Genomic DNA, 279,538 nt, shown 5'->3' on the forward strand with positions numbered 1-279,538 from the left:
ATTATTGTAGTAATGTCACTGGTACTCTCCAAAAGTGTCAAAAATGTCAGTTAGGGGTCCGATCTGTCCTCCAAAATGTCGCAGTCTGGAAAAAAATCGCAGATCGCCGCCATTACTAGTAAAAAATAAAAAACAATAAAAATGACATAAATCTTTCCCGTAGTTAGTAAACGTAATAACTTTTGCACAAACCAATCAAAATCCGTTTATTGCGATTTTTTTTTACCAAAAATATGTAGCAGAAAACAAATTGGCATAAAATGTTAAAAGATTGTGATTTTAAATTTTTTTTTTCGGGAATGTTATATAGCAGAATGTGAAAAATATTGTTTTTTTTTTTTCAAAATTGTTGCTGTTTTTGGGTTTATAGCGCAAAAATTAAAAATCGCACAGGTGATCAATTATCAACAAAAGAAAGCTCTATTTGTGGGAAAAAAGGACGTCAATTTTATTTGGGTACAGCGTCGCAAATCGTCCGTTAAATAACGCAGTGCCGAATCTCAAAATAGGGAAGGGGGTCAGATCTTCCGGTCTTAAAGTGGTTAATGTGATTGAAATAGAAAATCAAGCAAGTAAAGCAAAACCCTGCTTCTCATGGGAAAAGAAGAAAAGGCTGCGCAGAGCTGGGAACTCCTTTGAGATTCTATCACCACGGCCTTTACCTTTATCAGAAGTTGATCGGTGATGCACATGACTGTTACCTACCCGAAACTGAAACACCTGCAAGTTTATTCTTTACTTACATTAACATCTTTCACATGCAAATAATTTTAATGCAGTGATTAGCATTGACATCTAGGCCAAATTTAGCACTAATTTGCATTCATTGTAAAGAATCCACCCAATGTGTTACTCCTAAACAAAATGTTTTCTATGAAAGCAATAAATCCTAATAAAGATTCGAGAAAACATACACCCTATAATAAACACCCACACCAATAATTACCTTTCTATTTCCTTTTGCTACCTGTTTTAAATTGAAAAAGTAGTCATAAAACAAACAGATGGATGTGATTAATGTACGTATATCTAAAAAATAAACATTAGGAACGATTACCTATCACTTCCAAGAGACAATATAGTTCGGCTGGCCGTATACTGGTATATTTTCATATAAACATTTCTGCATAAAATGCCATTTGAAATCACCTTTTGTGCTTTTTGGCAATCAATTTTACAATGCATGGGATTTCCTAAATTAAAATTGAAAACCACATCCACTATTAAAAATGTATTTTTAATTTTTTAGACAAAATTTCCATCCTGTTCTTTCGAATTTTTTTGTCACTGCGGTCCAAAACAAACGTCGACTTGAGCCCACCAGTGTTTAAATTATTATTTTTTTTTTTTAAATGTTCCAAAAACATTTAGAAGCGCTCAAACAATATGAAAATACCAACGAAAATGGCCGTGCTCCAACAGATATAATGATGCTTCTTTATTAAACCAATGGACAGTCAATACAGGATACAAAAAGGTAGACACGTTTCACATGTAAAGTTGTGCTTGTTCACCACCGCCTACTATATCTGTTGGAGTGCAGCCATTTTCGTTGGTATTTTCAGGTTTGGCGGTGGTGAGCCGAGGTGAGCACCCACAGTTATTTGGAGCCTTCCAAGTCGGCATGAGCGGTGTGTGCACCTGTTGCCTAAACAATATGACAAGGACCACACTGCGTGTCTTCCTGTAGGGTGAACTAAAGTCCTATCCAGACAAAATCTAAATTCGATCAGTCTTGAGGTTGGAGGCTTGTTGTGTGAAACTGCAAAAACCAGACAAGAAACCCCTGCTGCTGGACTGGCTCTTTGGCCCCTCTGTGGCCAGGAGTGAATATTTGGGACTGACTTTTGCTAAAAGAGAATCCAGTAGCATGCTTGAAATATTTGTAGAGCTCCACATGTATCCACTGAAACAATTTACTGATATCATTTGAGATCCCATGAGGAGAAGTGGATATTAATTAGTGATATAGCATTTATCGATCGAAGTGTCAGCTTTTTTGATTCCATATTGAGGAGGAGGGTTAATATAGAGCGATTCCAATTAAGAGATCTGGCTAGTGCACATTTCACTGGGGAGTGGATACACGATGTGTGGTGACGGAACATCATATCATCTGTACGAGAAATATAAAGACTAATCGAAACTATTCAGTCGCAAGGAATGAATGAGGACACGAGGCCATACAATGCGTTTAGAGGAGAAGCGTTTTAACCTCAGGCTGCACAGGGGGTTCTTTACAATAAGGGCTACAAGACTGTGGAACTCTCTGCCACAAATGGTGATAACTGCGGGGAGTATGGCTACTTTTAAAAGACTATTAGACGTACATCTCAAGGATCAAAACATTCAGGGGTATGAGAAATGATTACATCCAAACACACCGACACAGGTTGAACTGGATGGACTATTGTCTTTATTCAACCTCGACTACTATGTAACTATGAATTTAGATTTTGTCAGGATAGGACTTTTTTTAGTTCACCCTATAGGAAGACACATGGTGTCATCCTTGTCATATTGTTTGAGTGCTGCTACATGTTTTTCGTATTATATTGTATGATGTTAAACATTCCTGATTTATAACCAACTTTATGTAGCAGCAGCTAGAGGTTGATTTACAATCATTTTCCTCTGCTACATGAGCGCTTGGGTATTTGGGCATTTGGTTTATCTCTTTAGTATATGCTTTTAGTGTATGTGCCAATTTACAACCTGTACAGAGTAGAGAGTCATCCATCCATTTGTTGGCAGCTTAAAGCCATATTACACCTCTTGTGTACGGAGTTCTGACCCTCTGGTAAGTTGGTTCATGTGGTGGTGGTGGCCAAGAGCACTGAAAATAGTGAAGGTGGTGAAATGATTAACCACTTGCTGACCGCTGCACAACTATTTACGTCGGCGCTCAGCCCCTCACAGGTAGAGTGACGTAGATCTACGTCCCTAGCCTGTGAGGGTCTAGGGAGCGTGCATGCGCCGCCGGAGGCTTGCTCCCGCACCCGCGTGGTCACGGAACCCCCGCGCGTGTGAACGGCGGACCCGATGTCCGAAGGTCACTCGGCGATCGTCAATGCAGCGGGAGAAAGGCAGGCAGCTGATCTAAACAAGCCGCCTGTCATTCTCCCCTGTGTAGAAACAGTGGTCATACGGTTCTACTATGTAGGACCATTGAAAAAACAAATTTAAACCCGCGCTGCACAATAGTGATAAATTATGGTGATAAACTGTGAAAGTGTGCAGCTGCTGCAAACACTAAGAAAAATCTTAGAATAAATGAATAAAACAAATTTATGCAGCGCTAGCAATGAATTAGTGAAGATATAAAATTATGATAGAACCAATCTATATCATACAAGAAATCATAATATAATGTATCAATCACACTAAGTGCATAAAATAACTGCAATGATTATAAAGTGCATAATAAACTAAAAAATTAAATATAGATTTCAAGTGAGAAGATTAAAGTGCATATATAAATAATTTGGTGAAAAAAAGTCCTTATTGATGATCCAATAGGTGCCAAAGTGCCAAGTGAATAAAGGTGCTTATAAGGTGAAGGTGCCCTCTTGGTTCCCCACTCACCGGATTGCGATTGTAAAAAAGCCCTTGGTATTATTGCACATTTGCCCAGGATCTGATGTGGGGTTCCTCCGATGTGACCTCCAAATTGAAATCGTCTCCGATATCACCTTATTTGATAGATGGGAGAGGGAAATGTCTAGAGATTTTTCCTCAGAGCAGAGACAACAGATGGTTTTTAAATCTTCGATATGTACAATGAATGCTGGTGCAACAGGAAACACTGCAAAGGTGTTTTGGCCTGTTTCTGTCCACCTTTGCAGTGTTTCCTGTTGCACCAGCATTCATTGTACATATCGAAGATTTAAAAACCATCTGTTGTCTCTGCTCTGAGGAAAAATCTCTAGACATTTCCCTCTCCCATCTATCAAATAAGGTGATATCGGAGACGATTTCAATTTGGAGGTCACATCGGAGGAACCCCACATCAGATCCTGGGCAAATGTGCAATAATACCAAGGGCTTTTTTACAATCGCAATCCGGTGAGTGGGGAACCAAGAGGGCACCTTCACCTTATAAGCACCTTTATTCACTTGGCACTTTGGCACCTATTGGATCATCAATAAGGACTTTTTTTCACCAAATTATTTATATATGCACTTTAATCTTCTCACTTGAAATCTATATTTAATTTTTTAGTTTATTATGCACTTTATAATCATTGCAGTTATTTTATGCACTTAGTGTGATTGATACATTATATTATGATTTCTTGTATGATATAGATTGGTTCTATCATAATTTTATAATTTTATATCTTCACTAATTCATTGCTAGCGCTGCATAAATTTGTTTTATTCATGTAGGACCATTGATCACTGTTCCTACACCTCAAGCCACAGCCAATCACAGTTAGAATCACGCCCCTAGGGATACACATAACCCCTCCCTCTCAAAAAAAAGTTAAACCCTTCACTGCCAGTGTAATTTTACAGTAACAGTGCATATGTATAGCACTGATTACTGTAGAAATGTCACTGGTAACCCCAAAAGTGTAAAAAATGTCAGTCAAGGGTCCGATCTGTCCTCCCCAATGTCGCAGTCCCGCAAAAAAAATCGCAGATTGCCGCCATTACGCGTTAAAAAAAAAAACAACAAAAATGACAAAAATCTTTCCCTTTGTTAGTAAACGCAATAACTTTTGTGCAAACCAATCAAAATACGCTTTTTGGGATTTTTTTTTTTACCAAACATATGGTAAAAAAAAAAATTGGCCCAAAATGTTAAAAAATTTAGATTTTTACTTTTTTTTTGTTTATAGCGCAAAAAGTAAAAATTGCACAGGTGATCAAATACCAGCAAAAGAAAGCTCTGTTTGTGGGAAAAAAAGGACGTCAAATTAGTTCAGGTACAGCGTCGCACGACCGTGCAATTGTCCGTTAAAGTCACGCAGTGCCGAATCGCAAAATAGGCCCTGGTCAGGAAGGGGGTAAAATCTTCCGGAGCTTAAGTGGTTAAACTTCACAGTGGACTTTTTCTTTTGAGACTTATTTTGGTCTTTTTTCGCAATTGTAATAGTGTTTGTCCAGCTTACGTTTTGAAAATCTCTTTAAAGTAAAGCCCCGTACACACGATCAGATTATCGAACGATCTGTCGTCCGTTTTTTGTGGCATGCTAGTCTGATGTGGAAAGTGAAGAAGTTATTTTCATACGACTTTTCCCGTACGACAGAATTCTACTTCAGAAGTGCTGTCATGTGTTGGATTGCTTTGTATGTGTTCTTTCGTCTCTGAGCATGCCTAGTCTTGCTCTTAAGATTTTTTTCCGTCAAAATCTGTACTAATGAGACGAAAATCGGACGTGTGTTGACGGAGGACAAAAATTTTATAGCCTGCACATCAGGATTTTGTCATCCGAAAAGTCAGAGTCGGCTGTCGAAAGCACCATACTAACAATCCGAAAATCGGCAGATCGGTCGTCGGACGAAATTTCCCTTCCAAATTTCTTATCGTGTGTACGGGGCTTAAGGGAATTTGCTTGCTCCAGTTAAATAAGTATCCCTATTGGAGGATTTCCCCTTTTATTCCAGCGGTGCTGGTGACAACTGTAAAATGTTGCATTTCCTATCACTCTAAAGAGGGTGACATCAGGCGTTCAGGAGTTCTAATCTTTCCATATGCTATCAAACACTTTTAGGGTCTATTCACACCTTACAAAAGTGTAAACCATTTTATTTATATATATATATATTTTTAGATGTTTTCCAATCATTTTTGCATATTCATTAAAGAGGAACTGCAGTCTGCTCACATAATTTGTAATAAAAACATCTTTTCTATTCTGAAGCTTCCCTCCAACCACTTTGCATATTATGTTATATATACCGTGATCCTGTACTTGCCAAATATGCTGCAGAAATCTCCCTCCACTAAAGCCTCCTACACATGCAACGATTGTTGGCCGACCGATTGGCCGTCTTTTGTCCAGTGTTGTTGTGTTGGTTGAAATGTGCTCTAGACTTGCACTGGACTTTTGTTGGCCAACAAAAACCAACTTCAGAAGTGATGTCTTGTGATGGTTTACTTTCTGTGTGTTTTTTCTTCTCTGAGCATGCCCAGTCTTGCTCATCAGATTTTTGTCTGCCGAAATCTGTACTGACTGATGAAAAATCGGCCGTTGTGGTGACGGCCAACAAAAATTTTATAGCATGCACACCAGATTTTATTAGGTTGAAAAGTCGCAGTCGGTTGTCGGAAGCATCATACTAACAAGCCGACAATCGGCCGATCGGACGTTGGCCGAAAATTCACGGCCAACAATCGTTGCGTGTGTACAAGGCTTAAGTCTGGCTGCAACCATTTTAACTGTTGGCAGCTGAAGCTGCTGACTTTTCACTTTCCAGATTTACAAAAACACACAGAGGCACACAGGCACACACACACACACACATATATATATATATATATATATATATATATATATACACATATAGACACTGCTCAAAAAAATTACAGGAACACCTTGAAAACACATCAGATCTCAATGGGGTAAAATATCATGCTGGATATCTATACTGATATGGACTGGGTAGTAGGAACGAAAGGATGCCCCATCGTTTGATGGAAATGAAAATTATCAACCTACAGAAGGCTGAATTCAAAGACACAACTAAAAATCAAAGTGGAAAAAATGATGCAGCAGGCTAGTTGATTTTGCTGAAATTTCATCTTTTTTAAATGCTTTTTACTAGTTTTGCATTTGGCTAGGGTCAGTTTCACTACTGGTAGCATGAGGTGATATATATGGACCCTATAGAGGTTGCACAGGCAGTCCAACTGCTCCAGGATGGCACATCAAAATGTGCCATTGCCAAAAAAGTTTGCTGTGTCTCCCAGCACAGTCTCAAGAGCATGGAGGAGATTCCAGTAGACAGGCAGTTACTTTAGAAGCCTAACTGGAGGAAGACAGAGATCCATGTTCCTGCTTACAGAATGGCGGTCTGCCTTGTTTACATAGGCAGACCGCCATTCTGCGTCTCTGAACGATTGGTGGGTTCCGGTAGACATCATGTCTGTGGGACCCGCTGATTGGCTCTCCCAGCACAGTCTCAAGAGCATGGAGGAGATTCCAGGAGACAAGCAGTTACTTTAGAAGCCTAACTGGAGGAAGACAGAGATCCATGTTCCTGCTTACAGAATGGTGGTCTGCCTTGTTTACATTACCACCATTCTGCCTCTCTGAACAATCGGTGGGTTCCGGTAGACATCATGTCTGTGGGACCCGCTGATTGGCTCCCGCTGTGTCCAATCAAAGCGGGTTGCCAGTGGCGAGTGCGCATACCCCAGAGCACGAGCCGGCGTACAGGCACATTGGTTTATGCAGGAGGGCCACCTTGCCACAGTATATCTGCGTGGGGTGGTCCTCAAGTGGTTAAAATAAAAGTGGGTGCACTGAAGAACTGTGTAAGGGCCCCAAAATTTCTGATAGCTGCCCTGTTTGTGAACTAACCCATGAAATGGAAATGGAATTTTTGTTTTACGGGGGAATAAAACAACACTTGGTGCAGTGGTTACAGGCCGTATAAGTGTAGCTTGACTGGAAGAGGGAAACATGCCCCTATTGTTATAGGTCCTGGGAAGGTGTCAAAGATGATTGAATTCCAAGGGCAAGAATATGTGAGTCCTCCTAATAGAAGATGTGAGAATTAGGTCATATGTGTGTGGGCAGGGCCACTCACCCTGCATGTGAAGGTCCCTTCCGCATGAGCGCACCAATCAATATCCAGGACCAGGCGGGGACCACGTTCATGTGAGAATCAAACATTATGACGGTTCCTCGACTCAAAGATGAGCCATACACTGTGTGCAGCAGGAAATGTACCAAGTCCTTCTGTAAACCGTTGTCCCATGTTACTACACACACTTCCCTTGCTGTATATTGTATTTAGGATGGACACCGCTGAGTCTGTTCCCTCTCCACCAGTCCAGTGTACCTCTGTCACCTCACTCCCAGTGACAGAATCGGGTCCCAGCGTGCACATAGAGTGGACCTCATGCATTCACCTAACTGACTCTTCATTCTCCCGGTCCATGCAGCCAAGCTGTGGGTCTCTGTAACACAGGCTCAGTCCTGATGCGTTCGGGGAATGAAGCCAGTTCACTGCCAGTTCATGACCAGCTGCAATGTACTTTGCACTAGTTACCCAGAGCACCTGCATTTCTCCTTCTTGTCTTTGACGAGTAGTCCTCTAGTATTGGCTTCGCTTTATACCCCATATGTGGTTCACTGACCGTATTCAGTTGTTGCAACTTTACTTGAACATTTGCGAGAAAGTCCAATAAGTACAATTTCAGTGCAACATGTCCCTCTCTAACTGAAATAAGTGGCCCAGGTTTACTTTAACCAGGTGGTAGGCCATAAGTGGCATCTTCCAAGGTTTGGCAGTTCTCTGGATAGTTGGTGCCTTCTGACGGGCTGCTGAGCGTAGCAGTCCCCCTTAATGTTCCATAGCTGTTACTGCATCTCTGAGACTGGGCTGACTCCAGAATCTGGCCTTTTCCCTATATTTATATCACAGGGTGGATAGGCAGAGTCCAAAAAGTCTGGGAACCAGCCCACTACCTTTCTAACATATTGTAGGCAACCTGCCTACATGTGCAGGAGGGATAAATTTAGTTTCAGGTGCCAAAAGTCAACCCTGGAAGCTTCTGGTGTTAGAGATTTGAAGCTCTGTATGATATTTTCCCCTTCATTTGGCTCATTAGGCTTGTCCTGGAATGTCTTCCTTTGCCAACCAGATCTTACACCCTAAAAGTGGAAGCATATACATGGTCTATGTTGGACCTACCTTTCAATACATAGTTAGTGAGTGAGGTTCAAAAAAAGACATCAGTCCATCCAGTTCAACCTATGATGTGTGTGTGTGTTTGCTGTTAACCATACATTGTATACCCCTGTATGTTGTGGTCTTTAAGGTGCCCATCTAATAGTTTTTTGAAACTATCGATGCTCCTTGCTGATACGACGGTTTGCGGAAGAGGATTCCACATCCTTACTGTTCTTACAGTGAAGAACCCACTGCGTATTTTAAGGTTAAACCTCCTTTCCTCTAGTTTTAGTGAGTGGCCACGTGTCTTATTGTATTTCCTTTCTCTGAATAGGTTTTTCCATATGCTAAGGTTGCCAGTACAGTATTTGTAAATTGATATCATATCCCCCCGCAAACGTCTCTTCTCCAGAGAGAATAAGATACCTAAAACAAGCAAGAGAAATATATAGAGCCGTCGCATCAAAAGTTGTCTAAATGCTGCAGGTCACATTTATTTAACCCCAAGAAGCACAAAGCAACAAGAACGCTTCACATTTAGAGTATGCAGACCGAAATGGCAACCAATTGATACACATATCTACGCCCTGGGTAGGGCCAGATTACAATGATGAAGCAACTACTCAATATTAATATTTTGATTAGTATATAATTATTGATCACAGTATTGTTTATTCTCCACTGTGTGAATTCAGTTTACGTAGCAGAGTGACTAAATAGGAAGATAAACACATTCTTAAAGCATTGGACACACCTGCTATTTCACAGACTAAAGGTTTCTTAACTTTAAATGCACTATTGGTTGAGTTATACTTACTTTTTAATCCATCCACCCACTTACCCTGCTAGCTCTATCCCCAATCCAGCAAAATCTTGGCCTAAAGTCCTTACTGATGCCATACGCCCACTTGTTGAAAACATGTTCTGCTGGCCCTATGCATCTGTACATTCCAACAACTGGAGAGCTTGTTCACCACTACTATATGGAGTGTGAACTGTCGATGGGATTGCATAGAGATTGTAGCATGCATGGAGAATATTCTGGGAATGTGTGTTGGAAGTGAAGATTGGGTGGGTGGCCTTTGAAGTGCAGAAAAGAAGATGTCCATGAATGGGTACCCATACAGTTAAAACAGAACTGTACTCACCTCCCATCCAGAGCTGCGATGTCTGAAAGCTTCCTCGCTGGTGCTGATATCTTTGCCCAGTCTTCTTCTAGGTTGTTGATCCTTGACCATCCTTTATGGCTGTGCCTGAATGACACAACTGCATTAAAAGTAGACTCATTCCTCCAATAGTCCTGGATCCCAAGTTAAGCAATATTTTAGGGTCTTGCAAACTTGTCCTGCTGCTGGGTGTTGGAGTGCCAGTTTCAACACCCAGCAGCAGATCTATGCCAACTCTTTGCTGACTGCCAAGACAAGGTGAGGGTGGAGATGAAGGGGTTGCAGCAGCTGCAGGAGAGATGCGAGGGCCACGTGAAAAATGGCTTGGAGGGCCGGATTTGGCTCCCGAGCCTTGTTTTTGACACGTGCTCTAGAAGAACACATTGAAATAGAGGACCCTTGGCTCCAAACACCCCAACACTGACAAAGGGCTACACTGACTGATTGGCCTTTAGGACCTTCTACATGGCTGCATACTCCTTACCATCTCTATCTATACATTCCCCCCTCCTCTCATTCCATTTTCTTTTTCTTGTTTTTAGTTTGCTTCCTTTTACAGCCCTTTAATAGTGATTAAATGCATGGATCTCTACTCTTTGCATGCTGAAGAGTATGCAAGCCCCTGTTTGTCCTATTTTTATATATACAGTTTACTGGGACAAGTTACCTGTGGAGTCCACTTCTCATATCTAATGGTCTATGTCTGGACATACCACATTGATTGAGAACACACTCCCCTCTTCTGACTCCTCTGGGGGCTTTTGATTGGTCTGCCATGAGAATTATCCCTCACTGGATGACCCAATTGTCCTATTTTTGGCTTTTCTGTATTTCCTTTTGTGTATGTTTTGTTATTGTAATAGTCAATAAATAATTCTATCAATAAAAAAAAATTATAATGATTACACTATGAAGGTATTATTGTTATACCATTAGGAGGCCAAAAACAGAAAATAGCTGGAAGAGATCAGAAGCACTGGGATGCAAAAAAAAGGTGAAAATGTTTTTATAATTGTTTTTTTTTTTATATATACAGTGTATAGAGAGAGAGAGAAAGGGAGAGAGTTTTCGCAAACTAAACATCATTCAGTAAGATCTAAATTAATTTATGGAGAACATAACAGGAGAAACAGGAACACCCGCAAGTGAGTGAGAATAACTATAAGGTATGCTTTTAGTTTGAATCTCAGGTGTATGTTGCCACCATCCCATGAATTATACAAAAAAGTGTGAGAACATCTCCTCTGAGTTTAGGATTTTAGGGGCAATAAAAAAACATAATTGTATAAAAATGTATAATTATTATTCATAGAAAAAGACTACAAACAAAACAAGGACCTCAATAGTGTCTACATTACATAGAATTAGAGAAAGATAACATTACAATCATAAATAAAAAGTACAGTTGTAAATCACCCGTTGGGGCTAAGATCACCCTGGGATAACTGCAGGTTAATAGGACAAGGAGGGTCCTCACGAAGAGGAAATGTCCAACGTGTTTCAAACACTTTAGAAAACTTTTAGTTATGTTCTTCTTCAGGGTCCAAATCCCCACTTCTGTAATACAGTAGGCAATGGATAATTCATGCTTCAAAATTCATACATAATTTGGTAAAGCAAACAAACTATAACTATATAACTATTTAACTATAAGGTATGCAGCACAGAGTCACAATCTCTGGTAGATTTAACTGCGGAAGTGCTCAACATATGCAAATAGTTGATAGCTCACTAGCCACATGCCTACCATGGGCAATTCTTTAAAGTGATATTAAACCTTATTAAAGCATTTATTATATTGAAGCTTACCAATTATATTAGCACAATCTAGTTCCCATCTCTCATCTTCCCAAGACCAGACTCCCTTTCTCTTGCGCCCTTTGGAACGCCCGCTCTGTCTGTAATAAACTCACCTCTCTCCATGACCTTTTCATCGCTAACTCATTTAATCTACTCGCCATCACCGAAACCTGGCTTCACAAATCCGACACTGCGCCTTCTGCTGCCCTATCCTAAGGTGGTCTTCTATGCACTCACTCCCCTAGACCCAATGGACGCAAGGAAGGGGGTGTCGGGATCCTTCTAGCCCCACATAGCACCTTTCAGGTACTTCACCCACCTCCCTCTCTGTCACTCTCCTCATTTGAGGTACACTGCATTCGTCTTTTCTCCCCTGTTTCTCTAAGGATAGCTGTGATCTACCGCCCCCCCTGGACCAGTATCGACCTTTCTTGATGACTTCTCTGCCTGGCTACCCTACTTTCTCTCTTCCGAAATCCCCACAAATAATTCTTGGCAACTTCAACATCCCTATTAATACTAACACTCCTGCCACTTCCAAACTTCTCAGTCTAACCTCCTCCTTTGACCTGAAGCAATGGATACATGCTTCTACTCACTCTGAAGGCAATATCCTTGACCTTGTTTTCTCCCACCTATGCACTCCGCACAACCTTTCAAACAATCCTTTCCCTCTCTCTGATCACTACCTTATTAGTCTCACTCTCTCCCTCTCCTCCACCTCCTCTCCCTCCAGCTACCTTACAGTTACCCGCAGAAACCTACGCCATCTCAACCCTTCTCTTCTCTACTCTGTTACTGACCACCTCGATGACAAAATTGCACTCCTGTCCTGCCCCAACCTAGCCACTTCTGTCTACAACGCTTCACTCTTAGCCTCCCTGGACACACTGGCCCCCCTCACCACACACCGAATCAGGCCCCGACCCCTTCAACCTTGGCAAACAGATAACACTAGAAGTCTGAAAAAGCATAGCCGTGCTCTTGAGCGCCTATGGCGTAAGACTAGGTCGCAGAAGGATTTTAACTGATATAAATCTGCCCTCCAAAAATACAATTCCTGTCTCCACACTGCCAAACAGACCTATTTTATCACTCTCATTAACAGCCTGTCATCACGCCCCCGACAACTCTTTGCTACCTTTAATTCTCTACTCCTTCCTCCACTACCCCCTCCCATCGACTCACTCACTGCCCAGGAGATTGCCTACCACTTCAAACAGAAGATTGATACAATTCGTAAGGAGATCATTGCTGTTCAGATACCTTCCATGCCTTATGCTTCATGCCCACAGGTGCGATCATTACTTCCCTCATTCAACCCCGCCACTATAGATGAGGTTGCTAAACTACTTGCTAACGTCCACTTAACGACCTGCCCTCTGGATCCTGTTTCTTTCGCAAATGCTACGGTCACCTTCTGGCCCTATTCTACGCTCTCTAACCCACATCTTCAATCTCTCCCTCTCTTCTGGCATCTTCCCCAACTCTCTAAAACATGCACTAGTCAGCCCCATACTTAAAAAGCCCTCACTGGACCCAACCGATCTGAACAACCTACGCCCTATTTTCTTGCTCCCCTTTTCATGGATTTCAGCCTCAACACTCCACTGAAACTGCTCTCCTAAAACTGACAACGATCTACTAATGGCCAAAACCAATGGACACTATTCTGTACTCCTACTTCTGGACCTTGCTGCTGCCTTTGATACGGTTGACCATCCCCTCCTCCTCAAAAAACTCCATGCCTTTGGTCTCCGTGACTGTACTCTTCACTGGTTATCTTCCTACTTATCCAACCGCACCTTTAGCGTTATGTACAATTCTACTTCCTCCTCTCCTCTTCCCTTCTCTGTTGGGGTCCCCCAAGGCTCTGTTCTTGGACCCCTTCTATTTTCAATCTACACCTCCTCTCGGGGGTCAGTTGATAGCCTCCCACGGCTTCCAATACCATCTCTACGCTGACGATACCCAAATCTATCTATCCACCTCTCTGCTCTCTCCCTCAGTCTCCTCACGTATCACTAATTTACTATCAGATATATCGGTCTGGATGTCTCACCACTTCCTCAAACTCAATCCATATTTAGTGCTCTAGAAGAACACATTAAAATAGAGGACCCTTGGCTCCAAACACCCCAACACTGACAAAGGGCTACACTGACTGATTGGCCTTTAGGACTTTCTGCATGGCTGCATACTCCTTACCCTCTCTATACATTCCCCCCTTCTGTCATTCATCTTTCTTTTCTTGTCTTTAGTTTGCTTGCTTTTACAGCACTTTAATTCTAGTGATTAAATGTATGGATCTCTACTCTTTTCATGTTGAAGAGTATGTTAAACCATATCGCAAAAGGAAAATAACTGTTTGCTGTAACTGCTTATAAAGTCCCCTCTCCCCTGTGCTCCTTCACCCAGAGTGGGAGCACTCTAATACAGTAGGTGTAATGTGTACTGGTCAGGTCACTAGGAGTAAACAGAGGTCAAAAAGCCTAAAAAAATAAAACACATACAACCACCACATCTAATGATTCATAAGCTGCATTTTTGGTTGGTTTTGGGCTTAATGTCTCTTTAATTGTTTACACACATGATAATCAGTATTTTGTTCTGAAAATTTCTGCAAATTCCCCAAAACTATGCAGTTTCTGAAAACAGAGACCCCCTGGGGAATAAAATAGTGGTGGTTGCAATTTTTTATGTCCCATGATATTTACACAGGTTTTTTTTTCTATTTACACAGTTTTTTAATCACACTCATATTTTCAGGAACAGACATACTAAAATACATTTTAATGCAAACAAACACAATATATTTCCATTTTTTCGGTAAATAGAAAAGATTGGGTTGTTTTGAGTAAATAAAATACCCAACATGTCAAGTTTTAAAATCGCAAAATTCTATGTTACCCAAAATTCTCATACAGTGCATTCAGGAAAGTATTCACAGCGCTTCACTTTTTCAACATGTTGTTATGTTACAGCCTTATTCCAAAATGGATTAAACTCATTATTTTCCCATACCCTATAATGACAGTGTGAAAAAAGTTGGTTTGAAATTTTGTAACTTATTAAAAATAAAATGCAAAGCCTTTGCCATGACACTGAAAATTGAACTCAGGCGCATCCTGTTTCCACTAATCATCCTTGAGATGTTTCTAGAACTCGATTGGAGCCCACCTGTGGTAAATTCAGTTAATTGCACATGATTTGGAAAGTCACACACCTGTCTATATAAGGTCCCACAGTTGACTGTGCATGTCAGAACACAAGCCAAACCATGCAGTCCAAGGAATTGTTTGTAGACCTTCAAACAGGATTGTATTGAGGCACAGAACTGAGGAAGGGTTCAAAAACCTCCCTGCAGCATTAAAGGTCCTAATGAACACAGTGGTCCCCATCTTCTGTAAATAGAAGAAGTTTGGAACCACTAGGACTCTTCCTAGAGCGGGATGTCCAGCAAAACTGAGCTATTGGGGGAGAAGGGCCTTAGTCAGGGAGGTGACCAAGACCCAGATGGTCACTCTTACAGAGCTCCAGCATTTCTCTGTGGAGAGAGTAGAACAACCTATCTCTGCACCACTCCACCATGTATGGTTGAGTGGCCAGACAGAAGCCACTCCTCAATAAAAGGCACATGACAGCCTGTCTGGAGTTTGTCAAAAGGTACCTGAAGGACTCTCAGACCATGAGAAACAAAATTCTCTGGTCTGATGAAACAAAGATTTAACCTCTTTGGTCTGAATGGCATGCATGTCTGGAGAAAACCAGGCACCGGCTCATCACCTGGCCAATACCATCCCTGCAGTGAAGCATGGTGGTGGCAGCTGTGCTGTAAGGGATGTATTTCAGCAGCTGGAACTGGGAGACTAGTCAGGATTGAGGGAAAGATGAATGCAGCAATGTACAGAGATATCCTTGATGAAAACCTGCTCCAGAGAGTTCTGGACCTCAGACTGAGGCAAAGGTTCATCTGCCAACAGGACAACGACCCTAAGCACACAGCCAAGATAATAAAGGAGTGGCTATGGGACAACTCTGTGATTGTCCTTGAGTGGCCCAGCCAGAGCCCAGACTTGAACCGGATTGAACCTCTCTGGAGGGATCTGAAAATGGCTGTGCACCGACTGTCCCCATCCAACCTGATGGAGCTTGAGAGGTCCTGCAAAGAAGAATGAGAGAAGCTGCCCAAAAATAAGTTTACCAAGCTTGTAACATCATACTCAATAAGACTTGAGACTGTAATTGGTGCAAAAGATGCTTCAACAAAGTATTGAGCAAAGGCTGCGAATACTTATGTACATGTAATTTTTTTTCCTTCTTTATTTTTAATAAATTTGCAAAGATTTCAAACAAACTTCTTTCACGTTGTTTTTATGGAGTATTGTTTGTAGATTTTGAAAGAAAAGAATGAATTTAATTCATTTTGGAGAAAGGCTGTAACATAACAAAATGTGGAAAAAGTGAAGCGCTGTGAATACTTTCCGGATGCACTGTAGGTAACATTTTAAATGCTTTTATATGTTATCAGTTTGGAGTAACCTGTGAAATACAGCCCTAGAATTATTGCACTCACTTGAACGTTTGTGATGATACTGCATATGTTTGCATACACATGTATTTAGTCTAAATTTACCCTACTCTGCATTTTTTATATAAGGTGTGTATAGGGGTGACAGAAGGGCTTTTCAGTTTTTTTTTATTTTTTTATTTACAGTATAATTTTATTTATTTATTTTTATTGTTATCACAAGGGGACGGCTAACAAGCACCCTATATGATAGCATGGCCAGGTGTCAGGTTAAGGTGTCAGATTCTCTTTATGGAGACATTAGGGGCCTATCAAACCCCCGATCCCTACCCTCAAATACAACAATTCAAACACAGATTGCATTTGTATAGCTGCATACTACACTTTGAGAGTCTCGAAAAAGTGATTACTTTTATCGGAAAACCCTTCATCAGCTCCTAAAACTGTACCTGATGTAGCCATGCTGGAATTACTGTGTCATAGTACTGAGTTGCGGTTTAGGTCATGTTTGGCTGCTCCTTTAAGAACTTTGAAAGGAAGATCGGTTTCTCCCATGGAGTGTCGAACTGGATTATGGGGAGGTAGTTTGAAAGAAGGTAGAAACCATGCATTGAGGGATTGACTGGACCACACTCCCAGGGAGCTTTAAGGGATCCACGGCAGATCATGGGAGGAGAGATAAATTGGGGGCAGAGTCAGATGCTCGCTCTCTTGCTTCAGGGAACTCGTGGAGTGCTGGTTTGCAGAGCAGAGCTGTGGAGACAGACTGATCAGGAGAGAGGACTGAGAGCGGGGCCTAGAGTGCGGAGGGCACATCCTGACTGAGGAGGACAGAGAGAGTCACGGAGAGGTGACCGATCCAGTGTGGAGAAGGAAGAGACAGTGAGCGGCGCTGAGAGAGTGGCCTAATACAGTGCTGAGATCCTTGCCTGTGACGCAGTACCAGAAGGAGCGGTCTTGAGGACAAGAGGACAAGAGGGTCACTGCTAGACACTGACGCTGCAGTAAAGTGCCTCGTGATCTTTAGGAAACTGCAAGTATAAATATAGCTGTACACAGTATATATCCGCCATTAGTATTCTGATAACACCTACCCCTTTGTGGATTACAAACATCACTTAAATAAGTGATTAAGAGCTCCAACTTCCGGCAAAGAAACGCAAGGCCTTGCTAGTGTAGAGACTACATTTGTTAATCCTAAAGGGGGCCCCCGTTCTAGCGTGTTTATGTCAGTTATCTAGACTGATTCTATTAATTAAAGAGGAAGTAGCAGTTTATAGCTGAGGATATTCAGTCTAAGTTGTTTTGTAGTGGATACCATAATATTACATTGCAGTCACTTTCATTTATTATAAATACATATATGTGAACATACAGTGGGTACGGAAAGTATTCAGACCCCCTTAAATTTTTCACTCTTTGTTATATTGCAGCCATTTGCTAAAATCATTTAAGTTCATTCTTCTTCCTCATGAATGTACACATAGCACCCCATACTGACAGAAAAACACAGAATTGTTGACATTGTTGCAGATTTATTAAAAAAGAAAAACTGAAATATCACATGGTCCTAAGTATTCAGACCCTTTGCTCAGTATTTAGTAGAAGCCCCCTTTTGATCTAATACAGCCAGGAGTCTTTTTGGGAAAGATGCAACAAGTCTTTCACACCTGGATTTGGGGATCCTCTGCCATTCCTCCTTGCAGATCCTCTCCATTTCTGTCAGGTTGAATGGTAAACGTTGGTGGACAGACATTTTTAGGTCTCTCCAGAGATGCTCAATTGGGTTTAAGTTAGGGCTCTGGCTGGGCCATTCAAGAACAGTCACGGAGTTGTTGTGAAGCCACTCCTTCGTTATTTTAGCTGTGTGCTTAGGGTCATTGTCTTGTTGGAAGGTAAACCTTTGGCCCAGTCTGAGGTCCAGAGCACTCTGGAGAAGGTTTTTGTCCAGGATATCCCTGTACTTGGCCGCATTCATCTTTCCCTCGATTGCAACCGTCGTCCTGTGCCTGCAGCTGAAAAACACCCCCACAGCATGATGCTGCCACCACCATGCTTCACTGTTGGGACTGCACTGGACAGGTGATGAGCAGTGCCTGGTTTTCTCCACACATACCGCTTAGAATTAAGGCCAAAAAGTTCTATTTTGGTCTCATCAGACCAGAGAATCTTATTTCTCACCATCTTGGAGTCCTTCAGGTGTTTTTTAGCAAACTCCATGCAGGCTTTCATGTGTCTTACACTGAGGAGAGGCTTCCGTCGGGCCACTCTGCCATAAAGCCCTGACTGGTGGAGGGCTGCAGTGATGGTTGACTTTCTACAACTTTCTCCCTTCTCCTGACTGCATCTCTGGAGCTCAGCCACAGTGATCTTTGGGTTCTTCTTTACCTCTCTCACCAAGGCTCTTCTCCCCCGATAGCTCAGTTTGGCCGGACGGCCAGCTTTAGGAAGGGTTCTGGTCATCCCAAACGTCTTCCATTTGAGGATTATGGAGGCCACTGTGCTCTTAGGAATCTTAAGTGCAGCAAAAATATTTTTGTAACCTTGGCCAGATCTGTGCCTTGCCACAATTCTGTCTCTGAGCTCTTCAGGCAGTTCCTTTGACCTCATGATTCTCATTTGCTCTGACATGCATTGTGATCTGGAAGGTCTTATATAGACAGGTGTGTGGCTTTCCTAATCAAGTCAAATCAGTATAATCAAACACAGCTGGACTCAAATGAAGGTGTAGAACCATCTCAAGGATGATCAGAAGAAATGGAAAGCACCTGAGTTAAATATATGAGTGTCACAGCAAAGGGTCTGAATACTTAGGACCATGTGATATTTCAGTTTTTCTTTTTTGATAAATCTGCAACAATGTCAACAATTCTGTGTTTTTCTGTCAGTATGGGGTGCTATGTGTACATTCATGAGGAAGAAGAATGAACTTAAATGATTTTAGCAAATGGCTGCAATATAACAAAGAGTGAAAAATTTAAGGGGGTCTGAATACTTTCCGTACCCACTGTATATTGCTAAATGTTTGATCTGAATTGGTGTTTATCCCTCGGGTCCCACATGTGATATTGGGATTTGAGAGATTAACGACCTGTTTCTTAATTACATATTTTGATGTGTTATTCTTGTACCTATTGCATTTGATCCATCAAGTAAACAGTTACACTGGTACTTAAGTGTCACGAGTATTAATACACAGAAAAATGACTGAACCTGTAGTGCCAAGCAGGTCGGAGTTTACTTATGGCACTTTTCCACTGCAAGTACCGGCTCGGCACTGCTTGGCCCAGTTCTGCTCAGTTTGCTTTTCCAATGCGTGGTACAAGTCAGCACCTTTCAGCACTGTATAGGCTCTACTCGGCTCGGTTTGCTTTTCCACTGTTGTAGTACTTAGTACTAAGTGGGTGGGATTACAACGATTCTCTGACCAATCAGTGGCTAGTAGTGACAAACAATCAATGCTGCATGCAAAGGATTGTGGGATATGGTATTGGTACGGCCTACTTGGAACCCCAACTGAGGTGGTACTGTTTAAGTGAGCCGCACCGATGTCGTACCATGTAGTGGAAAAGCTCCGCTGTACCAAACCGTACCGAACCGTTCTAACCCGTATCATGCGGTACCATGCAGTGGAAAAGCACCAAACCGAGCCAAACCGATCCATACCATGCAGTGGAAAAGCGCCTTTAGGGTCCAGGGAGTGCAGAGGAGGTCCTATTACCCAGCAGCCCCCAGGGGGGTCATGCTACACCTACAAAACTCTTCTACTACATGTGGCCACACCAGTTTTCCACCAGTGTCAGATACCCCAGAGCCACCCCATCCCCCCTTCCCAGGAGTTCACTATATGAAGTTTCAGTCTACTGATTGGATAGCGGTAGGTCTGACAAAGCATGAGACATGTCGGACCAATGCAGAAAGACCAATGCGCTGATTAATGTCAAATTACATTTTCAGTTTAAATCAGCTAAATACATTCCACAGCCGCAAGGCTTGCACAAAAAAATCTTGCAAAGGGATCACAACCTGATTAGAAAAGCCTTTCTCCTGCCAGCGTTCCAGCATGTTTTAGTGAAGGAGCTTACTCTATGTGTTGAAGCAGTGATCTCTCTGTAGAGGTCTGACATGTCCCAGTAGTAAATCCAGCCCACAGTAATGCTCTCTAATCAGCACTCATGCTGTTGAAAATTAAAAAATAAAAATCAATTATAAAATGTTGCACACCCTTTTGCTTTGATGTACAGGACTTTTGTATTTAGCTGATTTAAACTAACAAATCAAGTGGGCATAAATGTTTTCTAAAAGTATACTAATGGATACACACATACTGTATGACTGATTGGGTGCTTAGACATCATGCATCCCAAAAAATATTTTTCAGGTGTCCTATGCATCACATTATTTTTTTTAACCTTATAATTAGTACATATTAATATGCAAGTATGTGCATGTTGCCGAGTCTGATATGAATACATCTATCAATCAGAGCTCTGGTATTTAAATTGAGGACTTGTAACATGCCTGAAACATTCCGTAGTAAGGTATAAAGTCAGAGCTGGGATCACAATGATTTTAATTTTACCTCTTGCACCAAAGAGCATACTACAGGAGACTATTACAGTAAGTTTTTTTTTTTCCCTCACCAATTCCATGTTTTGTAGTGCTACAGAGATTTTAGCTTTATTGTAAGAAGTATGATTTTTTGAAGTATGATTGCATTCTAACTAGCAAATTTGATGCTACATGTAGGGGAGATGATCTAGGCACACAAGGTGGCCTCCTTTGGCCCTTCATCATTGATTTATAGCTGAAAGTGGTCCTTTCTTCTGCATATCTATTGGTAGTGGTGGGAGACCTGATCTCTGTGTGAAATGGCTTTGTTGGCTCATCACTTTTTTCACTCCAATTTTTTTATTTCATGTTCTCATATTCAAATATTTTATTACACAACAAAGGCCATCTTATGTATAGTAACATCTATCATAAGTAAAGAAGTCTCCACGCAGGGAGAAATATAGAAACTGTTAACAGTTTGGATCAAATCCTTAACCCACTGCAAGGGTCAATAATTGAGCAGAAAGGATCCAACAGATGTGGCAATTAGCAGCATTCTAAACATTTTAGATTGAGAAACACAGGAATACCAACGATTTGATGGTCCACCCCAGCTATAGCCCAGGGAATAGTAAATTGTCGGTAAAGAGTGCCGCAAAATTCAGGTAAGCAAAAAGACATTTGAGAGAAGGAGGGAAAAGAAGAGAGGGGGGAATGGGGTGGTTCCAAGATTTGAACCCAAGACCCAAACCCAAGAGTTTAATTAGGTAACAGGAGTGTGGAGTCAGCAAAAGCCTAGTACACACGCAACGATTATCGGCCGACTGATCGTCCGTCTTTTGTTGGTTGGAATGTGCCTAGACTGCACACGAATTTTCTCGCCCGACAAAATTCTACTTCAGAAGTGATGTCATGTGTTGGATGGCTTTCTTTGTGTTCTTTCTTCTCTGAGCATGCCCAGACTTGCTCATTAGATTTTTCCCTGTCTAAATCTGTACTGACTGCACGAAAATCGGCCGTGTTTTGACGGCGGACAAAAATTTTATAGCCTGCACACCAGGTTTTTTTCAGCCGAAAAGTCAGAGTCGGTTGTCGGAAGCATCATACTAACAAGCCGAAAATCGGCAGATCGGTCGTCGGACAAAAATTCCCTGCCGAATTTCGACGCGTGTGTACGAGGCTTCAGGCTCCAAAAGAGAGGTGTCAAAATCAGGAGGTAAAAATTTGTCAGCCCAGGTTTTCCAGATCTTAAGCGAAAGATCTGTCGTCCGTTTTTTGTGGCATGCTAGTCTGATGTGGAAAGTGAAGAGGTTTTTTTCATACAAATTTTCCTGTACGACAGAATTCTACTTCAGAAGTGATGTCATGTGTTGGATTGCTTTGTATGTGTTCTTTCTTCTCTGAGCATGCCTAGTCTTGCTCTTAAGATTTTTTTCCGTCGAAATCTGTACTAATGAGACGAAAATCGGACGTTGTATTAGGGACAACAAAAATTTTATAGCCTGCACACCAGGATTTTGTCAGCCGAAAAGTCGGAGTCGGCTGTCGAAAGCACCATACTAACAATCCGAAAATCGGCAGATCGGTCATCGGACCAAATTTCCCTTCAAATTTTCTTATCGTGTGTACGGGCCTTTAGTGTACCGTCTCATTGTTGCCTTATTCTTGCCGTGAATCTTTGCCTGGGTGACTCCGTTTTTCATGGTGACCATGCAAAGTGCTTTCTTATTTATTTTTTTTCAACATCTCTTTTATGTAATTAAAATCTTATTATGTAAGTACAATTATAATGTATTACATAGTTAGAATATGTAATAAGAATTAGAATACAATATAGTACTTTGGTTGAAATGAGGACATTGATGGTTAGCTGGACTTCAAATTCATTTACATTGAAGTCCTATACTAAAAATGTTAGCTAAAAATTAGTTTATATAGAAGTCCTATGCTAAAATAGTTAGATATTGTATTCTAATGTGTGTGTGTCATTTCTTTGAAATGTAAATGTTACAAAGCTCAGAATATTGTGCAGAGCATACTAGCAGTGTGTTTAACAGCTTTATTCAAAGAAAAACACAATTTGTTAGACTTAATAAAAGTTAAACTATGGCAATCATGCCACAACCAAGGATGATACCTCATAACCTTAGGCTCTTGGCATGGCGTTGGAAGTCTGGTGAAGAAGTATTTCTGTAATATGGACCCATCTGTATCCTTGTGCGGTGCCTGGACTAGTTACCCTTGGATTAAGCTTTGGCTACTTCCAGCTTCAACAGAAACACTTTTGTTGACTGTCCACTACCTCAATACCTTGGAACACTGAGAGAGGACATAGACAGATTCATTCTACAGACCACACTGTTTCTGACCAGATCATCAGCTGCAGGCCACAAGCTGAAGGTTCTGATTTTTGTGGGATTATTGGCAGTTGTTACAGGATTGCCAAGATACCAAATTGGCTGCGCTACCACATTATAATGGTGCACTCTGTTTTACGTTCCTTTATTTTAAGCAATAGCACTCCCCTCCCTTGCATGAGCAGCAACACATAGGAACATAAATAATTGAACATTTGTTATTTTTGGGCTACCTTCTTAGTTTTACACAAAAATGACTTTGTGAAAAATCTCATAATGTTTCATTAATTATAGATGATGTTTTGATTACAATATCTGTTAATCCTGTCTGCCAATATCCTTTTAGTGGTTTGCAGCTGATTTTGTTGAGTAGGCGGCACTATATTGATCTTTACCATAATCTCATGTAGCACCCTTCTAGATAGGTGCTAAGAAAAGGCATTGTTTTGCTCCATCTGCTTATCAGGGGAGCCTGATCAGTAGTTTTGTATTACATGTGTCCATGTGTGATTCACTTAGTCTGAGGGAGTGTCCCCACTGTATCCAATCGGGGAGCCTGTTGAACAGTGGAGGAAACCCAGTCAGTGACACACTATCCCAGTTGGAAGGCACAAGAATGGTGCATCCTGGGGTAGGCTACAGAAGCCAGGGGCACATGTGACAGAGCGTCTTTGGGCGGGAAGCCAGGTCCCAGGAGGAGGGTGATGTTGGTCTCTCCTCCTGTCAGCAAGGAAGGTGGTCACAGGCAGTTAGATACTGACAGTGGAGCTGAAGGCAGAGTGACCCAGGGAAAAACAGCATCCATGAGTACCGGGAAGTTTGCCAGGGGCCTGCCCAGGAAGGGGACCACTCCAGTGGAGAGTCAGTGGACAGGGGCTACCACACACTGCAAGTAGAGAAAGAGGGTGCAAAGGTAGGACCCTGAAGGTTCAACACAATAGGACCACATTTACTATCTTCGCTGCTGTATTAAGGTGAAGCAGAGGCCTTGCCACATTCTACTGTTAATGTCCTCAACATTTGTGCATAGTTCAAGTTTGAGTATCCCACTCATCCCTTCTCCCATCCAAGTTCAAGTAAAATAGAAAAACCAAATCCCCTGGACTGTTTACTGACTGAGCCAAGGACTTAAAGTGCTAAGAATTTACAAGTTGTTGCTAAGGGTAACCCAGGGGAATCTGTTCTCAGCAGCTCCCAAGGGGCACTGTGCTACACTCATTTTAGGACTTAGACGGATGTCACCTTTTCCTGATACAGCATTTTAGTTCTGGTTGGGTATTGGTGGACTGTGGCACATGCTGTCTTTTTTTTTTAACTCTTTTGGCAACTATACAGTATTGGTAAAATTTCCCTGCAGTGGTTTGTGTGTACCCCCTCCCATGAGGCCAAAAAAATGCCCAACTCTTGAAACTAAGCTCAATCAGATGTACATTTTATGAAAGACACTCCCTTTTATGAGTTGGTTTATATCACACACCTTTGGCAAGTGTACATGTACTACCAGTAACCATTTAATTGTGTATACACATTCTTTTCTAAACAACCCAATTAGTATTATAACAATAGAAATACGTACTGATGACAAATTTGATTTTAATTATTGTAATTTTGTTCTATTTGTAACTAAAGTGTGGGAAATCTAGATTATTTGTGAGTTTTTTTTATTGCTGTCTGTGTCTCTATGGTATCAGGACAATATCCCCCCGGACAATATCCCCCGGGCAATATCCCCCCGGAAAACATCCCCCTGGACATAATCCCCCCCCAGGACAACATCCCCCCGAATAATATCCCCCTGGGACAACATCCCCCGGGCAATATCCCCCTGGACAATATCCCCCCGGAAAACATCCCCCTGGATATAGGATTAGGGTTAGAGGGTTAGGGTTAGAGGGGGGATATTGTCTAGGGGGATATTGTCCAGGGAGGATATAGTCCGGGGGGATGTTGTCCAGGGGGGATTTGTCCGGGGGGATGTTGTCCGGGGGATATTGTCCGGGCGGATATTGTCCGGGGGGATATTGTCCGGGGGATATTGTCCGGGGGATATTGTCCGGGGGGATATTGTCCGGGGGGGATATTGTCCTAGAATCGTCTCTATTGTGAAGATTTTCATTTACTTCTTGTCCTGAATACACTCGAGGAAGTGAGGGGACATCACACCTCTCACAGCTGTCACAAAAACATCTGTTTCCATTAGGTGTTTTGTCTTCTAGTCTAGTTCCATGAAACTAAACATTGTTAGGGTTCCCTTCACTTTCAGTCCTAGTTACAGCAACCACCAGAACAGAGATTCTAACCCTTTCCGTCATTCCACTAATGGATAAAGAAGCTTTGCCTTAAAATCCACTTTAATATTTCCTAAAACTCACAAACTGTTATGACAAACTTACTATAAGAAGGACTTTTTTTGGAATATATTCTGTTCTGAATTGCAAGGACTCTTGCAGAGTAACACCAACATTTTGACTTTACAAATACCAAAACACATAGGCAGAACTGTCCCAATTCAACCCACCACTGAGACCTCCACACAACAGCTTCCTCCAACGTCCATAAACAGAAGAGTCTCCGAAGAATTTCTAGAGCAGAGTTTCTAAATGTTTTTAACATGGAGGAACCCATATAAAAAAACTTTCTGGGCTTAGGGAATCAATACTAGTGATTTCTATATCTACGGCTTATGGTACATTAGTGTGATGGTCACTGTGGACAATGATTCTTATCTTTTTTGGTCATTGGGAAGAATCAGCCTTTACAGGTAACTAAAAAAGATCACTGGTGTCAAGGAATGATCAAGGAACGCCTGTCTTCTTTTCAGAAGGTGTTCTTCTTCAGAAAGACTGGTCTAGATACTGAGACTTTTATAAAGATGCACTGGGGTTGATTTACTAAAACTGAAGACTGCAAAACCTGGTGCATCTCTGCATAGAAACCAATCAGCTTCCAGTTTTTTGGTCAAAGCTTAATTGAAGAAGCTGAAGCTTGCAGCCAATTGCCTACCATGACCAGATTTTGCACTCTCCAACCCCAATGTATATAAATGTATAGTCTAAAAACTGTGGTTTGTACTTACTTTGTCTTCAATAAATGCTTATTTCCTTTTTTTAACACCTAGGAGAGCCACAGTTTGCGATAATGATGATGAACAGTATAAATTACCAATCCTCCATGGTGATAGTCCTGACAGGTAAGAAAACCATAATATAATATATAGAATAATTTAATTCCTTTTACTTCATAACACTCCAGAACCGCTGCAGATTAAAAAGATAAAGCTAAATTTGCCTTAAGACTAGAAAATTAAACGACGCATTATTATTTTTGTTAAGTTTTGTTATTTGTTTGAATCTTAGCAGGATAAACTGACGTGTTTGCACATTCTTTGTCCACACATATGTGTATATGTGTTTTTTAGATTTTGCACTATAAACAAAAAAAGAGCAACAATTTTGAAAAAAAAAAAAAAAAAAAACAATATTTTTTACTTTCTGCTATAAAACATTCCCAATAAATAATTTAAAAAATCTAATTTTTTCATAATTTTAGCCCAATTTGTATTCTGCTACATATTTTTGGTAAAAAAAAAATCCCAAAAAGCATCTATTAATCTATTAATTGGTTTGCGCAAAAGTTATCGCGTCTACAAACGAGGGGAAAGATTTATGTCATTTTTATTTATTTAATTTTTTTTACTAGTAATGGCGGCGATCAGCGATTTTTAGCGGGACTGCGACATTGCGGCGGACAGATCGGACCCCTAACTGACATTTTTATCACTTTTGGTGGGACCAGTGACATTAGTACTGTAATCAGTGCTAAAAATATGCACGGTTACTGTAATAATGACACTGGCAGGGAAGGGGTTAACACAGTGGGTGATCCATGGGTAAATGTGAGCCTAGGGGAGTGATTCTAACTGCAAGGGGGCGTGGCTTGTGAAATGACCATAGAGACATGTGATCCTATATAGAAGGTGCTCTGTGATCATTCCAGAGAGAAGAACGGTCAGCTGTGATTACAACAGCTAACTGTTCTTCTCTCTCAGCAGGGATCGATCGCGGGTGGCAGGCGCAGATCGGAGCCACCTGCCCCATGCATCCGAGTCCCCGCTGCCGAGTGGGGGGGCGGGAGCGCTCCGTCGGCGGCACGCGCTCGCCCCCTAGCTGCCGGCCCGCGACCGACGTAGCCCTACATCGGTTTGCGCAGGAGGGCAAACCTGCCGCAGTATATATGCGGTGGGCAGTCGGGAACCTGGATAAAAGTACAAAGTTCCAAAGTACAGCGCTAGAGCACTAAGTATAATATATAAACTATTCTAGATCAAGAACAATCAACAAAAGTCATTTTTGTGTAAAGCGAGAAGCCAGTGCATACATGAATGACAAAATCTATATGAATAAATAATAATAACTCTCATATCAAATATGAAAAAAATCAATATGTCAAAAAATGGTCCACCGAAAACTCAATGATGCTGTGTATATATCAAAAGGGGAATCGTTCATAAATAATTCAAAGATCACTTCTTGAAAATTACACCCAGTGAATCTTCAATCCAAAAGTGGATGTGTACATAGTTACATACTGTAGTTGGAAAGGTTAAATAAAGACACCAGTCTAAGTTTTGAAACTATCAATACTTCCCGTCTACACCCCCAATTGTGGAAGTGAGTTCCACATTCTTATTGCCTAACAGTGTATTCCACTGTTCTCCCTTCACCAAAGTTTAAAAAGCATTCACCAAGAACTTTTAGCAATCTTATTACAGATAGGCAAATACAGTATGGGCTTTATTTTAACCACTTACCGACCGCCCTACACAGATTTACTGCGGCAAGGTGGCTGGGCTGCGTGTAATCTCGTAGATCTATTTGAATACGTGCACGAGGTCTTTGCGGCGTGCACGCACCGCCTTAGCCTTGCTCTTGCTGTGATTAGACACGGCGGGAGCCGGACCGCGGGATGAGTGGGCTCGATCGCCACCGGCCTCCCGCGATCTTCACAGAAACTGACAGGAGAGCCGCCTGCCTATGTATTAACCCCTTCCCTGCCAGTGCCATTTATTATTTAGCACTGATCACTGTATTAATGTCACTGGTCCCCAAAAAGTGTAAAAAATGTCAGGTGTCCGATCTGTCCGCTGAAATGTCACAGTCCCACTATAAATTGCTCACCGCTGCCATTACTAATAAAAACGAGAAAAACAAATAAAAAGTCCAAAAATCTATCCCATAGTTTGTAAATGCTATAACTTTTACAGAAACCGATTAAAATACGCTTTATGGGCATTTTCTTTTACCAAAAATATGTAGCAGAATACAAATTGACCTCAACTGATAAAAAGTGTGATTTTTTTAAATTGGGAATGTTTTATAGCAGAAAGGACAAAATGGTAGAAAGGAGATAGCCCCTAAATGGGACTATAGCGGGCAACCACTCACATAAGTTAGAATTTCAAGTTGTATTGGTACAAATATAGAATAATAAAGAAAATCACATTAATATATACACATTAAAAAATGGCGACTGATTGTACAGAAAAAGGTTGCTCATATATTGCAGAGGAGGACCCTAATGGGCCACAAAGACCCAAAGCAGAAAGCAAACAATATTGTGTTTTTTTTCAAAATTGTTGCGCAAAATCTATTAACCTGCAGAGGTGATCAAATACCACCAGAAGAAAGCTCTAATAGTGGGAAAAAAAAAGTACATCAATTGTATTTGGGTACAGCATCGCACCATACCGCAATTGTTAGTTAAATTAACTCAGTGCTGAATTGCAAAAAAAGGCCTAGTCATTAAGGGGGTAAAACCTTCCAGAGCTGAAGTGGTTAAATACATGCATATGCCACCTCAAGGGCTTCAAAGGGAGTAATCCCTTATTCTCAGTTCCAAGATCCTAGGTTGGATGGATAGATGAGCACTCCAATAAAAGAGACCTCACATAGTGTACCCTAATTAAAGAAGGTTTAATAAAAAAAAAAATGTCTGCTCAAAAATAAAAAGGGATTGCATAAATGTAGCAAAGGAGGTGTGCAGCTTGTTAAATCCTAACCACAGACTGAGACACCCATTGGCACCCCAGTAGCTCAGCTTACTGCTGCTCACACAGCTCCAAATAACTCACAACTCAATTCTGCTCACAGCGCCAGGCTCTGCTCCCCGATGCGTTTCGTCACTAAGGACTTTGTCAAGGAAATCTAGCTTTGAATTATTGGGAGTTAGCAGTGAGCTGAGCAGGTGCACATACATTTCTAATGTCTATATATTGGATACAAGAATAGGGGAGGTATTTTGTAATTCTAACACACTTACTGTCTTGGTGTGACAACACTGCAGCCCCATAGCGTATGATGATAGGTCAGAATGACCACTGAGGACTGGTAAGGTACAATATACAGCATTTTGGTAGCAGCACTGATCTAGATGGGGACCCCACTCCTAAATGAAGCAATTTTCAGGTGATTCTCATTTTTTTTGGGGATATTTTGCTAGCATTTTTGAGCATCTTAGAAGCATATTACAAGGGTTTTCCATGTATATTCAAGCTTCAGGCATTTTTTTTTTTTTGCCAATAAAAAGCACTAGGGGAGGAAACAAGTTCTTACAGGTTCAAAAATGCCTGAAACACACCTGAAAAATTGTTCAAATGCTCAAATTGATTATTTTCAGGCATTGAGCTACAGGCATCTGAGTGCTCGAATTGGAACAGTCATCATTTAACCACCTTTGGACCGGAAGGATTTGCCCCATTCCTAACCAGGCCCTATTTTGCGATTTGGCACTGTGTTACTTTAACGGACAATTGCGCGGTCCTGCGACGCTGTACAAAAACAAAATTTATGTCATTTTTTTCCCATAAATAGAGCTTTCTTTTGGTGGTATTTGATCACCTGTGCGATTTTTATTTTTTGCGCTATAAACAAAAAAATAGCGACAATTTTGAAAAAAAAAAACAATATTTTTCACATTCTGCTATATAACATTCCCAAAAATTTTTTATTTTTTAAATCTAAATTTTTTAACATTTTAGGCCAATTTGTTTTCTGCTACGTATTTTTGGTAGAAAAAAATCACAATAAGCGTATTTTGATTGGCCTGCGCAAAAGTTATCGCGTTTACTAACTACGGCAAAGATTTATGTCATTTATTGTTTTTTTTTTTTTACTAGTAATGGCGGCGATCTGCGATTTTTTTTTTTGCGGGACTGCGACATTGCGGCGGACAGATCGGACCCCTAACTGACATTTTCGACACTTTTGGGGGGACCAGTGACATTACTTCAGTAATCAGTGCTAAAAATATGCACTGTTACTGTAATAATGCCCCTGGCAAGGAAGGGGTTAACCCTGTGGGTGATCAAGGAGTTAAATGTGAGCCTAGAGGAGTGATTCTAACTGTGGGGGGCGTGGCTTCTGAGATGACCATAGAGACCTGTGATCCTATATAGCTCTGTGATCATTCCAGAGAGAAGAACGGTCAGCTGTGTTTACAACAGCTGACCGTCATTCCCTCTCAGCGGGGAGCGATCGCGGGTGTCAGGCGGCAATCGGGCCTCCTGACACAAGCCTTGGCTTCCCCGCTGACAAAAGAGGGCGTCCCTTAGACTCCAGAGAGCGAGCGCGGTACATGTACGGCGATTTGACTGGGAGCGGCTGCCTGCCGCAGTACATCTGCGTAAAGTGGTTAATTACAGAGTTTTGGAAACTTAACATTTTGGAGCTTCAAGCTACAAAACACTTGGGTGTGAATGGAACCTTATATGAGGCATCTTTTTTTGAAATAGTGGATCTGCAATTTTCTGACCCTCTGAAACAGATCACACAGTGGACAGCTGCCATTTGCTTATTTTTAGTGATCGCTTACAGTATTTATTGATTAGAAAATGGTTCTATGGCTGCCACACCTACTTTTATTATAACCAAAATCTTTTTGTTCTTTGTTTCAGCTCTTGTTTGTCTTTGGATTACACCAACATTCAGCCAATCAATCGCAATCCAGCAGCAACCTAGACTGGTTAATGTGAGGCAAAGTCCATCAGTTAATTTAACAGTCACTGTAACGCCAGGAACCATTAATGATATCCAGTCATGTAATTGGTATAAAGGATTCAGTATAGTTGACAGTGCACTGATTGCTGTGTACACCCGTAGCGCAAATAAATCAACAACAGTAAGCGGTAAAGCCACTGTCAATGTGAATTGCACGTTACTTTTTGATCCACTGACTCAAAGTGATGTAGCCAATTATATCCTATTTGTACAATTTAATGATACCGCAAGAATAGCTAGCCATGTCATTAATGGTAAGTATCCAAATGATTTTATTTATTTTTTGCACAAATCAATTAATTCATGATCGTGTTCATTGATTATTATGGGACAGATACAGTATATAGCATGAAAGTGTCAGGCCTAATAAAGGTAGACTGCTTACTTTTTGATAAACAGGCATGTAGGGAATGTCACTTCGCACTTGGCCCCGGTTCACACTGGGACAACTTGTCAGGCGACTTAGCCGCCTGACAAGTCGCGCTCCATTCAGTGCAATGGAACCGGTCTAATCAACTCAAGTTGCTCCGACTTAGAAAAAGGTTCCTGCACTACTTTTGGGGGCGACTTGCATTGACTTCTATTAGAGAAATCGTTTGAAGCCACCCCGTGCAGCGTGACTTTAGTGAGGCTTGCAGAGTCAGGCGACTTTGAAGCCACCCCAGTGAGAACCCAGCCTTAACCGCTTGCCATACGCCGCAAGTAGATTTACTGCGGCGGTCAGCCCCTGCCAGGCAGAGTGACGTTAACGTCACTAGCCTGGGAGGGTCTGGGGAGCGAGCGCGCGTCCGCGGAGGCGCGCTCCCGCTCCCGCGCGGTCACGGACCCCCCCACGCGTGTGACTGGCGGACCCGATGTCCGCCGGTCACTCGGCGATCGTCGGGGGAGAGGGAGAAAGTCAGGCGGCTTGTGTAAACAAGCCACCTGTCATTCTCCTCGGTGTAAAGACACTGATCACACGGATCTACTATGTAGATCCGTTGATCAGTGTCCTTACAGCTCAAGCCACAGCCAATCACAGTAGAAAGCACGCCCCTAGGGACACACACAGCCCCTCCCTCCCAAATAAAGTTAACCCCTTCACTGCCAGTGTATTTTTACAGTAACAGTGCATATGTATAGCACTGATTACTGTAGAAATGTCACTGGTAACCCCAAAAGTGTCAAAAATGTCAGTCAAGGGTCCGATCTGTCCGCCGCAATGTCGCAGTACCACAAAAAAAACACAGATCGCCGCCATTACGCGTTAAAAAAAAAACAACAAAAATGACAAAAATCTTTCCCTTTGTTAGTAAACGCGATAACTTTTGCGCAAACCAATAAAAATACGCTTTTTGCAATTTTTTTTACCAAACATAGGTAGGATAAAACAAATTGGCCGAAAATGTTAAAAAATTTTGATTTTTACATTTTTTTTTTGGGGAATTTCATATAAAAAAATGTGAAAAATATTGCTATTTTTGCAAAATTTACGCTCTATTTTTGTTTATAGCGCAAAAAGTAAAAATCGCACAGGTGATCAAATACCACCAAAAGAAAGCTCTGTTTGTGGGAAAAAAAGGACGTCAAATTCGTTTAGGTACAGTGTCGCACGACCGCGCAATTGTCCGTTAAATTCACGCAGTGCCGAATCGCAAAATACCCCCTGGTCTTTTAGCAGGAAAATCCTCCGGGGCTTAAGTGGTTAAAGAGGATCTTCACCCTAGCAAAAAAAAAAAAAAATTAAAAGTCAGCAGCTACAAATCTTATATCTGCTGACTGTTAATAAAAGCACAATCACCTGTACAAGGGTCGAGCGCCATCTTCACCCAAGCTGATTATTCGTCAGTCGTCGGGTCCCTGGTTCCAGCACCTTTAGTGTGAGAAGACAGCTGTGACTCCTTGTGGCTTCACAGCCGGATTCCTGCTGCACATGCATGAGCCGCTCTGCACTTTTTGAATCACCCCACATTCTTCTGGGACCTGTGACGTGTCCCAGAAGATTGCGGGCAAGGAGGGGTTGGCAGAACTTTTGTTCAAATCGCTTAGGCTTCCCACTGCACATGTCTGAGCCACTCTGTGCTTTTTAGATGGTCCCGCAGCCTTGGAGATCGCAGCGGAAGTGGGAGCAGGTACCTATCAAAACTACCAGAGCACCTGTAAGTGAAGCTGGTGGTTCCGCTGGCTTACCATAGAGCTCTTTTGAGGACCAGAAGGTCCCAATAAGGTTAGGGCCCCTTCCACACTTGTGCGACCTAAAAGTCGTGCGTTTTTGACTGGACTTGAAGCAATGCCTGTGTAATCTTGAGGTCTATGGACCTTTAAAATGTATTAATGTCAGACCAAAGTAATGCAGGGACTATTTTGAAGTCGTTGCAGCTTGAAGTCGCACATATATGAACGGTACTCATTAGAAATCATGGAGTATGACTTGCAGTCCCAAGTCACAGGACAAGTTGCACAAGTGTGAATGAGGCCTTATGGTATAGGAGACTGGAAGCGACAAGCATTTTCGACACTTCTGGTTTATGTCGAAGGTAAACAGCGCCATTTTTAAAAATTTAAAGAATTTGATCACATCGATCTTTGTGTGATCAGATACTTTTAAGGACAGAGAAGAGATCTGGGGTCTAATAGACCCCAGCTCACTCCATAAAGGGTACCTGTCATTGCCTTTTGGTGTCACAAGTGATGTTTAAAACAAAATGAAAGAAATAGTATAAGAAAAAAAAAATTAAGTGCCCCATGCTTGTGCGCAAAGGTACGCATGGGTCTCGCACGCATACATAAATGCTGAATGCACCATACATGTGAGGTATTGCCATGTGAGCACTAATTCTAGTGTCAGACTTCCTGTGTAACTCTCCACTGGTAACCTGTAAAGGTTTTTTAATGCATTGTCTATGGAGATTCATTAAATAATGTACACTGAACAAAATTATAAACGCAACACTTATGTTTTTGCACCCATTTTTCATGAGCTGAACTCAAAGATCTAAGACTTTTTCTTTGTACACAAAAGGCCGATTTCACTCAAATATTCTTCACAAATCTGTGTTAGTGAGCACTTCTCCTTTGCTGAGATAATCCATCCACCTCACAGGTGTGGCATATCAAGATGCTGATTAGACAGCATGATTATTGCACAGGTGTGCCTTAGGCCGGCCATAATAAAGGCCACTCTAAAATGGGCAGTTTTACTGTATTAGGGGGGTCCGAAAACCAGTCAGTATCTGGTGTGGCCACCATTTGCCTCACACAGTGCCACACATCTCCTTCGCATAGAGTTGATCAGGTTGTTGATTGTGGCCTGTGGAATGTTGGTCCACTCCTCTTCAATGGCTGTGAGAAGTTGCTGGATATTGGCAGGACCTGGAACACGCTGTCATGTTGGGTATCTATTTTATTTGCATTAATCCATCTTTTTTTTCTTTTCTACCAAAAAATGAGTATTATATTCTGTTGGTGTGCCATTTTTAAAAAAAAATTGCGCTCAAAAACTACTGTGTAAATATTTTGTGGCATAAAAACTGCAAAACCCACCATTTTATTCTCTAGGGCCTCTGCTAGCAAAATATATAAAGTTTGGGGGTTTTAAGTCATTTTCTAGCAAAAAAAGCTGATTTGTACATGAAAACGAAAAATGTCAGAAAAGGCCAAGCCTTCAAGTAGTCAGATAAAGGAACCTAAAGGCCAGTTGCATAAAGACATAATATAAGGAGGACTTGGTGACAGAAAGATCCTGAGTAAAATGTTCCATAAAGACCTTGTGTAAACACGCATATGTGTATATACACATGGGAAATTCTTCTTCATCTCCATTGTTTCTATACTTAGCTGTGTGCATTGTTCTATAGACAACAATGCATCTATATCCAAATTAGTAAAAAAAAAACATGGCATTTTTTTACTCCCACGTGCAAAAGGCCTAATGCCTCGTACACACGCATCGATTATTGGCCGTGAATTTTCGGCCAACGTCCGATCGGCCGATTTTCGGCTTGTTAGTATGATGCTTTCGACAACCGACTCCGACTTTTCGGCTGAATAAAATCTGGTGTGCAGGCTATAAAATTTTTGTTGGCTGTCAACAGAACGGCCAATTTTTCCTCAGTCAGTACAGATTTCGGCAGAGAAAAATCTGATGAGCAAGACTGGGCATGCTCAGAGAAGAAAAAACACACGGAAAGTAAACCATCACATGACATCACTTCTGAAGTAGATTTTTGTTGGCCGAGAAAATTCGTGTTCAGTCTAGGCACATTCCAACCAACAAAACATAACTTGGACAAAAGACGGCCGATCGGTCGGCCGATAATCGTTGCGTGTGTACGAGGCATTTGTTGTATTGTATTTACATATTCTTAACAAGCAAAACAAAAGCTTAAAGAGTATGTAAACCCAACATTTCATATTCCTGCTATGTGCCCGTTGTACCATGTATGAAAAAGTATCCTGTTTGTATTGCTTCCTATATGTGTTCCTAACACTCCCTTTGCTTTCCTATTAAACACTGACCACACTAAGCATGGGAGCACAGCATGGTCAGTTCTCTAGCTTGTGCTAAGAACTGAGCCTGATCTCCTCTAAAGGCCCGTACACACGTACCGATCGTCGACCAAAAAGCTTCGGCCGACGACCGATCTGCCGATTGTAGGCTTGTTAGTATGATGCCTCCGACAGCCGACAGCGCACATTCGGCCGAAAAGAATCTGTCATGCAAGCATTAAAATTTTTGTATGCCGACACCAGAGTGGCCGATTGTTCGCCAGTCAGTACAGAATTCGGCCGACAGACCGCAGATTCGCAAGACTGGGCATGCTCAGAAAAGAAAAAACACAGGGAAAGTTAACCATTACATGACATCACTTCTGCAGTCGGCTGTAGTCGGCGGACAAAATTCTTGTGCTGTCTTTGCACTTTTCAACAGACACCGACAGCCTGGGGACAAAAGACGGCCGATCGTTCAGCCGACGATCGGTACGTGTGTACGGGGCTTAATAAACAGACTTGTCCTGGCACATCTCACCCTGCACAGCCATTCACTGGGAAGATCAGTGTGCTGCTGCTTCTCTTACCTGACTATGCAGCTGGGAACAGATGGAATGCAATCCTTTATAAAAAAAAAATTATACATAAAAAAGGTATTGCATCTCTAGATATACACAAATGTTTTGCCTTTTATTTCTATTTTAAACTGAATGGGTTGTTTTACATGGTGATGGTTTACCAGTCACTTTAAAGTAGATGTAAACCTCAGACATGAAATATGAACAAGGCACATCCTTCTATAGTGTGTACTTGTCTCAATTAGGAGCACTAAATGTAATTTCTGTCTGATGCTTCATTCCTCTGCTATGAGGAAGAAAGATTTGTAACACGATGTTCACTTTATAAAGAATGTAGAAAGTAAAACTTATGTAGGGAGATTTGTCATCACTGTGTATTATCTGTGGCTGAGTATTACCATGGAGGTTAACGGAAGCTCAGCATTCCTCAGCCAACTCCAGGTGGACAAATACATCCAATGGTTTTCAGCATCAAGAGAATCTGCAGCACAAAGTAAAGGAAGCACATGAACATCTCTATAGTGTAGCAAACTTTGTGCCTCCTTTAGGCCCCGTTCACACTGGGGCGATCCGACTTGGGGGGGGGGGCGACCTCCAAGGTCGCGGAGCGAGCAGCGCGCCGCGACCTCGGAGCGGCCGGCACGGACTTCATAACATTGAAGCCTATGCAGGTCGCTCCGGGTCGCCCCAAAGAAGCTCCGGACCCTTTTTCTAAGTCGGAGCGACTTGTGTCACTCCTATTAGAACGGGTCCGCAGCTTCCCTATGGAAGGCGACCTACGGCGACCTGTGAGGCGACCAGGTCGCCTCACAGGTCGCCTTAGTGTGAACGGGGACTCATTTTCTTGTTCAAATATTTTATTTAGAAATTAAGTGAAAAACATTGCACAGATTTTATACCATAAAACTGTTAAGAACAGTGTAGGAGCCAGGGCCGCTGATAGGGAGGGACCACCAGTCCTCCTGAAGGGGGCCCAGGCACACAGGGGGGCCCCAACAGCAGGGGGAATCGGTGTTGTCGGGCGGAGGGGCAGTTACAGAAGGAAGCCCTGTGCGGCTCTCTGCAGCAGCTGAAACTCAGTTTCTCCCCCTCCTGCCAGATTTTAGCTGCTGCAGGGAGAGGCACAGACACAGGCCATCATTTCTGTAATTGCTTCTCTGACACCGATCCCCCTCCCTGTTCTGCCTGCTTCTGATCCCCCCACCCCTCCTCGTGTGCCCCCCTTTCACTACCTCCCACCTCCCGCAGCACTGCAGGCTTCCCTGTCCTGTAAAAAAATTACAAATTGTAAAAAAAATATGAAATTAAATATTGTAATAAATAATTTTATAAAAATTGTAAAATAAATTAATTGTAAAAATAATTAACATTAAAAAAAATATATAGATTAAAAAAAAAAAATGTAAAACACAATTTAGAAAGGGCTAATTCACAAAGGTTCTCTGTTATGTTTGTGTCCGCTTTCCTTTTGGGGTGCCATTTAAGTGTGCCAAGCAAGTTTCCTGTGTTGAACAGCGATTTGGAACCATGGACAGAATTGTGGTGATTCTGCCCGCGATCCCAATTCTCAAGATGTGAACAGGGTCTAAGGGGATAAGATCATTTTTTAACACATTGATGCAAACCAACACATTTTAAATTACTATTTTCTGTATTTCTGCTGAATGCGTCCTTGTTAGGTCGTTTCACCCTCATTTCATTCTGCAGAGGCAGTTGTCAAAGGGATAGAATTAGGGATCGACCGATTATCGGCAATGCCGATATATCGGGGGCCGATATGCACTTTCCCCGATGTATCGGAATTGGCCCCTGAGGTTACTGATATCGCCGATATTTCGGGAAAGTGCTTATACCGGAGTGATACCCACAGCTAGAGGCATCACCCCAGTACTGGCGTCCATAGCCAACGGCCGGCTGTCTATAAAGGCAACAGATGTGGCTGAGAAGCCGCTCAGCTGTCATTACAAGAAGCGGGAGGGGACTCCACCCCCCCCTCCCGCCGCCTTCCACGGCTTGCCCAGGTCTCCCGTCCCACAGGGAGACTCGGAAAACCAGCCTGCGCGGCCTCTAAAGAGAAGACCCGATCAAAGCTGCATTCGGCTCTGATCGGGTCCCCATGTAAAAAACCCGTAAGTGATGTCATGACATCACTTCCGGGTACTCGGCGGCAAATTAAAAATACTTGGCATTTTGAATGCTTTTAAGTGCAGAGGAGGGGTTTGGGGTCTTTTAGACCCCCAGATCCCTCCACAACAGTACCTGTGAAAAATAAAAAAAATGTTTTTTTAAATGTCCGAAAATATTGGCCAATACCGATATCTGATGACCAAAATATCGGTATCGGCACTAAAAAAACAATATTGGTTGATCACTAGATAGAATGTTAGGGCACATCTAATGTTTTCAATGGGATAAGGAGGGCACCTTTTTAAGGTAGTATTTCCCCCTAATTTGGGGGGATACCCTCTTATTTCCTGCTGTGTCTCTGGAACGATGTTACATTTCCTTAGTGGGGACAAAGACAAAAATATACCTGTCAGGGGATCTAGCTTATCTCTACTCTATCCAAAAAACAAATACAAAATTATATGTAAAACAAAAGCTCCTTGATAAAACTCCAATTAAATGAGGTCGTTTCTAATTTTGTTTTTCAGGAGCTAAACGTTTTGAGATTTCATCCATTGTCCTCCTGGCTGCTGCAGGGTTGATATCATCATTCACACTTTTCTAAAAGGGAGCCACAAGAAAGAGGAGAGCAATAGAGGTGAGAAGAACAAGTGTACTGGTGGCTATACACACCATCTTTTACTCTTTTTAGTACTTTACTCTCTGTAGAACATAAGAACTAACTGTACTTCACTGGTTCCTTTTTTCTAGGAGATACTTTACAGATCTTTACAGATGTGTGTTAAGAAAACCAAATTAGGATCAGACAACATAATCTCAGGACAGATTGGCAGGCATGCTACCTCTCCTCTCTTCAGTATAAATGATTGGGTGTCTTTACAGCCTTGGATCAGTTAAACTCTTGATTCTCTGTCTTAATTCTTCAGCACGTGAAGTCTCCTGAAGGATAACTTTGCTTTCATTCTCAAAACTGGATTCCATCTCTAGTGTTCCATCAAGGAGAATCAGAAGAATTTTCTTCTCAGACGTTCAGTTGGGGAGCTTGAAGTATATTAATCAGATCAAATAATAAAAATGAATGATTATGTATTTATTATACCAAAATTAGTATTTCAGAATTTCAGAGATCAGGTTGGCTCACCCACCTGCTCTATTATGTACTCAGGTGTAGAGATCTTTCCATTAGACCTTCTGTCTCGACTTGTTATGAAGCATGCAAGGGCATAATGCTCTATTTTCCAGATTACACATAATATAGAATAAATAAATTGAAAAATCCAAATTAGAAGACCTTTGTATGCAACCTTTGTATAAGTATCCATGTGAAAGTTAGAGATAAGAGTTTATGGCATGGATAGGCTCCCACTGTGGTCATTCAGACATAGAGAAAATCACCAGGTGAATTAAGCCAATTATGCGAAACGTCTTTATGTGTTTTGTTTAGACTTTTATTGGCTTCGATAGAGAAAAAAGCTGAAAGCTTAGGGTACTTTAACCACTTTACCACCGGAGGATTTTGCTGTTTTACGCCTGGGCCACTTTTTGCGATTCGGCACTGTGCGAATTTAACTGACAATTGCGCGGCCATGCAATGCCGTACCCAAACAACATTTACATCCTTTTTTCCCACAAACAGAGCTTTCTTTTGGTGGTATTTGATCATCTCTGCAATTTTTATTTTTTTTCGATATTAATAAAAAAATGCGACAATTTTGAAAAAATAACAATATTTTTCTACTTTGACAGTTAAAACATATCCAATATATTCAATTTTTGTCATATATTTAGGCCAAAATGTATATAGCTACATGTCTTTGACAAAAAAATTCTCAATGAGCGTATTTTTAACAGCTTTAAGACCGGAAGATTTTACCCCATTCCTGACCAGGCCATATTTTGCGATTCGGCACTGCGTTACTTTAACGGACAATTGCGTGGTCGTGCGACGATGTACCCAAATTAAATTGACGTACTTTTTTCCCCACCAATAGAGCTTTCTTTTGGTGGTATTTGATCACCTGTGCGATTTTTACTTTTTGCGCTATAAACAAAAAAAGAGCCACAATTTAAAAAAAATAACAATATTTTTCACATTTTTTATATGAAATTCCCCCCCAAAAAATGTAAAAATCAAAATTTTTTAACATTTTAGGCCAATTTGTTTTCTGCTACATATGTTTGGTAAAAAAAAAAAATCGCAATAAGCGTATTTTGATTGGTTTGCGCAAAAGTTATCGCAGCTACTAACTACGGGAAATTTATATCATTTTTATTGTTTTTCTTTTTAACTAGTAATGGCGGCGATCTGGCGGTGATCTGCGATTTTCTTTGCGGTACTGCGACATTGCGGCGGACAGATCGGACCCTTCACTGACATTTTTGACACTTTTGGGGGTACCAGTGACATTACTACAGTAATCAGTGCTATAAATATGCACTGTTACTGTAAAAATGACACTGGCAGGGAAGGGGTTAACTTTTATTGGTGATCAAGGGGTTAATGTATGCCTGGTGCTTACTAACATGTTCCCCGATCAGGGAAGAGCGGCGGTGATAACCGCCGCTCCTCCCCTGGCCCGACTACCGCTGTGACTGAATACAGCGGGAGCGAGCCTCCGGTGGCGCGCGCGCGCCGCCGAGAGAGGGGAATGTCTGGTGACGTAGGTCTACGTCGCCAGACGATAACGAGCAACTGTGCCGCAGTAGTAGAACAGTGAGCAGTGTTAAAGTGGTTAAAAAAAGGTCAACAATATGTCATTCAAAAAAATCTATTCTTTTTATCAAAAAATGCCTTGTTACACGGCCTTTTGATATTAACCTCTTTACAACCGCCCGCCGCAGATGTACTGCGGCAGGCAGCCGCTCCTGTTCGAATCGCTGTAACTGTAAGGCGGTCGCGAGCAGGATGCTAGGGGGCGAGGGCTCGTCAGCGGGGAAGCCAATGCAGTGGGCAGGTGGCTCTGATTGCCGCCTGACACCCGCGATCGTTCCCCGCTGAGATAGAACAGTCAGCTGTTGTACACAGCTGATCGTTCTTCTCCCTGGAATGATCATAGAGCCCCTAAGATCCTTCTATATAGGATCACAGGTCTCTATGGTCATTCCACAAGCCACGCCCCCCCACAGTTAGAATCACTCCCCTAGGCTCACATTTAACACCTTGATCACCCACAATGTTAACCCCTTCCCTGCCAGTGTCATTATTACAGTAACAGTGCATATTTTTAGCACTGATTACTGTAGTAATGTCACTGGTCCTCCCAAAAGTGTCAAAAATGTCAGTCAGGGGTCTGATTTGTCGCCGCAATGTCACAGTCCCACAAAAAAAATTGCAGATCGCCGCCATTACTTAAAAATTAAAAATAAAAAGGACATAAATCTTTAGTTAGTAGATGCAATAACTTTTGCGCAAACCAATCAAAATGCACTTATTGCGATTTTTTTTTTTTTTTTTTTTGTCGACAGCACATGAGAGAATGTAGGTCCTCCTCTCACAGGAAACACACACCCACAACAGACTTTTAATTGGAGGCCTCCCCCCACTGTCCTCAGTTGTCAAAGAGTACCTCCGGCCTATCTGAAAAACATAAGCACAACAGCATAAACAATATCAGGGCAGGCATTTATTGCTGTCCTGAAAGACTACTAGAAAACAAATTACCGGTAAGCCTAACTTAAATTTTTTCAAAACGTCCATCAGGACAGCACAATTATAAAGGAGAACCTACCCCCTCAGGGTAGGAGCACAGCTTCCCGAACCTTTCTGCCAAAGACCTGCTCCCTAGCTGGTAATAAATCCAGTCTATAATAGTGTATAAAAGTGGACATGCTTTACTACGACGCCGTTTTAAAAATTTGTTCTGGGGTGGCCACTGGCCCTCTCTGCCCATGTGGTTGCTGCTAGAGGTCTTGTAGAATGAGCATGAATACTCAACGTCCGAAAGTAAATAAGTTGATTCAGTTGCCATTCTTAGCCGTTTGGCAATGGATCTTTTAGCGGCTTTTTGCCTTTTTTTGGTCCCAGCAAACAAAATGAAAATAGATTCAGGACGCCTAAACTCTTTAGTTAATTTTAAAGAAAGATTCTCCTCTTATCTAAAGAATTAAAATGTCTTTCCTTTTCCCCTGACGGGCTAGAACAAAACATTGGCAAAATATCTTCAGAACAGTGATACACTGACGCTACCTTTGGGAGAATGGCCAGGTTGGTTTTCAGCACAATCCTTTCTGAAAAGATCATTAGAAATGGCTCTCTGACTGACAACACATGCAGATCACTAATCTTGCGTGAGGAAGTGACAGCATTTAATAGAACTGTCTTCAACGTGACATACTTCAAAGTCCAAAGATTCAAAAGGAGACTTGGTTAGAGCTTGTAGGACTACTAAGAGATCCCATTGGGGAAAAGTTTTAACTATAACTGGTTTGGAACTGGATAACGCACTGAAAAAAATGGATTTGTAATACATACTTACCTGTAAAATCCATTTCTTGAAGTACATCATGGGACACAGAGCCATAAATCATACATATGGGTTATATATTCACCAACAGGTGAAGGACACTGGCAACTAATCAGAAAGGATGTCCCCCTATGTAACCCCTCCCACACAGGAAGTACCTCAATTTCGTAGCAAGCAATAAAGGCCCCATATAAGAGGGGAGGGACCTCTGTGTCAGTGATGATGTATGTATTAAAAATCTATTTTTCTTTTCGTACATCATGGGATACAGAGCCATAAATCATAACATATGGGATATTCCAAAGCAATGCATCTGAGGGTAGGGGGATAACAAAAATACTGACATCAGACCACAAAAAGGACTACACTGCTACCTGCAGAATACTGTGGCCAAATGGAGATTTCTCCTGGGTCCCAACATCCACTTGATAGAAACGAGTGAACGTATGCACCGACGACCAGGTCGCGGCCTTGCAAATCTGAGCCATAGAGGCTTGATGGTGAAGTGCCCAAGAGGCACCTACTACTCTGGTAGAATGTGCCTTTACAGGAAAAGATGGAACCTTTCCTTCTAAATCATATGCCTGGGTAATAACCTGGTGAATCCAATGAGAAATCGTAGACCTGGATGCTGCCAACCCTTTCCTGGGCCCTTCTGGCAGCACAAACAAGAGATCAGTCTTACAAATCTGAGCTGATCTTTCCAAGTAAAGCTTAAGTGCACGCATTACATCAAGAGAATGCAATACATTTTCCTTCTCTGAGTGAGGATCTAGAAAAAAGGAAGGCAGTATAATGTCCTGATTCAAATGAAAGGTGGACATCATTAGGCAAAAAAACCTGGATGTGGACGTAGAATCACCCTATCTTGATGAAAAATCAAGAATGGCTCTTTACAAGAAAAAGCTGCTAGTTCCGATACCCTCCTAGCCGAAATTAGCGCAATCAAAAAGACCAGTTTCCTGGTCAGAAGAACCATGGGAACCTGCCCCATGGGCTCAAAAGGCTGTTTTTGTAAAACTGCCAGCACCAAATTTAAATCCCAAGGACATAATGGGGGCTTCACAGGTGGAAGCAAATGTAACATTCCCCGGACGAAGGTCTGTACCAACGAATGGGAAGTGATCGGTTCTTGGAAGAAAACGGATAAGGCTGTAATCAGCCCCTTAATAGTGCTCAAGACTAATTTCATATCTACCCCTGCTTGAAGGAAAGCTAGAATTCTCCCGATGATATATATACGGGGATGCCATTTCCTGGCTTCACACCAGGTAATGTAGGATTTCCAGACCCTGTAATAAATGCTTCTAAAGACTGGTTTCCTAGCATTCATCAGGATATAAACTGCAGGGCCAGATACTCAAGATTAAGACTTCAATAGCCAAGCCATCAAATTTAGAGACTTTAAAGCAGGGTGGAATATCGGACCTTGAGAGAGTAGGTCTGGACGCAGTGGAAGGGCCCAAGGCCTTGTCACTGCTAGCCTTTGGTTCTGTGCATACCAAACCCTCTTTGGCCATGCCAGAGCTACGAGAATTACTAATTTTCTGATCAGCTGCACCGGAGGAAAGGCATAAATCAGGGAATACTCCTCCCAAGGAGTCACCAAAGCATCCACTCCGACTGCGAGTGGATCCCTTGTCCTGGACACAAATCTCTTCAACTTGTGGCTGAACCTGGATTCCAACAGATCTACGTCTGGGACCCCCCAGCGTAGTCAGATTGATTGAAAAGTCTCGGGATGTAAGGACCATTCCCCCGGAAACATCTGTTGACTGTTCAGAAAATCTGCCTGCCAGTTCTCTATTCCAGGAGTAAAAACTGCTGTCAGGCATGGCACAAACTTCTCTGCCCAGGACAGGATAACATCCCCCTTTTTCTGGGCTGACTGACATTTTGTGTCACCTTGATGGATGATATAAGCCACAGCAGTGGCATTGTCAGATTGCACCCTGACAGGGTGACCCCGAAGTCTAGGCGTCCAGTATTTAAAAGCCTGACTGACTGTTCAGATTTCCAGAATGTTGATGGGGAGACCTTTCTCCCAGAACCGCTCCCTTGCCGGAGAGACTGGCATCTGTGGTCACCACATTCCAGGTTACTGGAAGAAAGGATTTCCCTTTTCCAGATTTCTGGTTACCAATTACCAATTCAGACTCTGATGTACTCTTGGTACGAGAGACATGGACCAGTCCAGAGACTGAACCCTTCCCAGCCATGCAGACAGAATGTTGTTCTGCAAGGGTCTGGCATGGAATTGAGCAAAGGGAATTGCCTCGAATGCGGACACTTTTTTCCCAATAACTTCATGCAAAGACATACAGAAGGATATCTCCGCCTTACTATGGACCGAATCAGATCCTTCAGGTCTGTGACTTTTCTTGTTGGCAAGAATACCTTTGCCTGTACTGTGTCCACAAGGAAACCTAGATATTCCAGACGCTGGGCTGTAATGCTGACTTTTCCAAGGTCAGCATCCAACCCAGACATTCTAGGAACAGTACTGTCTGGTGGACATTTCGGCTTACAGACGAAGCCAATCGGTCTATAAGTAATAGATCGCTTAGATATCCTAATACAGATATCCCTCGGGACCTTAGAACAGCCAATCACTTTTAAACACTGGTGAAAAAACTGGGGTACTTCCTGTGTCAGTGGGGTTATATAGGGGGATATCCTTTCTGATTGGTTGTCAGTGTCTTTCACCTGTAGGTGACTATATAACCAATATGTTATGATTTATGGCTCTGTGTACCATAATGTATGAAAAGAAAACCCTGATTAAGGGTTTCCAAAACAATAAAGCATTCCAGAAAGACTCACTGACTCACAGTATATTTTATTTTATGTATTAGTGGTATATAGTGTGTATCCAGTATTTAACAGAGGGGAGCGCTTTACCATTTTTTTCACATCACACATTGAGTTTAAATAGGAGCACATTTGGGTATATAACAGCAGACCCCATAATTTGTATATAGGTTTATTGTGCATATAGTAGCTCAGGGGATTCGGCACTTTTAAGATCTTCTGAATGCCTTGAATTGGATAGGCACCAAGAGTTGTACCTTTTCCAAATTTTGCTGTATATAGCCCTCGTAACCTCTTCACGGCTTGACAGAAGAGTGTCTACTAAGCATTGGGAGAAACATTTTTCCTCCAGCAGTTGCCTTTCAGAAACCACACTATAAGGCGTAGATGTTCCATCTGTACATGACACCGTTGTCCTTGTAGCAGCAGGTCCTTCCTGAGTGGAAGCGCCAAATATGGTTTGACCGCTAAACAGAGGAGAGATGAAAACCATAGCTTTTTCGGCCAGAACGGAGCCACAAAGATGATCACTGTTCTCTCTGCTTGACCTGCAGAATTAGCTGGAAGGGGAGAAAGGCATAACCCAGCTGGAATTCCCATTTTTGAGTGAGAGCATTTACCTCTATTGCCCCGTCTTCATTTTTCAGGAAGAAAAAATGGCAGGTTTTGGCATTCTGCTGATTCGCAAACAGATCTGTTTGTGGCTGACTTCAATCCTGAACTAAGTTGCAAAGGACTTTTTGATTTAAGCACCATTTGCCCTCTCTCACTTGGTGTCTGCACAGGAAATCAGCTACCAGGTTCAATGAAACCTTGAGATTAGCTGCTGACAAGGATGCCAAATTGACTTCTGCCCAACTCAGAATTTCTTCCATTTACCCCTACAGAGTGGCAGATGTCAGTGGTGACATGTCATCTGTTATCCGTTCTGATCCTGTCCACGAAATCCAAACGTATGGTGGTACTATTTTCTATCTGTCTGGTGGATCAGATCAGATTTATTCCGATAAAAATGGACAGGCGGTCCATTGTCACCCGATTTACCCAAGGGGATAACGGGACTGGGTCCTTCTCCACTCTGCACAGTGAGCGGACACAGACCTGTCATCCACCTGCTCAGTGGGGATCAATGGACCGATCCCCCGCTAAGCAAGCAGAGTCCATCAGGCGGAGGTGCCCGTGTGAAATGGGCCTTATGCATTTAACATCAAATCTAGAGACAGCACTAGAATGACTTGAGTGGCCCATTTTTCTTGCTGATTACAACAGTGATAATCATCCTACAGATGAAGAGGGGTACACAAAGTTTCAGCAGGTTTGAAAGCCTGCCATCGTTACTTACCTTGATACTAATACTTAAAGCTGAACTATACTGTATCTGAGCACCACAAACCAAAAGTGCTATTTAACATTCAAAGCAAACTAATCCATCCATCCATGTCTCCACACTTTTTTTGCTGTGAAATCCCTCTGGCATTTCTGGCTGTGGCCATCTTGAGTAAGGACAGATGATTCATATAACATTTGCTTCCTGGAATCCATCTGCCTTTAGCTCAGACAGTAGGGTGTGGTTAGCTGGGAACCCCCCTCCTGAAGACTCCTTGGATATATTACATAATTTGCCTAAGCCAGAAAACGGGAAGTAACTAAAGAAATGTAAAAAAAAAAAACAGTTTAAAACAAGTAAATATGATATACACTATATTGTCAAAGTATTGGGACGCCTGCCTTTACACGCACATGTAATTTAATGGCATCCCAATCTTAGGTTCATTAATGAGTTGGCCCACCCTTTGCAGCTATAACAGCTTCAACTCTTCTGGGAAGGCTGTCCACAAGGTTTAGAAGTGTCTATGGGAATGTTTGACCATTCTTCCTGAAGCGCATTTGTGAGGTTAGGCACTGATGTTGAACGAGAAAGCCTGGCTCGCATTATCCGCTCTAATTCATCCCAATTAGAGCCTTAGGTGTTCTATCGGGTTAAGGCCAAGAAATTGTCTTGGTATGCTGACGCCTTAAGAGTTCCCTTCACTGGAACTAAGGGGCTAAGCCCAACCCCTGAAAAACACCCCCACACTATAATCCCCCCTCCACCGAATGATTTGGGCCAGTGCACAAAGCAAGGTCCTGGAGGAAAAGAAGGAGGGAAAGAAGAGAAAAAGTCAGAGTAGGAGGAAATCCAAAGCATCATCTTCCCACCTCTTCCCTCCCTATAGATCTGAGCGTCTGATTCCAGATTGTGCACCCCACTCTCCTTTCCACTCAGACACTCCCCGACCACTAGGAGCGTCTGCGTTCTGATTGTTCAAAGTGAAAACAGTGCCCAGGAAAGATCACAGCCAGACATTGTCAGTCCATTCTGGGTCCAACCTGGCCCCCTTGAATCACCTCATCACCCAAACTATGGGGAAGTGATTTACAAAAGGTGGCTGAACGAAAGTACCACGGGTGTCTTAAAGGGACAAGTGCCATAGTACCCTAGGTATTTACCTATTGGAGGTGGAGAGTGCTAGAGTATCATACCAGCCCGTTGAATATATTATTCAAAGGCCCACGTTTACTTTATATGAGGTGAGAGTGCTGTGAGCACGGGAGCAGTGCACAGAGGCGGATATCATCTGATTAGAAGAAGGTGGCTGACACATATCACGTTTTGGAGCATGGGCTATATTTCAGCTTGTTTATGATCGCACTGATGTCACTGTTAGTTTTTGCACTTCATACTGGACTTTTACGAGGAATTGATATTTGCACCAATCTTATTTACGCATTTACTGTCTTAAGATTATTGAGTTTTACTGCGTTTGTTTAGGCTGTGCAACCCCATATTTTAACAGATGTGTATTGCTTCTAAATAATTTAATGGCTGCATTAAGGCCCCGTTCACACTGGGGTGATCCGACTTCTCAGGGCGACCTCACAGGTCGCAGCGCGCTACTCGCACCGCGACCTCGGAGCGGCCGGCACAGACTTCATAACATTGAAGTCTAAGCAGGTCGCCCCAAAGAAGCTCCAGACCCTTTTTCTAAGTCGGAGCAACTTGTGTCGCTCCTATTAGAACGGGTCCACAGCTTCTCTATGCCAGGCGACCTATGGCGACCTGTCAGGCGACCAGGTCGCCTGACAGGTCGCCCCAGTGTGAACGGGGGCTAAATGTTTCTAGCTTTAAGTGGTTGTAACCCAAAAATAAATAAACAAATAAAATAAAATAAAAATATCCTGATCCTTTATAACAGGATACACAGCATAGTGGTTGTGCTGTGTCATTTGTCCCTTTTTATGTTCTAAAAAACCTGGTTGATCCTGCCTGTTCCTGTGCCCCCCTGTCTCTGCTGACCACGATAATTAAGTAATCATGGGTGCTGATCCCTGATTACTGGGCATGTAGGTTTTCTACTGCACCTTACTTACCTGTGCCACTCTGCATTAAGAAACAACTTCTGTGCCCCCCTAACACCCAAGCCCACCTCATGCCCTCCTGACACCCCAGTACCATTCTCTGCTGACCCCCCAGTACCATGCCCTCCTGACACCACAGTACAATACTCTCCTGACCCCCAGCCCCATGTACTTCTGACACCCCAGCCCTCCTGATCCCCCAGTACCATGCCCTCCAGCACCATGCTCTCCTTACCCCCCCCCCCCAATACCATACCCTCCTGTCCCCCTAGTGACATGCCCTCTTGGCCTCCCAGCTGTTCTGATCCCCCCTGCACTGTGCCTTCTTGATCTCTTATTACCATATCCTCCTGACCCCCCAGTACCGTCCCCTCCTGACTCCCCAGTATCGTGCCCTCCTGACTCCCCCCCCCCCCCTCCTGCACTGTTCCCTCCTGACCCCAGCCCTGTATATTAATGATCTCTATACGCAGTGGCGTCACTAGGGTTGGTGTCACCCGGTGCGGTAACTCATGGTGTCACCCCAACCCCTTTTAATAAATTTTTTTTTGCCACTGATGGCCACTCCAGACCTTTGCCGCTCGTCTCGTTTGCCTGCTCCCAGGACCCCAGCAATGTACAGTACACAGGAGGAGCCAAGCCGAGGAGGTGGGGTCAGGTAACACACCCACCATCTGTTCGTGACAAACACTGCTGGAGGAGGCTGCTGGTCTGAATAGATTATAACACACTGCAATTTCGGCGGCCGCGAGACACAGAGGCAGCGAGTGGTGGGGCCACAGACTGGCAGCTTCGGCTCCCGCCTCAGGTACACTGGTGTCACCAGTGTTGCCAACCTACCAGACTGAAATTCACTGACACGACACTCAAAATTTACTGGCACAGCCAAGTTTTTACTGGCATTTTCCAAAAGTTACAAAATGACAGGTTTATTGCAAATTTCAGTGCATAAGCTACAAACAAGTACAATATGCAATTAGCAATGTGGTTTAAGATAGACATTAAGGTAAAATAACATATTTCTTATGTTATTTTTGATATAGTAAGCCAGATTAGATTATAACCCATCAGATTTTGTCGCCTATGTCAAACTGGAGAGATTTCCCCTTAATTTCTGTTCCATAGCCATCACAGAAAGTGGGGGGAAATCCCTGGAAGCCACCAGGATCACCCAAATATTATGTCCCCAATTCTAAGGACCGCCTGTCTGTCTCCATCACTCCATCCTTCCATCACCTCCTGTCTCCATCATCTTCTGACGCCATCACCTCACCCCCTGTCTGCATCTCTCCATCACCCCCTGTCTGCATCTCTCCATCACCCCCTGTCTGCATCTCTCCATCACCCCCCTGTCTGCATCTCTCCATCACCCCCCTGTCTGCATCTCTCCATCACCCCCCTGTCTGCATCTCTCCATCACCCCCCTGTCTGCATCTCTCCATCACCCCCCTGTCTGCATCTCTCCATCACCCCCCTGTCTCCAACCCTCCATCACCCCCTGTCTCCAACCCTCCATCACCCCCTGTCTCCAACCCTCCATCACCCCCTGTCTCCAACCCTCCATCACCCCCTGTCTCCAACCCTCCATCACCCCCTGTCTCCATCCCTCCATCACCCCCTGTCTCCATCCCTCCATCACCCCCTGTCTGCATCTCTCCATCACCCCCTGTCTCCAACCCTCCATCACCCCCTGTCTCCAACCCTCCATCACCCCCTGTCTCCAACCCTCCATCACCCCCTGTCTCCATCACCTCCTGTCTCCATCACCCCCTGTCCATCCAACCTTCCCTCCCACCACTTCACCCTCCATTATTTTCATTTTTCCATAACTCCATTGTTTTATCTCTTGGTCCATCCGTCCCTTGCTTCATTTGTCTGCCCCTTGCTCCATCTCTCCATCATACTGTCCATCCAAAAATCCTTGTGCCCTATATATCCCTCCCCCTTTTCTACCCTCCATCACTTTTATCCTATTATTCTGTCTGTCTCTCACTGTCTTTCCATAACTCCATCCCTCCATCACCCCATCACCCCATCCCTATATCCTTTGCTCCATTGTTCCATTTCTCTGTGTCTCTTACCATCCCTCCATCCCTTCCTCTATCTGTCACCCAATCTATACCTCCATCCCTTACTCACTCCTCACTCTTTCCATCTCTCTGTCCATCTTCCTCCCCCATCACTCCACCACTCTGTCTCTGTCTTTCCATTTTACACTAATAAAAATGCTCCAGAGCACTTCCACTGCAAATGTGCTCTCTACTTACTCTGATAGGTATATGAATGGTAAGCACCTTAAGACCACCAAGCACAATAAATAAATAATGATCATACAGTATACAGTACATATACACTATGCAAATTTAATCTGAAAATCAGCCTGATCTGTCTGCTGCTGCCTCCCCTCTCCTGGCATGCTTGGATTTGTAGTGCCACAGACATGAGGTGGTAATGCAGGAGAGGAGTCTGTGCCTGAACTGGACTGATGAGCAGGTAAGGGATAGGGATCCTAGGGAGGTGTATTAGACACTGGGGTAGAATGTAGAAAATATCCACCCTTCAGAAGCAGAGTAGATCTCACACAAAAAAAAAAAAAAACACAGACAGCAGCCTGCTAGAGAGAGCCCATTCTCTCCCCCCTCCCTCCTCCTCCTCCCTCTAGACAACAAGCTACGGACATGACATGTTTATTGCCTAGTTTAGCTAGCAGCTTACCTTAGTGCTAGGCTAAACAAGTCCGTCCTCCCCTGCAGACTGCACTTCTCCCCCCTCCCGGCATCTCTTCCTGTTTAGATCAAATAAGGCGCGCTGGAGAAGGGGGAGGGTGCAAGAAGCATCAGAAGCACTCAGAAAGATCAGTGGAGACTCGTCAGGCAGGCTCCGGAACTGCAAGTGTCACAGACACAGGCTGAGACAGGCTGTTTTTTTTTACTGTCTGGCAGCCTTTTTACTTTACACTGGGTGTCACCCCCCCTCGATGGACACCCTGGTGCGGCCCGCCCCCCCCGCACCCGGCTCGTGACGCCTGTGTCTATACGCTGCCCTATATGCTACTGACCTCTATACACTGCCTTACATGCGACTGACCTCTGTAAGCTGCTCTACATCCTCCTGACCACTGTACATTACCCTACATACTACTTACACTGGCCAGAAATCAGGATAGCCAGGCCTGAAACTAGTCAAGAAAAGCAACCTGCAGTACCAGATGTTCTGGTTTCATGATGAATGCTGGTATCAGACTTAAGCCCCGTACACACGCACAAATTGTTGGCCGTAAATTGTCGCCCAACGTCCGATCTGCCGATTGTAGGCTTGTTAGTATGATGCTTCCGACAACCAACTGCGAATTTTCGGCCGAAAAAAATCTGGTGTGCATGCTATAAAATTTTTGTTGGCCAACAGAGAACGGCCGATTTTCCATCAGTCAGTACAGATTTTGGCAGACAAAAATCTGATGAGCAAGACTGGGCATGCTCAGAGAAGAAAAAACACACGGAAAGTAAACCTTAACCAGCACATGACATCACTTCTGAAGTTGGTTTTTGTTGGCCAACAAAAGTCCAGTGCAAGTCTAGAGCACATTCCAACCAACAAACAACACTGGACAAAAGACGGCCGATCAGTTGGCCAACAATCTGTGCGTGTGTACGAGGCTTTATGGGGGCTAACCAATTACTCCCCAGGCATGAAAAAAAAAAATGTGATTGAAAGTGAATGCTGAAATTCTCACTAAAGCTAATTTTTAAGGTAGGCTATATGTATATTTTTACAGTGACATTAGTTTTAGTAGATTTTTCTAGGTTTTCTTCATGCTGTCTTCATGCCGTCTTTACTTCTTTGGGGGCTTGCTATTTGATTTCTTTAATTTAAAAAAAAAAAAAACCCCTGGTGGTCTTTGATTTCTTCAATTTTGTCCAAGTAGATTTCCATCCCTCAAAGGTTGCCAACAACCTGATCTGTCCACTACATTCTACTTGACAAGCTAAAGCCTCGTACACGTTGAGAATATCGGAGTGGTCATTTTTTTTTTGCAGATTATCTATTGCATGATCACTTTGAATTTTTCATTTGATTTTCTGATTGTGTGTAGTATTTTCTGATTGTGTGTAATATTTTCTGATTGTGTGTAGTAGGCTTAAGGGTAATGATAACACTGACAGTCTCAGCACATCCGAAAGGAGAACGTGCACCAACAAGTTGCCTGGTAATACATTTGGGAGCTGCCCTTGTGTACATACTGATGGCGCATCTAGATCTAAGACAGATTCTAAAGCTTTGTAATAAGGTAATCATTTACAAATTTGCCTTACAAATGATCAAGAACATTTATATGTTTGCATTCCACTTCCATTACTCAGCCTTCCTGCTTGAGGCTGGGTTCAAATGCGGGAACCAGCGCGATTCCAGTGCAGGTTCCTGCATTGCATGTCTCTCTTATGCAGTTCACACTGCCCTATGCGAACTGCTGTTGATGTCAACACAAAGTAAACGACACCCCCAGATCAGATCGCAGTGCGAATTGCCAAATGGTGATGAAATAGGATCGCATGGGTGTAAACACCTATGCCATCCGATTGCAGTGCAGACCAAAAAAAGGTCCTACACCATTTTTGTCCGAATGCGATGCAAATTCAGCCTTACAGTTTGTATGGCTGAATTTGCATTGCACAGACATCGCATGTGATCTGCACAGCAATGCAGTGCTAATTAGATTTGATAAATAACATTGCAATAGTGTGAACCCAGCCTGACTGTAATCTCCAGTCAAACAGCTGAATAAACAAATTAAATACAAATATAGAAGCTGTTTCATCTACTAAAGGATTTGTATTTCTGTCCATCCCGTCCTGAGATTTACACAATTCTGTCACACAAGACAGCTCTGTCTAGCACCAGAAAGCTTTTTACTCCAGTTTCACTTAGGCCCCTTTCACACATAGGTCCATTTGTCCGTTTTTCATCCATCCGTTGACGGATGAAAAACGGACATCAATGCATCTCTAGGTAAAAATGGATGACAATGGATGATCATCTGTTAACATCCATTTTCATCCGCTTCCGTCAATGTCTGTTTTTTGGAACGGATGAATGCCCTATTTTTCATCCGTCAAAAAAAAACAGATCGGACAAAAAACGGATGTAAACGGACAAACAGTCCGTTTTTCATCCGTTTTTTTGCATTGGTAGTGGATGTAAAAAAAAAAAGATGAAAAATGGATAAAAAACGGATGAAAAATGGATGAGAAACGGATGGAAAACGGATGGAAAACTGATACATTTTGACGTGACTGAGCTGATGAACTGAACGGACCGTATGTGTGAAAGAGGCCTTTGGGTCCTTTCACACGGGCGGTCCCCGTATGTCCATTTTTCCTCCCATCCAATTGCGGATGAAAAACGGACATAATGCATGTCAATGGGATTGCGGATGTCAGGGGATGACATCCGCTGACATCCGATTTGTTTCTTTCCGATCAGTTCCGTTTTTTGGAACGGAAGAGAACCCTATTTTTCTTACTTTAAAAAAAACGAAACGGACGCAAAAACGGATGTCAGCGGTGTCATCCGCTGACATCCGCAATCCCATTGACATACATTATCTCCATTTATCATCCGCAAACGGATGGAATGATAAACGGACATACGGACCGGACACTCCAATGTGTCATCCGTGTCCGTAAAAAAAACAAAAAAAAAAAGTGCCTGAGCGGATTAAAAAACGGTCCGCCCCGTGGAAAAGGGCGCTTTCACATTCTGCAACCCCCTCCTTGTTAATGGATAGTGAAAAGAGAAGAAACACATTTATGAGCTCATCTCTCGGACATTCTCTCCTCCAATCAGTATGTTGCTTGCAGTGCAGTACAACTGATTGGATCCTTGTGCTGATTCTTCCTCTGTGAGCTCTGTTGTACAGACTGTACAGCAGATTACAAAAGGTTGATACCAAGTCAAATGTACGCACCTATATTGATTGCTTCAAAAAAAATACATTAAGGGCTCTAATTATAAAGTAATTGTTTGACAAATGTCATTTGAATTGAATTTCTAAATGTGATTATTCCTATGATTGTCAGCGCCATCTAATGGCCACAATCCCATATATACTGTATTTTGATCAAGGTATTTCAGAAATCAATACAACATTTTGGCCACTAGATGGCGCTGACAACCATGGAAATTAACTACTTCTGGACAGAGCCCATTTTTGACACATGTTTACAGGTTAAAGTCAGTATTTTTTGCTAGAAAATTACTTAGAACCCCGAAACATTGTATATATATTTTTAGCGAAGACTCTGGAGAATAAAATGGCGGTCATGCAATATTTTTTGTCACGCGGTATTTGCGCAGCGGTCTTTCGAACGCCATTTTATTTGGAAAAAAAAATTTCACTGCACTTAAAAAAAAAAAAAACAACAGTAAAGTTAGCCCATTTTGTTTGTATATTGCGAAAGATGATGTCACACTGAGTAAATAGATACCTAACATGTTACAGTTTAAAATTGCGCACACCCGCGGAATGACGACAAATAAAAATCTCCATAGGCGACACATTAAAAAAATGGTAACAGTTACCAGTTTAGAGTTACAGAGTAGCTCCTTTTTTTTAAATTATTGCTCTCGCTCTGGTGATCCCTCACATGTGTGGTTTGAACAGCGCTTTCATTTGCGGGCGCGACTTCTGTATACGTTTTCTTTCATGCGCTAGCTCACGGCGACGGGGGCGCATTAAAATTTTTTTTTTCCTATTTATTTTATTTCATTTTTTCATTTTATCACAGGTTTTAAAAAAAATAAATAAAAAATCTGATCACTTTTATTGCTGTCACAAGTAATGTAAACATCCCTTGTGACAGCAATAGGCAGTGACAGGTACTCTTTATGGAGGGATCAGGGGTCTAAAAGACCCCAAACCCCTCCACTGCACTTCAATGTATTCAAAATGCAGAAAACTGCATTTTTGAAGACTGTTACTTTTTTAAATTTGGCACCTTTACCAGCCGAGTAACCCGGCCGTGACGTCATGAACGCCACCTCCGGTTTACGTCATCGGAGACCCGATCAAATCGGAATCCGGCTTCTTTCGGGACTCTAACCAGCCAGCGGAGGTGCCGGCTGGTTGCTCAGATCTCCCGGTGGGACGGAAGACCTGGGCAGAGCCGTGGAAGGTGGCGGGAGGTGTCCCTCCCGCTCGCTGGGGTAACGACCAAGCGGCTCCCGAGCTGCATTGGCTGTTACCACCTGAAAGCTGACCTCCAGGCCTAAAAAATGGTAACGGGATGATGTCTCTAGCTGCAGGCATCATCCCTCTACAACCACTTCTTGCAGCCGAAGTAGGGCTACGTGATTTTGCAGGAAGTGGTTAATCTATTGCAGAAATTATAGGAAAAATTTGTGCGCAAACATGTGTAGAATTCATCCAACATATAGATCCCTTAAAATGGCCGTTCATTCCCCTAAAGTGACCTAACCTTCCTGCACTCACCCTCCTCCGTAGGGTCAAAATTAAGATTTATTCTTCTTATTTCCTTTTTTTTTTAAATTTATACTGAGAATAAGGTGATCAGGTTTTTAAAATTAAATCTGGGGACATATATATATATATATATATATATATATATATATATTTTTTTTTTTTTTTTTTACTAGTAATGGCAGCAATCAGCGACTTATAGATATATTGCAGTGGACAAATCGGACACTAGTTTTGGGAACCAGTGATGCTAATACAGTGATCAGTGGTAAAATATATGCACTGTCACTGTACTAATGACACTGGCTGGGAAGGGGTTAACAGAAGCAATCAAAGGGTTAAATGTGTGCCTAACAAGTGTTTTCTCACTGTGGGGGAGGTACTTTTACTAAAGGAAGGCATAGATCCCTGTCCGTGCTTTGCAGGAACACAGGATCAATGTCTTCCATACTGACAGAACGGCCATTCATGATGCCAGAGAGACAGGCACAGTGCAATGTAGTCCATTCACAGGAACCCCCAAAGCACATCTGTGTTGAAGCCTTGAAGGCACTGGCTGCCCCACGATGGGATCCGCTTCCCCTCTGGTCCTGCTGCTGTATGCTGTCAGCTGAGCTCAGCTGCCTCTCTCTGCCTGTCACTGCCACCGCCGCCTGCCTTACAGCCTCTCAAGTCTCACTCTCTGGGCCCCGGCTACTACTGGGTGGGGAGCGGAGGAAGATAACTCCACTGGAGAAGGCAAGGAGATAGGCAGGCATGTCCCTTAAAAAAAATAATTAGTTATAGTTACTAGTTACTTCTCGCAAAAAGTAACTGAGTTAGTAACATTAAGTAAGTTACATCATAAAAAAAGTAACTAATTACCAGGGAAAGAATCTATTGCATTACCCCTTCTTCTGAGGCAACACCATTTCATAACATCAGTTTTGATTTATCGTAAATACATTAAATTAAAATGGTTATGACTTACTGGTACTTAAAATTGGCTGGCTTGCTGGCACCCTGTGGTGGATGGCTGGCTGGCACCTTGTGGTGGATGGCTGGCTGGTGCAGGGCCTGTGGGTGGCTGGCTGGTACAGGGCCTGTGGCTGGCTGGCTGGCACCCTGTCTGTGGGTGGCTGGCTGTCTGGCACCATGTGGTGGGTGGCTGGCTGTCTAGCACCCTGTAGTTGGTGGGTGGCTGGTACAAGGGCTGTGGGTGGCTGGCTGGTACAGGGCCTGTGGCTGGCTGTCTGGCACCATGTGGTGGGTGGCTGGCTGTCTAGCACCCTGTAGTTGGTGGGTGGCTGGCACAAGGCCTGTGGGTGGCTGGCTGGCACCATGTGGTGGGTGGCTGGCTGTCTAGCACCCTGTGGTTGGCTGGCACAGGGGCTGTGGGTGGCTGGTTGGCTGGTACAGGGCCTGTGGGTGGCTGGCTGACTCGCTGGTACAGGGCCTGTGGATGTGGGTGGCTGGCACCAGGCTGCTGTGGGTGATTGTACGGCTGTGATACAACGTCACAAGACTAGTCCCAACTCCAGATGAGGCTGTCCAAGGCGAGGGAGGCAGCCTAAGAAGGCAGAATGATGTCACAAAAATATCAGCAATACCGGCCAGTTCCGGGCCGATACCGATATTTCGGGGAAAGTGCATATTGGCCACCGATATATCGGCCTTGCTGGTTATCGGGCTATCCCTACTTAAAATCCTCATCATGTTCATCCTCTGACATCATAAATTCAGCTACCGCTGGGTGTGATACAGTCAGAACTGTAGCTTTGGCTACCGTCCTTATAGAACGTCCCTGTTAATGGATGTGCCCTAATATGTACTGTAGCTTCTGCTACATACAGAACTTCTGTATTATTAATATTTTAGCCCGCTGGATGTGTATACAGTAAGCTTCGGCTACTTATAGAACATCCCTGTGCTGTAATACTCTATGTACTGCGCTGAGCCAATCATGGCAAGTGGTTTATTCTATTAATGCATACAAAGCCTGCTCAGATTGGCAAAGGTTGTAAAAGCCCGCCTCTCTGACTCAGCCAATCTGAGCAGGCTTTTTATGCATTAATAGAATACATCGCTTGCTGTGATTGGCTCAGCGCGGTACATATTACAGCACAGGGACGCGCCGCAGACCTTAGAGTAAGAGCAATAATTATAGACCAAGACCTCCTCTGTATCTCTAAACAGGTAACCTGTAAAAATTTTTAAAGCATCACCTATGGAGAATTTTAGGTACCGAAATAAGAAGCCATTCCACGAGTGTGCGCAATTTTAAAAGGTGACATGTTAGGTATCTATTTACTCGGCATAACATCATCTTTCACAATATACAGAAACATTGGGCTAACTTTAATGTTTTGTTTGTTTTTAAATTCATGAAAGTTCTTTTTTTTAAAAACGTGTTTAAAAAGTTGCTGCACAAATTCTATGCGACAAAAAAAGTTGCAACGAACACCATTTTATTCCCTGGGGTCTCTGCTAAATAAACATATATAATGTTTGGGGGTTCGGAGTAATTTTCTAGCAAAAGAATAGGCTTGGGCTGGAAGTGGTTAAGTTGCAGCACAGTTGTCTCCTTGTGCAGCTTCTTTCTCCCCTGGTCTGAGCTCTGCTCTACAGGGACTGAAAAAGACTGATACCAGGTCAAATTTAGATACTTACACTGTTTGCATTATTTTAAATGTAGCACTGCCCCCTAGGGAGCTGTTGAGAATTACACTTCTTGGGTTCCCCTGGGTTACCATTAGCAACTGGCAGCAGATACATGGCATTAAAAGTTCTTGGCTCAGACAATGAACAGTCCAGGGGATTTGGTTTTTTGTGTTTTATTAGGAACTTGGATGGGAAAAGGGATGGGTGGGATACTCCAACTTGAACTATGCACAATTCCTGAGGAGAACTGACTGTAGAATGTGGGAAGGCCGCTGCTTCACCTTGCCACTGAATTGAAGATAAAGAACATGTACCATCATTTAGGTTCCTCTTCAGGGTCTAACTTGGGACCCCCTTTCTCACTGACTGTGTATGCTGACCTCCTGTCCACTGCCACCCTACTGGAATGGTCCCCTTCCTGGGCAGACCGCGGGCAAGCTTCCCAGTACTCAAGGACACTATTTTTCCCTGGGTTGCTCTGCCTCCAACTCCCTTGTCAGCATCCACTGGACCTTCTGGCTCAGCACCACACTTCTGGTCCACAAGGCTGACCGCCTGTGACCACCTTCCTCAGCAGCAGGAGGAGAGACAGCCATCACCCTCCTCCTGGGACCTGGCTTCCCGCCCAAAGACACCGTGTCACATGTGCCCGTGGCTTTTATAACATATCCCAGGATGCACCACTGTTGTGCCTACCCACTGGGATAGTCATAAAAGCCTATGTGTCACTGGCTAGGTTTCCTCCACTGTCCAACAGGCTCCCCTATTGGATACAGTGGGGACACTCCCTCAGACCAAATGAATCACACATGGACACATGCAACAGGCCTAACCACTGAAAATAAAAAAGAGTGTACTCCGCGCTAAGGGAGTAAATGTGGAAAAAATTGATGATAGGCTACAGCCCCCCTTAAATATAACCGTAGTTATATACAAAAGGAGTTCAGGAGAAAAGAAGGGGTATGGCGCTGCCTTCATATCACACTGATTTAGTGGTCACCTAGGCAGCGCCATACCCCTTCTTTTCTCCTGAAGGCCTAACTACTGATCAGGCTCCCCTGTGAAGCAGGCAGAGCAAACTATACTTTTTCCTGATAAAGAAAAAAGGGAATGACCCCCTAAGAAGGGTGGGACTTTAAGGGTAACTAGTAAGGATCTCTTTGAAAAAGATAGGATTAATTAAAATACAATTTATTGAAACAAGTGTGATTGTGAAGGATCAATCAAACAATAATGATACATTCAAGATACAATACAATACAATTGCAGATGTATTGAATCCAACGCGTTTCGAAATTTGTATAGTACCAAAATCTTCCTCAGGGAATCTGCATGTCTTCCTGGAAAGCATAATCATATGCCACAGGTAAATCCAAGAGAACAAAGCAAAATACAAAAACATACATTTTGTGTGTCACATCAATCATATCAAAGTTTTTGCATATGCGACAACATATTATTTCATCTTGTGAGGTAATATCACTTATTCGGTTAGTTGTAAATATACCAGAATAACATTTCCAAAAAAAAAAAAAGGGGAAAGGGGTGCGGGAAAAAAGGGGAAGAAAAGGGGGGGGGGAAAATAATAAACGACAAAATATCACCTGGTAGGTGTTCACATACCGGCAGGTGTCCGGAGCCACTCATACTATCCAAGGAGGGATATATAGGGGTCCCGCAGGGTGGGAGCTAGAATCAGGTATTTGTATTATTTGTATGTCCTCTATTACCTGTAAATAACAGTGCAATGTCAAGAAGATTCGCTCCAAGGATAAATTTCCTTATATCTATGATTACGGATCACTTCACCTGTTGTGATGATCCAAGAGGGGGATGAGTGATATGTAGAAGTGAGGAGGAAAAGAAACCTCCAAGTGACGGAAAGGATTCCAGTCACCTTCCCAATGGTCAGGGCCAGATTAACGTAGGGGCTATTGGAGCTGCAGCTCCAGGCCCCTACCTTTATATAGGCCCCCGGGTTGGCCATATTCACTGTTACCGCTCTTCTGTCACTTGTAAACACAGAAGTCTGGCTTCTATGCTCGTTTCCCCAGGCAGCTCCCTCAGAACCTCCCCACACAGCACGAAGGCCGGACAAGGAGGGACAGTTGCCGATGCATGGATGTGTTTATGGGCTTCAGAGACAGCATCCCATGTGGAATTAGGCATGCATAGCTGCACCCTTCCTCCTCTGGGTGCATGCCAAGGCACGGCCCTTAAGGCCCTTCAAAATCCTCAGCACCAAGCCCATGATGCTCTTAATCCGGCCCTGCCAATGGTGGTCCTCAACTGAAGGTGCCTATTGGAGCTTAATTAATGGTGACCCCTGAAAGCAGATGAAAAAACACAGGAAGAGGAAGTACTGAAGAGCGGAAAGGCTCAGAACATAAATTATCCACAATGGGATGTATTGTAGTTATTATTGTTTGGGGTGTCTTACCTCCGTGTTGGAATGGGACATCCAAGATGCCTCAAATATCTTAGATAGATAGAAAATACGCTGGGATGTGGCCAGGGAAGTATATATATATATATATATATATATATATGTAGGAATATATATGGTATATTATATTCCAAGATTTTCAGATAGAGATCGTTTGCCTGAAATACATATATAAAAGAAACAGTGCTTTCAGAGGTGTGTTCAGGGGGTGGGGGCGTGTGCCCACTAAATAGTAAGTAATTTCTATTTAGTTGCCTTACCTCCGTATAAATATAAAATGACAGCCAAATCCGGTGCCACTTCAGCAGATGCAATATCCACTTGGGGATGCACTTTTGTCCCAGAGTGGTTCAATATTGATGTTGGTATTCTACTTTACCTAAAATATAGAAACTTTTGTATTGCATCTATCTGATTACCTATCCAGGATATTATATAAGCCAGGAATGTCCCCAATAAAACAAATATAAATATAAATACCGTTTGGTGAAAGAAAGCGGCAGACAATCAATGACATTATCTTCCAACAGGGACGGATAAAAACCCCCACGGCTGATAATGCAGCTGGTGGAGTTCGCCCATTGATCTGAAGGAGTAGATATATATATAAGGTAAGGTTCACCTTAGTTGAGGTGCAGAAAGCATTCTAGCGATCAAAGGTCCCTCAAAAGGGTACTTACTGAGCTATAAGGAGGGTTGGAGGAAGGACAATTCTGTCCTGTCACGGAGAGATCACTCACCGGACTGATTCTCGGCGTTCCCTTAAGTATCAAAGCGAGGCCCGTGATTTACCGATGAGTATCGCGAGGCCTTGAGTGATGTCGTCATTTCCGTCTGTTTAGTCTCGCGCAAAATGCCACGAGTTTTTGACAGTGACATCACATCCGGTTTGGGCGTATATTCCAGCACTTCACGGAACATGACCGCGGTGATGGAATTCCACCCTCACTTACAAAAGGGCGTGATTACAATATCCGCCCTTAATTCTAATAGTTCATGAATATTAATGCAATAGGAATATAAGGCATTTTAGAAAAACGTCAGTTCCAACTATATGTGTATCCGAGCAATGATAATTAGGATTGTATGAAAAAATTCCAAGGAGTATGCCAATTTCCTATTGTGAAGGAAGATACTCGGCCTAATAGATACAGAAGGGGAAATCCTATCAGATATCGCCCCGGCACGGGTGGTAGCGTTTAACCCCCAGATGGTCGGGGGTTCAAGCATGGAAGTCCCACGAGGAAATTTATCCTTGGAGCGAATCTTCTTGACATTGCACTGTTATTTACAGGTAATAGAGGACATACAAATAATACAAATACCTGATTCAAGCTCCCACCCTGCGGGACCCCTATATATCCCTCCTTGGATAGTATGAGTGGCTCCGGACACCTGCCGGTATGTGAACATCTACCAGGTGATATTTTGTCGTTTATTATTTCCCCCCCCCCCTTTTCTTCCCCTTTTTTCCCGCACCCCTTTCCCCTTTTTTTTTTTTTTTGGGAATGCTATTCTGGTATATTTACAACTAACCGAATAAGTGATATTACCTCACAAGATGAAATAATATGTTGTCGCATATGCAAAAACTTTGATATGATTGATGTGACACACAAAATGTATGTTTTTGTATTTTGCTTTGTTCTCTTGGATTTACCTGTGGCATATGATTATGCTTTCCAGGAAGACATGCAGATTCCCTGAGGAAGATTTTGGTACTATACAAACGCGTTGGATTCTGCCATACATCTGCAATTGTATTGTATTGTATCTTGAATGTATCATTATTGTTTGATTGATCCTTCACAATCACACTTGTTTCAATAAATTGTATTTTAATTAATCCTATCTTTTTCAAAGAGATCCTTACTAGTTACCCTTAAAGTCCCACCCATCTTTTTTTCCATTAAAGAAGTTTTTATTAGGTTTAAAAGGAACAGTACATTTTATGACATAGCATAACAAAGAAAGGGTATACAAATTGCAACACGGATATGTACAGCAGTTAGAATTTAGAATTGTCATACAATTATACCATTAAGAGTCTTGGGCAGACCTTTCGGGACGTAATGTGTCATCTAATGCAGTATTCGTCTGCCAGCATGGATGCACATAAAGATTTGGATGAGGGCATCAATAGGTAGAGAGGGAGGAGGGAGGTGGGGGGGGGAAGAAATGGGAGAAGAGAGGAATGAGAGAAATGGGGAGGAAGGAAGAGCAGGGAGAGAAGGCCGGAGATACATAGGAAGGAGGGGGAAGAGAAAAGGGGGGAGGAAAGTGAGGGGGGAAAGATGTGGGGGGGGGGTATAGGAAAAGAGGGGAGAGGAATGGGGGGATAGAAGAATTGGAGGAAGGGGGAAGGAGGTAGGGGGAGGGGGGGAGAAGGGGAAGGGGGCCGGGAGGGAAGGTTGGAGGGAGTGAAAAAGGAAGGAAGGGAGAGGAGAGGGGGGGAAGGAGGGGAAAGAAGGAGGAGGGGACAGGGGAGGAAGGAGTGATGAAGAAAGGAGGGAGGGGGGGGGAGAAGGGAAAGGGTAGGGGAGGGGAGCGACGAGGGGAGACAAGGAAGGAAGGGATGGGAGGAAACGTAATAAGAGGGGAAGAAAGAGAAAAGAAAGGGAGAAAAGAAAAAGGGGGGGGGAGGGAGGGGGGAGGAGGAGAGGAAGGAAGAGGGGGGAAGGGTTGAGGAGACCACAGGTTCGGAAAACAGGGGAAAAAAAAGGGGGGAGGGGAGACTAGTTTGTGAGTTGTCTGCAAATCATCATAACATTGTATACATCAGCCATATCCAGCAAAAAGTAGGGAACTGGTGAAATTAGGGGATAGCCATTAAACATAACAGAAAAAAAAAAAAAAAAAAACAAAAACAAGAATAACCGGTCAGCAGAGTAATCCAAAATCAAATTATCAGCAAAGCAAGATTAATAACCCTTAGTCGAGATCCAAGAGGACCACAAGGACCATTCACGGTCAAATCTGGTGCTGCGACCAGCTTTGCGTGCGAGAATGCCCTCATATACAGAATTAGTTTTGACCATGGCAATGACCTCTGAGGGGTTGGGTACAATATCTGATTTCCATCGTCTAGTCACCAGGCCGCGGGCGGCCAGTAGTATGTGGGTAACTATGGAGCTACTTTCTATAGGGAACCTCTCAACCCCTATATTCAATATCGCCATTGCTGGAGATGGGCGGGTTATCACCCCAGTAATCTCTGAGATTATGGAGAATATCTTGTTCCAGAAACTGGTCAGGTGCTTGCAAGACCAAAACACATGAACAAGGTGGGCTACGTCGCCACACCCCCTCCAGCACTGGGGTGAATAGTTTGGTACGAACTTAGAAAGGCGGTATGGGGTGAGGTACCATCGCAGGGTGATCTTTTGGGACAGTTCCCAGTGGTTTGTGCAAGATGAGGCTTGCCTAACCGAACGGAAGGCTGCTTTCCACTGCTCATCAGTAAATGAGTCCCCCAGATCCCCCTCCCATTTTGTAAGTGGGACAATTTTGCAGTAATCCAACTAAGTCCCACCCTTCTTAGGGGGTCATTCCCTTTTTTCTTTATCAATTTATCAAGGGATTATGGTAACACAATATCTGAGAATCACCTACATACCTGTTTCAACTATACTTTTTCCTAGCACCTACCTAAAAGGGTGCTACATCAAAAATGCATTACATGATGTATTATTAAATAGAGAGCAATGTTAATTTGTGTATTTTAAGTATGTCTGGAGTGCAGCTTTAAAGTGATCAATATTCCACCAAGTTTATTATATAGACCAGGAATCTCCAAACTACGGCCCTCCAGCTGTTGTGGAACTACACGTCCCATGAGGCATTGTGCCTCCCATGAGGAATGAGGCACTGTGACAATCACAGACATGACTAGGCATGATGGGAAGTGTAGTTCCTGAACAGCTTGAGGTTCGAAGTTTGGAGACCTCTGATATAGACCATATCCCCATTAATCTCCTCTTCTCTAGGAAGAGTAAAATCAGTTCAGCTAATGTTTTCTCCGTACCCTTTAACACTATTACCCAGTTTACAATCCCAAGGTTGGATCATTTGTCAAAAGTGAAAGGTGTTCATTGTGCTCATATGTTAAACAGTCATGTTGCGCTAATCAATAACCCATCTATAAGTACTCAGAAAAGGACACAAGAGCAAAAAGGCCACATATGAAATGTCAGTGTTAAATGTTTAAAAATATTTACTTAATTATAAATTGCACTTACATGCATTGAAAGGTAAGTGTGCATTAAGAAAACCATTCCAGCCAGCACAAGGAAGAATTTTTGAGTCACTTCAAGTTTGCGCGTAACTCGTGCTCAGAAAACAGTTTATTGTGTCCTTACAATGTAATTAATCTAGATTTGCATCTATGCATGTGTGGCTGACCTATTTTTGCAGCACATTTTAAAGTGTTTTGCATTTTTTGGGGAAGAGTTGATGTTGCTAGAAGGAGGTGCCTGTGCAGGAAAACACACCAAAAACACATGTACATGTATGTTTGATGCAATTCCATGGAGCCAAAAACGCACCGTGCTGTGTATAAAAAGTCAATTAAACTCCTGGGATATTGATCTGGTCAGTTAGGTAGCAGAGGGGGTTGTTAATCAGTTTCAGCTGTTTGGTGTTAATGAAATTAACAACAGGTGCACCAGATGGGCAACAATGAGACAACCTCCAAAACAGGAATGGATTTACAGGTGGAGGCCACTGACATTTTTTTCCCTACTCATCTTTTCTGACTGTTTTTCACTAGTTTTGAATTTGGCTCAGGTCAGTGTCACTACTGGTAGTATGAGGTGATACCTGGACCCTATAGAGGTTGTACAGGCAGTCCAACTCCTCCAGGATGGCACATCAATATGTGCCATTGCCAGAAGGTTTGCTGTGTCTCCCGGCACAATCTCAAGAACATGGAGGAGATTCCAGGAGATAAGCAATTACTCTAGGAGAGCTGGGCAGGGCAGGGCATGGTCAGGTCTATGTATTAGAAGGGGTTACAGTATCTACTGGAGACCAGATGCACTCCCAATAGGTGATTTTTCACTGGTCCAATAATAGATAACAAAAAGTAAATCCTTACAACACCTTAAAACATATAATTTGACAGTGCATCAGGCAATAGTAAAAACAACCATTATGAGAGGCAAACTTGCAGGGGCCACAACTCATTAGTCACAGGAAACCCACCATTCCTGGTATGATGTGTTTACAGGGTGGTCACCCACAGGAAGTGAGGTGGTAAGGTGGTGGTGGTAAGAACTTTTTTCTACCCACTCGCTGTCTGTGTTATTGTTTTGGTTATACTAGTCCTATATAATTGCTATTTGGTATGCACTTTTAAGGAAAAGATTTACATAATGGGAGGACTAACATATAATCAATACTAATGGTCATTCTTTTATATGGTCCCGGCACATGCCCAGGAAAACTTTCTTTGCATGTGTAGTATTTAATTTCAGATAAGTAATGTATGGTCTGTAGAGCCCTGAAGAAGCATGCGGCGAAACGCATCGACCTTGAAGACCTGCACTACACAATAGGGCCTACTGTATCAATTTATTTTCCTAAATATAAATTATTTTTAATCTGTATTGGATAGTGGTTTATTTCTATGTAATGATTTTAAAACTTTTTTGGATATAATAAAAAAATATGTATTTTACACAGTTTTGATTATCCCTCCTTTGGGGCCTGTAAAAAACAATTTTTTCTCTCTTTTTTTCTTTAATGATTAAAAAAAGCTGATGATCAGGCTTGGACAAGCCTGCTGCCCAAGTGAGTTAAAGAGATTTATCATATTCATGATAAAAGAGGAGATTGAACAATTAATGGTGTTTTCATGCTGTATATTCCGCTCTATTGCTCATGTAGCTATCCTTGATTCTTAGTCATAACATCTTGTTTGTTTAGATATGTCTGACTGCAGAAATAGTTTCACATGAGAACATCTTGTTATGGAAATAATCTAACTCGTGTAGTATGCAAAAAAAAGTATCATGTGACTGTAAGAGCCGGTTCACACTAGCGCGACTTGTCAGCCTGACAAGTCGCGCTCCCTCTCGGTCCATTGACCGCTTCAGGACCCGTTCTAATAGGAGCGACACAAGTCGCTCCGACTTAGAAAAAGGGTCCTGTACTACTTCGGGGCGACCTCGGAGCGACTTGCATAGACTTCCATTATGTGAAGTCCCTGCAAGCCGCTCCGAAGTCGTGGTGCATGGTAATGCACAAGTCGCCCCCGAAGTAGTAAGGAGTCGCGTCGCCTCAGTGTGAACCATCTCTTAGTCATACTAAAACCAAACCCCTTATTGCGAAATCAATCTGTTTCAAATTGTATATATGCTCGGAACATTACCGGAAATAAACGAACATGATCTGACTCTACCCTTGTGTGTGGGTGTTTCTTGTGTGTTCCTGAGGCCTCGTAGGGAGTCGCGTCAGCCATCCGGTTCTGAAGTCCCTAACAAGTGGCTTGCTCAATAATTGAATGTTGAAAGGTATTTCTTTTTTGGTTGAAGCATCGTTTGAAGAATACTAGTTGCCTTAAGATGGGTTCATGATCAGATGGAAAATCATAGGTTGGTTGATATTTCACTGAAGGATTTGAATTTAATTGAGTTAGGTTTAAAAAGTTCTGATGCTTTTGTAGGGCCTTTAGAGTTCCAGGATCCATAGTCCTCGTAGGTTACATTTATGAAGAATTTGACGTTATTGTGCAGTTTTAGCTAGTTGGAAATTGAAGCTGAGAGGTCTAATGATCTTCTTTACCGAGCGCCAGGCCATGAATGTGTCTCTAATCAGTAGACTTTGTTGTAAATTTGAGGGCAGGTTGTTGAACAATATTGAGTTTTAATTGCTTTTAACCACTTGCCGACCAACCGCCGTAGATATAGTGTGGCGGGTCATCTCTGTTACGCGAAACGACATACAGGTATGTCGCTTTGTGTAGAAGATAGTGGAGGTGCGTGCATGCGCCAGTTGGCTGGGGGGGGTGGAGCCAACCAGCGGGTCCAGTGGGCACCCGCGATCGCTCCCCATGGAGACAGAACGGCGGTCTGCCGATGTAAACACAGCAGACCACTGTTCTGTCAGTGATGAACACAGGGATCCTGTGTTCCTCCTATTTAGGAACACAGGTCTCTGTGTTAATACCGTAAGTAAATCCCCTCCACAGTTAGAAAGCATTCCCTAGGCACACATTTAACACTTTGATCACCCCTAGGTTAACCCCTTCCCTGCCAGTGTCATTATTAGTACAGTAACAGTGCATATTTTTATCACTGATTACTGTAGTAATGTCACTGGTCCCCTCAAAAAATGTCAAACGTGTCAGTTGGGTGTCCGACCTGTCCGCCGCAATGTCGCAGTCCCGCTAAAAATCGCTGATCGCCATTACTAGTAAAAAAAAAATAAAAAATAAAAATGATAAATCTTTTCCCTAGTTTGTAGACGCAATAACTTTTGCGCAAACCAATCAATATACACTTTTTGGGATTTTGTTTACCAAAAATATGTAGCAGAATACATATTGGCCTAAATTGATGAAAAAAATTTGATTTTCTATTTTTTTTTATTGGGAATGTTTTATAGCAGTAAACAAATATATATATATTTTTTTCAGAATTATCGCTATTTTTTGTTTATAGCGCAAAAATAAAGGTGATCAAATACCACCAAAAGAAAGCTCTATTTGTGGGGAAAAAAGGATATCAATTTTATTTGGGTACAGCATCGCACGGCCGCGCAATTTTCAGTTAAAGTAACGCAGTGCCATATCTCAAAAAAATGGCCTGGTCATTAAGGGAGTAAAACCTTCTGGTCCTTAAGTGGTTAATAAATACTACACAGAGTAGCAAAGGTTCCCCTTGTTTTTCTACCACCACGCACCATGCACCTACTTTCTCTCTCCATAAGGGACCAATAGAAGATTGCCATCTGCTGGATTTCCTGAGTAATGCCTGGCTTTTTATCTTTCATTTTTTTATACCATATTTCTAACAATTCTACACTCTCTCTCTCACTCTTTATCATGTCATACTTATTGAAGGATTTTAAAAAGCCCTTACTTGCGTTTGTTGCCATTGATTTAGTATTTACTGAAAGCTGAATTAATTTATATAATCCAATTGAACCCTCTAGTTGATGCTGCTATAGAATACTCATTGACATGCCATAATCATTTATCTTTATATGAGTGCAATACCTACCTTTATGTTGTTCACACATCTTTCTCTTCAATACTTCACCTAGATAGCAGTGTTTTCTCTTTTTCTCCTCTTTCATTTCATATCCATTGGAGAATCTATGAAGCTGCCTCTTGCAGATGGTATTTTATAGTACTTACCAACATGCTGTGTCCACCTATTCATATGTGATTGCAATACCTACCTAATACATACCTGGTGACAACTGGACTTGTGGAGGCCTCTCTTGCACCTCCTGCCCAACACTTCTGAGGGTGGAAACAGAGTGTGAGGGCATGGACTGGCACAGGTGCCGGAGAAGCTGGCTGGTGAGGTCCGCTCTTTGGGTGGATGAAGCTGGGAGTTGTAGTCTTGAGAACAGAATGCTGAAGCAGCTTGGCACCAGAGCAGGAGATGGTGGCAGAGCCAGTATGCAGGAAGTGGCCAGCGACAGCCAGGCAATGAGGTTCTCAAACAGCAGGCAGAGCAAGTCCAGAAAACAGGCCAGGGTCCGTAACAGCAAGGCAAAGCAGTACACAATCAGCAGGCAAAGACTAGTCCAGTAAAAAGGATGGGGTCAGAGTAATCAGATGAACAGGATGGAGGCAAGAGTAGAGACGAAGTTCAAGGGGAAAGCGTGTCATACACAGATAAGCAGGTTCAGTGGATCAGATCACAGGACAAGCTGAAGACCATTCAGCAACTGCTCATAGTGACAGACTAGTTTAAATAGGCCACTGGGCACCAAGTGTCCCAGCTAATTGGTATGGGCATGTTCATGCATGACGAACTGGAATAGCACGTCTAACATTGCTCCTTCGCTTATAGGTACAGTATGACCATGTGTGCAATGTGCACGCGCATCAGCACGGGCATAGGTCTGCACTGATTTTCTGGTGCTGGCCGGGAATCTAGTTTACCAAACACCACCTCTTTTACTTTACCACCAGTTTTCTCATTACTACTACAATTAGATATTAGTGCCCTCTCCTCCCTTTTCTTCTCGTTTTATATCCATTGGAAATCCATGAAACCATCACTCGAGAATGCAATTACAGCAAACCTATGCATACACTGTGTTTCCGACCATTTCTATGTGAATGCAATACTTACTTTCCAGAATTGTTCTTGGTCTTATTAATATACTAGGCGGTGGCGCTTTCTCTCCCCTTTCCTCATCTTTGTTTTCTATAGACCGGCAAGAAGTTCCCAGAGCTCCCCCTGCGAGGGGCTGCTGATGCTGTAGAAGTAAATACAGGAATACAATCGACGCAGACAATTCCACACTTAAAAAAAGAAATCACATTGCAAGCTGAACATTGAAAGGGTACATCACTAAGTCCCATCAGAACATTCAGAATAATACACAGTGCTGCACAATAAATAAGAAAAAATAAAAAATTCCTATAAAACTATTATGGACAGACTCAAACACCAATATAAGCAAAGCCCAAAAGTCCATTGTTGAACAGGTACAGTTCCATAAAATAAGTGAAGGAAGAAATTAGAAAGAATCCACTTCAGGTGAGGATTCCCCTCACCCACAGGACAGTTACTGCTCTAACCTCACTCCAATTGACCCCTGTATTACCACCAGGTCATAGACGCTTTTCTCCCAAGATAGGGAAATATATGAGGTTTAGCAGTGGAAAGCTCTCATAACCCTAAGCTTAATCCTAGCCTCTTTGTGAAGGAACTCCCTGTGTGACCTGACAAGCGGTACCTCCTGTCCGCTCAATGAGATATTAAACTCCCGGTAGTTGGCTCAATCCATGTGCAAAGATAAATAAACAAAAATTATCTAAGTGCTCACTGTAGGTTAAAACTCTTGGATAAAAGCAACACAAACAACTCATATACTGCAGCACCAATCCTCTGTCAGCTGGCCGGGATAGCAGCGGGTGATGTCATCTACTGTGGCTCCTCCTCCCGTACGCGTTACGTCCTACGGGACTTCGTCAGTGGGGTGGAGCCATATCATTACCCTTCACTAATATACGCTACATGCTGCCATGGGGTATGCACGCAACATTGTGATGAGTTTCCGCTGCAGGCACAAATATCACTACAACCAAAATAGACCTCTAGTGGCCAAATGCAAAATAAAAACAGACTAATAAACCCAGGGACACCCGAGGCAACAATGCCTTATACCAGTAGTCCCAGGGTATACATCCCATATATAAACCTTTATTATATTAAAAAAAACACCAATGAGAACCTGCTTAAAGGGCAAACATATCATTAAGATATACACTGTCTGGCCAAAAAAAAATAAAAAATCGGCACCTGGAATTAACTAAGCAACTAAGCATGCAGTAACTACCGCATGTACCCAAAGAATGAGGTCAGCTGACTACCTGAATATACTGAAATAACCAGGTTATTCCATCAAAGGATTTTTTCTTTAGTCTAGGGGTTCACATACTTTTTCCACCTGCACTGTGAATGTTTACATGGTGTGTTCAATAAAAACATGGCAACATTTTATTCTTTGCGTGTTATTAGTTTAAGCAGACTGTGATTGTCTATTGTTGTGACTTAGAGGATGATCAGAAATCCATTTCATTCCAAAAGACTCACATACTTTTTCTTGCAGCTGTATATATGGATCACATGTATATGTTATATACACTGAACAAAATTATAAAAAACACAACACTTTTGTTTTTGCCCCCATTTTTCATGAGCTGAACTCAAAGATCTAAGTCTTTTTCTATGTACATAAAAGGTCTATTTCTCTCAAATATTGTTCACAAATCTGACTAAATCTGTGTTAGTGAGCACTTCTCCTTTGCTGAGATAATCCATCCACCTCACAGGTTTGGCATATCAAGATGCTGATTAGACCGCATGATTATTGCATAGGTGTGCCTTAGGCTGGCGACAATAAAAGGACACTCTAATATGTGCAGTTTTATAACACAGCACAATGCCACAGACACAGAATTTCTGCACAAACTGTCAGAAACCGTCTCAGGGAAGCTCATCTGCATGTTCATCGTCCTCATCAGGGTCTTGACCTGACTGCAGTTCATCATCGTAACCAACTTGAGTGGGCAAATGCTCACATTCAAAGGCGTCTGGCACTTTGGAGAGGTGTTCTCTTCATGGATGAAGCCCGGTTTTCTAAGATCTTTGAGTTCAGCTCATGAAAAATGGGGGCAAAAACAAGTGTTGTGTTTATAATTTTGTTCAGAGTATATCCTAATGATATGTTTGCCCTTTGAGCAGGTTTTTAGGGGTAGTTTTTTTAATACAATAAAGATTTATATATGGGATGTACACCCTGGGACTAGTGGTATAAGGCATTGTTGCCTCAGGTGTCCCTGGGTTTATTAGTACGTTTTTATTTCTCTTTCGTTCATTGGCGGACACAGCTCCATATATTCTTGACCACTGGGTTATACTGCCTCCTACAGGACGACACTAGGCAGGAAAAAATGTTACCACGTCTATAGGGCAGTTCCAGGGGGTATACTCCCACTCTCTGCTATAGGCACTCAGTTTTTTTTCTAGAATCAAAAAACAAACATAGGGTGCACCAGCATAGCGCATTATCCTCAATAATAGGCTTTATTAACTGTAAGTGTATATACTCACAAACAAAGGTTTAAAAAAGCACATCCAATCCGAATATCTGGAACCATCTGTATATGTAATCATATATATGGCTCCTTGAGCTTGAGCAGCATCCTTTGGCCCTGAGGAAGGGGAATCACTCTCGAAACACATCAGCCTAGCCACAGCGGTTTTTCATGCCATGCCATCCAGCATCGCGTAGTACCCTGGCAACCTTGGAGACCCTATGTTGAATATGTTATGTGCGATATTCACATCTGGTTTGTTCATGACCCTGGCTTTGGAGGAAGCTGATAAGGTGTCCTGGCTTGCAGAACCATTGTAATTGGCTGGATATCCGGGGACAAGGGCTCATGCAGCTGATGCATACAGGCTCATATTAAATTGATATTCGGTGAGTGTCCATTGCTAAGGGGAGCACAGAAGGTGTGGTGAAGGCTATTGAGCATCTGTTGAGGAACACTGGTGACCTTTTAGCCTGGGGGACTGCGTTTCCATACTATCACCGTTTACACATTGGACATTCTGAAGAGTGGATATAATACATGGTTCATAATATATGGACAGCTTATCAATATTATGGACTAATGTCATGCTATCTTATAGTTTGATTTAAGCACTGCTGAATGTGATTTATGCTCTTATTGTGACTACGAATATTGCACTTTGCATTTTTTACATTTTGTTACATATATATGGCTCCATCCCGTTGACAAAGTCTCATAGGACGTAACGTGTACGGGAAGAGGAGACATAGTAGATAATGTCAGCCGCTGCTATCCCGGCGTCCAGCTGACAGAGGATAGGCGCTGCAGTATATGGATTGTTTGTGTTGCTGTTATCCAAGAGGATCGCATATTTTTAATAAACGTTACAGTTTAAACTTACAGTGAGCACTTAGATCCTTTTTGTTTATTTATCTACTATGCACATGGATTAAGCTAACTACTGGGAGTCTAATATCTCGCTCAGAGGACAGGAGGTACCGCTTGTCTGGTCACACAGGGAGTTCCTTCACAAAGAAGGCTGAGATTAAGCTGAGGGTTTGAGAGCTTTTCACTGCTACACCTCATATTTCCCTATCTTAGGGCAAAAAGCGTCTATGACCTGCTGGTAATAAAGGGGTCCTTGGAGTGAGGTGAGTGCAATTGCCTTGCGGGTGAGGGGATCATCACCTGAAGTGGATTCTTTCTAGTTTCTTCCCTCACATTCGTGCTTGAGACTGTCCAAAATTAGATTTTTTTACATTTTATTGTAATTTTCCTTTATCAACAGTGGAGGGAGTTTTTACTTGCTGTGCTCTTCTACGCACTGGGTGACAAGTAGATCCTCTTCCAGGGGTTACATTTGTATTCATATTTTTTTTACTCTGAGTATTTTTCATTTTGCCTTCAAAATCATTTACACAAAAGCACACAATGTAATTAGAAGAAATAATCAAGTTTGCACAGTGACCTCATTGTGCCAAAATCCTAGGTTTAGCTCCCAATAAGTACAATACTTCCATGGAGTGTGGCTTTGCACTAAACATTCAAAAACACCATTACCTTAATTGAATTCTGATCAAATTAGCCCCAATTGATAAACAGACTGTGATTGACGTACTCCAAAATTATTACCAATTATGATTTTTTTTTCTCCTTCTAAGACACACACCTTAATATTTGTGAAGACATGGTATGTATCAAAATAATTTTGAAAATGTAATCTTTGTACAGTTTATGGAAGAGTGATGTTAAGGGCAGCTGTCAGTCTTAATTTCACAATAGCTCTTGTTTAATTTTAGTGCTATTTGAATGAGTAGTTTTAAGCCTCTTTTGCATATAAAAAATGCTCCCTGTTAAAGAAGAATTTTGATACTTCCCTGGCCTGCTGTCCATGCCACCATCTTTTCTTTCCTGAACAGGAACTGGCAAGGAGGAGTGAGAGATTTTAATCCATGTCAGTTTTTTAGGTTTTTATGGCTCAGGTATAGGTATCTTAAAAGTGAATGGAATACCAATACTTAATCAATAGTGCAATATTGCCAAATGTCAAATCAGTTTCTAATGCTCAATAGTCCTAGTGAGGCTACTTGTCAGGCAGCGTTACCCCCAATTGGGTACTGAAAACTAGAATCCATAAAGAGAAAGAAAACATGAAGAGTTTCAAAACACAGATGAGTCCAAGGTAACGTAATATAATATTTTATGGGATAGCGCAGCTATTTTCACTGTTAGACTATATTCATAGAATTGGGAAGCCACCAGAACCCCCCGCCCCCCCCCCCCCCCCAGAGAGTTCAACTACCGTAAAAAGAGGATTCAGAAAATAGGTACACTAAAAAACAAGGCTATGTTCCAGGAAGAAGACATGGCTGGCAACATTCTGAGGGAGGTAATCCAGTCTAAGGCTAGAGTCAAGGCAGACATTCAGAGAGAAGTTGTCCATTATCCAAGGCTAGAGTCAAGGCAGGCAGCTTTCAGAGAGAGCTGATCCTTACCCAAGGCTAGGCTCAAGGCAGATGGCATTCAGAGTCCACTTTCCAAAGCAAAAGTTAAGCAACAGTAGGGCTAGGCAAGGCATCGAAATGCTATCACAAGCATACAGTTATAGGTTGCAATGCTCAAATAGGATGCAAGAAGACAGGGTAACTCTAGCTGACCATCGCCTAGTAGCTGGGATGCTTCTTGTGGAGGCACAGTGCTGCTGGCCAATCCAAGTGGGGAGTATTTCAGAGCGAGCATCTGCAGGCTGTAAAGAAGCACAAATTTCTTTCCTAGCGGTGGCTTGGGGTGCAGGGGAAGAGGGCTGCTAGCTCTCCTAACAGGAATAAAGGTAAGTCTCCCTAATGAAACATAGATAGCAAAATAAAATTGACAGGGATATAAACCCTCCCCTACTCCATCCAAATTAAAAAAAAAAAAAAAAACGTTTTTGCTTCAGGTCATTTAGGTACCGGACACTGGAGCTTTAGACACACTCCTAGGTATGTGGGATGCCTTGTTTCCCACTGCATGCTGAAGAATCCACCCATCAGCTTCTATGACACTACTGTGTCAATAATAATAGTGCCTGGTGGGGAGAAGAGCAAAGATTTGAGGCCTTGGGGACAGAACGTGTACGTGTTAAAACTCTTCTTTTACAGAGAGTATTTTTTGGTGGCAAGCTCTCGTTAAAGTTAAAACGTTGTTTCAGTAATTGATTGCAAAAGTATAGTTGCATAATACATTTATCAGAATAACCTAAGCAAATTTTACAACAGGATATGGCAAATATCTTCCTACTTGACAATGAAAATACAGGAAACGTTTGTTGATGTGTAAGGGATATTTATTGTGTGAAGCTGATTTGCAATACAAAAAATGAGAACAATTTCAGCAGCCCAAGCATGTGCATTTCCTCATGACACAACAGTTAGAACAACTAGAAGGAAGAAAAATAGATCTGTTGCCAGCAACAATCATTTAGATGCTAGCACCAAAATAGATAGCTGAAATCTGACTGGTTGCTTTACAATCTTTCTCTGTTTAATAAATAACCCTGCTTTGGTCTCAGCCATTACATAATGGAAACATGCATACAACGTTTACAAAGCTGCCTATTTGAGGGCTTGAAGGGCTTATAAAATAAGGTCATGTCAAGGTTGCAAATATTCTTAAAAAAACTGGGACAAATTCCAATTACTGAAAAAAAGGGTGGATCATTCCACCTACCACAGCAACCCGTGTTCTTCCTCCTTCCTGTTGGGACATGAGGGGTGCAAGGCAAGTAATACTTCTATCCCCCCTACTGTTCATACTCACCGCCTGTTTATTCCTTTGCCATCCTGTTTGTCCATAAGAGAAAAGTTGGAAAAAAAAATCTCTATAATTTTTTTGGGTTAAAGTGACACAGGACTAAAGGCCCATACACACGCACTGATTGTTGGCCGTAAATAGTCGGCCAACGTCCGATTATCGGCTTGTTAGTACCGACTGCGACTTTTCGGCCGAACAAAATCTGGTGTGCAGGCTATAAAATATTTGTTGGCCAACAAAGAACGGCCGATTGTTCCTCAGTCAGTACAGATTTCGGCCGACAAAAATGTGATGATCAAAACTGGGCATGCTCAGTGAAGAAAAAACACACGAAAAGTAGACCAGAACATGACATCACTTCTGCAGTTGGTTGTTGTTGGCCGACAAAATTCGTGTGCAGTCTTGAGCACTTTTCAACCAACAAAACAGCACCGGACAAAAGACGGCCGAACGGTCGGCCGACAATCGGTACGTGTGTACGGGGCTTTACAATCGTTTCTTAAAGCGCCTGGGACAATGCTCCGGTTTGGTTATTGGGTGGCAATCAGGCACTTTGAGCTGTACCAAGGAGAGAATCACATACTCCCCCATACCTGGAGGTACCGGGTATTTTTCTCTGCTCCAGAAAGTAAACCGAGCTGCAGAAGTGCAAATAAAAGATAAACGTAATGTAAGAGTTCATTCACATGGGTGCAGAGCGCCATGTACCATGAAAAATGAGCATCTCTGCTCCCGGGAGTGACAGGTGTTTGCATACAGCCAACTGTACAAATCAATGACAGGCTGCAGTTATACCTTGGTAGTCACAAATCTGAGAATGTACCCGTGTACTAGAATAGGTGGGTGCCGATATTTTGCATTCAGGGCCCCTCATTCATCTCTGTATGCAAGCTTTCTGCGCCTCTGTGAATGAACCCTTAAGGGGTGAAAGAAATAGCTGTATTATCTGATTCCTTGCTCCTGGAGGCTTCCACCACAATGTACATCTGGTCCCTGAGAAGCTGCCTAACTTTGCTGCTCCACTGATGGCAGGCTTTCTGACATTTTCATGTACAATGCAAGAATACTGGTCCTGCATTGTAAGGGAGGACAGCAAGGGCTTGTCTCTCTTCCAGAGAATCGAAGAGAAAAGCAGAGCACTGGCTACCAGGGCAGTGAGGAATAATGTAAGTAGTATAGCTTATTCCTCCACCTGTAGACAAAAATGAGCATTTATCCACTGCGGAAGGAGACACCACAGTTTTTTTTTTTTTTTATATCCCAGAGTTCAGCTTAAAGCAAACCGGTTACTTTACCTGTATTAGCAAAGCATGGGTTCACCTTAAGCAAAATTCACTTTCTTGGTTTTAACGGTAATTCCTGGAGAATAGGTCTAGCCAAGAATTCAATATTAAACCTCCTAGCAGGCTTCCACAGGACATGCCCCACTCTGAAAAGAATCTGGAGGGACTGATAGGCTTAATCAACTTATCAGTAACAGTCCACAAGGAGGTGGGTGAGTGGTAGTTCTTCACTAAAGACTCCACCAAACTACAAATATCAGTTATACAAGAAATTACCCCACAAAAACATTGGATAAGGGTTAGCAACCCTGATTTAAAACTTGTGTGTGATTAACAGTTAACAATAAAAACAAAATAAAAGCACACTGTATAATATTTATTATATTCCCTGGGTAATGAAATGCCTTTTAAAGGGTCCCTTTCACACAGGGCAGATCTGTTTGATGGACTCGGCTTGCTCAACGGAGATTGCTCCGTTGATCCCCGCTGAGCGAGCAGATGACAGGTCTATCTCTGCTCACTGTGCAGAGGCGGACCTGTCAAGAGTCCCACTGTCCTCTATGGGGAGATCGGGTGAAAATGGACAGGCACCAGACAGATGGCAAATAGGACCACCATCCCTCTGGATTTGATAAACAGGATCGGATTGGATAGCAGCGGGTGTCAGCGGACATCCACTGCTCCATAGGGGTGAATGGATGGTCTGATCAGGTCCGTCTGAAAAACTGACAGGCGGACCTGATCGGACAGCCGGTGTCAAAGGGGTCTAACTCAGACAAAATATATAAAAAAAACATTTCTGAACACAATTTAGCATCAAAAGGCAGATTTACTAAGAAGCACAGCGTGAACACACCTACCACAAAACCACAGTGCCCATCACCATACAGACAATATAAAAATACATAATACATTATAGAGCTTGCAAATGTATTTCTAAAAGCTAGCACAGGCTGAGACACAAAGAACGTCTAAGACTTGATTTTTTTTCCCCAATTGTATAGGGTTCTTTTAGGGGAAAGGTGGGGGGGGGGAGGGGATTGGAAGTAATTGACATAACACAGCTTGTCTCAACCTTTTGTTTTTGTAACATGGAGGAACCCTTGTGTGACGAGACCAATCTTGCCCCATTGCATTGGAGGAGCCTGGTTGCCCGCCTGCTGCCTTTGGACTATGGACCAGACTTTAAAAGACTTTGTTCCCCTATGTTTTAGCTGCTACGCTCCAAATTCCTTTAAAGAGGTTGTCACTATGTCTGCAAATTCAATGTGTATTAGCTGCAGATGGAGGGGGGTGATTGTTTCCAGCAGCCCCCTCCTAAAGAATGTCTACTGATTAACTCAGTGCTTTTGTCTAAAATAGGACAGTATGTTAATAGAGTCTGAAACTATTGATAAGCATGTTAATGAGCTCACCTGGCTGTAATTACACAGTCATTGTTCATGTGGTATTCTCAAAGTATATATAAGTGTGTGTTTCTTGCAATAAAAAAAGAAGAGAGTTACTCTTGATCAAAAACCTCACTACAGAGCCTTGTCTCGTACTTGGGGGGGAATTATTGATGTGCTTCATGTATAGCGCATTGGAGTGGTCGATAGCTGTCCGGGTGTTCGGGAGTGGATTATCCTAGACGACTGTAACCCCTTTCATACTTTGGGGTGTTGTAACAATTGGTGGCAAGCGGCGTGATCGTTCCCACAGCCAGAAGGACAGCTACAGGAGACACCATTCCGTGGATTTTACAATTGAGGGCAACGCATGTCCCAGTACAGCGACCCTGACAGCACCAGCATGGAACCAGCAGTGGAGTACAGATATTCTCTGAAAGAATATGACCGTATGATGTGGTTACGGATGAGCTTCTTCGGACCCAATCCACTGGAGAGATCCAAGCGGTTCGCGAAGAACTTAGTGTTCGGGACTCTGCTAGACAGGGCAGAGAGAGAGGGCCAGCTGGCACGTTGGGAGGAACTCCAGCGGCAGGTACAGTTAAGGGAAGAGGAGATCCCAGTCTCCATTCCCCAGCGGCAGCCTGATTTATTGGGAATTGGGAGCCCAGTCTCCATTCTCCAGCGGCAGGCTGAGTTACAGGGGGCAGAGACAGTCAGTCCTGTCGCCCAGCAGCAGATTGATTTGTTGGGAATTGGGAGCTCAGTCTCCATCCCACAGCAGCAGAGTGTCCTGCAGGAAACAGAGAGCCCAGTCTCCTTTCCTCAGCAACAGGACACTGTATTGGGAGCAGAGACAGTCGGTCTCCCTCCCCAGGGGCTGGAAGTATATTTGGGAGAGGAGCTTGTTACCCCCTCTCCCCATTGGCAGAGTGATATCCAGGGAATTGGGAGCGCAGTCTCCATCCCTCAGCGGCCGATTGACTTACAGGGGGCAGACACGGTTGGTCCTGTCCCCCAGCGGCAGATTGAGCTATTGGGAATTGGGAGCCCAGTCTCCATCCCACAGCAGCAGCTTAACATACCAGGGGGAGACAGTAAGCCCCCCAACAGTGCAGATGGGACCGTGGTCTCTGCACTCACAGCACAGGGGGTAGGGACAGTCGGTCCTGACCCCCAGCAACAGGGCTGTTTAGCCAAAGGGAAGACAGTCGGTCTTCTGCCACAGCAGCATGGTGGTGTATCTAAAGGGGAGACAGTCGGTCTCCCCCTCCAACAACCCGTCTCCAACCAGGCTACTTCTGTGGTAGCGCTGGCACCAGGGCAGAGTACCGCTGGTCTCTGCCCACTCAGCAACCCACCAAGGCAGTCTGCCAGTCTCCCACACAGCCAAGGTGAGGCACCTGGACATGGACAAAATTCTCCTCTACCCAGGTGTAGTGACCATTTATTGTGGGTGGGCTGTACTGTGTTTTCTGCTTTGTGGGTGGGCTGCTGGACTAACGAGGGCACTGACCGGCAGGAGGTCAGGTACCCTGTTAGTCTTTTTGGAAAGGGGGAGAGATGTGACGAGACCAATCTTGCCCCATTGCATTGGAGGAGCCTGGTTGCCCGCCTGCTGCCTTTGGACTATGGACCAGACTTTAAAAGACTTTGTTCCCCTATGTTTTAGCTGCTACGCTCCAAATTCCTTTAAAGAGGTTGTCACTATGTCTGCAAATTCAATGTGTATTAGCTGCAGATGGAGGGGGGGGGATTGTTTCCAGCAGCCCCCTCCTAAAGAATGTCTACTGATTAACTCAGTGCTTTTGTCTAAAATAGGACAGTATGTTAATAGAGTCTGAAACTATTGATAAGCATGTTAATGAGCTCACCTGGCTGTAATTACACAGTCATTGTTCATGTGGTATTCTCAAAGTATATATAAGTGTGTGTTTCTTGCAATAAAAAAGAAGAGAGTTACTCTTGATCAAAAACCTCACTACAGAGCCTTGTCTCGTACTTGGGGGGGAATTATTGATGTGCTTCATGTATAGCGCATTGGAGTGGTCGATAGCTGTCCGGGTGTTCGGGAGTGGATTATCCTAGACGACTGTAACCCCTTTCATACTTTGGGGTGTCGTAACACCTTGAAATAACTTTTTGTCTTCAGGGAACCCCTGCTAATAATTATGTTTACAGCTCACAGTGCAATATAGTGATAATCCATGGGAAGAATGCTCCTTACATTTGTGGTCTTTGGAAAGAATCCCCCCTTACAGATTGCTAAAAGGATCATTGTTGTAAGGGCTTACTCATCTGAGAGACAGGAATTGCTTATTGCCTGAGGAACCCCAAGCAACCTCTGGAGGAACCCTGGTTGAGAAACCTTGCCATAACCACGTTTTTGGAAATGCTTCCACATTTTCAGTCTGAGCAAATTTTATAGAGAGTCCTTTAAGGTAACAAGTGTTAAAGCTTGCCAACTTTCCAGGATCAAAATATCATTTAATGTTGTTGTCCTGTCAAAAGGTATGTGGCCCAAGAAGTAGTAACCCAAAAAAGTATACTGCCCCAGTGAAAAACGACTGAGAAGGGGTGAATGACCTGAAGCTGGTCATTCATGTTAAAATCTGACTGTACAATCCTTTAGAATTACCAAAGCTATGTAGTTTGAGCTCAACTATACATACAGTCTGTACAATGCAAGATCCATGTAGGACCTTGCGCTACAGAGTTGTTGGTAGATCTATAGGAGATTTGTCAATCAGGTTGCACTGTATATAGTTTGCTTGAGAATGAGATTACCTCTCCTTTTATAGAAAGGTGAATAAAGAGTATATACTTAATAGTGCATGATTACATAATGGTCCAACTATGGTTCAGCTAATAGCTGCTAGGCTCTACTAGTGCAGCTTACACCATAGGAAGCAACTCGTTCCATCTGTTTATCTATTAATGCTATTCTAAAGCCTAGTAGAATACACAGGCTGAATATCGGGGTGGCACCGGCCAGTTCAGTAGAAGCCAGCTGACATTCGTCCTGTTTGTACGGCAGCCGGTTCGACAGAAGCTGGCCGTTCAGCTGGCTTCTGTCAAAGGGGCATGACCGAAAAATGTCGCCCCCCCTGTCTGAACACAATAGCTCAGCAGGGAAGATCGCGGTAATTATATCGCATAGTTAGTGCAGTTTCTCCTCCTGAGCTAAACATTTTCTTTTTCATTCAGCCTGCTAGGTTGAACGAAAGAAAGAAAAAAAATGAACAGTGTGTACCAGACTTTCCATATTTTACTTAAGCACATTTGATCCCCAAAGTCCAGTTCATTTGACTAGTGTAGGGTTTCTCAAGCAGGGGTTCCTCGAGCAATGAGCAATTTCTATCTCTCATATAAGTTCCCACTGACACCATTGATCTTTTTAGTTATTTGTAAGGGGGTAAAATCTTCCCAATACCCACAAATGTAAGAAGCATTCTTCCCACTGACCATTACAATAATTTATCATGAATTATAGATAGAAATAGTAATTTTAGCAGGGGTTCCCTGAGACCAGAAAGTTATTTCAAGGGTTCCTCTGTGTTGAAAGGGTTGAGAAAGGCTTGACTAGTGTGGTCGCTCCATACTACGCTTGGGCACGGTCCAACCTGTCATGCCCTGGCCCACCAAAAGAGGTGGGCCTTTGGCATGGTTCAGTTGGCCTTGTCACAGTACGCATCTGTATAAAGCAGAGGATATGATGTAAGCGTGCTGAGGCCTAGCGCATTGGGAACATAGGCCAGCATGGGGAGTGGGGACAATTGTACTCGGGCACGGTACCATGCCTAGTGTGAGTGATTTCTTAGAGACAACCAACAATTTTAGTAGCATAATAAAGCTGCTAAAAAAATTCCCCTGTAGCTCTAGCCCCTTGGTGTTGTCTGCATTTTATAGGCGAGCTTCAAAAGGGGCAAATATAGTGATGAGTAAGTTCTCTTCTCCCCCTCCCTGCAATATTCTGGGACGCGTCATAGGTACCAGAAAACTGTCCAACCATTTGGGAGGCACAGGGCGGCTCGCACTTGGCTTTGGTCTCGCAAGCTCTCATAGTCGGGTGCGCAAAGTTTTAATGCCAGGGAGAGAATGGAAGGTTCCGGCGGACATATCGCTGGATCCTGGGACAGGTGAGTGGGTGTTTATTAAAAGTCTTTAGCTACACCTTTTGTAGCTGCTGACTTTTAATAAACATAAAAATGACTGGAGCTCCGTATTTTCTTAAATTTTAGAAAATTCAAGTATATATAAAAGAAGAGCATAACCACTTGCACAGTAGATAAAATATGATAGATAGGAAAAAGACTAACACAAGGGTTCTTCAAAAAAGTTTCCCCACTTTATTTTAACTCTATTAAACCGTGTGGAAACTTTTTGAAGAACTCTTGTGTATTAAGCTAGCAATAGAGAAAAATAAAAACTAGAAAAGGTCATAACACATATACAGACATGATTTTGAAAAAAGGTTCAGAATGAATGTAGATCTAACATTAACTATTAACACAAAAATATCTCAACAGTCTTGCTGGGATGAGTAAATAAAGACCAACCAAATGGCTCCAGGTTCTTTTTTTTTTCCAGGCATTAAGTCATGTGATTGCGAATGAAAAGGGGGCTGATCATGAATGTGAATATCATTGGAAGAAGGCTAGAGAAGCAGGTTTATTACTTCTGTTTTCTTCTCATTTATCTAACATCTGCAATTATTTATCCCAGCAAGAATGCTGACATTTGATCACCAGTACAATTAGGGGGCCATGTTTTTAAATAATTGCTTTGCGAATGTCTAAAGTATTCACATATCCATGACAAATAATCCCCATAACTTGCTTTTTTGTTTATTTCCTATGATAGTCAGCTCCATCTAGTGGCCATAATGTCGATTTGTCCTCATTGAGGTTATTTCAGGAAAATACTACATTGTGGCCACTAGATTAAAGTAACAATCATATAAAATAAACATATTAGGTAAATGACAGGGATTATTCACATCGGCTGTGCAAATGCTTGAGAAACCCGCACAGTAAATTTTTAATAAATAGACCTCTTTAACTGACAAATTGTTGCCCGCAGCATACAGCTGCTTGATTCTGTATGATAATCTGCACAAACATGACAATTGCACGCTGTGTGCTATGGGCAACACATGCAGTTCCCATTAAATCCTTTGAAGAAATGTCTTAAGGAATATTTACATGCACATTTTGATCTGCCTTCACCTTGACATGCATATATGTAAATTTCAAAGGGCCAAAAACGGTAAATTCCAAAAATTTGATAAAACACAGTAAATAATAAGGATGAATGTTTTACTGCAGGATGCTGACTCTGTCCGGTAATTCACTTCAAAACATCAGTCTGGACAGTGTAAAGCAATATGTTTAAACTTGAAATCTTTAACCTCCAATTCAAAATTTAGGATGTAGAGAACTACAGCTGAGTTGCAATTTGCACAAAGGCACACATTTTTGCACTTTGTAATATTTTTGCAAATTCTTTTAAATTTAGCAATTTGTAATTTTGAATAATAATAGTTGTTTTTTATAGAAGGCAAATTGTACCTTAGGTTTAGTGGCCCTTTGAAGAATCAATCAATCCATCAATAACAGATATTTCAATTTGGAGTAAATGTCAGTTGGTTAAATCTCCCACCATTTTCCTAATATCTTTTAGGGACTCTCTAGGCAAGATCTCTGCATTTGAGTTCTCAACCACACCCACTAGCTGCTGGTATTACAACCGAGCCTCGTTGTTGGGTTTTTCTCTAATAAAAAGAGATCTTACTACTTAAAGTTCCCAAATATATTAGCAGGTAGCTTAGCCCCCCAATAAAATATCAGATTAGGGTGGATTGATCCATTAATATTGAAAATACAAAGACCATTCACGCTGTGCAAAATGAGAAGGAAATGTTTGGAGTCTTAGTAAATCTGCCCATCCAGAGTCAGAGGCGATATTGTCAAGTCGGCTTGATTGAAAGTTTGATGTACTTGGATCTCCATTATAGATTTATGCTTAGTATTAAGGTGGAAGACCCAGTAAGCATCTCTAATAAATCCTCTGGATAGAATTTCCAGCTCTGACCCTCAAAAGTCACCCAATCATGAACCTAGAAAGATAAAAGAAAGTATCATTCCAAATCTGTTTTAATCAGTAAACCGTCAACTGCTAGAAGGAAAGGCAGGTTTCTCCTATAGATGGCTTGAAAGAGTTATTTGGATCTCTCTCATATTCAACAAATGAGCAGCATGGAAGCCAAAGCTGAACTTAAGATGAGCAATTAGGATACACTCTATATGGGAACTGTATTATTTGCCAAAGGGTTTTTAATTCAGCTTAGGATATCCTGGGTCGGCTTTGCACCTTCCTGCTCATTGAATAGTGAGATTGTCACACTGATGGCTATGGGTGAGCTTGGGCTCGTTCCAAACCTGAAAGAAAGCAGTAAGTGGTGGTGGTGGTGGGGGGTAGGTTCACTTTAAAGCCCACCTTTGGACTTTGATGATGGAAGTGGCCAATGGCCTGAAGGGTAACTTTAAAGCTGAACTTCAGCTTTTCTTACAATTTACATAGTTTGTTTGGGCCAAGCAAACTATGTCCCTCACTAACATTTGAGGCCGTTGGATGTGCGGTATAAACTGTATGTAGCTGATGCTACATACAGCATGCCGCACTGTGTTCCGGATTCGAGCCAAGACTTTCTGTCTCATACGTGGAACATAGAAAGGTCTATCTGATCGGCGCTCAGGCATTCATAGAAAGCAATGTATTCCAGCAAGGAATACAAACCTTCCTCTGATTGACTGAGTCACAGAGGCAGCCTAATGATGTCACAACCTCTGGAAAGTGTAAATCTGTGCACCTCTATGTAATGTATAAGAAAAGCTGGAGTTCAGTTTTAAAGCAAACCCTCATTCAAAAGGTAAAAGTGAATGTCAACCCAACATCTAATTTTTTAGTATGTTTGGAATCATGACTCACTGACCATGATTTACTAAAGCAGTAGCGCATGTTGATTTCCAAAGTAAATTTTTAGAAGACAAAGGAATTTTCACTTAGCTTAGTGAATGTGGTGAAAATTTGCAAATAATTTCCAATCATGTGCATGGACTGGGTTTTTGCTTGCAGATTTGATTTCAAGGGTTGACCTTTATTGGCTTTTTTACTTTACAGCATCCACATTCTGCTGAATGAAAGGGTTGGTTCGTCTTTAACCACTTGCCGACCAGCCACTGTGTATTTAATGCGGCGCTACTGCGCGAAACGACGTACCTGTACGTTGTTTCGTTCAATAGCCTCTAGATGGCGCCATCGCACCACCGAAGGCCACCCACAATCATCCCCGGGAGAGGCAGAAGGCGATCTGCTTATGTAAACAAGGCAGATTGTTGTTCTGCAAGGAGACAAGATGGGGATCTTGTGTTCCTGCTAAGCATAAATCCGGATCTCTATCTTTCCCCAATCAATGCAACCTCCCCCCCCCACAGTTAGGGACACACTTAACCCTTTGATCGCCCCTGATGTTAACCCCTTCCCTGCCAGTGTCATTAGTGCAGTGACATTGTTCTTTGACACTTTTTGGAAACAAGTGACACTAATACAATGATCAGTGCTAGTCAGATGTCCGGTTTGTCTGCCGCAATGTCGCAGTCCCACTAAAATCACTGATTGCCGCCATTACTAGTAAAAAGAATAAATAAATAAAAATTCCATAAAAATATTGCATCGTTTGTAGACGCGATAACTTTTGCGCAAACCAGTCAATATACACTTCTTGGGATTTTTTTTTACCAAAAATATGTAGCAGAATACATATTGGCCTAAATTGATGAAGAAAACTGTATTTTTGTCTTACCGTAAAATCCTTTTCTCTGAGGTTCACTGACGGATACAGCTCCATGTCTTCTTAGACCCTTGGGCTTATGCTGCTCTCTCTTCAGGAGTAGGACTAGGCGGAAACAATTTTGACTAGGCCCCTGAGGCAGTTCCAGGGGGTATACCATCACTTCCTCCTATAGGACTTCAGTTTGTAACAAGCAGTGTCAGAATACATAACTCAACAGAGGGGCGGGTGCTGTGTCCGTCAGTGAACCTCAGAGAAAAGGATTTTACGGTAAGACAAAAATCGATTTTTCTCTTTCGTTCACTGACAAACACAGCTCCATGTCTTCTTAGACCCTTGGGATGTCCCAGAGCAGTGTCAATATGAGGGGTGGGAAAAACACAGCAGTACATATAATTCCCAACAAGGGCTAAACATAGCAAACCAGCTAAAACAGGAGCTCAACCAGGAACAACTTGAGCTCACCACTAGGAGCCTCTGCAACCGCAGCCTGCAAAACTTTGCGGCCGAACGCAAAATCCAAAGATGCAAGTAGATCCATCTTATTAAACTTTGTGAATGTGTGTAAAGATGGCCTTGCACACCTGAACCACTGATGCCTGATGACAGAAGGCCCAGGAGGCACTACGCGCCCTCGTAGAATGACAAGGAAAGGAGGAACTGACCCTTAATGGAATAGGCCTGCACCACAGCCTGCCTGATCTATCTGGAAATGGTCGCAGCAGATGCGCCCTGCCCCTTACGAGGTCCATCTGTAAGAACAAAGAATCGGATTTCCGAATCGACTCAGTCGCCACCAGGTACACCCTAATTGGCCGAATTACATTCAGGGAGTATAGAGCAATTTTTTAGGGTGTTTTGGCTTAGGACAAAAAGGACGGCAACACAATATCTTCATTCAAATGAAACCCCGAGACAACCTTAGGAAGGAAGGCCTGACAGGGTCATAACAGCACTTTGTCCCTGTGAACCACCAGGTAAGACGACCGACAGGACAAGGTAGCCAACTCTGACACCCTGCGCGCAGAAGTAATAGCGACCAAGAAGGCCACCTTCTGCGACAGAGTGGGCAGAGGAAGTTCACAAATATTTTCAAAAAGGAGGCCTTTGATGTACCGACAGTACCAAATTGAGAGGTACCAGGGATCGCACCGGAGGCGCCATATGGCGAACCCCCTGCACAAAAGTGTGAACCATGGACTTCACCGCCAACGGCCTTTGGAAAAATATGGCCAAGGCGGAAATCTGGCCCTTAATGGTGCCCAGAGCTGGACATTTATCTACACCAAGTTCTAGAAACTACAACAGGAGACACACAGAAAAGGAACGGGGAGAAAACCCCCCCGATAATCACAACAAGTGTACACCTTGCAAACTTGATAATAAACCTTCCTAGAAGTAGATTTCCTAGCTTTCAGCAGTGTAGGAATCACCGTCTCGGACAGCCCTCTGTCCTTCAGCACCTGGCTTTCATCAGCCAGGCTGGTAAAGCCAGCGACTGTAGCAGGATGGAAGATTGGCCCCTGAGACAGAAGATCTTCCCTGAGAGGAAGTTTCCAAAGAACATCTGCTACCAGCCTTACCAGGCCTGCGTACCAAGACCTGCGAGGCCAGTCTGGCACCACCAGAATGACTGGAATCCCTTCCACCTCGATTCTGCGTAGCAGTCTCGACAGAAGTTGTATTGGAGGAAAAGCATAAATCAGACGATACTGACCCCAGGGGCAACTAGGGCGTATGTGGCGTTGGCCAGAGAATCCCGAGACCTTGACATGAACATCTGCACCTTCCTGTTGAGATGGGAGGCTAATAGGTCCACATCGGGAGTCCCCCACCGGAGACACAGTTGATGAAACAGCTCCAGATGGAGGCCATTCTCTCTAATCCAACGTCTGCCGACTGAGATAGTCCGCTTGCCAGTTCTCTACCCCCAGAATGTGCACAGTAGAGAGGGTCAGAACATATCGTTCTGCCCACCTCAGAATGCCGGCTACTTCCTGGCCCCCTTGATGATTGACATATGCCACAGTCATGGCATTGTCCGATTGTAACCTCACCGGGCATCTCTGCAGACGATCCGTCCACTGGGACAGAAAAAGCCTGATCGCCCAATTCTCCAGGATGTTGATCGGCAGACTGGACTTCTCTCGAGTCCAAACACCTTGAGTCGAGTATACTCCCAAGACACCTCCCCACTCAGACAGACTGGCATCCATGGCAATCACTGTCTAATACAGGGGAAGGACTTCCCCAGGCGAAGCGCCGGAAAGGACTTCCCCAGGCGAAGCGCCGGAAAGGACTTCCCCAGGCGAAGCGCCGGAAAGGACTTCCCCAGGCGAAGCTCCGGAAAGGACTTCCCCAGGCGAAGCTCCGGAAAGGACTTCCCCAGACGAAGCGCCTGTTGTACCCCAGCTCAACAGGATCAGTTTGTCCAGTGACTGCGGATCCTTGTTCCATTTGGCAAGAATCTCTCTTTGCAGAGGTCTGGTATGGAACTGAGCAAACGGAACTACCTCAAAGGTGGAGACCACCAGACCCAGCACTTGCATGCAAGTCCTGAGCGACAACCGACTTTTGGACAACAATCGCATACTGCAACTTCAGTAGTTTTGCCTGTGGAAGAAACATCCGGGCCGAGGCAGAATCCAGCATCAGACCCAAGTAGGAATCATCAGCTTCTTCAGGAGAAACTCCTAAAAAGGGATATCTCCTACCGAAATGCTTAGGTATTCCAACCATGCGTTTCGGGTATCCCCACTGACTAGAGACAATCTCATCAAAATAAGCAGGAAAGGGGAACACCTTAGTCACCTTGAAAGATCTGCGGGTGCCAAACTGCACCTGCGTCGCCGACTCAGCAACAGCTGAGTCCAACTTTAAAGTTTCCCGCACTGATACAATCAGTGCCTCCACTAGCGCAGGTGCAGTGCAAGAGGATTCATCATCCTCACTGTTAGAGCACTCAGGGTGCATGGACGCAGACCCAGTGTGCTGACTCGTGTCTGCGGCGGCCAAATCCACCTCAGACTCTGAGGAGGCAGAGGATACAGGTGAAGGCGGGGCGCTTCTTGGCAGGCTGCCTTTGCAGGCCCATATCAAACTTTGACACAAGTGACTGCAGGGCCGCCTTCATGGCCGTCAGGGCAGACTGAGACCCAGAGGGTCCTGCAGCTTCAAAGAGGGTCAGGTGGTGATACACGTTCTAGGGGCTCCATGGTTAAATTAGAGCCGCACTGTGCACAAAAGAAAAAACTTTCTTTTTTTTTGTAAGAGAAAAACCCCCTGCACACCGTTACCACTGAGGTACCACAAGCATTGGTGCACCCGCTGTGCTGTCTATAGCAGAGGAAGGGCTGTATACCCACGGGGACTCACCACCATGCACCCAGAGCTGGATCCAGAGTGCCAAACTGCCTGCCAAGCTGCGATCAGAAAGGGAGAGGAAGCACTGCCATTAGGGGCCCCCGCCGCACTGGACTTCAAGAAAATGACCGTCGCATAGACTACAATAGGAAACCCCAAAAAATGGACGCCTCAGACTACAATAGGAAACCCCAAAAACATGGCCACTGGACTACACAAAAAAGGCAGCTGAAGCGGAATACAGCCATCCACGGCAAAATGGCCCCACGTGGGACCTGGGACCCCACCGGACCCCAGGGAATTTGTAGTCCACTAGGGGGGAGCCCCCCAGGGACCCCCCCACACAGCAATAAAGGCAGGCACGCCTAAAAGGAGCCGCCAGCGGTGCACTCCCACCACCCTCCAGCCCCTAACACCCCCACCCAGAAACACCCGCGCAATGCAAAGGGGACTAAGGGAAAGGGATGGGTGCAGGCGAGGGCGACCATTACAGGGAAAAACCTTGATAGGGAGGGGGGGGACCATGAGGGGAAGAAAGGACACAGGGGGTGGGGCTACCATCCCCAGGAAGGGCCCGTGTCCACCCCAGCATTTCCCAGAGATAAAGAGGGGGGGACACTACTCACCACACCTTTTAATTAGGCGGGCACCACTCCCCGCAGTCCACCTCGCCATCTTGGAATGGGAGTGCTGCGTCTCTGATCGTGACCATTGTCGTGACCAGGGCTATGCGAGCTTGTGAGGTGTTTCACTCGCCGGCAAGCCCCCGTTCAGTAAGGCTATGTCATGGCCAACCTAGCATGGAGCTAATAGTTGGGTCGCGCTCGCAGGCCAGACTGGGAAGGCCGTAAGGATCTATGATATCCAGTGCGTCGCTCAGCCGGGCTGTTACGTGTAGTTCACACAGGAACAGAAAATAACAAAGGAAAAGAAAAAATTCCATTTAAAAAGGAAAAAATGCTAGAACCGCAGATCCCAGCATGGAGTCAGGTCCTTATACCTGACTAGGCAGAAAGGTCCTATAGCAGGAAGTGATGGTTTACCCCCTGGGACTGACTCAGGGGCGTAGCCAAAATTGCTACCACCTGGTCCTAATCTTGAAGAGAGAGCAGCATAAGCCCAGAGGTCTAAGAAGACATGGAGCTGTTTCCGTCAGTGAACAAAAGAGAAACTGGATTTTTTTACATTTTTCAAACACTGTGTACAGGGAGTGCAGAATTATTAGGCAAATGAGTATTTTGACCACATCATCCTCTTTATGCATGTTGTCTTACTCCAAGCTGTATAGGCTCGAAAGCCTACTACCAATTAAGCATATTAGGTGATGTGCATCTCTGTAATGAGAAGGGGTGTGGTCTAATGACATCAACACCCTATATCAGGTGTGCATAATTATTAGGCAACTTCCTTTCCTTGGGCAAAATGGGTCAAAAGAAGGACTTGACAGGCTCAGAAAAGTCAAAAATAGTGAGATATCTTGCAGAGGGATGCAGCACTCTTAAAATTGCAAAGCTTCTGAAGCGTGATCATCAAACAATCAAGCATTTCATTCAAAATAGTCAACAGGGTCGCAAGAAGCGTGTGGAAAAACCAAGGCGCAAAATAACAGCCCATGAACTGAGAAAAGTCAAGCGTGCAGCTGCCAAGATGCCACTTGCCACCAGTTTGGCCATATTTCAGAGCTGCAACATCACTGGAGTGCCCAAAAGCACAAGGTGTGCAATACTCAGAGACATGGCCAAGGTAAGAAAGGCTGAAAGACGACCAGCACTGAACAAGACACACAAGCTGAAACGTCAAGACTGGGCCAAGAAATATCTCAAGACTGATTTTTCAAAGGTTTTATGGACTGATGAAATGAGCGTGAGTCTTGATGGGCCAGATGGATGGGCCCGTGGCTGGATTGGTAAAGGGCAGAGAGCTCCAGTCCGACTCAGACGCCAGCAAGGTGGAGGTGGAGTACTGGTTTGGGCTGGTATCATCAAAGATGAGCTTGTGGGGCCTTTTCGGGTTGAGGATGGAGTAAAGCTCAACTCCCAGTCCTACTGCCAGTTTCTGGAAGACACCTTCTTCAAGCAGTGGTACAGGAAGAAGTCTGCATCCTTCAAGAAAAACATGATTTTCATGCAGGACAATGCTCCATCACACGCGTCCAAGTACTCCACAGCGTGGCTGGCAAGAAAGGGTATAAAAGAAGAAAAGCTAATGACATGGCCTCCTTGTTCACCTGATCTGAACCCCATTGAGAACCTGTGGTCCATCATCAAATGTGAGATTTATGCCCCATACACACGTGCAGATTATCTGAAGACTTTTGTCTGCAGACTTACCTTTTCTATGTAGTGCAAGGGCCTGCCGGATTGCATACAAATTGAAAGTGTTTAGGTTTGACCTCATTGTATATGTTTTTGGTAAGTCTGCAGACAAAAGTCTGCAGATAATCTGCACGTGTGTACGGGGCATTACAAGGAGGGAAAACAGTACACCTCTCTGAACAGTGTCTGGGAGGCTGTGGTTGCTGCTGCACACAATGTTGATGGTGAACAGATCAAAACACTGACAGAATCCATGGATGGCAGGCTTTTGAGTGTCCTTGCAAAGAAAGGTGGCTATATTGCTCACTGATTTGTTTTTGAATGTCAGAAATTTATATTTGTGAATGTTGAGATGTTATATTGGTTTCACTGGTAAAAATAAATAATTGAAATGGGTATACTGTATATTTGATTTTTGTTAAGTTGCCTAATAATTATGCACAGTAATAGTCACCTGCACACACAGATATCCCCCTAAAATAGCTAAAACTAAAAACAAACTAAAAACTACTTCCAAAAATAGTCAGCTTTGATATTAATGAGTTTTTTGGGTTCATTGAGAACATGGTTGTTGTTCAATAATAAAATGAATCCTCAAAAATACTAATTTGCCTAATAATTCTGCACTCCCTGTATTATAGCAGAAAGTAAAAAATATATATATTTTTTTTTTCAAAATTGTCGCTCATTTTATGTTTATAGCACAAAAAATAAAAACCGCAGAGGTGATCAAATACCACCAGCAGAAAGCTCTATTTGTGGGAAAAAAAGGACATAAATTGTATTTGGGTACAGCATCGCACAACCATGCAATTGTTAAAGTAACGAAGTGCCGCATCGCGAAAAATGGCCTGGTCGTTAAGGGCGTAAAACCTTCCGGTCCAGAAGGGGTTTATGGCCAAAATTGCAAAAATATCACCATGCATTCCAGTATCCCCAGCACATTACATACGACTTATTCTCGGTTCAAAATGTTAATTCTGCGCACCTCCATACAAGTAGGCCATGTGCAGCCGGTCTGAAAATAGCTGGACGAACCAGATGTTAGAATTGGACCCTCAGTTGCCCCTTTGAAGGCCATTTTGCAAATTGAATGGGCCAAAGACAAACCAACCCTTTCATTCAGCGGAACTTCACTTTTTTTTTTTACTATGCCAAGGGAAAATGTATTGAAAAATGGGAATTCGCTTGCTCAACATGCTCTATTTCTTTAGTTTTCAAGGTCTGCTGCAAGGTTTCTCTCCTGGAGATCCTGCCAGGAACAGCACTTCCTGTTGCAGGCTGACAACACTAAGCCGCTGCCTAGCAATTAGCAGCAGCGTTGTCACCCTATTGTGGGTTCCCCTTCAGTTGGCCGTTGGGCTTCTTATCAGATAGGCAGCCAACAGGCAACATACAATGCTACTGATAATTGCAAGGCAGTGGCTTAGTTTAGTCAGCCGGCAACAGGAAGAGCTGTTGCTGGCAGGATCTCCAGGTAAGAATCTTTGCAACAGATTGGCAAAGGACATTTTTGTAACCTATTTCTTACAATGAGGCATGACACCAAACATACTGAAAAAAGGGTTTTACATTAAAATTTTTGTAACCCCAAAATACATGTTAACATTCTTACTGGCATGGATAAGTAGAAAGCAACTGAAGAAAGCGTTGCTCAAGGTTCCCTCCAGTTCTGATTGCACAAAGCCTAGGTATTTCATCACAAGACCTTTGCTGAAAAGGAGGAACAGTCAATCTAAACTCAAGAATACATGATCAGCTACCTAGGCTTCGGTTCTCATAGCCAGCATTGGAGAGGAGCTGGACCAGCATATTCTCCAGGAAGGGCAGTTATTTCAGTCCTTACAAACCTCATAACAATTTTATTTAAGCTTTAACATGTTAAAGCGATTGTAAAGTCTTTTTTCAGTAAAAATAACAAACATGTTATACTTACCTGCTCTGTGCAGTGGTTCTGCACAGATCAGCATGGATCCTCCTCTTTTCAGATCCCTCTTTGGCTCTCCTGGCCCCTCCCTCCTGTTGAGTGCCCCCACAGCAAGCAGCTTGCTATGGGGGCACCCGAGCCAAGTCACAGCTCCGTGCATCTATTCAGACATGGAGCTGCGGTTCGGCCCTGCCCCCTCTTTCCCCTCATTGGCTAACTGACTTTGATTGACAGCAGCGGGAGCCAATGGCTGCTGTGTCTTAGCCAATGAGGAGGAGAGTCCCGGACGGCTGTGACAGTCGTGGACATCGTTGGATGTAGATGGGGCTCAGGTAATTGTTAGGGGGGCTGCTGCACACACAAGGCTTTTTATCTTAATGCATAGAATGCACAAAGATAAAAAACCTTTTGACTTTTCAACCCCTTTAACCACTTCCCGACCACCCACCGCCTTTTTACTGCGGCAGGGTGGCCACATAGATCTATGTCGGTCGCGCACGGGAAGCTAGGGGGCGAGCAGCGGGGAAGCCGATGTATGTGTCAGGTGGCTCCGATTGCCGTCTGACACCCGCGATCACTCCCCCTGAGAGAGAAGAACACAGCAGACCGTTCTTCTCTCTAAAATGATCATAGAGCCCATGTGATCATTCTATATAGGATCACATGTCTCCGTGGTCATCTCAGAAGCCAAGCCCCCCCACAGTTAGAATCACTCCCCTAGGCTCACATTTAACAACTTGATCACCCACAGGGTTAACCCCTTCCCTGCCAATGGCATTATTACAGTAACAGTGCATATTTTTAGCACCGATTACTGTAGTAATGTCACTGGTACCCCCAAAAGTGTCAAAAAAGTCAGTAAGGGGTCCGATCGGTCCGCCGCAATGTCGCAGTCCCGCAAAAAATTGCAGATCGCCGCCATTACTAGTTAAAAAAAAAAAAACACAAAAATTACATAAATCTTTCCCATAGTTAGTAGACGCAATAACTTTTGTGCAAACCAATCAAAATACGCTTATTGCGATTTTGTTTACCAAAAATATGTAGCAGAAAATAAATTGGCCTAAGATGTTAAAACATTTTGATTTTTACATTTTTTTTTTTTTTGAGAATGTCATATAGCAGAATGTGAAAAATATATATATATTTTTTTTCAAAATTGTCGCTCTTTTTTTTGTTTGCGCAAAAAAATAAAAATTGCACAGGTGATCAAATACCACCAAAAGAAAGCTCTATTTGTGGGAAAAAAAGGACGTACATTTAGTTTGGGTACAGCGTCGCACGACTGCGCAATTGTCCGCTAAAATAACGCAGTGCCGAATTGCAAAATAGGGCCTGGTCATTAAGGGGGAAAATCCTTCCAGTCTTAAAGTGGTTAAGGCATTTTAGAGGTCATCTTCAATAATTTCCACATTTGCAGCTGACATTAAAATAATACTTGGTGGTCCTACCTCGAACCTTTATGTGCAGACACTTCCTGTTATAGGGTGACAACACTCAATTCATCTCCCATTTCTTCTCTTGTGTTGTCACCCTGTCACACAATCTCCCAAGGGGGACTACAAGCTATGCCATTGCATATTGCAGAGGGATGATGTTCCACTGTTTGGGAAACCTACCCTGAGAAATGATGTGTGCATGTAGGTAGGTAGCAGCTGTAGGAAATCAGCAGTTTTGATTTGCAACAAAGGATAAAAACAAGGTGAAAACAATATTTTATTACAAAACGCACATGTCAATTGTTCTTGATACAGAAAGCTTTAGCAAATTAAATTTTAGTCAGTTGAGCTTTGCTTGTACCTTACCCAAATACTCCATAAAATCCCATTATGCATTTTGTGCAAAATTCCTGACTATACAGCTAAGCTGGGACATTTAAAGGACAACTCCGGACAAGACGAACAAATAAATAAATCTATGGATAGCTCCCATTAGGTTTAGTGCTTGAAATGACAAATTGGAGGTCCCATACTAGGCAAGTGCAGCTGAGGGGAAACATTTAACTTAGGGCACTTGTAGCTTAGAAAGTGCATTGTGTAATGTCCACTGATAAAGAACATCCTGCAACTCCTTCAAACTTTCGAAAGCTTCACTGAAGATTAAGATGGACCCCCCCCCCTCTCCCCCCTTATAAAAACTGCCACGATTTGGCCTATTTCACATGGACAGCAGCTTCTACCACTATCTAAAAAGCAACTTGGCTCAACTGCTTGTTTTTACTCCCCTCTTCCCCAAGCTGCCCACGTGAATGAGGCCTTACTATAGCAGAATAAACACATTGAAGCATCATTTTTGCCTCTTGCTGCCACATGCTAAGCTCCTCTGCTCCTCCTATAATCCTGTTCCACAATTTTGAACAGTAGTAGTAGGTGACCAAGTTCAATGCCTTGGGCCCCAGATCTTGCAGTTTATATGTGAAATCAACATTGCCTTCTCCCTGGAAAGAACTGGTAACGTGGGATGGGGGCAGCTGTGAGGCACTGATGACGTAGCCACCACAAGGGACAGCTGTGAGACACTGGTGAAAGCCTCCCCAGGGGACAACTGTGAGGCACTTGTGACATAGCCTCCCCAGGGGACCGCTGTGAGGCACTGGTGACATAGCCACCACAGGGGAGAGCTGTGAGGCACTGGTGACATAGCCACCACAGGGGAGAGCTGTGAGGCACTGGTGACATAGCCACCACAGGGGAGAGCTGTGAGGCACTGGTGACATAGCCTCCCCAGGGGACAGCTGTGAGGCACTGGTGACATAGCCTCCCCAGGGGACAGCTGTGAGGCACTGGTGACGTAGCCTCCCCAGCGGACAGCTGTGAGGCACTGGTGACGTAGCCTCCCCAGCGGACAGCTGTGAGGCACTGGTGACGTAGCCTCCCCAGGGGACAGCTGTGAGGCACTGGCGACGTAGCCTCCCCAAGGGACAGCTTTGAGGCACTGGCGACGTAGCCTCCCCAAGGGACAGCTGTGAGGCACTGGCGACGTAGCCTCCCCAAGGGACAGCTGTGAGGCACTGGTAATGTAGCCTCCCCAGGGGACCACTGTGAGTCACTGGTGATGTAGCCCCCCAGGGGACCACTGTAAGGGTCTTGGGCCATGTCACAGCTGCCCCCTGGGAAGGCTACTTCACAAGTGCCCCAGTAGACCAGGAAGTGTGATTAAAGTAAATGTAAGTAACATTAAATCTTTTATTTAACATATGGATGGAAGATGCTTTCAGATCAGCTTGCAGAGCTGCATTCACCAGGGATCTTTAAGGGGGGGGGGGGGGGGTGCACTTTGAGATCAATTCACTGGGCTCATTTCTGTGAATAATGATCCTTTTGGCAAGTAATAGATTTGTTATAACTGAGTAAATTGCATGTATCATCACATGCATTATCACAACTGGGACTTCTAAACACCTATAATGTAATTATTACTGAATTGTGTGTCTTGTCTGAAGTTCTTCTTTAAACAGCATCTGTCATTTAGTAGTAAACATAAAGCAGCATTGAAGGGGTGGAGGGCAATGTTATAATTTGTCCCTGCGTACAGGGGACAGTCCCCATTATGAGGGGTTTGTCCCCACGAAATGGGCGTCCCTAGATTTGTCCCCTGGAACAAGGCCTGTATGGTAACCCCTGTAGTGCGCGGGCTCCAGCTGAAGTTGCACAGTACAAACATTAATAAAAAATGGTGCAGCTTGTGCTGCCTGCGCATGCGCAGTTATCAACATTGCCATGCACATGTTGCCAAGCACAAGACTACTCCAGCTAGGACTGACTCTTGTACAATGTAACTTCAGACTAAAGCCTGTATGTTACATACTCCTGATGACTAAAGCCTGTATGTTACATACTCCTGATGGACTAAAGCCTGTATGTTACATACTCCTGATGGACTAAAGCCTGTATGTTACATACTCCTGATGGACTAAAGTCTGTATGTTACATACTCCTGATGGACTAAAGCCTGTATGTTACATACTCCTGATGGACTAAAGCCTGTATGTTACATACTCCTGATGGACTAAAGCCTGTATGTTACATACTCCTGATGGACTAAAGTCTGTATGTTACATACTCCTGATGACTAAAGCCTGTATGTTACATACTCCTGATGACTAAAGCCTGTATGTTACATACTCCTGATGACTAAAGCCTGTATGTTACATACTCCTGACCCCTTAAGTCTGTAAGTTACTTACTCCTGACCCCTGAAACCTGTTTGTTACTTACTCCTGATCCCTGAAAGATGGATTAAGGGATTGAGTTATAATGATACAAGACTTGACTGCCTTCCTTATCCTCCTTTTTGTAGCACAATGTTTGCTGCTAAATGACAGGCTTATCCCCCCCCCCCATGTCTTAACACATAATGTTTTTGTACAAGCGTGCTATATAGTGGATTCGGACTGGTGCAGCATCATTTCAGTGCTGTACAGGAGCACGCGCCTTCTAGTCTCCTTGGTTAAAGAGGACCTGTGATGCAAAGTTGGAAAATCTACTGTTAATACTACAAGCTGGTTAGAAATTAAACTGTAAAACAAAGTTATGGTCATATATGATTTTGACAAGATTCCCAAATATCAAAATGTTCTCCCTCTATATTCTAGTGTGTATGACATTCAGTACTATCTAAATGTAGGGGGCATTTTAACACATACACAACGCACATATACAGCCATGGACGACAAAGGTTTCTGTGATGAGAGCACACTCACTGAGCTGCTCTCAGTATAGTAATCAAGCTTTCATAGACGGTTACCAGTCACTAGTAATGATCAGGAGTTTGCAGGACTGGCTCCTAATCAAGTGACAACTTTGACAGCCAATTGCAGTGGTCATGTGATTGGGCAGTCCTTGCTGCCACCCAAGTTAAAGGGATGCCGAAGCTAGGCAAAGGGGTTAAGCGGGACATCTATTTAATGGTACTGATAGCTCAGCTGGTGCTAGGAGTCATTTGTGACTCTACGCACAGCATAGTTGAATCACTGACTATTCCATATGAGTAAATAATTCAATAGTCCCTGAGAAATGAGCGGTCATTTCTCTAAAATGAGGGAAAATCCCTTTACTACAAAATAGTGGAAAAAAAAAAAAAAACAACCCTTAAAAAAACAGCTAAATTAATAACTAAAGGGAGCAATGTGGGGAATGGGGGTTATTTTGGCTGATTAGGATTTATAAGGCTTTGAAAAGGTAACTCCACTTTTGTGGGGAAAAAATTGCAAATAAAACAAAATAATAATATAGCATACACAATTGCGACTAAAGTCATATTGTAATTAATGGTATTAAAAAAGACCTTTCCTTTGCAATCTGCAGCTCTGTAAGTTTCTGTAAAATGCAATATGACAACCTGGAGGTGTTCTGCACACTGATAGTATAAAGAACGCCCCCCAGAAATGTTATTTCCTGTTTGATTGACTCATTGATATTCCTAGAAGTCTGTGATAACATACAAGTCAGATTTTGGGTATCCCTTGCAAGATAAAATGTAGTTTTTGGGGAGATACTCCCAGAGGCAAATCATGTCTAAAGGGACACACTTTCCTTGTTAGAGCCCTACAGGGGCTCTGTCTCTTGTACATAACAAAAGGTAGGAATCTGCATCAAGGTTGGTTAAAAGTACATAATTCATCCAGAGAATGAATTTTTCCTCACCAAAAGTGGAGTTAGTCTTTAAATAAAACATGTATTGTATATATATATATATATATATATATATATATATATATATATATATATATATATATTTTTTTTTTTTTTATTACACACACGTTTTAGTATATTTAAATGATTGAGTGCCGGTTCACACTGATGTGATCACAGACATTGCATGTAAAGAAAAAATGCTAGGAGCAAGCAGGGAGAGTTTTTTTTTTTTTTTTTGGGGGGGGGGGGGGGGGTGACAGTGTGGTTGAAAGCACAAGCAAATGTGACAGTTCGTTACATTTCCTGCATGCCTGGATTGCTATTTTCTTTTCTTTTTAAACCGTTACATTGGCAGGTTAACTTCCATTTTAACATGACCAAATGTTTGTGTCCACAACCATGGAGAGTTGAGGCTAATAATATAACCAAATGCTGCCTATTGGCAGGGAAAAGGATACAAGGTGGGATTTTTTTTTTTTTTTTAACCAGACACATCTAAAGGGCTTCCTAGACTGGTCAATCATCTGCCTGACTCCATGCATCAGAAACCATGGCTTAATTCTTCACCCAGTCTCACCCCATGGCTATGCCTGTTTAGCACCCCCCAAACTAAGCAGAACCCATAGGCTGTCAGGCTTTAACTGCAAGTCCTATCTAAGGGCTGCTTATCAAACATAAACATGGAATTACTTTGAAAGCTGAGAATGCTTCTACTCACCTTGTTTAGAGTCTTTAAACTTAAATGCATATACTCCACCAACAATTGCAGCTGTAACCACCAAGATGGCTATGACAATGCCAGCTATCGCTCCACCACTCAAATCAGAATTCGGAGGATTGTCAGGATTTGAGTCTAAAAATAAAAAAGTTAAATTTTATTTTTATATACATAAAATGTTCTATATAGATGCAATAATAGACTATAGTACACAAACCGGGCTCTAATGCTAAAGTGTAAAGTTGGCCATACACAGATCAAATGTTGAGTGAATCGGAACCATCCTGCTCTGCAAAAGAAGGAACAGGGCAGAACATTTTTGGCCTTACATTGCCTGCATCCAGTCCTTTGAAGGCATCAAATTGTCCTATCTAACAGTTCTGGTTAAAAACAAGGGGATTAGTTTGCACACGTTTGCAAATACATGCGTAAGCTGCAGAGGCCACATCACAACACCCTAGTGTACTGCACTTCTAACTCCTATAATTTCAGAGTCTCCAAAGTTTGAGAACATATAGAATAATAAACAGATTAAATGGGAGATATGCCTGGAGAGAGCCCCACCCCTCAAAGGCACGGGGAGGCACTGGACACCCAGCAATAGCAAAATGGCAGTGAAGGTGTCCAGTGTGTCCCCTCACCAATTACCAACAGTACAAACAAATGGCAACCACCCCAACCATTAACTGGCCTAAGCAGAAATGAGCTGCTTTAATTCTGTTAACTACAAACTTGTAGCAGAATTTTATGACTTGACTTTTGCTGCTCAAGCACACAAAAAAGAGAATTATCCTACAACCGAAAGTCCAAAAAAAAAAGCAATAAACAGAGAGCCAAGCGACTGTTCCAAAAAGTCCTAAGACTTATTTTTGGTGATAATCTGGGAACAGGATGAACAGCGGTAGCCGACAGGCTTACAGTGCTGCGTAATCCCCCTTCATCGGGGCAAGGACTTCATATCCTATAGAGTCTCATGGAGGACAATATCACTCAGAAAAAATAACTGATTCATCCCATTTGGCTTGTATTCAAGAATCTGGAATATACACTGCTCAAAACAATTAAAGAAACACTTTTTAATCAGAGTATAGCATCAAGTCAATTAAACTCCTGGGATATTAATCTAGTCAGTTAAGTAGCAGAGGGGGTTTTTAATCAGTTTCAGCTGCTTTGGTGTCAATGAAATTTATCAACAGGGGTACTACAGTAGATGGCAACAATGAGACGACCTCCAAAACAGAATGGTTTTACAGGTGGAGGCCACTGAAATTTTTTTCCCTACTCATCTTTTCTGACAGTTTTTTACTAGTATTGCATTTGGCTAGGGTCAGTGTCACTACTGATAGCATGAGGCGACACCTGGACCCTATAGGAGGTTGCACAGGCATTCCAACCTCCTGGTGCACAACAATGCCCAGCCTCATGTGGTGAGAGTATGCAGCCAGTTCCTGGAGGATGAAGGAATTGATACCATTGAATTGCCCATATGCTCGCCTGACCTAAATCGAATAACCTCTGGGACAATGTTTTAGTCCATCTGACGCCGTCAGGTTGCACCTCAGTCTGTTCAGGAGCTCAGTGATGCCCTGGTCCAGATCTGGGAGGAAATACCCCAGGACAACATCCGCCGTCTCTTTGGAAGCATGCCCCGATGTTTTCAGGCATGCATACAAGCACGTAGGGGGGGTCATACAAACTACTGAATACCATTTTGAATTGCTGCAATAACATTTCAGCAACATGAACTAGCCTGCTGAATCAATTTTTCACTTTGAGTTTCGGGGTGTTTTTGAAATCAGTCCTCTGTAGGTTAATAATTTTCATTTCCATTAAACGATGTGACACCCTTTTGTTCCTAACACATTACCCAGTCCAGATCAGTATAGATATCCAGCATGATATTTTTCTCCATTGAGATCTGAAGTGTTTTTATAGTGTTCTTTTAATTTATTTTGAGCAGTGTATGTTAAGCCCAAGCTCTGACAAAGGTGGAATTCTTGGCCCTCTAAACAAATTGGCTACGGTTGTTTTTCCACTTGTCACCAATAATAATGGCTTACAGACTTTTGAGTAGATCGTTTGACCCTCTGTTGATTGTAGAGTACAATAACCCTTACTGTAGATGTGTCCATGTGGACTATTTAGCATGGATGGGGAATCAAGTGATTAACGTGTATGGCCTGCTTTAGGTCATCCTAATGGAAGAGTCCACAATGCAATCAACAAACAGGGAGCGCCAGGCAATCATCTCAAAAAGCCTAAGATTTTTTTATTTTTGGTGATATCTGAGAACAGGAACAGTGATAGCCAACGGATGGGAAATCGAGTGCATGGCCAGTTTTAGACTCAAAGTAATTATAGCTAAATAATGGGGAAATCATGGCATAACAAAGCCTGCACAAGTATAATAATTTTAAGTGACAATAAACAATATATGGATTTTTTACTACAGATTACCTGTAAAACGGAATTTTTGTAAAATCTTACCTGTAAAATTCCTTTCTCTGAGTCCTCCGACAGTCGCCGCCTCTTCATATTCGTCACTAATGGGGTTATTGACCTTGGCTCCGCAGGAGTAGCTAGGCAACAGAATATATTAATATCAAAGCTTTTAACATATCCCACCCCCAGGGGGTGGTCCCCTCAGTCAATACCTCCCTGCTTCCTGCATACCAACTCAGTTTCAGTAGAATAGCAGTAGAGTACATAAACAAACCCCAAAAGAGGGGCGGGGGCGGCGACTGTCGGAGGACTCAGAGAAAGGAATTTTACAGGTAAGATTTTACAAAAATTCCGCTTTCTCTTACGTCCTCTGACAGTCGCCGCCTCTTCATATTCGTCACTAATGGGGACGTCCCATAGCAGTGTAGACATGAGGGGTGGGAAAAAAGCAGCCGCGCCTAAAGCAACGCAGTACCCACATCAGAGAAAGGAACCTTACCAAAGTAAGAGAACCAACTGGGCAACAGGAAAACGTGCTCAACAGGAGCAACAACCCAGGAAAGAACAAGTAACCTAGGGGTAAACACACCCCAACAGCCAAGGGCCCAAACAAGGGACCTTAAGGCACCGCCGCACTAAGAACTTTGCGGCCAATGGAAGCATCTGCCGATGCCTGAACATCCACTTTGCAAAATTTTGAGAAGGTGTGAACGGACGACCAAGTCGCCGCCTTACACACCTGGGCCACAGAAGCCTGATGACGATAGGCCCAAGACGTACTCAGAGACCTGGTAGAGTGCGCCTTCACAGGAAAAGGAGGAACCTTCCCCTTCAGAGCATAGGCTTTCACAATGGTCTGTCTGATCCATTTGGCGATGGTCGCAGCCGACGCTGCAATGCCCTTCCGAGGACCCTCTGGAAGAACAAAGAGAGAATCCGACTTGCGAAAGGATTTAGTCGATGACAGGTAAACCCTGATCGCCCGAACAACATTCAAGGAATGCAAAGCCACCTCCTTTGGATGCTTAGGCTTCGCGCAAAGCGAAGGTAAGACAATGTCCTCATTGAGATGAAATTCCGAGATCCTCTTCGGAAGAAAAGACGGGTTAGGTCGTAAGACCACCTTATCCAAGTGAATCACCAAGTAGGGAGAGCTGCAGGACAAAGCCGCCAGCTCCGACACCCTGCGAGCCAAAGTGATTGCCACCAAAAAGCAACCTTCTTGGACAACAGAGACAATGAGATCTTCCTGATCTCCTCAAAGGGAGCATGTTGTAACACGGACAGAACAAGGTTCAAGTCCCATGGAGGCAAAGGATCCCTCCTAGGAGGGAACAGATGTCTCACCCCTTGAACAAAGGTGCTAACCAAAGAGTTAGACGCCACAGGGCGTTGAAAGAGAACGGCCAGCGCAGAAATCTGACCCTTAATCGTTGCCAACGCCAAACGCTGATCCACGCCCGTTTGAAGGAAAGCCAACACTCTCGACAGCGAGTACGAGCGAGGGGAATACCCCCTGGACTCACACCAGGCAAAGTATGCTTTCCAAGTACGGTAGTAAATTTTTCCCGAGGAGGCTTTTCTAGCCTTGATCAAAGTGGGAATGACCTCAGGGGAGAGACCCCTATCCTTCAGGACTTGGCTTTCAACAGCCAGGCCGTTAAAGCCAGAGACTGTAAAGCAGGATGGAATATCGGTCCTTGAGACAGGAGATCTTCCCGAAGTGGCAGACGCCACGGAGCGTCGACCGCCAGATTCACGAGGTCTGCGTACCAAGACCGGCGAGGCCAGTCCGGTGCCACCAGAATCATCTTGTGCGGTTCCGAGGCTAACCTGCGAAGGAGCCTGGACAGCAGCTGAATCGGTGGAAAGGCATACATCAGACGATACTGATGCCAGGGCGCCACTAACGCGTCTGAGGCGTCTGCCCGAGGATCGCGCGTCCTTGCCACGAACCTTTCCACTTTGTTGTTTAGACGAGACGCAAACAGATCCACATCTGGGGACCCCCACTTCGCGCACAACATCTGGAAGACATCCGGGTTGAGGGACCATTCCCCCTGGTCCAGGGTCTGGCGGCTCAGATAATCCGCCTGCCAGTTCTCCACCCCCGGAATGTGGACTGCCGATATCGCCGGGACGTGCGTCTCGGCCCAAGACAGAATGTCGGCTACTTCCCGAGCCGCTCGGGCACTCCTGGTGCCCCCTTGGTGGTTGATGTAGGCCACCGCCGTGGCATTGTCCGTCTGAACCCGAACTGGATGGCCCTGAAGCCTGTCCGTCCAACACAGAAGACAGAGATTTATTGCTCGCAATTCCAGAATGTTGATCGGAAGGGAGGATTCCTCCTCCGACCAAGTTCCCTGGGCGGACAGAACGCCCAGAACACCACCCCAGCCCGACAGGCTGGCATCCGTGGTGATCACCGTCCACGACAAGGGACGAAAAGACTTGCCCCCCGACACTGTCGGGGACTGAAGCCACCACAAAAGACCCCTTCGGGTGAGATGGCTCAACGACAGCCGCAGATCCAGAGATTGCGGACGCCCGTCCCACGTGGCCAGGACCTCCGCCTGAAGCTCCCGTGTGTGAAACTGGGCGAAGGGAATCGCCTCGAAGGCCGAAACCATCAATCCCAAACACCTCATACACGACCGGAGGGACGAGCACCGATTGTCCCTGAGGGACCTGACCTCGCACTGAAGCGTGCGAATCTTGTCTTCCTGCAGGAAGACCTTCGCTTGAACAGAGTCCAAGATCATCTCCAAGTAAGGAAGACGAACCGACGGACACAACGTCGACTTTGGAACATTTATCGTCCAGCCGAATTCCTGCAGAGTCTGCATCGTGAAGGACAGGTCGTTCACCAGGCCCCGATTGGTCGCGGACCGAATCAGGATATCGTCCAGATACCTCAGGACAGAAATGACTTGGGCTCTCAACAAAGCCAGAACCGGCGCAAGCACCTTGGTGAAAACCCGCGGAGCCGAAGCGAGACCAAAGGGTAACGCCACAAATTGGTAATGATCCTCCGCAATGGCGAATCGAAGGTACCTCTGGTGACCCTCGAAAATGGGGATGTGAAGGTATGCATCCTTCAAGTCGATGGAGGCCATGAATTCCCCCGGAACCAGGGCAGCCACCACTGATCGCAGGAATTCCATGCGGAACTTGCGAACCCGCACAAAGCGATTCAGAGCTTTCAAGTCCAGAATCGGACGTACCTTGCCCTCCTTTCTGGGCACAGTGAACAGGTTGGAATAAAACCCCCGAAATCTGTCCCGATGAGGCACCGGAACCACTACTCCCTGGGCCCGCAAGTCCCGCACCGCCAGGTGCAGATCCTGCCAGCGCTCCGGAGTCAGGTGAAGGTTTGAGGGGAAAAACCTGCCCGCCAGCCGAGAGAGAAACTCGATCTTGTATCCAGATCGAACGATTTCCTGAACCCACCTGTCCCGAACGCGGTCCAGCCAGGGTTGAAGAAAACCGAGCGAACGTCCCCCCACCCCAGAAACGGGTGAGGGCGCCCCTTCAGGCCGCATTGTTATGGGCAGCGGATCCGGACTGGCCGGACTTCTGCCTACCCGCCCACGGCTTCTTCTGGGAGCCTTGGCCTTTGAAGGGCTTGCCCTTATAGTGCGACCGAAAGGCACGAAAGGACCCCTGAGAGGGCCTAAACGAAGCATTCTTCTTACCACGAACAAACTTATTCTTGTGAGATTGGGGCAAGAGAGTGCTCTTACCCCCAGAAATACCCTTAATCAGAGTATCCAAAGATTCGCCAAAAAGGCGAGATCCCGCGTAGGGCAAATTAGCTAAAGTCTTGCGGGAAGATTGGTCAACAGACCAACATTTCAACCATATCTGGCGACGGTTCAAGACCGCCACACCAGAAAGACGCGCAGCCAAAAGGGACTGAACCCAAGTCCGCATCACACAAATACATGACACCCTGATGAATCTGGTCCACCATAGCCAAAGCTGTCGGCGGGGCCGAGTCAGCCACCAGGGTGCGCCTGAGCACCTGCATCCAATCCGCAATAGCCTGGGCTGCCATAATGGAAGCAAAAATAGGCTTTAGCATAGAGCCAGCAACCGTATAGGCATGACGGGCGAGAGATTCCAACCTCCTGTCCGTCGGGTCCCGGAACACCGGGGTATCCTCAGCAGGGATCGCAGTGGATTTATTCAAAATCGCCACCGCGTGATCCACCGGAGGCGGCACACACCAACGCTCATCAGTAGCCGGTGTAAAGGGGTAATGCAGCTTGAACCTACTCGGCACAGCAAAAGGCTTCTTTAAATTGCGCCATTGCTCATCAACCGTAGAGCAAGGAAAAACCTGCAAAGTTTTGCGCTTTCTTTGCGTCCCATAAGAGGACATCAAAGCAGGAGGACATGGTTCATCCTGCAAATGCAGCGTTTGCTTGATAGAAGCAACCAACTCATCCATGAGTGCAAGCTCTGCAGATGAGCCAGGGGGAGAAACATCAACCCCTTCCACCTCAGCCTCCCCGTCAGACCCCACAAGGTCTAGGGATGAGTGAGACCCTGAGAAGGGCACTCCAGCCATAGCAGCCCCATCATCCTCTGAATCAGAGGAAATAGACACCCTGGGCCGTTTTGTGGAGGGATCAGCCACCAGCATCTGCACCTGAGCAGCTAAGTTTGCCACAATAGTGGCCAGATCAGCCCCCTCGGGGGAAGCAGCAGCCCCTTGGCCCCCCACCAAGGTGGGAGGAAACTTGCAATCCTGAGAATCCATGCCCCAGCAAAAAAATTAATAAAGGGTACTGCCCCTTTAAGATCGCGGACAGCGCTGCCCACTGCACCCACTAAATACACTGACCCCCACAGGGATAAGAAACTGGGCAAGTAATACAGGAAAAAAAAAAAAAGGAGATATAAAACCTGGAGAGATCACACAGGCTGCTGCACCGATCGCTGTCCCAGAGGAAAAGGAAGTGATGCAAGACTGACCGCCCCTATGAAGCCTATGCAAGGCTACACAAACATGGCCGCTGGCTGAGGACAAAACCCTGGGCAAAGGGAACATGGCGCTGACACGTGGGATCGATCGCCTCACAAAATGGCGGCGTTTGGCGCCAAAAGCGCTGTGCAGCCCTCACAGGACCTGCCACCATAATTTTTGCCCCCAAAAAATGGCGAATCGCCGCTGCGATCGCCGCATAACATGCTGAGAAAACCTGACTGCTGCATATGACACCCAGCAGAGCGGGAGAGCCCCCCCCTTCACAGCCCACACACAGGCAGCAAGTGCACACAGGAGCTGACAGGGAACACAGCAGCCACACAGACATGCAGGGTCACACAGTCCCAGACTGACACCCAAATAGACAGGTCCCCACATAGAGTTACACTTACCAGTCCGGATGGCGTGGGGAGCCTGCTCCAGCGATCAAACCGCTGCACTGAGGACAGGGAGTGTCGCAAGCATGACGCAGCGGAGTTGCGGTGCGAAACCGCAATGGCGTCCAGGGAGGTAGCCACCTCACGGATAGCATCCCTGCAGCGAACAGGGATGGGTCGTTCAATATGCCAGGGCAAAACCTAAGCTGAACGCTCGATGGCAGGCTGGGAAGCCCCTGGCCCTGAGCCCTGGGAACCAGGGAGGCCAGACTGAGACCCAGCGCCGCACGATCATCTTCATCAGAAGAACTTAACTAACGCTGAAAACAAACAGCTAAGTAAAAGAAAGAGAAAAAACTTCAAATAAAATCAAAAAAGAGAAAAGTGGCTGAGACTAGAGCCCCAGCACAGGAACAGCCTGCGTACTCCTGAGCTAGGCATATGAAACTGAGTTGGTATGCAGGAAGCAGGGAGGTTTTGACTGAGGGGACCACCCCCTGGGGGTGGGATATGTTAAAAGCTTTGATATTAATATATTCTGTTGCCTAGCTACTCCTACGGAGCAAAGGTCAATAACCCCATTAGTGACGAATATGAAGAGGCGGCGACTGTCGGAGGACGTAAGAGAAAATCCATTTCTTGGAGTACATCATGGGACGCAGAGCCATATTCATTACCATATGGGTTATTATATGCCACCTTCAGGTGAATGGACACTGGCAACCAATCAGACAGGAAGTCCCCCTATATAACCCCTACTACACAGGAAGTACCTCAGTTTTGTAACAAGCAATGAAAAGGCCCCATGCAAGAGGAGAGGGAGCTCTGTGTCCCGTGATGTACTCCAAGAAATGGATTTTACAGGTAAGCTGTAGAAAAAAAAATCCATATTTCTTTTTGTACATCACGGGACACAGAGCCATATTCATTACAATATAGGATGTCCCATAGCAATGCATCTGAGGGGAGGGGGACACCATAAATACGGCAATCAGACCACAAAAGATCTACATAGCTGCCTGCAGAACACTGCAGACTCCTCCCGGGTCCTAAAATACACTCGATAGAAACAAATGAACGTATGCACTGACAACCAAGTCGCGGCTTTGCAAATCTGAGCCATAGAAGCTTGATGGCGAACTGCCCAAGAGACACCTACACTTCTGGTAGAGTGTGCCTTTACAGGTAAAGGTGTAACCTTCCGTTTCAAACCATACGCTTGGATAATACATCAAGAGAATGTAGTAGCTTTTCCTCCTCTGTTTGAGGGTATGGAAAAAAAGAAGGCAGTATAATGCCCTGATTTAAATGAAAAAACCTGGGCAAAAAACTTGGGTGTGGACGTAAAATCACCCTATCTTGATGTAAAGAGATTCTAGGTCCGATACTTTTCTGGCTGAAGTTATCGCAATCAAAAAGACCAGTTTTATGGTCATAAGAACCAAGGGAATATGACCCAAAGGCTGAAAGGCTGTTTTTGTAAAACTGCCAGCACCAAATTTAGTTCCCAAGGACACAATATTGGCACAATAGTGGCTTCACTGATGGAAGCATACATAACATTCCTAGGACAATGGTTTAAACCAAGGAATGCAAAGCGATCAGTTTCTGAAAAAAAAACTGACAAGGCTGAAATTTGCCCTTAACCACTTAAGCCCCGGAAGATTTTACCCCCTTCCTGACCAGGGGGTATTTTGCGATTCGGCACTGCGAGATTTTAACGGACAATTGCGCGGTCGTGCGACGCTGTACCTAAACGAATTTGACGTCCTTTTTTTCCCACAAACAGAGCTTTCTTTTGGTGGTATTTGATCACCTGTGCAATTTTTTGATCATGCGCTATAAACAAAAAAAGAGCGTCAATTTTGCAAAAATAACAATATTTTTCACATTTTTTTATATGAAATCCCCCCAAAAAAATTTAAAAATCAAAATTTTTTAACATTTTCGGCCAATTTGTTTTATGCTACCTATTTTTGGTAAAAAAAAAAAAAAAAAAAAAAAAAAATCGCAAAAAGCGTATTTTGATTGGTTTGCGCAAAAGTTATCGCGTTTACTAACAAAGGGAAAAATTTTTGTCATTTTTGTTGTTTTTTTTTTAACGCGTAATGGCGGCGATCTGCGATTTTTTTTGCGGTACTGCGACATTGCGGCGGACAGACTGGACCCTTGACTGACATTTTTGACACTTTTGGGGTTACCAGTGACATTACTGCAGTAATCAGTGCTATACATATGCACTGTTACTTCAAAATTACACTGGTAGTGAAGGGGTTAACTTTATTTGAGAGGGAGGGGCTGTGTGTGTCCCTAGGGGCGTGATTCTAACTGTGATTGGCTGTCTGTTGAGCTGTAGAAACAGTGATCAACGGTTCTACATAGTACAACGGGTCCGTGACGCGGGAGCGCGCCTCCGGCGGCGCGCGCTCGCTCCCTAGACCCTCACAGGCTAGTGACGTAGACCTACGTCACTTTGCCTGTGAGGGGCTGACTGCCAACGTAGATCTACGTTAGGCAGTCGGCAAGTGGTTAATAGTGCTCAGGGCTAATTTCATATCTACCCCTACTTGCAGGAATGCTAGAATTCTGCCGATAATAATAAATAAAAAAAAAAAGCATCTAGAGCATTTATCAAGGTAGAAACTGCAGGGCCAGATATACCCAGCTCTTTCAAAACGAAGGCTTCAATAGCCAAGCCATCAAATTTAGAGACTGTAAAGCAGGCATGTCCAACCTGCGGCCCAGAGTCGCAGGCAATGCGGCCCACTGGCCGTGGACAGTCTCCTGCCTTCACGATTTTTTTTTTCTTCTTGTGACTTCTGCAGCGGCCGGCCGCGGCGTTTGGCCGCTAGCTAGCTGACAGGGCAGATGCATTCTGGGAGTTGTAGTCCACGGCCGTGCTCAATCTCCCGGTGGGTGGAGACTTGAGAGCCAGACAGGAAACTACAACTCCCAGATCTTTGAGGCAGGCAGAGGCAGGGCGCGCTAGGGAGGACACATTTGAATTGATTGAGGCTGTGGGGCTGAGCACTGGCAATTTTACTTAACCCCAGGACAGGAGCATCCACCACCCCCAGGACTGGAGGAGGCCATGCAGGAACTTGCTGAGTTGGCAGCTGCCATTTCTGAGGTGAGACCCTGACACCCCCATATGACCCCCACATCCCATCTATATAACCCCTGTTTATCCTGCCCCAGTGCCCACCCAGCAACCTCAAAATAGCCCTCAACACTGTGGGTCCTGCTGCCACGGCCTGTGGATTCCTGCTGGCCATGGCCTGTGGGGTCCTGCTGGCCACGGCCTGTGGGGTCCTGCTGGCCACAGCCTGTGGGGTCCTGCTGGCCACGGCCTGTGGGGTCCTGCTAGGAGCTGGTCATGGCCTGTGGGGTCCTGCTGGCCACGGCCTGTGGGTCCTGCTAGGAGCTGGTCATGGCCTGTAGCCCACAGGTTATGGCCAACTCCCAGCAGAACCTACAGGCCAGCAGCCAGCAGGACCCAAAGGCCATGGCCAGCACCCAGCAGAACCTACAGGCCAGCGGCCAGCAGGACCCACAAGCCATGGCCACCTCCCAGCAGAACCTACAGGCCAGCAACCTCAAAATAGCCCTCAACACTGTGGGTCCTGCTGGCCACGGCCTGTGGGGTCCTGCTGGCCACGGCCTGTGAGGTCCTGCTGGCCACAGCCTGTGAGGTCCTGCTGGCCACAGCCTGTGGGGTCTTGCTGGCCACGGCCTGTGGGGTCCTGCTGGCCACGGCCTGTGTGTCCTGCTAGGAGCTGGTCATGGCCTGTGGGGTCCTGCTGGCCATGGCCTGTGGGTCCTGCTGGGAGCTGGTCATGGCCTGTAGCCCACAGGTTATGGCCAACTCCCAGCAGAACCTACAGGCCAGCAGAACCCAAAGGCCATGGCCAGCACCCAGCAGAACCTACAGACCAGTGGCCAGCAGGACCCACAAGCCATGGCCACCTCCCAGCAGAACCTACAGGCCAGCACCCAGCAACCTCAAAATAGCCCTCAACACTGTGGGTCCTGCTGGCCACGGCCTGTGGGGTCCTGCTGGCCATGGCCTGTGGGTCCTGCTAGGAGCTGGTCATGGCCTGTGGCCCACAGGTTATGGCCAACTCCCATCAGAACCTACAGGCCAGCAGGACCCAAAGGCCATGGCCAGCACCCAGCAGAACCTACAGGCCAGCGGCCAGCAGGACCCACAGTGATGGGCACTGGTGCGGCTGTATTGATGGGCACTGGTGCGGCTACATTGATGGGCACTGGTGAGGCTACATTGATGGGCACTGGTGCAGCTACATTGATGGGCACTGGTGAGGCTGCATGTGAGTGTTCCTTTAATATTTCTCAGAAGAAGTAAACCTCTTTATACTGATTTCATTTCATTTGATTATCCTCTAGTTGTGTTAAATTAGTGCGAGGGGGCGGCGCGGCGGCGTTTTATTACTTATATGCCTTAACTATAGTATATATTTTATATGTGGCCCGAGAAAATTTCTCTACACTCAATGCGGCCCAGAGAAGCCAAAAGGTTGGACACCCATGAAGCAAGGGGGAATATTGGACCTTGAGAGAGTAGGTCTGGACACAGTGGAAAAACCCAAGGCCTTGTCACTGCCAATTTTTGAATTTGTGCATACCAAAACCTCCTCGGCCATGCTGGAGCTACCAGGATTACTGGTTTCCCTTCTAGATGGATTCTGCGTAACAGACGTGATAGCAGCAGAACCGGAGGGAAGGCATGGATAAGGGAAAACTCCTCCCAGGGAGTCACCAAAGCATCAACTCCGACTGCGAGTGGATCCCTGGTCCTGGACACACATCTCTTCAACTTGTTGTTGAACCTGGATGCCAACAGATCTACATGTGGGACCCCCCAACTTTGGCAAATCAATGCAAAGATCTCGGGGTGTAAGGACCATTCTCCCGGAAACATCTGTTGACGACTGAGAAAGTCTGCCTGACAGTTTTCTATTGCTGGAATGAAAACTGCTGATGGGCATGAAACAAACTTCTCTTCTCCCCCCCCCCCCCCCAAAATCTTTTAGATATATTTATCCAGATCATCACCAAATAGGCGTTTTCCATGAAAGGGAATGCCAGCCAGCAACTTTTTACACGGTAATTCCGCAGACACGCTTTTTAGCCAATGGATTTGACGCATATGCACTGTCAAAAGCGCAAAACGTGACATTTGCTGTATGAAGTCTTTAAGAGCATGCACTGCAAAACAAAGTGCGAGGTAAATCTGTCAAATCTTCAACAGACTCTCCTTGAAAAGGAACTGTCCTGGACATTAGCCTAATATGGTCTTTTAAAGACTGACAGAACTCCTATAGCTGCTACTGCTGGTTGTATCGCAGACCCTGCAACAGCAAAGGAGGCTTTTAGTAAAGATTCCAACTTTTTAATCAACTGGATATTTAAAAACCTGGGCATTATCCACAGGACAAGTTAAACTTTTGTTAACAGAAGAAATGGCAGCATCTACAGAAGGTATACTCCATTTTTTAGTGAATCTTTCCTCCATAGGATACAATAGTGAAAACCTTTTGGGAGGAACAAAAATCCTATCAGGATGATCCCAATCAGCATACATTACCTGCCTCATGAGCGGATGTAATGGAAAAGCCTGGGGACTATGAGGAAAGTGCAATGAGCCTAGAGAGGATAAGAGAGACTTTAGACATCTCTAAGGGAGGTAATTTGTATCCAAACTGGACTATTTCAGTGAGAGACTGAATCAACAATCTCTGGGATTGAGAGGCCAAGTATGACTCCTCAAATCCTGACTCCCCAGAAGTGGAAACTTTAGCTTGACTTTCTATAGGGTCATTTACAGCTACTTCTTCCACATCCCCTGCCCAAACCTGGATTGACTCAGGGGGTGGCTCAGGTGAGGGGAAGCTATCACTTTTCCTCCCTCCTTGCAATGCTGCAATCATGCCAGCAAACCCTCAAGGCTGGCTAAAGTTGATGCCAAATCGTCCTTAGTGACGTAGATTGCGACAGAAGCAGTAGGAGTAGCTACTATGCCTGACAACTGCAATGGCTCAGATTGACTAGTCGCCTCTGGCCCTTCAGGGGGAGTAGACCCAGAGGAAGCATGGCTAGGACCTTCAAGGCCTGATGGTGGCACCATAGTGTCCCTTCCAGCTGAGCCCCCCCAGCCCTTTTTCAGGAAGACATTGCTCTTAGGCAAGACAAACTTGAGGTACTAACCTTTAGTGTACTCAACGCTTGTGCCAAGCTATACTGAACCTGTCTGTGCCAGTAAACATACACCCACAGTGACTCACGCAACCCAGCTGCTGCGGCTCTGTGTTCCCTCCAGCCTTTGACAGAGGCTTGCGCTCTGAAAAAACTTGTTTTACGAATTGCGTTATTTGGAGTCGTACTTCACATGCACGGCATGCTATGTGCGTCCATGTGCACGCTAATTGCGTCCAGACACATTCCTCTTGCTCCAAGTGTACTCTTGCGTTAAAATAGCGAAGATTTGCGCTCGTGCGAATAATCCTTTGCCACAGACATGCCAATGAAAGGTATTGCTTGACCAGAGGTCTCCGAGTAGTTAGATGCCCAGACGCTTTTGGGCCAAGGCGAAATCTACATGTTAAAAACATGGGGTGAGAGTAGCTTAAGCAAACAGGTGCTTTGTCACAGCTGATACCTTTCAGGTGATCAGCACAGGGTGAAAAAGTGTGTGTAAACAAACAAGGTATGCTTTAACATAGCTGATAGCCGATACACCCAATGTTTTGCCCAAGGAGAGCAAAAAAAAAAAAAAGGTTAAAACAAACAAAGGTGTGCTTCTGACACAGTTGATACACCCACTGCTTTGCACATGGAGAGCAAAAATGTTTAAACAAACAAGGTGTACTTTGACATAGCAAATACACCTATTGTCTCTTGAAGAGACTGAAGGGCCATACACACTAAGATTTTCTGAAGACTTTTTCCTTCAGATTTACCTTTTCTATGTAGTGCAAGGGCCTGCCAGATTGCATAGAAATTGAAAGTGTTTAGGTTTGACCTCATATTATATGGTTTTGGGACGTCTAAAGGAAAAAGTCTTCAGCAAATCTTATAGTGTGTATGGCCCATAACATAGCACTTGGTATTTGTTATCTTAAAGGGAACAGTGCATAAAAAAAATATTTTTACAAATATTTTTCAAGTGGACTTACCAGTCACGCCGCAGAATCCAATCTTCACCCATCATGGTGAGTTTTGTCACTTGCCGACCTTCAAAGACTGGGTACCCTTGTTTTTGAGGAGCCACTCCCTTGGACCTGTAGAGCACCCTGCCGGAGTGCCTTTGGAATTGGTTTTACCAAGGGTCCGGATCCCAGGGTCCAGTGCCTAAAAAAGGACTACGTTACAGGCAAATCTCGTATCTGCTTTCCCAAGGCTCAGGTAACATCCTTTGAGTCCAAACCCTTGGATTCAGAGATCTTTGATTGGGGGTATGTAGCATAATCTTTTTTCTTCTTCTTTGAGAAAACATAATAAAAGTGTGGAGAGAGACTCTCCACTGTGACCATCACCTTTTACACACTGTTACTTCCTGTGTAGAGGGGTTATATAGGGGGACTTCCTGTCGGATTGGTTGCCAGTTTCCATTCACCTGAAGGTGGCGTATAACCCATATGGTAATATGGCTCTGTATCCCGTGATGTATGAAAAATAAATCCTTATTCTCCAAATAAAATCCATACATATCTACTGCCTAATGGTCCTGTAATATAATTTTTATTGTGCCATATCTTACGGTCTTGTTCTACCTCCTTTTGACATCCTCCATGAGGTCCTTTTTCCCCTTCACTTCTGTTTGAAAAAAGCAGTGCTAATATACCAGACTTGGGTCACGCAATGTTAACCATTATGCTGTTGTCAAAAACCTGGTTTCAGCTCAATCTCCAAACAGTTGGCCATGCCCCACTGATGCATTTCACCGGTACTGGGCTTAATCGTGGAGGTCTTGCCTTGGGCTTGGAGCAGTGCTGTCATCATTATAAAGCAGTGCATGTTCATTGTGGCCATGTGCACTGCTCTATGCACACTACAAATCTCATAGTCCATCTTAGGAGCGAGCAAGAGAGGGTTGCTATGGTTCAATATACAGTGGGACCATGGAGAACAAAGGTAGCCACCTTCTAACACAAAGTCAGATCACAACAGCGAAAAAAAGGGCAGTTGAAGGTGGATGGATTAGAACACCTATTAGGTTTTTATTGCTGTCTGTGCCCCAGTTAGGGGGATTTACCCTCACAATTTGTCTGTTTACTTTCACTTTCAATGATAATGGTAAAGAATTTTGGGTTGTCCCCAGAAAAGTAAGAGAGGGGAAATCTACCAATGGAGACACTAGTTCTGTTGCCCTGGGGGCCCCCCCCCCAAGGGATTCCCTTTAATTTTCAGGGATTTCCTCTCGCTTCCTGTTTTGGCTATGGGACAGGAAATTAAGGAAAATCTCCACAATGGGATACAGATGAAAAAAAAAAAGCTCCAACAAGGGTTTTAACCATCCAATAGTCTACCCAAAATGGAAAAAAAAAAAAAAGGTTTGCCTCTAGTTCTACTATAAGAATTCCTACATAAATAGAGACATTTATCTCTGGTCTAAAAAAGTGTCTTTAAAGCGGAGTTCCACCCTAAAATTAAACTTACCTCCATCTTCATGCCCTGGGGTCACCTGAAAAACAAATGGATAATCGCAATTTTTTTTTTTTTCTTTACTTACCTGGTTTAGAAAATATACTTACCTTACTTCCTCTTCCTCCCCTCGGCGGCCACGGCGATTCGTCACTTCCTGGGTTTGCAATGATTCCTGGGAGCTGAACGTCATCGCTCCCAGGAATCAATGCGCCTGCACCGGCCCCGACGTCATTTCCGGTGCAGGCGCCGTCATACCTTGCTAAACAGCTTCTGGGCATGCCCAGAAGCTGTGCAGGGATGACGCTGCGGCGCCGGAAGTGACGGCGGGGCTGGTGCAGTGCATCGTGGGACCGAAGAAGACGGAAGAGGACACAGAAGAGGATCGCGCTGCCTTCAAGCTGCCCACACCTGAGATGGCAGCGCTGGACAATACTTTTTCAAGGTAAGTATTTCTTCTAAAAGGTAAGTGCAACCCGGGACAGATCAGAGGCTAGCCATTGTGGAATGTACTAGCCCTGACTGTTCCGGGGGGTATTTTTATTAAAAAAAAGCTTTCCCAAGATGGAACTCCGCTTTAAGAATTAATATTTCATTTTTTTTCCGCGAGTCCAGTCATCAATGATTCGCTTTTAAAATACATCAGTGATAAAATAATAATTTTTTTGATTAAATCCTTTGACAATTGGCTAACTGTTGGAGGGGTCTACCCTTATAAACACTAAGGCCCTTTCAGAAGGAGCGGAATCTGTCAAGTGGATCAGCCTGCTCAGCGGGGGATCTCTCCGCTGATCCCCGCTTAGTAGCAGGGTTCATACACATTTTTACCAATAAAATTCCATGACTTTTCCAGAACTATATTCGAATATACTGGAGAAAGAAAAAGATTTGATGGGCGCTCCCTGCTTGGGGATAAAGCTTCAGTTCAGGCAGTCATGATGCAGCAGGACTGGATGGATGCATGGTGCAGCGGGACTGGATGGATTGCACAGATGCACAAATGTGGCTCTTAAATCGAGGGCAGCTCTTTGTTAGGCCGAAGCAACACTCCCACAAACAGGCAGAAAAGAGAGAAAGGCGCCACTCAGTGGAGCATGTAAATAATTTTATTGACACATTATAATTAAGAAATTACATGGAGGTGTTCAGCGTCTATCAGATCGGCGTCCTTCTGGGTCCGCAGCGTTTGTCCCAGGCTGGCCTCCACCTATATGTAATTTCTTAATTATAATACGTGTCAATAAATTTACATGCTCCACTGAGTGGCGCCTTTCTCTTTTCTGCACATGCAACAAATAATTTCCATGACTTTTCCTAAACTTTTGGGTTAAGTTAATTTTCCAACACTTTTCAAGGCCTGGAAAGTGCCATTTTAACCACTTAAGCCCTGGAGGATTTGGCTGCTAAAGGACCAGACCCCTTTTTTCAACTTGGCACTTCGTGACTTTAACTGATAATTGCTCGGTCATGCAATGCTGTACCTAAACGAAATTTACGTCCTTTTTTTCCCACAAACAGAGCTTTCTTTTGGTGGCATTTGATCACCTCTGCGCTTTTTATTTTTTGCGATATTAATAAAAAAAGAGCGAAAATTTTGCAAAAAAATGACATTTTCAACTTTGTCTTTTAAAAAATATCCAATATACTCAATTTATGTCATTTTTTTTGGCCAAAATATATTTAGCTACATGTCTTTGACAAAAAAAAAATCAATGAGCGTATTTTTATTGGTTTGCGCAAAAGTTATAGCGTCTACAAACTATGGTGTAAATACTGAAATTTACGAAGCTTTAATTTCTGACTGCCTATCTCATTTCATGAAGTGCTAAAATGGCGGGGCAGTACAAAACCCCCCCAAACTACCACTTTTTGGAAAGTAGACATCCTAAGGAATGTTCTGAGAGGCATGTTGAGCTCATTGAATATTTTATTTTTTTGTCACAGGTGTTTGAAAAATGACTAAAAAAATTTTTTTTTTTTTTTTTTACACAAAGTTGTCATTGAAATGATATATTGCTCACACATGCCATGGGTATATGTGTAATTACACCCCAAAATATATTCTGCTGCTTCTCCTGAGTACAGGGATACCACATATGTGAGACTTTTTGGGAGCGTAGCTGTGTACGGGAGCCGGAAAACAAATCACCACCATCAGAATTTCAAAGGGCGTACATTTTTCATTGCATTTTCTCACTACCTATAACGGTTTAGGAGGCCCTGAAATGTCAAGATGCCACAAAACCCCCCCAAATGACCCCATTTTGGAAAGTAGACACCCCAAGCTGTTTGCTGAGAGGCATGGTGAGTCCATGGAATATTTTATATTTTGCCACAAGTTTCGGGAAAATTACAATTTTTTTTTTTAATTTTTTTTTTTTACACAACGTTGTCACTAAAAGATAAATTTCTCACACATGACATGGGTATATGTGGAATGACACCCCAAAATACATTCTGCCGCTTCTCCTGAGTATGGGGATGCCCCATGTGTGAGACTTTTTGGGAGCCTAGCTGTGTACAGGACCGCGAAAACCAATCAACACTCTCAGGTTTTCTAATGGCGTAAATTGTTCATGTCACCTCTGCACTACCTGTCGCAGTTTCGGAGGCCCTAAAATTCCAAGATAGCACAAAACCCCCCCAAATGACCCCATTTTGGAAAGTAGACACCCCAAGCTATTTGCTGAGAGGCATGGTGAGTCCATGGAATATTTTATATTTTGCCACAAGTTCCGGGAAATATATATATATATATATATATATTTTTTTTTTTTACACAAAGCTGTCAGTAAATGATATATTGCTCACACATGCCATGGGTATATGTGAAATGACACCCCAAAATACATTCTGCTGCTTCTCCTGAGTACAGGGATACCCCATGTGTGAGACTTTTTTGCAGTCTAGCCGAGTACAGGACCCCGAAAACCAACCTCCACTTTCAGGCTTTCCAAAGGCGTAAATTGTTGATTTCACTCCTGACTACCTATCACAGTTTCGGAGGCCCTAAAATTCCAAGATAGCACAAAACCCCCCCAAATGACCCCATTTTGGAAAGTAGACACCCCAAGCTGTTTGCTGAGAGGCATGGTGAGTCCATGGAATATTTTATATTTTGCCACAAGTTCCGGGAAATATATATATATATATATATATTTTTTTTTTTTTTACACAAAGCTGTCAGTAAATGATATATTGCTCACACATGCCATGGGTATATGTGAAATGACACCCCAAAATACATTCTGCTGCTTCTCCTGAGTACAGGGATACCCCATGTGTGAGACTTTTTTGCAGTCTAGCCGAGTACAGGACCCCGAAAACCAACCTCCACTTTCAGGCTTTCCAAAGGCGTAAATTGTTGATTTCACTCCTGACTACCTATCACAGTTTCGGAGGCCCTAAAATTCCAAGATAGCACAAAACCCCCCCAAATGACCCCATTTTGGAAAGTAGACACCCCAAGCTGTTTGCTGAGAGGCATGGTGAGTCCATGGAATATTTTATATTTTGCCACAAGTTCCGGGAAATATATATATATATATATATTTTTTTTTTTTTTACACAAAGCTGTCAGTAAATGATATATTGCTCACACATGCCATGGGTATATGTGAAATGACACCCCAAAATACATTCTGCTGCTTCTCCTGAGTACAGGGATACCCCATGTGTGAGACTTTTTTGCAGTCTAGCCGAGTACAGGACCCCGAAAACCAACCTCCACTTTCAGGCTTTCCAAGGGGCGTAAATTGTTGATTTCACTCCTGACTACCTATCACAGTTTCGGAGGCCCTAAAATTCCAAGATAGCACAAAACCCCCCCAAATGACCCCATTTTGGAAAGTAGACATAAAGTCCATACAGTCCAAACATAAAGAAAAGATGTGATCCGGAACCAGGAACCCCAAAGGGTATAAGCTTACCAGATTGAGGTAAGGTAAAGGCGGTTTCCTTGGATAAGCTTGTCACCTTGATAGTAGATCCAGGTCCACGTGAACAGTTAGCTCAATGGTCACAGGATCATGGAAGTAAAGGTAAAAGCGCAATAGCGTAAAACCTTACAAACTAATTTGATTAAACACCCCAGTGTTCGTGAAAAATGAATACTATTGTGTAAAAGAATAAACCTCCACCAATAAAATTGTTCACTGATGACAGTGAATAAAAAACGTGCAAAAATTGAAATAATGATGGGTACCCCTTACCAAAGGTGATAGAGGTATAAACCAAATATAAAACGTGTTGTAGCTGAAGTCGCCTCTTACCGGACAACTTTAAACAGAAGGCAAAAAAGTGTGAGATTTGCGTGTTGAACCACCACCTTTATGGCTAGATTCGCCTCTTACCATATGGAATAAGGATTATAGCAAAACATGCAGATCACAATTCAGTGTGAACCCAGAGCCAATGATGAAATAAACCAATAGGGGTCGCCTCTTACCAGATACAGGTAATGTTAAGCCTGTATGGTGATCCAGCATCCAAGGACCCGACTCTCAAACTGGGGTGCTGATTTCCTCAAAAGGCGGAGGTATTGTCAGTGTTCACCCACGTAAAGAAAAGAGAGGCTCCCATAGCGTAAAACCATTAAAATTTATTCACAAAATAAAATCAAAAAACTTACAGCAAGACCAGGAATGAGGAGCAATGTATGTCAGCCGCCGGCCGGACGGCTTCGCTCGCCCGCACTCTCCGGTCGCAATCCGATGACGTCAGTACGCCGTGACCCGACGACGTTTCGTCACAGATGACGTTTTCAAAGGTGCGGACGGCGTACTGACGCCATCTATTTGAGCTAAATGACCGGAAGAGGGTGAGGATCATTCCGCCATCTTGAGTGGGGGAATTTATAACCAGAAGGGTAACCCGCACATCAACCCGCCAATAGCAACAACAAAGGGTTTATACATATACAAAATAGAAAGGAGCATCACGCAAAACAACCATATTTTGTACTTAGGATATAGGGTAAAATTAACAAACAAATAATCGTCATATCCGCCTAGAATAGGTCAATAAAGGCACCATCTAGTGGATATTTAAGGATATCATCTCTATTGACCGGAAGAGGGTGAGGATCATTCCGCCATCTTAAGTGGGGGAGTTCATAACCGGAACGATAACCCCCATATCTACCCGCAAATAGCGACGACAAAGGGTTTATACAGAAGAACATCATACAAGGCAACTAAATTTTGTGCTCAAATTATAAAACAAAAATTAGCAAACAGATATTCGTCATATCCACCTAGAATGGGTCAATGAAGGCACCATCTAGTGGATATTTAAGGATATTACAGATTTTAATAGCATATTGATTACAACTGGACAGCACCTATCCAGACCATCATAATTAAAGAGGGAGGAAGGCTATATATCAAAGGATTAATGATGTAAACAAAAAAATCCTTTCATTCATAGATATTGTTATATCCAACTCAATCAGCCCCTTATTTAATAATAGGGCCCGACATAATATTGACAATTATAATAACTGTCACACACATGTCAAATATAGCTGGTTGGTGTTGTCCAATTGTATTGACATTCAGATAGTATGCTTAGATAAAAAATCAATAATAAATAATAAATTGATTTTGATAAATACATAAAAATATAATTGAAAAAGAGGGAATAAAGGGTAATGTTAAATTTAGGCGTTATCTATGAAAGCATTTATTTCGATATCTACATTGAGTCCAAAGGGAACATATGTTTTGGCTCGATGAATCCAGTTCATCTCTAGTTTTGAGATACCTCTAACTAGGGGTTCACCCCTCCAATGGGGTACAAATTTGTCTATCCCTAGGAATAAGGTATTCCTGGGATTTTTATCATGGACAAGGGCATAGTGTTTGGACACTGAATGCTTAGGAAAACCTTTGAGTATATTTGATATATGTTCATTAAGTCTTACTTGTAATGGTCTTTTAGTTCGTCCTATATATTGAAGCCCGCATGGGCACTGGAGCATGTAGACAATGCCAGTGGTCATGCAGGAAATGAATGGCTTGATAGCGTGAACTCTACCTGTAGCTGTGGACGTAAATTCTTTAATTGATCTGCATTTGTTAGAGCTGAAAGAACAAACACGGCACCTATTACATTTATAAAACCCAGTCAGCTGACTTAAAAAAGTAGGTCTGGGAGCTGGTGGTTCCAAAATGTTGGGTGCCACTTTATCTCTCAAAGTTGGAGCTCCTTTAAATACCACCCGTGGTTTATCCGACAGAGTACTACCCAGGACTGGATCATTACCAAGGATGTGCCAGTGACGATTGACAATATTTTTAATAGTCATATGCTGACTTGAAAAGGAAGTAACAAAAGGTAAATTATAAGAAGAGTTTTTTCTATCCGTTTTAGACTCATTGTTCAGTAATTGGGTTCTATCCAATTGGCTAACCTCCATAAGTGTTTCGTTGAGGAATTCCTCACTATAACCCTTATCGAGAAACCTCTCAGTAAGAATACGGGCCTGAGCTTGAAACTCATGGAATTCACTACAGTTACGCCTAATACGGAGGTATTGGCCTTTGGGTATAGCCCTCAGCCAAGGTGCGTAATGACAGCTATCGACAGGAATGTATGAATTCCTGTCGGTAGTTTTGAAGTATGTAGATGTAGAAAATTGTCCATCTTTAATACTTATGGTGAGATCAAGAAAATGAATAGTGGACTGGCTACACTCATAATTCAACTGGATACCCCGATCATTGGAATTCAAATACTCCAAGAAGGATATCAGGTCACTGTGGTGGCCATCCCAGAGGAGGAGCACGTCATCTATATACCTAGCCCAAAGCAGTATTTGCGGCCTGCGATGGGCATAGATGACGCCCTCCTCCCACTGGGCCATAAACAAATTGGCGAGAGACGGGGCATATTTAGCGCCCATGGCCACCCCAGTGACCTGGCGATAAAACTGCCCATTATACCAAAAATAATTATGGTGAGTGGCGAACTCAAGTAGCTCCATAATAAAGGATATCTGAATTGATGGTAAATCAGAATCTCTATTAAGATACATATTGACCGCGTTCAACCCCATATTGTGTGGGATAATTGTGTAAAGAGAGGAGACATCGGCGGTGACCATCCAAAGGTGGTCACTAGGAGTTAAACCTGTCAGAAGGCCAATGACATGTCTCGTGTCTTTAATGTATGAAGGTGTGGTTTGCACCAATGGCTGTAGGTAAGAGTCAATATACTTCCCCACCCGGGACGTCACAGAGTCGATGCCACTGACAATGGGACGACCCGGGGGGGAAGTTAGACTCTTATGCAATTTGGGTAAATAATATATAACCGGAGTGCGAGGGCACTTGGGGATCAGAAACGCCTTTTCTTTTTTATTTATGATATTTTGATCATAACCCCTCGTTATAATACCCTCAAGAGTCTTTTTGTAAGAGACTTTAGGGTCTTTAGAAAGTGGGACATAGGTTTGACTATCTCCTAAAATGCGTTGCATCTCTTGATTATAGTCGCTACGATCGAGTACAGCGATCCCACCCCCTTTATCTGCTGGCCTAATGACCAGATCCTTATTTTCACACAAGGAATCTAATCCCTTTTGTAGGTCAGCAGACAAGGAGGAGTTGTGTGGTTTGATCTTATCTAGATCTCTTAATAACACATCCCTAAATACCCTCAGTGATGGGGCTAGGGATCCCGGTGGATTGAATAGTGAAGCATTAGAAAGCCCGGAGTGTTGAATTTCAGAGCTAACTAAACGATTATCTTTTACAGGATTACTCAATATGTATCTTTTAATGTTTAGTTTCCTTACAAATTTATGGATATCCATATATGTATGAAACTTGTCTAAACGCTTCGGAGGAGCATATTTCAGGCCCTTATCCAATAAACGTTTCTCAGAATCTGATAATACGACCTTGCTTAAATTAAACACCCCCGCTCCTGCTAGGTTTTTACTTTTTTTAAAGTTTGATGCGCCTACCTCCTCTGCTTCCTCTTGAGGCTCGGCGGGGCGCTTGGTTCCTTGCGTGGCCCTGGGAAAAACCCAACCCGGATAATTCTGACCAGCAGAATTCTGAGAAGTTGCATTATCAGAAACTATCTCTCTCAGGCACTGGGATGCACTCTGATTGGAGAGGGGTTGATTATTGTTAGGACCCTCATTATCTTTTAAAGGGTAGAATCTATTTTCCACTGGGACATTGTACTGATGATTGTCCTGTCTGGTATCAGATCTATTTTGCCAATAAGGCTCCCTCGTTGGGCCCCTACCTGGTCCTGCAGGTGGATCATACCAATGAGTGTCAGGTCTAGAGGGGCTATGGTCATATCTATTATAAGGAGGACGTTGATAACCATAATCCGAACTATGATCCCTATAATAATAAGGTGGTTCTGGATGGTTATAAGGTCCCCTTCTCCATTGTGGGGTATTAGGGTAACCAGGAGTATGTGTATAGTTCCCTTGATGGTGATTAGGAGCATTAGGTTGATTTCTCCCACCTTGTTGCCAATTGGCATTATGACCTTGGTTATTATATGCACCATTGGGTTTAGATTGATTATAGGGTTGTTTACCCTTTTTAGGGTTTGATCCCCTATGTGGTGATTTATATGAAGAACGTCTCATATTTTGATGAGGGCCCTTCTTTTGTGGTTTTTTAGTATTATTTACTGGTTGTAAGGGGATTGATACCGCTCTATTAGTTTGAGCTGTGGAGATCTCCATGACCTCTTCCTCAGAACTTAATTCTGCCAATAGCCGCTTTTGCCAATCAAAAACACCGCCAGAATGGTAGTCCTGGAGATCTCTATTGAACTTCTTGCGCTTCTTGATTTTCTGATCTCTCTCTTCCTTTTCAAGATTTTTTAAGAGATCAGCTGAGGAAGATTTGTACTCTTCACTTTCCTTATAGGGTGCTAGTTTCTCTTTGACCAGTTTGATTTCGTCATCGAGTCTGGAAAGTTTGGCACTTTTCCTACCTGACAAGAAACGCAAGAAGCTCACCCCTGCCTCATTGAAGTATTTATACCAGTCCTCCAACTCAACCTCTCCGGCTTGGGGACACACTTCCCACCTGAGGCTCCTAGGGACCATAGTCTTCTTGATGTAGGTGTCCAAGAAAGCTATGTCCCATTGTGTATGAATTTCCGATATGAGTAAGTTCTTAAGCCTCATGAAGAGCCCACTCACATCCGTTTCCTCAGTAGAGAGGACCTCAAAGACTCCATCTGTATTGAGCAGCCTAGAAGCTCGATAATCAAAAATATCCATTGCAATATGGATATAACCTAAAGCAGCAGTTAAAAGGTCAAGAAAAAAATAGTAATGTAAAGATGTTAACCGCGCTAAAGGAAAAGTACAGTGAAACAGCAGCAACTTCTAGTGTGACCACACCCTGTAGAATATTGTAATAATAAGTCGCGCTATAATATGATCAATGGAGATGTAAAGTCCATACAGTCCAAACATAAAGAAAAGATGTGATCCGGAACCAGGAACCCCAAAGGGTATAAGCTTACCAGATTGAGGTAAGGTAAAGGCGGTTTCCTTGGATAAGCTTGTCACCTTGATAGTAGATCCAGGTCCACGTGAACAGTTAGCTCAATGGTCACAGGATCATGGAAGTAAAGGTAAAAGCGCAATAGCGTAAAACCTTACAAACTAATTTGATTAAACACCCCAGTGTTCGTGAAAAATGAATACTATTGTGTAAAAGAATAAACCTCCACCAATAAAATTGTTCACTGATGACAGTGAATAAAAAACGTGCAAAAATTGAAATAATGATGGGTACCCCTTACCAAAGGTGATAGAGGTATAAACCAAATATAAAACGTGTTGTAGCTGAAGTCGCCTCTTACCGGACAACTTTAAACAGAAGGCAAAAAAGTGTGAGATTTGCGTGTTGAACCACCACCTTTATGGCTAGATTCGCCTCTTACCATATGGAATAAGGATTATAGCAAAACATGCAGATCACAATTCAGTGTGAACCCAGAGCCAATGATGAAATAAACCAATAGGGGTCGCCTCTTACCAGATACAGGTAATGTTAAGCCTGTATGGTGATCCAGCATAAGTTTTTTGATTTTATTTTGTGAATAAATTTTAATGGTTTTACGCTATGGGAGCCTCTCTTTTCTTTACGTGGGTGAACACTGACAATACCTCCGCCTTTTGAGGAAATCAGCACCCCAGTTTGAGAGTCGGGTCCTTGGATGCTGGATCACCATACAGGCTTAACATTACCTGTATCTGGTAAGAGGCGACCCCTATTGGTTTATTTCATCATTGGCTCTGGGTTCACACTGAATTGTGATCTGCATGTTTTGCTATAATCCTTATTCCATATGGTAAGAGGCGAATCTAGCCATAAAGGTGGTGGTTCAACACGCAAATCTCACACTTTTTTGCCTTCTGTTTAAAGTTGTCCGGTAAGAGGCGACTTCAGCTACAACACGTTTTATATTTGGTTTATACCTCTATCACCTTTGGTAAGGGGTACCCATCATTATTTCAATTTTTGCACGTTTTTTATTCACTGTCATCAGTGAACAATTTTATTGGTGGAGGTTTATTCTTTTACACAATAGTATTCATTTTTCACGAACACTGGGGTGTTTAATCAAATTAGTTTGTAAGGTTTTACGCTATTGCGCTTTTACCTTTACTTCCATGATCCTGTGACCATTGAGCTAACTGTTCACGTGGACCTGGATCTACTATCAAGGTGACAAGCTTATCCAAGGAAACCGCCTTTACCTTACCTCAATCTGGTAAGCTTATACCCTTTGGGGTTCCTGGTTCCGGATCACATCTTTTCTTTATGTTTGGACTGTATGGACTTTACATCTCCATTGATCATATTATAGCGCGACTTATTATTACAATATTCTACAGGGTGTGGTCACACTAGAAGTTGCTGCTGTTTCACTGTACTTTTCCTTTAGCGCGGTTAACATCTTTACATTACTATTGGAAAGTAGACACCCTGAGCTATTTGCAGAGAGGCATGTTGAGTGTTTTGCAGATCTCACTTTTTGTCACAAAGTTTTGGAAATTGAAAAAAGAGGAAAAAAAATGCATTTTCCTGTTTTTTCTTCATTTTCCAAAAAAAATGAGAGCTGCAAAATACTCACCATGCCTCTCAGCAAATAGATTGGAGTGTCTACTTTGCAAAATTGGGTCATTTGGGGGGGTTTTGTGCTATCTTGGAATTTTAGGGCCTCCGAAACTGTGATAGGTAGTCAGGAGTGAAATCAACAATTTACGCCCTTGGAAAGCCTGAAAGTGGAGGTTGGTTTTCGGGGTCCTGTACTCGGCTAGACTGCAAAAAAGTCTCACACATGGGGTATCCCTGTACTCAGGAGAAGCAGCAGAATGTATTTTGGGGTGTCATTTCACATATACCCATGGCATGCGTGAGCATTATATCATTTACTGACAACTTTGTGTTAAAAAAAAAAAAAAAATTATTTTCCCGAAACTTGTGGCAAAATATAAACTATTCCATGGACTCACCATGCTTCTCAGCCAATAGCTTGGAGTGTCTACTTTGCAAAATGGGGTCATTTGGGGGGGTTTTGTGCTATCTTGAAATTTCAGGGCCTCTGAAACTGTGACAGGTAGTCAGGGGTAAAATCAGCAATTTACGCCATTAGAAAACCTGAAGATGTGGATTGGTTTTCGGGGGCGCGTACACAGCTACGCTGCCAAAAAGTCTCACACATGGGGTATCCCTGTACTCAGGAGAAGCAGCAGAATGTATTTTGGGGTGTCATTTCACATATACACATGGCATGTGTGAGCAATATATCATTTAGTGACAACTTTCTGTAAAAAAACAACAAAAAAAAAAGAAATAATAATTTTCCCGACACTTGTAGCAAAATATAAAATATTCCATGGACTCACCATGCCTCTCAGCAAATAGCTTTGGGTGTCTACTTTTCAAAAAGGGGTCATTTGGGGGGTGTTTGAACTGTCCCGGCATTTTATGCTCAATCTTATCCACACATCACCCACTCTTCTAACCACTTGAAAACCAAGCCTTTTCTGTGCCTTTTTGTTTACATGAAAAAATATATTTTTTTTACTAGAAAATTACTTTGAACCCCCAAACATTATATATTTCTTTAAAGCAGAGGCCCTATAGAATAAAATGGGGGATGTTGCAAATTTTTTTGTCACACGGTATTTGCGCACAGATTTTCCAAACGCAATTTTTGCGAAAAAAATACATTTTTTTTTAATTTATTTCACAAATACACTATATAATTCCAATTTTTTTGGTAAAATTTAAAAGATGATCTTATGCCGAGTTCATAGACACCTGACATGACATGCTTTAAAAATTGCGCACGCCTGCGCAGCGGCAACAACGTACGTACATTTTTAAAAACTTTAAAAGTCTCTACAGGTTACCACTTTAGACTTACAGAGGAGGTCTACTGCAAAAATTACTGCACTCGATCTGGCGATCGCGGCGATACCTCACATGCATGCTGAAATTGCGGTTTACATATGACACTAGACCAACGCTTGCGTGTGCCATTGCGTGCAAGCACGGGGGGAAAGGGGGGGGGCTCAATTTTTTTTTTTTTTTTGCTTTTTTATGTTATTTTGACACCTTTCCTTTAAATTTTTTTTTTTAAATCATTTTTATTGTTATCACAGTGAATTTAGATATCCCCTATGATAGCAATCGGTAGTGACAGGTACTCTTTTTTAAAAAAATTGGGGTCTTTTATACTCTAGATCTCTCCTCTGACCTTAATGTATCTGACCACGCCAAAATTGGTGTGATAAAATACTTTCCCAATTTCCCAATGGCCCTGTTTATTTCTGGCGAAAAAGAAGTCATGAAATGCTCGTAGCCTCCGGCATCTTAGGCCATAGAGATGATTGGAGCCATTCTAATCTTCAATTAGCTCTATGGTTAGATAACTGAACCACCGGCTGCACTCTCGGGTTAACCGGTGGGACAGGAGAGCCCGAGAAAAACCACGGAAGGCTTCGGAAGGCGGTGGTGGGGGGGGGGGAGACCCCTCCCACTGCATGTAAAAGCAGTCTAGCGGCCAATTACCTGCTAGGATTGCTTTTACATGTTAGCCGACCGCTGGCTGTAAAAAACGATACCAAGATGATGCCTAAATCTGCAGGCATCATCCTGGTACAACCACTCAAAGTCCAGCAACGTACCAGTACATTGCTGGTCCTTGTTTGGCATATAGGTTTTTTTTTTTTCATGCAGCCTGTGGGCTGAACGGAAAAAAAGAGAACCTATCAGAAATCAGCACAGGAATAATGCGTAGTATTACTCATCATTAACCGCCCAAACAACCACCCACTGAATTTAATGATGGGTATACACGACACTATCCACGTATACCAAAATAGGATTTTAACTGCAGTGCTGAAATCAGAAAATCACCACAGCTGCTATCAGCAAAGGTATCCATATATGCTGAGCGCAAACACTGTTTGTGTCAGAATTTTATAAAATCAATGCGTGGTAGCCGACGAGGGACCTGCAAGAGAAACAGGTCACAAAAGAATGAAAAAACAAACAAAGTACATTAAAAAAAGTACATTAGGAAGAGTAGGACATATAAAATGACTGACACAACAAAAGTTTTTGGATTCTCATCATTAACCGCCCAAACAACCACCCACTGAATTTAATGATGGGTATACACGGCGCTATCCACGTATACCAAAATAAGATTTTAACTGCAGTGCTGAAATCAGAAAATCACCACAGCTGCTATCAGCAAAGGTATCCATATATGCTGAGCGCAAACGCTGTTTGTGTCAGAATATATAAAATCAATGCGTGGTAGCCGACAATTACCTGCAAGAGAAACAGGTCACAAAAGAATGAAAAAACAAACAAAGGACATTGAAAAAAGTATAGTAGGAAGGAGTAGAAGGACATATAAAATTACTGACACCACAACAGTTTTTGGATCCTTTTATTTTACTTTCTAACTGTTCCTTTATTTCTTGATTTGGGAGGGAGTGCGATCTTCTGCGATCTTCTCTTCCAGCTTGGGTCTCTCAAAATGTCGATGGACATCCAACATCCTTCGAGACCCTGTGTTTATGTGCCCTACACTGTGTCGTGCTGTACCCTACACTAATACTCCACTAGTGTATGGTAGCGCTCAAAACATTCCCCGATGCAGAGACCAGGATGGTCAGGACATTTGGGACAATAATAACGGGTGTCACGCCTAAATCCGCGCCTGCTACAGACACGACATCGTCTTTGGGGTCGTATTTGGGTAGGGGTACTCGGGAGGGCATAAGGAAAATGCCTCTCATGCAGCCGGCTCACTGCATCTGGAAGGGGAAGTTGGGCAGGCATGCCTCCTGGGTACAGGTAGGCAAGGATGACCGCTTCCTGGAATTCCCGGAAGGGTCCAGTTCGTCCTGACGCCTTGTATAGGACAAAGGCGTTCAGCATAGCCAATTGGAAAAGGTAAACAGACACTTTTTTGTACCAGCGTCTGGCTTTACGGGCAACTAAATACGGCGCCAAAAGCTGGTCGTTAAGGTCCACCCCTCCCATGTTAAGGTTATATTCGTGGACACAGAGGGGTTTCTCCATAACGCCAGTTGCCGTAGGGATTTGGACTGTCGTGTCTGCGTGAAGGGAGGACAGAACATAAACATCCCGTGTATCCTTCCACTTCACCGCAAGTAATTTGTCCGTTTTCAAGCAGGCTCTCGCCCCCCGACTAAGACGGGAATTAACAAGCCGTTGGGGGAAGCCCCGGCGATTAGGTCGCACGGTGCCACATGCGCCAATTTGTAAATCAAGCAGGTGACTAAATAGTGGCACGCTTGTGTAAAAATTGTCCACGTACAAATGGTACCCCTTTCCGGATAAGGGTGACACCAAGTCCCAAACAATCTTACCGCTGCTCCCTATGTAGTCTGGGCAGTTCGGGGGCTCCACAGTGCTATCTTTTCCCTCATAGACACGGAAATTAACTGTATAGCCTGTGGCCCTGTCACAGAGCTTATACAACTTGACCCAGTATCTGGCACGCTTGCTGGGGAGGTACTGTTTGATAGCAAGACGGCCAGTAAATTTAATCAGGGACTCGTCAATGCAGACAACTTGTTCGGGGGTAAACAAGGCTGCAAACCGCTGATTGAAGTGGTCTATGAGGGGCCGAATTTTGTGGAGCCGATCGTATGCAGGGTCTCCCCGAGGACGACAGATTTCATTGTCGCTGAAATGCATAAATCGCAGAATTTGCTCGTATCTCCCCCTGGACATGGAGGCAGAGTACATGCGCATATGGTGAGCTGGGCTAGTGGACCAATATAGCCGCAATTCACTTTGTTTAGTTATGCCCATGTGGAGGGAAAGGCCCAGAAAGATCTTAAATTCGGAAACCGTTATAGGATTCCAGCCGAATCGTCTGGCAAGGTGCGAATTTGGGTTGGCGGCGATAAATTGTTGAGCATATAAATTTGATTGATCCACAATAGATCTGAAAAGATCTTCCGTGAAGAACAGCTCAAAAAAGTTCAGGGGCGTAAAACCAGCTGTCTCCACGTGGATTCCAGGTTGGGCGGTGAATGGGGGAAGTACTGGCGCTGTAGAATCAGTGGGTTGCCAATTGGGATATGCCAGCGCATCAGGGAGGGCACTATGGGCTCTACGGGCCTGTCTTCGAATACGCGGTGGCTGCGGGCCACTACTTGTGCTAGCCACCGCACCAGCTTCAACTGCACTTAGGGGACTCGCCACGTCACCAGGTCTTACTGCAGTGCTGGTTGTACTAGGTCCAGGTTGTACTAGGCCGCTGGCGCTTGCCAGGTCGCCAGAAGGATGAGCGGCACTAGTACCCACACTCTGCTCCATACGAGCACCCTGCGATTCCTGCATTTCAACAACACCAGAATGGGGTCGGGTACGCCTGGGTCTAACAGGGACCCATCTGTCGTCGGAGCTGTCTGTCAGGGAGCCGCTGCTGTCATCTGGTTCGTATAATGACCCTGATTCTGCCGGTGAGGCTTCCCCATCGCTCTCACCTGACATGGACATTATACTGTAAATAGCTTCATCACTGTACGAACGTTTAGACATTTTGGTAACTAAATTTACCCGTACAGTGATGCGACTCACAGGTAATAAAAGCACCTGGTTGTCGAAGACTATTTCAAGCGCTACCAAAAAAACTGCTAATGCTAGCAGGGATCAGGCCTGACTCTGCTAACACAGCGGTTTTGTGTCTTGTGTTTTTTGTAAGTGACAGTAATCTATTGATTACTACTAGTGTTGAGCGAACACGGACTGTATTATTCGTGTTCGTACCGAATAATTGGATTTTTTGTACCCGAACACGGACACGGACACTTTACTGTATGTTCGGGTAAAAATCCGTGTTCGGTCGTTTTATTTCCGGGTTTTGCATGCTTTGGCGCTCTTTTCATGGCGGGCTTTCAACAGCCAATCAACAATCGTTTAACTGGTGTGCCTTAAGCCATCCCAGCCATGCCTGCAAATGTCTCAGTAGCTGTGATTGGCCGTCTGAAGCATGTGACCAAGTCTTTATAAGTTCGAGGCAGCCGCAGCGGCGTCATTATGCTGCTTAGATTCAGGGACAGAGCACACATCAACGTGCTGGCTGCTGATTAGGGAAAGATAGGCAGGAAAAAACCATTTGTGTCCGGATAGAATTGAGGGACAGGTCGGAGTGTTTAGGCAGGGCGAGTTGTAGGCATTTTAGGGATAGAGTCTGCTGAATTATATAGGGTCAGTGTCTTCTACAAACTACAATCGATATTGCTGTGTGGGGGGTGGGGTCTGCACTCAATCCTGATCTACGATCTCTTCTCAATCCTGTTAGGGACAGAGTCTGCTGAATTTTAGGGAAACTGTGTTCTACAAACTACAATCGATATTGCTGTGTGGTGTGGGATTGGAGATAGGCAGGTGTCAGTGATCCACATCCATTTTTCTGTGTGTGAGCTGCAGTGAACACAATCTTTTTGGGCTGCAGTGAACACAATCTTTTTGGGCTGCAGTGAACACAATCTTTTTGGGCTGCAGTGAACACAATCTTTTTGGGCTGCAGTGAACACAATCTTTTTGGGCTGCAGTGAACACAATCTTTTTGGGGTGCAGTGAACAAAATCTTTTTGGGGTGCAGTGAACACAATCCTTTTTGGTGTGCAGTGAACACAATCTTTGTGGGGTGCAGTGAACAAAATCCTTTGTGGGGTGCAGTGAACACAATCTTTTTGGGGTGCAGTGAACAAAATCCTTTTTGGGGTGCAGTGAACAACATCCTTTTTGGGGTGCAGTGAACACAATCTTTTTGGGGTGCAGTGAACAAAATCCTTTGTGGGGTGCAGTGAACACAATCTTTTTGGGGTGCAGTGAACACAATCTTTTTGGGGTGGAGTGAACAACATCCTTTTTGGGGTGCAGTGAACAAAATCCTTTTTGGGGTGCAGTGAACAAAATCATTTTTGGGGTGCAGTGAACACAATCTTTTTGGGGTGCAGTGAACACAATCTTTGTGGGGTGCAGTGAACACAATCTTTTTGGGGTGGAGTGAACAACATCCTTTTTGGGGTGCAGTGAACAACATCCTTTTTGGGGTGCAGTGAACACAATCTTTTTGGGGTGCAGTGAACACAATCTTTGTGGGGTACAGTGAACAGAATCTTTGTGGGGTGCAGTGAACACAATCTTTGGGGGGTACAGTGAACACAATCTTTGTGAGGTGCAGTGAACACAATCTTTGTGGGGTGCAGTGAACACAATCATTGTGGGGTGCAGTGAACACAATCATTGTGGGGTGCAGTGAACTCAATCTTTGTGGGGTACAGTGAACACAATCTCATACTGAAGGTTTGAGGGTGCTGCCTGTTCCATACTCCCCCTACTCCTCATCTAGCCTTTTAGGGGTACAAACAATAGTAATTGGGGCCTAGTGTGGTTGTGTACGTGTGATATACATACACTTTTTTGGGATCATATTTTCTATTCCGCTATTTAATCAAAAACCTTTGGGGATCAGTTAAATTGGGGGATAGTCTGTGTTGGTACGTGTGAGAGAGATCCACCTTTCCAAGTTGTTGGGGTTCATCTCATACTTCTGAAGGTTTGAGGGTGCTGCCTGTTCCATACTCCCCCTACTCCTAGCCTTTTAGGGGTACAAACAATAGTAATTGGGGCCTAGTGTGGTTGTGTACGTGTGATATACATACACTTTTTTGGGATCATATTTTCTATTCCGCTATTTAATCAAAAACCTTTGGGGATCAGTTAAATTGGGGGATAGTCTGTGTTGGTACGTGTGAGAGAGATCCACCTTTCCAAGTTGTTGGGGTTCATCTCATACTTCTGAAGGTTTGAGGGTGCTGCCTGTTCCATACTCCCCCTACTCCTAGCCTTTTAGGGGTACAAACAATAGTAATTGGGGCCTAGTGTGGTTGTGTACGTGTGATATACATACACTTTTTTGGGATCATATTTTCTATTCCGCTATTTAATCAAAAACCTTTGGGGATCAGTTAAATTGGGGGATAGTCTGTGTTGGTACGTGTGAGAGAGATCCACCTTTCCAAGTTGTTGAGGTTCATCTCATACTTCTGAAGGTTTGAGGGTGCTGCCTGTTCCATACTCCCCCTACTCCTAGCCTTTTAGGGGTACAAACAATAGTAATTGGGGCCTAGTGTGGTTGTGTACGTGTGATATACATACACTTTTTTGGGATCATATTTTCTATTCCGCTATTTAATCAAAAACCTTTGGGGATCAGTTAAATTGGGGGATAGTCTGTGTTGGTACGTGTGAGAGAGATCCACCTTTCCAAGTTGTTGGGGTTCATCTCATACTTCTGAAGGTTTGAGGGTGCTGCCTGTTCCATACTCCCCCTACTCCTAGCCTTTTAGGGGTACAAACAATAGTAATTGGGGCCTAGTGTGGTTGTGTACGTGTGATATACATACACTTTTTTGGGATCATATTTTCTATTCCGCTATTTAATCAAAAACCTTTGGGGATCAGTTAAATTGGGGGATAGTCTGTGTTGGTACGTGTGAGAGAGATCCACCTTTCCAAGTTGTTGGGGTTCATCTCATACTTCTGAAGGTTTGAGGGTGCTGCCTGTTCCATACTCCCCCTACTCCTAGCCTTTTAGGGGTACAAACAATAGTAATTGGGGCCTAGTGTGGTTGTGTACGTGTGATATACATACACTTTTTTGGGATCATATTTTCTATTCCGCTATTTAATCAAAAACCTTTGGGGATCAGTTAAATTGGGGGATAGTCTGTGTTGGTACGTGTGAGAGAGATCCACCTTTCCAAGTTGTTGGGGTTCATCTCATACTTCTGAAGGTTTGAGGGTGCTGCCTGTTCCATACTCCCCCTACTCCTAGCCTTTTAGGGGTACAAACAATAGTAATTGGGGCCTAGTGTGGTTGTGTACGTGTGATATACATACACTTTTTTGGGATCATATTTTCTATTCCGCTATTTAATCAAAAACCTTTGGGGATCAGTTAAATTGGGGGATAGTCTGTGTTGGTACGTGTGAGAGAGATCCACCTTTCCAAGTTGTTGGGGTTCATCTCATACTTCTGAAGGTTTGAGGGTGCTGCCTGTTCCATACTCCCCCTACTCCTAGCCTTTTAGGGGTACAAACAATAGTAATTGGGGCCTAGTGTGGTTGTGTACGTGTGATATACATACACTTTTTTGGGATCATATTTTCTATTCCGCTATTTAATCAAAAACCTTTGGGGATCAGTTAAATTGGGGGATAGTCTGTGTTGGTACGTGTGAGAGAGATCCACCTTTCCAAGTTGTTGGGGTTCATCTCATACTTCTGAAGGTTTGAGGGTGCTGCCTGTTCCATACTCCCCCTACTCCTAGCCTTTTAGGGGTACAAACAATAGTAATTGGGGCCTAGTGTGGTTGTGTACGTGTGATATACATACACTTTTTTGGGATCATATTTTCTATTCCGCTATTTAATCAAAAACCTTTGGGGATCAGTTAAATTGGGGGATAGTCTGTGTTGGTACGTGTGAGAGAGATCCACCTTTCCAAGTTGTTGGGGTTCATCTCATACTTCTGAAGGTTTGAGGGTGCTGCCTGTTCCATACTCCCCCTACTCCTAGCCTTTTAGGGGTACAAACAATAGTAATTGGGGCCTAGTGTGGTTGTGTACGTGTGATATACATACACTTTTTTGGGATCATATTTTCTATTCCGCTATTTAATCAAAAACCTTTGGGGATCAGTTAAATTGGGGGATAGTCTGTGTTGGTACGTGTGAGAGAGATCCACCTTTCCAAGTTGTTGAGGTTCATCTCATACTTCTGAAGGTTTGAGGGTGCTGCCTGTTCCATACTCCCCCTACTCCTAGCCTTTTAGGGGTACAAACAATAGTAATTGGGGCCTAGTGTGGTTGTGTACGTGTGATATACATACACTTTTTTGGGATCATATTTTCTATTCCGCTATTTAATCAAAAACCTTTGGGGATCAGTTAAATTGGGGGATAGTCTGTGTTGGTACGTGTGAGAGAGATCCACCTTTCCAAGTTGTTGGGGTTCATCTCATACTTCTGAAGGTTTGAGGGTGCTGCCTGTTCCATACTCCCCCTACTCCTAGCCTTTTAGGGGTACAAACAATAGTAATTGGGGCCTAGTGTGGTTGTGTACGTGTGATATACATACACTTTTTTGGGATCATATTTTCTATTCCGCTATTTAATCAAAAACCTTTGGGGATCAGTTAAATTGGGGGATAGTCTGTGTTGGTACGTGTGAGAGAGATCCACCTTTCCAAGTTGTTGGGGTTCATCTCATACTTCTGAAGGTTTGAGGGTGCTGCCTGTTCCATACCCCCCCTACTCCTCATCTAGCCTTTTAGGGGTACAAACAATAGTAATTGGGGCCTAGTGTGGTTGTGTACGTGCGAGATACATACACTTTTTTTGATCATATTTCCTATTCCGCTATTCAATAAAAACCTTTGAGGATCAATTGAATTGCGGGATAGTCTGTGTCGGTACGTGTGAGAGAGATCCACCTTTCCAAGTTGTTGGGGTTCATCTCATACTTCTGAAGGTTTGAGGGTGCTGCCTGTTCCATACCCCCCCTACTCCTCATCTAGCCTTTTAGGGGTACAAACAATAGTAATTGGGGCCTAGTGTGGTTGTGTACGTGCGAGATACATACACTTTTTTTGATCATATTTCCTATTCCGCTATTCAATAAAAACCTTTGAGGATCAATTGAATTGCGGGATAGTCTGTGTCGGTACGTGTGAGAGAGATCCACCTTTCCAAGTTGTTGGGGTTCATCTCATACTTCTGAAGGTTTGAGGGTGCTGCCTGTTCCATACCCCCCCTACTCCTCATCTAGCCTTTTAGGGGTACAAACAATAGTAATTGGGGCCTAGTGTGGTTGTGTACGTGCGAGATACATACACTTTTTTTGATCATATTTCCTATTCCGCTATTCAATAAAAACCTTTGAGGATCAATTGAATTGCGGGATAGTCTGTGTCGGTACGTGTGAGAGAGATCCACCTTTCCAAGTTGTTGGGGTTCATCTCATACTTCTGAAGGTTTGAGGGTGCTGCCTGTTCCATACCCCCCCTACTCCTCATCTAGCCTTTTAGGGGTACAAACAATAGTAATTGGGGCCTAGTGTGGTTGTGTACGTGCGAGATACATACACTTTTTTTGATCATATTTCCTATTCCGCTATTCAATAAAAACCTTTGAGGATCAATTGAATTGCGGGATAGTCTGTGTCGGTACGTGTGAGAGAGATCCACCTTTCCAAGTTGTTGGGGTTCATCTCATACTTCTGAAGGTTTGAGGGTGCTGCCTGTTCCATACCCCCCCTACTCCTCATCTAGCCTTTTAGGGGTACAAACAATAGTAATTGGGGCCTAGTGTGGTTGTGTACGTGCGAGATACATACACTTTTTTTGATCATATTTCCTATTCCGCTATTCAATAAAAACCTTTGAGGATCAATTGAATTGCGGGATAGTCTGTGTCGGTACGTGTGAGAGAGATCCACCTTTCCAAGTTGTTGGGGTTCATCTCATACTTCTGAAGGTTTGAGGGTGCTGCCTGTTCCATACCCCCCCTACTCCTCATCTAGCCTTTTAGGGGTACAAACAATAGTAATTGGGGCCTAGTGTGGTTGTGTACGTGCGAGATACATACACTTTTTTTGATCATATTTCCTATTCCGCTATTCAATAAAAACCTTTGAGGATCAATTGAATTGCGGGATAGTCTGTGTCGGTACGTGTGAGAGAGATCCACCTTTCCAAGTTGTTGGGGTTCATCTCATACTTCTGAAGGTTTGAGGGTGCTGCCTGTTCCATACCCCCCCTACTCCTCATCTAGCCTTTTAGGGGTACAAACAATAGTAATTGGGGCCTAGTGTGGTTGTGTACGTGCGAGATACATACACTTTTTTTGATCATATTTCCTATTCCGCTATTCAATAAAAACCTTTGAGGATCAATTGAATTGCGGGATAGTCTGTGTCGGTACGTGTGAGAGAGATCCACCTTTCCAAGTTGTTGGGGTTCATCTCATACTTCTGAAGGTTTGAGGGTGCTGCCTGTTCCATACCCCCCCTACTCCTCATCTAGCCTTTTAGGGGTACAAACAATAGTAATTGGGGCCTAGTGTGGTTGTGTACGTGCGAGATACATACACTTTTTTTGATCATATTTCCTATTCCGCTATTCAATAAAAACCTTTGAGGATCAATTGAATTGCGGGATAGTCTGTGTCGGTACGTGTGAGAGAGATCCACCTTTCCAAGTTGTTGGGGTTCATCTCATACTTCTGAAGGTTTGAGGGTGCTGCCTGTTCCATACCCCCCCTACTCCTCATCTAGCCTTTTAGGGGTACAAACAATAGTAATTGGGGCCTAGTGTGGTTGTGTACGTGCGAGATACATACACTTTTTTTGATCATATTTCCTATTCCGCTATTCAATAAAAACCTTTGAGGATCAATTGAATTGCGGGATAGTCTGTGTCGGTACGTGTGAGAGAGATCCACCTTTCCAAGTTGTTGGGGTTCATCTCATACTTCTGAAGGTTTGAGGGTGCTGCCTGTTCCATACCCCCCCTACTCCTCATCTAGCCTTTTAGGGGTACAAACAATAGTAATTGGGGCCTAGTGTGGTTGTGTACGTGCGAGATACATACACTTTTTTTGATCATATTTCCTATTCCGCTATTCAATAAAAACCTTTGAGGATCAATTGAATTGCGGGATAGTCTGTGTCGGTACGTGTGAGAGAGATCCACCTTTCCAAGTTGTTGGGGTTCATCTCATACTTCTGAAGGTTTGAGGGTGCTGCCTGTTCCATACCCCCCCTACTCCTCATCTAGCCTTTTAGGGGTACAAACAATAGTAATTGGGGCCTAGTGTGGTTGTGTACGTGCGAGATACATACACTTTTTTTGATCATATTTCCTATTCCGCTATTCAATAAAAACCTTTGAGGATCAATTGAATTGCGGGATAGTCTGTGTCGGTACGTGTGAGAGAGATCCACCTTTCCAAGTTGTTGGGGTTCATCTCATACTTCTGAAGGTTTGAGGGTGCTGCCTGTTCCATACCCCCCCTACTCCTCATCTAGCCTTTTAGGGGTACAAACAATAGTAATTGGGGCCTAGTGTGGTTGTGTACGTGCGAGATACATACACTTTTTTTGATCATATTTCCTATTCCGCTATTCAATAAAAACCTTTGAGGATCAATTGAATTGCGGGATAGTCTGTGTCGGTACGTGTGAGAGAGATCCACCTTTCCAAGTTGTTGGGGTTCATCTCATACTTCTGAAGGTTTGAGGGTGCTGCCTGTTCCATACCCCCCCTACTCCTCATCTAGCCTTTTAGGGGTACAAACAATAGTAATTGGGGCCTAGTGTGGTTGTGTACGTGCGAGATACATACACTTTTTTTGATCATATTTCCTATTCCGCTATTCAATAAAAACCTTTGAGGATCAATTGAATTGCGGGATAGTCTGTGTCGGTACGTGTGAGAGAGATCCACCTTTCCAAGTTGTTGGGGTTCATCTCATACTTCTGAAGGTTTGAGGGTGCTGCCTGTTCCATACTCCCCCTACTCCTCATCTAGCCTTTTAGGGGTACAAACAATAGTAATTGGGGCCTAGTGTGGTTGTGTACGTGCGAGATACATACACTTTTTTTGATCATATTTCCTATTCCGCTATTCAATAAAAACCTTTGAGGATCAATTGAATTGCGGGATAGTCTGTGTCGGTACGTGTGAGAGAGATCCACCTTTCCAAGTTGTTGGGGTTCATCTCATACTTCTGAAGGTTTGAGGGTGCTGCCTGTTCCATACCCCCCCTACTCCTCATCTAGCCTTTTAGGGGTACAAACAATAGTAATTGGGGCCTAGTGTGGTTGTGTACGTGCGAGATACATACACTTTTTTTGATCATATTTCCTATTCCGCTATTCAATAAAAACCTTTGAGGATCAATTGAATTGCGGGATAGTCTGTGTCGGTACGTGTGAGAGAGATCCACCTTTCCAAGTTGTTGGGGTTCATCTCATACTTCTGAAGGTTTGAGGGTGCTGCCTGTTCCATACCCCCCCTACTCCTCATCTAGCCTTTTAGGGGTACAAACAATAGTAATTGGGGCCTAGTGTGGTTGTGTACGTGCGAGATACATACACTTTTTTTGATCATATTTCCTATTCCGCTATTCAATAAAAACCTTTGAGGATCAATTGAATTGCGGGATAGTCTGTGTCGGTACGTGTGAGAGAGATCCACCTTTCCAAGTTGTTGGGGTTCATCTCATACTTCTGAAGGTTTGAGGGTGCTGCCTGTTCCATACCCCCCCTACTCCTCATCTAGCCTTTTAGGGGTACAAACAATAGTAATTGGGGCCTAGTGTGGTTGTGTACGTGCGAGATACATACACTTTTTTTGATCATATTTCCTATTCCGCTATTCAATAAAAACCTTTGAGGATCAATTGAATTGCGGGATAGTCTGTGTCGGTACGTGTGAGAGAGATCCACCTTTCCAAGTTGTTGGGGTTCATCTCATACTTCTGAAGGTTTGAGGGTGCTGCCTGTTCCATACTCCCCCTACTCCTCATCTAGCCTTTTAGGGGTACAAACAATAGTAATTGGGGCCTAGTGTGGTTGTGTACGTGTGATATACATACACTTTTTTTGGATCATATTTTCTATTCCGCTATTCAATAAAAACCTTTCTAGGGCAAGATCTTAAATTACAGAAATATGAGGAGACCGTCAAATAAGGGCCGTGGCCTGGGTCGTGGTGCTGCTGGTAGAGCTCCTGTTGCAAGGAGAGGACATGGTCGATCTGTGCCAGCTACACGCACAAGTGAAACACCTTCCTCAAGTGTGAGTAGGCGACAGAACCTGCATCAGTATTTGGTAGGGCATCAAACGCCCCTAGAAGTGATGAGGCCAGAACAAGTTGAGGCGATAGTAGATTGGTTTGCTGCTGACAGTGCCTCCAGTTCCTTCACATTGTCTCCCACCCAGTCTACTGCAGAAAGGTCAGAGTTGGCACCTGCAGCCAATGTCCAACCGTCTTTCACCTCACCCCCTTGCAAATCAGGCCAGCAGTCTGAGCCCCAAGCCATACAGCAGTCTCTTATTCTTTTTGAGGACTCTGTCAGCAGGGTTTCCCAGGGCCATCCACCTAGCCCTGCCCCAGAAGTGGAAGAGATTGAGTGCAGCGATGCCCAACCACTTATTTCTCAAGATGAGTACATGCAAGGATCATCGCAGCACGTCTCCGATGATGACGAAACGCAGGTGCCAACTGCTGCGGCGTTCAGCATTGTGGAGACCGACAAGGAGGGCAGGGGTGAAGACTGGGTGGAAGATGATGTGGAGGACGATGAGGTCCTCGACCCCACATGGAATGAACGTCATGCAGGTGAACTGAGTAGTTTGGAGGAAGAGGCGGTGGTCGCACAGAGCCACCAGCACAGCAGAAGAGGGAGCAGGGTGCAGAAGCGGAGCGGCCGTGCCCTAGACACTACGCCCGCTACTGCCCAACGCAGCAAGGGAACGAGCGCACCAAAGTCAGCTCAAAGGAGTTCTCTAGCGTGGAAGTTCTTTAGAAAATGTGCTGATGACAGGACACGAGTGGTTTGCACCCTGTGCAATCAGAGCTTGAAGCGAGGCATGAACCTTCTCAACCTGAGCACAACCTGCATGATCAGGCATCTAAGTGCAAAGCACGAGCTGCAGTGGAGTACACACCTTCAAAACCAAGAAACGTCTCTGGCTCATCCTGCTTCCTCTTCTGCTGCAGTCTCGGCCGCTCCAGCCACATCTGTAGTGATACCGGCACCTGCCACCCCGCAAACAGACGATCTGTCAGCAACACCACCACCTGGGTCACCAACAACCATCTCCACAATGTCCCGTGGAAGCGTTCAGCTTTCCATCTCCCAAACACTTGAGAGGAAGAGGAAGTACCCCCCTACCCACCCGCGATCCCTGGCCCTGAATGCCAGCATTTCAAAATTATTGGCCTTTGAAATGCTGTCATTCCGTCTGGTGGAGACGCACAGTTTTAAAAACCTTATGTCGGTGGCTGTCCCACAGTACGTCGTGCCCAGCCGCCACTACTTTTCCAGGCAAGCCATCCCTTCCCTGCACAACCAAGTGGGGGAAAAAATCAGGTGTGCACTGCGCAACGCCATCTGTGCCAAGGTCCACCTAACTACGGATACGTGGACCAGTAAGCACGGTCAGGGGCGTTATATCTCCCTAACGGCACACTGGGTAAATGCAGTGGCGGATGGGCCTGAGGCGGATAGCAATTTGGCGCATGTCCTTCCACCACCGAGGATTGCAGGGCGCTTCAGTTTGCCTCCTGTTCCTAACTCCTCCTACTCCGCTTCCTCATCCTCTACCGCCTCCTCATCCGGACAGCGTAACACCTTCACCACCAACTTCAGCACGGCCAGGGGTAAACGACAGCAGGCAGTTTTACAACTTGCCTGTTTGGGGGACAAACCACACACCGCGCAGGAGTTGTGGAGGAGCATGGAACAGCAGACAAATGAGTGGTTGCTGCCAGCGAGCCTCAAGCCCGGCCTGGTGGTGTGCGATAACGGGCGAAATCTCATAGCAGCTCTGGGCCTAGCCGGTTTGACGCACATCCCTTGCCTGGCGCATGTGCTGAATTTGGTGGTGCAGAGGTTCCTTAAAAACTACCCCGATATGTCAGAGCTGCTGCAGAAAGTGCGGGCCGTTTGTGCGCACTTTCGGCGTTCTCACCCTGCTGCTGCTCGCCTGGCAGCGCTGCAGCGTAACTTCGGCCTTCCCGCTCACCGCCTCATATGTGACGTGCCCACAAGGTGGAACTCCACCTTGCACATGCTGGAAAGACTGTGCGAGCAGCAGCAGGCCATAGTGGAGTTTCAGCTGCAGCACGCACGCGTGAGTCACTCTGCGGAACAGCACCACTTCACCACCAATAACTGGGCCTCCATGCGAGACCTGTGTGCCTTGTTGCGCTGTTTTGAGTACTCCACCAACATGGCCAGTGGCAATGACGCCGTTCTCAGCTTAACTATCCCACTTCTATGCCTCCTTGAAAAAACAATTCGGGCGATGATGGAAGAGGATGTGGCACAGGATGAGGAGGAGGAGGAGGATGAAGAGGTAACATTTCCAAGGCTTTCAGGGCAGTCATTCGCAAGGGGCTCCGAGGGTGGGTTCCTGCACACGCAAACGCCAGGGACGCAATTGTCCAGCAGGGGCACAGTTCTGGAGGATGAGGAGGATGAGGAGGAGGAGGAGCTGGAGGAGGAGATGGAACCATGTTCACAGCAGGGTGGCACCCAGGCCAGCTCATGGCCATCACTGGTGCGTGGCTGGGGGGATACAGAGGACACGGACCATACACCTCCCACAGAGGACAGCCTTTCGTTGCCTCTGGGCAGCCTGGCACACATGAGCGATTACATGCTGCAGTGTCTCCACAACGACCGCCGAGTTGCCCACATTCTAACTTGTGCTGATTACTGGGTGGCCACGCTGCTGGATCCCCGTTACAAGGACAACGTACCGTCCTTAATTCACTCACTGGAGCGCGATCGCAAGATGCGCGAGTACAAGCGCACGCTGGTAGACGCCATGCTGCTGGCATTCCCATCTGACAGCGGGGCCACAGTGGAAGCACAAGGCAGAGGAGGAGGAGGAGGAGGTCGCCAACGCAACCAGGGCACCGCCAGCACCTCAGAAGGCAGGGTTAGCATGGCCGAAATGTGGAAAAGCTTTGTCAGCACGCCACAACAAACAGCAGCACCAGCAGCTCAGATGGAACGTCTTAGCAGGAGGCAGCATTTTACCAACATGGTGGAGCAGTATGTGTGCACACGCCTACATGTAGTGAATGACGGGTCTGCCCCCTTCAACTTCTGGGTCTCCAAATTGGGCACATGGCCTGAGCTTGCCCTTTACGCCTTGGAGGTGCTGGCGTGCCCTGCAGCCAGTGTATTATCTGAACGGGTATTTAGCACGGCTGGGGGCGTTATAACAGACAAGCGCAGCCGCCTGTCCAGAGACAATGTGGACAAGCTCACGTTCATTAAAATGAACCAGGCATGGATCCCACGGGACTTTTCCGTACCTTATGCAGAATAGCAATGGATACCGACCTTACCCACCCATTGTTCCATTTTTGCTCTTTCTCACTCTTTTGGGGTGTACCCTCATTTAAAATTTGTGAAAAGAAGCAGTGTTGGCTACCTCGTCCTCCTCCTCAGGGCCAGATTAATGTAGGGGCTATTGGAGCTGCAGCTCCAGGCCCCTACCTTTTATATAGGCCCCGGGTTGGCCATATTCACTGTTACCGCTCTTCTGTCACTTGTAAACACAGAAGTCTGGCTTCTATGCTCGCTTCCCCAGGCAGCACCCTCAGAACCTCCCCACACAGCGTGAAGGCCGGACAAGGAGGGACAGTTGGCGATGCATGGATGTGTTTATGGGCTTCAGAGACAGCATCCCATGTTGAATTAGGCATGCATGGCTGCACCCTTCCTCCTCTGGGTGCATGGCAAGGCACGGCCCTAAGGCCCTTCAAAATCCTCAGCACCAAGCCCATGATGCTGTTAATCCGGCCCTGGTCCTCCTCCACCGCCGCTTCCACCTACACCGCCCATAGGTGTGCGCAGCCTATTGCATTAAGGTGTGCACCCCAAAGTTGAAATACACATGCATGTGTTTGCCAGCAGGGAGAGTAATGTATCGGGGCCATGTACCTGTAGGCAAGGAGAAATAGAGCAGAGCAGGTCCCAGGGAGATCTTTCCCATCTCCTCACTGGCAATGCTATGTGCCCTAGGTGATTAGGGTGTGCCCAGGCACACCCAGCACACCCTGTGCGCACGCCTATGTCACCGCCACATCCACCACCACCTCAACCTCCCTCCTACTCCATATGGGCCTCGTCCTTCAGAGATGAAGAAGAACATTGTTTTATTTTTCTGTTTTTTTTTTTGTTGTTTTAAGTTATTTCCCTATCCACATTTGTTTGCAGAGCACTTGCCATGCTCTTAATTACGTTTTGCTGCCATTTGCAGCACTCTAGCCCTTTCCTTTGGTGTTTTAGAGCCATTTTAGTGCCTTAAAGTTCGGGTCCCCATTGACTTCAATGGGGTTCGGTGTCCGGGAAAAGTTCGGTAAAAGTCCGGGACACGGACCCGGACTTTTTTTTAAAGTTCGGCCGAACCCGTCGAACACGGACATCTAGGTGTCCGCTCAACCCTAATTACTACACTTACCTGGGTGAAAGGGTTAAACGCAGGTGCTGGCCGGAATCAGTGCTGATCGTGCAAACACCGCGTTTTGGGAACCCTAAACTATGGGGGCGCTAGTATAGCTCTGATCAGATCAGATATTGATCTGTTCAAACACTATACTAGAAATGGAAGTGTAGGTGCGTGCGTGCGTGCGTGTGTGGTGATCAAGGGGTTACTTCTAAACTATGCGCCGGGGATCTGGGGGGGGGGGTGGCGGGGACCCTAAACCTCCTTTGGGAAAGAAACTAGCTAGCTAGAGCAACCTCAAGTCACAATGACACCAATACAAAAATACAGTAAAAACAGTATATTATGTGTGTATTAGTGCTAATGTGACAGAGGGTGTAGGGGTTAACGGGATGTGATCAGGGGGGGATCAGGGGTTTAAATCTTTATTGGAAGGGGCTGGCGGGTATCCTAAGGATAAAAGGAACGGTGGCAAGCGCTAAACCTGGTCACAAGTCACACTTATACGGGTATATAGAAAATGCTATATACTGTATACAGTGTGCGTTGTGGCAGGGGGTGTAGGGGTGATCAGGAGGGGATCAGGGGATTAAATCTTTATTGGGCGGGTGGGGGGGACCCTAAACCTGCTTGGGACACAAACTTAGTCGCCTGCGCTAATTCTGATCACAATGACACTAATACAAAAATACAAAAACACAGTATATTACGTTTGTATTAGTGCTGATGTGACAGAGGGTGTAGGGGTTAACTAGCGGTGATCAGGGGGGGATCAGGTGGGATCAGGGGCTTAAATCTTTATTAGGGGGGGGTGGCGGGTAATTCAAGTGGAAAAAGGGGGGTCGCAAGCGCTAGACCTGACCACAAATCACACTTATACGGGTATATAGCAAAATGCTATATACTGTATACGGTGTGTGTTATGGCAGGGGGTGTAGGGGTGATCAGGGGGGGGTCAGGGGCTTAAATCTTTATTGGGCGGGTGGCGGGGACCCTAAACCTTCTTGGGACAGAAACTTAGTCGCCTGCGCTAATTCTGATCACAATGACACTAATACAAAAATACAATAACACCGTATATTGCGTTTGTATTAGTGCTGATGTGACAGAGGGTGTAGGGGTTAACGGCGGTGATCAGGGGGGGTTCAGGGGGGATCAGTGGGTTAAATCTTTATTAGGGGGGGGTGGGGGGTAATTTGAGTGGAAAAGGGGGGGTCGCAAGGGCTACACCTGTTCACAAATCACACTTATACAGGTATATAGGTATATGCTATATGCTGTATATAGTGTGTGTTGTGTCAGGTGCTGTAGGGGTTAATTGGGGGGGCGATCGGGGGTGAAATGTGCCTATCTAACTGTGTATGTACGTGCTTGGTGCTGTACTTACAATTAGATGTGCTCTCCTCTCACGCTGGATCCAAAAAGACCGTTGGGAGGGGAGGGCACATCTCCTCTAAGCCTGTGTTTACATTTCACAGGCTTAGAGGGAGATCTGATTGGGCAGGACCGATCAACAGGTCCAGACCAAAAATGATTGGCCTGGACCTGATGACTGATCGGTTCTGAACCCAATCGAGTCATCGGCGGGACCGCGGGTGCGCGCGCGCGCGCCAGAGCGGCGAAGGCTAGTGACGTACCGCTACGTCACTCTGCCTGGCCGGGGCTGACCGCCGCAGTATATAGTCGTGCGGCGGTCGGCAACCGGTTAAAATCCCATGACTTTTCCAGGTTTTTCATGACCGTACGAACCCTGTAGTAGGCAAGTGACAGGTCTGTGTCCACTCCGCTATGCAGAGAGGACTTGGACACAGCCCACTCTTCTCTTTGGGGCGGCTGGATGGGAACAGATCGACATCCAACTGTTTTTAGCGGACCGGATCAGATGCCGGCGGGTGTCAGCAGACACAAAGAACAACGGCCGGCTAATCGGGTCCACCTGAAAAACAGACAGGTGGACCTGATCGGTCTGCTGGTGTGAAAGGGGCCTAAGACCTAAGTGTGCCAACTCATCTTCAGTAAGTCACATCCGAGCAGTTCTGACCCAGGAAAAAATGCTCTGCTGTCATGACACAATGTAAAGGCTTCCCCCGTTTAGCATGATGTAGGCTGTACTGTCAGACAGAATAATGTAGTAGAGAGGGGTCAGAAACAGACACCACATTTTCCCCAAGTGTCACTTTCTGTACAGCAGATTAGCATAGTGCAAATAAAAGACGTAGAGTTGATCATTGGCTAATGTGTCGAAGTATGGAGTGCAATGCTCCCTGAGCAAATATGCAAATAGGTCAGGACACTATCTGCATGGAGTTTGCATGTTTGCCCCGTGCATGCTGGTGCTTTTTTTTCCTCCCACATTCAAAAGCCATGCTACTAGTTGGCTCCTGTCTAAATTGGTCCTAATATGTACTGTATGTGATTGCATGTGAGAGAGCGACCTTAGATTAGGGACCTCCTAACTTTCTAAACAAACGGCCAGTTTATTGTTCAGACTTCAGGGGGGCCGGACTGTGGCGGCTAGTAGTGTGTAGATTTTCTCGGCATCAGTGGGCATAAACATATAAACACGTTTGGTATTAGGAGAGAAAGGGGGCACCATCGTTGGTTTCAGTGGGAGGAATACTACCCCATTGTTGGGGTTAGTTGGCAGAAGAGACCCAAGAGCCAGATAAAGGCAAGCAAAGGGCCTTATTTTGGAGACCACTTGCCTTGGATTGTATGCTCGTAAAAGGAGGGGTCTCCAAACTGAGGCTGGATGTGGCCCTTTACTTGTCTTTATCTAGTACTTGGGGCGCTACTCCTCAAAATCACACCAATGATGGGGCGTCATTTTTATTCACCGATGCCGAGGCAATTTCTGCTCCCACTGGCCACAGTCTGGCCACCCTAAAGCCTGAAGGACAGTAAAATGGCCCTTTGCGCAAAAAGTTTAGAGACTCCTGTCCTAAAGGAAAGAAACTGATGTGAATGTACGTGTAGCACCATCCTGGTTAGTGTAGGTTGCTAGGTAAATTTAGTTTAGCTTCCTTGTAATAAGTGCAGCAAGAGTTGACTGTTTTAGCCTGCTCAATGTTTCACACACTGCTGGTCTGATTACTTCCTCCTGGATTCTAGAGAATTCTAGAATTGCAACAGGAGGAAGAGTAGAGCAGCTTGAATATTTATGGAGACCCAGACAATCTCTGTAGAGGTAAGTCAAGTGGGTGGCTGGAGAGCCCATAAATAGCCTGAATCCTGGAGCAGAGTGTGTGTTGGATCCTGGGGTCAGCCCTGCCAGATGAGTCCTCCATCAAAGGGGCTCTGCCCCTCTGGGCAGTCTGCTGGAGATGCTGCTTGGAGGTCATCAAGGTCCCAGCTGTAGTCTAAGCTTGGAGGGCTATTATCGAAAGCTGTAATTTCTCTCTAATGGCCTGGAGAAGCTCACTGGAGGATACCCATTGGTCCTGCGGTGTTGTGAGTCTTTATCTCCCTCACTGAAAAAGGCCTGGTGGATATCAGAAAGAGGCAATTGATAGTCCTGTGCCCCAGAGACTGTGTGAAGTTCTACCAGCAAGTAGTGAACTCTGTGGGAGGCCTCTGACAGAAAAGTGAAGTGTCCTCGGTTATTTCAGCGGTTTTTTTTGGGGTATCCCATGCGTTCCCCAAACCCATCCCAGTTCTACCCAGCAATAAAAATAGAAAATACACTCCTAGACTGCTTATTTGCCTAGCTGTGTGTTGGGGAAATGTGACCATCGAAGCCAGTGGCTACTTTGGGAGTGCACTACATACAATAAGTAAAGTGCTGCGTAAAATGTTGGGGCAATGCAAATACATGAATTAAATACAAACTGTGTCCTGGTGCTTTTACATTTCTGAGGGTAGCATGCCCAGTGGCGGAGCCAGAGGGCTAGCTGGGGTGGCAATTGCTGGTCACTACATTGATGGGTTGGTACGCTGGTGGTCACTACATTGATGGGTTGGTACGCTGGCGGTCACTACATTGATGGGTTGGTACGCTGGCGGTCACTACATTGATGGGTTGGTACGCTGGTCACTACATTGATGGGTTGGTACGCTGGTGGTCACTACATTGATGGGTTGGTACGCTGGTGGTCACTACATTGATGGGTTGGTACGCTGGTGGTCACTACATTGATGGGTTGGTACGCTGGTGGTCACTACATTGATGGGTTGGTACGCTGGCGGTCACTACATTGATGGGTTGGTACGCTGGCGGTCACTACATTGATGGGTTGGTACGCTGGTCACTGCATTGATGGGTTGGTATGCTGGTCACTACATTGATGGGTTGGTACGCTGGTGGTCACTACATTGATGGGTTGGTACGCTGGTGGTCACTACATTGATGGGTTGGTACGCTGGTGGTCACTACATTCATGGGTTGGTACGCTGGAGGTCACTACATTGATGGGTTGGTACGCTGGTCACTACATTGATGGGTTGGTACGCTGGCGGTCACTACATTGATGGGTTGGTACGCTGGTCACTGCATTGATGGGTTGGTACGCTGGTCACTACATTGATGGGTTGGAACGCTGGTTACTACATTGTCAATTGATGGGGGGGCATGCTGGTCACTACATTGATGGGGGGGCAATATTGTGCAGCCCTACTCATAGGCATGCGCACGGGGTGTGCCTAGGCACACCCTAATCACCCCCATGCAGTGCTTCTGCCATGGCCGCCGCCGCTGTGTCTGCTGCTCTCTGCCCCTGGCTGCTCAGCTCCCGAACCCAATCCTGTCGGTGCGGAGACTGAGAGGGACTGTCTGGGGGAGGACCCTGGCCTGCTGTAAGGGGGCATCTATATAGGGGACCTCACCTCACCCTGGCCTGCTGTAAAGGAGGATCTATGGGGGACCTGCCCTAGCCTGCCCTAAAGGGGGATATATGGGGATCCTGCTCTAAAGGGGATCTATGCCATAGATCCCCTTTAGAGCAGGGTCCCCATAGATCCCCTTTAGAGCAGGGTCCCCATAGATCCCCTTTAGAGCAGGGTCCCCATAGATCCCCTTTAGAGCAGGGTCCCCATAGATCCCCTTTAGAGCAGAGCCATGTGATCGGTGTGCGGCCTTAAAAGAATAATGTTTACTTTGATAATTGTTTATTTAATTAGAAATGTTTTTAATTAAAAATGTTTTAATACCGCTTAGGATGTTTGTTTACATTTATTTATAAAAGTGTGTGTGTGTGTGTGTGTATATATATACACACGCATGTCTATTGACCCCCCAAAATAATACCTTGCCACCCCTTTGCCACCCCTGTTTTAAAAGTCTAGCTCCGCCACTGAGCATGCCTGCCTAACTTGTGAGTGTCCCTGACCTGATCATACCAGTGTGCGTTACACTGATAAAGTCTAAAAGGCCAAACATGTGTGCAGTTTCTTATCTGCTAAAGTAAAAACATTCTGTCATGCTCCAAATATATGCAATACATGGAATAACTACCCAGAATCCCCTTCTCTGTCCCTGTGTGGAATGATTAATCAAGTGAGGCGATTGTTATCTCTGCGATATTGACCTGGTTCAAGGCCCAGCATCTTAATGCAGATCTGTCTGCAATTATATATTGCCCTCCATTGCCTGTGAGACTACAAGTCCCAACATTATCCTCCTGTGCCTGTGAAACTAAAAGACCCAGCATTGCCCTGCAGTCAGGGGCATTCCTAGGTGGGAAAAAGACCAGGGGCTTCAACCCGATTTTAAATTAGACAACCCCTCCCACATTTTAAAGTAAGTTCCACCAAATGACCCCCCACCCCTGCCTACTGCCCCACCATAAAATGATCCATTAACCCAATATGACACCAAATCTTGGAACTGTTATTAATTGATGCTTCTTTCACAAAGCTTGCAATTGAAGTTTCTGTGTTTTCTAACGTAATGTAAATTCAGTGTGGTCAAACATGTATTAAATTAATTTAACATATTTTAGTCATTTGTTCTCCTCAGATAGTATCTAATAATTCTGAACCAGCACCACGAGACCTGGGGCTTTTTAGGGGCCCGCTCGGGGCTATAGCCCAGGTCAGCCCCCACTCCAGACGGCACTGCCTCTAGTCCCTGTATGACTACAAGGCTCAGCACTGCCCTCCATTGCCTGTAGGACTACAAGTGTCAGCACGGCCCTCCAGTGTCTCTAGGACTACTAATATCCCTGCATTGCCCTGCAAGACTAAAAGACCCCAGTATCGTCCTCCATTGCTGCAGGTCCCAGCATTGCCCTTCAGTGCCTGTAAACCTACAAGACCCAGCATTACCCTCCTGTGTCTGTGAGGCTCAGCACTGCCCCCCAGTGTCTGTAGGACTACAAGTCTCAGCACTGCTCTCCAGTACCTGTAAAACTGCAAGTCCCAACATTGCCCTCCAGTGTGTGTGGGACTACAAGTCTCAGCACTGCTCTCCAGTGTCTGTGGGACTACAAGTCTCAGCACTGATCTCCAGTGTCTGTGGGACTACAAGTCTCAGCACTGATCTCCAGTGTCTGTGGGACTACAAGTCTCAGCACTGCCCTCCAGTGTCTGTGGGACTACAAGTCTCAGCACTGCCCTCCAGTGTCTGTGGGACTACAAGTCTCACCACTGCCCCCAGTGTCTGTAGGACTACAAGTCTCAGCATTGCCCCCCAGTGTCTGTAGGACTACAAGTCTCAGCACTGCTCCCCAGTGTCTGTAGGACTACTACTAGTCCTAGCATTGCCCTGCAACACTAAAAGATCCAGTACTGTCCTCCAGTGCTGTAAGAATGCAAGCCCCAACATTGCCTCAAAGACTGCAAGCCCCAGCATTGCCCTTCAGTACCTGTAAAACTGCAAGTCCCAACATTGCCTTCCAGTGCCTGCAGGACTACACGTCTCAGCACTGCCCTCCACTGTCCGTAGGACTACAAGTCTCAGCACTGCCCTCCAGTGTCTGTAGGACTACTACTAGTCCCAGCATTGCCCTGCAAGACTAAAAGATCCAGTACTGTAAGGCTACAAGACCCAGCATTGCCCTCCAGTGCCTGTAAGACTACAAGTCTCAGCACTGCCCTCCAGTGTCTGTAAGATTGCTACTGGTCCCAGCATTGCCCTGCAAGACTAAAAGACCCAGTATTGTCCTCCAGTGCTGTAAGACTGCAAGTCCCAGCATTATCCTCCAGTGCCTGTAAGACGACAAGTCCCAGCATTGCCCTCTAGTGCCTCTAAGACTGCTAGTCCCAGTCCCAGCATTGCCCTTCAGTGCTTGTGAGGCTACAAGTCCCAGTACTGCATCCATTGACTGTAAGAATACAAATTCCAGCACTGCCCTGCAGAGCTTGTAAAACTACAAGTGTGCTTGTAGAGGTTGCAATTTTACAATGCATATACACGGGGGTAGCCTTATATGTTCATGTGCTTTCTTATGCTATAGGCAAACTTGTTTTGTTTATTTTTTATATTGGATACAGTAAAAGGAGGATTATAACCCCTGTCAGTTTTTTTGCCATCTGTGGCCCATTGGGGAAAATTGCCTTCACTTCCTGTTCCATAGTCAAAACAGGAAATTAGAAGAAAAGTTGGCAAATGGAGGTAATCCCTTGCATAAAAACCTCTGTAGTGCATTAATGCTTTACTAAACAAAATGCTGCACATACAAACTACTTACAATTTTAGGAAAACAATTCACAACTCGCAGATTACACAACTCGCAGATTACCAAATTTGCCTACACACATGCACAAGCTATCTAGCTTTCCTAGAAAATAAGCATGTACACTGTATGTATTAGGGATACATCAAACAAAGTGGTTGTAAACCTTAGACATGAAATACGAACAAAGCATATTCCACTACAGTTTGTACTTCTCGCTATTCAGAACACGAATGTAATTTCTGTCTGCTGCTTAATTCCTCTGCTATCTGTATGAATCATTTCTGACAAGTTTCCTGACACAAGAGAAAAATGGTGACAGGAGGGAGCTCCAGCTGGTTGACAGCCTCAGCTCTGTTCTGCAGATTGTACCATTACCTCTCCACCCTCTTTCTTTCTGACAGCTCAGACAAGCTTTATACATTTTGCACTTTGAACTAATGTAGAAAAGAGATGGCTGCAGATAAACAGGTACAACCTATGTAGGGGAATTTGTCCTCAGCACATGCCTTGTTTAGGTCCTCTTTCTCCTCCCCCTACTTTTGTAGCATCACTTCCTGTTCTGAGTTCATGAACCAGTCCAACTAGTTCATTGGCATATGAATAGGGGTCTCTTAGCTTCTAAACAATACATGGTGTTACTCTATATGCTAAAAATCTGTAAAATAGCCATAGCAACACACCTCAGTTATACTTTAAGTATCAGTATTACCATAGTAAGGACAGACTGCTGATTTATGGGCCCAGAGTTTTCAAGGGAGTCAGTAACACATCAATGAGTTAAACAAATAATGACGTACTTACCTTTAACGGTCAAGAACACAGTTCTCTGAAATGTAGTTACATCCCCCTGGATAAGAACGGTGTAGTTACCCTCAAGATCCTTTGTGACATTTTCAATTTTCAAGGAGGCATTGGCGGAGATGTCGGCCTGCCGAAAGTGACTCTGTCCCAAATTCTTAGAGCCATCACTGTTGAATCTTATAATCTGATTTCGAGCAGATGTGTCATTTCCTCGGTACCACTCAGAGAATCGAATGCGTTCTGAGATTCCACTGACATTAAAAAGAACAGTTTCAGTTACTTGCGGCGTTGGAGGAACCAGGTTAATTTGAAACATATCGGATGAACTGATCGATACGCTGAGGAAGACGCTGAGGAAGACTGCAATACAAAATAAGAGGAGACATTTTAGTAGTCTTTTTTTGTTCAATGTCTTTTCCAAAGATAGATTGGCTTTTGTATCAGATGTTGAAAGTGCATAACCCAACTGGAAAAACAGATCAAGTGGTTTGCACTTTGATTCAGCACCCAAGTATTATGTTCTCTTTTCATGGCTGGCTATACACTATACAATTCGATTGTACAATCTCTGTACAATTTTCCACAACTATATTATAGGAGTACAAACCTAAGCAATCTATTCACAGTTTTTGCAAAACTTTGTTGATGGTAGATGTAAAGGAGATTGTACAACCAGACTGTATAGTGTATGGCTAGTCTACTACAGACAACAGTTCACAAATTAATGTAAGTAAATACTAGCAGCGTAAAGCTGAACTCTAGGCAGATATAAAAGATTCAAATTATTGCAGCTCTGTATTCAATAATGCATCATTAAAGCGGTATTTAACCACTTCAATACCGGGCACTTTCACCCCCTTCCTGCCTAGGCCCATTTTCAGCTTTTAGTGCCGTTGCATTTTGAATGACAATTGCGCGGTCATGCAACACTGTACCTAAACCAAATTTATGTCATTTTTTTCCCACCAATAGAGCTTTCTTTTGGTGGTATTTGATCACTGCAAGGTTTTTTCTTTTTTGCTAAACAAATAAAAAAGCCCGAAAAGTTAAAAAAAAAAAAAAAAGTTTTTTGTTTATGATATACAATTTTGTAAATAAATAGGTTTTTTCCTACACTGATGAGCACTGATGAGGCCGCACTGATGAGGAGGCACTGATGGGGTGTCACTAATAGGCGGCACTGATATGCAGCACTGATGGGCACTGATAGGTAACACTGATATGCAGCATTGGTGGGCACTGATGGGCGGCACTGGTGGACTGGGCAATAATTGACACTTGTGGGCGGCAATGATAGATTGCAATGATGGGCACTGGTGGGTGGCACTGATAGATGGCAATCATGGGCAGCTCTGATGGGGAGGGCACTGAAAGGGTCCCTGAGCCCCGATTGCCATCCCTGGTCGCCATGGGTGGGCATCCCTGGTGGTCATGGATGGGCATCCCCGGCGGCCATGGGTAGGCAATTCCTGGTGGCTCAAGTGGCACCCCCCCAAGGGTCTGCACTGGTAATCAATGCTCTGATTGCCAGCACAGACCTCCCCCCCCCCCCATCAGGAGAGCCGCAGATCGGCTCTCCTCTACTCATGCCCGTCAGGCACGAACTGAGGAAAGCCGATCAACGGCTCTTCCGATTTACTAAGTGACCAGCTTTGATTGGACAAAGCTGGTTACATGGTAAAGAGCCTACGTCATTAGGCTCTTTACCGAGATCGGAGATGCGGTGTGTCAGAGTGACACGCCACACCACCGATCGACTCTCTGTGCCCCCCTGCGGGCGCGCAGAGCAGTTTACTCTGCTGGACGTCATATGACGCCCAGTCAGGATAGAGCAACCACTTTGCGGCCGCCATTTTGTTATATGACGGGCGGGAAGTGGTTAAGCTGCTTTGAGATGCAGTGTGCATGAGCCCTTAGAGTGTCTCCACTCTTGATGAAGGAGCACAGAGGCACCTTTGGACAGCAGCATTGTCAATTTGGTTGAAGGGGGGGGGGGGGGGAGTTTTAGATGTACTAGTAGATTTAATTACACTAACAAATTGAAGCTAAACTCCAGCTAATACTATAATCAGTTACAGAAGTGACACACCGCAGCACTGATCGCTGCTCTGCATGCCCCCTGGGGGCGCGCAGGGTGCTCTATCCTGCTGGACGTCATATGACTGCCAGTCAGGATAGTACAACCACTTTGCCGCTGTCAAACTGTTATACGGCGGGAGGCAAGTGGTTAAGGGTCATCAACCCCCTTCTGACCACGCTATAGCTGAAAGATGGCTACAAAGTGGGCTTTATTTGCTGGGAGAGTGTACATGGAAGTAATCGCGCTACCAGCGCCGTGCTGGATTATCGCTGAGTCCTTCGGGCTCACTCGATTACAGATTGGGGTGAAGGGCCAATCACAGCAGGCTTTTACCACGTGATCAGCTGTGTCCTATGACAGCTAATCCTAATCGCAGGATGTAAACACAAGCCACTTATCGGCTTTTCTTTCATCAAGGAGAGAGAAGAAAAAAAAAAAAAGAGATCCGATAACCAGCTTGTGTTAAAAGACATCGCCACCGATAATCAGGGCAAAAATGTAAGCTCAGTGGATTTTTTTTTAACCTGTAAGAACATATACCTGTAAACTCCTGAAAGAGCCACAGTCTGCATGGACACATTGGCTAACACAGAAATGAGTTTCCAGACAAAGAATTAGAGCTCAAAAAAGCCGCTTCTTTAACCACTTCAATACCAGGCACTTTCACCCCCTTCCTGCCCAGGCCAATTTTCAGCTTTTAGCGCTGTTGCATTTTGAATGAATGACAATTGCACGGTCATGCAACACTGTACCTAAACCACATTTATGTAATTTTTTCCCACACATAGAGCTTTCTTTTGGTGGTATTTGATCACTGCAATGTTTTTTTCTTTTTTGCAAAACAAATTTAAAAAAAGACCGAAAAGTTTGAAAAAAAAAAGTTTTTTGTTTATGTTATAAAATTTTGTAAATAAAAATATTTTTTTTCCTGCACTGATGAGGCCACACGGACAGGCACTGAGGAGGAGACACTGATGGGGTGGCACTAATATGTAGCACTGATGGGCACTGATAGGCGGCACTGATAGGTAGCACTGATATGCAGCATTGGTGGACACTGATAGCGGTACTGATGGGCGCTAATAGGTGGCACTGATAAGCAGCACTGATAGATGGCAATAATGGGCACTGGTGGGCAGCACTGATGAGGAGGGCACTGAACAGGCTACCTGAGCACTGATTAGCATCCCTGACAGCATGGTTGGGCATTCCTGGTGGCCATGGGTGGGAAATCCCTGGTGGCCATGGGTGGGCAATCCCTGGTGGCTCTAGTGGCATCCCCCAAGGGTCTGCACTGGTAATCAATGCTCTGATTACCAGCAAAGACCCCCCCTGTCAGGAGAGCCGTCTATGTCATAGGCTCTTTACCGGGATTGGAGATGTGGTGAGTCAGAGTGGCACACCACACCACCGATCGCCGCTCTGCGACCCGGGGGAGCGCAGAGCAGTCTACTCTGCTGGACGAATAAACGATCAACAGCACTTCCTATTTACTAAGTGACCAGCTTTGATTGGACACAGCTGGTCACATGGTAAAGAGCCTACGTCATTAGGCTCTTTACCGAGATTGGAGATGCGGTGTGTCAGAGTGACACGCCACACCACCGATCGACTCTGCACCCCCCTGCGGGCGCGCAGAGCAGTCTACTCTGCTGGACGTCATATGACGCCCAGTCAAGATAGAGCAACCACTTTGCGGCCGTCATTTTGTTATATGACGGGCGGGAAGTGGTTAAGCTTCTTTGAGATGCAGTGTGCATGAGCCCTTAAGGCCCGTACACACGTACCGATCGTCGGCATACAAACGTCGGTGGACGAAGGATCTGCCGATTGTACGCGTGTTAGTATGGTGCCTCCGACAGATGTCTGCGCACAATCCGCGGACAAAAGTCTTTCTTGCAAACATGAAAATATTTGTATGCCGACACCAGAACGGACGATTGTTCGCCTGTCAGTACACAATTCGGCCGACAGACCGCAGATTTGCAAGACTGGGCATGCTCAGAAAATAGAAAACACAGGGAAAGTTAACCATTACATGACATCACTTCTGCAGTCGGCGGACAAAATTCTTGTGCTGTCCTTGTGCTGTCTTTGCACTTTTCAGCAGACACCGACATCCCGGGGAGAAAAGAGGAACATTTGTAAGCCGACCATCGGTACGTGTGTACGGGGCTTTAGAGTGCCTCCACTCCGGATGAAGGAGCACAGGGGCACCTTTGGACAGCAGCATTGTCAATTTGGTTGAAGGGGTAGGGAGGAAGGGTTAGATGTACTATTAGATTTAATTACACTAACAAATTGAAGCCAAATTCCAGCTAATACTTTATAATCAGTTACAGAAGTTTTTTTTTTTTTTTTTTCCCTTTTGGGAAAAAGTTTTACATAAATAAAAACATCTGCCAGTGTTAAGTTCCTTTCACATGAGCGGACCGATCGCGACCACCTGTCATTTTTAAAGGATGACTCGATCTGAGCTTCTGTGGTCCTCTATGGACCGGCGGGTATAAACAGACACATGCCCGTTTACACTCGCCGACATCCAGTCTGATCTCTTTCCCCATCGGTCTAGCGGATCGGGTGGCAGTCAGGTGTAAAAGGCAGGTGGATCAGAGCGGGCAATATCTGCTCTACATAAGCAGAGCAGACACGGACCGCCCATCCCCCTGCTCAGTGGGGATTCCCAGCTGAGCAAGTGGACTACCATGTGGAAGGGGCCCTAAGTGGTTTGTCTCCTCCCTGTAACTGCAAGAGAGCTTTTTTTTCTGTTAAAAAAAAACCTACTGGTTGGATCATCAGATGAAAATAGAAGAAAGAAAACAAAATGCAGCCATTAAATCTAAGAATTGGTAGGCTGCAATATAATAAATGTTTGCTTTTGGGATTAATACTGCTTTAACCACTTCTTGACTGGTAGATTTTCCCCCTTAAAGCGGAGTTTCACCCAAAAGTGGAACTTACTCTCATTTGCTTCCTACCCCCCTCCGGTGCCACATTTGGCACCTTTCGGGGGGGGGGGGGTACCCTTCCCCAGGTACCCTTCCCCACTTCGGGGAAAACAGCACCGCGGCACTCTCCACCCGAAATTCCGTCCTCCTTCTCCTTCCCCTGCGGCTGAGCCTATGAGAATGCGCAGCGTACTTTGCGCATGCGAAGTAGTGAACCGGCTGTGAAGCCGAAAGGCTTCATTGCCGGTGTGCCTTAGAAAGAATGGCGACAGCAGCACCCAGCAGCCGACCCGAAAATGGACTGGGATGCTGACAACGCGGGCTCCCTGGACAGGTAAGTGTCTATATACTATAAGCTGATATAGAGAAAAGGCCAGTGATGCAGTATCGCACGGTGCCCTGCCTCTCATTCTTCCTGCTGTACGCCCGCTCTCTGTCCACTGTGCTCTCCAAAATGTAGCCTGGGGGCCAGATTTGGCCCTTTGCTTGCCTTTATCTGGCATTATTCCACCAACTGGCACCAATGATGGAGCACCATTAACCTTACTGACACCATCAACGGGGCACTATTCTTCTCATTGATATCAACAATGGGGCTCTATATCTTCCATTAAAACCAATAATGGGGCACTTATGCCAGAGCGTTCTCTACTCCCACTTGCTACAGTCTGGCCCTCCTAAAGCCTAAAGGGCAGTAAATTGGTAATTTGCTAGAGCTGCACGATTAATCCTTAAAAAAAACAATTGCGATCTCGATTCAGCCCCCCTCCTCCACAATCTTAAAAACGGCATTTCCTCGATTAATACAGAGCAGAGCTGTTCTCTGCTCACTCACAGCGGTCAAGAAGAGCCTTTGTTTATCGACATTACGAAGGCTCCATTGGCACACAGGCTCCATTCACATATACAGTGGGTACGGAAAGTATTCAGACCCCCTTAAATTTTTCACTCTTTGTTATATTGCAGCCATTTGCTTAAATCATTTAAGTTCATTATTCTTCCTCATGAATGTACACATAGCACCCCATACTGACAGAAAAACACAGAATTGTTGACATTGTTGCAGATTTATTAAAAAAGAAAAACTGAAATATCACATGGTCCTAAGTATTCAGACCCTTTGCTGTGACACTCATCTATTTAACTCAGGTGCTTTCCATTTCTTCTGATCATCCTTGAGATGGTTCTACACCTTCATTTGAGTCCAGCTGTGTTTGGTTATATTGATTGGACTTGATTAGGAAAGCCACACACCTGTCTATATAAGACCTTCCAGATCACAATGCATGTCAGAGCAAATGAGAATCATGAGGTCAAAGGAACTGCCTGAAGAGCTCATAGACAGAATTGTGGCAAGGCACAGATCTGGCCAAGGTTACATAAAGATTTCTGCTGCACTTAAGGTTCCTAAGAGCACAGTGGCCTCCATAATCCTCAAATGGAAGACGTTTGGGACGACCAGAACCCTTCCTAGAGCTGGCCATCCGGCCAAACTGAGCTATCAGGGGAGAAGAGCCTTGGTGAGAGAGGTAAAGAAGAACCCAAAGATCACTGTGGCTGAGCTCCAGAGATGCAGTCAGGAGATGGGAGAAAGTTGTAGAAAGTCAACCATCACTGCAGCCCTCCACCAGTCGGGGCTTTATGGCAGAGTGGCCCGACGGAAGCCTCTCCTCAGTGTAAGACACATGAAAGCCCGCATGGAATTTGCTAAAAAACACCTGAAGGACTCCAAGATGGTGAGAAATAAGATTCTCTGGTCTGATGAGACCAAAATAGAACTTTTTGGCCTTAATTCTAAGCGGTATGTGTGGAGAAAACCAGGCACTGCTCATCACCTGTCCAATACAGTCCCAACAGTGAAGCATGGTGGTGGCAGCATCATGCTGTGGGGGTGTTTTTCAGCTGCAGGGACAGGACGACTGGTTGCAATCGAGGGAAAGATGAATGCGGCCAAGTACAGGGATATCCTGGACAAAAACCTTCTCCAGAGTGCTCTGGACCTCAGACTGGGCCGAAGGTTTACCTTCCAACAAGACAATGACCCTAAGCCCACAGCTAAAATAACGAAGGAGTGGCTTCACAACAACTCCGTGACTGTTCTTGAATGGCCCAGCCAGAGCCCTGACTTAAACCCAATTGAGCATCTCTGGAGAGACCTAAAAATGGCTGTCCACCAACGTTTACCATCCAACCTGACAGAACTGGAGAGGATCTGCAAGGAGGAATGGCAGAGGATCCCCAAATCCAGGTGTGAAAGACTTGTTGCATCTTTCCCAAAAAGACTCCTGGCTGTATTAGATCAAAAGGGGGCTTCTACTAAATACTGAGCAAAGGGTCTGAATACTTAGGACCATGTGATATTTCAGTTTTTCTTTTTTAATAAATCTGCAACAATGTCAACAATTCTGTGTTTTTCTGTCAGTATGGGGTGCTATGTGTACATTCATGAGGAAGAAGAATGAACTTAAATGATTTTAGCAAATGGCTGCAATATAACAAAGAGTGAAAAATTTAAGGGGGTCTGAATACTTTCCGTACCCACTGTAGGTGTCTCGGATAGTGATTCTGCCCACTATCCCGAGTCATTGCAAATTACAGGACGCCCATGCGCTTCCCATGACTTGCAATGGCGGAGCGATTTTGTTGCCTGACGAATTGCGGTAAAATCACGCAAACAGAATCGCGGGACGCCTGTCGACCCAAAAAAGTACAAGAACTGTGTGCGCAATTTTATCGTGATTCATCAGGTGACAATCGCGGCAAAGTCGCGCCACGTTTGGGGTGCCATTGCAAGTCACGGAAATCGCATGGCATCCCACGATTTGCAATGATTCGGGATCGCGGGCCTGAGACACCTATATGTGAATGGAGCCTAAGGTTGGGAGTTAACTATAACCACGTTTTACAATGTATAATTTTGTTCTTATTGATAAAAGGAATGAACTTTGGTCTGTAAATGAGATCAGTTTAACCACCTAAAGACTAAGGCCCCCTTCACACTTATGCGACCTAAAAGTTGCGTGATTTTACCGTGATTTTGACTGGACTTGAACCAATGCCTAGGTCTACGGATCTCAAAACTCATTAAAATCGGCCCAAAGTAGTGCAGGGACTACTTTGAACTTGAAGTCGTAGCGACTTGAAGTCTGACGGATATGAACGGTACTCATTGGAAATCATGGAGTACGACTTGTCATGCGTCATGCAGTCCCAAGTCGCACAAGTGTGAGATGGGCCTAAGCCTTATTCTGACACTTGTTGCTTACAAGATAAAATCAGTATGTTTTGCTAAAAAATTACTTAGAACCCCCAAAAACATTATATATATATATTTTTTTTTTTTATTTTTTTTTTAGCAGAGACCCTAGAGCAGGGATTCCCAAACTACGGCCCTGCAGCTGTTGCAGACTACACATCCCATGAGGCATTGTAAAGCTCTGACATTCATATACATGACTAGGCATGATGGGAATTGTAGTTTTTGTGAATCCCTGCCTTAGAGAATAAAATGTCGATCGTTGCAATATTTTATGTTACACTGTATTTGTGCAGCGGCCTTTCAAACACAATTTTTTTGGGGGAAAAATACACTTTAATGAATTTTAAAAAAAAAAGTTAGCCAATTTTTTTTTGTATAATGTAAAAGATGATGACACGCCGAGAATTGTGAGAGAATCGTGATCTTTATTCTAAGCAAAAAAAAATGTGATTCTCATTATCCAGATTTGTGCAGCTCTATCCTTTGTTTATAAAATTTGGAAACCTCTGCTCTAGCAACTCCCGCCCTCCCCAGCTCATTCCCTACCACTCCTCCACTGCTCCCCCCTGCCTGAGCACTGGGGTTTTTAGTTACTAGGACTCCGCTAGCATCCTAGCAACTAGTGATGCATTCCTGGCCCTATTCAGCTGCCAGTCTGAAGATTCCCAGGCAGACAGGTGAATGTACACAAAGGGTTGTGGATGCTGACTGATATCATTAGGATGGCCATATTTGGTCAATAATAGGAATCTCCTGGCCAGCAGCTGAATGGGGACAGCGATCCTACACTAGTTGCTAGGAAGCTGACAGTGTTCTAGCAAGGAGACTGAAGACAGATAGGCTGTGCTATGGACACTTCAGCCTCAGTGCCACCCCCCACCATGCAACAGATTCACTTACTTTTTTCCAACACGTTTATGAATCTGTTGCAGGCATGAACATTCGTCATGCAAGGAGTGGCAGAATTCCGAAGAAAGTTTAGAAGACTTTTTATAAATTCCAGGAAGCAGTTTAGCATACCTGTAACCTTATTTTCTGGTCAACAGCCAGAAGTAAGATATCATCTCACCTTCTATAATATAAATAAACCCTGTCCAATTATAGCCCCCAACTTTATTTAAAACTCTAAAAGGGATGGCATGTTGGCTAATGTAATTACCCAAATGGGGCAATGGCCATACAGTGCATCTGGAAAGTATTCACAGCGCTCCACTTTTTCCACATTTTGTTATGTTACAGCCTTATTCCAAAATGGATTAAATTATTTTCCTCAAAATTCTACAAACAATACCCCATAATGACAGCGTGAAAGAAGTTTTTTAAAATCTTTTTTTTTTTTTTTTTAGAAAATATGCAAACGAAAAAAAAACAAATCACTTGTGCATAAGTATTTACAGCCTTTGTTCAATACTTCGTAAAAGCACCTTTGGCACCAACCACCCTCAAGTCTTTTTGAGTATGATGCTACAAGCTTGGCACACCTATTTATGGGCAGTTTCTCCTATTCTTCTTTGCATGACCTCTCAGGTGCCATCAGATTGGATGGGGAGCGTCGGTGCACAGCCATTTTCAGATTTCGCCAGAGATGTTCAATTGGGTTCAAATCTGGGCTCTGGCTGGGCCACTCAAGGACATTTACAGAATTGTCCCATAGCCACTCCTTTGTTATTTTGGCTGTGTGCTTAGGGTCTTGTCCTGTTGGAAGATTCTGGGCATGCCCAGAAGCTGTTTAGCAGGGAATGCCGCGCCTGCACCGGAAGTGACGAGCGGGGCCGGTGCAGGCGCATTGACTCCTGGGAGCGATGACGTTCAGCTCCCAGGAGTCATCGCAAGCCGGAAGAGACGGTGCGGGCCGCGGCCGCAGAGGGAGGAAGTGGAGGGAAGGTGAGTATATTTTCTTCAATAACAAGGTAAGTGACCAAAAAAAAAAAAAAATCGGGAGCATCCATTTCTTTTTCAGGTGGCACTCAGCAAGCTGATGGCCCAAAATCAATTTTTTTCGATTTTGAGGCCGGAACTCCGCTTTACAACCCTTTAGTACTATTTGGAAGGCTACACAAAACATTTTACTGCAGTTGAGGTTTAATAAGTTGCTAAGTCTATGAATGCTGGAACAGGTTGCTCATTAACCACAGCAGAGCGGTACTTCGTACTATAATCCTGCATTTGGTCAACATGTGTTTTAGTAATTTAACCAAATCATTATTGTGACTGTTTTCTTCAGATCTCCCTCCTGGCCTTGAATGACTCCAAGGCCTTCATAAAGGAGGGAAGGCCAATGCTCATTCTGATCCTTCCCTGCCTAAATGAGTCACTTCGGGCCAGGGGAAGATGTAAAAACATAAAACAAAGTGTCATTAGCAATACAAGGCAGTGGCGCAGAATGACGATCAGGCTTCAATCCAGGGCATTAGATCCCTCTTTGGGCTGCAAAATACAATCCCAACCTGTGAATCTCAGAAGGGCACCCCCTACTACAGGTGCATCTCATAAAATTAGGAATATCATCAAAAAGTTAATTTATTTTAGTAATTGAATTCAAAAAGTGAAACTCATATTTTATGTAGATATGTTACACACAGTGATATATTTCAAGCATTTCTTTATAGCATGTCTTTCTTTTAATTTTGATGATTATGGCATACAGCTATGAAAATCCAAAATTCAGTATCTCAGAAAATCAGATTATTATAGGAGACCAATAAAAAAAGGAATTTTAATAAAAATTGGATTTTTGATTTACCCTAAAATCCATTTCTCCATGGTGTTCATTGGCGGACACAGCTCCTTATCTTCTTGACCATTGGGTTATACTGCCCCCTACAGAAGGAGGACACTAGGCGGGAAAAAGCTTGACTACGCTTATGGGGCAGTCCCAGGGGGTATACTCCCACTCTCAGCTATAGGCACTCAGTTTTGTTACTAACAGTGTCAGAAGAAAGCCAACGTCACAGAGGGGTGGGTGCTGTGTCCGTCAATGAACATCAGCGAAATGAATTTTACAGCAAGTCAAAAATCCCATTTTCGCTTTCGTTCATTGTCGGACACAGATCCTTATTTTCTTAAGCATTGGGACGTATCAAAAACAGTGTATAACATGAGGGGTGGGAACAGCAAAAAAAAATTCCAAAGGCTAAACCGTAGCCAACCAGGTAACATGGAGCTCAACCACAAGCAACTGGAGCTCACCTGAAAAAAACAATACACCCTCAAAGAGGACCAGGTCCTCTAAACAGCAGCCTGCAAAACCCTGTGGCCAAAGGAAGCATCCACAGATGCCAACACATCCATTTTAAAGAACTTTGGGAAAGTGTGCACCAACAATCAGGTGTCCGCCTTGCAAACCTGCATCACTGACGCCTGATGACAGAAGGGCCAGGAGGCACTAAGAGCCCAAGTAGAGTGCGCCTTAACAGGGAAAGGAAGAACCTGACCCCGAATTGAATAGGCCTGAATCACTGTCTGTCTGATCCATCCGGAAATGGTCACAGCAGAAGCAGCCAACCCTTTCCAAGGTTTGGGAGTACAAATAGTGAGTCTGACTTCCTAAAAGACTCCGTAGCTGCCAGGTACACCCCGAACCACATCCAAGGAATGCAAGGCAATTTCCTTAGGATGTTTAGGCCTGGGACATTGGAAAGGCAACACAATGTCTTCATTCAAATGGAAGAAAGATGACCTTTGAAAGGAACGCTGGACAGACACGAAGAACCACCTTATCTCTGTGAACCACCAGGTAAGGTGAACAACAAGACAATGCCGCCAGCTCAGAATCCCTGCACGCAGCAGTAGTAGCCACCAAAAAGGCCACCTTCTGGAAAAACGTAAGCAGGGGAATCTCCTGAATATTTTCGAAGGGAGGTTTCTGGAGAACTGAAAAACAAATTGAGGTCCCATGGCAGCAATGGAGACAGCACTGGAGGAGCCAAGTGTCCAACTGCCTGGATAAAAAGGTATGCATCAAGGGATGTGTGGCCAATTGACGTTAAAAGAAAACTGCCAAGGCCTAAACCTGGCTCTTGATGGCACTCAAGGCTAGGCGCTGCTCAACCCCCCTTTGGAGGAAAGCCAAGATCCAAGCCCCTGAAAAGGAGCGAGGGAGAACCCCAAGAGACTCACACCACACAGTGTACATCTTCCAAGTTCAATGGTAGATCTTCCTAGAGGTAGATTTTCTAGCCTTTAACAGTGTAGTAGTCACCGATTCAGACAAACCTCTATCCTTCAGCACCTGGCTTTCAACAGCCAAGCCAAGCAAGCCAGTGACTTTAAAGCAGGAAGGAAGATTGGCGCTTGGGACAGCAGATCTTCCCTGATAGGAAGTCTCCAAGGAGCACTGGCGACCAGCCGTACCATATTGGCGTACCAAGACCGGCAAGGCCAGTCTGGAGCCCCTAAAATGAGCAGAATCCCTTCTGCCTCAATCCTGCACAGGAGTCTTGACAGAAGTTTTGGGGCAGGGGGACAGAAGTTTCAGACGATACTGACTCCAAGGAGCCGCTAATGCATCTGTGGCGTCCAGAGGATCCCGATACCCTGCCACAAACCTCTGTACCTTCCTTGGAATGTGTACTGCAGAGAGGGCTGGAACGAATCAGTTTGACCTCGTCAGAATGTCAGCTACTTCCCAAGCTGCTAGGACATATCTTGCGCCCCCTTGGTGATTGACATCGACCATGGCCGTGGCATTGTCCGATTTAATTCGTACCGGACACCCCTGAATACGAATTGTCCACGATCCAGATAAAGTCTGATCGCTCTGAGTTCCAGTACATTATTTGGCAGTCTGGACTCCTCCAGAGTCCAGACCCCCTGAGCACTATCCGTGCCGAGGACGCCTCCCCACCTGGACAGGCTGGCATCCATGGTGACAACCGTCCAGTACAGGGGGAGAAGGGATTTTTCCTTTTGAAGTGCCGGAGAATGAAGTCACCTCTAGAGACCGTGGATTCTTGTCCCATTTCACCAGAATCTCTTTTTGCAGAGATCTCGTGTGGAACTGTGCAAAACGGAACCACCTTGAAGGTAGACATCATCAGGCCCAGCACCCGCATGCAAGTCCGGAGGGATGATCGTCTGCTGGACAACAGAAGCTGAATTGCCTCCTGCAATGTCTGGAGTTTTTTCAGAGGAAGAAACACACTGGCAGAGGCTGAGTCCAGAGTCAGACCCAGATAGTCCAGTTTTGTGGATGGAACCAGAGCAGACTTCTGAAGGTTCAGAAACCAACCAAACTCCCCCGGAGTTCGCAGAGTAATCTCCAAGTTGTCCATCAGAGCAGTCAGAGGTTCCGCTCGCAGGAGATCGTCCAGGTACCCCACTACCGCAATCCCCCACTGACACAACAATGCTAGCACCGGGACCAACACTTTTGCCAAGACCCAAGGAGCGGAGGCGAGACCAAAGGGTAACGCCACAAACTGATAATGCTCCTCGCCCAAGACAAAGCGGAGGAAGCGCTAGTGACCTGTACCTATTGGAATGGGAACTGTAAGGAGGTTAGAGTAAAACCCCTGAAAACATTCTGAACCAGAACAATCGCCCCTTGAAGTAACAAGTCTTGCACTGCCCCAAATACACCCCGTAAGCGATCTGGTGATAAGCGCAGGTTGGAAGGGAAGAGTCTTTCCAGAGGAGAAGACCGAAACGCGATCTTGTAGCCGGACCGAATGATTTCGTGGACCCACTTTATCCTGTACCAATGAGGTCCACGGATCTGGAAACCAGCGAAGATGTCCCCCTGCCCCAGCCTTGTCCGCAGGTCTGGAGAGCCTGCTCGTGGCTTGCCAGCCATGGTCCTCTTTGAACCTCTGGTGGAGGCCCTGAAAGGGTTTGATTCCTTGTCTTGAGAGCCTGAGGGATGAAAAGGCCTCTTATGAGCCGAGAAGAATGCCCCACGTCTATGACAGGGCTACTTGCCCTTGGTAGCCTGCAGAAGAAGAGTACTTTTTCTCCCTGTGAGACCCTTAATGATGTCACCCAAGGAAGCTCCAAACAGGCAATCCCCTTACAAGAGGGGAGATCAGATAAAGCCTTCTTAGAAGTGTGGTCTGCAGACCAGCATTTCAGCCAGATCATACCCTGAAGGACCACTGCTAATACGGACAGCCTAGAAATCAAAGGAGCCGCATCCAAAAAGGCATCACAGATATACTGTAGCCCCTGGACCAACTGATCCGGAATACCCACAGTGACCACCAAAATTCTAGAGGGGCTGGGGGAGAGGAACCTGGGGGTTGTCACCTGCCCATACTGCCAAAAGTACCAACACCTGGTTTAATGATCATGGTATCACTGCTTGATTGGCCAGCAAACTCGCCTGACCAACACCCCATAGAGAATCTGTGAGGTATTGTCAAGAGGAAGAGGACACCAGACCCAACAATGCAGACGAGCTGAAGGCCACTATCAAAGAAACCTCCATGCCACGCCGCATTGATTCAGTAATTAATGCAAAAGGAGCCCAGACCAAGTACTGAGTGCATACTATACTGTACGTGGACATACTTTTCAGTATGCCAATATTTCGATATTAATTCTTTTTTTTTTCGGTCCCATGTAATATTCTAGTTTTCTGAGATACTGAATTTTCACAAGCTGTAAGCCTTAATCATCAAAATTAAAAGATAGAGATGGTTGAAATATATCACTCTGTGTGTAATGCATCTATATAAATATACAAGTTCACTTTTTAAATTGAATAACAAATAAATTAACCTTTTGATGAAATTCTTTTTTTAGGAGATGCACTTGGATTTATCACAAGCTGGGACATTTTGGTTGGAAATATCTACTTGAGCAGAGATCAGGAAGTGGTACTTGGGGGCAATTTACTAAAATTGGAGAGTGCAAAATCTGGTGCAGCTCTTCATTGAAACCAATCAGCTTCCAGATTTTATTGTCAAAGCTTAGCTGCTTGTCAAAGCTGAAGTTGGAAGCTGATTGGCTACTATGCACAGCTGCACCCATGGGCAGGGTAGGCGCCGGCCTAGAGCGCAAATCAGTGGGGGGCGCTGGAGAGTGGATGTGAGTGCGGACCAAAGCCAGAGCGTGACACCAGGCGGCAGCTCCCTCTTTCATTCCAGGATCTGTGCTATGCCCTAAACTCCTCCACGCAATGTGCAGGGAGGGTGGGGGGGAGGAGGGAGTGAGGTAGAGACATACATTGTGCTTGCGGTCCAATCGTCCTACACGAGGAGGGACACCTGCCCATGGCTGAGGTCTGTGATTATAGGGGTGTTACTGAGAAGGAGGACAAGTTGGGGACATGGTGATTGGAAAAGCAGGAGGGGAGATGGGCCCATGGGCAGGTGAAAGGTTTGCTGCCAGGAGTGATTTTAGGGAGGGGGTGGGGGATAGAGGATGTGCACTCGGAGGATGCTTTGTTTTGGGTTAGAGAGGACTTGTGCTAGAAGGAGGGGGGCAAATTTGAAGTTTGACCCCCCTCAGCACAAATCTCCCCTCCCCTCCTAAAGCACCCCCTAACGCATATCTTTTAACCTCCTCCAATCAAAGATCCCATACCAGCTCCATCCACCACCCCAATCCCATCCCGACTCCATCCATCCCTGATCCCATCCCGGCTCCATCCCATCCTGGCTCCATCCCCCCCCCCGCTCCCATCCCGCCTCCATCCATTGCCTGATCCCATCCAGACTCTACACGTTCGAGCCCCAACTACGCACCAGCTGCAGGGGGTGCTCTACAGCTAGGAGTGTCTGCATGAGACCCCCCGGGGAGCTGGCACTCCTTACTGCCCTATGACTGACACACATAGTCCTCCACTTGCACTGCACCCTGCTGCTTGGGACTAATCCCAGTCTATTCACTACCCTAGCCTGTCCCTATACTACCCTAGCCTGCCCAAATACCTGCAGACCCCTGCTAGCGTAAGGGAGAAAGGCAGTGCTGCCACTATTGTCTTCAGGCTGGGCCCAGAGGCACAGGGTAAGGCCTGCAAACCACGGCTGAAGAAATAGGTGGAGAGGCGCCACAAAAATATTCACCCCCGGTACCTCCACTTTTTACAGGGACAGGGCAAAGGGGGTAGGGTCAGGGGTCGATTGCAACAAAAGGAGGTTTTCTCCTAGGGTGTCAAAAATCCTTGCACCAGCCCTGGCTGCACCTGATTATGAGTGCACCAGTATAAATATATCTTTCCCTTGTGTCAAACTCAGGCTGGTGAGTTGAGATGAGGTTGAGGAGGGGTGTCTCAATACCTACGTCTTGGTCCTAATAATATTAGAGATGGAGGCCGTGCCAGTTCTTTCTCCTGGCATCACAATGCTGCAATCTCTGGAATGCAATGCCAATAGGGAAGTGCTTCGCTTTTTATTATTCAAAGGAATTTGAATAATAATCAGGGTCAGCTACTTCAGAAAGTCCCTAGTTAGGCTAATAACCGTCTCCAACAACAACCAACAGGGCTTGGAGTTCCCCACAGACATCAGAATGTTACCCAATCTGTCCAAACAGATGGAATTTGGCAACTGTCTTCTCATTTTTGTGGGCATCATGAGCCTGTCCTGCAAAGACTGCATCCATGAATATGTACTCATGAAAAATCAGGAGCCTTTGCAGATACTTAAAAAATAATCCCAAGCATAGATACTTTTACACTGGTCCATCTTTGGTGTCAGTTTCAGGAGTTAGGCTCCATTGTTGGTGTCACTTAGGGCCAGGGGCTGACTGGCAACTTTCAGCCCAGGGGGCAAGTACAAACCGTAGGCCCATGGTGCAGCGACTCGGCCCCCCTCCCACTCTCGCTCTTTCCGGGTTCCTCCTGACCCCCATTCCAGGCTGAAGCTCCGCTCCAGGTACTCTCTACTCACCGGCCGAATCTGGCTTCCTGACCTGGCCAGCAGGGGCGGTTGGGGGGAGCTAAGACAGCTCGGTCGGGGCTGGCAGGAGGAGGAGAGTCTCCAGTGGGGAATGGAACCGGCCTCTGCCCGGACACAGCTTACACCATCCAAGCTGGGGGGAGGGTTGCGCTCTGTCCTTGTCTTTATCACGCATGCAGTAGGTCAGCAGTGGGGACTTTTTACTTCTCTTTACCAGGAATACTTTAGGCATGTCTGTGGCAGAAGCAGTGAAGCCTTTTTATGGGGCATCAGAGTGGCCCGGAGGGCAATTGCACCCCTGCCCCCTGGCCCAGTCCTCCCCTGCTTAGGGCTCTATATCGGTGGGAAAAATAGTGCCCCAAGGGCCACCTAAAGGCAAGCAATGGGCAGCACTTTGGAGACCACTGCTCTAGAAGATGGAAATCCCTGTAGTAAACACAGCTACTACAGTGGTCCCCATTAGCTTCTAGGATCCTGTGCCAAGCAGTTGCAGCACCAATTGAAGAATACTTTGCATTTTCTCAATTAATGCAAGCCATCCTCTGACAGGATGAGGTGGAGAACGTGCCATCACTGCCCCATCTTTTCCCCTTGTGCAGTCAGAGAACGATTTGCATTCATGGAGAAAACAGTGTTCAGAATGCAGCATGGCAACCATAGAACATGGAACCCAGAAGCTAATGAAGATCAGTGGAGTACTACATGCTATAGTGATTTCTAGAGGGATCCCACAGGTTTGGTATATTTAAAACTATTCATACCTAAAATTGTCCTTCAAAGTATACAAAAGAACAAAAATTTTATATTTTGCACCTTTCCAGTATTTAGATGCGATTAGTTTTATTTTTAAGGCTGTTTCCCCTCTTTTTTTCATTTTTGATGATCCTGCTGGTAACACACTTTCTGCCCTAGGGTGATAACACACTCCATGCATATGTGGAGAAGAAGGGTTGCCATGCTAGAGGGTGTTAAGATTACAGAACAACCTTCCTCTCCTTCTCCACAATATAAGGTGACCTGAGCTGGCTGATAACATTGCAAAGTATTGTACATAGGAAGTTTCGCCATAGTTCCTTTGAAAACCACAAATGCAGATATAAACACTATCCAAAGATTTTTTTTTTTTACTGCAAAAAACAAAAAAACGGTCTATAAAGATTAGGGTGAGCTCAGATCAGGAGACAACACTGGAAGCTGGCAGATCATTCTGAGTCCTGTAGTGCTGTATAGACATCAGTCTACTGTGTACTGCAAGTATCCTAAACCTCAATTTGGTTAAATTACAACCTATGTGCACTGTTTAGGTCTACAAATTGTGGGCACCATACAGTATGGGTCTCCAAGCCACGTAGACCCCACATAGGTATCCAAGCCACGTAGGCACCACATAGGTCTCCAAGCCACATAGGCACCACATAGGTCTCCAAGCCACGTAGGCACCACATAGGTCTCCAAGCCACGTAGGCACCACATAGGTCTCCAAGCCACGTAGGCACCACATAGGTCTCCAAGCCACGTAGACACCACATAGGTCTCCAAGCCACGTAGGCACCACATAGGTCTCCAAGCCACGTAGGCAACACATAGGTCTCCAAGCCACGTAGGCAACACATAGGTCTCCAAGCCACGTAGGCAACACATAGGTCTCCAAGCCACGTAGGCAACACATAGGTCTCCAAGCCACGTAGGCAACACATAGGTCTCCAAGCCACGTAGGCAACACATAGGTCTCCAAGCCACGTAGGCAACACACAGGTCTCCAAGCCATGTAGGCAACACATAGGTCTCCAAGCCATGTGCAACACATAGGTCTCCAAGCCATGTGCAACACATAGGTCTCCAAGCCATGTGCAACACATAGGTCTCCAAGCCATGTGCAACACATAGGTCTCCAAGCCATGTGCAACACATAGGTCTCCAAGCCATGTGCAACACATAGGTCTCAAGCCATGTGCAACACATAGGTCTCAAGCCATGTGCAACACATAGGTCTCAAGCCATGTGCAACACATAGGTCTCAAGCCATGTGCAACACATAGGTCTCCAAGCCATGTGCACCATATAGGGCTTCAAGCCTTTTGTACCAGATAGGTCTTCAAGCCATATGCACCATGTAGATCTACAAATTATGGGCACCATATAGGTCTACAAGCCATGTGCACCATATAGGTCATCAAGCTATATGCATCATGTAGATCTACAAATGATGGGCACCATATAGGTCTACAAGCTATGTGGATTATAAAGCTCTACAGGTTATGTGTACCATTTAGGTCTACAAGCCATGTGCACTACATAGGTTTCAAAGCCATGTGCGACCACATTGGACTATAACCCATGTCACCATATAGGTCTGCTAGCCATGTGTACCATGTATGTCTAAAACCCATGTCACTCTCTATGTCTGCTAGCCATGTATACCATGTACATTAGGTCTACAACCCATGTCACTATATAGGCCTGCTAGCCATGAGCACCATATAGGTCAACAAGCCATATGTACCATATACTGTAGTTCTGTTTTACTCAGATCAAGGTGTGATCAAAAAATAACAATGCATGCTTCCCCAGCTTGCCCATCATGATAATATATAAAAAGAATTAGGTCCCAACTGTCACTGTTTTGGACCCAAATGCATTTTTTCTTCTTAGGCTCCTCGGCTACCTGTGTTAATGAACCCTTAGTCATCTTTTTTTTTTTTTTTTTTGTGGCCTGAGGATTACCCCTCTATAAAAGGAAATGTACGATTTACCTACCAAATGTGTTATACTACGCGTAACCTTTGGCCGCAAATGCATTATTTTGAAACCAGCATAAAGGAAAAGAAGGGGTTAAAGAAGGGTCTGTGGGTTTTCGGTATTAAAGCTAATCTAAAGCCCAAATTTTTTATTTTCAATTTCGGCTAGAATAGGGGGAGGGGGTAAAACCACTGACATGTGTTTTCTTTTTGCCATCTGTGTCCCATTAGAGATTTCACTTCCTGTTCTATAGACCCGAGAACGAGAGTAACGGAAATCTTCTCTTAATGCAGAATTACAGAATTAAATCCGTCAATTTAAAGCAGAACTAAAGTCTTAGATAAAGAGGCTGCCTGCTCGCAGTTTTTTTTTATTGCAGAAAAGATATGCAGTACAATAAACCTACCTACCTGCTCGCAGTCTTCCTTAGAATGGACACTGAGCTGCGCATGCGCAGCTTGGATCATATTCTGGGACAGATCCTGTATACTGGGATAACTAATGCCCCGTTTCCACTGAGCAGTTTGGTACGCTACACAATTATTGCCATTTCCATTGTCAAAAGTTATAAATGGTAACCTAATTCCGAACCGTACCGGACCACTTTTTTGGTACCCTTTCGTTGGGGTACCAAGCATATTAGTACCGTACCAACAGGGTGGAGCAATACTGTTGAGGTACTGTTGAGCTTAGGTACTGTTGGCGGTGGAAACGCAAGCCTGATCAAGGTGTACCTTACCAAACCGTAATGAACTGTACCAAACCAAACTGTACCGCTCAGTGGAAACGAGGCATAAAGTCCTGCGAATGCACAAAAACGTCAACCTGAAGATGACCCAGGAGAAACCAAGTACAAGATGAGAGCACTGGTGAGGGACCTCAAACCGTCAAAGCAGAGGTAAGTATTGTGAATTTTAGTTTACTTTAACTGTTCCCCGTGGCATGTCGCGAAAGACAAACGTCCAAGTTGCTTGTGCTCTCCACTGAACTGTCAAGCCGTCAAGTCATAACTGAAGACATCTGCACAGAGATGTATAAAGTACTAGAGACCCAGACTTGAGTAAAAGTACAAGTGCTCTAGCAAAAAAGTGACTTGAGTAGAAGCTGAAGTGCTCTTTAGGCACCACACTTAAGTAGAAGTACTAAAGTATTCAACATTTTTTGTACTCAAGTATTGCAAGCAGTTTATTTTAAAATTTACTACTCAAGTACGGAAAGTAAATTTACTACTCAAGTACGGAAAGTAAAAGTACAAGTACTAGATTTTTTAGGGTATTGGTCAGCGGCTTTGGAATGGAATGATCCGTAACATTTTTATAATTGTAACGAGTAACGATGCAGCACATAAAAAAAAAATATCGGAGTAAAAGTATTAAACTCATCGAAAATATGTACTGAAGTAAAAGTGGAAGTAGGAGAAAAAAAATTATACTCTAGTAAAGTACAGATACTGCCTTTTAGTACTTAAAGCGGAGTTCCACCCAGTGAACTTTTTTTTAAATAAAAATACCCCCGGGACAGTCAGGGCTAGTGCATTCCACAATGGAAAGCCTCTGATCTGTCCCGGGTCGCACTTACGTGCAAGAAGAAATACCTTGAAAATGTCTTGTCCAGCGCTGCCATCTCAGGTAGAGCGATCCTCTTCTGTGTCCTCTTCCATCTTCTTCGGTCCCACGATGCACTGCACCGGCCCCGCCGTCACTTCCGGTGCCGCAGCGTCATCCCTGCACAGCTTCTGGGTATGCCCAGAAGCTGTTTAGCAAGGTATGACGGCGCCTGCACTGGAACGGACGTCGGGGCCAGTGCAGGCGCATTGATTCCTGAGAGCGATGACGTTCAGCTCCCAGGAATCATTGCAAAGCCAGGAAGTGATGAATCGCTGTGGTCGCCGAGGGGAGGAAGAGGAAGTAAGGGGAGTATATTTTCTTCTATACCAGGCAAGTAAAAAAAAAAAAAAAAAAAATTGCGATTATCCATTTGTTTTTCAGGTGACCCTGAGCGAGAAGATGGAGGTAAGTTTAATTTAACCACTTAAGCCCCGGAAGATTTTACCCCCCATTCCGACCAGGGGGTATTTTGCGATTCGGCACTGCGTGACTTTAACGGACAATTGCGCGGTCGTGCGACGCTGTACCTAAACAAATTTGGCGTCCTTTTTATCCCACAAACAGAGCTTTCTTTTGGTGGTATTTGATCACCTGTGCGACTTTTTGATCACGCGCTATAAACAAAAAAAGAGCATCAATTTTGCAAAAATAGCAATATTTTTCACATTTTTTTTATATGAAATTCCCCAAAAAAAAAATGTAAAAATCAAAATTTTTTAACTTTTTCGGCCAATTTGTTTTATGCTACCTATGTTTGGTAAAAAAAAAAAAAATCGCAAAAAGCGTATTTTGATTGGTTTGCGCAAAAGTTATCGCGTTTACTAACAAAGGGAAAGATTTTTGTCATTTTTGTTGTTTTTTTTTTTTAACGCGTAATGGCGGCGATCTGCGATTTTTTTTGCGGTACTGCGACATTGGGGCGGACAGATCGGACCCTTGACTGACATTTGTGACACTTTTGGGGTTACCAGTGACATTTCTACAGTAATCAGTGCTATATATATGCACTGTTACTGTAAAAATACACTGGTAGTGAAGGGGTTAACTTTATTTGGGAGGGAGGGGCTGTGTGTATCCCTAGGGGCGTGCTTTCTACTGTGATTGGCTGTGGCTTGAGCTGTAAGGACACTGATCAACGGATCTACATAGTAGATCCATGTGATCAGTGTCTTTACAGCGAGGAGAATGACAGGTGGCTTGTTTACAAAAGCTGCCTGACATTCTCCCTCTCCCCCGCCGATCGCCGAGTGACCGGCGGACATTGGGTCCGCTGGTCACACGTGCGGGGGGGGTCCGTGACCACGCGGGAGCGCGCCTCCGGCGGCGCGCGCTCGCTCCCTAGACCCTCACAAGCTAGTGACGTAGCCCTACGTCACTTTGCCTGTGAGGGGCTGACTGCCGACGTAGATCGGCGTTAGGCAGTCGGCAAGTGGTTAAGGGTGGAACTCTACTTTAAGTACAGTAGTAAAGTAGTTCTACTTCGTTACTATACATTTCTGCATCTGCAGCACCATGACAACTGCAGATCAGATGCGAAGATAGCAACTTCCTTTGATATAAAGGAAAGGAGTTAGTTCTGCAATGAGGCCCGCATGCATAATCATCCAACTACTGCTGATTTGGCCCTACAGGACCATCCGTCTGAACAAAAATTGATTGAGCTGACCGAAAATTATCAGTTCCTCCTTCGTACGGGCTGGACAAGAGAAAATCAAGTTGCGTATGGCTACCATTAGAAAGGAATCCCCATTGGAAGATATCCCTCTATTCCTGTTCTGGTGGCAACTCACAATTTTAGATTTCCAATTTCTTCCATTGCCAGTGACATTGGTGATCAGGACAGAAGAAATCGAATCCCCCCTATTGGAGTCACAGACAGCAATAAAAACCTGACAGAGGTTCCAACCCCTCGCCACTCTATTCAAGAAAATTCGACTTTAGTAATGCTTTAAGGGCAGGTTCACACTACTGTGATTTCCTATGCGATTTCAGTCACACAGATAAGGGAAAAATCACATTGTTTTCAATGGTGGCCATTCACATCAATGTTTTTGGAAAAGGTTCCTGTACTCCGTGCTGTATTTTGGCCTAGGCCAACAAGGCCCAGGCCTAGGGCGGCACTTTGCAGAGGGGCAGCAAAAAAGCCGCCTCCCTCCACCTGAGACACTACTAGCCACTGGTTGCTAGAGCCACCTCTCTCATTCCCCTCTCTCTCATTCCCCTCTCTCTCACCCCCCCCTCTCTCTCTCTCACCCCCTCCTCTCTCGTTCTCTCCCTCTCATCCCCCCCTCTCTCTCATCCCCCCCTCTCTCTCTCTCATCCCCCCCTCTCTCTCTCTCTCACCCCCCCCTCTCTCTCTCTCTCACCCCCCCCTCTCTCTCTCTCTCACCCCCCCTCTCTCTCTCACCCCCCCTCTCTCTCTCACCCCCCCCTCTCTCTCTCACCCCCCCCTCTCTCTCTCACCCCCCCTCTCTCTCTCTCACCCCCCCCTTTCTCTCTCACCTCCCCATATCTCTCTCTCACCCCCCCTCTCACCCCCCCCTCTCTTTCTCACCCCCCCTCTCTCTCTCACATCCCCCCTCACCCACCCCCCTCTCTCTCTCTCCTTTACCCCCCCCCCCCCTCTCATGAGATCTCATGGGTTAATGATGGGACTTGTATTCCTTCAATTTTGGAAGGAGCCACATCAGTTAAAAAAGGAGTGGGGCAAATTTACATAACAGGGGAAGGGGGGGGGGGGCAATTTTAGTCTTGCCTAGGGCTACTGTGGTGCCATTAACAGTGCAATTTGGTCCCATAGAATATGCAAACCACAACTAAAACACAACCAAGTCACACTGAAAATTGAATATAAATCGCATTGCTATAGTGTGAACCAAGCCAAATTCTCAAAGGGGTGTCCTTTGCCTACATTGTAATATAAGGAGACACTTTCTCATCTCAGAGAGGAAGTATACAGAATAAAAAATGCCCTACATAACCCGATCATCAGATAAGCAGGAGACTATTCAGGAGCCTGCGCTGGGATTTGTAGTCCACCTCGATCTATATTATAATTATTAGTACCTAAACAGAGATTATAAGTCTGCTGGGATTTGTAGTCCACCATAATCTACAGCATATTATAATAAATGGTATCATCATGGGGATCAGACGTTTGCTGGGATTTGTAGTTCACCATGATTTACAGTATATTATAATAAATGGTATCATCATGGGGATCAGACGTTTGCTGGGATCTGTAGTCCACCATGATCTACAGTATATTATAATAAATGGTATCATCATGGGGATCAGACGTTTGCTGGGATTTGTAGTCCACCATGATCTACATAATTATTAGCACAATCACAGTATTAAGTAAGCTGTGCTGGGATTTGTGGTCCACCACAATCTATATTATAATTATTGGTACCATCACGGGGGTCAGACATTTGCTGTGATTTGTAGTCCACTGTGATCTACATAATAATTAGTGCCTGCGCTGTGAATTGTAGTCCACTGTGATCTATATTATAATATTTATCACCCTCATGGGGATCAGGAGTCTGTGCTGGGATTTGTAGTCCAATGTGATCTGCATAATAAACAGTACCATCACAAATTTCAGGGGCATGTGCTGGGACTCGTAGTCCACTATGATCTAGAATATAATAAATAGCACCACCATCACAGGGATTGGGAGTCTCTGCTGGGATCTGTAGTTCACCACAATAACACGATCTACATATTAGTACCAACACAGGATTAAGGAGCCTGTGCTGAAATTTGTTGTCCTCTGTGATCAAAAGTATATTATAATAAAGTGTTCCAACATGGGTATCAGGAATCTGTGCTGGGATCTGTAGTCTGCCATGATCTATAATATAATAAATAGTACCACTACAGACTAGGAGTCTGTGCTGGGATCTGTAGTTCACCACAATCCATATCAGTGGTTTCAAAACTGCTGCCCTTTGCTTGCCTGTTTTCCGGCCCTTGGGGCAGTATTCCCCCCATATAAACAAGGCACTGTTCTTTCTACTGATACCAACAGTGGGCATAATTCCTCCCACTGACACCAATGATGGGGCACCATTCCTCCCACTGATACCAATGATGGGGCACTATTCCTCCCAGTGACACCAATGATGGGGCACTATTCCTCCCACTGACACCAATGATGGGGCACTATTCCTCCCACTGACACCAATGATGGGGCACTATTCTTTCCACTGACACCAATGATGGGGCACTCTGCCTCCCACTGACACCAATGATGGAGCTCTGTTCCTCCTACTGACACCAATGATGGGGCACTATTCTTTCCACTGACACCAATGATGGGGCACTATTCCTCCTACTGACACCAATGATGGGGCACTGTTCCTCCCACTGACACCAACGATGGGGCACTGTTCCTCCCACTGACACCAACGATGGGGCACTGTTCCTCCCACTGACACCAATGATGGGGCACTATTCTTTCCACTGACACCAATGATGGGCACTATTCCTCCTACTGACCCCAATGATGGGGCACTGTTTCTCCTACTGACACCAATGATGGGGCACTATTCTTTCCACTGACACCAACGATGGGGCACTATTCCTCCCACTGACACCAATGATGGGGCACTATTCCTCCCACTGATACCAATGATGGGGCACTATTCCTCCCACTGATACCAATGATGGGGCACTATTCCTCCCACTGACACCAATGATGGGGCACTATTCCTCCCACTGACACCAATGATGGGGCACTATTCCTCCCACTGACACCAATGATGGGGCTCTATTCCTCCCACTGACACCAGGGCATTTCCACTCACTAGGCACAGTTTTGCCCCCTTCAAGTCTGGTAGAGCAGTTAATTGGCTCTTGGCTGTTTAGAAAGTTTGGAGACCCCTGATCAATATTATAAAAAACAGTACCATCACAGGATCCAGAAGCCTGTGCTGGGAGTAGTAGTCCACCACGATACTATGATCTACATAACAAACAGTACCAACACAGGAGTCAGGATTTTGTGCTGGGACTTGTAGTCCACCATCATCTTCATAAAAAAAGTAGATACAGAACAGGATATAAAAGCACACAAACAACAATAAACAAATAAAATTGCATACATCATCCCCGCCCCGGATTCAAATTTGTGGCTGTTGCCTAATATAGGAATTATGAACGATGTGAAATGACAGTCCTTCATACGTGATGATCAAGCTGATCCCTGGAGGAACGCCATACCGGGCATACTGGAACTTTTAGTTGCCCAGGATTAGGATTTGCCTGTGCGTGCTATACACATGATCATGAGATGGCCGATCGCACAGCACACACCCCATCTGCTAAAGGACAACACAGCAGCATCTGCTGGGACTTGTAGTTTAGCAGAGGCTGAAGCTATGCAATCCCGAAGCTCAACACACATGTTGCAATCTGATTGTACAATCTCCTTTTAAACCCGCTACACACAGGCCAAAAGTCGGCTGCTTCAGCAGGATTTGGCTGAGTTTTAAGCTGGATACACACTATCCAACTTTTGTTGGTTAGATTTCCTTCAGATTTACCTTTTCTATGTAGTGCAAGGGCCTGCCAGATTGCATACAAATTGAAAGTGTTTAGGTTTGACCTCATATTATATGGTTTTGGTAAGTCTAAAGGAAAAAGTCTTCAGAAAATCTTATAGTGTGTATGGCCCGTTAATAGATGTGTACCGCTGTCTGTTCAACAGAAGCCAGTCTAACAACCAGCAATCCATCAGCACTTGCAGCCAATGGCTGATCATTGTATTCTGATGGGGTATAATAACAAGCCAGCCCAGTGTAGGAGTCGGTGTCACCGGAGTGCCCGTTGTGGTCTCATGTCAGCGTTACTCGCCCGTTACCTTACCTGCCAGTACACGCAGCCCAGCACACCCGGGGATTATCGTCCTCGTCTGCATGGTTGGAGGATTCCTGGGAGTAGCTCTGAACTCTACTTCCTTATTCTCTATTACTTTCACTTTGTATGGCACTTCCTGTTCACTATGGAGACCCAGTACATGTCAGCCCTTATGTTTTTAATCTGGCTCCATATCCAGGCAACGTGGACATAGATTAGGCATGAGGCCTATATAAATCCTGTATAATAATAAGTCTACGTCAGGGCTGGGCAAAGCCACCATAACGAAATGTGTTTTTACTTCACTAACCCAAGAACAAAAATGGAATATATTGCAGTTTACAATCCTTAAAGCGGAGTTCCAGCCTCAAAAACAACTTTTCACCATCCGCTTGCTTTTTTTTACCTGAAAAAGAATTGGATAATTAAATTATTATTATTTTTTTTTTTTTTTTATTTACTTACCTTGTTTTTAAAAGAAAATATACTTACCTTCCTTCCTCTTTCTCCCTCTGCGGCCGCGGCCCACGCCGTCTCTTCCTGCTTGCGTTGACTCCTGGGAGCTGAACGTCATCGATCCCAGGAGTCAATGCGCCTGCACCAGCCCTGCTCGTCACTTCCGGTGCAGGCGCATCATTCCCTGCTAAACAGCTTCTGGGCATGATCTGGGCAGATCGGCTAGCTTATCGCAGTGTGAACTGTCATTCTGGACAGGAATCGGATTGCATAGGTGTGAACAGCTATGCGATCAGATTCTGGTGCGGACCGAAATAAGGGTCCTGCATGAGTTTGGTCCAAATGCGATGCGAATTCAGCCATATTTGCATCGCATAGAACATTGCATGCGATTTGCACAGTAGCAGACACCTCAAGTCTCCCGCAAGGGCGATATCCTGGCAGGGCTGAGGACGGCAGTGCCAGAGGCGAGCTCAGCTGTCATGTGCACTCCACCTGTGGGAGGAGGAGCCATACAGAGGAAGCACGCGGCTCTGCTCTCTACTGCAGCCATGTGCTGCCTCTGTATGACTCCTCCTTTCACAGGCGAAGTATACTTGATATCACTCCGCCTGTGAGCCGGTACTACGGGGGAAATAGCGGCTCCATTTTCACAGTCTTGACAGCTGAGCTTTGACACTGCAGCCCTCAGCCCTGCCGGGATATCCACAGCCTACCACAGAGACCAGCACCACAGAGCCAAGCATACCACAGAGACCAGTACCACAGAGACCGGCACCACAGAGACCAGTACCACAGAGACCGGCACCACAGAGACCGGCACCACAGAGCCAAGCATACCACAGAGACCAGTACCACAGAGACCGGCACCACAGAGCCCAGCATACCACAGAGACCAGTACCACAGAGACCGGCACCACAGAGCCCAGCATACCACAGAGACCAGTACCACAGAGACCGGCACCACAGAGCCAAGCATACCACAGAGACCAGTACCACAGAGACCGGCACCACAGAGCCCAGCATACCACAGAGACCAGCATACCACAGAGACCGACACCACAGATACCAGCATACCACAGAGACCGACACCACAGATACCAGCATACCACAGAGACCGGCACCACAGATACCAACATACCACAGAGACCGGAACCACAGAGACCAGCATACCACAGAGACCAGCATACCACAGAGACCGGCACCACAGATACCAACATACCACAGAGACCAGAACCACAGAGACCAGAACCACAGAGACCAGCATACCACAGAGACCAGCATACCACAGAGACCAGCATACCACAGATACCACAGAGACCAGCATACCACAGAGACCGACACCACAGATACCACAGAGACCAGCATACCACAGAGACCAGCATACCACAGAGACCGGCATACCACAGATGCCGCAGAGACCGATACCACAGAGACCGGCATGCCACAGACCGGCATGCCACAGAGGCCGGCATACCACAGAGGCCGGCATGCCACAGAGGCCAGCATGCCACAGAGACCAGCATACCACAGAGACCAGCATACCACAGAGACCGGCACCACAGATACCAACATACCACAGAGACCGGAACCACAGAGACCAGCATACCACAGAGACCGACACCACAGATACCACAGAGACCAGCATACCACAGAGACCGACACCACAGATACCAGCATACCACAGAGGCCGGCATACCACAGATGCCACAGAGACCGATACCACAGAGGCCGGCATACCACAGAGGCCGGCATGCCACAGAGGCCAGCATGCCACAGAGGCCAGCATGCCACAGAGACCGGCATACCACAGAGGCCAGCATGCCACAGAGGCCGGCATGCCACAGAGGCCGGCATGCCACAGAGGCCGGCATGCCACAGAGGCCAGCATGCCACAGAGGCCGGCATGCCACAGAGGCCAGCATGCCACAGAGGCCGGCATGCCACAGAGGCCAGCATGCCACAGAGGCCGGCATACCACAGAGGCCGGCATACCACAGATACCACAGAGACCAGAATACCACAGAGACCAGCATACCATAGAGGCCGGCATACCACAGAGACCAGCATACCATAGAGACCGATACCACAGAGATGAGCATACCACAGATATCACAGAGCCCAGCATACCACAGAGACCGTAACCACAGAGCCCAGCATACCACAGAGACCAACACAACAGAGCCCAGCACCACAGAGCCCAGCATACCACAGAGTACAACACAACAGAGCCCAGCACCACAGAGCCCAGCATACCACAGAGACCAGCATAGTCTGCAAAATAAGTAGAAAAAGGTCTGCGCATTAGCGTGTGTAAATTGTTCCAATATGTTTTTTAATACCTAGCTGTGTTTTATCATAATATGTCATGGCCTTGTTCATGTATGAATAAGGACATGACATTTTCTGGCTGCCTAAGTCACATATGCTAGGGGTGCAACTATCCCCCAGCACATAACTAAGTATCCCAGCATGTGCAGTGCTTCTGACGCCTCCCACCATCACCACTTCAAATCATTGAAGTCGTCATGGTGGTTAGAGTGTCCCTTTAATATCTCTCAGAAGAAGTAAACTTCTGTATACTGATTATATTTCATTTAATTATCCTCTGGTTGTGTTAAATTGGGAGGGGGGGGGGGGGGGGCGGCAGCATGGAGTACCTCCCTGAAATGAGTTTTTGCAGGTTGGGATGTCTGCAGCAGTGCGGTGCAAATCACATGTGATGTCTGACATTGCTACAGTGTGAACCGGCCCTTAAAGCGGAGTTCCAGCCATTTACTCACCTGTCCAACGGTCCAGCGATGCGGCCGCCGGAAGCCTCGATCCTCTCCCTCGGCGCCGGCATCACTGCTGTGGGCACCCGGCTGTTACAGTTTGCGGCTTCACAGCCGGGTACCCACTGCGCATGCGCGAGTCGCGCTGCGCGCCGTGATTGGCCGGCAATCTTCTGGGACCTCTGACGTGTCCCAGAAGATTGCAGGGAGGGAGGGGGAGAGGAGAACTTCCGCTCAGGGCGCCGCGGCGCTCCGAGCGGAAGTGGGAGCGGGTACCTGTCAAAACTAGGTACCCGCTCCCCCCCCCCCAAAAAATGACATGCCAAATGTGGCATGTCGGGGGGTCAGGACTCCCTAAAGCGGAAGTTCCACTTTTGGGTGGAACTCCGCTTTAAGGACCAGGCCTATTTCTGACACTTTGTTTTACTACTTTACTGATTACTAATTCCTTAGAACTAATTACTTAGAACCTAATTTACTAATTATTTAGAACCCCCAAACATTATATATTTTTTGTAGCAGAGACCCTCGAGAATAAAATGGAGATTTTTGCAATACTTTATGTCACACAGCAGTCTAACAACTGCAATGTTTTTAGAAAAAGTATACTTTTTTAAATTAAAAAATAGGAAAAAAACATTAGTTAGCCCAATTTTTTTCTATAATGTGTGTAGCACCCTCCTAGGTAGATGCTAGTGAGAGAGTATAGTTTTTTGGCTCTGTCTGCCTATCAGAGTAGCAGCAGGGAAATCTATACTGCGTTCTGCCTACCAGAGAGCAGGATCTGTGTGTTAGGTCTGCTCAGTGTGCTCAGTGTGTGATTCATTGGGTCTAGATAACACTGGTCCAATAGGGAGGCATGTTGGAACAGTGGGAGGAAACCTGACCAATGGGTGCACAGGCTTTGATACAGTCCCGGGGATTGGCAGAGACCGGCTGTCTCGGTGCATTCTGGGGTGTGGTATAAAAGCCAGGAGCACATGTGCTGCAGGGTCTTTGGCTGGTGAGCAGAGTCCTGGAGGGAGGGTGGCGGCTGCCTCCTCCTCTATAGTGGTGGCAGGCGTTCGGCTTGGAGATCAAAGGAACGGAACTGAACCCAGAGGTCCAGGAGAACTGACTAAAGGAGGAGAGACACTGGAGACCCTCAAAAAATAGTATAGCGAGTACAGGGGATCGTGTCAAGGGGCCTGACCTGAGGGGGGCCACCCCCAGAGTAGGATAGTCAGAGGATGGGTTTCAGTATGTCAAGTGAGAGGGGGGATACTAGGAGAGTATTGTGAAGAGAATTTAGCTCATCAAGTCTTCTGGATAGAGTCTTAATCCAAATGCACCTAGTGGCTGGGTGAATCAGCAGCCTGGCTGCATCATCAGACAGGAGTCCTCAAATCTTGTGAATAGTTAATCTGGAGTATCCCACTATTCCCTCCTCTCATCCCTATTTAAAATAAAACACCAAAAACAACTACAAACCCCTGGACTGATCATTGACTGAGCCAAGAATTAAAGTGTTAAATTGTGAAAGCAACTCTGGCAAACGGTAACCCAGGGGGACCCGAAAGTGTAATATCCAGCAGTCCTCAAGGGGGCAGTGCTACATGTGAAAGATAAGGTTACGCTGAATAAATTGATACCTAACATGTCATGCTTTAAAATTGTGCACGAAATGGCGACAAACTTTGGTACTTAAGAATCCCCATAGGCGACGCTTTAAAATATTTTACAGGTTTCCAGTTTAGAGTTAGGCTTCATGTACACAGGACGTTTGAAAACCTCTCCTGAACGCTGGAACTTGACAGCTAGTAACCAACGGTTAAAAACGTCAGTTTTGCCACGTTTAAATGCTGCGTTTATTCGCGTTTAGCGGCGTTTGCATTCAGAAACGTTTTTACATTGTAAAATGGTCAGAAATGTATCCACATCGAAAACACCTATAAACTAAACACTTATAAAAGTGAGTTACCATGTTTAGATGCGTTTGCACACTGTTACAAGTATTTGGAGTTTCAAATGTCAATAAACTTCCGTCTGAACGCAATTTTTTGCTTTAAATAAAAATGCCACTAAACTCAACTGCCTCTAAACGACTGTAAACAACTCAGTGTGCATGGATAGATAAGATAACAAAGAGGAGAGTTCAGGGGCTGCTGAAAAAAATGACCAAGTGCTCCTAAAAGTCAGTTTATCAGCAGCAGTGTACATAAGGCCATACAAAGGAGGTCTCGTGCTTAATGATTGGTCTCGCTCGAACGATCGCGGCAATACCGCACATGTATGGTTTGAATACCATCTACATATGTGGGCGCGACTTGCGTTCGCTTCTGCGCGCGAGCTCTGAGGGACGGGGGCGCTTTACATTTTTTTCTTTTACTTATTTTTTATTTTTACACTGTCCCAGGAAAAAAACTTTTTTTGATCACTTTTATTCCTATTACAAGGAATAATATTTATAAACAGCCCTTGTAACAGAAATTAGCAGGACAGGGCCTCTTTAATGTGAGATCTGGGATCAAAAAGACTTCAGATCTCACATTTACACTTAAAGCAATAAAAATGTAAAAAAATAATTTTTATTTTCCCCGCCAAAAAAAAAATGGGCCCTTTAAGGCCGGAGGGTGGAAGTGATGTTTGACGTCGCTCTGGTCCTCCAAGGGCATAGAGCCGAGTAGTGGCCATCTTGCCCTCACTTGACTTCCTGTCCATCTGCATCAGATCATTTCCCCTGCTACTGACGGCTCCAGTAAGCGGGGAAAATTATCAGAAAGTGGTGGAAGGGGCACCTCTCCCTTCGTCCATAACAGTGATCCCTTGGTGAGATTACCGCTGGGACCACTTTTATGTGAAAGTGTACCGCCCACCGTTTAAAAATATACCCGTGTTATGGCAGCTATTTGCTGCCATAACCCCAGTATTTAACGTCAAAATACCCGACGTAAATACACGTTTGGCGGTCCGGAAGTTTTAAACACCTCCTTCCCAGGCCAATTCTGGCACTTCGCTCCTACATGTAAAAATCAACTTTTTTTTGCTAGAAAACTACTTAGAACCCTCATAAATTAAATAATCAGAGACCCTATAGAATATAATGGTGGGTGTTACAAATTTTTATGTCACACAGTATTTGCGCAGTGATTTTTCAAACGCAATTTTTTGGGAAAAAAAAAACACTTTCATGGGAAAAAAAAAAAACACTAAAGTTTGCCCACCCGCAGAAGTGATTGAGTGCCTTACTCAGAATCGCCGGCTAAAATGAATGATACTGGGATGATGCCTGTAGGTGCAGGCATCATTCCAGCATAACCACTGAAACCCGAGGATGTACAGGAACGTCCATTTGGGGAAAGTGGTTAACCACGGTGGCTGCATTTAAATCCCTTTATCAAGTTAACCCTTTCCCATGGCCGCCTAGTGGCCCGGTAACTACTTGAAGACCAGGCCTTTATGTGACACTTTTGTTTAAATGTAAATTATTATGCTTTTTTTAATAGAAAATTACTCAAAACCCCTAAACATAATTTCTTTTTTTAAAGCAGAAGCCCTAGAGAAAAAAAAATATTGTGTTTTTCAATTTTTTTTTTGTCACACTGGATATGTAAAAAGTGTTTTTTTTTTAAAGCAATAATTTTTGGAAAAAATTGCACTTTAATTTAATGCACAAAAACACAATATCAAACCCAATTGTTTAGTAAAATTCAAAAGGTAATGTTACCCCAAGTAAATGGATACCAAGCATGTCACGCTTTAAAATAGCGCACATCCATGCAACGGCGGCAAAAAATGTACATTTTACTATCTATAGGCTGATGCTTAAAAAGCCTTTACAGGTTACCACTTTAGATTTATACAGGAGGTCTGGTGCATGAATTACTGAACATGATCTGATGCTCGCAGTGATGCCTCACATTGTGCCTCACACTGTGGCTTTAATTCGTTTTTTTAAATCACTTATTGTAATAACAAGGAATATAAATATCAATAGCAATAGGCAGTGGCAGGTACCCTTTATGGAGAGGTCTGGGGTTTTATAGACCCCAGATCCCTCCTCTGCCCTTAAAAGCATTTGATCACACCAACATTGATTTATTTATTATGGGTACTTACTGTATATAGTGCCGACAATTTATGCAGCATTTTACACATATACTGTATATATTGTACATTCACATTAGTCCCTGCTCTCAAGGAGCTTACAATCTTTGGTCCTTAATTCACATATATACATACCAGCGCCAATTTAGACTGGAGACAATTAACCTACCAGCATGTCTTTGGGTTAGTGTGTCAGGAAACTGGAGTACCTGGAGGAACCCCATGCAGGCACAGGGAGAACATGCAAACTCCAGGTAGCGCCGTGGTTGGGATTCGAACCAACAACCAGAGTGCTGCTAGGCTGAAGTGCTAACCACCTAACCCAGGGATCTTCAAACAACGGCCTTCCAGGTGTTACGGAACTACACATCCCATGAGGCATTGTAAAACTCTGACATTCACAAACATAACTAGGCATGACGGGAATTGTAGTTCCTGAACCACTGAAGGGCCATAGTTTGAAGACCCCTGACCTAGCCAGTGTAAGATCAGTGCGATCGAATGCTTTTCATTTTTAAAAATGGTGCTGTTTACATCTGGGGAAACAGGAAGTGATGTATGCTCATCACTTCCAGGTTCCTATGTTACAGAGGCGAAGAGAGCCAATCCGGTCTTTGTTTCTCTCTCTGTGATGCTGCTGGCTGGTCGATCGGGAATCCCAGCGAGATGGGAGATCCTGGGAAAGTCGTGGAAGGCGTCCCCTCTTGCTGCTTGTAAAAGCAATCTAGCTGCTAGTTAGCCACTAGGATTGCTTTTACAAGAGAGCTGACCATCGGCTCCGAAAAGCAATACCAGGATGATGTGTGCACCTGGTATAACCACTTGAAGTCCAACTACATACGTTGCTGATCGTCAAGTGGTTAAGGGCTTCTAAATGCTGGGAGGTGGAGGTGGGCATTCGGGTCATGTGACCGCTGTGATTTGCTGTCACAGAGGTCCCATGATCAAAACGCTCCCTATCACAAGTATGCATTGAGAGCTTTCTGATCACATTTAGGACACATACATGCAGCCTCTTTGCATTAAAGCCCATCCACCAAGAGGCCACATATGTGCACGCACAGCAAGGGGAGGTTAAAAAACTTTTAGCAAATACAGAAAATTCCCTTTGGTCTTGCCAGAAATGTTCTAGGGCATTGGTGTCAAACCCAACTTCATTGCGGGCCACATCAGCATTATGGTCACTCTCAAAGGGCCAGTTATATCTGTAAGACTAGATGACCAGAGCATCCCACCCCCTCATTTGATGACCAAAGTTGCATTACAAGTTGCATAAGCAACAAGAGAACCCCTCCCCTCAGCAACAAGAGATCCCCCCCAGCAACAACAAATTTCCCAGCAGTCAGCATCAATAGACCTTCCAGCAGCAAACAAAAACAGACCCCTCCCAGCATCAACAGATCTTCCCACCAGCTATAATAGAACTCCCCAGCAACTAATAGACAGCAACCATGCAGATGGGAGCATGAATATTCATACAGCCCTGGCCACTTACAAGGGGAGGTGTCCCTAAGCATGCTGGGTGCCTGTATTTAAATTCTAGGAGCACATGGGGTGTGGGTCTTTCCTATAAGAGGATTGCACCAGCCAGGGGAGAGGCCGCTGGCCTCCCCTGGCACTTGCTGTCATGTGGCCTCAGGCGTGCGACCTGAGGGCCTGAATAGAGAGAGTGTTCTGCCATGCAGCCTCGGGTGGGAGTCCTGAGGGCCTGAAGTGAGAGTGATCCTGGTTCTACAGAGAGCTGGCTGAAGGGGCTGTTTATACCAGTGAAACCAGACCAGATCTTGAATAGAGGGTTAACTTGGAAGTTGGGAGGAGGCTACCAGCTGTCCCTGGTCATTTTGTGAGTACAGACAACCTAAAGGATCTATAGACTTGTCCTTTTAACCCCTTCAGGTGTGCTATATAGTCAGCTGAGGGTCTGAACAATAGAACATTGGCTAGAGTTCTGAAGAGCGTGTCCAACTGTTGCTAATGTATAGGACTTTGCTTAGTTCTTCTACTTTTGGGCTGCCAAACAGTGCCATAACTTGCTTGTACCTGAGGAGCTTCACCCTACTACTACTACTGAGGGATTTTGCTCATTCCTGAATTTACTTTGTGCTATTTCTAAGGAGAAGTCTCTATCTGCTTTGAGCAAGGACTTCACCAGAGCTTAACCAAGAGATCAGTTAGATGGCCACAAGTGTGAATAGTTCTATTTCTTGGAGTATGGCACTAAATCCCCTTCCCTATCTAAGTTCTCCATAAAGCAACAAAAGTAAAACCCCTAGACTGGTCATTGAAGGCAACGAGCGGACGTGTATGTGCGCCTGTCTGTGTGAATTTACCTTGTGCCTGGCCTCCTTGTGCTAAAACTGTGTTCCCCTGTGTTCCGAGCACTCCATTTTTTGGAATTGAGTGGCAGTAGAGTGAAGGAAAAAAAGATAATATTCTGCTGGTTGGGGGGCATTAAAGAAATCCCACGATGTCTCCATAAGTAAGATGGGTCAACATCTCTATATGCTGCCTCCAGGGGTGCTTGTTAACCTTGGCAGCAAAAGGGTTAAAGTATTCTTGCCCTTTAATATATCTTTCTACCCCAGTCTTTCAGTATGCTTCCAGCAAAAACAGGCAGAATTTTTGACCATCAAAATTACATACTTACTAACATCTTCATGCCAGGGACACTGTCACCCCCCATCCAGGTGGAAAAAGATAACACCACTCACGTCAGTCAATGTCCACAATCCAAAGTGGGTGCTGAAACTCGGCTCGCCACCGGGAGAAGCATATATGAATAAATTGGTCGCACACCACCACGGGATCCAATTAAGAGAAATTCCTTTATTCGCATAAATGGTACAAGGTACAGCAGGGTAGGAAAGTAGACGCGTTTTACACGAATACTACGTGCTTGTTCACTACCTAGGAATTTCTCTTCATTGGATCCCGTGGTGGTGTGCGACCAATTTCTTCATATATACCCCCATCCATGGCCAACAATTGATACACCCACCTTCTGGTGATCCCACACAGATTAGGCCCACGTTCTGGGTAATCCTACTCCGAATTATGCGGGAACCACCCAATTGTAGCTGCAATCCTCTTAGCTAACACCTTTTTATAAGTTAAAGCACATGCTCAGGTGAAGGTGATGTTCTGATTATAGGACACAGCATCATTGGCACAAAGATGAGGGCCTATTCTGCCAAATCCGGGGAGGTTGGCATTCATGTAATCAACAAATATGGCTTGTATAATATATCTTTATAATATGGTCTATTATCACAATCCTGTGCATGGACAGTAATCTAACAATGTTATTGGCAGTCTTGGAAGGGGATGTGGTACTTTCTCTCTAACTTGCCTTGCTGTAAAGTGATCGGTAGTTACTTTGCTGTGGCTGGTTAGTCAGGAAGTCTATAGTGTCCTGTGGTTTTTTTTTTGGTCTCCTGCAATGCATTACAGGAAGAGCTGAGAGGTCAGCTTGGAAAAATAATATTTTACATAATAATCTTAAGTGTGACTTAATGCAGAGCTCCTGTCTTTAACAAAAACAAAATGGCTTCCCTCTCCCCAATCCTGTGTTTCCCATCATAACTATTTTTTTTCCTAGCATCTTCTAGCCAGTCACATGCACCTTCTTTCTCTTCTGTCTGTATTGGGTGGTCTTCAGTAATGCAGAGAATGCCAATGGTGTCAACACAGTTCTCTACAGTATTGTGAGACTAGGCCAACGTGGTAACGTTCCACAAGGGGGTGTGTCCATGACAGCTTGGGCTCACAGCAGAAGGGTTAAATGGCACTAGCTGTCATTTGAACTGGAAACAGAGCAGTGTTGGAGCAGCTAACACTGGAGACAAGGAGAGTATAGAAGCAACAGCTGTATATTTCTTAGATGCATAGGGAATTATTTAAAAAAAAAAAAAAATTTAAAAAAACAACATTCCTTAATTGTAAGTGTGCATGATAAAATAGAATTACTCTCAACATACATGTAGCACACAGACCAGATTGGTTTGATGGTTTGATTCTGGGTTCCCTTCCCTGATAGGCACATGGCACCCAGGCACACATTTCCACAAAAAGTAAACAGGTTGTGCAGCTCTTTTTTTGAGTTTTTTTTTTTTTGAGTAGAACTTGGATAGGATGAGGGTGAGACTAGGGGTACCCCAGAACTGTAAACCTGAAGATGAGGACACTAACTCTGCACTAAGACTTCAGGTTGAGGGTGCACCCTTTTGGTAGTGTATAGATGAACAGTACAAACAAAGCTAAGGAAAGCCATTAGATGCAGAAGGCTGGTTCTCACTGTTTCCTGAGCTCATTGTTGCCATGTGCAAAGTTAGTCAACGTCTGTACTCCACTCGCCTCCGTCCTTGATCCTTTGGAAGCTTTCGGTATATACACAACACTCCAGGAGGGTAGAACAGAGGTCCCCAGCCAAGCAATAGCCAGGACCCCAATAAAAAGATAGCTGTAGTTCCAAGTAAATTTCCCAGAGATGCCACAGCCCTCAGGGTGGGTCTTAATCCCCCAGGAACAAGAACCCTCTGCTCCAGGCTGTAGGCTATTTATACCCCCCTCAGCCCCTTGCTGGTCACCTGCCATATTGACAAGGGATTGGCTGGGGGGATATTAACATGCAGGCTGGAGTCATATCCTCCCACTCACTATGTCCCAGGATCTCCTTGGAGACAGCCAATACCCATACAGCCCATACCCTGAGCCCATACCTATAGAACCCAGAGCAGACCTAACTAATAACAACATGATGCTCTCCCTGGTTACAGGGAGGCCAAAAACTAAATTTAACAAGACAGTAGCTGTATGGGGTGCCACATACAGCTAAAGGCTTCTTTCATACGAGCTTAGCTGCTGACTCACAGTTAGCAGGCAATATGCCACCTCGTGCATGCCCGTTTGAAGAGGGATTTCACTGTAAAATCCCTCTACCACGGCACAACCACACGTTGCATTAGATGTGGTTGCATCATGGTTCTGGTGCAGCCCTATTCACCTCTATGGGGCGTGGTGGTAGTCGGTATCACCTACCGTGGCAATTCCTATTATTTTGCTACACCACAAAGCAAGGCTTGGCAGCCTCGGCAATGTGTATGGGACTGTGCAGTGGCCATTGCCTGGTTTGACAGATGGCTTAGACGAGCTTAAAACATGTCTCAAACACCTGGTTTTGCTGTCTGCCAGCAGCCATTTTGAACCTTTTTTTGGAGAGGGATTTAAACCCCTGTCAGTTTTTTTTTTTGTTATTGCTGTCTTTGCCCCCGTTAGGGAGATATACCTTTGGAAATTTTCCAATGGTGACACTCGTTATGGTCCCATAGGAATTCCTTTAATTTGCAGGGATTTCCTCTCACTTCTTGTTCGTCTATAACCCTACCTTACTCTATCCAAAATGAAAAATACGTTTTGCCCATAGTTCTACTTTAACCTGTCCACTTTCAATGTGGCTTTCTTGTTGGTCCTGCCCCTAATTATTTAGTAACTGCCCAATCTTTTCAGTTAATACCCTTTTTTGAGTCACTGAATAACTCAAAAAAGGGTGATGGGTGATGCTGTCATCTCTGGACGTAGCTTAGTACTGCGGTATTATCTATGAAAAGCAGCTCACAGATTTTTTTGTTTGTTTTTAGAAAACCCATATTAATTGTTGAAAAGGGGGTTAGATGACTGGCAAGGATGCACCTGTAGCCAACCAGTACCACCACATCCCCAATATATTGATAAAGAGAAAAAAGGTTGTTCACTGGACTGACTGGACAGTCAGAGAACCACCAGGGTTATGGGACTTTAAAGGTGGGTGGTTGTGCGGGACGCATACTAAATCTTTCTTGCTCCTAGTAAGTAACCTCATTTGGCGGGACCATCTCTCTTCTATCACTCTGGTGGTATGTGCCCAACTACTTATCCTTTCTGATGGGTGTCTCTTGCATTTGAACTTCAATGTTTCGCTCACCCCCGGCTTCTTGGCTCACCTGGTCCAGCTCACACTGGCATCTAATCTATATCTGGGATTCTGTGGGTCACCTCACCAGTGTTATGTAAATTGGACACTACCTTATATAGATCTGCTTTGCCTTAATTTTTCTGTATCACTGGTCTCCATGTTCCCTCCTCTCACTTCTGGTCTTTTCTTCATCAACGTTGCAGGTATTATTCACATTCCTCTTGGGCAGTCTAGTTACTGTCTATTGTCTCACCCCACCATGCAATCTATTCCTCAAGAGGTTCACTCTTAAGATCGGTCTTCTATCGGTCGCTTTGTCTCAATTTTCATCTATCAATTTTTTCTTCGGGCACACATACGGTTATTCAGCAGTTTTATTTTATTTAATAACCGTTATCCCTAGCTAAGCAAATATCTAATCTGGTTCCGATTTGTCCTCCTCCTTTTTTAGAGGCTGGGACTCTCCACCTACCAGTGCTTGTACCTGACACAATAGCCAGCCGTTCCGTCCTGGCTCGGTCCAGTATCGGTCGGCCCGTGTGGGCACTCAATACCCTGCGTCCCTCCAGGACCCGGGGATGGTCCAGTACCGCCTGAGCATGCATGACCAACAATACAGTTTACAGTTGTATTATGTTTGACATTTATATGTTGGTAAGTGTTGAATGTCATTATATGCATATGTATTAACACAAATAATGCTTTGACCTGTGACATGTGCGTTTATATACGCAAAATTAACATATTTTTTGTTAATGCCTAGAACTATTGTGAGAGGTTACAAGCCATTTGGTCCCTGACGAAGCCATTGAAATGGCGAAACATGTAGGACCCCGGTGACCCTATGTACCTCCCTGGTTTGCAACATTACAGTGTCTGTACTAAATGTATCTACTTTATTATGGATCATTTTCACGTTGGCCATGTATTGGATATGCCTTTTTGTATGTTTTTAATGTGTAATGGAATAAAATTGATTTTTAATTCAATCTCTTCTTTGTCTGTCTGTGCCACAACCACCCACCTTTAAAGTCCCATAACCCTGGTGGTTCTCTGACTGTCCAGTCAGTCCAGTGAACAACATATTAATTGTTGTCAGTGGCTCGGTGTGCAAACCTGAAGCAATCTGAGAATACAATTTATATAAAGGTGGAAGCAAAGCACATATGGTACTGTGGAAATGGAACCTTATTGAGGGACCATTACCCAACTAAAATATCAAAGTTTTTGTTTTATCAGAGAGGTATTTTCTTGACAGCCATATGACCCATCTTTAAGAAGGAAACTCAATTACTTCCTTTTATCACTTACAGTGTCAGTTTTTCTGTAACCTACTGTCTGACTTGGGGGCTAATAATGTGTATGCATCATACATACTAGGGGGGGGGGGGGAGTACAACTGGGGTAATCCATAGCAGAGAAGTATCTGGGTGTTCTGGTAGATCATAAGTTTAATTTAGCATGCAATGGCAAGCTGTGGTTTCCAAAGCAAGTAAGGTCCTTTCTTGTATTAAGAGAGGCATGGACTCCAGAGAGAGAGAGAGAGAGAGAGAGAGAGAGAGAGAGAGAGAGAGAGATAATGTTGCCTCTGTACAAATCATTAGTAAGACCTCATCTGGATATGCAGTTCAGTTTTGGACTCCAGTTCTCAAAAAAGGATATCGGGGGAACTGGAGAAAGGGCAGAGAAGTGCAACCAAACTGATAAGAGGCATGAAGGAGGATTATAGGGACTAAACTTATTCTCTCTTGAGAGGAGGAGATTAAGGGGGATATGATCAACAAGTACAAATACATAAGTGGGCCAAATAGTAAACTTGGTGTTGAGTTATTCACTTTAAGGTCATCACAGAGGACAAGGGGCACTCTTTATGCCTAGAGGAATAGTGATTTTGTCTCCAAATACGGAAAGGTTTTTTCACCGTAAGAGCTGTGAAAATGTGGAATAGACTCCCTCCAGAGGTGGTTCTGGCCAACTCAGTAGACTGCTTTAACAAAGGCCTGGAGTCGTTCCTAGGTGTACATGTTAAACTAGGTACTAATATTTATAGGTCAAGTTGATCCAGGGAATATCCGATTGCCTCTCTGGGGATCAGGAAGGAACTTTTTCCCCTGCTGTAGCAAATTGGATCACGCTTTGCTGGGGTTTTTCACCTTCCTCTGGATCAACTGTGGGTATAGTATTGTGTATATGGGATTGTATGGTTGTGTTTTCTTTTTGTTTTTTATTGGTTGAGCTAGATGGACTTTTTTCAACCCGACTAACTTTGTTACTGTTCCTTCAATACAGTCCAAAGCCCCAAAATGCCTATGGAGATACTGACTTTCTAAACATCCAGATCTGCATATTCATCAGCAGAAATTAACCCTTTAATTGATTAAATTGCAGCAGTAAAAAATGTCCCTCAGATTTAGTGAATACAAGGTGTTCTTCAATAGTGATGTCGCAAACTTAAAATTTAATGTTCGCGAACGGCGAACATCGGCAAATGTTCGCGAACCGGCGAACATTGCGAACCGCCATAGACTTCAATAGGCACGCGAATTTTAAAACCAGCAGGGACTCTTTCTGGCCACAATAGTGATGGAAAAGTTGTTTCAAGGGGACAAACACCTGGACTGTGGCATGCCGGAGGGGGATCCACGGCAAAACTCCCATGGAAAATTACGTAGTTGACGCAGAGTCGGGTTTTAATCCATAAAGGGCATAAATCACCTAACATTCCTAAATTGTTTGGAATAACGTGCTTTAAAACATCCAGTGTGTGTATACGATCAGGTATGATGTTGTATCGATCAGGTAGTGTAAGGGTTACGCCCGCTTCACAGTGACAGACCAAACTCCCCGTTTAAACGCACCGCAAACATCCGCAAACAAACCACAACCGACTAAAATGGGACAGGAACTGGGCTTTAAGGGTTAGGGTTAGGTTTAGTGTTAGGGGATAGGGTTAGGGTGAGATACTTAGGGTTAGAGTTATAACCCTACCCCTATGCCTCTAACCCTAACCCTCTAACCCTAAGCACTAAAAATAACCCTAACCCTAATTCTAATTTTTTTTCTGGTTCTGGACATGCTACAGAGCTGAAACTTCACTGGTACACGTTTTAGACCCCCCAGACACCAAATCACACAAAAAAAGTTCTTAAAAATTGTCATTTTTGATAGAGAGCCAATTATTGGAAAAGTTAAAAAAAAAAATACCTGTACCTGTGAAGTTTCAGCTCTGTAGCATGCCCAGAACCAGAAAAAATATGAATTAGGGTTAGGGCTAGGGCTAGGGTTAGGGGGTGAAGTTTAAGGTTAGAGGGTTAGGGTTAGGATTAAGGTTAGGGCTAGGTTTAGGGTTATTTTTATGGCTAGGCTTAGAGGGTTAGGGTTAAGGTTAGAGGGTTAGGGTTATGGTTAGAGGGTTAGGGTTAGGTTTAGTGTTAGGGGATAGGGTTAGGGTTACGGTGAGATACTTAGGGTTAGAGTTAGTAACCCTACCCCTCTAACCCTAACCCTCTAACCCTAAGCACTAAAAATAACCCTAACCTTAGCCCTGACCCTAACCCTAACCCTCATTTTTTTCTGGTTCTGGACATGCTACAGAGCTGAAACTTCACAGGTACACTTTTTAGACCCCCCCCCCCCCGACAATAAATCCAAAGACATTTTTTTTTTTTTTCATTTTTTTTTTCCAATTAAAAAATTAAAAATTCTCTATCACAAATGACAATTTTTGAAGAACTTTTTTTTTTTTTGTGTGTGATTTAGTGTCTGGGGGGTCTAAAAAGTGTACCTGTGAAGTTTCAGCTCTGTAGCATGTCCAGAACCAGAAAAAAAGATAATTTTTCAGTAGAGCAGGGATGGTGGGAACCCTCCTTTTACACCTATATGATCTTTTTTTTCTGGTTCTGGGCATGCTACAGAGCTGAAACTTCACAGGTACACTTTTTAGACCCCCCCCCCCCGACACTAATCCCAAAAAAGTCATGCCTGCCTCCAAAAATGCCTGATAAATATATGGAAAAAAAATACTCAAATACCAGCCCTAAAAAGGGCTTTTTGGGGACAATTTATATATATATATATATATATATATATATATATATATATATATCTAAACTCAAATACCAGCCCTAAGAAGGGCTTTTTGGGGTGCTGTCCTTACAGCAGGAGTGTACCAAGAACACTGACTAACAAGACCGGGAACACTGACTAACAACTGTCCCTAGCTATTAACAGCAGCAGCAGCAGCACTTTCCCTGCTCTCACTACACACTGCTTCAGAAATTATCTAAGATGGATGCTGCCCTTGCTTATTTATAGGAGGTGGGAGGGAGGTATGCTGATTGGCCTGGAATGTGTCTGCTGCCTGTGTCAAAGTTTGCCTCAATGATGATGTATAGGAGGCGGACAGAAAATCGCATATGTTCGCCCACCAAGGCGAACGCGAATATGCGAAGTTCGCCGGGAACTGTTCGCCGGCGAACAGTTCGGGACATCTCTATTCTTCAACTGGAGACCACTGAGAGAATGGGCAATGAAGTCCAATCACAGTTAAGATCATACCTGGAGTTCTGCTTTAACTTATGAAAAAGCATCCAACAAAGGGCAGAACTTCTGCATTACTACAAGAATCCCTTCCTCATAGTCGCATTTTTTCGGAAAGAGTTTGGATCACCTCTTTTCATAACTGTGGTGCCCATCAATTTGAATGTTTATCGCTGAATTAACAAAAATTCCCTCACATTGGTGGTCAGTGGAAGAAGAAATTACCTCTTGTATGAGTGTGGTGGTCAGTGGACAAAATTGGCCATATGTTGGTGGTCAGCATAGAAATGCCTTCTTTTATGGAGAGAATGATTGAACTATACAGGCACCATCAAGAGGAAAATTTAACCGCTACTGCTCAAGGATCCCCTAGTAACCTCTGAAGGAACCTTATTTAAAAAAGAAAGATTTTAATAAATGTGAAAGAACTGCTTACTTACCAGTCTGTTGATATGGATTGGACCTCCCCTGGACAAAAAAGGTGTAATTACCCTCAAATGCCTTTTGGACATTCTGAATCTCCAATGAGCCATTAGCATATATGTTGGTACCAGTAAAGTATTTTGCTCCGTTGTTTATAGAACCATCTCCATTGTTGTACCTTATAATCTGATTTTCAGCAGAGGTGTTGTTTCCAAGGTACCACTCAGAGAATCGAATGTTTTCTGTGATGCCGATGATATTAATTATAACAGTCTGACCTTCTGATGGGCTGTGAGGAATAACTTCCGTTTCCACTCCATTGGCTGAGGCAATGCATATACCGAGCAGTACTACAACACAAAAGTAAAAATTATTATTTTTGGATAATGTTTTACATATTTTTCAGTGTAAAATGTACAGTGTCATTTAGGGAATCAAGATTTGGCTAAGCAGTAACCCTGGTGGATCTGTAGTAGTGTTGAGCGAACACGGACTGTATTATTTGTGTTTGTACCGAATTATTGGATTTTTTGTACCCGAACACGGACACTTTACTGTATGTTCGGGTAAAAATCCGTGTTCGGTCGTTTTATTTCCGGGTTTTGCATGCTTTGGCGCTCTGTTCATGGCGGGCTTTCAACAGCCAATCAACAATCGTTTAACTGGTGTGCCTTAAGCCATCCCAGCCATGCCTGCAAATGTCTCAGTAGCTGTGATTGGCCGTCTGAAGCATGTGACCAAGTCTTTATAAGTTCCAGGCAGCCGCAGCGTCTTCATTCTGCTGCTTAGATCAGGGACAGAGCACACATCAACGTGCTGGCTGCTGATTAGGGAAAGACAGGCAGGAAAAAAACATTTGTGTCCGGATAGAATTGAGGGACAGGTCGGAGTGTTTAGGCAGGGCGAGTTGTAGGCATTTTAGGGATAGAGTCTGCTGAATTATAGGGTCAGTGTCTTCTACAAAGTACAATCGATATTGCTGTGTGGGGGGTGGGGTGACTCTGCACTCAATCCTGATCTACGATCTCTTCTCAATCCTGTTAGGGAGAGGCTGCTGCTGCTGAATTTTAGGGAAACTGTTCTACAAACTACAATCGATATTGCTGTGTGGTGTGGGATAGGAGATAGGCAGGTGTCAGTGATCCACATCCATTTTTCTGTGTGTGAGCTGCAGTGAGCATAATCTTTTTGGGGTGCAGTGAACACAATCTTTTTGGGGTGCAGTGAACAACATCCTTTTTGGGGTGCAGTGAACAACATCCTTTTTGGGGTGCAGTGAACAACATCCTTTTTGGGGTGCAGTGAACACAATCTTTGTGGGGTGCAGTGAACACAATCTTTTTGGGGTGCAGTGAACACAATCTTTGTGGGGTACAGTGAACAGAATCTTTGTGGGGTGCAGTGAACACAATCTTTGGGGGGTACAGTGAACACAATCTTTTTGGGGTGCAGTGAACAAAATCCTTTGTGGGGTGCAGTGAACACAATCTTTGTGGGGTGCAGTGAACACAATCTTTTTGGGGTGCAGTGAACAAAATCCTTTTTGGGGTGCAGTGAACACAATCCTTTTTGGGGTGCAGTGAACACAATCCTTTTTGGGGTGCAGTGAACACAATCCTTTGTGGGGTGCAGTGAACACAATCTTTGTGGGGTGCAGTGAACACAATCTTTTTGGGGAGCAGTGAACAAAATCCTTTTTGGGGTGCAGTGAACAAAATCCTTTGAGGTGCAGTGAACAAAATCCTTTTTGGGGTGCAGTGAACAACATCCTTTTTGGGGTGCAGTGAACAAAATCCTTTTAGGGTGCAGTGAACACAATCTTTGTGGGGTACAGTGAACAGAATCTTTGTGGGGTGCAGTGAACACAATCTTTGGGGGGTACAGTGAACACAATCTTTTTGGGGTGCAGTGAACAAAATCCTTTGTGGGGTGCAGTGAACACAATCTTTGTGGGGTGCAGTGAACACAATCTTTTTGGGGTGCAGTGAACAAAATCCTTTTTGGGGTGCAGTGAACAAAATCCTTTTTGGGGTGCAGTGAACAAAATCCTTTGTGGGGTGCAGTGAACACAATCTTTGTGGGGTGCAGTGAACACAATCTTGGGGGGTACAGTGAACACAATCTTTTTGGGGTGCAGTGAACAAAATCCTTTTAGGGTGCAGTGAACACAATCTTTGTGGGTGCAGTGAACAAAATCCTTTTTGAGGTGCAGTGAACACAATCTTTGTGGGGTGCAGTGAACACAATCTTTGTGGGGTACAGTGAACACAATCTCATACTTCTGAAGATTTGAGGGTGCTGCCTGTTCTATACTCCTCCTCCTACTGCTCAACCATCCTTTTAGGGGTACAAACAATAGTAATTGGGGCCTAGTGTGGTGGTGTACGTGTGAGATACATACACTTTCTTTTTGATCATATTTTCTATTCCGCTATTCAATTAAATCCTTTGGGGATCAATTAAATTGCGTGATAGTCTGTGTCGATACGTGTGAGATCCACCTTTCCAAGTTTTTGGGGTTCATCTCATACTTCTGAAGATTTGAGGGTGCTGCCTGTTCCATACTCCTCCTCCTACTCCTCAACCATCCTTTTAGGGGTACAAACAATAGTAATTGGGGCCTAGTGTGGTGGTGCACGTGTGAGATACATACACTTTCTTTTTGATCATATTTTCTATTCCGCTATTCAATTAAAACCTTTGGGGATCAATTAAATTGCGTGATAGTCTGTGTCGGTACGTGTGAGATCCACCTTTCCAAGTTTTTGAGGTTCATCTCATACTTCTGAAGATTTGAGGGTGCTGTCTGTTCCATACTCCTCCTACTCCTCATCCATCCTTTTAGGGGTAGAAACAATAGTAATTGGGGCCTAGTGTGGTTTTGTACGTGTGAGATACATACACTTTTTTGGATCATATTTCCTATTCCGCTATTCAATAAAAACCTTTCTAGGGCAAGATCTTAAATTACAGAAATATGAGGAGACCGTCAAATAAGGGCCGTGGCCTGGGTCGTGGTGCTGCTGGTAGAGCTCCTGTTGCAAGGAGAGGATGTGGTCGATCTGTGCCAGCTACACGCACAAGTGAAACACCTTCCTCAAGTGTGAGTAGGCGACAGAACCTGCATCAGTATTTGGTAGGGCATCATACGCCCCTAGAAGTGATGAGGCCAGAACAAGTGGAGGCGATAGTAGATTGGGTGGGAGACAATGTGAAGGAACTGGAGGCACTGTCAGCAGCAAACCAGTCTACTGCAGAAAGGTCACAGTTGGCACCTGCAGCCGATGTCCAACCGTCTTTCACCTCACCCCCTTGCAAATCAGGCAAGCAGTCTGAGCCCCAAGCCATACAGCAGTCTCTTCTTTTTGATGACTCTGTCAGCAGGGTTTCCCAGGGCCATCCACCTAGCCCTGCCCCAGAAGTGGAAGAGATTGAGTGCAGCGATGCCCAACCACTTATTTCTCAAGATGAGTACATGCAAGGACCATCGCAGCACGTCTCTGATGATGACGAAACGCAGGTGCCAACTGCTGCGGCGTTCAGCATTGTGGAGACCGACAAGGAGGGCAGGGGTGAAGACTGGGTGGAAGATGATGTGGAGGACGATGAGGTCCTCGACCCCACATGGAATGAACGTCATGCAGGTGACCTGAGTAGTTTGGAGGAAGAGGCGGTGGTCGCACAGAGCCACCAGCACAGCAGAAGAGGGAGCAGGGTGCAGAAGCGGAGCGGCCGTGCCCTAGACACTACGCCCGCTACTGCCCAACGCAGCAAGGGAACGAGCGCACCAAAGTCAGCTCAAAGGAGTTCTCTAGCGTGGAAGTTCTTTAGAAAATGTGCTGATGACAGGACACGAGTGGTTTGCACCCTGTGCAATCAGAGCTTGAAGCGAGGCATAAACCTTCTCAACCTGAGCACAACCTGCATGATCAGGCATCTAAGTGCAAAGCACGAGCTGCAGTGGAGTATACACCTTCAAAACCAAGAAACGTCTCTGGCTCATCCTGCTTCCTCTTCTGCTGCAGTCTCGGCCGCTCCAGCCACATCTGTAGTGATACCGGCACCTGCCACCCCGCAAACAGACGATCTGTCAGCAACACCACCACCTGGGTCACCAACAACCATCTCCACAATGTCCCGTGGAAGCGTTCAGCTTTCCATCTCCCAAACACTTGAGAGGAAGAGGAAGTACCCCCCTACCCACCCGCGATCCCTGGCCCTGAATGCCAGCATTTCAAAATTATTGGCCTTTGAAATGCTGTCATTCCGTCTGGTGGAGACGCACCGTTTTAAAAACCTTATGTCGGTGGCTGTCCCACAGTACGTCGTGCCCAGCCGCCATTACTTTTCCAGGCAAGCCATCCCTTCCCTGCACAACCAAGTGGGGGAAAAAATCAGGTGTGCACTGCGCAACGCCATCTGTGCCAAGGTCCGCCTAACTACCGATACGTGGACCAGTAAGCACGGTCAGGGGCGTTATATCTCCCTAACGGCACACTGGGTAAATGCAGTGGCGGATGGGCCTGAGGCGGATAGCAATTTGGCGCAGGTCCTTCCACCACCGAGGATTGCAGGGCGCTTCAGTTTGCCTCCTGTTCCTAGCTCCTCCTACTCCGCTTCATCATCCTCTACCGCCTCCTCATCCGGACAGCACAACACCTTCACCACCAACTTCAGCACGGCCAGGGGTAAACGACAGCAGGCAGTTTTACAACTTGCCTGTTTGGGGGACAAACCACACACCGCGCAGGAGTTGTGGAGGAGCATGGAACAGCAGACAAATGAGTGGTTGCTGCCAGCGAGCCTCAAGCCCGGCCTGGTGGTGTGCGATAACGGGCGAAATCTCATAGCAGCTCTGGGCCTAGCCGGTTTGACGCACATCCCTTGCCTGGCGCATGTGCTGAATTTGGTGGTGCAGAGGTTCCTTAAAAACTACCCCGATATGTCAGAGCTGCTGCAGAAAGTGCGGGCCGTTTGTGCGCACTTTCGGCGTTCTCACCCTGCTGCTGCTCGCCTGGCAGCGCTGCAACGTAACTTCTGCCTTCCCGCTCACCGCCTCATATGTGACGTGCCCACAAGGTGGAACTCCACCTTGCACATGCTGGAAAGACTGTGCGAGCAGCAGCAGGCCATAGTGGAGTTTCAGCTGCAGCACGCACGCGTGAGTCGCTCTGCGGAACAGCACCACTTCACCACCAATAACTGGGCCTCCATGCGAGACCTGTGTGCCTTGTTGCGCTGTTTTGAGTACTCCACCAACATGGCCAGTGGCAATGACGCCGTTCTCAGCTTAACTATCCCACTTCTATGCCTCCTTGAAAAAACAATTCGTGCGATGATGGAAGAGGATGTGGCACAGGATGAGGAGGAGGAGGAGGATGAAGAGGTAACATTTCCAAGGCTTTCAGGGCAGTCATTCGCAAGGGGCTCCGAGGGTGGGTTCCTGCACACACAAACGCCAGGGACACAATTGTCCAGCAGGGGCACAGTTCTGGAGGATGAGGAGGATGAGGAGGAGCTGGAGGAGGAGATGGAACCATGTTCACAGCAGGGTGGCACCCAGGCCAGCTCATGGCCATCACTGGTGCGTGGCTGGGGGGGATACAGAGGACACGGACGATACACCTCCCACAGAGGACAGCCTTTCGTTGCCTCTGGGCAGCCTTGCACACATGAGCGATTACATGCTGCAGTGTCTCCACAACGACCGCCGAGTTGCCCACATTCTAACTTGTGCTGATTACTGGGTGGACACGCTGCTGGATCCCCGTTACAAGGACAACGTACCGTCCTTAATTCACTCACTGGAGCGCGATCGCAAGATGCGCGAGTACAAGCGCACGCTGGTAGACGCCATGCTGCTGGCATTCCCATCTGACAGCGGGGCCGCAGTGGAAGCACAAGGCAGAGGAGGAGGAGGAGGTCGCCAACGCAACCAGGGCACCGCCAGCACCTCAGAAGGCAGGGTTAGTATGGCCCGAAATGTGGAAAAGCTTTGTCAGCACGCCACAACAAACAGCAGCACCAGCAGCTCAGATGGAACGTCTTAGCAGGAGGAAGCATTTTACCAACATGGTGGAGCAGTATGTGTGCACACGCCTACATGTAGTGAATGACGGGTCTGCCCCCTTCAACTTCTGGGTCTCCAAATTGGGCACATGGCCTGAGCTTGCCCTTTACGCCTTGGAGGTGCTGGCGTGCCCTGCAGCCAGTGTATTATCTGAACGGGTATTTAGCACGGCTGGGGGTGTTATAACAGACAAGCGCAGCCGCCTGTCCAGAGACAATGTGGACAAGCTCACGTTCATTAAAATGAACCAGGCATGGATCCCACGGGACTTTTCCGTACCTTATGCAGAATAGCAATGGATACCGACCTTACCCACCCATTGTTCCATTTTTGCTCTCACTCTTTTGGGGTGTACCCTCATTTAAAATGTGTGAAAAGAAGCAGTGTTGGCTACCTCGCCCTCCTCCTCAGGGCCAGATTAACGTAGGGGCTATTGGAGCTGCAGCTCCAGGCCCCTACCTTTTATATAGGCCCCGGGTTGGCCATATTCACTGTTACCGCTCTTCTGTCACTTGTAAACACAGAAGTCTGGCTTCTATGCTCGCTTCCCCAGGCAGCACCCTCAGAACCTCCCCACACAGCGCGAAGGCCGGACAAGGAGGGACAGTTGCCGATGCATGGATGTGTTTATGGGCTTCAGAGACAGCATCCCATGTTGAATTAGGCATGCATGGCTGCACCCTTCCTCCTCTGGGTGCATGCCAAGGCACGGCCCTTAAGGCCCTTCAAAATCCTCAGCACCAAGCCCATGATGCTCTTAATCCGGCCCTGGTCCTCCTCCACCGCCGCTTCCACCTACACCACCCATAGGTGTGCGCAGCCTATTGCATTAAGGTGTGCACCCCAAAGTTGAAATACACATGCATGTGTTTGCCTACAGGTACATGGCCCCGATACATTACTCTCCCTGCTGGCAAAGAGAAATAGAGCAGAGCAGGTCCGAGGGAGATCTTTCCCATCTCCTCACTGGCAATGCTATGTGCCCTAGGTGATTAGGGTGTGCCCAGGCACACCCGGCACACCCTGTGCGCATGCCTATGTCACCGCCACATCCACCACCACCTCAACCTCCCTCCTACTCCATATGGGCCTCGTCCTTCAGAGATGAAGAAAAACATTGTTTTATTTTTCTGGTTTTTTTTGTTGTTTTAAGTTATTTCCCTATCCACATTTGCTTGCAGAGCACTTGCCATGCTCTTAATTACGTTTTGCTGCCATTTGCAGCACTCTAGCCCTTTCCTTTGGTGTTTTAGAGCCATTTTAGTGCCTTAAAGTTCGGGTCCCCATTGACTTCAATGGGGTTCGGTGTCCGGGAAAAGTTCGGTAAAAGTCTGGGACACGGACCCGGACTTTTTTTTAAAGTTCGGCCGAACCCGTCGAACACGGACATCTAGGTGTCCGCTCAACCCTAAATTCTGTAGCACTGATGTCCTGGGCTAGCTTAAAGGGTACAATGTTTGTGTATCTAAAAACACATTACAATGTAAGCATTCCATTTGATTGTAAGCTTTTCTGAGCAGGGCCCTCTTAATCCTCTTGTATTTTATTGTAAATGTACTGTCTCCCTCTAATATTGTAAAGCGCTGGCGCTATAGAAATCCTTAATAATAATAATTCCAAGACTGCCCATCTACCTGTAGCTCAACTCATCTGTAATGGATCTTTGGATCCATGTTGGTGGCTGAAAACCTGACAAACAGTAGTAGGTGCATGTACTGACTGTCTTTAGAGGGGACAGACTGTGGCCAGTAGGAGTAGAAAATGTCCTGGCGGTAATGCTCTATCATTGGTGTCAGTGAAAAGGAGTAGTGCCCCATCATTGGTGTCAGTGAGAGGAACAGTGCCCCATCATTGGTGTCAGTGGGAGGAACAGTGCCCCATCATTGGTGTCAGTGGGAGGAACAGTGCCCCATCATTGGTGTCAGTGGGAGGAACAGTGCCCCATCATTGGTGTCAGTGGGAGGAACAGTGCCCCATCATTGGTGTCAGTGGGAGGAACAGTGCCCCATCATTGGTGTCAGTGGGAGGAACAGTGCCCCATCATTGGTGTCAGTGGGAGGAATAATGCCTCATCATTGGTGTCAGTGGCAGGAATTGTTAATGTCAGTAGGAGGAATAGTGCCCCATGGCCCTCGGGCTGCAGTTTGGAGACCACTGGTCTACACGATGATGTGGAAAATATAACTTGCTTTAAGAACTGCATATATGCACTTTTATAACGCTTATCCTCACCCCCATGGTAATGTATTACAGCTCATACACCAGTTGTCAGTAGAGAAGGTCTAAATAAAGCCTTGCACAATTTTTTTTTTTTATTCAGATTTTATTTTGAAAATGTTATAACAAATAAACAACACCAATAAAAATCAAGGTCAAATCATCATTCTAAACAGCCACATCTAGTTTTTTCATGACATTCACAGATACTCAAAAAGCTTTTCATAGATAAATCAAAAACATTCTGAAATTTTCAGGAATATTCAGAAGTATTCAAAAATATTCAAAGGCATTCAAAGATGCTGTGGAGCTGGTTAACCATAAATCCTTTGCAGACCCCCCCCCCCCCCCAAAAAAAAAAAAAAGTCCATCAAAGATTTAAATTAAAATAAGAACACAATGCATCAATCCATTTTGTTCCAGGTCCATTTAAACTTCCAAAAAGTGTTATGTTGAACATATGTATTTTTTTTTCAAACATTACATATTTATCCAGTTCCTGAATCCAGTTCCTCAAGGTAGGAGGATTGCGGGAAGCCCAGCCAGAGGCTGTCAACTTATGTGCTATAAAAAGAGATCTTATGATAGAGCCACTAATTGATAACAATCCATACTGTTAGGATTCACATAGCCCAAGAGACATAAATATAGAATTTTTGTAAGAACTTACCATAAAATTATTTCTCTGACAGTCGCTGCCCACTCATACAGTCTGCACGTCTGGGTATTGGTCTTATCCACAGGAGTAAGCTAGGCAGAGGATTTTGTTAGAAAACATTCACAAAACCTTTGTATAGACACACCTACAGGGGGCTGTCCCTCTGGTCCAATACCCCCATCTAGCTGCATTTCCAATTCAGTTTGGTAGCAAGCAGTATAGAGATCCATAAACCCCAAAAGAGGGGTGGGGGTGGCGACTGTCAAGAGGACTCGGAGAAAAGAATTTTACGGTAAGTTCTTACAAAAATTCTATTTTCTCTTACGTCCTCTGACAGTCGCCGCCCACTCATACAATCTGCACATCTGGGACGGCCAAAAGCAGTGTAGATGTGAGGGGTGGGAAACGTAGCCGTCAAAAGGCAACGCAGCACCCAGGTCAGAGAAAAGAACCTTATCTGAACAAGAAAGGTAAAAACACTGGGTAACAAGAAAGCTCAACAGGAGGGAACAAACCCAGGAAAATAAACAAGGGGAAAAAATAATAAGAAAAAAGGCTGAGACTGCAGCCCCAGCCAGGGAAAAGCCAGCCTACTCCTATGCTAGGCAGAGACAAACTGAATCGGGAATGCAGCTAGATGGGGGTATTGACCAGAGGGACAGCCCCCTGTAGGTGTGTCTATACAAAGGTTTTGTAAATGTTTTCTAACAAAATCTTCTGCCTAGCTTACTCCTGTGGATAAGACCAATACCCAGACGTGCAGATTGTATGAGTGGGTGGCGACTGTCAGAGGACGTAAGAGAAATAAGGTCTTTAGTCAACCGGGCATCATATATGGAAGTTAGCAAGGCCAACACTTCCTGCCAACACTGAAAGAGTTTTTGACATTTCTCTATGAGTGAGAGATACTGAAACAAGCGGTACATTCCTTAGTAATTAGGCCCTTCGTAGTGTCTGCTCTGACTATACAGCCGTGGCCAAAAGTTTTGAGAATGACACAAATATTAATTTTAACAAAGTCTTCTGCCTCCATTTTATGATGGCAATTTGCATATTCTCCAGAATGTTATGAAGAGTGATCAGATGAATTGCAAATAATTGCAAAGTCCCTCTTTGCCATAAATATTAACTTAATCACATAAAAAAACATTTCCACTGCATTTGTGATGAATGCTTCAGGGCGCCCAAGAAAATCCAGCATGCACCAGGACCATCCCCTACAGTTGATTTAGTTGCGAAATTGGGGCACCACCAGTGCAGAGCATGCTCAGAAATGACAGCAGGCAGCAAGCAGGTGTGAGTACATCTGCACGCACAGTGAGGTGAAGATTTTTGGAGGATGGCATGGTATCAAGAAGGGCAGCAAAGAAGTCACTTCTCTCCAGGAAAAACATCAGAGACAGACTGATGTTCTGCAAAAGGTACAGGGATTGGACTGCTGGGGAATGGGATAAATTATTTTTCTAAAGAAATCCCCTTTCCGATTTTTTGGGGCATCTGGAAAAAAACCTTGTCCGGAGATGAAAAAGTCAGCACTACCATCAGTCCTGTGTCATGCCAACATTAAAGCATCCTGAGACCATACATGTGTAGGGTTCCTTCTCAGCCAAGGGAGTGGTCTCACTCACAATTTTGCCTAAGAACACAGAAATGAATAAAGAGTAAGAGCAACTTCTCCCAACCATCCAATAAAGGTTTGGTGAGGAACAATGCCTTTTCCAGCATGATGGAGCACCTTGCCATAAGGCAAAAGTGATAACTAAGTGACTTGGGGAACACAACATGAAAATGTTGGGTCCATGGCCAAGAAACTCCCCAGACCTTAATCCCATTGAGCACTTGTGGCCAATCCCCAAGAGGCGGGTGAACAAAAGAAACCCCACAAGTTCTGACAAACTCCAAGCATTGATTTTGCAAGAATGGGCTGCCATCAGTCAGGATGTGGCCCAGAAGTTGATTAACAGCATGCCAGGGGGAATTGCAGAGGTCCTGAAAAAGAAGAGTCAACACTGCAAATATTGACTCTTTGCATAAACGTTATGTCATTGTCAATTAAAGCCTTGACACTTATGAAATGCTTGTAATTATACGTCAGTATAACATAGTAACATCTGACAAAAAGATCTAAAAACACTGAAGCAGCAGGCTTTGTGAAAATAATATTTGTGTCATTCTCAAAACTTTTTGACCATGGCTGTACTATCCAAAGCAGGAACAGGGGAGAAAGACTGCTAAAGTCAGACCTTGAGTCTTCAAAGCATGTTTATTTGCAGATACTGAAAAAAAAAAACTTTTCTGATCTAGGTTATATTTAATACAAAGTTGTTGATACATTTTTCATATAGTTGTATTGCGGTAGTAATCCCTGCATGCTTCCATCTGGAAAATTCTTCTAGTTTTAACATTTCCAGAAATGCTTTGTCCAACCAGAATGGCGTAAATCTAGAATAGCATGGAATACCCAGTATTTTTTTAGTAGACTACCAGAGCTTGTATATCAAGTTTAATGTTGGATAAGAAATGATTAAAATATGGAATAGTAAAATCTAAAGCCAGCAAAGGATTATCATTATGAAATAAATAGGTAATTATATTGTAAGAAACAGGCAAAAAATTTTTGGGGGAGCATACCCATGTATTTCTAAAGCTGCTGCAGCTATGAACCAAAAGACATGTATATTAAAAAAGAATAGCGCGCAAATGCAAAAGAAATAACTACCAAATCTGAAGACAATCCATAAATAAAAATGGGGGTTTGGTCCCACCATATGGCCATATCGTGCTCAAGCCCACTACTGCGTCAAAGTACCCCATTATCAGTGGGTCCTACACTATCCATGAAAAAGAGATGAATCCAGTCTTTCTAACCCTTGGAGATAATACTCCTTGCTGGGAAGGATGTGCAAATGCACTACAGGGGACTCCTCCTATATCCACTTGATGGTGGACACTGATTGAGTACAGGTGTGTGTGGGGGGGTGGGGAGGGTTGCTCAACCTCGATAGTCTGGTCAGACCGAATACATAATAAACAGGCAAAAAATTTTTGGGGGAGCATACCCATGTATTTCTAAAGCTGCTGCAGCTATGAACCAAAAGACATGTATATTAAAAAAGAATAGCGCGCAAATGCAAAAGAAATAACTACCAAATCTGAAGACAATCCATAAATAAAAATATTGTAAGGAGATGCGTGCAAACTGCCCGCTTCCCAGCCTGCAAAATGTTGAAGTTGAGTCGCCAAAAAATATGCCCAGGGATTTGGTGCTGATAACCCTTTGTCATTTGGATATTGTAGGAATTCATATCTAATTCTAGTAGGCCTATTACACTAGATCAGGTTCCAAAAAGATCATTATAAATTCTTTAAAATATTTAAAAGAAATCCAACAGGGTGAGTTATGTAAGTAAAACATTAACTGAGGTATCCATACCATTTTTAACAGAAAGTGGCAGCTTGCACCACACCTTGCCTTAAGATTTGAATTTCTGAACTAATGGTGACAAATTTTAGGAAATATATTGGCTAGAATGGTTAGAAATAAATACCCCAAGATATTTAGATTTTGAGTTTTGACACTACATACCAGAGGGGGCCCTGTAATGGGTCCAGTGGGAGCAGTATAGATTTATTCCACTTTATCGTGAGACCAGAGAGGGTGCCAAACTTATTTATGGCAGACATTGCAGTAACTAGCGATCCCTGGGTATCAGCTAGATAGAACAGCATGTCACTCACATACAGAGCAATTTTATCCTCATATTTTCCTCTACAGAGCCCCCTCACCCCACATTTTGTCTCAGCAGGGCAACAAAGGGGCTCTATAGCTAATGAAAACAAAAGGGGCGATAGTGGATAGTGGACATCCTTGTCTGGATCCACCAAGCAATGGAAAAGAACCCAACACTAAAAGCTCTAGGACATGTATATAAAAGCTTAACCCAGTTACAAAAGGTGTTCCCAACACCAAAGCGTCTGAGCACCTCCCACATATAGCTCCATTCTATGCTGTCTAACGCCTTGGCGGCATCTAGAGACAGTAATGCTCTGCTGACTGAGTTATCAACCGGGATTTGGATATTTAATAAAGGACATCTTCTAATCACAGCAGTCGAAGAGTGGGCATGAATCTAATTTGGTCTGGATAAATAATAGATGTACTGTATAGGCTTTATTCAACCTGTTAGCTAAAATTTTAGCTAAAAGGGTAATATCTGAAATAAGCAGTGAAACTGCTCTGTAAGATTAAAGGGATAATAGATTCTTTTTCTTGGGTAGTACTAAAATAACGGCTTCCATCACAGACAAAGGGAGGCTTCCAGTCACCAAGGCTGCATTAACAGTAGAGGCAGAAGTATATTGCCATTTGTGTATAAACTTCATTAAGGAGACCATCCCTCCCAGGAACCTTCCCTTTAGAAAAAGAAGCTCCTCCATGGTTATAGGAGATTCCAACAGATGGCTATCTGATGGAGATACAGTGGGAAGTTTAATATCATCTATTGAGAAGTCAGCACTAGTATAGGTTGCCATGGATCTGTAAAACTCCTGATAGAAAGACTCGAAGACTGCCAGGACATCGTCAGAAGTGGTGCAGAGTCCCCCACTCACTGATTTTATTGCCGTTATATAGGGGTATTAGTTTGTGAACGTGCATTAGCAGCCAGAAGTTTACCTGCCCTCTCCCCTTCAGCCCAATTAAAAAAAACATGGATGTGCGAGTTTGGGATGGAGGAACTTGACCTCAACCCGATAGAACATCTTTAGGATGAACTAGAACGGAGACTGCGAGCCAGGCCTTCTTGTCCACATTAGTGCCTAGTATCACAAATGCGCTTCTGGAAGAATGGTTAAACATTCCCATAGACACACTCCTTAACCTTGTGGACTGCCTTCCCAGAAGAGCTGAAGCGGTTATAGCTGCAAATGATGGGCCAACTCAATATTAAACTCTATGGACTGAGACTAGGATGCCATTTAAGCTCAAGTGCGTGTAAAGGCAGGCCACCCAATACATTTGGTAATATAATGCATCTCCCATATCTATCTATTTCTGCCTGCTCACAGGAGAAGCTGCCAACATCATATACCAGGATAGATACACCTCTAGCATATGTAGAATAGGTAGAATGATACGCCTTGTTTACACCATGGTGTTCCAGGAACATGTTTCTGGAGTGGCGAGCATCTCCTGCAAACAGACAAGATCAGGTTTTAAGTTTGCCAGTGTCAAAAATAGTTCTCTAAAGCACCAGTCTGTTGGTTCCTCTTACGTTCCAAGAAACAGTCCTCATTAACTAGTCGTATGTGAAAATTAGTACAATGATTAGCTGGGGTATGTGTCCATATGTGTATATAAAAAACACATATCCATGCATACAGTATGTCTATGCACAAAAACCAAGTAGGCAAGTATACAATGAAAGGAGAGGAGACCCACCACATCTTGCTCTGCACTATCTGAATCGTAGAGAAAATCTAAATCTTTGATACATATATTTTTAATACTGAGTTGTTGAACATTCGAGAAAAAAAAAAAAGGAGACCTAAAGAATACAAGAAAAATGAAACAGGACAAAAAAAAAAAAAACACACACACACACACACACACACACACACACACGAAAAAAAATCCCTAATAGGTTAAAATATTTAGCAGTAAAGTTAAGAAAAACAGAAATAACAATAATAATGAAAAAATAAAAATATACAGTAATACTTATGCCCGGCATGTGGCAGTAGACAGGCCATCGGGCATGAGCATTACCCATGCCACCTGGCAGGTAATAACTTAGAAAGAAAAGAAAAAAACAAATATTCCTCACGGGGAAAAAGTCCATTCTATAACTAGCTGGACTCACTCCCATGGCCCTGTATAGAAGAAAAACAGAAAAAAAAAAAAAAAAAAAAACAGACAATTCCCAGTTATACTGTAGTAAGTAAATATGCAGCCTAGGAATACAGCCCCAACCATCCCCATCATGCATGTACATTCCAGCTTGAAGTTTACAATGCAAAATATTTATTACTATAGGGTGGATCAAAAGATTTACCTTACCAGCTTTGCCCATCTCCTAAAGCATAACCAAATTCTTTCTGTTCACAGCCTTCAATTTATTAAAGCTTAGGAACCAATATTTAATCCAGTCAGAGTCTGTTAACAACTGTACATTTCCTGCACTAAAACATTCTCATAAAATTATTTGAAACCTAAATCCTATTTATTACTGTCACAACCCAACCTGAAACTAAAACCTGACAATGCGCCCTCTTCTGGATAGCTCCCTTTAGAACAGTCTGTTTGCCTTTCCACTGTAATGCTGCCATCTGCTGGATACTTTGTAAATTGCATGCACCAGACTGCAGAAAGGTGTGCGTTTCACACCTAGCTATCTCTACTTGGTCACCTCCAGTTCATTGCCTGATTATAGGTACTCTGTGACTAGAGTTTGCATTTTGAACTGAACTTCATCCGATTAGCTGCCCACCTGACCTGGCTTGTTCTCTCTTCTAACTGCCTTCTGCCTTTCAAGTCACCTGGCCACGCAACCGGTGTTCGGATTCTGTTACCAAGTTCTGACATTACCTACTATAAGGCCTTATTCAGACGGATGCCTCCATTTGGCAGACTCCACTTGCTTAGTGGGGAATCGCTCCGCTGATCCCCACTGAGCAGGCGGATGACAGGTCCGTCTCCACTCACTGTGCAGAGCGAAGACGGACACAGTCCCACTCCCCTCTATGGGGAAACCGGGTGAAAACAGACCGCCTGTCTGTTTTTATCAGATCCCATCTGATCCGATCCACCAGACGAATGTAATAAAGGACAACCATCCATCTGGATTTTGCAGGCAGGATCAAATCGGATAGCAGTGGATGTCAGTGGACATGTCACCGCTGACACATGCCGCTCCATAGGGGAGAGTGCAAGGTCAGATCAGGTCCACCTGAAAGACTGACAGGCAGACCTGATCGGACAGCCCGTGTAAAAGAGGTCTTACCTTGAGAGATGACAAAGTTTCTGCCATCCCTGCACCTGAATGCTGCTGCCTTCTTGCTTTTTTTGGAAAGCTTCTACTTACATCAGTCCAGCCTGCATCAGCAGCCACCAGTGGAACCCTCTACCTGGGGATTGTTCCAGATTCATTTAGTGGTACTGTGACCCTCGGGTAAGCCAAACATTTCTCCCTGGTTACATTAAGCATCCAAAAAATATTACTGATTGACTATCTACATCTATGCACTGCAGCTTGTAGGATTTTTGGGTTTTTTCGTGCAATACGTAGGCCCAGGGTCACTAATAAGGAGGTACCACCGGTCCTCCAGTAGGGGCCCGGGCCCTATTACTACATCAGGGGGGTCCGGCGGGCAGTTGTAAGTTTAAAAAGGCAACTATCAATAAATATACCAGGCTTAATTTTTCGATCATATTATTATGTTCACACCCCTTGTACCTTACTGCATCTTTTTGATATACTGAAATACCTGTTTTAGGGAAAAAAAATTGGAATTTGATCTGAAAACTTTAATGAAAAATTATTGGAAAGAGAAAAAGGCACCTATCCAAATGCAGGCACTTTATAGATGCTCCCTGGGGTTCCCCACGGCTCCTAGGTGGTCAAACTTACATCCTGGGCCCTGTCAGTTCCTTCAGAGGGACATAGGAGGCTGTAGCATAGACAGACTATTTTTTTGCTCCTTCAGCAAGTAGGTGCTGAGGGAAGGGCAGGCTCATTCAAGCAAATCAGCAGTAGCCAATAAAACAGAGGGTCAGGCAGCACAGCAGGCTCCAGGCTGTTAAAGTGAATTATTTTGCTCCATTAAGGAACAGTAATTGAAGCTAGAGATCGACCGATTATCGTTAAAGCCGATACATCGAGGGCCGATATAGACTTTCTCCGATATTTCGTAATCGGCTTTTTCTTTACCGATATTGCTGATATTTCAGGGAAAGTGCATGCACCGGGGTGATGCCTGCAGCTAGAGGCATCACCCCGGTACCGGTGTCCATAGCCGACGGTCGGACGTCCCCCCCTCCCGCCGCCTTCCGCGGCTCGCCCAGGTCTCCTTTCCAACCGGGAGACCTGGGAATCCTATCGCCGCCGTCTGACCCGGGTCTCCATTTCTTTGAATTCGGCGCTGCAGCGCACCCGGAAGTGATGTCATGACACGACTTGCGGGTACTGGCGGCGCCGAATTAAAAAAACATACAGCATTCAAAACAGCCAAACTTGGCGTTTTGAATGCTTAAGTGCAGAGGAGGGGTTTGGGGTCTTTTTTTTTTTTTAATGTCCGAAAATATCAGCAGATATCGGCAGAGACCGATACCCAGTGACTAAAATATTGGTATCGGTATCGGCGGTAAAAAAAAACATCGGTCGATCACTAATTAAAACACACCCCTTCATCTATGCCATGCTTTCCTGTTGCCTATGATTGATTTATATAGTAGCCAAATTTGATCATCATCATTATCATCCTGATAATCACACAGTGCAGGTACATTGAACCATAAACACCTGTATTGTGTGATTATCATAATGATAATGATGATGATTGATCATAAAAGGACAGTGGAATGGATCCTCAGGCCTTATTCATGGCCCATTCATACATGGTGCTGCAGATATGCATCTCCTGTGCAGGTCCGTCGTTTACCAGCATGGGGATTCGCAAAGTGTTGCACTTGCGTGTTAGTGCCCCATTCATCTCTATTGGGACATGCAGCTTGATGGATACAGCCACTGTGTCCCAGTATGACATGCAGGTGTGGCCGGGTCCCTGAAAGTGGTTGTAAAGGCACAATGTTTTTTTACCTTCATGCATTCTTTGCACGCAGGTAAAAAACCTTCTGTGTGCAGCAATACCCCCAGCCCCCCCAATACCTACCTGAGCCCCTCTACATCCAGCAATGTTCACGAGAGCCTTGCCTCTTCGGGCACTCGCACTCCTGATTGGCTTTTGGCAGCAGTGGGAGCCATTGGCTTCCACTGCTGTCATTCACAGTCAGTAAGTCAATTAGGAGATGGAGGGGGTGGGACCGAGCCGTGGGTCAGTGTGAGAATGGACACACGGAGCCGTGGCTTGGGTGCCAACATTTTTTCTGAATCTTCTATTGCCGGCATGGTTTTGTTTACATTTTAGCTGTCAGTGGGGAACCCTAGCCAACATTTTTTTTTTAAATAAATCCCCCCCAAAATCCATACCAGACCCTTATCTGAGCATGCAGCCCAGGAAAGGGGGGGGGGGGGACAAACGAGCGAACCCCCCCCCCCCGTACCAGGCCACATGTCCCCCTTCCCCAAATCCCCTTGTCCCCATGTTAATAAGGTCAAGGGCCTCTTCCCCACAAACCTGGGGCCCCCAGGTCCCACCCCCCCCATAGTGAATGAGTATGGGGTACCCCTACCCATTCACCAAAAAAGTGAATAAAGACAGTACAAGTTTTTGCCAATTCCTTTATTAAAAAATAAAAAAACCTCCTCCGATGTAGATCCATCATCAATTGTGCCACCCGCAGCCACCGCCAGACCCGAAAAAAGAAAAAGATAAAAAATGTCCTTGTCGAATGCTCCCCACCGAATGCCTGCTCCTTGACCTGACATTTACCACCCCTTATCTATTTGTCACATGGCGGAGTAGGCATTAGGCAGTAAGCCTAAGTCGCGGGTGTAGCTTTTTTTTTCCAGGTCTGATGGTGCAGCAGGTGTCATAGATCTACATTGGGGGGGGGGGGGGGTATTGTTTTTTAAAAAATATATATATTTTTAAAAAAAAAAAGGACCTGTCACACACCGTCTATTGTTTTTCTTTATTTTTGGTGAATGAGAAGGGGTGCAGTGTATCCCATACTCATTTACATATCCAGATTCTGATCAGCCCCCTGCCCACAGACCCCCTACAACCACCGTACAAGGTTGTCAGGAAGAGGCCATTGTCCCCATCAACACAGGGACAAGGTGCTTTGGGGGGGCGGGGGCCTTTTTTGGCCTGCCAGGCTGCTTGCTTGGATAAAGGTCCCTGTGCTGTCTTTTTTTTAAATAGCCTTTAACAAGGGGGCCCCCAGATCCCCCCCATGAGGAGTATGGGGTACATTGTACCCCTACTCATTCACCCAAAAAAGTGTAAAAAATAAAGAAAAAAAGTGAACAGTTTTTGACAAGTCCTTTATTAAAAAAAAATGAAAAAACAATGTCTCCGATATAGATCTATCGTCAATCAGGACACCGCCACCACTGCCAGGCCTGAAATGACAAAAACGTCCGCCATCAACGAAGGCTAACTGCCTACTGCTGGCTCCACCATTTGTCAGTTCTTATATAGGTAAGGGGCAGAGCATGCACTGGTCAATGATTTCACAAGGGGGTGGGGCCACCAGGTGACGTCACCAGGTTTCCGCACCCCTTACATATTCAAGAACTGTAAAATAACAGAGCTTGCAGTAGGCGGTTAGCCTTAAATTGACTGGTGCCCAAAGTTTTTAAATCCACAAGGAGACAAAAATCCCTCCCTGAGGAGAAATGTTAGCCCACAAACCACCTGGGAAACCCTAACAACATTCAGAGGGTAAGGGGGTACTTCACAACCTTTCCCTATTCTATACAAAGCTGAAAAAAAAAAAAGGTTTTGGCTATACATGGAGTTTAAAGTGAAACTAAGAGCCGGTTCACACTGAGGCAATCCGACTTCGAGGGGCATAATGGAAAGTCAATGCAAGTCGCTCCCAGGTCGCCCCAAAGTAGTACAGGACCCTTTTTCTAAGTCGGAGCGACTTGTGTCACTCCTATTAGAACGGGTCCTGTGCTAATCAATGGCGAGCGACCGAGCCTGACAAGTCGCGCTAGTCTGAATGGGGTCTGAAGGTAAACGTTTACTTTTTAACCATTTAAGGACTGCCCCACTTACATTTACTGTGGCAGGGTGGCCCTTAAGCACAAAATCACATATATGTACATAAATATTTTGTTGAAAGGCTCTAGGCGGAGCGCACGTGCTGCCAGAGCCACGCTTCCGCTGTGATTAGACATAGCGGGAGCCAATCAGCAGGTCCGGCGGCCACGATGGCTGCCGGCCACCCGCGATCGTTCAGGAGAATGACAGAACAGCGGTCTTGTCATTGTGTGTTCCTACTAATCAGGAACACAGTTCTCTCTCTTCCTGCAGTCCATTTCCCCCACAGCTAGAAAGCACTCCCTAGGAGCACATTGAACCCCTTGATCCCCCTGGTGTTAACCCCTTCCCTGCCAGTGTCATTTATACAGTAACAGTGCATATTTTTAGCACTGATCACTGTATTAATGTCACTGGTCCCCCCCAAAAGTGTCACTTAGTGTAAGATTTTTCCGTCGCAATCTCTCTAAAAATCACTGATCGCCGCCATTACTAATAAAAACAATAATAAAAAAAAAAGTCCATAAATCTATCTCATAGTTTGTAAACGCTATAAATTTTGTGAAAACCAATTAATATACACTTTTTTGGATTTTTTTTTTTACCAAAAATATGTAGCAGAATACATATTGGCCTAAACTGATAAAGAAATTCTATTTTTTTTAAAAAAAAAATTTATTGGATGTGTTTTATAGCAGAAAGTAAAAAAATATTGTTAGTGCTTGGTCATTAAGGGGGGGTAAGACCTTTCCGGAGCTGAAGCGGTCAATAACTAACATCTAATACTTGCCTGCTCTGTATAATGGTTTTCCACAGAGCAATCCTGAAGCTCTTATTCTCAGGTACCCCGCTGGCGCTCCTGGCTATCCCCACCCTGCTGAGTGCTCCCATAGAAAGTCACCTGCTATGGGGCACTTATGTGCATTCGCCCCATAAGGCACACAGAACAGGGCTGGACCCTGCCCCCTTCTCACTGGCTGTGATTGATAGCAGCAGGATCAAGGAAGGGGAGGGGAGCTGCATACTGAAGGTTCTATACCTTCATGCATAAAATGCATGAAGGTAAAAAACCTTGAGCCTTAAGAACACCTTAATACTTTTAGAACTGTTCTGTGACCCCTCTCTGTATACTGTATATTGCATAGCAAATCAAATAATAAGGCTCAATGCACTAAACCATTGGTCTCCAAACTGCGGCCAATGGGCTAAATGTAGCTTTTTGCTTGCTTTTATCCGGCCCTGTGGACACTATTTTATCCACTGATATCAACAATGGGGCATAATTCCCCCCCCCCACTAACACCAATGAAGGGGGCACAATTTCTCCCAATGACACCAACAATTACATAGTTTGTGAGGTTGAAAAAAAAAAAAAAGACATCCGTCCATCCAGTTCAACCTATGATGTGTGTGTGTGTGTGTGTTTGCTGTTTACCTGTACATTGTATACCCCTGTATGTTGTGGTCTTTAAGGTGCCCATCAAATATTTTTTTGAAACTATCGATGCTCACTGCTGATACCACTGCTTGTGGAAGAGAATTCCACATCCTTACTGCTCTGACAGGAAAGAATCCCTTACATATGGGGGCCAACTCCTCCCAATGACACCAACAATGGGCCACAATTCCTTCAACTGACACCAAAGATGGGGTATGTTTTTTTCCCTCTGACGTCAGGACCTTTTCTACTCCCACTGGCCACAGTCTGGCCCCCCCTAATGTCTAAATGGACCGTAAACTGGCCCTTTTTTTTTCTAAAGCCTGTCATTCACATGAATGACTGTATATGGCAGTCCTACACAAACACAAGTACAGCTATTTCTTTTTTTTCTGCAAATGCCCATATGTAGTACGATGCCATGTTATAAACAAGTACATGAACTCAAGGTGTTGGTGTGAATGACAAGCTGTGCACATAGACTGCTCAAGTGGAGGAAAAACATTGGGAGTTGCACTGAATGAGCTCAGCTGGCCCATGTGCAAGAGCCATTAGATGGGGTTCACATTGATGGACTGTGGTTTGGGTGCAGCGCGATTGTATCCACCTTTTACACACAGTTTTAGCATTTTTTATTGACTTCTATTAGACATTTTTTGAAAGCGCATCAAAGATGCAGCATGCAGGACTTTGATACGCTTTCATAAAAACACGCTTTCATAAAAACACGCGGTTTAACAAAAGTCAATGGGAGCACACCTAAAATAGTGTGTAAAATGTGCATAAATCATGCTGTACCCAAACTGCAGTGCACCAGTGTGCATCTGAGCTAAAGATTATGGTTGGCGGGGGCGTGTCCAAGATGGCGACCGAGGCAGACGCTTAGTGAGAAAGCTCCGGTGACCTGCCTGTAATAATCCTGTCTATTTGCTGCCCTGCCGCCCTATCTTCTGCCAGAGAGACTCGGAGTGTTCCCCGAGTTGCTATGACAAGAGGTCGGCCATCCTCGGCACCTCGCTCGTCCGCATTGGAACCCGCAGCTCCCGCCGGAGCGAAGGCCGGGCCTCGTGCTTCAGCGGCTATGGCCACCCAGACGGAGGATGCTGATCCCGCGCTCCGCGATCAGAACAACTTTTCGGCCCTGATGCAGGCTCTCTCGACATGCCAATCTGCCCTCACTACAAAGATTGAGTCTGTCCAGCTGGACGTTGGCTTGATTAGGCGGGACATGGACAAATTTCGTACACGGCTGACGGAGGTGGAGCACAGTATCCTCCGTGTCAAAGTGAAGGCGCTGGAATACCGGGCGGAGGACTCTGAAAATCGCAATCGCCACAACAACCTGCGGATCCTGGGCCTCCCGGAGGGGGCTGAGGACCCTAACCCTGCTGAGTTCACGGAGCGCCTGCTTCGCAATCTGCTCCCCCAGGCTGCCTTCTCTCCGTTTTTTGCGGTGGAACGGGCTCACCGCATGCCTGCTCGCAGGGGGCCCCCTGGAGCTCCGCCACGCACTTTTATCCTTCGCCTGCTGAATTTTCGGGATCGTGACCTGGTGCTGCGGGAGAGTAGTAAGCAGGAGCATCTGCGGTTTGAGGGGGCCAGGCTGATGATATTCCCGGACTTCTCGGTTGAAACACAGAAGCTGCTCAAATCCTTTGACCACGTCAAGCTGGCCATGAGGCAGAAGGGCCTGAAGTATAGCATGCTGTTTCCTGCCAGGCTTCGGGTTCAGGATGGCGAATTCCTCCGCTTCTTCACCTCCCCAGAGGAGGCCTCCACCTGGCTGGAATCCTTGCCTCGCCGCTAGGTTCCGTGGCTCCTTCATGTTCCTGCCGGCTGCTGGGTTTTGCTGTGCCGTGATTCCTCCTGCTGGATGATCCTGCTTCACTCTGTCACCCCTGGAACCTACATTGACACTTTCAGGTGACCTGTTTTTGCCTCCTGTGGGGGAGGGGGTTTTGTTTTTATCCCTGCTCCTCTATCAGTGACTGTGAACCCCCTGGAATCCTCTAGGGGTCTCCTCCCCCCTCTTCTACCTTTTTGGCTTCTCCGCCTACAACAACAATTGTGACTTTTTTGGACCTTCTGTTCTGGGTCTCCGTTGCTGCTGGGACAGCTCCCATATTCCTCATTTTTGTTTTTGTTGACCTCGGGTCTCTCCATCCCTGTTTTGGACATATATTTTTACGGTACTCTGGGTTGGTTTTCTTTTGGTGGGCAGTGTTATCGGCGCTCCTGAGGTGATTGACTGGTCCTACCGGGCGCCCTTTTGGTACAGTGTCCCCCATTTGACACTGGTCATGTTTAGTTTGGGGTCTCATGCTCACCTGTGTTTTTGGGGTGTGGCGGGGTGGGTGGTTGGGGTGTTTCGGGGAAGTTTTTGTTCTGGATTTTATTGCATTGCCTTATGTATTATCTGCCACCAAGGTATGTCTATCTTTACATGTGCACTTTATTGACCTACTGTTCTTTGCACTGCTTGTATTGGGCTGGGTTTGTTTTTCTAGTATGTGGTTTGGGCACGGGGCAGAGTGATGCTTCCGATGGGTGGTTCCTCCTCCTCTTTTTATCCCACTCCCTAGTATTATGGCCCCCCTGAGGTTGGTCACGTGGAACGTGCGGGGCTTGAACTCCAAGTTTAAGCGCTCTTTGGTATTCTCCTTTTTGCAGAAGCACCATCCACATATCTGCGTTCTTCAGGAGACCCACCTCACGGGAGCCAGGGCCTTGGCCTTGAAGAGATCGTGGGTGGGGACATATCACTCCACCTTCTCATCTTACTCCCATGGGGTCAGTGTTCTGGTCCACCGGTCCCTCTCGTTTGTGCTCCTGGATCTCCATTTGGACCCGGATGGCAGGTATGTTATACTACATGCCATGTGTGATCATCTGGAATTGGTGATTGTTGGTCTCTATGTCCCTCCGCCTGCTGACCTTGGTTTGCTACGCAGACTCCAGGGCCTGGTGGCTCAGTATTCCACCCCTAACCTGATCTTCGCTGGGGATTTTAATGTCGCGCCCAACCCCTCCCTGGATAGGCTTCGCCCTGACCCGGCGACTGACTCTGGGTTGGCCCGCTGGGCGGAGGCGCTTGGTCTGCAGGATGTCTGGCGCTGGAAACACCCCTCCCTGCGTAAGTATACCTGTCACTCTACTTCTCATGCTACCTTTTCGCGCATCGATGTGATCTATGTTAGTTCGTCCTTGCTGCCCAGGGTGTCGGGGGCTACCATCCTACCGCGGGGTATCTCGGACCATGCCCCGGTGATGATGGATCTCTCCACAGACTCGGCGGTGGGACAAGGACTTTGGCGGCTTTCCAGTTTCTGGGTAACGGACGAACGGATTGTACCGACAATGTCTTCGGAGTTGGGCGAGTACTGACGGCACTGCGACTCCCGCTATGGAGTGGGATGCCTTTAAGGCCTACGCTAGAGGCAGGTATCAGTATAATATCTCTAAAGTGCGGGGGGAGTTTCGGGTACAGTTGTCCTCGGCGGAGGCCAGGGCTGCGTCTCTGGAGGCCACTTACCTGTCCAATATGGATGGGGGTGCGTATTCTGACATGCAGTCCGCGTATCGGGAAGTGGCGCTGATTCGAGCTGAGTCCTGCCGCCGCTTCCTCCTCTCCCAATCCCAGCGAGTGTTTGAGCAGGGGAAACGTTGGGGTAGATTGTTGGCCTGGCTGGCGTCGGAGAGATCGGGGGGCACTAGTATTGCTAATATTTGGGCGGAGGATGGGACGTTGCTCTCGGACCCGGTATTGATTTCGCTACGGTTTGAGGAATACTACTCCTGTCTGTATACCTCCAGGGTGGCGTACCCGCCTGCTGACTTGGTCACTTATTTGGACGAGATTGACTTTCCCTCCCTTCCTCCTGCTAAGGCGGCGGGTCTGGATGCTCCCATCTCCCTGAGCGAGGTTAGGAAGGCGATCAAGGCCCTGTAGACTGGGAAGACTCCCGGTCCAGACGGCCTTCCCACGGAATTTTACAAAACGAATATATACGTCATTGACTCTTACTATCATGGGATACTCTGTGCGGCCCTGGAGGCAGGCTCCTTGCCGCCTTCCATGTCGGAGGCTGTTGTTGTTGTCCTACTTAAGCCCGGTAAGGAACCCGAACTGTGTGCATCTTACCGGCCAATTTCACTGCTGAATGTGGATGCGAAAATTCTGACGAAAATTCTGTCCAATCGTCTGAATTATGTGATCCTCAGCCTGATTCATGGGGATCAAACTGGTTTTATGCCGGGCAGGGGCACGGACATCAACATTCACCGCTTGCATACTAACATAGCATGTGCTGCGACGGGCGATTCGCGGGGTGTGGTGGCTTCGCTGGATTCAGAAAAGGCCTTTGATTCCGTGGAATGGGGGTACCTCTGGCGGGTGTTGCATAAATTTGGCTTAGACCCTAGGTTTATTGGCTGGGTACGCCTCTTATATGATGCCCCTACGGCTCGAATCCGTACCAATGGCCTCTTGTGCTCCCCGTTCCGGTTGGGCAGGGGGGACGCGGCAGGGCTGCCCGTTGTCTCCTGGCCTGTTTGCCCTTGCCATTGAGCCCCTGGCCATACGACTTCACACGGCCAATGATGTGGGGGGACTGGTGGTGGGACAGGTAGTTGAACGCGTCTCACGCTATGCGGATGATACACTCTTATATCTCAGTGACGCCTCAGCTTCCCTTGCTGCGGCCCTATCCATTATAGATAGACATGGTGTTTTTTCCGGGGTTCGGATAAATTGGTCCAAGTCCAGATAGCCCTCCCCCGCCGACGGATATGCCCTTACAGTTGGTTAGTCAGTTTAAGTATCTGGGGGTGATAGTGCGTACGGATCTCTACCGCTATATCCTGGATAACTTGGAACCGGTGTTTCAAGACCTGGTGACTAAGTGTCAGGTGTGGCGCACTCTTCCTTTGACGTCGGTCGGCCGTGTGAACTTAATAAAGATGTTTTTTCTCCCCAAATTTCTTTATATTTTCAGGAACACTCCGGTTCCCATCCCTGCGTCCTTCTTTCACAGATTGGATGGGGTCCTCTCCTCCTTTATCTGGGCTGGGGCTGTCCCGTGCATCGCTAGATGGAAGTTGCAGTTGCCGTTGTCCGCGGGAGGCTTGGCGTTGCCGTGTTTCAGGAAATACTACTGGGCTGTGGTCCTGGTTTCGGTGCGCTGGTGGTTTGCCCAGCCTCGCTCTAACCCGGCGGTTACCTTGGAAGCGGCTATCATGGGTTCCTATGCAGCCCTGTCGAACTTAGTCTATAGGGGACGGAGGGTCGCAGCTCAGGCGACTCCCTCCATATGTACGGTGGTGAAGGTGTGGGAGCAGATGCTGGCGGCCACGGGGGAGAGGGGGACGGTCTCGCCCCATACTCCACTGTGGGGGAACCCTAAACTTTCCCACCTCCGGTCTATCCCGGATCCTAGTGTCTGGGCTGGTTACAATACAGCACATTATGCCGGCGGGCTCTTTGCTACCCTTCCCTGAGCTGCGGGAGAGGTTTAGACTCCCGTCTCGGATGTTGTTTAGATATCTACAGCTGCGGCACGCGGTGTGGGCGCAGTTTCTGACACCAATGGAAATTGCCCCTCAGAGTGGAGAGGTTCTTGACCACCCGCAATGTGGACAAGATTTTGTCTTCTGTTTATCTCCGCCTTACGTGTGGTCAACCGGATGGGGATTCGTCCCTGTTCGGGCGCTGGCATCAAGATGTTCCTAAATTGCTGGAGGATGACTGGGGTCCAGTGGTTCAGCAATACCTGCCCACCATGATCTCGGCCAGAGACAGGTTCATCCAACTTAAATTTCTGCATAGAGCGTATTATACTCCCCAGCGCTTGGCTAGGATCTACCCTTCGCGCTCTGAACTATGTCCTAAGTGTCAGCAGGCGGTTGGAACCTTCTATCATGTGGTATGGGACTGTCAGGGGATCCGGGAGTACTGGGAGGCGGTGGTGACTGAAATTAGTGCTGTGACTGCCGTACAGGTGCCCCTTGACCCTAGGATACTTCTTTTGGGCATGGGTGGTTTGGTGACGTAAGCCAAATATTTAAAATTGTTAATATTCTGTCTTTTTATGCTAGGAAGGCTCTGTTACAGAACTGGGGGGGGGGGGGGGGGTCGGCTCCTCAGACGGTCGCCCAATGGCGGGCGTTGGTGGACTCGGCCCTACCGTTATATAAATTAACGTATATGGGACATCAATGCCCACAGAAGTTTGGGAAGATATGGGAACTGTGGCTTGGGGATAGGTCCCTGCAGCTATAGATCCCTGGGACGTGTCTTGGTGGCGGGGAGGATGCTCTGCCCCTTTAGGTTCCTGGGCGATGTCTGGTTTCTTCTTCCCCATAGGGGATTGGGGGGGGGGGGGGTGACTCGGCAATGTTGCCCTCCGGCCTTGGTCCTCTGCCCAACATCCACTCCTCCCTGGGAGGCCCCGGGCTTCATTGGTTCTGGGCTGAGGTTCCTGCTGGGTTTATTTGTGTCTACTGCTCCTATCGATTTCATATGTTATTACGTGCTGGTTGTAATCTATATTTGCATTTGTACACATGCTCTAGGCTCTTGCTGTCTAGTATCCTTTGAATTTGCATAATGTACCTTGATGGTTGTATTTGATCTTTTGCTGGTTTTTTATTAATAAAACTTTTTTTTTTTTTTTTAACAGAAAAGAAGGATTATGGTTGGCTGTGACAACCTTTATTTTCATCGCTGACAACCAACGAGATTTAAAAATAACTCACCTGGCAACACGAGTTGTTATGTCAAATACCATACCCTTCACTGAATGAATTGAGCCTATTGTCTTCCTAGTCACTTAATGCTAAGGCACAGTTCTCTTCCTGTAATTTTCAACCTTGGTTTTGTAAATTGTTATTCTAGTCTAAATGTTGTGTTTCCTACTGGGACACTTAGTAAAAGCTTGCCGGCATCCACCCCTCCCATTTCCCAGCGGGTGGTATTCATCACCATTTCCCCCCACCCTCATTATAAAAAGTTTTGCATTTGATTTTAACATGCAAATATATGAATAACTATGCCAGAACGATTCTTACATTTTCAGAAAAACAGAGACCATACAGAATAAAATGGCGGTAGTTCCAATATTTTATGTCACGCAGTATGAGCACAATCATTTTTCAAGTGCAATCTTTCTTTAAAAAATACACTCAGGTAATTTTGGGGAACAAAAAGCTAATTTTTTTTTTTTTTTTTGGAAAATGCACAGCTGTGGCTGTCAATTACAGGCAGTGTGCTGGAGCTCCTTTTACCATCCCTAATTATCTTGGGTTGGGAAAAACAGCCAGAAGTGCAGATAACAGAGGAAGGTGGCATCAGAGGGACAAACACTTAGTGCTTTGGATAGAGACAAATACAAGGATGTGCTTTGTTCATATTTATTGTCTGAGGTTCATGACCACTTTAACCACTTCCTGCTCGTGCTATAGCCGAAAGAAGGCTACAGCATGAGCTTAGTCTGCCGGGAGGGCGTCCTCCTGTGATTGCGCTGCCCACGTGCCCCCTGCACTGTGTGGGTGGCGTGCTCTGTGATTGCTGAGTCCTTGGGACCCAGCTGGTCACAGATCGGGGTAAAGGGCCAATCACAGCAGCCCTTACCACGTGATTAGCTGTGTCCAATGACAGCTGATCGCAGGTTGTAAACACAATTAGTGTTCCGATTATAAGTGCAGTCCCACTGCACTGATAATCAGGACACTAATTGGGTTTACGTCCTGCGAATGTGCTGCCAATAAATGCCCAACGTTGCGGTCAATCATTGCTCAACAGTGTCAACTATCAGTGCTGCTTAACAGTGCCTATCAGTGGCCATCAGTGCCACCTCTCAGTGCCCTTCAATGCCGCCTATTAGTGCCACCTACCAGTGCCCATAAGTTCTGCCTATCAGTACCACCTATGAGTGCCCATCAATAGAGATGGCCTTGCATTTCGCCCGGCGGTCGGTTCATGGCAAATTTTACTTGTTTGCTACCCGCAAAATTTGCGAACACATTGCGTCGTTCGCGGCGGTATATTAGTTTACATTGGGGAGAACTTTGACCCATGACACAGCCATCAGGTGGAACGGGAAAGCCAATTGAAACATTCCAGCACATGGACAGTCCCCCTACCCTATAAATAGACCTGACCTGGCGGCCGTTTCACATTCCGCTTTCTGCCAGTGTAGGGAGAGGTCTGCTGTGCTCATGAGGGAGAGTTTGCTAGACACATATAGTGCTGTGAAGATCCACAAAAGTCCTTTTCAGGGCTAGTATTTTGGTATAGGCCTTCTACAGTCTCTTTTCAGGTTAGCGACAGGTATCCAGTCGGTGCTTTAGGGGCAGTTAGAGATCGGCTGCAGTCACACAAATCGCTATGTTAATGTCCACAAAAGTCCTTTTCAGGGCTGGTATATCGGTATAGGTCCAGTCTCTCTTCAGTATAGGGACAGGTTATTCAGTCTGTGCTGTAGGGGCAGTTAGAGATCGTCATCTGCAGTGACACAAATCGCTCTGTTAATGTCCACAAAAGTCATTTAAAGTGCTCCAATGTCGTTATAGGGTCTATTACAGTCTCTTTTGTATAGGGAGAGGCATCCAGTGGTTGCTGTAGGGGCAGTTAGAGATCGTCAGCAGTGACACAAATCGCTCTGTTAATGTCCACAAAAGTAATTTAAAGGGCTGCAAATGTTTTGGTATTGCTGTGCAGTGCACTAAAAAGGGGGATGAGGGAGGGGGGTAATCCACGGTATAATATACTTTGTAGAAAGCAGATTATAGTGGATTAGTAGTATTATTATTAGTATTATTAGTGCAGAATTGTGACAGGTGTGGTGGTGAGACTGAGCGTGTCTGAAGCAATACTACACACAGTAACAAAAGCACTTATAATGTATTATAACTGGTGTGATAGACCAATTGTCCCCCCCCCCCCCCCCCAATACCACATATTGAAGTGGGGTGTTATCTGAGTATACTTTACAAGTGTATTTGTGTCAGGCAACAATATTGCCTCGTTTGCTGAGTGAAGTCTGGTACACACAGCGCCAAACTCACAAGCCAATTTTTTGAACTGGTGTGATACACCAATGGCCCCCCAATACCACATATTGAAGTGGGGTGTTATTTAACAGTATAATTTTCTAAGAATGTATTTTAGTCCTGCAAAAAATTTGGCCTCTTGCTGTGTAAACAGTGCTACACACAGTGACAACAGTTACTGGCCAATTATTTGTAGAACTGGCAGACTGACGGACCAGCAGATAGGGAGGAGAGGCAGGCAGAACTTGCATTGCACAAGAGGTACAAAGCAGACTGCAAAATGTATCAGGAGTGAGCCATCAACCATGTACAGTCACATCTGGTGCTCCCAGGATGCCGGCACATGGCTCCGCAGTGTGGGCTTTTTTTAATGTGTCCGTTGCTGACACCAGTGTTGCCATCTGCAGCCTTTGCAGTCAACGCATAAGTTGCGGTAAGCCCAACACTCACCTAGCGACAACCGCCTTAAGAAGGCACCTGAAATCCGCCATCACCAAGCCCAGTGGGAGCAACACCGTCAGAACCCACAAAGCCACACTCCATGCTCTCACTTTCCAGCCTCTTCTCCTTCTGTCTCCTCGCAGTTGTCCAACACTCCACCTTCCATGATGCCATCGTCACGTTGCTATGGAAAAAGGCAGGCTTCTGTGGCTCAAATGTTGGAGCGTAAAAAAAGGTGTCCGACTACAGCGGGTTAACGGCCGATGTGGACGCTCTGAGGAGTGATGAACCCCTGGACTACTGGGTGGGCAGGCTTGACCTCTGACCAGAGCTTGCACAATTTGCAATGGAACTGTTGGCTTGCCCCCCGTCCAGTGTCCTGTCCAAAAGGACGTTCAGCGCAGCAGGGGAAAGGGGGGGAGGGGGATCCTGACCGATAAGCGCACCCGCCTAGCTCATGACAGTGTAGACTGCCTCACATTTATAAAAATGAATGACTCATGGATCTCTGAGGAATTCAACACATGTGACCACCAGTAGACCATGTTTCATTCAATTCCTCATGACAGGCCACAAATATCTGCCAGACCGCCATCAACCCACAACAATTCCTGGTCCTTGTCTTCGCTAAATACAGTGGCATAAAAGGCATTCCATGTCCATTGAATGGCTAATTTTTGGGGCCTATACAGGTCGACACTTACTGTTCTGTGTACTGTGAATGCCTACTGTACCTCTAGCCATCATATACTAGGGATGCACCGATCCGATATTCAGATCGGATATCAGCGCCGATATGGCCATTTTAGATGGATTGGGGGATTGGTAACATTGACCGATCAGCTGGCCGATCCAGTTTTTGCTTGGTAACGGCTCAGCCATCCATTACTAGGTGCAGTAGTAGTATGGGATGGGACCCGCTACTTCCTGTATAGGTCCGGGTCACAGGCGGAGTGATATCAGATGCACTCCGCCTGTGAATGGAGGAGCCGTACACATGAAGCCGCTCTGTACTGCAGCCGCTTGCTTTGTGTGTAGCTCCGGAATCGGCGATTTCACAACGCCAGATATCGGTATTGGGTCCAAAAAAGTCAGATCGGTGCATCCCTATCATATACTACGTTCTTTCTGTGAGTTCTACCCATGTGAGCTAATTTTTGCAGCCTATACAGGCCGCCACTTACTTCTGTATACTGTGAACGCCTACTGTACCTCTAGCCATCAAAAATGAAGTTCTTTGCTGTCAGTTCAACCCATGTGAGCTAATTTTTGGAGCCTATACAGGTCGCCACTTACTTGTGTATACCGTGAACGCCTACTGTACCTCTAGCCATCATATACTACGGTCTTTGCTGTCAGTTCAACCCATGTGAGCTAATTTTTGCAGCCTATACAGGCCTACACTTACTGTTCTGTGTACTGTGAATGCCTACTGTACCTCTAGCCATCATATACTAAGTTCTTTGCTGTCAGTTCAACCCATGTGAGCTAATTTTTGCCGCCTATACAGGCCGACACTTTCTTCTGTAAACTGTGAACGCCTACTGTACCTCTAGCCATCAAAAACGAAGTTCTTTGCTGTCAGTTCAAACCATGTGAGCTAATTTTTGGAGCCTATACAGGCCGACACTTACTTATGTATCCTGTGAACGCCTACTGTACCTCTAGCCATCAAAAATGAAGTTCTTTGCTGTCAGTTAAACCCATGTGAGCTAATTTTTGGGGCCTTTTATGGCCGACACTTACTTCTGTATCATGTGAATGCCTAATGTACCTTCAGCCACAGAATACTACATTCTTTGCTGTCAGGTAAACTCATGTGGGCTATTTTTTGGGGCCTGGAATGGCCGACACTTACTTCTTTATCCTGTGAATGCTTAATTTTTCTGTAAAAAAAAAAAAAAAGAAAGAAAAATAGAACAACAATTTAGGGCAACTTTTTTTTAATTGCAATACTTCTGTTATGACATTGTCCATGTGCTGGGACTATTTGTGCACAGCTAGTACGTCTTTGATGGCTGCAAATATGACCTAAAGGTTTTTAAAGTTCACCTCCCATTAAAGTCAATGGGGCCTGCCGCGAACTCGCGGTTCGCGAACTTTTGAGAAAACTTGCGGCTGGTGTTTGCGAACCGCCCCAGCCTATGTTCGTCCATCCCTACCCATCAATGCCACCCATCAGTGCAGCCTCATCAGTCCCACCTCATCAGTGCCACCTATCACTGCCCAACAGTGCAGGCTCATCAGCACACATCAACGAAGAAGAAAAATTACCTGTTTGAAAAATTCTATAACAAACTATGAAAAAAAAAAAAAAAAAAAAAATGTTTTTTTCTAAATTTTCAGTCTTTTTTCATTTGTTTAGCAAAAAAAAAAAAACAGTGATGATTAAATACCACCAGAAGAAAGCCCTATTTGTGTGAAAAAAATGATAAAAACTTAATTTGGGTACAGTGTTGCTACATTTTCATTCAAAGTGACAGCGCTGAAAGCTTAAAATTGGCCTGGGCAGGAAGAGGGTTATTAGATTGGGGAAGGGTTAGGCCCTCTATCAAGTTTTATTGTCTAATACTTTCCCCATTTGGAGAAATCATTTTGTACTGGTAATCATTGTCACTGAAACAGAAAGTAAAGGGAAAGCCAAATTTTTCCGAAAAGTGGTTACATAACATCAGTGATGGGAAACTTTAAAATTAAAACACCTGTTTGCTGACTCCTGTCTAAGAGTATAATTTGTTGTACTTTAGAATATTTGCCAACACATACACTTTAACTGCAGCAGAGAAAATCTGAGATCTTCGGTCGCACTCTGACATCATCAGGTACTGTGTAGGACCAGCAATTCTGCATTGAAAGTGAGAATACCGCCTGGAATGTCAGAGGGAAAAGGAAAGCATTGGCATGGCAGCCACGGGATTGAGGGTTAAGGTAAAAAAAAAAAAAAAATAGCATTTAACTGTTGTAGTGCGGTGGAGCCCCACTACATAGGTAGTTTTGCAAAGTTTCCTGGAGTTCAACTTTAACCACTTAAGCCCCGGAAGATTTTACCCCCATTCCGACCAGGGGGTATTTTGCGATTCGGCACTGCGTGACTTTAACGGACAATTGCGCGGTCGTGCGACACTGTACCTAAACGAATTTGGCGTCCTTTTTTTCCCACAAACAGAGCTTTCTTTTGGTGGTATTTGATCACCTGTGCGATTTTTTGATCACGCGCTATAAACAAAAAAAGAGCGTCAATTTTGCAAAAATAACAATATTTTTCACATTTTTTTTATATGAAATTCCCCCCCAAAAAAATGCAAAAATCAAAATTTTTTAACATTTTCGGCCAATTTGTTTTATGCTACCTATGTTTGGTAAAAAAAAAAAAAAAAAAAAAAAAAAAAAAAAAAAAAAAAAAAAAAAAAAAAAAATCGCAAAAAGCGTATTTTGATTGGTTTGCGCAAAAGTTATCACGTTTACTAACAAAGGGAAAGATTTTTGTCATTTATGTTGTTTTTTTTTTTAACGCGTAATGGCGGCGATCTGCGATTTTTTTTGCGGTATTGCGACATTGCGGCGGACAGATCGGACCCTTGACTGACATTTTTGACACTTTTGGGGTTACCAGTGACATTTCTACAGTAATCAGTGCTATATATATGCACTGTTACTGTAAAAATACACTGGTAGTGAAGGGGTTAACTTTATTTGGGAGGGAGGGGCTGTGTGTGTCCCTAGGGGCATGCTTTCTACTGTGATTGGCTGTGGCTTCAGCTGTAAGGACACTGATCAACGGATCTACATAGTAGATCCATGTGATCAGTGTCTTTGCAGCGAGGAGAATGACAGGCAGCTTGTTTACACAAGCTGCCTGACATTCTTCCTCTCCCCCGCCGATCGCCGAGTGGCCGGCGGACATCGGGTCCGCTGGTCACACGCGCGGGGGGGGGTCCGTGACCACGCAGGAGCGCGCCTCCGGGGGCGCGCGCTCGCTCCCTAGACCCTCACAAGCAAGCAACGTAGCCCTACGTTAGTTTGCCTGTGAGGGGCTGACCGCCGACGTAGATAGTCGTGCGGCGGTCGGCAAGTGGTTAACAGGCATTATCAGATATTAGGAAAAAGTTCATTTCCTCAGTTATGGCCACAGTGAGTCAGAGCAAATAAACAGCAGAACATGTAGAGCTGCTTATGATGATATCTAAAAAAGTATTTTCAATATGAAGTCAAGATCAAGAACACGCAGTGTCATCTTAAGAGGATTATAGGCCCCCGGGCAATGCAGTGCACTGGGGCCCCGCCTACACAATCACCCACGAGAATAAAAATGCAAATTATCGATAAGGCGATATTTATTGGTACAGCAGTGCCCGGCTAATGACAGCTTCCAAGTTTGGCGGCTGGGTCCGGTGAACACACACACAGACGGGAATCAGACTCGACTGTCCTGTGTGTGCCTGTTCCTGTGGAGGCAGACAGGCTTTCCTGCAGTTGTGGACTCCGCCTCCATGGCCCAAATGACCTGACAGCAGCACAGGGCCGACAGGCGCTTGCCAACTGCTACTAAGTTTGGCGGCGGGATGCACACGGGAAACATGACTAATGCTTGGCTGGGGCTGGGTCACTGGGCGGGTGGGGCCCCCGGGCAACTGCCCAGCGTGCCCATTCGGTAAGATGGCCCTGAGAACATGGAGACAAGACTTCAAACTAGCTGGAGGAAAGTAAAAATTTTTCTTAGTAAGTATTTTTTTACTGAAAGGGTAGTTGATGCTTGGAATAGACTTCCAGCAGAGGTAGTGAGTAGACCTCTTTCACACCAGCTTTCCGGTCCGCCTGTCCGTTTTTCAGGCAGACCGGATCGGATGCTCCATGCACCCCTAGACATCTCCACTGACACCCGCTGCTATCGGATCCAATCCTGTCCGTGAATTCAGACGGATGGAAGCCCTATTTTCCATCCATCTGGAGGATAGGATAGGACCGGATGAAAACGGACAAGCAGTCCGTTCTCGTCCGATCTCCCATAGAGGAGAGCGGGGATCTGACAGCTCCATCTCTGCAAAGTGAGCGGAGATGGACCTGTCATCCACCTGCTTAGCGGGGATCGGCGGATCGATTCCCGCTGAGCAAAACGGACTCCGTCGGGTGCACCGCCCGTGTGAAAGGGGCCTAATTCAACAGTGAGTGGATTCAAACATGCTTGAGACAAACATAGATCCATTCTCAGACCAAACAAAACATGTAAAAATTAAAAAATGAGGCAGACCCGATGGACCATTTAGACTTTATTTCGCCATTACTCTAATATGTTTCTTAATGTTCATTGGCCTTTGTCTCTAGACATAGCCTAGCATTTGCATAGCGCTTAAAAATCATTTTTGCAAGACAATAACAAAAGAAAACCTTGTTTATCCCCCAAAAAATGTTTTGGTAAAGCAATGAAAAAGTAATTGCCAAATAAACAGGCCCATAGCTGAAACATGAAGGAACACTAAATGATATCTACGCTAAATTGGCAAAAGTATTGGGAGATGCACATGAACTTTAATGGCATCCCAGTCTAAAGCCCCGTACACACGCACAGATTGTTGGCCGACTGATCGGCCGTCTTTTGTCCAGTGTTGTTTGTTGGTTGAAATGTGCTCTAGACTTGCACTGGACTTTTGTTGGCCAACAAAAACCAACTTCAGAAGTGATGTCATGTGATGGTTTACTTTCCGTGTGTTTTTTCTTCTCTGAGCATGCCCAGTCTTGCTCATCTGATTTTTGTCTGCCGAAATCTGTACTGACTGAGGAACAATCGGCCGTTCTGTTGTTGGCCAACAAAAATTTTATAGCATGCACACCAGATTTTTTCGGCCGAAAATTCGCAGTTGGTTGTCGGAAGCATCATACTAACAAGCCTACAATTGGCCGATCGGACATTGGCCGACAATTTACGGCCAACAATCTGTGCGTGTGTACGGGGCTTTAGTCCGTAGGGTTTAATATTGAGTTTGCCCACACTTTGCAGCTATAACAGCTTCAACTCTTATGGGAAGGCTTTCCTCAAGGTTTTAGAAGTGTGTCTACGGAATGTTTCACCATTCTTTCAGAAGCATTTGTTAAGTCAGGCACTGATATTGGATGAGAAGGCCTGGCTCGCAGTCTCCACTCCAATTCATCCCAAAGGTGTTCGATCAGGTTGAGGTCAGGACTCTGTGCAGGCCAATGAAGTTCCTCCACCCTAAACTTGCTCATCCATGTCTTTATGGACCTTGCTTTGTGCACTGGTGCGCAGTCATATTGGAACAGGAAGGGGCCATTCCCAAACTGTTCCCACAAAGTTGGGAACATGAAATTGCCCAAAATGTCTTGGTATGCTGACGCCTTAAGAGTTCCCTTCACTGTAACCAAGGGGCCAAGCCCAACCCCTGAAAAACAACCCCACACCATAACCCCCCCTCCACCACATGATTTGCACTAGACAGTGCACAAAGCAAGATCCATAAAGACACGGATGAGTGCGTTTGGGATAGAGGAACTTGACTGGCCTGCACAGAATCCTGACCTAATCCTTTGGGATTAATTAGAGCAGAGACTGTGAACCAGGCCTTCTCATCCAACATCAGTGCCTGAGCTCACAAATGCGCTTCTAGAAGAATGGTAGAACATTCCCATAGACACACTCCTAAACCTTGTGGACAGCCTTCCCAGAAGAGTAGAAACTGTTATAGCTGCAAAGGGTGGGCCAACTCAAAATATTGAACCCTACGGACTTAGACTGGGTTGCCATTAAAGTTCATGTGTGTGTAAATGCAGGTGTCCCAATACTTTTGGCAATAATGTGTGTGTGTGATATATATATATATATATATATATATATATATATATATATATATATATATATAAGGTTTAGGGGATCTAAGTAGTTTTGTAGAAACCAAATTATGCATTTTACATGTAGTTTAGGTACAGTATGTCAGAATTGACCCGGACTGCACAGTTCCTCACCAGCTATCAGGTAGCATCTCATAACAATAACCCACACACTCCATAATCCTACTGTATACAGATCAGGGTGTGGTCCGATCAGGTGGCCGGAAGAACATTTCAGGTTATGCAGAGCCTTGCCAGCTATGAAGACACAGATCTCATATTTTTTATAAGAATGTATTCTATAAGCAACGCATACTTTAGATGAAATACCTGCACATACTACTGACAGATCCTGGTGTCATCAGATTATCAGGAAATGATTCAGAAGTCTACGTTAAGATTCAGAGTTCCCCAGAAGTTAACTAGTATCAGCATACGTTGTATAAAAGCAACTAACCCTGTCAGGCGTGCACTCCCTGTCATTTGCCCTTAGGGCTCTTTCACACATATAGTACGTCAAATGGACTCTGCTTTTCTCAGCGGGGGATTGACCTGCCGATCCCCTGCTGAGCAGGAGAATGACAGCTGTGTCTCTGTGCTGTGTGCGGAGACACAGCTGTCACAGCCCCATACATCTTTATGGGGGAAATCGGATGGGAACGGACCGTCGGTCCGTTCTCATCCAATCCGATCCGCTGGACGGATGGAAAATAGAGTTTCCATCCGTCCAGATTTGACGGATCGGATCGGGTGTCAGCGGACATGTTTCTGCTGACATCCGATGCCCCATAGTGATGCATGGGGTGACCGTTCAGATCCGCCAAAAAAACGGACAGGCGGATCTGAACGGTCCGCCTTTGTGAAAGGGGCCTTAGGGCACAAGCTTGAGTATCTGCCACAGGTTGCCTAAAGCCCCGTACACACGTACCGATTGTCGGCCGAACAATCGGCCGTCTTTTGTCCAGGGCTGTCGTGTCTGTTGAAAATTGCAAAAGACTGCACACGAATTTTGTCGGCCAACAACAGCCGACTGCAGAAGTGATGTCATGTGATGGTTAACTTTCCCTGTGTTTTTTCTTTTCTGAGCATGCCCAGTCTTGCTAATCTGCTGTCTGTCGGCCGAAATCTATACTGACTGGCGAACAATCGGCCGTTCTGGTGTTGGCCAACAAAAATTTTAATGCCTGCACGACAGATTCTGTTCGGCCGAAAATGCTGTCGGCTTTCGGAAGCATCATACTAACAAGCCTACAATCGGGCGATCGGTCGAATATTTACGGCCGACAATCGGTACGTGTGTACGGGGCTTAATGGGCCATACACACTATAAGACTTTCTGAAGACTTTTTCCTTTAGACTTACCAAAACCATATAATATGAGGTCAAACCTAAACACTTTCAATTTGTATGCAATCTGGCAGGCCCTTGCACTACATAGAAAAGGTAAATCTAAAGGAAATCTGACAACAATAGTTGGATAGTGTGTATCCAGCTTAATACTGCTATAAATATTATTTTTTGCTTTGCTAAATAATAACTCGGTGTCATACGAAAACCAACCAATGTAAGTAGCTCAGATCAAGATCGGAGTCCCGATCCAGAGCAAACAATTCCATGAACATTGGAGCTTTTAGTTGCTGTAATAGCTACATTTGCCTACGCTGGCTATATTGAGAATATACAATCGACCTCAGCTATACCAGAGTACTAAATCACCAATGGCAAAGCCGGTTTTGTACACCTCTGGTAGAAATAGAGGATGTGTTACAACTTGCTGTTTAACAAAACCTGTAGATGTCTAATCATGCTTCAATCATTACCTGTGAGCAGACAGAGCTTGCGGCGCGCTGTTGGTTCTTTTTCTCCCAGCATTGTAATGTAACGATGTCTGACAAGTTGGAGACCTGCTGGGAGTGGCTTTCCTGGAGGGATTTTTTTTTCTTCTTATTAGGTCTACTTTCAGGTAAAAACACTTCCTGGTCGTTATGAAGATACACTGATGTATTGAGGTATCCGCCAATTGATCAGTCAAACAACCAGGTGCAAACTTAAGTTTACTAGATGAAGGAAGGATAAATTGACAATGCAATAGGGTGGTAAAGGATTGTGCAATAGGAATTGAACAAGTCTAACAAGCAATTCAACTATTGCAGTAACAGGACTACCTAGAAAAGTAGTTTTTCTTAAAGACCACTAGGTGGCAGAACAGTACAGAATAATAGACTCCCTGATTAAAAAGTATAAGAATCTCTGTTTAGTAAACAGGCATTTTTTCATGTATAGTTTTTTATTTTTAAATTAAAGTGTCATTAACCACTTTACCACCGGAGGATTTTGCTGTCTTACGTCTGAGCCACTTTTTGCGATTCAGCACTGTGCAAATTTAACTGACAATTGTGCGGTCATGCAACACCGTACCCATACGAAATTGACATCATTTTTTTTCCCATAAACAGAGCTTTCTTTTGGTGGTATTTGATCACCTGTGCGATTTTTACTTTTTGCGCTATAAACAAAAAAAGAGCAATTTTGAAAAAATAACAATATTTTTCACATTTTTTATATGAAATTCCCCCCAAAAAAATGTAAAAATCAAAATTTTTTATCATTTTAGGCCAATTTGTTTTCTGCTACATATTTTTGGTAAAAAAAATCGCAATAAGCGTATTTTGATTGGTTTGCACAAAAGTTATTGCGTTTACTAACTAAGGGAAAGATTTCTGTCGTTTTTGGTGTTTTTTTTTTTAATGAGTAATGGCGGCGATCTGCGATTTTTTTTTGCGGGACTGCGACATTGCGGCGGACAGATCGGACCCTTGACTGACATTTTTGACACTTTTGGGGGTACCAGTGACATTACTACAGTAATCAGTGCTATAAATATGCACTGTTACTGTAAAAATGACACTGGCAGGGAAGGGGTTAATTTTATTGGAGAGGGAGGGGTTAATGTATGCCTGGTGCTTACTGACGTGTGGGGGGAGGTGAATGAGTGACACAGGGACGGATCGCAGGTTCAGCTATGCTGAACCCTGCAATCTGACCCTGCCTGTCACTTAGGAGATCCGCCCGCTTTGTTTACACAAGCGGATCTCCAGACTCGATTCCCCGACGATCGGGGAAGAGCAGCGGCGATCGCCACTGCTCCTCCCCTGGCCCGACTCCCGCTGTGACTGAATACAGAATACAGAATACAGGTCTACGTCGCCAGACGTTATCGAACCACTTTGCCGCAGTAGCGCTCAAGTGAGCAGCGGTAAAGTGGTTAAAGACCACTAGGTGGCAGAACAGTACAGAATAATAGACTCCCTGATTAAAAAGTATAGGAATCTCTGTCTAGTTAACAGGCATTTTTTTATGTATAGTATTTTCTTTTCAAATTAAAGTGTCATTAAACTCAAGCTATGAAAAACTCTCATTACATGCTGTATTACAGAGTGTTCATTCTCGCTATTTTATCATGGATATGTGATCATTTAGGTTTTTGTGGTTGTAATCAATATGTGCAAAGAGAGGTGACACTAAAACTTATATAGTGGGGATCGAAAGTTTGGGCACCCCAGGAACAAAATGTGTATTAATGTGCATAAAGAAGCCAAGGAAAGATGGAAAAATCTCCAAAAGGCATCAAATTACAGATTAGACATTCTTATAATATGTCAACAAAAGTTAGATTTTATTTCCATCATTGACACTTTCAAAATTACAGAAAACAAAAAAACGGTGTCTGCAAAAGTTTGGGCACCCTGCAGAATTTATAGCATGCACTGCCCCCTTTGCAAGGCTGAGACCTGCCAGTGTCATGGATTGTTCTCAATCATCGTCTGGGAAGACCAGGTGATGTCAATCTCAAAGGTTTTAAATGCCCAGACTCATCTGACCTTGCCCCAACAATCAGCACCATGGGATCTTCTAAGCAGTTGTCTAGAAAACTGAAACTGAAAATAGTTGATGCTCACAAAGCTGGAGAAGGCTATAAGAAGATAGCAAAGCGTTTTCAGATGTCAATATCCTCTGTTTGGAATGTAATTATGAAATGGCAGTCATCAGGAACAGTTGAAGTTAAAGCAAGATCTGAAAGACCAAGAAAAATATCAGACAGAACAGCTTTCAGGATTGTGAGAAAAACAATTCAAAACCCACGTTTGACTGCACGATCCCTCCAGAAAGATCTGGCAGACACTGGAGTTGTGGTACACTATTCCACTATAAAGAGATACTTGTACAAATATGTTCTTCATGGAAGAGTCATCAGAAGAAAACCTCTTCTATGTCCTCACCACAAAAATCAGCGTTTGAACTTAGCAAATGAACATATAGACAAGCCTGATGCATTTCCGAAACAAGTTCTGTGGACCAATGAGGTTAAAATTAAAATTTTTGGCCGGAATGAGCAAAGGTACGTTTGGAGAAGAAGGGGCACAGAATTTAATGAAAAGAACCTCTGTCCAACTGTTAAGCATGGGGGTGGATCAATCATGCTTTGGGGTTGTATTGCAGCCAGTGGTACAGGGAACATCTCACGAGTAGAAGATAAAATGGATTCAATAAAATTTCAGCAAATTTTGGATGGTAACTTGATGCCATCTGTGAAAAAGCTGAAGTTAAAGAGAGGATGGCTTCTACAAATGGATAATGATCCTAAACGCACCTCGAAATCCACGGGGGATTACATCAAGAGGAGTAAACTGAAGGTTTTGCCATGGCCTTCACAATCTCATGACCTCAACATAATTGAAAATCTATGGATAGACCTTAAAAGAGCAGTGTGTGACAGACAGCCTAGAAATCTCAAAGAACTGGAAGACCTTTTTAAGGAAGAATGGGCAAAGATACCTCAAACAAGAATTGAAAGACTCTGGCTACAAAAAGCGTTTACAAGCTGTGATACTTGCCAAAGGGGGCAGTACAAGATATTAACTCTGAAGGGTGTGCAAACTTTTGCAGACACAATTTTTTTTTTGTTTTCTGTTAGTTTGAAAGTGTAAATGATGGAAATAAAATCTAACTTTTGTTGACAAAGAAGAATAAGAATATCTAATAAGAATGTCCAATCTGTAATTTAATACCTTTTGGAGATTTTTCCATCTTTCCTTGGCTTCTTTATGCACATTAATACAAATTTTTACCTGGGGTGCCCAAACGTTCGATCACCACTGTAAGTACAACATTTAATTAAGTAATGACAGATACAGATAACAAATAATAGAAAATATAACAAGAATACCTAACTAAAGATGCTGTTTCACCACAGAGTCCCTGCCTGCTTTCGTGGCTTGGCCAGATGATCATAAAAGATGCATGCATTAACAGCTATGATTTGAGATTGTTATTGCAAGTTCTAGCTGTAGTATACTATAAAGGTCTTGTGTGTAAGGAATGGCCAACCCCCCAGCCAACTCCCTTTGCAAGCTACAGTGCCTTGCGAACGTATTCGGCTCCCTTGAACTTTGCGACCTTTTGCCACATTTCAGGCTTTAAACATAAAGATATAAAACTGTAATTTTTTGTGAAGAATCAACAACAAGTGGGACACAATCATGAAGTGGAATGAAATTTATTGGATATTTCAAGCTTTGTTAACAAATAAAAAACTGAAAAATTGGGCGTGCAAAATTATTCAGCCCCTTTACTTTCAGCGCAGCAAACTCTCTCCAGAAGTTCAGTGAGGATCTCTGAATGATCCAATGTTGACCTAAATGACTAATGATGATAAATAGAATCCACCTGTGTGTAATCAAGTCTCCGTATAAATGCACCTGCACTGTGATAGTCTCAGAGGTCCGTTTAAAGCGCAGAGAGCATCATGAAGAACAAGAAACACACCAGGCAGGTCCAAGATACTGTTGTGGAGAAGTTTAAAGCCGGATTTGGATACAAAAAGATTTCCCAAGCACTGTGCAAGCGATAATATTGAAATGGAAGAAGTATCAGACCACTGCAAATCTACGAAGACCTGGCCGCCCCTCTAAACTTTCAGCTCATACAAGGAGAAGACTGATCAGAGATGCAGCCAAGAGGCCCATGATCACTCTGGATGAACTGCAGAGATCTACACCTGAGGTGGGAGACTCTGTCCATAGGACAACAATCAGTGGTATACTGCACAAATCTGGCCTTTATGGAAGAGTGGCAAGAAGAAAGCCATTTCTTAATGATATCCATAAAAAAGTGTCATTTAAAGTTTGCCACAAGCCACCTGGGAGACACACCAAACATGTGGAAGAAGGTGCTCTGGTCAGATGAAACCAAAATCAAACTTTTTGGCAACAATGCAAAATGTTATGTTTGGCGTAAAAGCAACACAGCTCATCACCCTGAATACACCATGCCCACTGTCAAACATGGTGGTGGCAGCATCATGGTTTGGGCCTGCTTTTCTTCAGCAGGGACAGGGAAAATTGATGGGAAGATGGATGGAGCCAAATACTGGACCATTCTGGAAGAAAACCTGATGGAGTCTGCAAAAGACCTGAGACTGGGACGGAGATTTGTCTTCCAACAAGACAATGATCAAAAACATAAAGCAAAATCTACAATGGAATGGTTCACAAATAAACATATCCATGTGTTAGAATGGCCAAGTCAAAGTCCAGACCTGAATCCAATCGAGAATCTGTGAAAAGAACTAAAAACTGCTGTTCACAAACGCTCTCCATCCAACCTCACTAAGCTCGAGCTGTTTTTGCAAGGAGGAATGGGCAAAAATTTCAGTCTCTCAATGTGCAAAACTGATGAGACATACCCCAAGCGACTTACAGCTGTAATCGCAGCAAAAGTTGGCGCTACAAAGTATTAACTTAAGGGGGCTGAATAATTTTGCACGCCCAATTTTTCAGTTTTTTATTTGTTAACAAAGTTTGAAATAATCATGAAGTGGAACAAAATGTATTGGATGTGTCCCACTTGTTGATTCTTCACAAAACATTACAGATTTATATCTTTATGTTTGAAGCCTGAAATGTGGCAAAAGGTCACAAAGTTCAAGGGGGCCAAATACTTTCGCAAGGCACTGTAAATGACCTTTTAATGACCTGGTCAGTTTGTAATGACATTCTTTCGATGTGAATCAGCTAAGGTAACCAGGATATTGGAGGCTTTGTTAGATATTGTGAGACAACTAGACAACCCAAATAAGGAATTATGGAAATTGCAATTTCCCCATTACTAACAACAAAACCACTAAAGCATTTATTTTTAATTAAATATACCTGGTTGAAGGGGGCGTGGCTGGAGGCGTAGCTTGGCATGCGGTTGAGATGGCTGCTTGAAGACAGAGCTTAAGGAGACCCACAGCCTTCTAACACTCCTCTAGCACGCCTTTCACCCTAGAATGAGCAAATTGTTGAGGCATGCCTCTGGGACACATTCGCGCCGACCACCAGCGACTTTCAGCACCCGCAGCATCCCGGAGATCTTTAGAACAAAGTCCCATTTGGGCTGCGGCACACCAAGCAATACGGGGAACTCAAACCATCCCCTCACACTGGCAGACATGATCACAATAGCCGCAGACATCAAAAATACTTTTTTATCGCCCATCACAGACTTCATAGACTTGAAGGCGGACCTACTGACACTCAAAGAAAAAATTACCACAATAGAAAAAGCAGATAGCAGGAAAGACCGGGCAATAACACGCCAGGAATAAACCACAGCATCGTATTCAGCCCATCTGATTGAGATAAACAGACACCTAAAAGACCTCAATAATAGAGGCAGGAGAAACAATATTAGAGTGCGGGGGTCCCTGAATCCATCGAACCAGACCAATTTCACTCAGCCCTAAGATCAAGCTTTAACAATCTACTGGAAAAGTCTGTGGATTCACTCATAGAATTGTATGGGCTCAAAGAGCCCTGAGAATGAAACCCCTTGATCCGGCACCCCAAGGGATATTATTTGCTGTCTCCAGAGCTTCCCATTAAAAGAAGAAATTCTTAACCAGGCAAGAAAGAGCGATCAAATTATCTTCAATGACAGTCCAATACTTTAGTCCAAGATCTGCCTCCCATCGCTCTGCAGAACAGGGCCATGCACCCACTGCTGGACCTTCTTAGAAAAAAAGATATTACTTATAAGTGCCGCTTTTCCTTTGCTCTGCAAGCTGCATCAAATGGGAAGCAATTCATTCTGTGGATGCCAGATGAAATTCCAGATTTCTGTGCAGACATACATATACCGTTTACAGACCATCCTGACTGGTATGACGAGTTCCGTACACCTTCAGTGGAATGCAGTCCTGCCAGCACACCACATTCACCTCATCTCTGGTCAAAGCTCCAGTAAAGAAAGGAAGATATGGCAAACAAACAGGCCTCGGAGCAGGCCGCTCAATATTCTCTTCTAAGCAAACCAGATACCGCAACCAGACCTGAAGGGCATGAGAGCGCCCGAACAGAAGGGCTTGACCTAATGGTGGTCCCTGATTTGCACCCTTTCCCAGTTTACCCAGTTACTAGAGATAAAGCAATGTGTTTTGCTGCAGACTTCTGACTGTTACCAAAGTCTACTAAGTCCGGATTATGTTTATTGTAAGACTCTTTTTGCCTATTCTGAGGCCTAAAACAACTCGGATTACTAAGCACTTTGGTGAATTTGGGAGGTCCTCAAAAGACCTATTTTAGGCACGTTCCCCTTTGAGACAGACAAGGGCTATGCTCCACAATTTTTGGGGGGTTGCTATTTTTGTTTTGAACTTTAAAGACCGTAATGTTTTTGCAGAGAGAGACTAATTGTAGCATCTTATCCCTCTCAAATAGGGATGAGCTGGATGTTCGAGGTGCTCGGTGGCAAGTTCGCCCGCTGATGAGTGCCCCATAATGCACTGCACGATTGCAGTGCATTAAGTGCTTGTGATTGGTCAAAGCATAGACCTGACCTGCATGCTTTGACCAATCACAGCACAATGTCCTGTCAGAGCCACGATTGGCCAAGGGCAGGGTGCCTTCAGCCAATCATGGCTCAGGGGCTAAGTCCATGCCCCACACTATATAAGGTTGCTGCTTGCACGACAGCCATGTGTAGTGTGTAATAATAGCGGTTAGGCAGGTAGTTAGTGGATAGTGTTTTTTAGTGCAGTCAGTGTAGTGTACAGGCATACCCCACTTTTAAAATGTATAGATATGCTGTAGTCCTGGGTCCTCTCTCAGTGCTCCCCAAGGTTTGTGTTCCTGTCACTTATAGTTTGTGAGCAGTGCCATGCCAAGCTGATCAAGATTTCCCATAGATGCCAGTGGTAAAGACAGGGAGAAGTGCCATGCCAAGCAGAGAAAGATTTCCTGTAAATACCAATGTTAAAGAAAGGAAGACAGGAAGCAGTGCCATGCCAAGCTAACTCATGTTTCCCATAGATGCCAATGAGCGTTGAAAGCTGAAAATTGGTCTAGGCAGGAAGGAGGTAAAAGGGGTTAAGGAGAACCCTATGACAGAATGTAAAGAAAAAGGGCATGGGGTCCCCCCAAAATCTATACTGGGCCCTTTGGGTCTGGTATAGATTTTTTGGGGAACTCCATACAAAATTAAGAAAAAAATGGCGTCCCCCCCCCCCCAAAAAAAAAAAAAAATCCATACCAGGCACTTCAGGTCTGAAACTTATTTTAAGGGAAACAACGCCAAAGTTAAAGATAAAAAAACATTGTGGGGTCCCCCCAAAATCTATACCAGACCCTTATCCAAGCATGCAGCCTGACAGACCAGGATAGGGGGGACGAGCGAGCACCCCCCCTCCTAAACCATATCAGCCCGCTTGCCCTCAACATGGGGAGGGTTCTTTGGGGTGCCCCCCAAAGCACCTTGTCCCCATATTGATGAGGACAATGGCCTTTTCCCAAAAACCCTGGGCTGTGGGGGTCTGTGGGTGGGGGGCTTATCGGAATATGGAAGCTCCCTATAACAAGGGGGCCCCCAGATCTCGGCCCCTCCTACATTGTACCCCTACCCATTCACCAAAAATGTGTACAAAAAAAACACAACAGACAGTTTTTGACAAGTCCTTTATTCAAAAATATGAAAATGAAATATGAAAATTCATCGTCAATCACGACGCTCGCCGCACCCGAAAAATAGGTGTATCAGAATGTATATTGGGGTGTAATTTTTACTATGTACATGCTAGGTGTTAGAAATAACTTATAAATAGTCAACTTTGTCCACCTGAAATCCAGGCATGACCTGCCCAACTCTCACTTCTTTAGGTATTTGCAATTGCGCCATGCTTACAGGAGCCAGTTTAGTGCCTCTAAGGTGGAGACCTTACCCTCTGACTTGGAGAGTATGTTGACGACAGCAGACCTACCCAAAACACTATCGGTTGTTTACAAAGAACTGTTCAAACTAACAACCCCCAGCATCACCAAATGCAGAGAGAAATGGACAGTGGAGGTTCCTAACATCCAGGGTGAGGACTGGGACGATTTGTGGGTTGAACCCTTTAAAAATCTGGTAGCTGCTAGAGACAAACTGATACAGTTCAAGTTTCTCCATAGGATATATTACACGCTGGCTCGTCTGGCGAGAATTTATCCTACCTCTTCCGCTGAATGCTGCCACTGCTCCTTTTCACCCGCGGATGCTGCACATGTCTTTTGGGACTGCAGTCAGGTGTGGAGGTTCTGGACCGAGGTGACCTCCACTATGTCGGGGGTGCTGATGGTCCCGATCCCGATGACTGTCAGAGTGTGTCTCTGTAACGCTCCTGCGTTTCTTATATGGTGTGGATTTTCAGCTGCAGAAAAAGTTCCACGTCAGTAGTCATGTAAGAGATATGCTGAGATACCATTCCCAACCTCAATGACTCATCATGTGTGGAAGGTCTTATTTCAGCCAGTAAATACACACAATTAGCAAGCTGGTTCCTAGAATGACTTTATGTATGTGGTAACACAATGATGAAGGTTGAGGGATAGGTTGAGTGGAGGTGGTAGGTGATAGACACTTGAAGGTGAGACAGTAGCAGATGGATGCAGGAAGGTTTAGCAATGTTGTATGGTAGCAGATGACAGAATAGCAGGTGGACATACAAAAGAGATCAACCCAGTGCAGAAAAGTAGCAGTAGTCTCAAGAGCTAGCAATCTAGTTATGCAGATGTAATAAACAGTCTTTACTATGCAGAGCTAGATAGTGTAAGCTTAGTATAAGTTTATAGAGAATTCCCCTGCGGGGTACTTAGCACTATTAGCGATACAGCCGAAGGGTGGTTCAGGAGAGGCGGATGATCCAGTAGCGGGATACAGGGATCAGCGCGGCGAGGTTCCGTCAGCGAGGTAAGCTTGCAAGCATGGAAGCTTCAAGCAAGGTTAGCATCCAGGTAAGGGTGTTTGAACGAACACATGTGAGTGAGAACCGGCGCTTTAAATAGCCATCTAGTCCGGCGCTGGGTGATGACAACTCCAGTCTTAAAGGTGTATGCGCACCTTTCCAAAAGTAAATGGTGGGGCGCATACACTTGTGGAAAGTGTAATTTAGGGTACCAAAGGTACCGGAACATTACAGTCTCCTGGGTTTGGTGGAAGAAGTAGTGCCCTCTGTGGCCCATAGATCCCTATTGACCATCCTTCTTTTTTATGCCATTCTGTTGCACTGGAAAAAGGTGTCCCCTCCCTCCCTTCAGTTCTAAAAAGGACTGGTGAATGCGATGCTGCCTCTATATCATGCTACGTATGTCTCCAGGGGATGCCCGAAAAAGTTTGAGAAGGTATGGACGGCCTGGATTGCCTCCTCAGATACTGTTGGTTGATACCCGCTTTAGTCACCTTTTTTTTTTTTGTCTGATCTGCTGAGTTGCCCTTAGCTTGTTCGGCTGCCCGGGGAATGTTAGTGCCTAGAGAGTTGCATACTTGGACCACATAAAGCTCCTAATATCTGCTACCCTTATATCGGTGCACCCAGTTACTATTAATTTTCACGTGATTGACAGTTATTTTTTTTTTCTTGATTGATTATCCTGCCATTTTGCTGGTGGTTGTTGTTTTTCATTTTTTGGGGGTGGGTTAGGGGGGGGGGGGAGTTTGGTTAGTGAGTTGTCTCCTGTCTAGTTAGTTCCCCGTTAAGGGGCGCTCCCTGGACTAAGCCCAGGGAGCGGTACCTATCTTTGAACACTGTAAACTGTGATTCTAATTTTGGTGTTGTTTGGTTTTTGTGTTTGTTTCTTTTGCATAAAAAACTCAATAAAAGAGGCGTGGCTTCCGGCGGAGTGAATGGACGTGTGAGAGTCCCGCTCCGCTGGCCATCGGGAACACCGCCGCTACATCAGCCCCAGCAGAGCCGCTGAAAACCAGCTGACACACCGCCATCCTCCACCCGATCACGGACTGACGATGGCCCGCCGCAAAAAGAATCCCGGTCAGCTCAACAAGCTGTCCGGGTTCTTCCTTCCGCAAGGCCCCGGACCACGGCAAGATGGCGGCGGCGGACCGCGCCATCACAGCTCCGCACCAGCTACACAGAATCCGGCTCCATCCGCAGCACACCAAGGCAGGATGATTGCGAACCCGGACAGTGGGACATCCTCGGGATCCGCCTCGCCCCCAACGCCACCGCTTTCTCCAACCTCCAGAAGCCCGGCGAAAAACAGGCTTAGGACGACATCTCCTCCCAGGCATTCATCAACCGCAAGTATGACTGCTCAACTGTCCCCGCACACTGGGGCCACTGTATCCCACCCTCTCTCTGACCCCTTTGGCTCCTTTCCATCCGGTGACCACCCTGTATCAGTGTCACTTATCAAAGACATGCTATTCACATTGAAAACATCCATGCATGCGGATATGATGGCATGCATGCAACAATACAAGACAGAAGTCAAGTCCTTAGGCCACAGGGTGGATAATGTTGAGCAAGCAGTGACTGCCCAGGCTTCCTCCCACAACACTATGGTAGATGCTGTCAATGCCCAAGGGGAGGAAATTCAATGGCTGAGGGACAAAGTGGCTGATCTGGAGGACCGCTCCAGGCGAAACAACATTAAGATTAGGGGCATCCCAGAGACGGTTCCTCCGGATCAGCTACTACCTCATGTCACCAACCTCTTCCGCCTGCTGTTACCCACAGCAACAGAGTCAGACCTCCTAATTGATCGGATACATAGACTCCCTAAGCCGTCCTTCATAGCGGGTGAACTGCCAAGAGATACGTTGCTGAGAGTCCATTTTTTTCATATCAAGGACCAAATCATGCGCGCTTCTCGCAATATCCCCTCACTACCTGCGGAGTATGGCGGCCTCCAGCTACTGCCGGACCTGTCTCGGCATACCCTGCAGAGCAGGCGTAACCTGGCCACGGTCACAAAGGCCCTGCGAAATCATAGTGTACCCCACAAATGGCGATACCCTGCTACCCTTATCGTCACACATGGTGGCTCCACGGTCACTATCCGCACTTTGGAGGAAGGACTATCTGCTCTACGCTCCTGGAACATTATCCCCCCCTCTGAACCGGGTCCCTCCAGACCACCACAACTAGAATAACAGGAAGAACCGTGGCAGGTGGTCTCTCGCAAGCGTTCCGCGAAGTCCAAATGACACCTACAATGGGGCACCCATATTACTCCACTCCACGATTTTCTGGTGTTCCCGGCCTAAGGAAGTTATCCTTATATGGCCCTCGTTTGCTCTCCTGACAGTTTTCACTGTCCCCGGACTGCTGAGACAGTCCCCTTCTTAAAGTTTTACCCCTTTTTTCCTCCCTTATCTCCCCCGGTCATCCTCCAACTGACTTTCCGTCATCCCAGTGGTCACGACTGGACGCCTTTTCTTATGCTCAACTGCTCATCGTTGTGAGAACTGTTTTTCCTAACCAAACATGACTATTAAATGCCTGACGATAAATGCCAACGGTCTAAACCACCCGGCTAAAAGACACTCTTTATGGCGGGAAATTCGTGATAGCAAAGCAGACATAATAGCAGTGCAGGAAACGCATTTTCAATCCGATAACCATCCGAAATGTCTGCACAAAAACTTTCCTCATGTTTATATGGCGAATGGCCCAAGCAAGAAAGCAGGAGTGATGTTAGCCCTGAAAGACACTTTGACTTTCTCCTACAAGTCCTCCATTTCTGACCCTGCTGGCCGATATATAATTCTGACCTGTGATGTTAATAATCTCCCATTGACGATCGTGGCGCTTTACGCCCCAAACACTCACCAGCTGCGTTTCTTGAGGAGATTGCTCAAACAGATTGATAGAGTCAAATATGGGCATGTAATGTTATGTGGTGACTTTAATTTGGTGGTCGACCCTGGGCTGGACTCAACGGCCCCATCCGGGGGCCGACCTGTATCTTTGTCCTCCATGCTTAATGCATCGAGATTGTTTGACGTGTGGAGATGCCTACATGCATCCGAGAGGGAAAAAACTCAATAAAAATAATAAAAAAAAAAAAAATAGTCAACTTTGTGTAAAAAGAAAATGCATTTTAATTTTCTTTTCCTTTCCACATTTACTAAAAACATGTAGAAAAAACGACATAATATGCCTCATATTAAATACATTGGCTTTCCAAAATTGGGTCATTTTGTTGGTGTTTACATTGTCCTGGTGCTCCAGGGCTTTCAAAAGTGGTATAGGTTGTCAGGAAATATATGTGTCATTTATGTCCCTAGAACGCCTGACGGTGCTCCCTGCATGTTGGGCTTCTGTATGTGGCCAGGCTATGAAAAAGTCTCACACATGTGGTATCGCCATACTCAGGAGGAGTAGCAGAATGTGTTTTAGGGTGTGGTTGCAAGTATGCATATGCTATGTGGGAAAAATACCCTGTTAATATGACAATTTTGTGAAAAAAAATTAAAAATAAATCATCATTTTGCAAGGGGTTGTGGGGAAACATTACAACTTCAAAAAACTCACTATGCCTCTTACTAAATACCTTGGAATATCTGCTTTCCAAAAAGAGGTAATTTGGGGGGGGGGGGGTATTTGTACTTTCCTGGCTTGTTAGTGTTCCAAGTAATGAGATAGGCCGTCAGCACATCAGATGTGATCAATTTTCAATGATTGACACCATAGCTTGAAGACTCTATAACTTTCACAAAGACCAAATAATATACACTGATTTTGGTTATTTCTACCAAAGATATATAGCAGTATAGATTTTGGCCAAAATTTATGAAGAAAATTACCAATTTGCTAAATTTTAAAACAGAAAAAAAGAAAATTGCATTTTATTTTTACAAAATGTTTGGTCTTTTTTATTTCTAGCGTAAAAAATTAAAAACCCAGTAGTGATTAAATACCACCAAACAAAAGCTCTATTTTTGTGAAAAAAGGACAAACATTTCATATGGGTACAGTGTTGCCTGTCTGAGTAGTAGTCATTCAAAATGTGAGAGCGCTGAACGCGTAAAATTGGCCTGATTAGGAAGGGGGTATAAGTGCCCAGGGGGGGGGATAAAGGGGGAAACTACTCAGCTAGAGCCTTAAACGAAGCCTCCCTCTTGACCAATATTCTGGCAATTAAATCAGAGGCTGGCCCATTGGAAAATGGCACGAATAGGATTACCGTAAGCTTCCAACAGTACTACTCCAAAGTTTATAATATCTTTCAAATGCATAAACCCCCTGACCTACAAGGAGATAGGAATCAAGTAATCCAAGTCTATTTGGTTCAAACTGGTAGGCCCCCTCTTTCTAATGAGGATGTGGAATCCTTGGAGAGTCTGATATCCTCTGAGGAATTATTGGCTTCAATTAAAAACCTCAAGCCTGGTAAAGTCCTGGTCTGGATGGCTTTATGGCACATTACCATAAGACGTTCAATAACATCCTTGTGGCCCCCTTAAATCTCACACTGAACTTTCTAATGCACTCTCGACAAATACCAAACTCATTCCTGACAGCACGTTACAATACTTCCCGAACCTGGCAAAGACCCAACAGATTCCTCCAGCTACAGGCCTATATCCCTGCTCAATTTAGACCTGAAACTGCTTGCTAAAATTTTCACTAACTGTTTATGTATATTTCTCCCCCCGCTGATAGGCCCTGAACAAGTTGGGTTCATGCCAGGGAGAGAAGCAAGGGATAATGTGACAAAGGCCCTTGACTTAATCCATTGCTGCTATTGAGATGGTTTTGAAGGTTTCCTCCTGTCAAATGACGCAGAGAAAGCTTTTGAGAGCGTGTCATAGGATTTTTTATTGGCTACCTGCTTCCACATTGGTTTGAAACGTCATATGCTCATGTAAATTTCTTCTTTAAATCAGAATACAATAGCTAGGCTGAAGATCAATGGCACCCTGTCAGAGTCAGTATCCATTAAAAACACCACTAGACAGGGGTGCCCATTGTCACTCCTGTTATTTATACTAACCTTTGAGCCATTTATCCACACAGTTAACATGACCTCCCCCATCACGGATTTAAAGATAGGCACTAAAACCTATAAAATTGCCGCATATGCAGACGACCTTCTATTTTTTTTTTTTTTTTAACGCAACCACACATGTCTATCCCTAATTTACTACAAGCCTTTATCATTTATGGATACATGTCCAAATAAATAAATATTCCTGCGAGCTAAATAGGTCTAGCACTTCTCTCTCGATATTGCTGTGAGCACAGCACTCTCTCTAAAGTGTAAATAATCAAAATAAATTTAAATGCCGCGCAATATAAAGTGCTCCAACAACTTATATGTATATATATATATATATATATATATATATATATATATATATATATATATATATATGGGCAAAATGTGATTAATAAGTAAAAGGTATAAAATTGATTATATAAAGTGCATTCAATAATAATATTAATAATATTATAATAACAATAAAAATATGCAATAGAAGGTGCCTTCAATATGTATGGTGCAAAAGTGCAGTTAATATTTCTACAGTGACAATAAATAGATAATAAAGTGTATTAATATTTGTAGTAATAATCAATCATCAAAAATAATCATCAAAGATAAAGTGCATAGCATGCCTACATAATCTATAGTGAATGATAAAGTAAAATTGAAAAACGAATAATCATGCGCAAATTATTGAAGTGAAAACCGTATTAGAAAATAATTAGTGAGAAAAAGTGTCTAGACTTGCCTGGAGTGGTAAGTGGGGTCCCCCAGGGCTCAGCCCTGGTACCAATTTTGTTCAATTTATTCATAAATAACATAGAGGCCGGGATCATTAGCTCAATCTCAGTTTTTGAAGATGACACAAAATTAAGCAGGGCAATACCTTCTCATCCATATATAGAAATCTTACAGAATGGCCTGAACAAAATAACAGAGTGGGCAACTACATGGAAAATGAGGTTTAATGTGGAGAAATGTAAGGTACTGCACTTAGGGACTAAAAACATAAACGCAAAATACACTTTAGGGGGAGAACCTCTTGGGGAATCAAGAATGGAGAAAGATCTGGGAGTCTTAGTAGAAGATAGACTAAGCAATAGCATGAAATGTCACACTGCAGCTGCCAAAGCCGGCAGAATATTAGCATACATAAGGAAGGGTTTTTATTCCAGAGATAAAACTATAATCCTACCACTTTATAAAACCATGGTCTGACCACATCTGTAGATCTGTCCAGTTCTGGTCGCCATTCCTCAAAAAGGATGTGCTGGAACTGGAGAGAGTCCAGAGAAGGGCAACTAATTTAATTAGGGGATTGGAGGACCTTAATTATGAGGAGCGTTTACAAGCGCTTGATTTATTCTCCCTGGAGAAGAGACGCCTGAAAGGGGACATGATAGAGATTTACAAATACCTCAACGGTGATCTCAGCATAGAAAAAAAAATATTCAGTCGCAAGGAAGGTAAGAGGACACGTGGCCACACGATGCGATTAGAGGAGAAGCGATTTAACCTCAGGCTACGCAAGGGTTTTTTCACAGTAAGGGGCAGGGCAATAAGATTGTGGAACTCTCTTCCACAAATGGTGGTAACTGCGGGGAGTATGGCTACTTTTAAAAGAATCTTGGACGTACATCTCAAAGATCAAAACTTTCAGGGTTATGGGAAATGAATACGTCCACACACACCTGCACAGGTTGAACTGGATGGACTACTATGCAATGGACTACTATGTAACTATGTAACCTCTATAGAGAAGAATGCAGCCGCCCCCTCTCTCCGGGTCTCCGCTCTCCAGCTGAAAGACCCAGAGCACATGTGCTCCTAACATTTATACAGTATCCCAGCATGCACCTTCCTTCCAAGACACTTTCCTTTGCCAAATCACCAGACCTGCAGACAGAATGAGTTGCACCTGAGCTCAATGAGCAGACCTCACTAACAGATCCTGCTCTCTGGTAGGCAGAGAACATTATAGATTTACCTGCAATCACTCTGGTAAGCAGACAGGATTCAAAACTATACTTATTTCTCAAGCACCTACCTAAGAGGGTGCTACATTTATAATCTAACTTGAATTGCTCTTCTGAAGCTCTTAGTCATGTGACCAGCACAGCACCAATCAGGGCTGGTAAAACACAGACCCACACTGTAGAGAGCATACATCAGCAGTAATAGAAGCCCTTCCCAAGGATCATTCCCACAACGAAGAACCAGGGAAGTTTATAAAATCACACAACTGCACTGCAGGAATAAGGTACTTAGAGGATTAAAAAAAATACAGTGGTATGATATATATTATTTAGGTGAATGAATTATGGCAATTAACACTGTTAAAGACGTGGTAATACTCGGATAACCAGCGTTTTTGATCTCATAGCTTTTTTTGAGAGGTGTTGTCTTGCTAAAGATTTTAAAAAGACGCTGGGGAAGGGTACAGAAACATTTCTGCAGCATTGAAGGTCCCAGTGAGCACTGTGGCCTCCATTATCTGTAAATCATCCGTAAATAGAAAAAGTTTGGAACCATCAGGATTATTCCTAGAGTGGGCTGCCCGGCCAGACTGAGTGATCGAGGGAGAGGGGCCTTAGTCAAGGAGGTTACCAAGAACATGATGGTCAATCTGACAGAGCTCCAGCATTTCTCTGTGGAGAGAGGAGAACCTTGCAGAAAAACAACCATCTCAGCAGCACTTTACCAAACAGGTCTGTATGGTAGAGTGGCCAGACGGAAGCCACTCCTCAGTAAAAGGCAGATGACAGCCCGTCTGGGGTTTACCAAAAGGCACCTGAAGGACTCTCAGACCATGAGAAACAAAAGTCTCTGGTCTGATGAAATGTAGATTGAACTCTTTGGCCTGAATGGAAAGCATCATGTCTGGAGGAAACCAGGCCCCGCTCATCACCTAGGCAATACCATCCCTACAGTGAAGCATGGTGGAGGAAGCATTATGCTGTGGAGATGTTTTTAAGCAGCAGAAACTGGGAGACTAGTTAAAAATGAGGGAAAGATAATTGCAGCAATGTACAGAGACATCCTTGATTAAAACCTACTCCAGAGTGCTCTGGAACTCAGACTGGGGAGAAGGTTCAACTTCCAACAAGACAAAGACCCTAAGCACACAGCCAAGATAACAAAGGAGTGGCTACGGGACAACTCTGTGAATGTCCTTGAGTGACCCAGCCAAAGCCCAGACTTGAACCCGATTGAACACCTTTGGAGAGATCTGAAAATGGCTGTGCACCGGTGCTCCCCATCCAACCTGATGGAGCTTGAGAGGTCCTGCAAAGAAGAATGAGAAAAACTGCCCAAAAACAGGTGTGCCAAGCTTGTAGCATCATACTCATAAAACTTTACAGATCTTACTTCTTTTGACGGTACAGTAATCCCCCGCTCCATCGCGGTTCAGTTTTTGCGGTCCCGGTAATTCGCGTTTTTTTTGTAATGTTATTTTACTATATAAATCATTAAAAATGAAATTTTTTTGTGTTTTTCATAGCTCTTGCTATGTCTCTCAGTATCTTTTATGTGTTTAAATGAGTTTCTATTGTTTTTAAAAGTGTGTTTAAAGACCTTAAAATGCTTTTACACATACAGTGACAGTAAAAAAATCATGCCTACAATGCATTTTAATAGGGTTTTTCTATTTCGCGGAATTTCACTTTTCGCGGCTGGGTCCGGAACGTAACCCCCGCAATGGAGGGGGGTTTACTGTATACAAGATCCATCCACTGCAGGGCCACCCAGGGGGGGGGGGGGTGTTGACAGAAACGATCTGACCAGGCTGAGGCCTGATCATGGGATGTCCCTGTGTTTACGATCATGACAGCTCACCTAAAAGGAGGCATTGGGCTAGTTCTGCTCCTGGTACTCCCAAGGTAGCATTGTTTGGGCCCACAACGCTCTTAATTAACTGATGGAGTTAAATATGGCCTCTTATTCTGGCTTTACTATTATTATTTCAGAAGTTATGAAATACACTGGGGCTATTGATTCTACCAGGGGAGAGAGACAGAAATGTGTATTGCTAAAGAATCCAGCTAAGGTATTTACAATGGGGTGATCTGGCAAGATATCTAGTGGTTTTATGATCGCTCAAGCTTGCAAGTCTGATGGTTTTACGAGGACCCCTAGACTGAAATCTGAATTTTGGTAATAGCATGTGTCTTTTCAAGGAACTGATGAAAATGTTCTGATATGCAGTTCAAAGTTTATGGAGTGCATCAAAGGTCTTCCTTGGGGATGTGAAGCAAACCTGTATTAGAGTGTCCTCCCTCTGGATGAAGGAGCATAGAGGACACAGCAGACAGCAGCATTCTCAGTCTGGGGGGAGAGGAGTGTTAGATGTAGATATGTGTATGACAAAAAAAATGGGTTTAGTTTTGTTTCATTTAGATTAGTTAATCTAGGTATTTTGTTTTGTTAAATTTGGTTGATTAATTCAATTCATATTCGGGATTCGTTTTATGTATTATTCAAATTTTCTTCGAATTTACAGATTTTTCTTTTTACAGAAATTTTGAATCAGTCGAATCGAACATTTTAAATGTATTTAAATTATTTTTACACATTAATCTTGTTTTTATTAATAATATGTTTATTCAAAATATGCAAAGCGTTCTAACTAATAATAAAAGTTGTATCTTACTTTCAACATTTTACTATGTACAATACTGTGCAGAAGTTTTAGCTAGCTGAGAAAAAATGTCAAGTACAAATGCTTTAAATATTTATATTTTACTGGTTTCTTTTTATCAATTTTACACTTGCAAAGTGAATGAACAAAAGAAAAATCTTTATCAAATGAATGACTCATTAAATCAGCTTTGGCTAAACAATAACAGCATTTTTTCGAAATGGTACACTAATGACACACACAGTCTTTGATTTCAACAATATGTTTACAATTCGAATTCGAATGGGATTCAATGTAAAATTCGGGTTGAATTTCAATTCGAGTTTTGGAAATTCGGACAAATTCAGTTTCATTATTCAGAGAATTCAGTAAAATATATTGGAATCTCTGAATAACAAAAAAATTGTCTGAATATTTTTTTCAGAATGAAATGAACCGCACATATCTAGTTAGATGTAATTTACACAGTGGCGGCCCGTCCATTGGGGGCGCAGTGACGCATGGAGGGACGCATGGATTCCAATGGGTTTTTTTTTTAAGCACGTGATTAGAGCCAGAAGCTCTAATAGGCTTAAAAAAGGGCGGGCTTGGGGCGCAGAGCACTGCGCCCTGAGCCCACCCAGTTGTATGACAATAGCGAATGAATATTCGCTATTGTCACACGGATTCTCCTCCTGGCCAATCAGGAAGCGGGTCCTGAGACCCGTTTACTGATTGGCCGAAAGGAGAAGCCATGCCATCGGCCGAGGATTAGGGAGGAGACACGGGAGACTGAGGAGGAAGCCGCCGCTGCTGCTGCCCTCCACATGTCCAATGGGAGTGAGCTGGCGACCGGGGGGGGGGTATGGTGTGTGGGCTGGTGTGGTCCCGGTGGGTATGGTGTGATCTGTCAGCCCCCCCCCCCCCGGCCCATGGAGCACCAGCCGCCACTGCATTTACAGTATGTAGCACCCTCCTACATAGGTGCTAGGACGAATGTATTATAAGTTTTGGTTTCTCTGCTTAACAGGGAGACAGCTAGGTATATTTATGTGCTGTCTGCTTAACAGAGAGCGGTGATCAGTTGGTGTAGGCTGCTCAGTGAGCTCTGGTGCTGTTTATGCTGTCTAAGTGTCCCTGTGCTAAAAAATACAAAGCAGAATCTAGGCTATAGATGGAGACTAGGCAGATGAGTAGCATGAATATGCATACAGCCCTGAGCAAATTAGGGCAGGTGCCCCTAGGCATGCTGGGTGCTGGTATTTATGTTTGAGGAGCACATGGGCTCATTCCTGGAGAGGATTGCACCAGGCTGGGGGGAGGGGCTCCGCCTCCCCCAGCATTTTGCTGCCATGTGACCTCAGGTAGGCAACCTAAGGGCCTAAATTGCTGACATGGGGCTTCAGATGGGAGATCTAAGAGCCTGAAGTCTGTGTGGCAACCCTGGTCCTACCATAGCTGACAGAGGGAGAGTCCACAGTGCATCTGGTCTGGTATCACAGAGACATAGGCCTGTCAGTGGAGCTGCAGGAGCCTTGTGAGTACAGACAACCTAAGGATCCTTAGTCAGCTGAGGACCCACACAAAGAAGAATTCTGGCTAGTGTTCTTAGAGCTTTGTCCAGAACCATCCACTACTTTACTAATGGACATTGCTACTTGCTGCTGTGTCTGCATGCGCCTTTGCAAGGACTTTAGTCAAGTTTCCCTAGGAAAGGAACTTAGAGTCCTTGGTGTGAATAGTTTAATTTGGAGTATCCTGCTATATCCCTTTCTTTTCCAAGTTCTCGAATAAAACAACAAAACAAATACCCTAGACTGGTCATTGGAGACAACTAGTGGAAGTGTGTGTGTGTGCACACTTGGCTGTGTGAAGCTACATTGTGAAAGTGGAGAAGACCCAGGCAAAATACCAGTGGTTCCTGCAGGGGAAGTGCTATATTTATAATCAGTTACAGCAAGCAGTTGTTTCCTTTGGGATAAAGGTGTTACATGAATTTAGTAAATAAAAGCTGATCATTGTAAAATGCTTTGTCTCATCCATGTAAACTGATACATCTAGAAGAAAGCTTGTTCTTTTGAAAAACAACAGATGTACTGGCCAGATAACGAGATGAAAATAAAAGAAAGAAAGAAAGCCTATAAAAGAAAACTAAGGTAGACATCACATATATACTGTAAAACTGCAATATAATAAATGTTTGCTTTGGGTTTAATACCGCTTTAAGTGTGAATGGACGCAAAATGTATGCATATTCAATACTTTTATCTTGTCTGTGCTCTGCCAGCAAGATTTATTTTCTCTCCCTGTCTTGGAGACTCAAAAAGAAGTAAGAAGCAATCTCCCCAAAGTGAGCGGATTGGTTGACAAAGTAGAAAGGGTTCTCTAAATCAGTGGTCCTCAACTCCGGTCCTTGGGCACACTAACAGGCCAGATTTTAAGTATTACCTTGGAGATGCAGACTAGAATACTGCAATCACTGAGCAGCGAATGAGATCACCTGTGATGTAATTTAGTTATCTTGCAAACCTGGTCTGTTAGTGAGCTCCGAGGATCGGAGTTGAGGACCACTGCTCTAAATTACCAGGAACCATCGTTCAAAGATCAATCAAAATGTAAAAGATGGCTATTTGTATTCTACTATAGTAGTGGCATCAGCAGAACACCCACCATATGATAAAACACATTATAGTAACATTATAGTATACCCCCATCATGTGAGGGATTCAGGCTGCACAATCGGTGGCATCGCCATCACACATAACCGGACACCAGAACTGTGCATGCGCACCCTACCCCTAATTACTGATTGTAGTCAGATGCAAGACAATTGGAAGCTCACAATAATAGATCCCTGCTAGCCAATATATTACAGCCACAGTACCAGGCTGACTCCTATGCATGGGACCAACACAAGAGGAGGTGGTGAAGGATTAAGGTGCCCACACAGTATGAAATTGGAGATGGGGGAAGATATGCTGTCCATCCTTTCACCACATACAATGTAAAAAAATATGCCCCATCTTCTTGGCGTCCATACACTTGCCAGAATAGGGTAAAAAAACGACTTCAGGGATACATCCAGGGAGACATCAAGGGGATGATTTACTAAAGACAAATAGACTGTGCACTCTGCCGTGCAGTTTGTAAATGAAGGGAATGAAGGGAAGCTTTGTTGACTTCCATCATCCAATTACGTGCAAGCAAAAATGTTGTTTTTACATTTTTCTTACATGTGATTGGGTATTCTTTGTAAAGTGAAGCTTAACCTCATTGACTAAGCTCTGGAGCAATTGCACTTGAACAGTGCACAATCTATTTACCTTTAGTAAATCAACCCCCAAGTGTCAAAAATAGAGCTTAAAGCATAACTCCACTTTTATTGAGAAAAAAACATTCCCCTCTGGGTGATCTCTGTACATTGCAAGGATTATAACAAACTTTGTTGCAGTTTCCTACCTTTTGCTATCCTGAAGAAATCCCTGTTTGTTCCTCTGTGCTGAGTGGGTCAAATGGGATTGATTTCATAATCATCTATCAGCTGTGGCAGCTGCAGGCTCTAATGAGGAAAGCTGCTGGGTCTGCATCCCTTTAGACGTGTTCCTATTGGGAGTATCTCACCAAAAATTACATTTTTTGTTGCAGGGGATGCCAGAAATCTGACTTGTATCTTAGGCAGACTTCTGGGAAAATTGGTGAGCCAATCACACAAGCAGAAAATGATGTTTCTGCGGTGTGGTCAGTATACATTCTGTGTACAGAACAGCTCCGGGTAGGTATATATAGAAGTACAAAGAAAAAGTGTCTGACCTTTAATTTCATTGATCATAGACAAAAAAGTTTTAAGCAAGGCATATTCAGGATTTCCTTTTAGTCAATTTATAAAATGCTCATCCAAGTATGTGATCTATCGTTTTATACTGTATGTACATGCAGTAGGTAGGCTTTACTATTTCACCATTCAGGTGCTGATTTTAGGAACACTGTAGGCTCAGATAGAGTGTACCTAGACAATTTACTAAAAGTATTTGTCATTACTATTATTAATATTTTACAGGACTTTCATAACAAGAGTTTGCACAGTGCTTTGCTATTGAAATTAATTCTTCAGAATTGTCCCAGGCTGAAAAGTTTCAGAAATTATGTAACTAGAAAACCTTCTGAATATATAATACCATATCCCTTGGGGAGTTAGATGTTGGTACAAGAATATCAATTGCGCACTAAGGGTATTTTGGACAGCAATATGTTATGTCTCTAGTACTATAGGGGTAGTGAGGTTATACTCGATTATGCATGGATTCCTGTCATTGTTATTAGATAATTAACTATTTTATTATTTATATTATTATATTATATTATTTTATTATTATTTAATAAAATTATTTAGGGGAATGGAGGACATCAGCTATGAGGAAAGACTACAAGCACTGAACCTATTCTCTCTGGAGAAGAGACGATTGAGGGGGGATATGATATCAATGTACAAATACTGTACTGGCGACCCTAGCATAAGGAACAAACTATTCAGAGAAAGGGAATACAATAAGACATGTGGCCACTCACTAAAACTTGAGGAAAGGCGGTTTAACCTTAAAGTGCGTAAGGGGTTCTTCACTGTAAGAGCGGTAAGGATGTGGAATTCTCTTCCACAAGCAGTCGTATCAGCAGGGAGCATTGATAGTTTCAAAAAACTATTAGATGGGCACCTTAGAGAACACAACATACAGGGGTATACAATGTACGGTAAAAGCAAACACACACACACATCATAGGTTGAACTGGATGGACGGATGTCTTTTTTCAACCTCACTAACTATGTAACTATGTAGCAGATGGGCCTGAAAAGCCTATCAATGGTGTAACTTACAATAAGGTATCAATTTTTGTTTTTTGGGGTAACCAGATTGTCCGGGGGTACGTCCAGCCTGGGAGCTAAGGGAGCGAAGCCCGCGTGCATCAAGCAGGTATGTAAAGTTGAAGGTATACAAGGCGGCTCTCAAAAAGGGGGTCTCAAAAAACTATCCTCACCATTAGAGTAAATCTGTAAAAATATTGGGAGCTGCATGAGCAAGTATTATAGGCAAAATGCAAGTAATTATATGGGAGTAAGTTTAGTTAGGACCCCAAGAGAACCAGAACCCTGAGAAGGTGAAATATATAATGATGATTGTAGCCATGCTAGTAACCATCTCAAGGGTAGGTGAACCAAGGAAAAACCAAATAAATGGAACCACAGTGGGGAGGCAAGGAGCCATGAAAGCATCAAGAACCAACCTAAATAGGTGATAAAGTAGATAGGGGTGCAACGGGTGGATTACCAGTGTGACTTTAACTGACAACTGCGCAGTCATGCAATGCTGTACCCAAACCAAATTGATGTCCCTTTTTTCCCCACAAATAGAGCTTTCTTTTGGTGGTATTTGATCACCTCTGCGGTTTTTATTTTTTGCGATATAAACTAAAAAAGGCCTAAAATTTTGAGAAAAAATGAAATTTTCTACTTTTTCTTATAAAAAAATATACAATAAACTCAATTGTTGTCATACATTTAGCTCAAAATGTATTTAGCTACATTTCTTTAATAAAAAAAAAATCTCAATAAGCGTATATTTATTGGCTTTTCGCAAAAGTTATACCGTCTACAAACTATGGTGTATATACTGGAATTTACGCAGCTTTTATTTTTTGACTGCCTATCTCATTTCATGGAGTGCTAAAATGGCAGGGCAGTACAACCCCCCCCCCCTCCCCCCAAATTACCCTTTTTTGGAAAGTAGACACCCCAAGGAATTTTCTGAGAGGCATGTTGAGCCCATTGAATATTTATTTATTTTTTCCAAAAAGCTTTATTGAAAGATACACATAGACAAAATGTATTTAACAACAATGGAACCAAGCCAATCAACATTCTTGGTGGTTCAAGTATGTGATGAAAAGCATGTATAAACATAGTAGAACAAGATTACAACATAAGTGATTGCTTTATTGACTTAAACATTAGACCAGGCATGTCCAACCTGCGGCCCGAGGGCCGCATGCGGCCCAGAACCACAGGCAATGCGGCCCACTGCCCCTGACAATTATTATTTTTTTGCTGGGGAGGAAGGAAGTCGAGTCGGGGGACGGCCACAGCGGCTTCCTACTAACTGTAGGCAGAGGCTGCCTCTGAACTTCTGTCAATGATAGACAGCACATTGGTGATGTCTATCATAGGAGCCGGTCCAGGAGGCAGGACTTCATATGACAGCGGTCACCGGGTAAGCGGGAGATCCCTGCTCTGTGTAATCCAGCAGCTCTCCTCTCTCTTCATTGCAGACTGCATTGGATAGGCATGCACTGGTGAGGCTACATTGGAAGGGCACTGATCAGGCAGCATTGGATGGGCATGCACTTGTGAGGCTGCATTGGATGGGCACTGATCAGGCTGCATTGGATGGGCATGCACTGGTGAAGCTGCATTGGATGGGCACTGATCAGGCTGCATTGGATGGGCATGCACTGGTGAAGCTGCATTGGATGGGCATGCACTAGTGAGGCTGCATTGGATAGGCATGCACTGGTGAGGCTGCATTGGATGGGCACTGGTGAGGCTGCATTGGATGGGCACTGATCAGGGTGCATTGGATGGACATGCACTGGTGGGGCTGCATTGGATGGGTATTGATCAGGCTGCATTGGATGGGCATGCACTGGTGAGGCTGCATTGGATGGGCAGTTGGGCACTGATCAGGCTGCATTGGATGGGCATGCACTGGTGAGGCTGCATTTGATGGGCACTGTGTGGGCTGCATTGGATAGGCACGCACTAGGCTGCAAGTGCTGTGCGATCTCCTGTCTGCCACGGGAGACTTAAGATGTCTGCAGTCGGTGACAGAGCCGCTGCTTCCTGTATAGTTCCAGCTCTGTCACAGGTGGAGTCATATGAAATGCACCCCTCCGCCTGTGACAGGAGCCATACAGGAAGCAGTGGCTCTACTCTCTACTGCAGCCGCTGCTTCCTCCAGCAGTACCCAATGTCATGACCAGCAGTAACCGCCAGCAGTCTACAAAATAAGTAGAAAAGGTATGTGCATCAGCGTGTGTAAATTGTTGCAATATGTTTTTTAATAACTAGTTGTGTTTTGTCATAATATGTCATGTCCTTGTCCATATATGTATGAAGGACATGACATTTTCTGGCTGCCTAAGTCAGATGTGCAACTAGCCCCCCAGCACATAACTGTAAATATCCCAGCATGTGCAGTGTTTCTGACTCCTACCACCATCACCACTTCAAATCACTGAAGTGGTCATGGTGGTTAGAGTGTTCCTTTAATATCTCTCAGAAGAAGTAAACCTCTGTATACTGATTCCATTTCATTTGATCATCCTCTAGTTGTGTTAAATTAGTGGGGGGGGGGGGGGGGCATCGCGGGAAGGGCGCGGCGGCGTTTTATTACTTATATACCTTAACTGTAGTATACACTCAATGTGGCCCAGAGAAGTCAAAAGGTTGGACACCCATGCATTAGACAGTAACTTCCAAAGTATATTAAAGTTAAAGAACATTTTGTATTCCAAAGAAAATGTGAGAGAATATTTCATTTTTTTGTCACAGGTGTTTGAAAAATGACAAAAAAAAAAAAAAAGAAAAGTCTCACACATGTGGTATCCCTGTACTCAGGAGAAGCAGCAGAATGTATTTTGGGGTGTTATTCTACATATACCCATGGCATGTGTGAGCAATATATCATTTCAATGACAACTTTGTGGAAAGTAGATACCCTAAGCTATTTGTTGAGAAGCATGTTGAGTCCAGGGAATTTTCTATATTTTGCCATTTTTTTTTTCTTTTTTTACACAAAGTTGTCCCTGAAATGATCAATTGCTCACACATTCCATGGGTATATGTGGAAGGCATCCCAAAATACATTCTGCTGCTTCGCCTGAGTACGGGGATACCCCATGTGTGAGACATTTTGGCAGTCTAGCTGTGTACAGGACTTCGAAAACCAATCACTGCCTTCAGGCTTTCTAAGGGTGTAAATTGTTGATTTCAGTCCTCACTACCTATCACAGTTTCAGGGGCAATGGAATGCCAAGATAGCACAAACCCCCCAATGACCCCTTTTCAGAAAGTAGACACCCTAAGCTATTGGCTGAGAGGCATTTTGAGTATTTTGCAGATCTCTCTTTTTGTCACAAAGTTTTGAAAATTTAAAAAAGAAAACAAAAACATTTTTCTTTTCTTTGAGAGCTGTAAAATACTTACCATGCCTCTTAGCAAATAACTTGGGGTGTCTACTTTCCAAAAAAAGAGTAATTTGGGGGGTTTTTGTGCTATCTTGGCATTTCATGGCCTCGGAAACTGTGATAGATGGTGAGGAGTGAAACCAACAAATTACGCCCTTAGAAAACCTGATGGCGGGGTTTGGTTTTCGGGGTCCTGTACACAGCTAGGCTCCCAAAAATCTCACACATGTGGTATCCCTGTACTCAGGAGGAGCATCAGAATGGATTTTGGGGTTTCATTCCACATATACCCATGGCATGTGGGAGCAATAAATGGATTTTGTAAAATCTTACCGTAAAATCCTTTTCTCTTAAGCTCATTGACAGACGTAGTCCTCCTTGATTAATATCAACTCGGATTATACTGCCCTCTACAGGAGTAGGACTAGACAGGAAAGAAAACGTTCTGGCCACACCCTAGGGGCAGTCCCAGAGGGTATATCCTCTCACTTCCTGCTACAGCAAATCAGTTATGTCACAAAGCAGTGTTTAGAGAATTTAACCCAACCCAACTCAAAAACAGAGGGGCGGGTACTACGTCTGTCAATGAGCTTAAGAGAAAAGGATTTTACGGTAAGATTTTACAAAAATCCATTTTTCTCTGTCGCTCATTGACAGACGTAGTCCTCCTTGATTAATATCAACTCGGGACGTCCCAAAGCAGTGCCACAAATGAGGGGTGGGAAAATGGAAATGGAAATCAAAATCCAATCTAGAAGGCCCAACCGGTGCCAACTAGAAGTTTTAAAGGCTCATCAATCACACAATGAGACCATTGGTCTCCTCAAATTGCGGCCTGCAAAACCTTGCGGCCAAATGAGGCATCCGCCGATGCCATCACATCCACTTTATAAAATTTTGTAAAGGTATGAACCGACGACCAGGTAGCCGCCTTGGACACCTGGACCACTGACGCCTGATGGCGGTAGGCCCAGGAAGTACTGAGTGCTCGAGTGGAGTGCGCCTTAACAGGGAACGGAGGATTCCGACCCCTAATCGAATAAGCCTGTACCACCGTCTGTCTGATCCATTTGGAGATAGTCGCGGCAGATGCAGGCAACCCCTTTCTGGGGCCATCCGTGATCACAAAAAGTGAATCCGTCTTACAGAACGATTCCGTAGCCTTCAGGTATACCCTGATTGCCCGAACCACATCCAAGGAATGCAACGCATATTCCCGAGGATGATTGGGCTGAGGACACAAGGAAGGTAGCACAATATCTTCATTCAGATGAAAGTCTGAAACCACCTTAGGAAGAAAGGATGGCTACGGATGAAGAACTACCTTATCCCTATGAACCACACGATATGGGGAATGGCATGATAATGCAGCCAGTTCTGACACCCTGCGTGCAGAAGTGATAGCCACCAAGAAGGCCACCTTCTGGGATAATGTAAGCAAGGGAATCTCCCTGATATTTTAAAAGGGAGGTTTCTGCAGAACCGACAAAACCAAATTAAGATCCCAGGGCGGTAAGGGCGTGCGCACTGGCGGAGCCAAGTGCCGCACCCCCTGGATGAAATTCCGCACCAAGGAATGAGTAGCCAGCGGCTTCTGAAAGAAGATTGCTAACGCTGAAAACCTGACCCTTGATAGTGCTCAAGGATAGTTTCTGCTCAACCCCCTTTTGCAGAAAAGCCAAAATTCAGGTCACCAAATAGGTACGTGGGGGAAATCCCAACGATTCACACCACGCAATATAAGTCTTCCATGTGCGATAATAGACTTTGCTAGAAGTCGCTTTCCTTGCTTTAATTAGAGTAGGAATAACTGAAGCTGACAATCCCCTGTCCTTCAGTACCTGGGTCTCAATGGCCAGGCCGTTAAAACCAGCGACTGTAAAGCACGATGGAAGATCGGTCCTTGAGACCGCAGATCCTCCCTGAGAAGAAGTCTCCAAGGAGCGTCTGCGACTAGCCTGCCCAAGTCGGCGTACCCGGCTTGACGAGGCCAGCCCGGAATTACCAGGATAACTGGAGTTCCCTCCACCTCTATCCTGCGGAGAAATCTCAGCAGTAACTTGAGAGGGGGGAAGACATACAGTAGCTGATACTGCCCCTACGGGGCGCTCAGCGCGTCTGCTGCGTCCGCTAGAGGATCGCGGGCGCGAGCCCTGTTGAGCCAACCTGCCAACAGATCCATATCCGGGGTGCCCCAATGAAGGGACAGCTGGTGAAATACCTCTGGATGAAGAGACTATTCCTCTTGATCCAGAATCTGACGGCTGAAATAATCTGCCTGTCCACCCCCGTGATAAATATCGCGGAGAGAACTGGAACAACTGTTCCCCCAATAAAGAATGTTGGCCACTTCTATGGCCGCCAGGGCACTCTTGGTGCCCCTTGGTGATTGACATAAGTCATGACCGTGGCATAGTCCGATTGGATCCAAACCGGACTGCCCTGGAGCTGCTCGGTCCAGTAAATCAGACAAAGTCTGATCGCTCTCAGTTCCAACACCTTTATCGGTAACCTGGAATTTATCAGAAGAAATGACTTCCCCTGGCTGAGCATCGGAGACCGAAGCCACCAGACCAGAGCCTCCCTGGTCTGCTCGCTCAATCGGATCCGATTGTCCAGGGAATCGGGATTCCAATTCCATATGAGAAGAATCTCCTCTTTGGAGAATTCGGGTATGAGACTGGGCAAACGGTACTGCCTCTAAGGAGGCGACCATCAATCCCAGCCAGTTGACGGACAGCAACATCCGAATCATTGACTGAATCTTCTGGAGTTTCTCCGCCTGGAGAAACACTCTTGCCAAGGATGTATCCAAAATTAGGCCCAGATAGTTCAGTCTCCTGGTGGGAACCAGGGATGATCTTTGGGAAAAGCAAAGAAAACGCTGATGTCCTGCGAAGATGGGGATATGAAGATAGGCATCCTAAATGTCTATGGACGCCAGGAAATCCCCCTGATGCAGGGAGGCCACCACTGTATGGATGGACTCCATCTCTTCCAAGACCAGAATTGGACGCACCTAGCCCTTTCTCCTGGGCATTGTGAACAGGTTCGACTAGAACTCCTCCAAGGAATGGGAACTACCACTGCTTGTTGCATCAAGCTGTTCCCCGCAAAGCTTTTTAAGCGACCCGGGGATGTCGAATATTGGAAGGGAAGAATCACACCGGTGGAAGTGATCGAAACTCGATCTTGTATCCCGACCATATGACCTTGCGAACCCCTTTATCCGGGATTCTGGAAAGCCCTGGATCCGGAAACCGGTGAAGACGTCCCCCCACCCTAGAGATGGGTGGGGCCCATTCTGTCAATCCAACGAGATAACAGTGGCTTTATTTAGTCTGGAAATCGGTGAGTCCACTATTGGTGGTACCGTCCATCTTTGTAATGAGGGATTCCTCAAAATGATAGCGCCTAGCAATGCGTTTGGAAATAGCAGGGGCTCGTTTACGGAAGACCCCATTTGGGCAAGGGAAACCCTTCACCATTTTGGTAGGCTTGCTAGTACCAAAAAAGGAATATGAGTCTCAGCTACCTCTGCCGGTGTAACCTCAAGATTTAAGGTTTCCCGGCAATGACAAGCTCAGAATCCGTATCTGAAGTATCAGATGACATAGGGGTAGGCGGGGGTCGCTCTTCTTGACCCCCGTCCCTGACAGGCTACCTCCACCCGGGATACCAAAGACTCTGCTGATAATGCATCATCACAAGTGGGGTACTGGAGGGTCCTATGGCCACTCCGAGGGGATCCGGTGGGGATACTTGAGTGGCAGGGTTCATGTAACAAGACACTTGCCAGCAAACACAAAAAAATTAATTGCAAGAAAAAAACATTTTTTTTTTTATTTTTTCAACTTAGTCCCCCAGCGCAGTAGCGCCCCTCAGTCTACCTGCTTGGACCCCTCAGAAAGAGAGAGAGAGAGAGACCCCAAGGCTCACCTGATGCACAGAAGTTTCTTATCAACCTGCTTCCAGCACTGTCTGTTACAGACAGGAAGTCCTTGGCTTGCTTTCCCTGGGCCAAGGAGGCCCCTTTACACGCCTTCCGGCGCCTCCCAATTACTCCACGAGGTTTTTGGTCACCTCAAACATGGCCGCCCCCATGCTAAAGACACGAGGCTACGCCAATATGGCGGCCTCGTGCGATCTGCAGGAAAATGGCGGCGGCCTGTGTAGGATAGCGGCAGCTTGCAAGCTAGCAGCGGCCTGCGGGATGTGTGCATTCGGCCTGTGCGGCCTGCGGAAGTGCCTCGGCCTGCGGGAGGTGTCCTCGGCCTGCGGGAGGCTGTGTGGCCTGTGGAAGTGACAGGCTTTCTGGAGGGATGGCGATCTGTGGCTACAGTAACTCAGGCATAGGCATCGGCCTGTGTACACACTAGACAGGTAGGATACCTCTATACCTCAATAGTAATGCCTTTTAGTAGTCTGCCACTGACTTCAGTCACCCTTGCAGTCATATAGTGACTTTAGATAGTCAACTCCCAAACCAAACCTCCTGGTTTCTATTCACAAAAATCACACTCAAATTGGGGGATCTGTGACCTGTTATAGGATAGAGGGGAGACCCAGAAAACCGAGTGTCCGACCATCCCAGAGAGGGGCCCGGGTCCACCAACAAACCCGACAGGGGGAGAGGGGGAACATTCTACTCACCATACCTGAACCAGGCGGGCGCCAACTCCTGACAGAACCCCTCTCCACCGGGGTGGGGGGGCTGTCGACCAATACGGACGCCGTGACTCTGTTGGTCATTGGCGTCCAGGCGAGACATTTAACTCGCAGGGTCAGTCCCCGTCCAGTGGGACTATGTCGCGGCCGACCCAGCGCGGAGCTATGGAGTGCACGCGCTCGTAGGCTGAACTGGGGTGACCACTGGATCTCAACATCCAGCCCGTCGCCCAGTTTCAGCGTACTTGCTTGAAGATCTCACAGGAACACTGGAGAAAAAAAGCTGTCTAAAAAAGTATTTCTAAAAAAAAATCTTGCCAGGACTGAAGATCCTAGCAAGGAATCTAGGTCCTTACTCCTAGCTAGACAGAAAAAAACTGATTTGCTGTAGCAGAAAGTGAGAGGATATACCCTCTGGGACTGCCCCTAGGGTGTGGCCAGAACGTTTTCTTTCCTGTCTAGTCCTACTCCTATAGAGGGCAGTATAACCCGAGTTGATATTAATCAAGGAGGACTACGTCTGTCAATGAGCGACAGAGAAATATAATTTAGTGACAAATTTGTGTGAAAAAAGAAATAAATTGTAATTTTCCCAAAACTTGTGGCAAAATATAAAATATTCCATGGACTCAACATGCCTCTCAGTAAATAGCTTGGGGGTGTCTACTTTCTATAAAGGGGTCATTTGGGAGGTGTTTGAACTGTCCTGGCATTTTATGCCCAATATTAGAAGCTTATACCACGCATCACCCACTCTTCTGATCCAATTGAAGACCAAGCCTTTTCTGACACTCCTTGTTTACATGAATAAATTATTATTTTTTTAATAGAAAATGACTTTGAACCTCTATACATTATATATTTTTTTTTTAAAGCAGAGGCCCTACAGTACAAAATGGTTGGTGTTGCAATTTTTTTTTGTCAAAGGATATTTCCAAACGCAATTTTTTGGGGGAAAAAAAAAAAAAGACTTTCTTTAGGCTACGTTCACATGTTAGCGTAGCGGACCGCGGGCAGAATCACCGCAGTTCTGCCCGCGATCCAGAAATCATTGCAAATCGCGGGATGCCTGTGCGTTGTCGTCGATTTGCAATGGCACCCCAAACGCTGTGCGATGTCGCTGCGATTTCCGCCTGCCGAATCGCGGTAACATCGCGCAAACAAAATCATGGGTCGCATGACGCCCAAAAAGGTACAAGAGCTTCTTTGGGGCGTCATGCGACCCGCGATTTCTTATAAACATTGGGGTCTACAGGTCCCTCTCAAAAAATTAGCATAATGTGATAAAGTTCATTATTTTCTGTAATGTACTGATAAACATTAGACTTTCATATATTTTAGATTCATTACACACAACTGAAGAAGTGCAAGCCTTTTATTGTTTTAATATTGATGATTTTGGCATACAGCTCATGAAAACCCAAAATTCCTATCTCAAAAAATTATCATATTTCATCCGACCAATAAAAGAAAAGTGTTTTTAATACAAAAAAAGTCAACCTTCAAAAAATTATGTTCAGTTATGCACTCAATACTTGGTCGGGAATCCTTTTGCAGAAATGACTGCTTCAATGCGGCGTGGCATGGAGGCAATCAGCCTGTGGCACTGCTAAGGTGTTATGGAGGCCCAGGATGCTTCGATAGCGGCCTTGAGCTCATCCAAATTGTTGGGTCTTGCGTCTCTCAACTTTCTCTTCACAACATCCCACAGATTCTCTATGGGGTTCAGGTCAGGAGAGTTGGCAGGCCAATTGAGCACAGTAATACCATGGTCAGTAAACCATTTACCAGTGGTTTTGGCACTGTGAGCAGGTGCCAGATCGTGCTGAAAAATGAAATCTTCATCTCCATAAAGCTTTTCAGCAGATGGAAGCATGAAGTGCTCCAAAATCTCCTGATAGCTAGCTGTATTGTCCCTGCCCTTGATAAAACACAGTGGACCAACACCAGCAGCTGACATGGCACCCCAGACCATCACTGACTATGGGTACTTGACACTGGACTTCAGGCATTTTGGCATTTCCCTCTCCCCAGTCTTCCTCAGGGTCCGGTCACCTCTTCTCGTTGTGCAGCGTTTTCTGCCACACTTTTTCCTTCCCACAGACTTCCCACTGAGGTGCCTTGATACAGCACTCTATTCGTTCAGAAATTTCTTTCTGTGTCTTACCCTCTTGCTTGAGGGTGTCAATGATGGTCTTCTGGACAGCAGTCAGGTCGGCAGTCTTACCCATGATTGCGGTTTTGAGTAATGAACCAGGCTGGGAGTTTTTAAAAGCCTCAGGAATCTTTTGCAGGTGTTTAGAGTTAATTAGTTGATTCAGATGATTAGGTTAATGGCTCGTTTAGAGAACCTTTTCATGATATGCTAATTTTTTAGATAGGAATTTTGGGTTTTCATGAGCTGTATGCCAAAATCATTAACATTAAAACAATAAAAGGCTTGCACTACTTCAGTTGTGTGTAATGAATCTAAAATATATGAAAGTCTAATGTTTATCAGTACATTACAGAAAATAATGAACTTTATCACAATATGCTAATTTTTTGAGAGGGACCTGTATAAGAAAGGTTTTAAATTCGGAAAAAGTGATGCGTTTCCATGCAAATTCTCTGGCAAGGGTCAAATTCAGATTTGCGGCAATTAATTGATCGGCATATAAATTGATTTGGTCCACAATAGATCTGTACAGATCTTCCATGAAAACAGCTCATAAAACCAATGGGAGTAAAATCGTTTGTTTCCACCTGAATTCCGGCAGGAGTGGTGGAGTGGTGGGCTCCCCATCAGGATTTGCAAGCGCATCAGGAAGGACACTATGGGCTCTACAGACCTGTCTTCGAATTTTTGGTGGCTGCAGGACACTACTTGTGCTAGCCACTGCACCAGTTTGAACTTCACTTATGGGAATTGCCACGTCACCAAGTGTTACTGCAGTACTGGTTTGAATATGACTAGGATGTACTAGGCCGCAGGTGCTTGTCAGTTCATCAGAAGGTTGAGCAGCGCTAGTACCCTGCAATTTTTGCACTTCAGCAACAGAAGAATGGGGTTGGGTACGCCTGACCTTAGCAGGGATCACTACTCTGTCCTCAGAGCTATCTGTCAGGGTGCCGCTGCTCTCTACAGGTCCAAATACTGAACCTGAATCTGACAGTGAGGCTTCCTTATTGCTTTCATTTATCATGCTCAGCATCGTGTAGGCCTCTTCACTAGTGTACCTCTGGACATTTTGGCCAATACATTTATAGGTACCTAGTGTGACTCACAGGTAAAAAAGCACCTGGTTGTCAAGGACAGTTTGAACTGCTACCAAAAAATGTACCTGCTAGTGCTAGTAGAGATCAGGCCTGACTCTGCTAATGCTGCAGTTTAGTGTGCTGTGTATCGGAAGTGACAGTAATCTGCTAATACTGCACTTCTTTGGGGGTGGAGGAGCTAAACGCAGGTGCTGGCAGGTGTCGGGGCTGATCCTGCTAATGCTGCATTTTGGGCACACTATACTAAACTATTGGGGACACTAGTAAAGTTCTGATCAGATCAAAGATATTGATCTATTCAGGCACTATACTAGTAATGGAGGTGTTTAGTGTGTGTGTGTGTCACTGGCAATCAAAGGGTAAAATGTATTACTAAATATGCGGCGGGTAATCTGACGCTATCGTGTATTAAGGCTAACTAACGTTAACGTTAACTGATGTCACCTGTGACACTAATATAGTGATCAGTACACTATAATAGTGACACTGTGACAGGGTAATGAAGGGAATAACTGGGGGTGATCAGGGGGTTAAATCTTTGTTACGGGATATATGGCAGGTATTTTAAACCTATTTGGGACTCCCTCTAACTACCTCTAACTACCGCTAACTGTCTCTCACACTAACTGAAGTCACAAGTGACACTAATACAGTAATCAGTAAATTATCTGCATACTCTATATAGTGTACACTGTGAAAGGGAATGAAAGGGTTAACTGGGAGGTAATCAGGGGGTTAAATGTGATGATCGAGAGGAAGACAAAAAAAACCCATAAAGCATCCAATTTGCTCCAGTGGGGGAAAAATTCCTTTCTGATTATCCAGTAGGCAACGGATATTCCCTGTATCAACTACTTTTGGTGTTAATACCTACAAACATAAGTATCCAGTATTTACGTTTGCTTTGATTTGGATTGTCTTTGTACTTTATTATTTTGGCCTCTGATATTCCTATGTAATATAATCCTAAAAAAAAGGTTCACTACAAAGTCGGACTTCCTAGTTTATGACTTTTATGACCATTACATTATCCACAGTTCACTTCACAGATGCTCTGCTGTTAACGCACACAGGATCTGGATGCAGTTAAGCTAACAGTAGTGTCATTTCAGGTTCATATGCATCTTCCTCTCACTTTTCATGAATATTTCAACAACCCATTTGTTTGTCTGGGTTTCCTCTGGTTCTCTGGCTTCCTACCACAACCCAAAATACACTAGTAGGTTAAAAGACCAGCCCAGGCTAAGATAAAAAATGTCGCTCTTCAGTTTTGAGTTGCTCCAGATTTCACCCTGACCTTTATTTTGTGCTTCTGACTTGAAATGATTGCCATAAACAGGGAAGCAATAGTCATTTCACATTTTTTACATATTTGCATAAATGTGGTTAGTACTTGCCGACCCCAATATGTGTATATATACGTATTGGCAAGTGATTTGCCGGGATTATGGCTGAAGCTATCAGCCATAATCTAGGTACTGTTTTTTCACCAGGTAGCCGGCTTTCTCATGAAACCAGTCTGAGTGGCCGCTGGAACATTTTCCAAAGCAGCACCCCCCAGCCGGTGTTTCGCCGGCGTTTCTCGGGCTTACCGTTTCTGCCGGTTCACTTGGGAATTGATCTGATGGTGCAGCTGGCTGCTCCCATAGGCGATAAATGAGTTAATACTTTTTGGCCTTGGGGGACCAGGACAGTGGCGGAGCTAGACTTTTAAAACAGGGGTGGCAAAGGGGTGGCAAGGTATTATTTTGGGGTGTCAATATACAAAGTGTTCAATGTTTTATAGCAGAAAGTAAAAAAGGAGGTGATCAAATAAAACCAAAAGAAATCTCTATTTGTGGGAAAAAAAATACATCAGTTGTATTTGGGTCGCACAACCTCACAATTGTCAGTTAAAGCAATGCAGTGCCGTATCGCAGAAAATGGTCTGGTCATTAAAGGGGAACTGAAGAAGCTAAAGGGTCAGTTTTTTTCAGATAATTTTGCCCATTTAAGACTTTTTTCTGAGCGGTCAGGGGATGGTAAAAACAGGCAACTCAAAGTCTAGATCACAACTGGAACCCCTCTATATGTGCCACAGCCGCGATGGTTTATGTTAAACCTATGTGAAATTTGGATATCCAGGTCAATGGGGCCATGCCACAACCATGAGCCAAACACTTGGCTTGCTGTTGTGGCTTATTAGCCCCATAAAAAATCTGCCACTCTGCTAAATAAAAAAAAAGCAGGATTTAGGAGAATTATTATAAATAATTTTGCCCCCTTTAATAAATCATTGTAATGCCACCCATATTCCTGTCCTTTTAAACAGGGTGACTGACAGTAAGCTGACACTAATGCTGCACAGGTGTTAGGGTACTTTCACCCTGGTAAAAGGGCATGAATATGGGTGACATTACAATGACTTATTAAAGGGGGAAACATTTTTGGTAAGGAGCATAGACTGTACAGGAACAGGCGCTTCTACTACTTGGGCAAAACCGTCCCTCACCTCAGTCACTGCAGGCTGCCCAGGAACTCCTTCCAGAGCTGATCCATCCCACACCAAGACAGGAAGTCCGCGGGAATCAGGATGAAGATTTAAGGCATGTGATTGACAGAGAGCACTTCTGATGCACCCATTGGCTGTGTAAGTAGCAGGAGGCGGTGCAGCCTGCAAGATTTAGGCTGCACCGACTCCTGCTGCCTCCCCAGCCAATGGGTATTTGAGGTTCTCTCCTTAGTCCCTCCCTCATGACATCACCCAGAAGTGGGAGGACACAAAGTAAGATACAGGATGATTGTCCGGTCTTCCTGTCTTGGTATGGGAT

General features: G+C 44.7%; 2 protein-coding genes across 3 annotated transcripts; one reads left to right on the top strand and one right to left on the bottom strand.

The window, feature by feature from the left end:
* Positions 1–20,852: 20,852 nt before the first annotated feature.
* On the top strand, positions 20,853–39,970 carry LOC309568696 (uncharacterized protein). Of its 2 annotated transcripts, none has more exons than XM_082274438.1 (5): positions 20,853–20,967; positions 26,377–26,448; positions 31,210–31,566; positions 39,015–39,137; positions 39,262–39,970. In XM_082274438.1, exons 2-4 carry the CDS (start codon positions 26,397–26,399, stop codon positions 39,089–39,091), a joined length of 486 nt encoding a protein of 161 aa, XP_082130564.1. In that variant the 5' UTR covers positions 20,853–20,967; positions 26,377–26,396; the 3' UTR covers positions 39,092–39,137; positions 39,262–39,970. The 2 variants fall into 2 exon arrangements, with proteins under 2 accessions (XP_082130564.1, XP_082130565.1); XM_082274439.1 differs by lacking the exon at positions 20,853–20,967 and adding an exon at positions 21,410–21,440.
* Positions 39,971–86,063: 46,093 nt separating this feature from the next.
* Positions 86,064–241,602, bottom strand: LOC309568318 (cell adhesion molecule CEACAM10-like; the record flags this gene model as incomplete). Its single annotated transcript, XM_082273982.1, has 6 exons — positions 241,466–241,602; positions 202,061–202,393; positions 156,478–156,837; positions 127,211–127,519; positions 101,765–101,899; positions 86,064–86,071 (listed from the first exon to the last, which is right to left on the bottom strand). The coding sequence occupies exons 1-6, from the start codon at positions 241,515–241,517 to the stop codon at positions 86,064–86,066; spliced, it is 1,197 nt and encodes a 398-aa protein (XP_082130108.1). The 5' UTR covers positions 241,518–241,602.
* Between the last annotated feature and the right edge of the window lie 37,936 nt (positions 241,603–279,538).

Source organism: Pelophylax lessonae (assembly GCF_965119305.1).
Source record: "Pelophylax lessonae genome assembly, chromosome: 12".
In the NCBI taxonomy this organism is placed as follows: Eukaryota; Metazoa; Chordata; class Amphibia; order Anura; family Ranidae; genus Pelophylax; species Pelophylax lessonae.

What these genes read in the sequence shown, in the direction of transcription:
- LOC309568696 (XM_082274438.1), top strand. Translation starts at nt 26,397, where the DNA reads ATGATGATGAACAGTATAAATTACCAATCCTCCATGGTGATAGTCCTG. An exon ending in CATGGTGATAGTCCTGACAG is followed by an intron (nt 26,449 to 31,209) that starts GTAAGAAAACCA and finishes TCTTTGTTTCAG; the next exon opens with CTCTTGTTTGTCTTTGGATT. An exon ending in AGCTAGCCATGTCATTAATG is followed by an intron (nt 31,567 to 39,014) that starts GTAAGTATCCAA and finishes TTTGTTTTTCAG; the next exon opens with GAGCTAAACGTTTTGAGATT.